Source organism: Paramacrobiotus metropolitanus, unplaced genomic scaffold (assembly GCF_019649055.1).
Source record: "Paramacrobiotus metropolitanus isolate TYO unplaced genomic scaffold, Prichtersi_v1.0 Parri_scaffold0000018, whole genome shotgun sequence".
Classification (NCBI taxonomy): domain Eukaryota; kingdom Metazoa; phylum Tardigrada; class Eutardigrada; order Parachela; family Macrobiotidae; genus Paramacrobiotus; species Paramacrobiotus metropolitanus.
The window spans coordinates 1,366,733-1,588,384 of record NW_026570238.1 but is presented as its reverse complement, the minus strand read 5'-3'; the positions used below and the strand labels follow the sequence as shown (position 1 = coordinate 1,588,384).

The window sequence follows — 221,652 nt, the reverse complement described above, 5'->3', positions numbered from 1 at the left end:
GTCAAGGTCAGTGTCCAACGCAAATCCACACAGGCTCAACTGACTGTTCTGAGCCTGAACAGTAAACAGAAGGATTCGTACGCTCGAATGTGATACAAAGGACTGTTATCGGTTATGTTGCGACCTCCCAATGAAACCGTAACTGACTGAAATAAACTATGCAAAATATTGTTAATTGGTGCAAGACAGTCTTTTTCTGTTGGAACAGTACCAGCAGAATTAGTAACGTAAATCACATGAAAATCTAATGTCAGCTAAACTGATAAGCTCTGGTTTGACACGGTGTAAATACAATATCGTTTGAATCGTCAGTTACGGCTTGAGACGGTCCCAAGTCATAGTCGTTCTACACCTTTCCGTTAGCGTAGCTGGAAGATAAAACAAGTGACTTTCCAACAGCATGGAGGGTTCTGAGCCAGCTTCAATACCAAGAGCCATCGTTGGTTTGTCTTTTATAGCGTCTATTGCGCGTTGACGTTTCGTGGTTTTGATTATTCTCTTTCGACGACGACCCTTAATACCCGACCCTGTTGTTGAGCCGTGTTGCGTAATTTCTAACACGCTCAACAGCTTTATCGATTACGGATTCCACAGCTTTGCTGGCCATTGTTTTCATGTGAGGTTGTGCAGTGGCAATTAAATTGTTTATATGTGGTGCAGCTTTGCTGAACAAACCCTTTGCAAAACCAATCCACGCGACCCCAGAAACTACCACCTTTCATGGGTGCGCCACGATAATATGGCATACCGTACCCATGCTGTTTGGTAAAGATCTGGGTGTAGCGGTGCTCGTCAAATTTTAACTCCTGTAGAACCATTTTAATGCTTCTTTGGTCGAAAGTGTAGTTTAATTACTGATGTACCTGGATGAGATACTTCTTTCCCTAAATCATCGCGCATCGCTATTTCTAGTTTGAAACGTATGGTAGGCTAACGGCATATAATGCGGATTTTCAAAACGAATTACTGTCTCTCGAAATGAATTCGCTTGAGTCGATAAGGTGCGTAGTAAAGGCACCATTGAGTCACCTACCAACCCATGTGTAATCACGTCACAATATACATGCACGAGACGACTATGCTGTCCCGGATATAACATATGAGACAGAGCATCTGCTGTTATATGTGTACTGGTGTAGTATGCCTAGTGCGCGCGTATTCGGAGCCCAAAAGTTAAAGAGAGGCCCGGCGTGATGTTTAACTGAGCTGCTTGACCACTCACTATTATCTGGCCGTAGGTTTTCGAGTCCCTATCATCTACGTTTTCCCTCAGCAGTTTGTTAACCGTACGAATTAAATGATTTTCATCCTCAAAAGCATGTAGATCGACGAATCTATGAATTCTAGACGGCATACCGTCACGCGAGACAGCAATGGATAATCCGGTATTAAACTTTATCCGCATAGGCGGTAGAATAATTTCCGAAAGACCTACTTCCCACGCACCGTCTAAATCTATGGGTCTAGCGAGAAGCGTTGTAAATTTACCAGGGCAGTTTTCGGAGTATAACCCCTCTGACGCCGAAGACGGCAATGTCATAAAACTCATTTCAAATCTTCTTTGTTTTCCCAAGAGTCATAAGCAGGGCCGTATCCATATACCAACGTACTAAGTATTGTACTTTTCCTTTATGTTTCCTTTCCTTAATATCCTAGAGATCCTGTGATATGGCTTTTCTGCCATTTGACTTTAGATAACTCTTCCGGATAAAACTTACCGTCTACAGGTTCCTGCTAAATCTTCGACCGTAAAGGTAATGGCTCCTGCTTCGTGTAGTGTGGGTTATTTTAAAATTTCTTCTGTGAAACGAGTCTCGTACCTTTTTCAAATGTTTCTTTTTGCCAAACGTACATGATCGCCAACAGAAAATGTTGGTTCTGGATTTTTCATACCTTTTGTTCATCAACCATCTTCTGGAGAATTTGCTCAGCTTCTTCAGGACCGACGTCTTTAGGGGCTACTCCTGTAGCCGAGTGTTTTGTAGAATTGTAAGCGGATAAAACCTTAGGAAGGATATCAATGAATCGGTATGTGTTGTTTTCGGTCATGAACACATACAACCGGTCTTCAATTGTACGATTTAGACGTTCAACCATCGCACACTTTACATCATCGTTTTTTGTTGTAAAAAATGTAACGTTACATTCTTCAAAAAACTTACGCATGTCTTTACTAACAAATTCCTTACCATTATCGCTTTGAACGCGTAATGGAGGATAATCACTCTTGTATATTTTCAAAAGCGCTTCACGAATATTAGCAGGCCGTTTTGATTTAACCGGCTCAGCCCATGCATAACGAGAAAAGCAGTCGATACACATAAGAATATATGCCAAAGCCATCGTTATAACTAGCAAATTTTTGAAAATCCACAAGATCAATTTGATGTTGGTCTCCACATTAACGGAAATAATTTTTCGGCGTTTGAACTTTGACCGAAAAGGTTTGTGTTGTGTATATGCGTCTTTGGTTTCTAAGTAAGCTTTAACTTGCTTTCGTGTATATCCATGTTTTCTGGCTTCTTTGTACAAGCGGTCTATGCCACCTAAACTCCCTTGAGAAACAGGATTCAAATACAAATCATCTAATGTGGGCTTCATCATGTGTACGAGAGCCAGCCGCCTCTTTGTATACCACCTTTGTGTCTTTTAGCGGGAGGTCCTGACGGTTTATTACGTTTTCTCAACTGTATTTTGTGCTGACCTGAACTTTCAGCCTTATTTGATTGTATGTAAGTTAAAGCCTTAAGCGGCGTTGCGTCGGTAATAGCTGCTTGCTCTTCCTCACTGGCTTCTATTGCTAATCTTTCAGAACCACTAGCAATTGCAGCCCTTTCTTAGGTTTTGGTGTGGCCTTTTGGAGCTTTTAGAGGTTTTTGGCCTAATTGCCACCGTTTTCGACCCTTCAATAGCAAGTTGCTGATCTTTGTCTTTTTGCCGGAGCCGGTTTAAAGTTTTCGGTTTAACGGACAGCGCTTTTGACCCTTCAATAGCTGGTTGAGTATTTTCCAAAGCCGGAAAAGATCCATTGACAGGTACTTGATATTCTAACACACCATCAGCAGGAAATTCTACTATCGGAACACTAGGCGGAGTAGGAGCGTATTCTATAGCGGCATTTAAAGTGTTATCGGATTTCGGAATGCGTCTAACATGGACTTTTTGACCAAAGCGGGTTTTTTCGGCTTCCGATAAACATGTTTGACTACCGGTTTGCTTGGAACAACTTGTATTTGCGGCTCACCAGGCACTTGTACATATTGTACAATTGGTTGTGATGGTACCTCGACATACTTATATTCAACTAACGGTGAGGCTGTTGCTTGAGTACCCTGTTCTTGAAATGTCGGCACAGCCTGCACAACTTGATGGGTTACGTTTGGACCCGCTTGACTATATTGATCTTTAAGAACACCTGTAGAATGAGCTTGTATACTTTTTATCAATCATTATGGGTGACGTATTGGTAGCAGCAGCAGACTCAACCTGCACTGTTTCCAACAATGGAGTCGCGACTGGAGCGTTACCCGTATTGTTTGAACGCTGGTAATCAAAAGCAGCCTTCGCCATGAGCTGCTGTGTAATTTCATGACCAATGTCTTGAGCCTTTTCCAAGCAGTCGGCGCGGGAACACCTTCCGAGCATGCTTTTGTTTTAAAAACTCGGTTTCGGGAACTAAAACGTACGTCTTCATTTTGCTAGAAAAGTGGAGACCAACGTTCCTAAAACTGGAAGCAAAACGTTGAGAAATCCGCCTTTTGTTGTAATATTTTACGTTTTTTGAACGGTCTGTACTGCGGTCAGCTAGACGCTTGATTGTTGAAGAATGTTTTCGAGCCCGAGCTAAATCAACTTTGCTAAGACCGGTGGGTTGCTTAACTAGGTTTAAGCAGGCTTCTTCGATTGCGCTTATTTGTTGTTTAGTTGCCAGCTGGAAAAGCTTCTTCTCTGACGTGGTGTCAGAAGCTTTAACGCTTCAATAAGTCGAAAAATATCTTCTGGTTTCATTTTTCATATATTATTCGTCTATACTCAAACACGTGCGACTGAAGGCGAACATTGTCTGGAGCTTCGGGTCTAAGGTTTATCAGTAAATAACCAAAGGTTCCTTTATAGCCTTTCGGTAGGCCTCCAGCATATGTGGCATACCTAACTGACGTGCAAGTGTTTTAACTTGCTGAACATCGCGAACTGATTTAAAAATTACCAAGTACTGAGAATTCAGAGCAATATCACGCATGCTCCTTCCTTGTTTGTACAAATTTTGAGATATAAAAATTACAGAAACATTTTATGATGAACGTCGCGAGTAAAAATCGTGGAACACTTTGGCGTTCCAGCAATTTCTTCCATTAAATCATCTAAAACTAGCAGGCTTGGGACGTCTTTGTCAAAAAATTCTCATCTTCTACGATGGGACTAAGACCTTGGACAAGTTCAATATTTTTTCGAAATCTTGGAAGGCATCTTGCCAAGTCCCATAAGCATATACTATCCTAACAGGGGGTGGTGAAACTCTCCGTCAGATTTCGCAAGAGATTCATTGTAAAAGTCGATTTTCCTGACATAGTTGGACCAGAAATATATATCGCGCAGGGAGTTTTAAAGCGGAAATCAAAACTCAGTTTTTCCATTTTTAATTTCTCCTGATTTTGTTGCTAACTATCGGCCACTTCACAATAAACTCGAATACAAAACTTTCAAATGTTGCTTCTGAAACGATCAAGTTTTTAACTTTTCCACACCGTATTGGTATACTTTTCTAGGAGGGTTTCAATCTGTTCAATTGTGCGTTGAATCTGCAACAGTGATCTCCTCCGAGAACTACACACTTTCCAGTATGGAAAACGTTTACGGTAGTTTTCAGTAACGGAAACCGCAATTTGATCGCTGGAAAAAGCTCAGGTTCGTAGAAAAAATGCGACACCCGTTGGTTTTTCTTTCAAAATCTGGCTGTACAGCTTATTTAAATTTATTATTTCACTGTAAGCATACGTGCAGACTATATTTGCCACAAAGCGCTCCTTAATAGTCACGTCAATGCAGTTTACCTCAACATTCTTAAATACTGTTTTAATAGCCCATCTGATTCTTCTATGGACTTACCACCTATTACGATCACCTTACCATTCTGGAAGATTTGACAGAATGTATGTGACTGGTCTGCAAGTCTGATGTTAACTGCGTTGAAATTTTACCTTTGTAGCATGTTTCCCAAAACGTCTAAAACATGCTGAAGATCAACTTTCTCGTTGAATTGCACCGCCAGAATAATGTTGTGGATTTCCATGACTGAACGCATTACTTGCAACAGTGTCAGCAAGAAGGCTTTATATACTTCACTGCTGAGACTGTCGCAAATAATGGCGTTTTTTCAGCCTTTTTTTTTCATAACAAAGGGGCTAATAGAAAACCAACAAGAATAACAACAGCAACAATTTTATAGTGTTACAAAACATGAGAAGGGCAGTTAAACAATAAGAGATTGCGCTTTAAAGCTATCGTCCAAGATTCGAGCCACATCGATGAACCCCATGTATGGTAGCTGAACAGAGCGTCCGGGCTGAGAAAACCTGATCGTGCGCCCGTACTTTTCGTGCACCTTCAAAGTCAATTCCAGGCAAGCGGGGCCATCGAATTTCATTTTCTCCTGTTTGCCTTCAGATGCTGCGTTATCCAGCGAATCTTTCAAATGTCCACTCTTCAGGATCTTTAGCAATTCAGTGATTTCATTGTATCCGAATCGGATTCCTTTATTCCATGCTTTGCGCAAGCCCTCAGCATCCGCATTTGCTTCGAACACAAGAAATGCCCGTACTTCTTTAGCATTCCAGAACAGGCTAACCACACTATTGACTTTGTACACAGTGTAGCCATCATGATCACCAACAACATCTAAAATACGTGCGAAATCCATTTCTCTTGAGATATGGTAAAAAACTTGCTCTCAACTTTTTTTCAGAATGATTTGGAAAAGACCAGTCGCGTCGCTTTTATACTCCAGTTGTGTCTGAGAAAACCAACCGCTTACCCCATTGGTCGTAAATTCCGATCAGACTCCGCCTTTTCACGCTTACGTCATTCAAAACAAAAAACACTTTATTACATCGATGATTGGCTGAAAAATCAAAAATAGATACGCCCTTATATACTGTAGGCTCCTACCGATTGGCCAAACCGCACGTGACGTAGCTCGGAAACTCAAAATGTTTTAGAAATGAGAGCGGTGATTGGTTGTAAACAAAGCAACTTTTTCTTTAGAATATTTAAACTCGAGTTGCACTGAAAAATCTATCATTCGCAAGGAAAATGGAGAAGGACCAATTTCGTGGTTGCTTAGTTGGGGTTTGCTGGGGGAATGCTTATGCGTTCCCTTGAAGGCGTATCATGGTATTGTTCACAAGGTTGCGCAGTTGTTCGTTGATACACGAGACTACCGCTCTTATCGTGAGAAGACTGTCTTAACAAACGCGCTGGGTAATGCATTGCTGGATAATGGGGTTATGATGCAGTGTCTGCCGCTCGAGCGTGCGTTGAAGCTTATTACAGCGCACATCCCGTCATACGTTCAGCTTTCGGGAAGCTTAAGGATATAATACATCACTGGAAGTGGAACAATTACAATACCTTAGACACATTACCGAAAACATTGTACCGAAAACGTTCCTCAAAGGATACGGCCCAGCGGCGTGGATTTCAGCGTACCCACTATACTTTAGACATCAAACAGAGCTAATGATCCGCAACGTACGTAGCGTTGCCGAACTCACGCATCCTACGATGGAAGCTTACGGAGCGTGTGAACTTCAAGCCTACGCTATTGCCGTAGCATTACATTACTCCTACTTCACTCCCGAACAGTTTCTGGACATGCTAATCACGCTGTGTGGCTCCGGCATTAACCTTCAGCTGTATCTTCCGAAACTAGTACATTTGAAAACGCTGCTGTCTCAAGAAACGAGTGTTGTGGTGAAAGCCCTTGGTAATCATTCCGCGGGACTAGAAGCTGTACCTATGGCTATTTACTGCGTACTAAAAGGAACCAGCCTGGCGCCTGAAAATGCTTTTGAAGCGACCATGGCCCTCACACTACGGGTCGGTGGATGCACTGACGGAATTGCAACCTTGGCGGGTGCTATTGCCGGAGCTTGGCACGGTCTCAAAAGTATACCGCAGACATGGTTCCAACTGTGTGATGGATACAAAACAGTATTACGCTCGCTGATAAACTCGCCGAACACGCCAGCAACACTCTAACCGATCGCGAAATAGATGATTTCTGCAACTACGGTACCTTAGGATCACGTTTGGAATCGTTCAAAGGATGGCCACATCTGAAACCCTCACCCATGGAACTAGCTGGAGATGGATTTTTCATTTTGGCGCACATGATTGTGTTCAGTGTTATTACTGCAACTGTGAACTTAAAGATTTTGAGCCTCTCTCTGACCCCCGTTGGGATCATTTATGTAAGACTAGCAACTGTCCTGCCAGCAATGGTCCTGATAATTTATATTTTCATTTGTAAATACCATAAAATAAAATGTCATGAATAAATAAAAGAGGGTGGGGAAAAATAAACCAAAGAAAGGGGAACAACCGGTTCAAACCGGCTCCAAACCGGTTCGACTGAAAACCGGACCGAAACCGAGCCGAACCGGACCGAAACCGAGTTGACCGTAAACTAGCGCTATATCTTCTCCCGTACACTGGACAGTACCGGTAGCTTGGTCACTCGTTCGCCTAACGGGCGCCGCACATGGACTGTACCGGTAGCTCGGTCACCAGCTCACCAAATGATCCCCGTGCACTGGACAGTACCGGCAGCTTGGGCTCTGTGCACTCGACAGAACCAAGAGCTAGGGTCACCCGCTGACCTAACGGGTCCCGCACGCTGGAGCACCGGTAGCTCGGTCACCAGCTCACCAAATGATCCCGGTGCACTGGACAGTACCGGCAGCTTGGGCTCTGTGTACTCGACAGAACCAAGAGCTAGGGTCACCCGCTCACCTAACGGGTCCTGCACGCTGGAGAACCGGTAGCTCGGTCACCAGCTCACCAAATGATCCCCGTGCACTGGACAGTACCGGCAGCTTGGGCTCTGTGTACTCGACAGAACCAAGAGCTAGGGTGACCCGCTCACCTAACGGGTCCCGCACGCTGGAGCACCGGTACTTAGGTCACTCGCTCACCTAATGATCCCCGTAGACTGGACAGTACCGGTAGCTTGGTCACTCGTTCCCCTAACGGGCGCCGCACATGGACTGTACCGGTAGCTCGGTCACCCGCTCACCTAATGATCCCCGTGCACTGGACAGTACTGGCAGCTTGGGCTTTGTGTACTCGACAGTACCAAGAGCTAGGGTCACCCGCTCACCTAACGGGTCCCGCACGCTGGAGCACCGGTAGCTCGGTCACCAGCTCACCAAATGATCCCCGTGCACTGGACGGTACCGGCAGCTTGAACTCTGTGTACTCGACAGTACCGAGAGCTAGGGTCACCTAATGATCCCGGTACGCTGGACAGCACCGGTAGCTTGGTCACTCGTTCGCCTAACGGGCGTCGCACATGGACTGTAACGGTAGCTCGGTCACCCGCTCACCTAATAATCCCCGTACACTGGACAGTACCGGTAGCTTGGTCACTCGTTCGCCTAACGTGCGCCGCACAATGGACTGTACCGGTAGCTCGGTCACCAGCTCACCAAATGATCACCGTGCACTGGACAGTACCGGTAGCTTGGTGACCAGCTCACCTAATGATCCCCGTACACTGGACAGTACCGGTAGCTTGGTCACTCGTTCGCCTAACGGGCGCCGCACATGGACTGTACCGGTAGCTCGGTCACCAGCTCACCAAATGATCCCCGTGCACTGGACAGTACCGGCAGCTTGGGCTCTGTACTCGACAGAACCAGAGCTAGGGTCACCCGCTGACCTAACGGGTCCCGCACGCTGGAGCACCGGTAGCTCGGTCACCAGCTCACCAAATGATCCCCGTGCACTGGACAGTACCGGCAGCTTGGGCTCTGTGTACTCGACAGAACCAAGAGCTAGGGTCACCCGCTCACCTAACGGGTCCTGCACGCTGGAGAACCGGTAGCTCGGTCACCAGCTTACCAAATGATCCCCGTGCACTGGACAGTACCGGCAGCTTGGGCTCTGTGTACTCGACAGAACCAAGAGCTAGGTTCACCCGCTCACCTAACGGGTCCCGCACGCTGGAGCACCGGTAGCTCGGTCACTAGCTCCTTAAATGATCCCCGTGCACTGGACAGTACCGGCAGCTTGGGCTCTGTGTACTCGACAGAACCAAGAGTTAGGGTCACCCGCTGACCTAACGGGTCCCGCACGCTGGAGCACCGGTAGCTCGGTCACCAGCTCACCAAATGATCCCCGTGCACTGGACAGTACCGGCAGCTTGGGCTCTGTGTACTCGACAGAACCAAGAGCTAGGGTCACCCGCTCACCTAACGGGTCTTGCACGCTGGAGAACCGGTAGCTCGGTCACCAGCTCACCAAATGATCCCCGTGCACTGGACAGTACCGGCAGCTTGGGCTCTGTGTACTCGACAGAACCAAGAGCTAGGGTCACCCGCTCACCTAACGGGTCCCGCACGCTGGAACACCGGTAGCTCGGTCACTAGCTCACCAAATGATCCCCGTGCACTGGACAGTACCGGCAGCTTGGGCTCTGTGTACTCGATAGTACCGAGAGCTAGGGTCACCTAATGATCCCGGTACACTGGACAGTAACGGTAGCTTGGTCACTCGTTCCCCTAACGGGCGCCGCACATGGACTGTACCGGTAGCTCGGTCACCCGCTCACCTAATGATCCCCGTGCACTGGACAGTACCGGCAGCTTGGGCTCTGTGTACTCGACAGTACCAAGAGCTAGGGTCACCCGCTCACCTAACGGGTCCCGCACGCTGGAGCACCGGTAGCTCGGTCACCAGCTCACCAAATGATCCCCGTGCACTGGACGGTACCGGCAGCTTGGGCTCTGTGTACTCGATAGTACCGAGAGCTAGGGTCACCTAATGATCCCGGTACGCTGGACAGCACCGGTAGCTAGGTCACTCGCTCATCTAATTATCCCGGTACACTGGACAGTACTGGTAGCTTGGTCACTCGTTCGCCTAACGGGCGCCGCACATGGACTGTACCGGTAGCTCGGTCACCAGCTCACCAAATGATCCCCGTGCACTGGACAGTACCGGCAGCTTGGGCTCTGTGTACTCGACAGAACCAAGAGCTAGGGTCACCCGCTGACCTAACGGGTCCCGCACGCTGGAACACCGGTAGCTAGGTCACTCGCTCACCTAACGATCCCCGTAGACTGGACAGTACCGGTAGCTTGGTCACACGTTCGCCTAACGTGCGCCGCACAATGGACTGTACCGGTAGCTCGGTCACCAGCTCACCAAATATTCACCGTGCACTGGACAGTACCGGCAGCTTGGGCTCTGTGTACTCGACAGTACGGTGAGCTAGGGTCACTCGCTCACCTAACGGGTCCCGCATGCTGGAGCACCGGTAGCTAGGTCACTCGCTCATCTAATGATCCCGGTACACTGGACAGTACCGGTAGGTTGGTCACTCGTTCGCCTAACGGGCGCCGCACATGGACTGTACCGGTAGCTCGGTCACCAGCTCACCAAATGATCCCCGTGCACTGGACAGTACCGGCAGCTTGGGCTCTGTGTACTCGACAGAACCAAGAGCTAGGGTCACCCGCTCACCTAACGGGTCCCGCACGCTGGAGAACCGGTAGCTCGGTCACCCGCTCACCTAATGATCCCCTTACACTGGACAGTACCGGTAGCTTGGTGACCAGCTCACCTAATGATCCCCGTACACTGGACAGTACCGGTAGCTTGGTCACTCGTTCGCCTAACGGGCGCCGCACATGGACTGTACCGGTAGCTCGGTCACCAGCTCACCAAATGATCCCCGTGCACTGGACAGTACCGGCAGCTTGGGCTCTGTGTACTCGACAGAACCAAGAGCTAGGGTCACCCGCTCACCTAACGGGTCCCGCACGCTGGAGAACCGGTAGCTCGGTCACCAGCTCACCAAATGATCCCCGTGCACTGGACAGTACCGGCAGCTTGGGCTCTGTGCACTCGACAGTACCGAGAGCTAGGGTCTCCCGCTCACCTAACGGGTCCCACACGCTGGACAGAACCGGTAGCTAGGTCACCCGCTCACCTAATGATCCCCGTACACTGGACAGTACCGGTAGCTTGGTCACTCGTTCGCCTACCGGGCGCCGCACAATGGACAGTACCGGTAGCTTGGTCACTCGTTTGCCTAATGGGCTCTGTGCACTGGACAGTACCGGTAACTTGGTCACCCGCTCTCCTAACGGTCCCGTAAACTGGACAGTACCGAGAGCTTGGTCACCCGCTCTCCTAACGGTCCCGTACACTGGACAGTACCGAGAGCTTGGTCACCCGCTTACTGCAATGGGGTCCCGCACACTAGACAGTAACGTCAGCTTGCTCACTCGTTCGCATAATGGGCTCTGTGCATCCGCTCGCTCGGTTTCTTGCTAGCTCGTTTGCCTAACGGGCTTTTGCGCTTTACAGTACCGGTTGCTCGGTCACCCGCTCACCTAACGGGTCCCGTACGCAGAACAGTGCCGGTAGCTTGGACTCTTGGTCGGCCGGCACTCGTGCAGAAATTGTCCTCGATGACAACGTTTCATATGTAGTTGTTCTTGTCGTAATGACGGTCTGCTAATTAAATTCATGTTGATAATTTAAAGTAGTAGAAATGACTTTAATTTTTTAGCTATATTTTAGTTGGTTTACGGGGCAACATTGCCTGGTTAATAAACCAGAAGATAATTATTATGATTACAATATGTTGCATTTGGTCAAGGTAGTCAAAATTCTTCCGCTTTGGCGTTCGAAGCGGGAGAGGTTTTGAAAGAAATGAATACTATCTGGCCGGGTTTTCGACTACGGGCTTTCGGAATATAATATTGGTTTTGGTCAGTCTTTTCTGGTTTTCCGGCTCTGGTGTATCCCATTCGTGGCAGTATAGATCTGAATTAGGATAGACTAAAAACGTAATAAAAATTGAGCCAAATGGAAACCCTGCAGTTAGTTTCGAGTAGATCCCGTGTTGAGTACAGCTGATCTGAACAATTCAAATAATACCATTTATACTTTTATAGTAGTTTTGTGATAATTTTGAATTTTACGAAGGTTTCTGGATTCTGCATGGAAAAATGAAAAATTGTACATCAGAACCATACCGTACTTTTGCTTTGCGTGTTTCGGTGTCGGCACGTAGTTATGACCTCAGAACTGTTATGACTTTCGATTTTCGAAGTTTGAAAGTTATTTTCAGGCAATGAACGCTTGTATCAGTCGTATATACAATCAAAATACTTGTTATACCAAAGAAAGAAAATTGTGGAAATTCTTTTTATGAGCATACTGTACAGGTTGAGAAGTACAGCTGGATACGTTTCCCTAATCCCTATATCATGGACATACAGAGCGAAAGCTTTGGAATTTGGATTAACGCCATTACATTTTTGTATTTTGCAGACCTAACTCTTTCCCAGTGTATTATAAAAGCCAGAGAAATTTAATTTAAACTGCTTGCTACCTGCTGACAATGAGCTGTAGCTGCTTTCCACTGTGCAGCCGTAAGCAATGTTCGCGCGGATATAAAAAGCCATTAAACTGGCAAAACACTTATAGTGATTAGTGGAGAGAATTTCAAATGAATCACCTCTGACAAAGCCAAGCGAAAATAAACAGTAAACACAAAAGATTAATATCACTGTTTTACTGCTTTACTGTTCTGGTAACAGATTCCGATTGGGAAACCGTTGTTCCGGCTGATTCTGTGTGTCCAACTGCAAAAGAAGTTAATTGGAACAATGCTATATAATTCTAACGCATCGAAAATCTAAAACTTGCCATCGAACTCGTAATTATATATATAAAATACAAACTGGCAATCTAAAATTTGTTTTCTTAAAAATCACAACATTTCTCTTGCAATTTAAAACAGTATGCGGTTTTAGAAGATCACATCAGTCTGATCGCTTACTTGCGCTGTCGAATTTGACCTCGATGTTGGTGGCCAGCTTGGACTTTTCAAGCGCTTCCTTTGCAAGCTCGGCTTCCCTTTCTAGTTCTTTCTTCGCCAGCCTAGCTTCCAGCTCAACTTCTTGTTTTTGCCTCTGCACAATAAAAAAGTTTATAAGACATTAACCATTATACAGAAATAACTATGTTCCAGTGCCTGAAGGATGCCATTTCGAGCAGTGAACGTTGTCCGCGCTGCACGTTGTGCACGTTGTCCGCATTTATTGCTTGTAATTTTTTCGTGGTGCTTACTTGAATCGAGGTATCAACAAGATCTTTCCTGAACTCCACATCACGCGCGTGCTGCTTCTCCAGCTCCTTGCGGATTTTTTCAGCTTCTGCTTCGGCTGTTTTACGGTAGGCTTCTGTTTTTCTTTCCAGATCCTTCTCATGCTGCATAGCGATAGCATCACGTTCCCTTTGATATCGTTCTTCATCTCTTCTGGCTGCTTCTTGTAATTGAGGACTAGGCGTTAACGATGCTTCCTGGCTGGTGCTGGTAATTCTGGCCGCCGATGCGGTGAAACCTTTCCCGACAACTTCCTCAGCTAATCCGGCTGTCAAATTTAAGCGGATAATTATACACATAACTGCTGCTTGCTTGATATATTCAGTTTGTATTCCAGAGGTTACACACAAATCTAATGAAACTGTTATATTAACATCTATAGAAACATGTCTAATAACCGATGATATACTCAGGTCATTCTCTTATAATCTGCCTTACCAACATTTGTGGCCACAATCGGTGGTGCTGGGGCAACCTAAACATTATTATTTGTTAAATTTCAAATGTTGCCTCTATAAATCTTCAATATGCTTATCGACGTCGTCGGAAGGTAATGCGGTCCATAACGTACCACCGGTGCGCGAACTTCCGTGTGGGTATATCCAGAGTGTACAGTCTCCTGATGACCATGAGATTCCATGCGGCATTTTTCGGTGTGGGTGTGCTTTTCTTGGCAGACAGTCGTTTTATGCTCCATGTCGCTGAATTTTTATAAAATTGGCTTAAAGATGAAGAATTTATTTCAAACTGCTGATCAGTAAGAAAGAGAGAATTATTGTGGATCAATAGGCCTGTTTTAATTTGCTTATATACGAAATTACGAAGTACGGTATCTACCGTGTTGTTGTGTCTAATTGTCGGTGGCCCCAGGGATCGGGTATATTCCATGTGCACAAAAACACTACCTGTATCGTTTAGTAAGGGTACTTACCAATAATTTTTGACAGTCAATAAGCTATCCTACCGAGTTTTGCATTATTTATTACACCAAGGTGAGCATATATAATGATTGGCAATTTTGAATTTTACTTCATTTGTCTGTAGCGCATTTATGTGCCGGCGTATTCAATGTATCATCCACATGCAGTACTTTAAGTATTGTACACTGCACAGAAAGCCTATAATTAAGCTGCACAAATACTGTACTCGTATTCCTTTTACCCGTCGCGCATGGTTTTGCTGGTTTTCGTTTTTGTAAGATTACACGTTGTGCTGTAAAAATAAGGTTACAGATTACGGAAACTGAGTAAACCGCTATCGCCCATTTAAAAAAATAAATAACACGAGCCTGCTTTTTATTGATATGTTCCGATGGCTACTAGTACTGTACTTTATTCTTGCACCCAAAGAGGTTTAGTTTTTGCTTTGTAAAAACTCATTGAGGAAAGTTTGACAGAGCTACAGTGGTTCACTGGATGCCATATAGTCTTGACTCCTCTCAACGAGAAAACATTTTTAGCTGTTGATATATAATTAGGGGTTATAGAATTTGCTTATTTAAATTAACTGTAATAACATATTTACGGGTTTCGTAAGTACATGTTGCACTTAGTATGACACAAATGTTGGGTTTAAGTTCAAGAATAACGTTTGCAAGGTGTACTTGAATTCCTAGCCATCTGTATTTGTGCATGTAGAACGCCTTTACGGCTGCCAAGCTCCACGACTCCTAAGAGTTTGCTGGAAGCATCATCTTTTTTCCACAATCTAGGAGGTGTTTTTTTCACTGTTCTTTGACCGCTGCGTTTTAAACGTATGATGTATGTCAAGGTTGCTTCTGCCTTCTTGTGCATAAATCGTAGTTATAACTGTAAAGTGCCTGGTGGCAGAAGAATGTTCCGTTTGCAAATTATATCAAAGCACTCGCGATTTTTTTTTTACGGCAGCGACGTATGTATACATATGGCACTATATTATGGTCGCTTGTATTTGTTCTTGATCAGTGAACTTCATGGTTCAGTTAGATAGGGGTGATGCATAATAATTTTTTCTAGCGCTAATATTCATTTGCAGTATTAATATAACGACTAGTCTTCCCAGCGTGTCATCGACATATTTGTGATGTAAAATCTGATCTTTTCACAGCACGGCTACGCTTTACTCATTTATTTTATTATTATAACTCGTGCAGCATATTATACGGAGATGTATTCAATAAAGAAGGCACCGCACAAGAAATTTAACATTTCTCTACTTATTGAATTCCCACATCATCGACGGGTAGTTACACAGGTTTTAGCGTCATATATAATCAGTAATACAAATATGATGGTCAGTGGTAGATTGTACCTGCAATACCAACGCATGTCTTTAATGGTTGATTGATTTATAATAATATAACAATGCAGACAGCGTAACTTTTGCAGTGATAGCACTAGTAAACAGTAAGATCACGGCCGTAGCGTAATGTCAGAGTAATCATTTAATAAAGATGTTGATATATATATGCACCTAACAGCGCTTAAGTGTCGCTTCCAAAAGGCAAAAGCTTTGTGTCATGCCGGCTTTATTGCCACATTCGCCGGTAAGAAAGAGCAGAAGCTTAAAAGTGTTCGACGTCTGCATACGAGTACTACAAAGTAGAACTGACCATCAGAACCTTTGTCCCACTAACCCTGAAAAATAGCGGAAGTAAAATAAAAAGATGATGACTCCGCTGTTATGATATTTAATAACAGTGCACAAATACAAGACAAGAAACGCAGTTTTAATACCAAGTAAGCAGTAGCGCGTAAAGCTTGATGCACGGTTCTGTTTCGATACTCTAGATTCAGAAATCTAGTTAGTTTTTTATTACTCGCATCCGCGTTGGCGGGCTTCTTTTGACTTTGGCATATGTAAATTTTGGCCTTGCGATCATTATCATATCATATCGTCGCGTGCAGAAGGCCAAGTGCAATATTGGAGCGAAATATCTTATTGCCTGTACCTTACTATATTTTATCCCAAATAATAGGCAAATGTTGGTAATAAATCTTGATTTCTAAATTACGATGACTTAATCACTCTAACAAAGTAAACGAACAATTCGGACTCCTCAGCGCGGATGTTTTGTTGCCGGCTATACCCGTCAATCACCCACCTTTTGATGAAATGGTCAGAAGTGGCCAACCAGAGCGCCCATCGAGATCGTTCCTTAAAATATGGCACCAAAAATCGGTAATTTCAACATTCTAGAAAGTGCAGAAAAGATTAATATCTTATTATATTTTATATGTTACTATATCAGCATAAATATGCTGTATCAGCACTGCATAATCCTGAGTATGTATACGAGTACACAGACTGCTTATACAGACTGTATATGTTCCAAGATCATGCTGTCGAAACAAAACATATATTGTGGCAAGGCTTCGATTTGAGCAGCTGCTAATTATAGTTGTAACTTGTGCGTATTGCATAATGAGGAAGTAGATGAATTTAAAGATAAATGCAAATCGGAAAAGTCACTTCAGATGTGGAAAAAGAAAATAAGGAAGCTATCTCTTAAAAAAAGCTTAAAAAAAGAAAAAGCGTCTTATGCGTTTTAAATGTTTATTCCTCCTGATAAACTTGGGGAAGTTTACTGGAAATTTGTATTTGCAGAGAACTTTACGGAGGATGCCAGTAGCGGATACAAATTCATCAGAACAGTGCAGATTGAGTTGCAGTACTTCAATAAGCGTAAACTCCGCGGGTCATGGCTTCCAGCAACTGTTCACAGCTTTGGACAACTCATTGTCACCTTGTACAACGTTGGTTACAAAAACCTGTCATCTCTTAATTCCAATACTTCTTCTTGTTCTTTCACCTGTCAGCTGCACAGAGAGACCGAGTTCTGGCGGCAAAATCGGCCCCCTTTGTTTGGCGGAAGTCGGCGATGTTGGCGTATGCATGTTTCTTCGCACCTGCTTAGAAAACCAAGGAAAGCCATCGGGTAAGTACAAAGCTGCTCTGCGCATCTGTAAATCAGATGAGTTAAAGATCGAGTGACCCTTTCGTTGTCTTTTCAGGAACATGTGCAAAGTCATTTTTTCTAGCGTCTTGTTGTGTTTTACCCAATGCTACTGCCCCCGCCAGCACCAATCAGAAACCCGGCAATAAATTACTTGGTCCTAGTCCTTTTGAGCAAATCCTTAAAGAGATCTCAGTATATAGAGCACAAGATTTAACACAGTTGAAAAATCGTCTTTCCTTTGCGCCAACAATTCATTCACCCTACTCTTCCAATTACTGGACAACTTCCGCTGCGATTATGACAGCCGCCCCAACCACTTCACGATGGCGACATCGTCCTCCTTCAACGTTGCAGACAACTACCGCGACTACTGTTCAAACGGCAACAAAAAAGGTCAGCCGTGCTGAAGTTATATATACACAGGAAGTCGAAGGAATTAAATTAATTTACAAGGAATAATGGATAAGCATTCTGTGTGCAGAAATAAATATTAAGAGCTAAAAACGTTTTTTTTTCAAGACTGTTCTGCATTCAAAACTTAATTTATTATAAAACGACTTGTGCGCGCACAAGCCTATCAGTATAATAGGCAGTTCTCATACGGCATATTGTATACAGTTCGACACAATATTATTTTATTATTAAGTACTCGTATGTAAACTTGGACAAAAATCGGTAAGTTCAATATTTAACAAGTGCAGAAAGGGTTATTATCTTATTATATTTTATTACATACATATTATTACATCGACCTACATATATTTCTAACAAGTAAGAGGACATCCCTATTTGAATTTTTTAAATCTGCAGCACCATGTTTTGGATAAGGCCATTTTTCCAGTCACTTCGACAACGGTATTGACAAAACGAAATAAAGTCTGGACGGCAAGTCCTTTAGAGCATATTCCTAATGCCACAGTTACAACTGCCACTTTATACCCTTCCACCACACCCCAAGTCTCCACCGTGCCATCGACACTACCAACTTGGTTTACTACCCGCAATACAACCAATATTCAATCGAATTCCAACGTGAATTCCACACCATCTGATGCGGAAAATCCCAAAGCACCTATTGACCCAGGAGATTTCCGTTTAAATGTTGATGTGCAGCTCAACCTTCAAGCCATGGATAAATTGAAGAACAGCATACCAAACGCTCAGGCTGAGTATTTGGAAATCGTTTCCAGCAACAACTACCCAGTGCCGGGTTTTTCGGGAGGTACGAGTGGACAGTCTACAAAAGTCAACTTTCCAGTTAATTCTGAAAATGTGTTACCGATATCTACCGCTACCATTGCAACCGATTTACCCATTTCCCGTCCGGCGACTACGACCACGATTAAAGCCACCACGACAGCAACGACAACAACAACACCGACTACTACGACAACGCCATTAACGACCACGACAACAGAGACCACCACTACAACGACTCCCTCCACCACACCCACCACGACGACTCCCACGACCACACCCACAACTACCACGACGACAACCGCGACCACAACTATTACCACAACAACAGCATCAACAACAGCATCCACCACTTCCTCAACCACACCTACCACGACGAGTACTACTACAACTTCAACCCGAACACCCATTCAAGAGCTGGTATGGAACAGTCTGACGACACATACCCCAGATGACAACAACGCTGCTGATGGGAACAGTGCGGCCACTAATGCTCCGGTTGTGGATGTTTTAGCGGCGGATAAGCTGAATCAAAAGGGTCAAATTGCAATTCAACTGAGCGAAAGTAAGTTGACCAGTTAGTAACTGTAGAAAAACCAATTTGTTGGATTCCGATTATCGAAAACTGGCATCTAGAAAAGCGAAGTACCGCTTATTTGGCTATCCTCTAGATCCGTTGTTTACAATACAGGCTTAAAACATGCTTTTTTCTGCTGAATGTTTTAGTCTGTGGAATAACACCTCTGTTGTGGAAGCGAATCGTTGGTGGCAGCCAAGCCAAATTCGGCCAGTTTCCGTGGGAAGTGTCGCTGCGTCGGATTGTCGGATTCGTTTCCTCTCACCGTTGCGGGGCGGTGCTAGTGCATCCTAACTGGATTTTGACGGCAGCTCATTGTGCTTCTGAGTAAGGCTCACAACAGAGCCCGCCTAAAATTTTCCGGCACCATATTTCGAACACCCTTGACAATGATGAATTTAACAATTGCAGCATCCCTACCGACAAGATGGTAGTACGAATAGGTGAATACGACCTTAGTGAGGTGAACACCGTTTTCCCTCATGTGGATTTCCGAGTGGCGGAGCGGATCATTCACGAAAAATTCAACTTCCTGACCTTTGAAAACGACATTGCTTTGTTACGACTTCCGGAACCAGTCACGCTAGCTCCGCATATTATACCTATTTGTCTGGGACCCTACAAAAATTATACCGGCTCCATGGGAACCATTGCCGGGTGGGGCAGAACCAGTCAGGGTACCGAGATTTTTCTATGTACATGTGTGCGAGATTTTTTTTGCAGGCTTTGCATATCATCATGTAAATAAAAAACAAGAACTGAAAATAAGAAAGCGCGAAAGCAAATTATTTTTTGACTGCGCCTTTATGTCGCGAGGTCAAAAACTGAAGCCATACATGAAGCCAGAATTTCCATACAAGAAAACACAAGCATTTGACTGATTTGTTTTCTCATAACTTCTCATCTTTCCTAGGAGGTGCGCTGCCACCCAGATTGCATCAAGTTTCCGTGCCATTTATAGCCAAAAAAGAATGTGAGAAATGGTTTGATACCGGTGATCGTCATCAGGATATTGAACCTTGCTTTATTTGCGCCGGTTACAAGAATGGTGGTCGTGATGCATGCCAGGTAATTTGGCTGTATCCGTTGCTATTAATCAAGCTAATGTGCACGAGGAGCGTGAGTTTCGATATATAATGCCCAAACGATCTGGAGACGTTGCTTCTATGATCTACCACAATAAAAACTAATAACATCTGTCATCAGTCAGCACAAGTGTTGACCTGCTGATAATAAAACTTCATTGTCGCATAACATCGCGAAAACAGACCCAGTGCGTAATTCGCCCTGTGATTTCCACAGGCACGTGAGTTTTGTTAACATGGACCGTGTACATATACGGAAAGGTCACAAACTGACAGTGTACTGTATTGTATGTTTGACGCAGCATGTACGTATGTTATGCTTTAACAGGGGGATTCGGGCGGGCCTGTTGTGCAGCAGATAAATGGCCGTTGGGGACTCGTCGGCATTGTCAGTTGGGGCATCGGATGTGCCGAGCCCAATCTGCCCGGAGTTAGCACGCTGGTGCCACTCTACGCTGATTGGATTCAAAAGAAAACTAAGGGAGATGTTTATATGCCGGAGTTTTACACTGAGAAATATGGCACACCACCAACAATTGCGGCATTAACTGCCAAGCCGGAACAGTGGAAAGATATGAACTAAACGTCCAACTGCAGGAAGGTTGCACAATTGTTTTGTTATTACGTCCGGACGGATATGCATACTATAAAATGGTCTGTACTATGCATTTAATTTATGCTTTGTTTATTTATTAAATAAACAGTTAAAATCGTACACGTACTAGGTAGCTGAAATGGTTTTATGATGATATGTACTTCTGGTGTCCCTGTTTCTGCGCCGCAGTTCGGAAAACAATCCGGCCGGGTGCACCATATTGGTTGACACGAGTTGGCACTATTAAGCCCTGGTTTTATTGGTCCCCTACGATATCGCCAAAAGTGTTTATAATGCCTTTGATGTTATCTGTTTTATGCAAAAAGTCCTATTACGCGTTTTAAAGGAAATTAAAGTTGATCTCCTTCAGAGTATATCAATTTCCCAAGAGCGCTTCGGCCCTATGAATATGTAAGTAGTAAATTTCCGTATTATACATAGTACCGGCCGACGGCCTGATGCGGTTGGACTACTCTTCTGTTCTAATTAAGTAATTATTAGTATGTATGCATTTTAATGCCACTTTTGGACGGCAACAATTGAGCGTAAAAACAAAAGCGTTAACAACAAATGCGTACCATAAAAACAGTTTCAGCCTCTTGTGCTTTAAAGTGAAATCAAATCGCGCGATTGCTGATTTGCGATGCAATCATGTAATTACATGATTGCATCGCAAATCAGCAATCGCGCGTCAAAAAGTATTTTCTAAACTATATCAAAATACTACAACATATCGGTAGTTTCTCACAACATAAATCGACGGCAAGATTTGGGCAGCCGATTAGATACCAGGTTTTATATCAGCACAAATTTGTATCAAAATTACATCCTTTTGTTGCCAAAGACAAAACTTTTGTAAAAGAAATTTATACGTTGTCACTTGTCAATGCAATCTGTGTTGTAACAAAATGTTTAAAACACTTAACTGGCAAGTGCATAAAAACGGGGGCTTTGCTGGTCGCTTGGCATAAATTGTCTTAACATAATAGTAATGCCAGGATATTTATTCAATTTATGTATCGCTATCACCACGCGCTAAACGTTCGTTCAGTACTCGTATTTTATAGCCGTGCGATACACTGAGTAACAAAAACATAGTTTTGGTGCAAAAACAAAACTGTCGGTCGACCGACATAAATAACCAAACACTGCAAAAAAATCGTATATAACTGCAATTGGTTGAAGACTGATAACTGTTAACATTAGTTCCAAATGCAGCTATTAAGAAAATTTTGAGTGCGCAAATGCAAATCGGCAGTAACACTTTTGCTGCAGAGCTTAATCAGTGAAAGCTGTTGTTACGCCTCTTCTGATTGGCTTAGCCGCAACATCAGTATTCACAGCACGTTCACGTTCAGCGCCGTTGTGCCGTTTTTTGCTCCCGAAAACTGACTGCAAAAACAAACAGTCTTTGACTTTCTAAAATCCACGTTTCTAATTTAAATTTTGCATCACCATCTCCAGTTTTTTATTATATGGCTGTCGACAGCCAGATTAATGTTCAGCATTAACGTGAACAGTGCAACTGTTTGCATTTCATGCCTTGAAGCTGCCAAGCGCAGCACTTTATGGAAATGTGCGCAAGACCTGGGCTCGTCTGCAATGCTGTGAAGATCTGAGGAGTTTTGTGCGGATTCTTCGGTAAGATCTTTAGTATCAGCCTCAAATGTCAAACACCAGATTGGTTGAAAAATTATTTGATTTTGTTTGATTTTGTGTCGATGGTTTGATTTGTAGGATTTTGGAAAATGTTGCCCAACAGGATAACTGTGCATGACGACATGCAGTAGGACAGCAGGTACGCATCTGATAAATCATCGTAAACAACCCGCATTTTAGTAGCAGTTTCATTTAAAATAAGATTATTTCCCAAAAACATTCTCATTCTATAGTGCTCCAGTAACACCTCGAAACGCTGTTTTAAATTGCTTTAGACGAATTTTCCGCTGAAATCGCAGTTTGTGTTGGTGCGTATCTACATGCAAGCGTTTAATAACAGGAAGTTTTAAATGTAAAGTTATTCTGATAAATAAAATGTTATTTGTTTGTGACGTTAACTTCCATGTTTTTATTTTGATTTTGAAAAAATTAAACTAGAGAATCTTATAGATTTTATGTCAGCAATTCGGCTGGCAATAACTTGTACCGTATACAGCAGAAAATCCTTCTCTTCAAATGACTTTATTAAATCAAAATTTTTTAATCTTGAAGTAATCTATTTATTTTTATTTGGTTTTCAGCTGCAACAGTGATTTTTATGCTGTATTTTTTCTAATGCAATTGCATGTCAACATGCATGCGTTGTACGGAATAAACCTAAATAATTTCGTCCAGTACAGGAAAACGTTTCGTGGCACCTAGCGCAGTGGAAGTATTTCCAGAAACGTTTGATTTATCAGTAGTTTAAATGCGCTGATGAAATATTTTGCAGGATCAATGAGTGATTGCGTCGGCTTCCCAAAAGCAGATTTGCCGTGCGATGCATGGATGTCGACATCCAAAACTGAATGCAGAATGCCTGGCTAGTGCTACCTTTTTTAGGATCTCATACTGAGCTGTTCAGGCTTTTTTATTCATAGAATATCGGGTTCTGCGTGATAACTGTGTTACGGATCGTGTTTTCATTGCTAATGGCATCGTCGCTGTGTTTTAGACAAGCTCGCTGTTATATACCTGAATAGATATATTTTACATCTAGTACTCATATCGAAATCGGTCATTTTCGTATAAATCTAAGTATTATTACATTACCTATAACATCTACATTTGATTCAAAAGCTATCAATAAACTATATCACAATTCTGACGAGGGTAAGTACTGTTCACAAAAGCTTTTCGTGCAAAAAAAATTAGCACATCTCGTCATCGTTCAATTACAGCCAACAAAATCGTCCGCAGCCAAAGATTCCTGCTGGCAATTATGGTAATGACATCTTGTTAAGGAAAATTAGGAGGCTTGGTAACACGGAAGCCAGGGAATATGCAATCTGGTCAATACTGCTTGCACAGGACGTTATTGACGTGATAGCGGCATGGTGTGAAGATTATGTCAAAGCAGTTCCGAAGTTCGTTGAAAATTTGTTGTCATTTAATACCACTGAAGTGCTCCGGCCGGTAGATCGACCGTGCCTTGTAAAATCGGGCTAAAAAGCCAACTGCGGGATCAGCTATTAGCGCCAGGCGCGAACCGCCTCCGGTGGAATCTGATCAACAGTAGCAGGATAATTCCTGCCTTGCGCTGACGACTGCTGCGACAAATAGCCGCAAAAAGTAACTGACTCGTCAAAAACGTAAATTTACTGATAGTTGCACTTCGAGGTCAATCAGGCATGTCGCTGAGTTTTTTCCTTCGTGTAAATTTTGTGGATTCTTCCGCGTATCAATAAACTGCCTCACTCGAGCCGCATTCACATCTACCATATCGATTACTCAACAGGAATTCTCAATTTCCAATTAGATCAATCAGTGTACAACCCCGTACAGTTGGATACGCACGGGTGCCCTAATGCAGGCTTCCGCTGGAATCCGGCATCACGTTTTGAGCGTATCCCGTCTGTTGTGTGACAAGCACATTTCAAAATCAATTAGTGGCCTGTTATCCAATCTAAGTTAATCCCATGAAACCTACTTTATGCGCCGGCTCAGTATTATCACTGTTATGGACTGTCTACGTGCGGTGCAATGGGCCGTAAATGGGCACTACACAATGCTTAGCCGACTAAATCACACTCTCTCGACCCAGATCGATATCCGTTTTTGGCAAACTCCAGTCAACAATAAACATGTACACACGCATCGCCACTTAAAAACACTGGGCTTCCCTTTCCCGTGCATGTGGTTTGGATTTCATCACACTGGTAATTTGAATCGATCACATTGGGGAAACAGTATATGACGGAACTCTTCCGCTTCCCATATCACAACCTCACCACGGCGTTCACATCTTCCCGACTGTTGACGATAGCCAGCGATATGCCGAAGATGTCTTTGCGCCGCTGAAACGGATTCATGGTGTGATAGTGTGGTCGATGGGGTCGAGTTTCCTCGGCGCCACCTTCTTCTTCCTGCACTTCACTATTGTGGCTAAATGTACTGCCGGCCGATCGACCGGGAGTACCAGCACCGCGACGCGACAACCGCGACCAGTTGGCCTGACACCGTACATACTTTCGTAAACTAAAAAATAAATAAATCCACGGATTTGTGCATGAATTCAGATTAGCCAGCAACAAGAGGATGGCAAATAGTTTTTCACTGGAACTCGTTAAATTGGACAATTCCGGGAAAAATGTGGTCCATAGAAGCGCAAATATGAACGGCGACCAGCATACAATGTAGCATACAATCACAACTGCCGTCAGCTTCACTACAACGATAATGAAAATACCCGTTATACACTGCTTTCATCGAACAACATAATGTGTGATTTCAACACAATCATTGATTATTGACTTCCAGTGACAACTGTAGTTTGCGGCAGTCGTAGTGACCAAATGTGCTACGAAGTTAAGGAATAAAAGCTCCGTTTTCCAATGAAAGATAGCAATTACGCTTGCACCACGCCGCAGCGCTTTCCTGATATAAACAAATATTACAATTATGTACCTTACAAATTACACTTTAAATTCGTCTTAAGTATCGCATTTCCTGCAGCTTAGTCGGTTGTTACACCGCAGTCGAATAAAAATTCAATTAATTAGTGCATCACACAAAATTGACAATTTAGAATTTGCATTAGCACCGGCAAAAATTTGTCTGGAACGTCTAGATACTCACTAGCTGGATTAATTTGCCATGCATCATTAAAAGGCATCATTAAAAGTGTACTCGTACGAATGCCTTGCGGGTCGACAGTCGTATGTTTCGAGGGTCGAAGCAATAGCTACAGTGCGCTTGGTTGACCATCTGCGTTGCATCTAACCATAAGGAGCTATCTCTTGACAAATCTTTTTCTATTCATTTTTAATTTCATAAATTTTCACAAATGTAAATTAGTTTTTGCTCTTAATGGATGTACAAAGTAGTTCCTTTGTCATTTCTTTGCTAAGTGGCTCTTCGCGTAACCGTTTTGTTCTATGCATATTGCATGCTTTTATTACTCGATAAAGAAGACGCATAAATCGATTAAGAAGGCGCACGCGTAATTTTCAATCTAATGCTTCCACGAAACAATTATTTAAGCTACAACTGCGCACAGCTTTAAAATTTAATGAATTATAAAATCTGTGGGAGTACGTTCCCATAAATAAAATAGCGGTACAGCCCTTTAACTGCCGGCTAAACTGGAGGCTGTTTGTTACCATTGATTACTGCGAAAATTACTGCACCTGTTAAGAGTTTAGTTCTGTTATACACTCTCCGATAAGTGGAATGAGTCGTCCGTCCGACAGATGAGCGCGCATTAAGAATCGGCAAGGAAGACTGGGAAACTGTACTTTTCCGTGAAAGCGAGTTACGTGACCTTTGCACCACTGACGCTTTACCGCCGGGTTTGATTTTTAAGGCACCGTTTTCCTTGAGGCGTATTACCTGTATATGAATAATTGATTAATATTGCCATATACTTGATCGTCAAAGGTGAATTATCGATCGCCTTCAAAGCCACATGATTACCTTCCATACTGTTTGGATAACTTTGGAATAGCTGAATATTTGCAAAATCAATGGAAAAAGGTAAATACTGAAGGCAAACCAGGCCACATACATTTTGGAGCCTGCAAAAAGCAGATAAGGAACAAGCATGAAGAATGTACACTAATTTATCTATAATGTAATTGTCATTAAAATGGAAATGGCCAACCAACCCCATGGTTCGATAAACGAGGCCCAACAGTCAAAAACGCCGGGGAGTATTTGCTGTTGGGAAAATACAAAAATCTGTGGTAATGAGCACAAAATCGAGATGATCCACGCCGTCAATATCATCACTTGACAACGCCGACCGCGCCAAGAATAACTGTTTAGCGGATAACAAATGGCCATCATTCGATCGTAACCTGCAATTTCACAGACCAATTGCGCATATTCCGTCATGTAGCGTTCGACTACATACAACTAGTAAAAATCGATCATTGTGTGTATACTTCTATCGCCGTAGCACTGGATAAATAATTTACTTTCATCCAATAAGCACAGTTTTTTTACGATTTGTTTTGTGACGACTGTACGATGAAAAGTTGTGCAAAAACAATTCGATAGATCTTTATCGATTAATATGTCGACATTTCTTGATTGCGTGATCAGTGAAATGTTTTGCTGTAATTTATTGATGAGTTATGCATGTTCAAGCAAAAAGCCGGTTAAAAATTGATTTTCTAAATGCCGTTAACCTTACATGCACTTTTTTCCAGTATGATTAGAATATTTTGTCGATCAGACAGTCTTCGATTGAACAGTTTCACTTACACATCATGACCAATATCCAAGCCGAAAGGTATATGGAGAACACTTGACAAAATTTAACAGTTTTACATAGGAAATCGTTGCCTTTGAAGCGCCATGTGATATCCCAGATCATTTGTGGAAGAACGTTGAGGAATGCCACAGAGAGATCAGCCAGGGAAAGATGTAATATAAAGTAGTACATCCTTGTGATTTTTTGTCGACGCAGCAGAAGCACAATAAGAACAGCCATGTTGCCAACAAAAGCTACACCAAAGCAGACTCCCATTAAGGCTATTTCCAGCTAAAAAAAATCAATATCAATTGAGAAACTCATTTAAACGTCTCGCTGTAAATTATAATGTATGTTCATATCAAAGTTTAATTCACGACGAAAGTAATTTGTGACGAAAATATTCTGTCACCATAATTCCTGCAAAATATTTTTTTACCATTGTAAAATTTTATGTAATTAGAGGACATATTCTGCATCCACAATAAGTGTGTAACTTTAAAACTGCTTCGTCAATGTTTAAAGGCGATGCATTTATGCATTATTTTTTTCGTAAAACAAAGGCAGGTGCCACGACAACTTTCATTTTAAAAACATCAGGTTCTTCGTCACCGCGACTAAGTTATAGGAGCATGAATGCACAAAGGAATAATCTCGCAGATAAAACCGAAGCTGCAACCAATTGCTTTGTGCAACAGGAAGATACCAAACCAACATACCAACATAGTATTGCACCATTGTTAATACTTACTGGTGTTTACGCAAAAGAAAGTAATTTTTACTGCGAAAAACTTTTGTGCATCAAACTTTCTACATAATTATACTCGCAAATATTCAATTAACGTAACTGTATCAAGGCGCCCGAGTAAGATTATAATAACTTAAAAGTTCAGATTAATGCAACACAGTATCCGTACTTGCATATTGGAGATTAGATCAAAAATTAATGAAGCACGGTTATGAAAACCGCTTTAAAAATCTCACAGACCGTGCGAGCTAAGCTTGCATGTTGTATGGTATTTTGATAAAACAATGTCATAATTATCAAACGGAGTACATGATGGCATTTTATAAAAGACCGCTAAACGACTGCTCGGAATTTATCTCTTACTATCGAGAGCTGTTTGCACCTAACCGGCGTCCGGCATAAGGTATTTTTTACGCAGTAGCGTTCACTACAGTATAGACATGTCAGATAATTATGCACGATACTAACAATTGTAAGGCTCGTCGTGCTGAAAAATACTGATTGCGACTTTTAAAAAATAAATACCTGCGCCAAATCTTCATCCCGAGTCCTGTACGCATTGTTATACGAGCTCGAATTGCCAGATGTGACATTGTATTCGTCCATACAATCACTGGATGTTGACATGACTGTTCTGTGGGTCAAAGTGAAATGGCACTCCAGCAGATCGTTTTTGCATCCCAAGGAAAAACAATGTTGACAACAGAGCCGATTTCATTTAGCCACATGTATCCCCAGCGAAACTCGATTTTAAAGATACGGATATAACCAACCTCTGAGGTATAATGCGGCAACTGTCAAGGTACACAGTAATGTATACGTATGCAAGCATGATAGGGATTTGATGTTCACACTAGCGAATCTGCCGAATCACACGTTCGTGACCTTCACGATCAGCTGGCGGCAGGGTTTCAAACACACCATCTCATCTGTCATCAACACTATCAGAATTGTTCCATGTATTGGGCGTACAAAAATGCGGTCTTTCGTAGCTCCGGCGCTGCTGGAGATGGAACAAATCTCGGGATAACACAGGATGGATTTGTTTTACCTCGTTGTTCTATTGTGCTGCCACTTGTATGGTTGCCGTATTCCTCACAGGTCTTACACTGTGCTTACATTATGTATTTTACAGCAACAGATACTCAAGACGGGAAAAGATTTAGTGGAACCGACATTATAAGTACCAAAACCCTGACAGTTCATAAGGAAACGCAGTTCGCAGCGCCAAGGTGGCATCGGCGCCAATCGGAGCCTGGAGGAGGCCGGATGGTGCAGGAGCATGTGCACGACGTGCACTTCCATCAGCTTCCGTGCACGCCGCTATTTCATTGGGAATTTGTGATGCACTGTATACAGTATATGCAAATGCACTGTACAGGGTTGTTACACAAACCATTGACTTGAAATATTATTTTTAGTTATAATTCTTGGCCTATGCCGCTCTTTTTTTACTGGCATCGAATTGGCCATGGCTCGTCGTTTATTAAATGTTATTTTAGTATTTTAATAACTGGAGACAGTAAGTGCAGGCAATATTCGCTTCGAGTATTAAACATTTTAAGCCATTACAAACTGATTACCTATATCTGGATGAGCAAGTCGTTGCACTTACAGTTAAAGTAAGACTTTTGGCACTATATATGTCGGAATTACCGGAGTAAAAGGTGATATAATGCCGCGGCCGTATGTTCGGTTTTACATAGTTTAAGTTGAAGTAAGCAAATTGAGTTGATTAAGTCAAATTTGCTTTTAAGCCAAAAGTAAAATAAAATTATAACATGGGTGTATCTAACAAATTTTTAGTTGCGGATGTGAATTATGCGCTTACTAACAAGATTTATTGAATATCCATAAACATGTGAATTAAAAACATGGGTTTAGTTTTCTTAAATAAACTTTACTTGTTAATGAATTACATGCATCTGCATGGAATGCGCTGTAATTGCGTCACAGGAAGTGCAACAAGATCGTCTCTGTTATTACCAACCCGGAGTTCACGAAAGGGCGTTGCGTATCGTGTTACGCTGATTACTATTAAATTGGCTATTTTGATCCAAACGAAATTTCACCAATCTTTGAAATACACTTGTTCAACAAATTACAGCCAATAAAACGTATCCTACAAAAAACGGCTACGTACAATACTTATTGTGGTACATGGCATAAGGGAAAAAGAACAGAAATGATTCTTCCAGTTTAAATTCGGTAGCACCGCGGCAAAAGGTCAGCAATTCGGTAACACCGCGGCAAAAGGTCAGCAAAACCTACTGTCGTTTGCACATGTTTGATCGAACTGTTGAAATTGAACTTATATATGATGCTTTTAATTAGTGTAAACCTGCGCAGGCGATTTATTATGTATGCTGGCCGAAGCCGAATAAAAGTTACACTTATTATACCCTGCACTTCGTATAGATTTTTTATCACCCTTTTGTTGCGTGAAATGGTGTGCTAGTCAGTTAGCCAAAAACCAAAAGTTAATTCGTAAATAAAAAAGCTGACAGTAGTTAACTTCAGACGATACGCACAACATTCGGTTCAAAAATTGTGTATTAGTACTTCTGTAGATGCTATGGTGTCTAACCGCAAAGTGCTAACACCTAACAGTTTACGCTTTGAGATACAAATTACTCGAATATATAATATTTGAGTATTAGTGAACGAGTACGTAGTTCTGCGCGGATTAATAATGTAGGCATACGAGTTATGACTGCGACAGACTGTCGACAAAATTTTCAATTGCAGAAATAAATTAAGTGATTTTTACCTTGAGAATGGGATGTTAATTTAATTACTTAATTTGTTATTATATTAGTTACTTATTACTCTTGGCAACTCTTCTTTAATTTGTTGCTGCTTTGTGTAAAAAGCTTGCTATTGTGTTCTGAAAACTATAATTTTATAACGAAAGATCACTCGGAAAAATTGTTACTGTATAAGTGTTTTAATTATAGGTTCATACGGTAGATCTGTTGCCTGTACCAAACGGAAGCTCGTTTATGAGAGCAGCTCTCGTAATACTGTATTGTCGAGTCAACTTGCCACCTTTTTTTACAGTGAGTCGTATCCGATTAGCATACAACTCGCTGTAAGAAAAGGTGGCAAGTTGACTCGACAATACAGTATCTGCAGTCCGTAATATCCTCACTTGCGGAAGCTGCTGCCGCCTTGAGTAGCAGCAGAAATGTACATAAGCAACCCAATGCTGCATACAGTTTGAACTTTCAAGCCTAGAGAGTAGAGACTAATCAAGCCTTAAAAATGAACTGTTACCGTAGTTTCATTTTTCAGATCGTATACGCCATACGGACACTTTCAAATTTATTTTTAAAAGCTTGTAATGCTTGTTTTCAAACTTTGTCTCTCATTACACCTGACGACTCCATGATATTCTGTTGTTTTGTATTTTATATCAGCAGAGTGTATATGACGTTTGAAACATCGTAACTCGTAACTGGTTGAGAAATTTTATCAAGCTGGATTTCGATCGCGAAATGGCCAAAGAGAACAATGCAGCTGGAAAAAGCCAGCCAAAACAGAACTCCAAAACGAATTTTTTTGACGACAATCAGGACGATGATTTCTCCTCTTATTTCCGAAGCAACAAAAAGGCTTCCTCTAATCCATTTGAAGATGAAGATTCTCCAGATGTCGCACCGCGGAGGAAGCCTGATCAGGGAGGCGCACCATACGGCGACGCTCACGAGAAGCTGTTGTCGCCGCGCGAACTGTACCAGCAGGAGGTGCAGACAATCCAGGATAGAACGCTACATATGACCGCTAAATCGTTGCTGGTAATCGACGAGTCCGAAGCAGTGGGGACAGCGGCAGCACAGGTATCTTGAAGTGAGATTCAAGAATTCATCTTTTGCAGCTTTGCTTAATATAATGTAACACTTTTAAAATAAGTTGTAATGGATGCAGACACAGAGATCCCATCTAAAGTCAGATGTGTCATGTAATCCAGCTCAAAAACTGAAAATTATTTTAATGGTAGAAGTTTTTAGATTTATTCGAAAGTTTTGGGATTTGCACTAATAATGATTCAGTTTTTCTGCTTCATTTTTGAACTTTTCTTTTGTATTTTGAAATTTTCGATTTGAGCACACCATACTATGCATGCATCGCCTGTTTTAATCAGTCTGACGAGTGACAAGATTAACTAAATTTTCAAGTTACAGATAAGTAACAGATCTATTAATATGTAACGCTGACTTCTGCAGGAACTTCTCGCCCAGCGAGAGCAGCTAGAACGTACAAATCGGAATTTAGACGAAATGAACACCACACTGGATCAGTCGCAGAAGCATCTCAATAACATCCGCAGTGTTTTCGGTGGAATCAAAAACTGGTGGACATCCAAACCCGCGGAACCAGCGAAAACAACAGTTTCCAGCAGCTCGAGCAGTCTTCGCAGTGTTGTCGAATCCTCTTCTGCACAAGCCGCCTCCGAGCCTGGTAAACCTCGGAGCAGCTCAGCTGATATCCCTCCTCAGCCAAGCAGGAATACTCCTCAGTCTGCTTATTCTGCGAGTAAGCAGTTTGACAAGGCGCTGGACTCCAATCTCGATCAAATGTCGTTAGGGCTTTCGCGTTTGAAGGGTTTGGCGGAAGGGCTGGGGACGGAGATTGAACAGCAGAACAAACTGCTGGATGATATGTCAACGAAAACCGACCGTGTTAGCAGTAAGATGGGCGACCAGCAGAAGAGTATCGACAAAATTCTCGGGAAGAAAAAGTAGACGTCCGCATTGTCAGACTCTTAGCTCATTCCGGTGTACAGACTTTTATGCTACATTTAGATTTCTTATTCTGTTTTGACTTCTCGGTGACATAAGACACTGTTCTGTTGATTATGAATTTCATTAGATTTATCATATTCCGGTAGATATACCGTATACGTATTCAATGGCAGTTAAATATCAAAACATTTCAAGAAGATAACGCACAAGGTTCACTCGTATTCTTTCAAGCGCACATCTAGTCGATCAATTTCACTGCAAGATTCTCCTAATTAAATTAAATAGCAAAGTTTTTATATTAGTACTTTACGATACGGGTAACAAATGTGATCACAAAAAAACTTGCCAACAAATGAACAATAGAAAAGGAACGGAGCTGAGAGTCTGAACTCTTGAGCAAAATCAGACCGCAGATAATTCGCCAGCGGAATTTAGTTGGCGAGTCAGGAGCAAGAGGCGAGACGAAAGATACGCATTGCGTTTCTTGAGATACAAGATTTCATCTGACTGCTTTTCAAGCAAATCCTCCTTGAAAGTGTGATCTCTGAAAAGAATTTGATGCGCCTTTATATAAAACGGCTTAAATAACAGACAAATATTGTAACATAGTTAAGAACGCATGCTGTTACGGGAAAGTCAGGTTAGTACTTAAAGCCAACTTGTGATCCATGGTTTATAGATGTCTGCAAGATTCTCTCGGTGCTCAAGTCTTCCTGGAGCACATCCGGTGTGTCTCGCGCTTTGTTGAACCGGTAACTGATAACTGTAATGAAAATTATGTAAGATTGTCCGACATTAGAAGTAACCACCGTCGCAGGCAACATAAATCTTACGTAAATAGAAAGCACAAATAGGAATTATTGCCGCCACTTCCAGACAACAAACCAGCTGTGCAGCGTTCGCACGTGTAAAATTCTTGACGCAGTGAATTTTATCCTGGCAAAGCTCATCCGTCAAGATGGTAACCAGCAAAAAGCTAGCCAGACCTACGAGAGAGAGATACTTTTAAGACATACGAGAAATACAGAGGTACTTTTAACTGATAAATATGGCTAACATAAATTTCAAAGATATCCAAAAGTTTTCCACTACCCGATCCATACTCTTACATTAAGTAGTAACTACAATTTCTTTACTGGAAAGACCTCGGTTGTAAAACTGTAAAACTTTAAATTATCTCTCAGATGTGCGATAAACCGAAGACTGAAAACCGAAAGTAAAATATCTGTATCGCAATTCCACTCACCCAAAGTTGTCGAGATAAACGGTAATCGACGAATCATTCGCGTTCTTCGGTAGAACTCCAAATATCCCCAATTTCTTGATGTCAGATGTACTTTTCGCAGCCAAATATCGATTCCCAACATCACAGCAAATACAGAAATTTGCAAATAAGCGATCATATCGAAGGCCGTGATTCCCCTGCACCTGTCGGAGCAGATTTCCGGGAATATAAACGAAAACATGGCATTTGCGATCTGCAAAACAAAGCGTTTCATATGTACCCAGTTGCATGGCAAAAGTCTATGGTTTCGAAAAATCTGCAATTTAATGATCATCAATATTAAAAACTTAACAAATCTTTTAAGAATTCTGAATTCACAGTCCAATGAACTAGCCAGGGACTAAACAGTGAGGAAATTACCACGCAGATTATTGCCGCAATAATCAGAGGTATATTTCGTATGGGGTGAAATCGGGTCTCGCCATCATCTCCCTGAATAAGACCCGATGAAAATCCATTGGAGCTACCAGCCATATCCCAGAACGCCACTTCGTCCGCTTCCGTGATTAACTGAGCAGTATCGACATCCGCCATTCTGTCAGCGGTTCGTTCAGTTAGATTCTGCAACGAGTATACCAGATGAACCCAACATGTAATTCATCCAAATTCAATGGTGATGCTTAGCAGGCAGAAAAGCAAAATCTGATGGTGAAAATCAGAGCGGCGTTCCCAGGGAATGCCATCATGACTTACACTGATATAAGTCGTGTCCCTTCCTAAGCTGACCATTATCCTCGTGGATGGATCGATTTTGCAGTGAAATCAGTAATCCAGAAACGTTTGGCGAACCATAGCCTTTAGAGAAACTACGATCCAGGAATACAGGATATCATGAAATCCTTCAGCCTTCACTTTTACTGGCCCGTCATTATTTACAGCCTCAGTGTTCTATGCCAAAGCAGGACTGTGGAGCTGAAGTAAACATCAAAGCTGCATTCTCAAAATCAAAACCAACCTTCCTTCGGCTACCTTCGTCCTGTTTTTATTAATCCCAGTTATTTAGTCAAAACAATCATAAAACAGCCAGTTATGTGCGATTTGGCGAGTACTGCAAGTGCATGCGCAAACACTTCAATAAGAACGAGGAAGCAACTGGAAAAAAGGCCTGCAATATCCAACTGTTCCAACAAAATGATTTTTTTCCGTAAAACCACGTATATTTACTCGTATATCTTATTAAGCAATTTTTATTTTTCAGTGATTAGATAGCCAAGTAACCGCCCCCGTTTACCGGGTGCACCAGCAGCGGTTGGTTTTGTCAGTTATCCACGGACTAGAAGTATGGCAAGAAACACTACGAGGACAGTAGTTCTTCGCGGTCGTTGTCTAAAACCAGTTGAGTACTTTTGCTGTTGTGCATATCGCTGACTGCTGTAAAAATTTTAAGTTATTAGTAGTTATTACTAGTAATAATTTTTTATTTGTATCGGCTACAGGTAGTGGTGGAACTAATCTCTGTATTTCTATTTCTATCTGATAAATGAAGTCTGGTATTGGAGGGTTATTTCTTCGGATGTAAGCTGTAATTCCTTGTGTATCATGGCAGCATCTCCAGGAGAAGGTAGGTTGTTAAACACCTCTAACTAAGGATTAGTTTTTTTACTGTTTGCAATTGGTTTTCTGGACTTGGATCGAGTTAAAGAAATTTTGAAGATTGTTGATGATGTGAACGTATTTTACAGTAATCGAAAATGCGACTGCCATCGAGTCTGACGATTTTGACATCCAAAGGCAGAATGCGTTATGGGCAACGGTGTTCTCTGGATTAGGGACCATCAAGGAAATCCTGCTCAGATCCCTGCATTCTGATCCATCCATTGTCAGCAATGCCGCTCAACGGCCAGTGGGCGAACGTTCGCATTTGGCAGCGGGTAGGTTTGGTAAAAGTCGAGGCAGTCTGCAGGTACGAAGTTTTACCTGACGGCCTTACCCAAAACATTCTGGCAGTCTTCGTTAAGTTTTGTTAAGTTGATAGCAAGATTTGAAATAAGTGTCTGTGTACAATCGGATTATGCTTGTTATATTCAGAATTTACTTGTGAAAAGTCAGTACAAAGTCACTACAAACATCTCTTCATGGTGATGTGATAAATTATCATTGCCGTTACTTTGTCTATTCGCCCGCTGGATCGCTGATTTTCGTTGCTTTTGTAGAGTTGATGGAACAAGAACTCCCAGTAACGAACAGCGAGCAAGTTTCGAAGACCAAGTACAGTTTTTTACTGGATGAATCTGACAGTTTGCGTAATACCAGTGACATATATGTGCTGGATGGATTGAAAGACGAGTTGGAAAAATCGACAGACAATCGCGGCAGCGCTAGCACAGATCGCGATGCCAAAATTATTGCTTTGGAAGTAGAAATCAATCAGCTCAACGCGGCTGTAGCACGATTTCAGACCGATCTCCAATATGAACGAAAAGAGAACATTGGTCTGCAGCAGCTAAACGACCAGTTATACTCTGAATTAGCCGAGTTGCGGGCGCTGATTTCTCGGTTGCAAGATCGCAGCCAGGTCAATAATGTTCAGTCGCAAACTGAACCGCAAGACAAACCCAGCATGTTATCAAAGGAGCCAAAGAAGGGCAAGGCTATTTTACGAACGGAATCGCTGGATCGAGGAAAGGATGTGGAACGGATACTGTCGGCGCAGGATGCGGAAATCCGGCGGCTGCGTGCCGCGGCGGTCAACAACTCAGAATTGATGGTGGTTATCTCTGATCTACGACGCCAGTTGAGCGATCGGTCAGCACAGGTGGAATTATTAAAGAAAGAGCGAGAAAGCGTTGGGTCTTTTATTACTTGTGGTGAGTTCCCAGACGCTGCTAAATTATTAACCTACGCGTAAGCATTTACTCGTTGCTGTTGGCGTTAAAGAGAACGCAATTCTGCATTTACACACGGACAAGAATTTTTCTGACGTGCAGCTGATAGCCAGCGAATCTTATTCCCGAGTTCCGGAAGCCCAAACATGGTAACGCATTTGTATTGTACATAGTGCCCACAAATGTCCTAATTTTCGTTTAATTTTTCGATTTTCTGTTGTTGGTGGGATTCGTAGCGGCTTACTTTGCTTCGTTACACTCCGTCTGCGTTTGTTAATTTGGGTTTCGATTTCCAGGACCGGCTCTCTTACATCTCTTCATTCCGATTCTTGTCGTTTTGATGAAGAAACGGCGTTTGATCATCGTTTATCTCGACGAGCTTCACAAAATTCAGTCTCGAGCCGAACAGAATCTTGTACGTACTACATTGCATGCGACTTAAAACAATAATTCGGTAACTTGGTCTAAATCTATTAATTCGTGCGAAACCGATTCAGGAACGAAACAGTAGGTGTAGCGAATACTGTTTGTTTGGTATAACTCAGTTTCCGCAGTCGAGTCTGCCGAATACTGACAAGAGAATTCGATCAAATCGCTGTATCATGTATGCATCCGCTCGCACCAACTGGTTATTGTGCCACATCCCTAAATCGTGATCATTTCCTTTGTAGATTCGTTTCGGTACAATGACAATACACCTTCGCGCATGGAAGAACTAGAACGCAGAAACAGAGCACAAAAGCCGCATCTGAAGTCATCCTATCCTGTGGAGTCCCGAGTGTCAGCCTGGCGTCAGGATCCAAATGTTTCGACTTCCGGTGCTGGAGAGGAACGTAACAAAGACGAAAATGTAGCGGCGGTGTGTCTGAAAATAAACAAAATGAATATCAATTAGGCATACTTATTAGCAGTGTTTAGTGTCACTCTACTAGTATTGTACATAGTACAAATGGTAAGACTGCTTACCTTACCATGGAACTTTTAGGCCGCTTTTCTTTCGGAAAAAGTCGAAAAACACGATGATGTTCCAAAGAAACATAAGGGTTTCTTCAAGAAGATACAGGACGCTCTTCATGTGAATGTGTCAACAACGAAGGAAAAGAACTTAAAGAACAGTTCGGAAAAATTTACGGTTGGCATTGTGCAATTCGTACCATTGCTATCAACATAAACAAGTACTAGTACAATAATTATATGCAGTTTGCAGGCACCGGTTGAAAAGTCGTTGGCGTTTACCATTCAGATTACTCCGGAAAAGAAAACAAAATCTGTTAAGGCGAAAAAAGCCTTGTGAAAAGGAAAACCTTAGTTTCTTGATTTTCTAGATGCTGCATTCGCGATGAGCGCCGTTGGCATGCCGAATGGCTTGGTATCATCAGATCGCGCGTTGCTGTTTAACAATTAATGGCTTGATTTTAATTGTAACATACAGTATACAGTAGAGTTACTGTGCAAGTGTTAAACATAATAACTTCTAACAATGTTTCCGGTACTTTTGAAGTAAAAGAGATGCGTTGCTTTATGGTCTCATTTCCGCTCTCTGTCGGTAAAAGTTTTTGGACGTAAGAAAAATCTTCATTTTATAGGATGTTTAAAGGGAGTTGATTCTCAGAAAACATTGTCGTAAAGATGTCCTGTGCTTCTTCAAATCTCCGAAAAGTTCATAAATTTTTAATAATACTAGTTTTGTGCTGTGGTTCTCTTGCGGTCTCGTAATTGGTATAATACGGGCATTTTTTTTATAATGATCTGAATGTCTGAATTCAGTGAAATTAGAAAAATAAATTATAATGTTGAAGTTGAACGATTAACCGTAATATAGATATGAGTATACGGTACATACTTCGCTTTCGCTGGTCCAAAGTACCATGCAGCGTACATGCCGTACACTGTACGTGCTGTATGTACATACTTTCAGGTCTTCGCAGTCGGTACTGTACTGTGCAGCCAACAGACATACAGTACACTTTGTGGTGTCTCGTTATTACAGTTAAATCCAGTTTGAAGTTATTGTAAATTCTTAATACAGTACTGTACTGATTTGATTGAGCTATTTTATTACAAACACGTAGTATTTTGTCTTCCAGTTTCATGCATGTTTTTAGGAATGAAAAAGGTTTCTCTTATTTGAAATCTAGAACCTACGAGTACAATCGTAATCGTGCATTATTAGTATACTTACTGTACTGCAGAAAAACTTCGGATGCACTGAATGTGTTACAGCGTCGGGATTTGGAAATTTAGTTTCTATAATGAATCGTTGAATTGTTCGAATTTTTATTTGGATGATTGTGATATTTGGGATTTGGGACCTGGGACCTGCCACCAGCCACACCAATATTTCATTCCGAATCAGGGAGCAAAATTTATTTAGAAATCACTGCAGACATTTCCATTTGAGATTTATTACGATTAGCATTTCAACTAACCACCATGGATACCGACGAACAAAGAAAGAGGATGGGACTGCTTGAATACCTGAAAAAAGTGAAAGAGCAAGTGGTAAGTTAAATAACCAATAGTTGGGACTGCTGTATCATTTTAAAGAATTCGGGCAACACCGGAATACCACGAAGAATTTTAGATGTTTCAGTTCGTATTTTGTAGTAACACACAATTTGTTATGTGTAAATCTGGGTGCGCTGGCGGCGTACCCTCCCGATTTCTTCTGTTTTTTCTTATTGTTCGCTTGATTTTTTATTTATGATTATGGGTTTCGAAATTTGCTTATGACAATTGTAAGAAGGAGCTGTTAGAGAAAGCATGTTAATTTCCGGTTTTGATTACGTTAGCGTTTCTCGGTTAGTTTTGGCAAAGCCTAAAATTACAGACGTTTTGTCCGGTTTTGCGTGTGGAATAATTTTTCTACCGCACTGGAAATTGGCTGCTGCCGTACGAGCATTGCGTAATTGCCGGCTGATTGTCGGTGTGGTTCGTGGAAGTTACGAAACTGTCACATCGGCACGTGTGCCGTGACTGCGATTATGGTTGGAAATAGCGCTTTAATCGATTCCGGTTAAAAGCGCACTCAGGCGGCTTACTTGTCAGTTTTTCGATTCTTCTGGGTTTCCTTGGCCTAATGTGAACTCATCACCCTTAAAAAAAAGCAGGATTGCTTAGCATTGAGCCGCTGTAGAATAAAGCAATTAATTGATGTTCTGATTAGAATAAAGCAATTAATTGCTCCTGTGGCCTCTGCAGACTGCAGGTGGTTTTCTCTGCTTTGTTAAAATGAAGAAATGTACTTACTTACAGAAATTAAATTTGCTCGAGCCATATTATTTCTCAGTGTGCTGTGGGGCTATGGTAAAATATTCCGAATTTCCGTTAACAATTTTTCGTTCGCGGATTCCGGTAAATTTTTAATGCCGCGCGCCATCGCGTGATCGTATGAATTAGTAGTGTTGGATAATCATTCTAATAACTGGTTCAGTGATAAAGGGAGTTACTGATATAATTGTACATACATATCACCGTATCAGTCTTTTTACTTGTGTTTATAATAAGAGGCCTTTAGAGTAATAATTAAAGACCATTCAGTCAGGTGGATGATGCGATATCATCAATACTGTGTATACGAGTTTTATCAATACTGCCTGTTTTTGTGCATCGTGTGTCTACTTGTGAACTATTTCTTTTTGTAGATTCTTCTTTTTGTAGTTTGATTCTTTGAGTAATTGAGTATTAAACGTTCTTTATCGTATGCGGGGAACCTTTACGCAAACCAACAAATGCTTTCCAAATTTGCACTCCTTAAAAAATGGGCTTTTACATGAGTAATAGCTTTCTGTATTTGTAAGTTGGAGGTGCACTCGGGCACGGTAAATTAATTATGTTTCCGAAAGTGGGAGTTCGATAACAATCAGGATTTGCTGTACCTGTCGCGATTTCATTTGCGGAAATAAAATTTAGTTTCTTAATATTAGCAGTACTTACTGCCGGCAAGTACCGCTTTGTCGGTTGTTTGATTGAACAGATTGAGATGGGATAAAAGAACAGTCCAAAATGACATTTGAAGAATCGAGACGATACGTTTTTGTTGACTGTGGTGACATTTAACCTAGTGGTTTGTGGAACTTTGTTGTAAAGTTTCTAGAACTTCGTTACGGAATTTGGAATTTGACCACCCATTAAGTAACGCCGAAAAGTACCACAGCAAATGAACCTCGTGCATCTCGCATGCAGATGGTCAGCCTGCGATGGCATACATAATAAGGCCGGTGCTTCGTGAAATTGTTACATAGTCAACTTAATTGTCGCCACTGCGTTCGCCGCATTGCAAGCCGAACACTTTTCGAAGCATTACACCATTGAAGTCCCAGCTCGTGTTTCTAAGAATGTTTGGAATATGTAATGTGAAATATTTTTCAGGCTCAGAAAAACTGGCTGGATTTATGGGAAGGTGTCCGTATTGTTGTTGGTAGCGAATCATGCGATTTGGATTCCGCGGTATCAACACTGGTGTATGCATTTCACGTTCACAAGGTTGACTGACCATTTTGACAAATTAGCATGCACTGACATTCATATTGTATGCGGTAAACTTTTAGACGAGCGACGCTAAGTGTCTCGTGCTTCCGGTACTTAATACTCCCGAGCAGGATTACATCCTGAAAACCGAAGTCGTCTTCGCGCTACAAGAGCAGGGCATTGATAGCAGTCAGCTGATATTTTTGGACCAAATTACCATTTCCAAATCCAAACACTGGACCAAAGTGCAGTTAATCCTCGTTGATCATTCCACTCCCGTGGGTAAACTGGCCGATTCCCGAGCCACTGTTGCTGAAATTGTTGATCATCGAGCGTTAGTTCCGGGGCAGGATTACCCCGAGTAGGTGATTTAGTGACGTATTACATACACAGCGGAGACTAACGAACCTAATCTAACGCATGATTTGATGCCTCGCAGAGACGCACTCCTGACAGTTGAACCTGTTGGCTCATGTGCTACCTTGGTGGCAGAACGTTTGCTCAATCATCCCGACTCGTGTGCCCTGACGGCTACAACTGCTTACCTGCTCTACGAAACAATTTTACTTGATACTATCAATTTTTCACCGGAAGCACGCAAGGCTACTGCGAAGGATCGCCGTGTGGCTGACGAATTAGTGAAAATGATTCCAGTTACCGCTGTTAAACCGCCCCAGCAGATTCTATCGAGACTGTTGGATGCCAAAGCGGATATTGCGAAATTGAGCATTTCCCAGTTACTGCAGAAGGATATGAAAATCATCACAACGGAAACACAGGAAGAGATGAAATTGGCTATTTGTTCTCTGCCTGCATTAATAAAGGTCAGTCAAGTTGCATAAGGTCAATACTGATTATATGGTGCATATTGTGTGCCCAACAGTTACTATACTCGTACACTGTGCAGTAGTTCGAAATGAATTACTCAGTTATGCAGTATGGTTTAATAAGCGTATAATATACTTGCTCTGAATTTTTGATTCTCCGCAAAACTGTTCGGCAGTCATCGTGTTTTCTTCTTGAGTACATGGCAGGCGTTTTTCGTTGAAAATTTTCCTTTAATTAACGACATTTTTCTCCTCTGTAAGATACAACCACATACTTTGATGCTATGATTCTGTGAATCTCTCGATACTGAAGTTCAATCGTTACTGCTTACTTAATGATATCAGCACAGCTTTATGCTTATGTCTACTTTTGTTTTCAGGAACGTTGTATTTCTGAGGCAGCTCAGACGGAGATCGAACAGTTTTGCGATCAGCGAGAATTGGTTGGTGCGGTGATTTTGGGTACTTCGATTTTGTGTGATGAGCAGTTACAGCGTGATATCTTGCTGTACGTCCCAGACCATTTGCTGCTTAATCGGGTAAGTGCGAGGTGCATAGTGCGAAGTACGGAAGCAGTCACACGACGGTCAATGCTGTATCGCAAATTCGACGCCATCGTCTGCTGTATCAGATCGAGCCTGTAGATTTTGTCCCTTTATCATGTTGGTACTCGTTTTATTGACTTAAATTATTTAGATTGTCAATGCGCTGCATGAGCGTCGTCGGAACTCGACGCTCCATCTCCAGGCTATTGACGATAACTTCCGCCCGAAGAACCTCTCCTTCCGCTACTTTAACCAAACCAACGTGACAGCATCAAGAAAGCAGATTCTACCGGTGCTGCAATCTGTGCTGGACACTGCCAGCGTGATGCTGCCACCGTTCCACGGTGAACAGGATGATGATGATGAGAACGAGTCCAATTTGGACAGTTATCCTACTAGTGTTCCACCCAATAGCTACGTGGGCGAGGGATTTGTTCATGATACGCAGTCGGTGATTGGACATGTGACGCAGCGTGTGCAACGCATGCAGACCGGAGGCAATCCGCTGTATTTTCCCACGAGTGGGGAGAAGCGATACCGGTCGGATAGTCCACTGGGAGAGCGGCTGTTTGATTACGATAATATTAAAGGAAGGAGCGAGCCGTTCACGCCCAGCAATACCTTTGTGGATGAATCGGTGCTGATGCAGGAAGGAGCGCATCTGGACACCCAGCATGTGGGCATTTTGCAGAACAAGATGACCTATCTGAAACGCAGACAGGAGAGTGATTATGCCCGGGAGCCTAATGAGCCGAAGGATAGTGAAATTGGCGTTTTTGAAATGGAAGACGATGAGAGCTTGTCGCGCGTGCCGAAGCAGTATGGAAAGGCACAGTTTCCGAAATGAGATCGGATACGTGTGATTACGATCGCGATTGTATATGATTTTTTAAAATTTTTACTCTTTGTCAACTGTTTGGCTCTTATTTTTTGGCTTTCTGCGAATTCTGGAATTATTGTTGGTATATCATACACTTTATGTTAGTGTAGTGGGATTTCATTGCAATTGGAATTTGCGTCTGTAAGAGAAATAATATTTTCGGGAAACCGGCTCTGTTTCGTGTATTTAGTACTGTGTGTACTGCAGAGTTGTTTGTGATTTTGAAAGGTTATCAGAGATAGTTACGACGAAACGTTTTCGCAGGTTATTACTGATAGATTTTGGCATAGATAAGTTGCCAGTATGTTAAGTTATCTACACTTTGTCCAGTGCACACAACGCTGGACAACTTCAGACTAGGAATTATTTCCACAAATGGAACACCGCAATAAAGAGCCGAGTCATTACCTTAATATGGAAATATAATCAAGTAAACCATAGCTATAGAAGTAGACGAAAAAACAGCGGTATGTACGCAGGACATTATCCTGTCCATGTAAACAAGAACAGGTGAAAGCGAAAGGTGGTGGAAACAGAGTCCTTACCGTTCCATTTGTCAAAACTCCTGCCATTTACATTCAAAATAATGCATGTTTACTGTGTTTGAGGACGTACTTGAACATGAGAGGTGAAACAGACTTTATTTGCCAATGTCGCTAATGCAAACAGTCCACTGGTAGTTCGAAGATAGCGTACCTCCGTATGATTTTTATCAGAGATTGTACTTTGTATAGTGGAATGGTTTGTAAAAATGAGTAAGATGGCACAAAAGTGACAGTCCGCCTTGTTTCCGAAATTGCATTATTGGCCTGTTTGTTTCATCTAGATACAATGGACCTTTCGAACATTCCTGAAAAACGTGTCCTTTCCAAGCAAACACCGTTTATAAAACCATGTATTCTTACTTATGGTTATTATCTATGGATGAATATTTTAGGGATTCCATTAAGGTTACGCGATTCAGAGTTAATTTCAAACCAGTATAAGAAGAAACCCAAAATCCTTGAACTAATCAAGCGCTTCTGGACTGTTGCTGTATTTGCCGGCGCTGCGTTGTACCTTGCAATAGATTTCAGCCAATATTTTGTTCAGCATTATTCTGCAAAATTGTATGCTGTTGATTTTTTTGCTTTAATTGTTTTGTTATTTCGATGGTGGTCAGTTATATTGCCGTTATTCGTCATTCTGGATTTATGGATTACCAGTAAAAATGTCAAGATAAGCGCTCTAGTGCTGGCTATAGCAGAGCGTGTGCTTATTTCCCAAACATCTTTATTCCAAGGTTGGAAGTTCATTTTGGTGGTTTTTGTTCTAAACCTCTCCTTAATAAGCTTCTGCACCGCTGGATATATGTGGACTTTTAGCAACACAAATGATACATATTTTGGGAATAATTACACTTGGTTCAGCCATGTTCCCGTTGTGATATACGGAAGACTACGAATACCGCAGTGGATATTTATGCTAGCCTCCTTTTCCGGATTATTCTACAGCACAATGGCTGTATTGGCTGTCGAGATATTTATTGTTTCTTTGAGTGGTGCCATCGGTGGGGGTTTCAAGAATGTCCAGATTGGCTTAAAATCTCTGGTGATGTCTTCGACGTCGAAAAATGCGCCACGAAATGTGGCCGTAACCCTGCGAAGGCTTAACTTGGAGCATTTTCAGTGGTGCGAAATGCTGGAACAGTTCAACTACGTGTTTTCGTCATTCATATTCTTGTTGATGGTGCGTGACCTTATGGGATTTCTGGCCGGTGTTGCCATTGCCTTTCGGTTCCCTTTGCAACGTGATAGTAGTGATGTTGAAGTGGTTGACATTGAACACATGCTAAAAATTATCCATAATCTTGCATGGGGTTGGTTCGGCGCTTGTATAATCAGCATAATGCTGCGAATTACCACCTTTATATGGATAAATGACCAGGCAAGTGCACTCTCTATACTGTGTAGACTTTAAACGGTGGTGCGTTTATAATCGCAGTTAGTAAAATAAGCAATGTTAAAACGTTTTAATGCTGCTTAATTAGGCAATTTCTTCGATAAAAACTCTGCGATCGATATCGTGTGCGCTTGAAGATCGGGGCATTCGCCAGGAGTGCAGCGATTTTGTACAGCGCATCCGACGGTCGGTCACAGCGGTTTCCGTCTATCACACCATCCCAACAAATCGCAGTTATGTTACAGCGGTAAGTTAGGTTAAGTTAAAAGTATCGCGCGGTTTTGCATGCAGTTTTTTTCAGTACTTTAGCAACTTTGGTATCTTTTGGACGTTAATATAATTGTAACAATTTTTGGATCCAAAGTACTCATGGTGTGCTGAACAAGTAATTCATTTTTCCATTTACTCACCCGGCCAGCTGTATCTGCAGCAATACAATTGAATACATCCTGGGAAAATAATATGTAATAAAAACTGCATGTTTTCTCAATTTTGTAGGTTTGTGGAGCGATGGTTACATATTTAATTGTAATTTATCAAGTTCGTGACCAGAAACAGGACGTGGACGACGTTGTAGACAGCCGTAATGCAAAAGAATGGATGGAGCACATCATAAAAATGCTTTGAATTAAATATCAACTTTGGGCATTCTATCTGACTATCGGATGCAAGGAAATTAGGACTTATTTTCGCAGATTCCGGATACGTTATGAGTTTATTTGTCAATTTTAAAAAAATTGACAAACATCAATTTAAGCCATACAGTTACCATTAATTCTTGTCATTAATACTGGTATAACTAATGTCTTTTTTCAAGTTACAATTAACAGCTTTTTTGTGATTAACGCCTGCTTACGTATACCAAATTTGAACATAATTCACGCAAAATTAAATAGTAACAACATTGCCGGAAAGAAAATTTTTCGTTTAGATCATTTGCCATGCAGTTTTTCTGTGATTAACAATTGTGACTATTATAATTACAGAACTATAGATACCTACTAGAATGCATATATTTGTTCATGTCTGCTCTTGTTTACAAATTTTAATAAGTGAATACGCGGATTATTTTGCAGTAAGCACGAGAAAATAATGACAAAACAGTAAGTAAATGCTACGAGTCAAGCGGGTTGAACACCTGCTGTTAAACCTTCCCAGTGTGCATGAAATGTAATTACGAGTGTCAAGTTCTAGCACAGTCCACGGAAACGTGTCCGGTACGATTGGATTTGGGGCGACAGGTTCTTTTGCACTGGCAGGATCAAAGGTTACATGGGAGTTTTCGGGCGTTTGCTGATCCATTCTTTAACACCTTGCAGATTATTGATTCGCTGCTCGTGAGCTTTCAAGAGCTCGTAGCCGTTGAGGGCATTGGGTTCCACCACTTGCAGTTGTCCCATTCCATGGGCAATAACGAAATCTGGAGCAGCGCATTCTCAATATAACATACTATGATATTTATATAAAGATGAATTATGTGCTCTTTCATTTTTGCGTACGCCAGTTTGTATAATGCCAGTGCTGTTATTATAATGTAATATTTATCTTTGTACATGGTACGCATTTTTTAAGAGTAGTTGGTCAGAGTTTTCCGTACGCATAATGCATGTGAATACAAAGCAAATTAAACTGATCGCCGCAGAACGCTGTGTAAGTGTTCTTACCTGCCCATGTGGGTCCACTGCCAACAAAAAACTGTCCGCCATTGCTTTTTAAATGCTGTTCGTAAGTCTTAAGAAATCCCGGCAGAGTTTCATTGAAGTATTTCTCTTTCATTGCCTTTTTGCGGGTTTCATCTTGCTCAAAAAACCACGCGCTTAAGGGAGAGCGCATATCTGAAAGAATAATTTCAAGGGATGACAAAAAATATATATTAATGACATATTTTATAAAATGTGCCAGAATCGTTTAATTAACCAGACATAATTAAGCGGTCAATTATACCGGTTGCATAGTCTGCTAAAGCATCTACTCGAGCCTGTTCGAATTCGTCCTTCCCTGCCAAATTCAGGCGCTTTCCAACGAAGCGAAGAATAGCGTTGCTTTGTCCGATGGTGTGGCCATCCACTTCCAGAAAGGGCAGCTGATGAAACGGGGATTCTTGTTTCTGCGAAGAGTTCGCCCAGTTTTCCCGATCTAAGCGAACGTCTTCATACGGCACATTGGCATAGGCAAACAATTGCCGAACGGGTTCAGCTATGCCGCGTAAATTAAAGTATGTTAATTTATAATGAGAGTCCTTGTGAGCCATCTTGGGAAATGGGCCTATAATTAAACTGTGCAGAAAGCAGCAGAATTTTTCAAAAGCTAAACCTTTTGCGAAATTATTGCACAGTTGCACCACCGAATAAATACTTTTGGAACTACTGTTCCGGCGCAATGAGGTAGAGGTTTTTGAAGAAGCAAGTTTGCTCATCGGATGACGATTAACGCCTGGGGTGCAAATCCAAAAAGGTCTTGTTTGTCTTGTGCTTCTGGCAATTGTGGAAAGCATCTGCTTCTCACCGTGATAGCATTATGTTACTGTACTTGCATTATACACACGTGCAGGTTTTGCTGAATGTCTTGCAACCCTTGCGGAATTTCGCAATTAAAACCTGTTTTCTGCTATATGTAGCTTTATTGGTCAAATCATACTTGGGGGCAAAGTAAAGAAAGAAACATGTATACTACAACAAGAAAATCTCATTTAATTTATCCAGCCCTTCCATCGTGCCAAGCACTGACGCCGCGTTACCCCGCTGAATCTCTATCGACAAGCGCTGTCTTAAAAATTCATGCGAGCGTGCTTCGCCAGTTTGCTGCTGAAGTCTCTTCCCCAGTTCTTTTCTGCTTGCTCGAGTCTCGAAAGAATAAGGCCTACATAATTCCAGACCAGCAGATTTTGTTTGTCGAATGCAGAAGGGAACTTGCTTGCGTAAAACTCTGTTGTACGCAAGCTAAATTAATGCAAATTAAATACTCGTTACCTATGTATGTGCCCATATCTGTACTTCCACACAGTATTGTCCGTGTTAAACATAATACAGCTATTAGAAAATCTGTGTAATAATTAAAAAAATCAGCTATGATTATACCGTGCGTAGCAAATATGTACGTAGTTAGTAAGTATACAATCAGTACAGCGTAAACTGTATTATATTTTCACTTCTCGAAGCACCACTAAAAATTTGTCGCAGTTTTTTCTCTTTTGAATTATGTTCACCGCAAAGGCATTTTTAGTGCGGTAGATTATTTGGCGTTAGGAAATATTAATACCTGCAGCAATCAAAGAATAGTCAGTCCAAAATTAACTAATCTCGTTGTACTATAAATACAAAGGTTTTAAGGTACTTCTACGATGTACCCTGTTTTCATCCTCACAGTGCGCGATGATATTGTATTAACATTTTATAGCATTCATGCTGCCTTGTTTTTTTTATATCGTATTCGTATGCCTCTTTGATTGGTGATTACGTCTAAGTAAGGGAACTAAAAATAAATTAAAAGTTGTTGAAGCTGTATTTTGAGGTATACTGATAAATCTGCTTACGAGCACGAAATTTCTGTAGGTCACTGGACTTTAGAATGATCCGATTTCGACAACTCATAACAGCGTAAGCTGACAGAGAATTTTTTGCGAATATCGGATGTGCTATCTGGTATAAGAAACTCTCAGGAATTCTTTTGGTTTTCTTCAGAATTTCCCAAGGCAACTTCACGACTGCATCAAGTAGTGTACGTACTAACAAAAGTACTAGAACTTTCGATTTCGATATGTACATACATAGAAATCGAAACCGCCTGAAAACTATAAATTAGGTTCAAAGGCTATTCAGTTTATCGCACCATTCACACAGGAAGTTTGTTTTAGTAAAATACAGCAGTTGCCGGTATTGACTTTTTCTATAAAAACCTTTTTTGATAATTGAACCAGATCATTATCAGCACAAGCTTCACGATTCACATGCGCAAACCTTTACATGAGGGTACTATAAAATAATGTGCGCTGCACGTTAAGGACGTCGTCCATTATTTCACGCTAGTTTCACATGAAATATATAAAGGTCACCGTCACAACGTTCAAAATTTTTGGAAATCTTGCTTGTGTATCTATGTATTAAATTTACTTTTTTTAATCATGAACTGCTTATCGGTGTATTGTATCATTTTCTCTGTATTATTAGTATTACTGCAGTCATCGTACATCTCCGGGTCCGATTTGGAAGATGCCACTCCGGCGCCATGTGACTCCGTGAACCTGTTGACGTGTTTCTTGCCGATTGTAGCATTCGCGCTGTCAGATGATGCTCAACGCCTGACTCCCGCCCAGTCAACCGGGAAGATAACTCAGGCCCAGTTCACTCAGCTTTGCGAGTAAGCACAAGTTATCGGAATCCAGGATAGGTTAAGCGGAAAACGTTAACGTGCTAATTTTGTGTTCCGATGAAAAATTTCAGGCTTGTGCAACCGGCAGCTCAGTGTTTCAAGACTTTTTCATCCCGCTGCGTTGCAAGGAACTTTACCGATGTCCACGTTGCGGCCGATGGCGCAGTAGAATTCCTTAAGTTTTGTCAAAAGCCGGATGCATTTAACAAAGCTGAACTGATTTTTGAATGTTCGCACAAACTGAAGCTAGAGCACAAACAGTGCAGCGACCGAATGAAATCTGCGGTGCCCACAGATTTGGATACCAGCAACCCAGGAAAGCTCTTAGAACGGCAAAACGCCATGCGGGATTTATGCTGGTAATTTGTTGTATACGTAGTTATTACAAAGTGCAAGGAATACCAGACAAGTAACGGCACTCTCTTTTCAGTCATATGAAGAAGTACGAAAACTGCTTCATGCCGGAAGTCAGCAATAAATGCAGCGCAGATGCAACAAGCGCTAATCAAGATTTTATCAACAACATTTATTCGTCGTTCAAGTGTTCTACCCATCTTGGGAATTGTCCGTCCAGTTAACTACTTAGCTGATATATTATCATAAAGCACATCATGCTGCCTAACAATAACGGTATTTGAATTTTACGTCGAGCCAAATGCGAAGTGCAAATAATTAAATTCTAAACATGAAGAATCAATGTGGAGTATTGGCAGTTTGTTGAAAATGCTAATTTATTTGTGTTAGTGCAGCTAAAAACAGTGTACCACTACCATCATTAATAATTTTGTCATCTAGTCTTCCTTCCGGTACATAACAACAAACGGACCTGAATCGAAATCTGCAACTCAGCAAAAAGAATTTCATGGGCATTTATGTCGCTGTATTTCTAGCTGTTGTGTTTGACTTACAGAACAATAGGATCTATAACTAAAACCTATTAAAACGCAAAGCTGCTGTTTTTATCTGCCAAATTAACAAAAACCTGATCGGGATCCGAATTTCCGTCACGAATGATCCTATGGCCTAGAGCAGTCGGATCAGGATGGTAAGGTAGCAAAACAATTTTCTAACGGTACTGTCTCGTGGTGGTGGTCACGCAGCCGAATCACGCTCCGCGGTCAGCTGGCAAATGTTGTGGTTTTATTAAAAACATGTTTTTGGCCTGTTTTCGGAGTAATCCTTGGTTGTCAAAACATTTTATTTACATTGATCTCTTAACCTCAACTGAATAAATCCTCTTTTATGTGCGCAAAATCGTTTTAACATAATATACACCATTGCGCAGCCAAAGTCAAAATACCGGATAATTTCAAATTGCTTTCATAAGTTTCATTCGGATTTCGTTCACTATGCAGGCCAGTCGTTCGGTCGAAGAACCTCTACGCGGTAATTCCACAGCATCTGGCATTCCTGAAACCGAAGAAACCCAAGATACATCCCACGAAACACCTCTAAGCGATCCTCCCGATCCCGACAGAACTCCCTGGATTACCACTGCAACATGGCCACGACATCAGCACTGGTTCCGCAAGGGTGATCTCGTGGAATTCCATCGTCAAGGGCAGTGGTTCAATCACTGGGGCCTGTATATGGACAACGGTCTGGTGGCCCATGTGACACGCCACGATATCCTCCAGGCTTCCATGTTCGCTCTGGGCGCATCCCGTACCGCATCCACCGTGTTGGCCAGTGAATCAGCCACGGCCAGTCAGTTGCTGTCCTCTGCGACCATGTTCGTCGCTTTCGGGGAGCGTATGCTGCTGCCGTCGCCTCCACCGACCCAGGAACAACGGGGACACTATTTTGTCAGGTTGGATAATATTCTCCTGGTGGCCGAAGGCGACAAGTTTCGGGTGAATAACTTTGTCAACGGGACTCGTTTCGTGCAGCGCAGTTGGCCAGAGATCTTCGATTTGGTTTCCAGTTTGGTCAATAATCCGTATGCTTATTCCGTCTTTACCAGCAACTGCGAACATTTTGCCACATTTCTGCGGTATCGCTGGAATTCCAATGGTTCACCCGCGGCGAATCCACAAAATTCCCATGGGATTAGTGGAAGATGAGGTAATGCGTTTGCTTTCCATTCTTGATTTGTTTACAGATTTACGTTTGTTTTGAAGCGAGTTACGATGTGAGTAAGAATTTTGGATTGTACGCACTGATAACAGATTGGAATACAAGCCTCGAAAAACCCCCTCTGATAATATCTGGCACAAGAAAATATGTATTATTTACGTGTGTTGTTAGCCTGCATTGTTGCAGTATGTTGCTGTAGAGAATACTTACTTTGATATTAGTGCGATATTTTTCTGCATCCTTGAGATGTTGTTTATCGGTAATTATTACATTTGTATTTATTATTGTGCTTCAGACTCGTACTTTTTGCAGCGGTCTTATCGGTGAATTGTGGATACTGAACAGCGGACTGTCTTCTCAGGGTTACCCCGTGATGCGAAAGGGTGATATCAATATGAATACTCGATTTGCTCGTTTCTTGACCAACACTCTCTTTCGGGATTTGGTTTTGGGCTTTCTGTTTCTTACGGCGTTAATAGATCTGTTTTTATGTGTTGGCGTTGTTCTTGCGGACCTTTTGCATGAAAACTCGGATTTTATAATTTTAAATTGTATATGTTTTTGTGTCTGCGTAATAATAAGCAGAATTATGAATTGTTTTGACGCTTCCGACAGACCATTTTTGGTTACATGGCTGTGTGCGCTAACGAAGCGTAGGATAAGGTTTCGAGCAATTAATAAAGCTGTCAAAGACGTTTATTACTGGGTTGTCAAAAAGTCACTGACGAGGAAAATCATCTTTTTCCCGCTTTCAAGTGTACGATTGTCATCGATCTCGCACTGTGAACTTAGCGTTAACCCAGCCCAGAGTAACGGAAAACTCCAGTAGTAATGATCCTGATTTTGGGTGGACATGTTCGGTATCGGGATTCACAACCACTGCCAAAAACAAGTTAGGCTACTTCCATAACTAACTTTCATGCTGTATTTAAGTTTTGTTACAGTAGTTATAATTAGATCGTTATTCTTGGCGCCGCATGAACGGCAGCACACGATACCATGTGCATCAGCAGCGTGGCCACGGCGACTTGAATTAGAAAAATGTCAAAGTTAAGTGCGGTCTTTATTCTGAATTTATTTGGATCAGTATTTTAATTGATTACAAACATCTTACTGATTTCAACAACTGGTTAATCCAATTTTCCAGTTTTGCGGTTGCGGTGACATTTACATATTGCCGCAAACGATGACCTCATCAGCAATACTTGCCATAACTGTATTGTACTACGACATTGCATGTGCGGCTTTTGATTAATTATTAATGCATCAAGAAGAAATCGTTTTGTCCCAGTTCCGTTGGGGCTGATGCCGATGGTCAGGTCCATGGCTTATCATTCCGTTGGATTCAAGGTGATTGCTTGTGCAAATTCCAAAACGTGTAAGAATCGTGATTTGTTGTGAAATCGCGACATACGTAAATCGGCCGGTGTGATGCGGGTTAGTGTACGTCTGTACGAACTTCATGATGTTGATATAATTAATATTTAATAGCATATGGTTAAATGTATTTTATACGGTATACGAATTTTGAATTAGACTAGCGCTATGATAATCAATTATTTGCCCGTCTTGTGCTGCCGAAGACTTTTGTTTGTTATTTTATCTGGAACCTGTCGTGCGACCGGCTGGAAACGATTATAACTAATCTAACGCGAAATATCGTACGCAAGTTTTTGTCGTGTGACTGATATTTTATCATGCACGATATCTGCCAGTTTGCATTGATAACCGATGCAAGAACCGGCTATCATCGAGCGATAAGATGTGATAATTTATCTTCCTGTGCAAAGTTACATTTTATTTTATTTTTCGAACGTGACTACAAGCATTTGTTAAAACGAAACGGCCTGCGATTACCGAAAACAAATTTACTTAATTTTTCCCTGCCTAATCGTGATGCGGTCATAATGATATACAAATACGCGGATAACAACGTGCTGACCACGTCGTCTGATTTGGATTATTCAAACCAAGAATGGGAGCTACTCAACATTGCTTCTGGGAATCTGACGGACAGCTTTAATACCTCGTATAATGCATCACCCCGCGGAAAGATTCCCGAAGAATTCGAGCGGTACAGACCGGTTGTGGAATTCTATGGGATTATGTTTACAGTGCTGTTCTTTTTCATTCTTTTTGGTAATCTCTTAGTTATTGCGTCATTCATAAAATTCCGCACAATTCGTAAAAAACTGCCGCATCATTGGCTGTTTCATCTGGCGTTAGCGGATCTGCTCCTGGGATTATCTCTTCCGTTTCATGTGTTTACATTCTTGGACGAGTACGACTTCAAAAAATATGTTCATATTCCGTACATGTGCTTAAGCCGTTACGGGACGGCGGAACTATGCATTGGAGCATCTTTGTGCTTCCTGGTTGGACTGGCCGTACACATACTGTTTTCAGTCAAATTCCCGTACAAGTATAACCTATGGATTTCTCCATTTCGTATACACGTCATCGCGATATCTATTTGGATCACGAATTTTGGCTATTTCTTGCTACCATTTTTAGGCCTGCATGAATATCAACCCGAACTTACCACTGATGGAAAAATATCGGCATATTGTGATCTTGTCAAGGTACGATAAAGTATGGATATGGTATGGTACGATAAAGTTGGACTACAAATAAATAGTGTTGTCTTAGGTAGTGAAATTAATTAATTAATTGTTGTCTTATTAATTTATCCTTAACCACCTTTAGTTTAATCGTATTCGGAAGGTGTATAACGATAAGATGTAAAACAATGGCGTCAAGCAAAATGCAGTTACTGTAATACCTTGGTTAGCACAGTCGCTACTGTGGTAGAGTGATTCATTAACTGACGTACCGCTAGTTAAAATTAATGGCTTTTACTAGTAAGTTTTTTTTCTTTTTTCTGGGCGTAAGACGGCACTGAAAGATGAATTTGATTCATGAAGCAATTACGTCGAGCAAAAATAAACAGAAGCGACACTCTCAAAGCACATATTTCACGTCCATTTTTAATTACTGTAGGTCTGGACACCCTGGTATACACGATTAATGATCTGGATGATGGTTGGGTTAGTCTTGGTGTTGTGCACCGCTTATACTATAATTTTTCGCGTGGCCTGGAAGAAGACACGACGCGATTCCCTGCCAACGGCCTTCTTCAACCAACCGCGAAATGCGAAACCTGTGATTACATTTTTGCTGGTGACTGTTTCCACGATGGTCTGCTTCGCGCCATTTGCCGTGTGCAGTTTGCTACAACTGCAGCACTGGAAAAAGCGGAACGACAAGGATTACAATTACCAAGGAGATAACAATGATCTGGAAGTCGCTGCAGCCATTGCCACATTCTTTCTCTTTCTTCACTCGGTTCTGAATCCAATTATTTATTCTTTTCGGCTTCCCGATTTTCAGATAGCGTTCAAAGCGCTGCTGTGTTGTCATTGCGGGAAATCCGCGCAGCTGCTTTTTGACTGACTTTTTTCTGTAAATAGGATGTCTAACGAAGTGTGTAAACATGGTGACCCGGTTCTATCGGTGTGACCACGATGCCATGCTGCTGACATTGCTCGCTGTGGAATGATTGATTGTGGTTTCGTATTTTACGAGTGCCTTTGTATAAATAGTTGATACCACAAGGAAAATTTTCCCGCAAAGATAAAAATTATAAATGTGACCTTATTTGTATAAACCATATGAAGGAAATAGGTATTTTCAGGAAGTTTAAAAATTAATGATATATTGCAGCGGAACCAGTGGACACCGGCTTCTTTAATTATGAGACATATATATGCTATATACCGTATACGCATATATACGGTTGCATTGCGGGACATTCAAAAGCCATGTGCAAGTACTTAAGTACACCGGCATCATATCTATATCACGAATGCGGCATCCATTCTTGGTACATTCTTGGAGCGGATAAGCTGACCCGTGAGGGAATTTTGTTTTTGAGATAGAGTATAACCAACCGATGTTTCATATGCATTGCTGTTAAGTTATAAGTATGTTTTCGGAAAGTCAATGAAGTAGTGTAGATACTCATATGGAACAGAGGGGTAGCAGCTGTGCAGCTGCTATTTACCTAATTACTGGCCTTTAGATGATAATTTATTTTGTATTGAAACGATACCGTATTATACTCTTAAACTAAACAAAATAAAAAAAAACGAAACTCAAAGCATGTACAATTGCAGCAATTCCGTACATTACTTCTACCTAACTTATAATTTTATGTAAACATCTTTAATTAGCATTCAGCATCGCCAAATGAAGTTAATTTTTATAAAAGAGCAAAACAGAGACGGATGAGCCCACACTTGGTTAGACGGATGAGCCCACGGACCTACTTCATGTATTTCCGGTTGGCGGAAATAGCCACTAGAGTAGTCTAACGTTGTAAACCGCGAAGCGAAGTGCGAGCTATGATTACTTAATAATAAGAACGACTGACACCGCAGGCACGTGATTGCCACTGATTCGGCAGGCTGGCAGCACAGCTCATGAATTCATGGCCTAAGAAATCCGCATTTCGTAATCGTGGTTAAAGCAGTCCATTAAAATTAAAAAACTAACGAATTTCACTCTCACTTTTCAGTCAGTTTACTCAACAGCATCATAAGTCACAACAGAAAGTATTTCCGACGCACGAACTGCTGGTTCTTTTTGAGTAGCAAATTCTCGTTTTTTTGCCCAGAAAAATTAATGAGATTTGTATTAAAAATGGATGAGCCTCTGAGAACAGCTGATAGCCTGATACGGTACAAACTATAAATGCTATCTTATGTGGATAGCCTGGGAGCCTCTGCTCGTAGTGTGGCAGTGAAATTCTGTTCCAATACTGGTGCGCGCATACGTAATAAGAATCTGTAGAAGATATTTTCAAGTGATCGCTTACAATATTATCATCTCGAGGTGGAGTTGTTGGATCGTTGTCACAGTTTGTTTTGATTTGTTTGTGGGAAATCACTGTTTTCTGAAAGACTGCTAACTGTGAAGCCATACATGATATGTTTCCAGTATCAGTAATGTGTATATGGTTATAAGTGGCACTGCCTGTTGTAACCTGAAGTTTTGTTGCTCGAAATTCTCGAATGGTTATGGAATGTGGATGGATGAGATGGGTTTCGAACATCTTGGAAGGCTCTGATGCACTGGGATGATAAGATGCTCTAGGTTCCTTTCAGTCTGTGGCCATATTGGGCGCTAGTAGGTTACTGTATCCTGCAGCCATGTTTAACCCGCGCTGGTGGTCTGGCAGCAAGGAGAAAAGGCCTTCGTCTCCCGGACGAGCGTCCCCTGGTGATCTCAGCCGAGCGGAGAAGATTATCAGTGCTTACCGATCCAGCCCCAGTGGCAAAGGCGAATCACCAACGGGAGATTCTCAGTTCTCCGCCGAACGATTGCGGTACGCTGAAAGGCATCCATGGCATGAATTTAACTGATTAATTTTTGTCCCTTATTGCTTAGGGTCCTGTACAATCAAGTAGCGGGCGAATCCTCAGTAACGGATACGAACTCAGCCGAGATTGTAGCTGCTTTACGGAGTATATCGGAAATTCTCATTTGGGGTGATAAAAATGATCCTTCCGTTTTCGAAGTATTCTTGGAGAAGCGCATGCTGGCGTACTTCGTTTGCATCTTGCAACAGTGTGCGGAAGTGTTTTCCGACCACCAGAACGGACAAGGTAAGGAATCTCGGAGGGTGCTGATAATGTAAATTTTGAAGAGGCGAATTGTTTTAATGCAGCAGCTGCAACAACAAGGCAAAAATGTATCTGCAGCAAAATAATACTTTGATAAAACTTTTGTTGTTAAGTTTCATTCTCTTTCGTGTGTCTGGTTGTGGATGAATGATACCGTAAAAATGGTAAGATATGTAGAAACATGGCTCGTGAGATTACGTTATTTTTTAATAATCATATTAATTTTGATCTAGGGAGTCGCAATAATTCGCCAGCACCTTCCATCATAAATACTACAAGTAAAGTACGGGGAATACTCACTTCTCGCAATACTGCCAGCGACCACGACAGCCGAAGCGTGGGCATGCTCAGCGTTAAATCCGCTCACCACGTCTGCACCCAAGTGATGCAAGTGCTCCATATTTTGTTTGAGAATATCTCCCAGGATACGTCGCTGTACTTTCTCCTGTCCAACAATTTTATTAACCAGATTATTGAGTGTGTTTATGATTTCACTGATGATGAGGCAAGTGATAAGTAACTTAATTGCCTTGAAAATTCGTTGTTAACTGCAAGTGAATTTGCAGATTCTAGCGCACTATGTTTCTCTTATGAAAATTTTATCGGCCAAGTTGAACGCGGATACTATCCATTTTTTCTACATGGAGGATTTGACAGCGGTGGACAAGAATGATTTTCCCCTCTTTGATAAAGCCCTGGCGCTGTTCACGCATTCCGAATCTATGGTTGGTGGTGATAGAAGAATATTCTAACAGCTCAATTTAATCTGATTACCTGAATCGCAAATAGGTACGAATCGCGGCAAGAACGGTAGTACTGAACGTCCTGAGGGTTAAAAGTCGAAAGGCAGCTGATAAGAGTTTTGTTGAAAACCCGGCGATTCCCGCGAAACTCATGACTCTTCTTTGTTCCCTTATGAAGTCTCAGGCTGAACAGATGCACTCCTGTTTAGCGCAGCGTCTTTTGGATGGGTTTCCAGATTTGCTTCCCCACCGTGATACAACCAGCGAAAACGTCGACGATTTATCATTGCTTCGACAAAAGATGATCAGCGCATGGCTGGACCACCAGAAAAGGTAATTAAGCGGACTAGAGAGGTTTAATACATACGTTTTTGTTATTGGGCGCTAACTTTTTGTTCTACCATCCAATACTGTGAGTATGCATTTCGTTTAAATTGAAAACGAGGTTTTGCGTCGGTTTAGTATTCATTCATTTCCTCATTTTCAGGTCGGATCGGTATAAGGATATTTATAGTGATCATGAAAGCTACCTGCAGTACATAAACGATCTTATGGATTTGAATGTGGAACCGCTAAAGTCATGCTTGACGCAGTCTTTCAGAGAAGGATACCTTCTGCCGTATGTTGTCAATCCAATCTGTAACAATGTCGCCCAGCTGGCCGCTTCCGACCCGGAACTGGATTCCAAGGAACTGTGTGCCTCCCTTCTGACTTCCTTGCTGCTGCTCAATGTGACTATTATAAATGTTTTGGATTTCGAATTGATATTTCCGGCCGTGCAGACGGATGATTTACTGCTCGCCCTCCTGCGTTGCTTGAGAGTGTTCGATAACGATGAGGCATTGCCGCAGGACGACCGAATCCCGCTGTTAGCCCTTTCTTTCTGCATCACGTTGCAGCAGCAGTTGAGCGCAGCACGAAGTCGTGTTGTTCCAGCCAAAGTCGAAGACTTCGTAAAACATCATCTCCTGAAAGCTGCGATGCAGCTCATTCACCACATCCCCCGTGCAGGTATTTATTGAGCGATATTTAAAATTGATTATCCAGAATGGCTGGACTGTGTTGTTGACTTTCTTTAATGATTTCGGGAAGGATTCGTTGTGTGTCGGGCTATTGTTATGCGATTGGCATGCAATCTGGTGGACAACATTATCAAGACTGATTCGATGGGCAGCTTGGACGATCACTATGTGGCAACTCTCTTGGACGCCAAAGAACAGACATGTTTATATTTGCAGCCGTTTAGTAAAGTAAGTTAGCCAAAGATAATTGACCGGGTTGTCTATGGTTTAATGTGTTTTGATACCGTTTCCGAAACACGAGAGAAGTTTTTCACATAATACGAAGAGAAGTGTGCGGTGCCTTTCATTAGGTGCGATAATCTAACTACTGTGCTATCGGATATATTATTTAAATTGCCTTAATTGACGCTTTGCAGCATTTCTGTTTAACATAGCCGCACTTTTGCGAAGCGTATGCCATAAGTATTTTTATGATTAAACCTTATAGGTATAAACACATATTAATCAGAATTTTCTAATTTTAGAACGATAACCAGTTCATACACCTCGTGGAGTTAGAATTTTACGCACAACAGCAGCAGAAGTCGATACAGGTTGATCGCTTCCTCGAGAGAGAATTCGTGGCCATTTTTGCCTTTTGTCCGAATCCAACACGACCATCAACTGTACAGACGCACTCAGTTGTCGTTGGAAATACTGGCACACCAAGAAACTCCAACGAGGAAAGGGGCTTCCCCGATCTGTGTAAACGTTGGCCGTTAAATGCTGATGAAGAAGGCCGATTTTATTTAAGACTGCACTTCCTCCTGCGTCGACTATGTAAAATGCAAAAATCGCTCTCCCAGTCTTCCCTGCCGAATGCGGAATCGGATCCAGATGTGAAGAATTCGTCTAGTAATAGCTCCTTGGGAATTCATTCAGAAATGCCGGTTCCTATGGGTTCTCTGCAAGTTGGTGATGTTGTTGATATAAGTAGCTGTGATACGATAATCGGATGCCAGATGATTCCCTTTCACACCCACTTGGCCAGTAAGCCGACCAGTAGGTCGCCTACATCCGCCGCGCCCACTTACCGGCCACCCCAGCAATTGCTATGTCCGTCGGATGAGGAGAAATGGGTGAAGCGATTCCTCATCATTCACCAATGGCAAATGCTGTTTGTGGAACCCGATAGCCGGAGAGTGGGATTTGCGGTTGTGAAGGAGACGTTTGTACTGCCGAATGTACAAATGTTAACGGAAAAGGAACAGCGCGAAAGAATCGTTTGCTGCTGTGCACTTGCCCTTAATACAAATCACAGGAATCACGATGTGAACGCACTTGTTGGCACTGATGCGAAGATCATGGTCAAGTCAATCTTTTTGCAAGTTCAGCAGCAAATACCACAACTCGTCAAAGCGGCTCCTAATGACGCCCCATGGAACATGGAGCCGCATTTAGAAGCCTGCGTTAGGTAAAGTAGTGCAGCAGATTGCATTCTTGGCCCCTAATGTGCAGGAATACGAATGCGAACATAACATTGGTGGCAAGTGGCAACTTAATTTTACGGGTTTAAACACACGCCATATTCGATGTTTTCGTTGTTAAAATTATTTATTTCTCCAGGATTATGTTTGATGATTCAATTCGGGCTTTGGCGGCCTCCACGCGAATAAAAAAGAATCAGGAACGCATTCGTGAGCTGAAGCTCGGTGCTATTACGACGCTTTTGGACATGGCTGTAGATGTTGGGCATCAGTCTAGCAATAATTCTGATGAAAAAAAGGTATGTCGTGACTCGTGAGCTGTACTGCAATTGGACAAAGACCAAATTTTCATTGATTGTGATAGTGTACATGTGTCATTTAATTGACCGGAGCCACTACGAAAACATACTGTAATTGCGTTCACGCGCACTACGTAAAACGATACAAGTGTAATACTCGAAAGTCGTCAAAATTTGAAATGATTTGTGATCCATATAATTTCAGGACCCTCCGAAAACTGTAATTTCGTCCCATCATCGCCAGGCTCATGCAGGGCAAGTAAGGCATTCCGGGAAACCCGGTGGAACGGCACGGAGACATCCCATTATGATTAATACGCCAGCCAGTGCAGCGTCCAGATCACATTCCCAAGAAGTCACCAGTTCCGTGCCGAAGACATCTTCTAAATCGGTTTCGCGGGAACGAACGGCGCCTAGATCCGGTCGAGAAGGGAAACCGGCTCCGGGAATAAGTATTCCCATGACTCGCTTAGATACCGTAACTCAGTCTGGTTTTATTGAAAGAGTGGAACCTCAGTAAAGGTTTTCCGTTGATATTTTTATGCTCTGTGAGACGTTGGGGAAGTTTTACCGGTGGTTGTTGATGAATTCTGTTGGTCGTGATTTATCGATTAGAGGTGATGGCTACATGGCATCTGACTTCGATTTTTTAGAAAGAAATATTTGGATGTAAAAAGGAATCTCGTTAGCAGATTGCATTTGATAGGTTACCGACTTACCTGATGGCTTACACGCTGAAAGTTGTAAGAGAGAAGATTACTTACTGTTATTTTGCCCTTATCCTGTGTTGTATGAAGTTTTTTTATCGTGATTTCATTGTAAAAAAACGACTTTGTGCCGTATTGACTACAGTTTGTGTAAGTACTGTAATACAGTTGTACGTTGTACTTTCCGTGTGCGCGACGAAAGTTTCTTGAGGAAAACAGCTACAGTACAGTACTTAGCTCGTAAACGTAATTGTAAGCAAAGTACCGGTACGGGGAGAAAGTGTTGGGCTTAACGCTTAACGTTATCTAGAGCAGTAGATGTACAGGTACAGTATCTATTTATACCAGCAATCATATCCACAATTTTACACGCATATTATGCGTGCAATATCTGCATTTATGATTTCATTTACTGTTCTACTTCTTGAAGTACATTAGTATTGCGCATATGTAACTCATCGTGCGTATTTATAGTGTGCAAAACAGTGAGGACATTGGCCGCAACGATTGTAGTGCTGCACTCGGCCATTAGCGGAAGTTGTGGAAATTTTTTCGTACTCGTATACGGTAAGTATATCTATAACATTATTCGCAGTAGACGGCACATTACTAGTACTTAATTAATTTTATCGACATCAGATTTCGCTTGCAGATAAGCATCCCTTTGATGAAGAGGATGCTTGTGCATCCAGGTACGGCAAATGTGACGTACAGTACTTCTGGTAATCACACCTACATTCTGCCTGCACCGTGCCTGCTGATCTTGAAAACCGGTGAGGAATTTCAAGGTCGTCAGTGCATGTAAAATCTGGAAGCGGAACGATAAGTTTTCCGAAATCATGTCTTTTATCCACTCACTCGAGTGACACTATAGGGTAAAATAATTTTTTTACGTAATTTTTGCCAGTTTAATTTAACTGTTTGTGGAAAATTGATCACAAAACCAAAATGGATGGTTTATATTGCGCTGTTATGCCCCGAGGAAATCCCGCAGCGGACGCAGAGGATGGATTATGGGATCAGCCAGAGGCGCCATCGCGGCCTCATCAGCTGCCTTATTCTCCTGCCTGGGAGAAGAAACGTGGCGTCGATCTGTATATTCTGCGGATGAACCGCGAAGTGAATCGGTTTGTGCTGCAAAGAGGACTGTTCCGTTTGTTCAAAGAACATATTTTGGTGAGGTCACATTGGCTCAGTTGTTGTGATGCAGCCACCAGGAAACTGATGGTTATCTCCACTGTTTTTACTGTAGATTATGCACCTATCCGTTGATGCTGATCTGTTTGGCAACATTTACGGACATCTTGTGTTATTGAATCATGCCGACATGAGGGCCATTGTCAAGCGTTTCCACAAGACAACGTTTTATGGGAAAAGCATCGAATTCTCAGAAGTCAGCCCAGTAATTCCTGTTCCTCTTGCGTACAAGTAAGCAGATTTGCGAATGCGAATTTGTTCCGATGGGCAAGTTCGTTTATGTTTGTGCAAAGACAAAATAAGTAAATTGCATTTGAACTTAAGATAGATTTTTTCTCTCCTTTTCACGACAATCACAATAGGTTAAATCTGTATACGAGTACAGTTGACATTTTGTCTGCTTATTCAGCATTTTTGCAGGCGCGCGGTTATTGGAATTTTTCAGGAGCAGAAGCGCTCCCACCTGTTGCTCGCGGAACTAATTGGACTTTTTGAAGAAAAGTATTTAAGGCAGTTGTTGAATGTGCAGTTAGGCTACTTTTCACAGTTCCCGTGCAATATGGAGGTTATCAAAATAAAATATGGCAGAGACAGATGTTAGTTTTCGGTAACATGTTTATCGATTTGATTTGTTTGATGTTTGCGCAGGTACGACCAACCCATGGGAATTTCTGACCTGTTGAAGATGCCGGATATTGTGGAGCGTTTTGCTGCTGGTGACATCCAGATGGTTCGCCTACTGCCGTATTCATTGGTTTGGCAGACAAATTTAGCTCGTCAGGTGAGTAGCATTTCAAGTATTTTATTCTGGCGTGGCATTCGTGTCTTGAGGACAGTGGATGCGTCATTGAACAAAATCTAAGTGGAGATCTGAAGTTTTTAATTTCGATTGTCGTTATTATAGCGCGCGTGCAGTAACTGTAGATTGTTCGTCATTGTTTAGGGATGCCTTGACACACTGCCGCTAGCTCAGTGCAGCAAGGATTGCGGCAATCAGCGGGGTTATCTTGCGCGGATCAGCGGAACCAAATCGTTGACATGTTACCGGGTTTCGCTGCGGGTTTTTATACCGCAGGTTCTTCAGCTGCTGGACTACCACGACAACTGCATGAATTTGAACACGTCAGTACTTTGAAGTTTGCTTGTGTTTTGATGTACATTAACTGCGATACCACCTTAATGCATTTCATACAAATGTTTAGTTTGTAATGCAGGTTCATCCCGTGTTACGAAGCCATGTTTGGACACTTACCGGAAGACGACGAGCACGGCGTTTTTCTGGACCACTTGTTGACTGCTGTGCCGGGAGTTAGCATTGTCCAACAACCATTTCGCAGTCGACAGTTGATTTTAGATCACGTGAATGCAGGCAAGAGTTTATGAAATTCTCAGTACTCATTGCATATTCATGAAACTGAAGAATTTCGTAGTTGAATTTCTTACAGTGAGTTTATTTATATTCTCCGTACGAAATTACTAATGGCTGCACACAAAAAGGATGGGCACAATGTCATATCGTGGTGCATGCGTATCGCGAAAGGTGGCTTTTTATTAATCAGTGGTATTTTTAGCAGCGGTTGCAAATTCATTCAGTCCAAACTTAAATCAATTCCACCGTGAAGTATTGGACATGTTAATGGTGCACCATCGAGCCACTGTCCCATTCGGCGAGTTCGTCCAGACGTACCGCGTCCATTACGGAAAAATGTGTCGTGTGGCGGATTTCGGTTGTACTCGGCTAGCCGAGTTGTTATTGCTGTTCTCCAGCGATATTCAGGTGAACTTTTACAAAGCAGTATTATATGAGCTGCATAATTCTGATTCATTTGTCTGTTTTTCTTAATGGTATTTATTGACCTTTACAGATCTTGGGGATCGGTAATAGTCGCATGATTACCTTGACTCATGAAGCTCAGATGCAACGCTTTCAGCGTATTCTTAAGCATGTCAAACTGACATGCGGAATTCAGCGCATCGACGCCCGCAATTTTATTTTGTTGTACCAGTTTGTATGCAAAAAGGTGTTTTGTGCCGCTGATTTTGGGATCTGCTATCTGGAAGATCTACTAGAACCGATGCCGCCATTACGCCATGGGAAAATGCATCTGATGGCTTCGACTTCGTTGCCGGTAGAGGTAAGTAAATAAATAAATAAATGATCGTGGAGGTTTTGCGAAAAAATTTAAAATGGTTGTACATACTTCATTTCTTTGGAGTTGTTTGTTTAGACGAAATGCGCATTGTTCAGCATTGGAAAGTTTCGTGATACACTGGCGGCAATTCGCGATACGAAGCATAAGGAAGAGCTGGATGATTCTGGTATTTTGAGTACTGCCGGTACCTGTGATCCGTACAAAGAAACTGCATCCTTGTCTCCCGGGCTGAGTTCTTTATCGGGTGAAATGCACAGCGTGGACAGCGAATTTGAGACCAGCAGCAATGTCAGCTGTGGCAGTGACAGTGAACCGGAAGTCGAGAAACAGCCGCTAATAATTTCTACCAGGCTTGCTTTGCGGTTTTATTAACGACACGTGCAACGTATTTTTGTTTGGTGTCTTTTAGCTTTGTTATCTGCTTATTTGTGCAAAAACATGCTTAACTGAGCCCGATTACGGTCGAAGTCAAGTAGTGTCGTTTCCATTCAAAGAAGAAGTCGCAGCATGACTTATAAGCAGTTACTTACTTGTTGTAATCCGTAAGGATCCCAACCAAAATATATCATTGTATCAGTGATATTTTCTTCAATTAATCTCGTTATTTCATTCCCCTGACAATACAGTTAATCGTGTACTTATAAAATTATGGTACAACTTGTAACTGCTCTCGTCAATTCAAAGAAAAATATAAATTTGTGCCTGTCTTCCACTCTTCCTGTTCAAAGTTCTCGTTGCACTTTTCGACAGCAGTTAGTATAAAAAATTACAGTATTGTAGTTGGAATTAATAACAATAAAATAGTAATAGTATTCACAATTCACAAATGGATTTATTTCCGCATGGAAATCTTTTGTTAAGGTGGTCCCTAGTTTGGATCACCTAGCTAGTCCGTGTTAACAGTGGAGTACGGAGGTGACTGTTTTCTGATGTTTGCTCGATCATTGGACTAGCTCACTAGCATAATTCTGAACTGTTTAGCCAAAGGCGGTGGCTCCTACTGGTTTGTGAGTATCCACAGTCATGCAATTAGAATTTGGTTTGTTTATAGTTTTGGTGTTGCTACTTGTTAGTTATTCGTGCAGTTACGAGTTTGAGAACGGTATTTGCTTTCTGATCATTCTCCCATCAAGGATTTAGCTAAACTTAGTAAGCCGTGATTTAACTGTTTATGTTCACATGCCACAACAGTGACAATATCCCAGGATTGATCTAATACCAGGGACTGCACCAACTGCTTACTTATAGTATGTATGTATCGTAATTGGTGTATGGAGGTGTGGACGACGTAATTGTCCTGCATGGGGAATCCAGAATACCATTTCGTGATTGCTGTAACTCTGGGAAAATGGATGTTTTATTTGATACTCTGCGAAAGTACAGTCATCCTGGAGAGCTCGTGACGGCTGTGCAGACTGTAATTACTTCGGACTCCTTCGGTGATCCTGCACAGCTGATTGAGTTATTCCAGCACAAACTCCGATTGGGCCAGCAGTGTGTACTTCATGGCAAGCATTTTTTGCGAGTCCTTCTGGTATGCTTCGTGCTTTTCTGAATGCTGCTGACTGCCTGCTGTAAACAGAAGCAGCACAAAAAATATAGAGTGGTATTAGATGCTGGTGAATCTGTTCTGACTCTCCTTTAAGTCTGCTATTGCGTAGCATTCATACATAATTTGAGTGTTTTTTGACATTTAAAGTCGTAACGTGTTTTCAGGTTTTATTCCAAAAATTATCGGAAGAGCAAGATGGTGCACAAGTCAGCAGCTTCTTACGGAGCAACGATTGGATACGAAATTTTGGAGCACTTGTGGTGCTGCTGTGCTGGGATGAAATTTCTTCCAATCCACCGGAAATTGCATTGCCAACATTGCAGTCCATTCTTTCTGCTACACCTTTCTTTGGAATTCCGGTAGTGTAAAAAGGCTCCCATATAATGTTTTTACTTTCAAAGTTACGCTGTTTGAGTAAATGATTAAGAGTCCAAAATCAGCGACAAAGGTGGTAGAGACTGAAAATCTTTATGGTATCGATCGTGAAATTAATGTACGATAAGTGTTTAGAAAATAAATAATATGTAATTTCTTTTTAAGCCTTTAGTTATGTTATTTGTGTAATCATAAAGTGCTTTTCGCCCAATGTATTGTGTATCTTTAGGTCATGGAGCGCATTTTGGGCAGTGCGCAGATACTTAGTTGTCAACTGAAAGTAGTGGAAGAGACATTTCGGCGGAATGGCAGATTCCAGACATTGACGGACACCGAATTCGGCGATTTGTTTAACAAAGCCTTTCCGGATCTGGAAGAGGCTTCCGTATTGCCAACCATCCTGTACTTCAGTACGCCAAATAGTGTGGATGAATCGTTTTTACGCTCTCTACCTGTGATACAGCACTTCCAAAGGCGACGCGATACCTCCTCCAAAAGGGTTCGCTTTTCAACGGATGAGAACGTCACCTGTCCCGAAAATCCGTCGGAAAGTGATATAAACAGACAGCGCGATATCGCTACATTCAGTGGTTATCGTATTTTAATGGATGTCATGATGGCGATATTTGAGGATGCAGCGCGACGGAAAATGTCGAATTCCAGTAAGCGAAGTTCGCGTTTGAGTTTGCAATTCGATCTCTCGACGGATGATACGGAACGCTTGGATTCCATGGATGTTGAAAATCGCCTGAAGAACATATATCCACTGACTTATCGCGTTGAGATCTTGGAGAATTTGTTTTCGCTGTTATTTCTTCGCAGCAGCGACGTGAACGAAAATTATTTCCTGGAGGAGAGCTTTATACCGGAGGAAACGGATTCAGAAAGTGTAAAAAGTTGGTCGTCGGCCGTGAAAAAAGTTCGCGATGGATTTTGTTGCTGTAGTGATAAACTTGTCGAAAAAATCCTGAGTACCATAAAAAATGTGGTGATTACAACGCATTCTCACCGCTCATCAGAAACCGCCTCCGCTTCACCAGCTCCGTTTTCTGTGCACACTTCAGTGCCGGATGACGAATTATCAAGGCGCTTGTCATCTCTGGAACAGAGATTAAATGATGCATCATGGCGTTTGGAAGTAATTGTTTATCCAAAAGACGTTCCACTTAGCGTTAATCTTGCCTACACCGATGATTTGATGCGGCCTAGTTTCTTGACTCGTAAATTAGAAGCTCGACGCTCGAGTAAACGTCGTCGTCCACGCAAGCGTCGGGTTTCGTCCATACTAAAGAAACACGTCGATACATCTGTGATCGAGAAGATGCTCTCTGGCCCTGGGTCGCTTCTGCGCATTTGCCTGCATGGAGGAAGTTTTCATTTGGCCGATCAGGTCTTGAAACTTTTTACCTTGGAGGATGCTGATTGGCAGGGTGAGATAGAGTTCGGCGAAGAATTTCACACCATTTTATCGTCGAGTGGCCAGAAAATGAGTGGGAAACAACTAAAGTCATCGGCTCAGCTGGCTGAACCGCATCCCGTATGCCCTGCAAGTGAAATGACCGAGCAGCAACGAAACCTGTTAATCGCGTCCGATTGTGCAATTATTCAACTAGCGACAGCTTCCAGAGGGAGTTCGCCCAATGTGAGGAATGTAACCGACATTCTGAATTCCCTGGATGGAAAATTTCCGAGATATGAATTTTTAAAATCGATGCGAATTCAACCGTATGAGGATTTTGTCCGAACCAATATGGAGACCGCGTGCTCTTTAAATCAGTGTTTATCATTTTTGATAGCGCTGCCGTTTAATCCTGTAGCCATGCAAAGTGTTGCTGCATTGGGGCACGAAATTCAGGTGCGCATTGACCGACTGGAGCAACTGCTTAATGAACCACCGAGACCTGGTGGAAATGGAGTGCCGCTGATCAAACAGATTATCAAAATCTTGCGTGGGACGGTACCCGCTTCTGGGTTGTTGTCGATGTTGAACGGTCAGGCAGCGGATCCGACGGTTTCTCGACTGGCATATTTAATGGCATGGCAGACATTTTCGAAAAATTATTCCACGTGTTTGAAGTTAAGCACCGAAGGGGATAATTTTAGTCTAATGTATCAAAGTCCATATTACCGCTTAAGAGGAATGCTCCAGAACCAGTCTCCGAGGGATGAAATTGAACATTTCATCAAGACGCTTTCTCTTGATTTGCCACGGATGTTACTCAGCCAGTCGACTCGGGTAAGAACTGCTTTAAATTTTTGAGTACCGGCAATAAAAGTTGAATCAAGCTTTTTTTATAATTTTTGTGTAGTACATGTATAAAGCTGCATCGCAAATTATTTTAGGCAAAACAATTGGACAGTGCTAGATCGATCGTGACAAACGAAGGAATCGTATTTTTGAACGACGGCTGCGCAGAACGGAGTGTTTCGTTGACGGATCCCAATAAATTTGTTGCGGGTATCCTTACGGGATTACTGAAGTTGTTCAGGGACGCACAGGAGTCGCCTTACTCGCCCAAGAAAATCTTGTTGACGTCGGTCTCTGATCTGCTGAATGGTCTCCAGGCTTTGCAGCACGCCAAATGTGATATTGTTTCTGACGACGAACGGCTAGTCTTTTATTTGAACGTTTATAATCTTCTGTTCATTCACGCTCTTCTGCATTCCGAATCTTTAAAGGCCAGTGGTTTTCGATCTTGGCAGGCAAACGAAATTGTGACCCGTATGCATTTTTGGAAATACCGCTATCATCTGGGAGAATATGGTATTGTCAGTCTGCAAGATCTGTATGATGCTTTGTCACCTTTGCGACAGCCACTTTCGTCGCAGAACTTACGGCTGCCTCGTCGAAAAGAAAATGGATTCCTAATGGCTAATTCTGAAAATGTTATCACCATCCAGGTGCTGCATGCGGATATGTTGAAAGCCCAGACGAACATGGCAATATCCGAATATACAAAGAATAATGGATTTTTTGACTCAGGTCGCAATATCTTTCAATTGCCGGGATGGATGTTTCGAATCTATCCCAGCGATCAATTATACCGTTTAGTGGAAGAGCATTGGGACCGAGATAGAGGTGCGTTGATTTTTAGCGTTTATTTATATTTTATAACATGGGACAGTTTCACTGGGGAGCTTGTTAGTTTAGGCATATTATGGTTTTTAGTTTTGTAGTACGTAGTAAATAATAGGTGGAATAGTGAAATTCGGTGTGATAAATTTTTAATTTTGCCTACGTTCATGGGGTTGTGTTATAGGAGACATTATATTCGATCAGCTCGTTATTGAGCCGAACCGCCGGGTTAGTCGAGAAAGAAAAATTCATCGCGATTTATCCGCCCCAAATGGGAAACATGCGGCTTTCTCTACAGCTAAAGTGCGCAGCTCTGAAGCAGAAGATAGCGCCGGGAATGCTCCATCTCTGTCAGACATGGAAGAGACGTCTTTTCCTTTGCCGGAACTGCTGCCGTACTTATCCAACGCTAATTCTCGATTAGCTAGCATGTTATCATTCGAGCCAAAAAACAGCATCCTTCCCGCCAACATGTCTGTCCGTAATGCTGTTAGCTGTTTGTTGTCGTTTCATGACAGATTGCACAGCTTAAGCATTATTTGCGAGGCTTTATGGGAAGCGGTGAGACATGGTTTGGACCCGTCAGCCATAATGGAATTTCCTTTGATCCGCTTGGAGTTAGCCGGATCATTAGGAGGAAAATTGTTACGAAATGTTGTCCTAGCGGTGGCGATTGAGAAAAACTTGGCGACGGAACCGTGGACTCTTTGTGGTCAAATTTGGGATGTGGAGTTGCGGCTGCGGACTGTTCTGCAGGTGTGGAAAAGTTGGCCCCTTGGGCAGCTAGTGGATTTCTTTGACATGTTATCGGTGGAGGATCCGAGGAGCACCGTTGTGGGGTTGCAAATTCGAATAAAGAATTTGGAGATGGTACGCCGTTAGTCTGTGCATTAACAGTACAAAAACCCGTGATGTAGTGGTTAATTTTGTGGAGTTTAATTCAGTTTTTTTCTTGAAACATCTAGCTTGTCAGGAATTTCGCATTTGACAAAGTTGGCTGGAAGGAAGTGTTTTCTAACTCGACACTGGAATACGTGATGACGCAAATGGCCTTCAAAGACTTGGAAAGCCGAATAGAGCATCATTTTAAGATTTTCAGTGCTTCAGTACTACGCTTGGATCAAACGGAAGCGCTAAATGCCTGGTTAAGTCAAAGTGAAATGCCGTCGTTGGAACTTTTCAAAGAAGACATCCAAATTAAAGGCTTGGTGCATATGTTGGATTCCAAGCCGCCTCAAATACTCGCAGCCTATCAGGTGCTGTAAACATTTAAACCTGAGCAAACATAATCAAGAACAAGAAAATTTAATGATTACCGTGTTTTCGGTAACAATAACGGTCGTTGTCTGCTGTTTATATTACAGTTACTGATACCGATGTTGAAAAATTGCACCTTCACGAAGATGGAAGAACTGCTTGCCAGCATAACAACAGCCGAAGGCCGTCTTCCGGTTATCCATATTGCCCTTCTTTCTGGTCGATTTGATGAGTACGAAGTTGGCAGATTGCGGGAAAGAGAAATCGAGAATTTAATTCTGCGACTACTGCCGGAATTTCTCCGTAAAGCCGTTCTTCACCTAAGCGGCCGACCATTGCTGATACTGGAGCAATTGATTATGTGGAACAAAGTGGACTATTTGGTTGACGTGGTGAAAATTGCGGGAATTTGGGATGTATTCAGCCAAAGAATGTTTGAACAGTTGCTGGTAGATTATGCTAAGAAGGCAATACAGGTTTTCTCGTCGCCCAGTGAACATAGTCGGTCCGGTAGCATAGCGTCGGGATTGGATGCGAGTGGCAGAAGAGAATCGACAGTGGATGTTAACCCTAAGAAATTTATCATGCCAATTGTGGCCCCCATGAAACACGAATGGGTGGAAGACGATAGCGTACAAAACTGTCCGGTTTGCGGGGAAAAGTTCACTTTGGTAAGTTGTTACAGTTTTCCAACTGTACATTCAAAACTCGGTTATTAAAATTTTAACGCTGGTTTGTAGTTTAACCGAAAGCATCACTGTCGTCGCTGTGGTCGTGTCGTGTGCTCTACTTGTTCCGGTCAGACAATCCACGTGGATTTGTACGGGGATAATCCCGTACGTGCTTGTGATGATTGTTTCGACCAAACAATTTCCCTGAGTTCGAGCGGGCGCTCGACGAAGTTTCACGGGATCGATTTCATTTCGCGGGTGCGTTCGCCAACAGCTACACAATCACCGGCCCGTACACTCAGTCCGAAGCCTCGCGAACGCTTAGTCGGCCTAAATGGGGCTTCCGATCAGCAGCAGTGGTTATTAACTACGGATGAGGATAATAACCATGCGGTGCGCAGTGAATTCTTTTTTGTCGAGGCCCCCGATGCCGCGCTTTGTATTGCGCTGTTGAAATTGCATTCGAGTCCGCTAATTGCTGGAAAAGAACTGTTAAAGATGGGGAATGAATTGTCGGAATGGATGGGCAAGCATAGCGATTGTGGACTGGAGCATGCCACGCTGCTGAATATCATGCGGACGTTGTTTTTCAAAGCGAAGATTTTTCTGTATGAGGATAAGGACAGTGCGAACTGGGTGCACGTTTGTGATAATTATCTAAATCAACTGCAAGTTGTCGAAATGTTGTTGGATGCTGGAGCAGCAAAGATCCCGTCGGTACAAGAGCTGGCCGACCTAAAGACACTCAGGTAGACTGAATTGCTGACTCGTTTGGTTTAATTATTTTGTTACTCTATTTAATGTTATGCTTGATTATCGTAAAAGTATTGCTGTACATGGTAAGTAATATCAAGTACATCCAGCCTGGATCTACTTGATATTAACAATTTTATTGGATGATCATCATGACCAGGAAAATTGTTACTTCGTCAATTTTAGCGGTATTGACCATGAGAGCCGTAACTGTTGCAGTTTTATGTGTGTATTGGTGCTTTTTGCTTGCACTTGACAATTGTATTGCACTGAGGTTTTTAATTTCCAGAAATGTCCGCGATCAGCTGATTCAACAGGAACGGTATGCTCTGGCTATCGAAATTTCCACCAAAGCTGGGCTGGATGCTGCGAATGTGTGGTTTAGTTGGGGTCGATGTTTATTGAAAGTCGGGAAATTTATCGAAGCTCAGGACAAGTTGTCAAAATGTCTTGAACTCCCGGTGGACAAAAATCAGATAAATCCACCATCGGCGGCGTTTCTGGAAGAGATTATGGAAATCATCCAAGAGGCTAAGATGCCCCGCCGCCGAGGGACACTGGGTGCGGATAGTATAATTAATCTAGTACTCCGTGGAGACATTCTGCAGCCGGAGACTGTGGATCCAGCCGTTTTGGAGAACGAGAACCGCCGGCGAATGACGGAATGCCTGCATTATCAGGAAGTTTATGGAACGAATTCGTCGCTTTTGCGCTTTTACATCAAAAAAGGGTTAATTCAGAAAGCACTGGAGTATTCTTTGCGCGAGGTACTACTGCATAATTGCATTGTAGAAGTGAAGACTGTAGTTAAGTTGCTAACAGCATTTTCATTTATACTTACGCTTTTGCAGACTGTCAATGTGGAAACGTTCTTCGAAACCATCATAATGCCGAATTTACGAAAGGGTCATCTCAGCGCGTTGGAGGATGAAATTATTATGTCGGATCCGACGTTAAGCAAATGGGTGGATTACCTGACGGGAGTTTGTAAAATTCTAATGAAACGAGGAATGACGAACGTGTTACTATCGTTTCAGTTGTTTATGAAGGTAATGTGCAATTATTCCTCATACTGTTAGATGAATAATTATTAATTTTGCAAGAGCGTTTCAGTGGTCTTTTTTCGTTTGTAGGATTATTTGCGAGCAGCAGCAACATGCGTAAAATTTTTCCAGTCGTCCTCCGCAGCAAATTCGTACCAAGTATATTTTGATCGTCTGCATTTTTTGGAAGATGCTCAGAAGCATGTCAACATGTATCTGGAGCGTTTTGCCTCAGCTACTAACGGTGAAGCGGTCAGCAAACTGCGTCTTAGTTTGCCGTTGGAGGAAGTGCGAAAATACCTGAAAACCATCCAGCTGCAAGTGTCCGTGACAAAAATCTTGGCAGGCAAGTTGTCCCGCGTGGACGAAAAACGATCGAATGGATCACCGCTACCAACGCTGTTCGGAAATCTCCAAGCGAAAATTGATGTCATCGGAATGTTGGTGGAGTTTCACAACACGCCTAAAGTGGACGAATATGTTTTGAATATAATCGAAGCACAAGCATTAAATGCCGAGGAAATCTTAACGAAAGTGGCGACGCAAGCCGGAAGGGAAGGGTTGAAAGGCGTACTGGGTGTCCTGTTAACGATGAGAAAGTTGCAGATGCTTAGGGATACTCAGTACGACGCCCTGGTGATTCGCATGATCGGACATTGTGACGCGAATTCATTGACAGCGAATACCAAAGAATGGGAAGCATTTATCAAACAGATCTCCAGTGATGAACAAAAGGTAGATCATTAAATGTGATTTCTCTGCTTTGCTCCAGCACCTTGTTTTTCAGGTGGAAGCGTTAACTAAAGCCCGGAAATTTAAGTCAGCCTACTTACTGGCTGTGCAGATGCAGCGTGCCGATTTGGTGGCGTTCGTGGGAACCGAAGCTGGCACGAATGGCGATATGTCTGTGCAAAACATTTGCAGTCGGTGGTTAGACTCAAACAAAAAGCGCAAACCGTAGCACTGGTTTTGAAGAGTTTTTATTTATTTTGAAATTTTCGCTCAAATACTTTTGTGATCGATTCTTTGTCAACATGCTGGTTTATTGCCTCGTTTTTTACTTTTGATGTTTAAGTGCCTACAAATGTGATTTGTACTCGGACAGACCAATCTTGACGATCTACTGTTAATATATTTTTCCAAATTTTATTTCCTTGATTTGTATATTTTATTTTGTTTTTGCTGATTGTATGTGAAGTGAAATTCTATATCTGAATGAATAGCAAGCAAACTGCAATCCATCTCCATAACGATTTTATTGAATGATCGGAGATTGCGAATTCGTAATTACTAATTGCTGATAATGAACGCGTCGTGGCGTAAATGGATCTACAATTTAGCCGCAACTTAAATAAGTAAAAAACGGATAAGTGCGAGTAGACGTAATAAAAGTACTGTCATCAAAACAATCCAATGTCCGAGTTGCTTGAATCACGATTATCGGGTAATTACGCGGTGCTCCAAACAACCTCGAAAACTGAACAGCTCCCGAAACAAACTAGTTCCCAGAGTTTTTCATTTCACTTTTCATTCCTCCCAAGCAAGGTGGGCTCTTCAGCGTCGCCGCATCCGTTTTAGCCCATTCTTCCGGCGTTTTCGCAGTTATGGTGATGGCATGGATGTAGTTGGCGATTTCCTCTTTGAGAATATCTTGCACGGATCTGTGCCGATTGATAAGCGACTGGCCTTTGAACTGATCGGATACCACAATCACTTTGAAATGGCTTTGAGCGCCTTTTGGCACATTATGCATGTAGCTCTCGTTGATCACTTGCAGGAATTCTGGAGATAACTGGCTCCGGAGTTTCGTAGTCAACAGTTCCTCCACGTTCACACCACTGGTATCCGCTAGCGAACACATTCTACTTATTCTCAAATTAGAGAGAGAAATCCGACCCAGCGAACCCAATACAGGACGGGCAATGCAGGCGAACACCATGAAAATATCTGCAAATGTTCAGCAATTTACACGAGCAGACAGAAGATAATCGTGGGAATTAGATAGTTGTGTGATGTCGTCAGTCTACGAAGTGTGATATTACTTATACAAGTCTGCGTCGTTAAATATCGTCAGGAGCAGACCTGGGCAGTTATGGAAATTTGACCCATAGTTAGAGTTGCGAGTTAACTGCAGCGCGCGAGTTACGCTACGAGTTACGCTATTCAAATTAACTGGAGTTATGAGTTATAACGCGAGTTACGCTACAATAAAAAATCTTTACTTTGTCAATAATTTTCAAGTAATCTCTTACCGGTATTACTATTATCAGATTTGCAACACAGATCGTAATTAATTCTGCAAAATAGCTGATTCTTAAAATTCCCATCCGTACAGCATATGCCCCTCTACATGCCAGGAAAGCTCTTTAGTATTTTTTAAAGTGAGTGTGCGAACTGAGAAGCAAATGCACGCTCGGGTGATATGAAGAAGTTCTCGTTAGTGCATTTCACCCACGGGTGCTGCGTCAGATTTGAAAATATTGCTTTTCGCTTCACTGTTTGCATATTTAACCGAAAGTTGTTTACTGTATTACATTATTTAAATAGCACTGAAACGTATGTGATACGTCCCTCTAGAAAGTCTTCAGTCACATTCAGTCTGTTCACACTATAGCTAAAAAGTGCAGAAAAGTTCTTCATTGTGGAAAATCGAAAGTTTGTAAATAAAAGTTTAAGGAGAAACGAGATATTACGCTTTTTCTGTTTGGCATACTCCTCTATGGGGCAGTTTGCCATAAGCTTGTATGCTAAGCGCAATCAGTTTATGAAAAGCAATTAATATCTGAGATCTCGTTCCTTCGAAATCTTTTTACTTGGAAACTTTCTGCTCTCTTCAAGATTTTGTTTTGCTTTTTTTTTATGCTATAGCCTGCACAGGTTGAACGAAAGTTACAAAACGTTTTTACAAAACGAAAGTTACAAAACGTTTTTACAAAACGAAAGTTACAAAACGTTTTTACAAAACGAAAGTTTTACAAAACGAAAGTTACAAAACGAAAGTTACAAGTTACAAAGTTACAAAACGGTTGAACGAAAGTTACAAAACAAAACGGCTTTCGAAAAATACCGAACCTGCAGGGGCTACCTAGTCCGCAGCACAGTTGACACACATATTTTTCGTAGCCGAAAGACTCGACTGGAATGCAGTGTACTGGCGGACGCCGCTAATATTCGATTAATGCACATCGCACAGACGTCAGTATAAAACCGATAAAAAACCATGGTGGCCAGTGCCTATGGCGGTCGTCGTGTACTACAACAGCTGGAACTGTTTTATTTGTGCCTGCTAGTAGAAGTACCGAAAGTCAGTGCAACCCAAGTCGAAAATAATTTCCATTTTAATACTCGTATTTTCTATACTTTTGAGCTAATGATTTTATTAGTAACTTGAAACGACAGAGTTACGCTACAGTTACGTTGCGTTAAATTGTTTTCGAGTTACGTTAGAGTTAAGTTTTCTTTCTAGCGAGTTACGCTTCAGAGTTACGTTATAACTCGATAACTCGAAAATTACTCGCGTTAAGTTATGAGTTAAGTTATAACTGCCCAGGTCTGGTCAGGAGTTTGCGGCAAACTGTTTGCCGAACACAAGTGACAAATGAGAATCGGAAAATCAAAAGCACACAGATGTACTTTGTATATTGTATGGATGAGATATATCATGAGTATAAAACGGCTTAGTTTAATAAATTCATCCCACTTTCTGGTCACCTGTTCGACGATAAAGACAAAGTTTAAAAATACTTCTGACGAAGTAGGTACGTACTACGTATGTAAGTAAATCGACGACAGATCTGTAGAACCTCATGATCCTTATAATATTACTAGTAGACCCCGCGCAAACTGCGCGGAACAAATCAGCTACAAATAATTTACGTTATATACAGGCTGCTCTAAGACTCAAATTATGATTGAGATACTGTACTAATAGGAAGAATACGGATCATAATTACAAATTCTATATTTTAAATTCGATTATGTGTTGCAACTTGCAAGTGTACTGGTAAAATTACCTATACTTCTACGGTAGTATGGCTGACACCGCGCAAAGTGCGCAGAGGAAATCGACTGCTGCCTGATGATAAATGCAGTTAAAATAAAAATTAGCGCATTTGCTAATACAGTTAACTTCGCTGACAAAAACTAAGTTATTACCGAATTACCGTAATTATCGAATTTGCACCTCCCCGCATAATAAGGCACTATCCGTAATAAGTAAGCCCCTCCCATAACCCGTTTGAAAAATAGCTCCTCCCGAATCTGCCTCCCATGGGGTGTTATTAAATGTTAAGCGCCACGAAATGATAGATATAAGGCCAATTGCTTCATAATAACTGCTATGATGTAATTAATAAACAGTAAACGGTCACAAAAATAATTCGGTGCTATGCTTCAGAATGCTGCTCGTAAGGTTCTGAAACTGCAAACACCGGTATCTACTGCGTTCATTTTCAATGGAACAGAATGCGCAGTTGTTTGAAAATAAACGTCCACTTCTGAAAAATACCGTTTGAAAAATAGTACCACCCCAGAAATAACGCCTCCTCTCCGAAATAAGATCCCCTACTCCAGGACGTTTGAACTTTTGCACCCCAGGGGTGCAAATTCGATAATTACGGTAAGTGATTTTTTTCCAGCGGCAAGTGGCAATCCCACACCAACTAACTACTTAATACTTAACTAACTATAAAAGGTTCAATTGTTGCAGTCTTGCAGAGCTGGCTGATAAACTGTAAGAAAAAAACTGCCAAACGATGTCTCACTTGATTGCTGCTCCTCCTGCTTAGCGAGCTCCGCTCGCGCAGCAGCTCCGTTTCGCCTTCTGTAAATATCCGTTTTTCATTACTAATTTTAAAAATACCGTCTTTCATCGGTATAATACGAAACTAAAGAAACAGTGTCAACAGAGAAATGATTAGGTTAAAACTACCGCAAAACACTGCCTTTTACCTAAGTATCAAGCAGCCACCGTCATCCCGCAGCTACTTGATAATTGGTACTGCCAGGCTGCCAGCAAGATTCGCGACGCATGCAGCTCTCACTTGGGACACTTCCCTAAGTTCCCTGGGTCGTTTGTGCGTTCGGTTGTCAAAATAACTTAAATCTTTCTTGTGCCTAAATTTTTATTATCCTTAAACCCACCGCTGTTAATATAATGTTTCTTAAAGCCATTGCAGACCAAATACATCAAAACAAACAAAATTTTTCGAATTTTGTTTCACGATATAACCCGCGCAAGCTCTGCAGCAAGGCAGTTACTTTAAGTCTTCGCTGATTGGTTGTGTTGGGGTTCCGTAGACTTTGTATGATAGGGTTTTTTACAGTTTTCTCTCAAACGATGTTTGTTTTTTGAAATCCGAAAGTTGCGGGCTCATCTACGAAATCAGCGCTATCGAATGATCCGTAAATGTTGAATATTGATCCACTCTGCGATTCTGGGGGATTTGACAGACACACTGATCACGCCCCCTCTTAATCTTTTATTATAAAGGATCCTTAAACCCACCGCTGTTAATATAATGTTTCTTAAAGCCATTGCAGACCAAATACATCAAAACAAACAAAATTTTTCGAATTTTGTTTCACGATATAACCCGCGCAAGCTCTGCAGCAAGGCAGTTACTTTAAGTCTTCGCTGATTGGTTGTGTTGGGGTTCCGTAGACTTTGTATGATAGGGTTTTTTACAGTTTTCTCTCAAACGATGTTTGTTTTTTGAAATCCGAAAGTTGCGGGCTCATCTACGAAATCAGCGCTATCGAATGATCCGTAAATGTTGAATATTGATCCACTCTGCGATTCTGGGGGATTTGACAGACACACTGATCACGCCCCCTCTTAATCTTTTATTATAAAGGATTGCACGAGTATAGTCATAGCACTGATATTATGACTGTGTAGTAAGTAGTGTATCGGCAAATGCAATCCATCCATCATGATGGCATCATCCATGTGCCTACGGGTAGCAATTTAAGCAAACGAGCATCGGTCATATCGAATATTTTTGCGAATCATCGTTTATTTATTTTCTCGTGTAATTTATAGAATTCAGATTAATTTAGTCAATCAAATTTTAGTTGGTTTGTCTCGTTAAAGGAACTTTAGCATAATAACATACTTGTGTCTCAGCCTTTATTGTCCTGTGGTTGGTACAATTGAAGATCGTCAATACATGTAGTTCACAATTTCACGAGAACAATCAAACAAAGTGCTACGTAACTGACAACAAGGCAACATTTTGGCGCCGCAAAAAGGGCAAGCCGACCTGCACATCACAAGGGGGCCTAAAAAAGAATGAAGTAGCAAAAAAAAGAATGAAGTACTTGTTGTTGTTGGTATACTTACCCGTTGATGTTGTATTTCTCTATTTTACCAAATACCAGTAGATGTAATAGTTCTTTGTTGTAATGCTAAATAATTTAAATGCCGCTGAAGAAACTCGGAATCGGACAAATTAGAACAACCGTCTCATGTTGTACATTTGCCGAAGTTTCCCAAGAATCGATCCAGTCGGAACCCATAGAGCTAATTTTTATGGACGATCGGGGTTTCAATATCTTTTAACAACTTTTAAGAGCGTATTTATTAATCCAGCTCCAATCACTCTCCTGGCACATAAGAAAACCAGATGTGTTTACGAAAAAACAGTACCGCGCAAAACGATCAGTGGACATAAAATTCCAGGAATCCAAAATACAAATCAGCGCATCATTGAAAAAACAGAAAACATTGTCTGTGCACAGCATGAACAAATTTAAAATAATATAAAGCGAATGTAACGGGTGTAAAATAAGCGATATTCCAATTTTATCAACTCTATTTAACCGAATCGTTAGTTGAGACGAGATTTTGTATTTGAGAATTCCGCATCTGACAAATTTTTAACACTCATCCGATTCCGGCAATTGCGGCAAAGCGTCAAACACATTGCGAGCACTCTTCAAACCGCGATCCTGGCACTGCTCTTCAAGCGGACGTTTGACACGATCAGGTTGCTTTTCATTGTACAAGAATGACGAAAAGTTCTGGCGCTCGCTGGCTTTTTGCGCATTTGATGGCAGAGCAGCCACTTGTTGACCGACCTGACTAACCGCCATCGACATCCGAAACGTCTTCGTTGAATCGTTATAAATTACGGCGCGGAAAGCGGTCCCTCCTTCTAAACCTTCGGGCCATTGAGCGACAGGCAATGCAGCGCTTGACTCTTCCACGTTGTCCGGGAAGAGAGGATTGTGCACCTCATCCTCCGACTTGGCTCGAACTGTCTGAGCCACCGCATTGTTGTACCAGTTGACGGTGCGTTTCTCTATCACTTTTTTAAGAACGACTCCTTTGGCACCATTCAGCCGCTTGACGTCTTTTCCTTTCGCATCAACAAAAAAAAATCTGTAACACCTGAAATCATCGTTAATAGCTGCCACCTAAACATACCTTTTCCACCTTTTCCAATCGGCACTTTAGTCCGCTTGGCCCACCCGAAAGTGCGTGACTCAGTTTGTTTAATGACAGAATTCCTTCCCAAGGCTTTGTTCATGGCTTCAACCGGCCCCAAGCTTCCTATTCAACAATACTCCCGATTAAATAACCCCACCATCCGTGACCCGTGATTAGGTCGACAATTTATAAGAAATATATCTGTAAAAGAGTCAGAAACAAAAAAGCAGGTGGTTTAAATCTGATAATAACATTACCAATTATGAATGATAAGATATTTTTGCATTACTTGACATTAAGGTAATTGATGCATAAAAAGTAAATTAGATACCACTGTGCGGCTTATTCCCAGAATCAGAGCCAGATGCAGCCTGTCGTAAGCTGTCCAATGTCGGCATTTCTGGTGGAAAAAAGGCAGCTTTAACATAAACATTCTCAAAAAATACGAAAATGTTACCCACAAAACGCCTGCTATAAACGAGTAAATACAGACTACAGTACTCGTACGATATCAATATTAATCCTATGATGACTGCTAACCAGTAAGAGTGCGGCGTACTGTGTACTCAATATCAAAATAATGACCTATTTGAAATATACATATGAAACTGTGGTACTGTACAAAGAAGCAGATACCAAACAAACAACAGAGCAAAATATATGAATTATAGAAAACCGAACAACAAATCTATCGCTAGAGCACAATATGATCCTTACTTATGAGAGCAATTTGTTGTTCCGATGACTGTTCGGTCTTTTTCGAAACCATTCCTAAACTTCGCAGCGAGCTTCCCAGTCGGCTTTCGCTCAACCGCTGTATAGAACAACAACAATTCGAAGCAAAATCCTGTGTACGGTGCAACATTTGTATGGTACAATTGCACCGTAAATGCTGCTGTACGAGTACAGAATGAAGAAATTCGCGCGATCCGAAGCCAGTGTCCATACCTTTCTGAGCAGGAACTTTTTGCACAACAACTTTTGTCATTACTCCCTTATTGCTGACGACTGGGATTTGCGGGCGAGGACGTAGGCGCTCCGAGAAGGGTGTGTTACGCACGGCTAAAAACGCATTCAAGATGATCATTACAGTACAAGATTGATGAGAGCTGGAATTGGATAAATGATTACCCGGATTCTTTGTGGTAATCTGCTTGGTGACGGGACGACCGGAAGCAGTCGCAACTGGTTGAAATGAACTCTCCAGTTCCCTTTTCGGGGCATGTTTCTTCGCCGCTGAGCCCAGTAAGTCGATTTTCTGAAGAAACCAGATTTCGTAAATCTTTAACGACGAATTGCTTTTAGCCGACGCACACCGATGGACGAACCAGTGCTATATAAGCTTCTCGACTTAAATAGTATTACTATATACCTGTCCAAAGTCAAACTTCTTGGCCGACCTAGTCTTGGCAAAATCCTGTCGGATAACATCTTCCCAGTTAGATGGAAATCCGTTTTCGAAAGCTCGGATGACTTGAACGGAGAATCCATTCGCCCGCATTGCTTCAGCGTTGATTTTCCCGCGCAACTCGTAAGCGGACCCAGTAATGGTAGTGACCAACGTTTCACTAACACGGGTGATAATGACGGAAGTCGTGAACTTCTGCAAAAACGCATAAGATAAACGAGTTTGTGGTGTCTGAAGCAAAATTCAGGTGTCTTTACGGCCGTGATGGAATTAAAATAATTCCTAATTATTACTAAAAAACACTTCACTTATGCGTATGAGTACTGCATAATTTTGATTGAGTTGAATGTTTCTTCGTTAATCAAAGCTTCAAGCTGTCAGTCAAAAAATCACAAGGTTAACTGGTTAACAATTAATGCTTTTGGTGGTCAGCAGTAGCACTTACGTAAAAGTGAAACTGAAGAACTTACTATTACTTACAGCGAATACAGTATTATAGTTATACATAAATGATAACGTCGTAATGACTGATAATCATCATAATAATTATCATTCTGATAATTACTATATCATAATTAATATGAAATGCAAATGCAGCAAATCTTACGCTTACCTGTTCAGTGAAGGAATGGATGCTGATATTCTGTCCGTCAAAACTTCCCACTAACTGGACTACAGAGGCAGCAGTGTGCTTTTTCAAATACCAGTCATGAAGAACTGCTCGGGGCTTAGCGGCATTCTGCACCGCAGGAACTCGAACGCACTTAATCGGAGCGTCTGGACGCGGCTGGGCTCGAGTGCTTCGAGCTCGTGCCATTTTCAGCAAACAACCACATCCAAGGGATCAAGAAGTTATGTATAACAAAATCCTTTTACCCGGAAAACAAGTTAGAGAAGTGGCAGACCGTGGAATTCACGCTTCACGCTTCGCAGTTCAAATTTATTCAGTTTTTTGACGGGAAGTCTGGAGTTCACCATTCACTTTTGGGTTTTTGGCTGGACTTGCCAGAACATTGAGAACAACAAAAATTTTCAACGGCCTTAGAGCTCAAACTGGGAATCATAAGCATCAACAGAATATTTTAGAATGTCCGTAGTTGTCTTTAAATAATTCAGCGCAAGCTGATAGTCCCTGTGCCTCTTCTAGTAACTCACGAAACGACCCCCTCCAAAGGATGACTTTAGAGTGAACTTCCGTTTTCACGTCTTGTTGTAATGTTTTTGTTTGAATCCGTTCGAAGTACTAGTAGTGTTTTTAATTTTTAAGATTTTATGAATTTTTATCGGTAGGAAACATTTTCCCTGAAAACGTAAAGCCCTTTGCTGATAAGTCAGTTTAGTCTTATTGTAGTTTTATGGCCTGTCTTCTAATGACTTGGGGGAAAATCCTGCATCGTAGTGGAGCAGCGGTTGCTTTCGTGAGGTGCAACCACGGACAAGTGCGATTTGCATCATCCAAATGCAATGCTCCGCGTTTACGGTTTGCTCCAAGTCCTACTGGACTCCTTCACCTAGGCGGCTTACGCACCGCATTGTACAACTATCTGATGTGCAGAAATACCGGAGGAACATTCGTCTTGCGCATAGAAGACACAGATCGTGCTCGAACTCTGCCTGGTAAGTTAATTCTCTCCTTAGGTATATTAATTTTAAATTCACAGTCACGAGTGACAAGGATACTGACAATGTCACAATGAGAAGTAGCACTTTAGCCTCAGCTCTCACGCATACCTTAACTAATTCTGTATTTCGTTCGCGGTTCTCTGCTTGCTGACATGTGGCATTTCTGATATGTGGCGGATTTGCAGGAGCCCTAGAAAACATCATACAGTCCCTTGAATGGATGGGTATCGCAGCGGACGAGGGCCCTCACTGTGGTGGTCCGTTTGCGCCGTATATTCAGTCAGAAAGAGCTCAGCTTTACCGTGATTATGCTGAAACATTAATAAAAGTAAGCGAGCGCCGATCTCGTGAATTTAGCTTTATTTTTCGCGCTTTTGCTATCAACATAAAAATTTTTGGCCGTTTTTTTGTGAATTTATTTTTTGTTGTCTTAGAACGATGCTGCGTATCGTTGTTTCTGTTCACCCGTGCGCTTGGAGATCGTTAGAAAGGAGGCTTTGAAATCCGGCACGGTTTCAGGGTACGACAACAAGTGTCGCAGTCTTAGCCATGAGGAGGTCGCAGAGCGAATGGCACAAGGCGTCCCTTCGGCAGTGCGCTTGAAGATGGACCAGCGAAGATACGAGTTTCACGATGAAATCCACGGATTAGTGTCCACTGAGGCTGGTCGTGAAGGCGATCCGGTAATCTTGAAGTCGGACGGCTTCCCTACCTACCATCTGGCGAACGTCGTAGACGATCACGCGATGGAGATAACCCATGTCCTCCGCGGTATAGAGTGGCAGATCTCAACGCCCAAACACTTGCAGTTGTATTCCGCACTTGGATGGCAACCGCCGAAATTTGCTCATTTACCTTTGCTCCTGAATCCCGACGGATCAAAGCTATCCAAGCGGCAGGGAGCGCTCGATATCATTGAATATAAACGACTAGGATACTATCCAGAAGCGCTGCTGACCATGTTAGCCCAGGTTGGCGGCGGCTTCCGGTCTCAGGTGGCGCAGAGTATGGATACCGTTACAAAGGACGACCTTATTCGTGATTTTGATCTCTCCAAAATTACCAAAAGCTCCTGTAAGGTGGCTTTGGAAAAATTGCCGGTTTTTAATAAGCATATCGTCGCGCAGATGGTTAGCGAGCCGCCGAAGTTGGATATATTCATTGCTGATGTTAAAGACTTGTTACTCAAAAAGTATGGCTTGACGCCTACGGACGAAACAATTAAAAGAGTGATTCAGTGGGCAGGAAGTAGGTTGTCATCGGTGAATGATTTGGCTTCGGATGACTTGGAGTTCGTATGGATCAGAAAGGCTCCAGCGCAGCCTTTCACTGAAGAACAGCTGAGATTACTGGACAACGTGAAGGTGCTTTTCACAGATCTACCGAACGGCTCTGCGAGAATGCCTTTCTCTCAGTTGTTGCAACATCATGCAAAAGAAAATGGGCTTGATCCGAAGGGTGTTATGCATGCTTTGCGATTAGCGCTTACTGGTTTGGCGAAGGGACCTAGTATTGTTGAGATAACCGATATTTTAGGAAGCGTCGAATGTCTTGATCGCATCCAAAGGATCGTTGAGCGACAGTCAAAATCGGGCGGTTCTCATTTTCAAAGACAAGAAGCGAATAAAGTACTGAACAAATGATACCCGTACACAGGACACTTAATTAAGGAAAAAAATATTAATGACTGAGGAGGTCTGGTACAGAAGTTTCACCGTCTTTTTCATTCATATTTTGGAAGTCATAAAATTATATGGAAGCGACACAAAACTTTAATAGTTCATCGTCTCTCTTCACAAAGCGAATTTTATTGAATTATTCTCTTGTATGAAAGGTCTCACGGAACTAGCATATCAAAGCGCATTTGTAGGGGACAAATGACAAGTAACAAATACAATGCAGTATTCATCCGAAGCAAAACTGTCGAAAAAAGCAATGATTTGAGGGGCATCCACTCAGCTACGTAAGCAAGAAATAAATCAAGCAAGACATCAGTTAATCAACTCACGTACTTAAATGACAGAGCCAGGTGAGTACCGTGCACATGAATTACAGTTGTCCGAGCTTGCAAAATTATCTTCCTGGATTAAGTTTGAAAACGACTCAAAACAGGTTGTGAAACCTGGACGTTCAATTATGAACTGAAATGAGGCGACTATCAAACCAGATCGATCGAATGCATCGTCGCACACCAACAGAATCGACAAAACAACAGAAGCAAACGCTATGAGATTTTGCATCAAGTATGGTAATAACGGTAAATCATATCAATAGAGCTCGCACGGAACTGGCACACATACTCGTAACTATGATAGAAAAGGTCCAGCTCAGTGACTATCCAATTCTAACTAAAATTCCTCGTTTATACTTCACTATATAGTATTCCGGTATATTTGTTTGATGGACGCATCATCCTTCTTCAACCACATGTTCCAATTCAAGTATTCTTCCACAAGCCATATATAATAATTGTGTCCCACAAAACAAGTAGCTAATGTTCGCAGCCACTGTCCAATAGACCCAAATCTATTCCAATTTGGTGCACTTTTGCACGGGCTCTCCACATCCTAATCTAGGGCAGTTCTTCAGTTTTTCTCCACAGTCTATACACGTCTCCGTATGACCACACCACAACAGCACACAATTCTGTGGATTCTTCTTGCAGACTATGCATGCCACGGTCTTCATGTTAGCTGATCCACTCGCTTTATCCGATTTCAAAGGTTCACTCACAGGAGATTTCCTTGCACTATCTGGTGCCTTCAGATCTTTAAGCTCTTCTAATCCAGTTAAGTCGGCCATAGATCCGGACAGGGAAGCATCATCATCTTCCGGTAATGGGCGGGTATTTGGCTTACAGTCCACCTATGCGCACATTCCTTGTTCACAGTCTTCAAACAACTAACCAAAACCAACATGGCTTTTAACTTTGATTCATAGCACTTCACCTCTTTGCCCAATATATACACTGGCTGCGCCTGGGAAATGAACCACTTCGCATCCTCATCGTTTTCCACATCGATAAACGCAAATCCACGGTGCACAGTTCTATCCTTAGCTCCACGAGGATATACCATTCTTACATCACGGATCGTTCCATACATACAGAAATTCTCTAACGCCCGTTTTATATCATCCGCTGCTGCTCTCACGGGTATTCCTCCGCAGAAAATTTGATATCGCTTTTGCTTCAACTGAATCATAGTCTTCATCCTAGGAGTTCCTTCTTTAGACTGTATAATAATGTGCAAAAATAAATTTTCCGCAGGATAACAAAAGCTAAGGACTTACAAAATACGGTCTGGCGTAGGTTTCGAACCCATCAATAACCAACTTTTGGGTCAGAATCTTCTGCACAACTAATGGGTTGTCGAAGCCAACTGCTGCTGAGTTTGCTCTTGCATCCGGATAAATAAACAGCTTCACATCCAAAACTCTGCCATACTCGGAAAAGTACTTGTACAATGATTCCTCCGTACTGTTCAAGCTAACTTTCTGCACATAAATTCGCCTAGAAAAGGTAATTTTGTTAATAAAAAATACTCACCAAAATTTTGAATTTTTCATTCAACAAGATCGCAAAATTGCCCAAGCATTCGCAGCAATCCTGTATGTGCCTGGACAATTTATCAATATTAATCAAGTAATAAGTCATTAATTATCTTCGCTACCATAATAGCGCTACGATAGACGTAAAGTTAGTCGTCCAGACACGGTATTAAACGTACTGAGTATCCGGAATATTTGGATTTTTGCGGAAAGTACTCCAACCATTATCCGAATGAGCAGCGGAATTGCTGAAAACTCTTGTCGCCTGCGCTTCCTTTGCTCGTTCAACGGCGCCCATGGATGTCGAAGGCTTCGCTGATGGAACCTGAGCAACAACCTTCGGCTGAGCCTTCGCCTGTTTATCCTGCTCAGTAGGCTGCACGCTGGCAGCTCCGGTAGCTGCATTTGCAGCAGTGCCATTTTGTTGCGAACCAGCCATCCTGATAAACGTAAAAGAAAATAATTATCCCGTCAAAACACAGCTTGCTCTGCTTCCACTCACCGTTTGTCTATGTCCCCTTTCACACTGTTAAGCAGTCTCTCCAATTTTGACTACAAACAAAAATAAGTAATGAACATCATGCAAAAAGCTGATGTACTATGAATAATAATTAATAACTTTCAATTAGCAACGAAGTTGCGAAAAGAACCTCAGCATACCACTGTGACGTTCAGCTTGACCAAGTCCTCCTTGGAGGCCGCCATGTTCAGGGCATTCTGGAAATGATTTTCCAGTTCATCTTTATGGAAAAATATGTCCTTCATACGCTCTCGAAAGCTGTCCGTCGATTGCGCCATGCTGTCACTATCAAACTGAATTCTAATGACAGCAATGGGAATAATATGCTGGCTTGTTGCTTAGAATTCTCCACAGGTGATTTGCCAGAACTTAACAAGACTCAAGGAATGGATACAGATCGTTGAATTGTCCCATCTGTTGGAACCTGTTGCGGAAATGCATTACCAAAAGAATAACTCCGAATATCGTTTTTCTAACAGCGGGGTTTAATGTCTGGCAGAAGAACGGGCTCTTGCAAATTTCACGATCTAGGTCATGTCACAGCGTTATCATGCATGACACGTCCGATTTGCCATTCAGCTCGCAAAAAAATGTGCTCGATCAAGGGATGCTATCGCAAACCGAGGTGTGGTAGTCTCTAGTCTCAGCCGATATGAACACTTTTCGCTGACGTACCATTCAGTACGAGTGTCACAAACATGCACTTCTGGTGAGTACTGCACACTTCAAGCGCTTACTACCAGTAACTACGAGTACAACTAAATAATACGGAACGAATATTTTGGAAGAACAGTTCAACAAAAAATAATTAGCATATTTAATTGTTTACGATGGCGAGTTTTATGCGCGGTCGACGGCAGCGTCTGAAAAAGTAAAAGATGTTGTTGCCGACTCGTACGTTTCAAGAGACTTCCTGTAACTAAGGTAGTCAAGCCCACCGTGGTCCAACCATACGCAATAGCGCCAGCGTATGTGGTCAATACCACAACCTTTAACAAAGTTTTTGTCAGGAAGGAATTCCCAGAAATGTTGAAGTTCTTTTGTGGTTGCTTTGTGTGTTTCGAAGTTTGTCCTCCTCCTTCGAAATATGTCATGATGTTATTATGAATTTCTGACATCGTTGATCGGAAACACCCATAACGCATTGCACAATAGACTCTCGATAATAATTCGTAAAAATATTATCGAGAGTATTTCGTACTACTCTAGTAGCAAATATTTAAAAGTTGCCACAGAAGTATTCATTCAACGTACTGTAGGTACATAATTGTAAGCAACAGGTGTGAAATCGTGATATTTATATACTCGTACCTGCAGCCGCAAAATCGATAACGAAGCATTTAAATAAAACACTGGATCCGAGTCCCGACTCTCGAATTAATATTGTGTGAAGGCTTGAAGGTACCGTACAATACATACAATGGTACAACTGCAATACCCAAAATGTAAACCCTCATCTCGTTACGATGCAGATGCATATAAATTTCGAATCTTTACTGCATGTGTACGGAGCTGTTTTATCTCTATAATTACTTAGTTCTAATCCGGGTGCTGTACTAACAGCATTGTTTTGCACAATTTGACTCTCACTCCACCTGTATAACGAGTAACATAAATTACACTATATAGTTTTCTGACAGTGCAAATCATCACATTTTATTTATTTTCATGTTAAACAAAAGCGCGGCAAGCAATACGCTGTGGTTTCTATTTGTAGTTAGTATTAAAACGTAAAAACCACACCAACTATACAATCAGTTTCAGTAACACACACACACAGTATAGTAGCAATAAAACTATGACGGCAGAATGAATTACAATAGCTTTTTTAACAATGCTGTGTTACCAAGAGCTCTAATTTAAAACAAACACTAATGACTAGAAATAATTAGAACAGACTGTCGTTTTACATGTTTAGTGGAAGCATTTTATGATTGTTTTGACTGGTCATATCGACTATCTTTGTTTCGTTGGCTGCTAACTGCACTGCCGATATCTTTTTTGGTCGCTCATCTGCATGCACTTTGACCTTTAGATCCCGGAGTGCACGTCGTTCTGCCCGTTCCACGGGGAGAGTCATCACAGAGAATTCGGGTCTCGGGCAAGACGAATTTGCCGCACTGCGGTACCCGCGCGTTGTTCCTGCAACACCGTACGTGTACAAAATACTATGTGCTCGTATAACATGATTTTGGTAAGGTGGATTTACTCTTCGGCTTTTTTGGTGGGCCTTGGCGGTGCACTGATAGTGGTTGTTGCCAGCCCGCATCCACTTGATGTTGCAACACTCCCCGCGCCCTCGAAACAGGTTTCGGCGGTCGGGTGCCATTTCCGGTAACAGCAACCGCACCGGTGCGGTATGTGTTAGAGACTCTTGAATGCGGTTCGGCATCGTTACCCCGTCTGGGTGGCTCTCGTACTGGTCGACTCAATTCGGTGCCCGGTTGACTTCTCCTGAAAACTTCTGTATCCAAGAAGAAAGATGCCTCGGAACTGAGACACGGACTGGTCTCGCTGTGCACGCCATCGTCGATAAAGTCCACATCGTTTGGATCATTTTCACTGCTCCCGTTTCCTAAAAACGGCGAGAAATGGGAGTCAAGTTTTAAGCTTTTCTTGGCATCAGATACAAAAGCGTACTCGGCACGAAGTCATTTCTTATATATCAGCCGATTCGAAATTAAACGCTTGACCCTTGTACATATGGGTTGTGACAGGTGAATGACGTACCCAGCTCGGTGTCTTCGTTGGCAATGCTCGATTCGAAACTCCTTGTCTTTGACAGACTATGCGGCATGAACTGGCGGAAAACGGAAGCGGTACGAGTATCTCTGTGTCCTAAACGCTGTGGTGCGTACACCAATGCCCTGTCCAGGCTGGCCTGGATCGGTGGAACCTTCCTAGCTTGCACAGGTGATCGCAATGCGGAAGCGGGTCTTTGGCGAGTCCTGTTCAACAAGTCACCGGTTTCGTCGAAGGGATAATCGCTCCGGAGATTATGGTTGTGTTCGCAGGGTGTAGTACGGAAAACATCGCCGCGGTATTTATGTTTATTGCACTTGTAATCTAATGCCGTAAAGTTATCATCGTTATCGTCGCAGTCGTTGGTGAATAAGCAGGAAGTTTGTGATTGATCTGGCGGCGGATGTTGTGGAGGCGGTGGTAGGAGGTCGGCCCAGTTTACGGGAATCACGGGCAAATGTGCCGCGGAATTATTACGCTTATTGGAGCGTTGGCTCTGTGGAGTGGAGCGCTGGCTATGCACGCTGACCGTTTCCGGATAGGACTGCGCTTTAGACGACGTACTGTGGTTACCTGTTTCGGTTCCACTACCGCTACTACCGGACACCAGCCGATTGTCATCTCTTTCCAGTTTTTCTACCCCATTGTTATCCATTGACGGTCGACGTTCGGCATGCCCCAAATCAACCGTATGACCATGTATCGGACATGTGCGTTTGCCGGTTCGCAGGAGGGAATTGGTCTCTTTATACACTGCACTGTCGGCCGCATTAGCCATAAACATCCCCTGATGCAATTTGCATTTGGTCCATTCGTTATCGGATCGTAACCAACTTGAATTCTCTGAGCAAGGATTATGATGAGCGGATGTGACATTGCCGCAGTTGGCGCAGCCTGGACCAGTTCCAAGTCCAACGATGGAATTCGGCAGAAGAGTGCCGTGCTCGGTTGTAATGAGATGGGCGCAAGGATGGAAAGGCAGACTGGGAGCGTGCGATGATGAATATTCTGATGTTTTATAATAACCGTCTTTTTCCTTTCTTCGCAAAATGAACATAAAGAATAGTGTGATGAGTAGTAACAAAATCACAACCCCGAGAACTGCCAAAAACCATGGTTGCTGCAGAAGATGGGCGGTGTCGGCAATATTTGGCTCTGAAAAATTATTGCTAGCGCAAGTGTTCATCAACCATCGAAGAAGTTTAATTGTCAGCAAACGCCACCGAAACTGATCACAAAACGAAACGTTGCTTCGGTCAATCTGGATTTGGGCAATTTTCAAACGGTGCCATTTTCTATCAAGCCTTATACAGTATTATGTTAGAACAGAAAGTATACAGAATGAATTTGATCATTAGACTTCGGTGATTAGAACATGGCATGCTATAATGCATAAAGTGCTGTATTTGCTGCGCGTATACTGTAATAATTTTACGGTATGTTTTAATTTCTACATATATTTTTATTATACTAATTCCCTTAAATACGGTATCAAAATTTGGTTTGTTCTTACCCATGCGGATGTATAAGGGTTTACTTAGCACTCCCAAGCCGGCGTCCGTTCTAGCCGCTAGTGTAATGCGGTAACGCATGCCGGTTGTTAAGTTTCCAATGACCTGCGTGGTCGCGTCACTTTGGTCAACACTGATGTTTCGCACTTGACTGATGACAAACGAGCTATTTCCGCCATGAACTGACGTGGTGGACGCACCGGTGGGTATAACAAAAATCCGATATCCCGCCAATTTTCCATTAAGTGACGCGACAGGTGGCGTCCAGTGGATTTGCAGAGCTGTCAAGTTGACCAGCTGAACTCGTATGTTTTGAGGAGGCTCATCGGGAACTGTCAAAACAAGTTTTTGTTATCATTAACTACCATGTTACATTTCTGCTAACAAATTTTTCTGTCATCTCGACGCCAGCGTTCATTTACCGTCCTGGAGCGTCATCGTTGTGACGGAGTTGCTGACTTTGCCCATAATGTCCTTGTAGAAGGGGGTTAACGAGATTTCGTACGTGGTAAATTTCTTTAAATTAAATAGAGTGTAATGCGGCGCTGAGCCTTTGCTGATTCTGATTGATGTCATGTTGTGCTGGGGTGATGACACATCATGGTAGGTAATTAAATATCCGGCAATGTATTTCTCATCACGGAGGATCGTCCAATGAATATTAACCGCGGTGGCCGAAACTGGTTTAATCGCATCAATTTTCACCACATCATGTCCCAGTCGTTCCTTAACCTCGGCTAATTCATAATCAAGCACCGGATGCGCAGTGCCCTCCGTTCTAACCAGCTCGGAAACTTTACTGGGCGGCGATATTCCGTATTGATTGACGGCACGCACCAGGAATATATACGAGGCATCCGGCTTTAGACCCGTAATAACGTAATGGTTCGTTAGCGCCGATTGCGTCACAATAATCCAGCTGGAGGGCTGATCGAAGCAGAAATACTCAATCCGATATACCAGCGCCGGACTGCCGGAATGGGTGAGATCGGCTGCGTTGTTTCCGCTGCGCCAGCTTATTTCTATACTGGTTTCCGTTACATTGAGAACGAAAGGCTGTGACGGTGCTGCCGGCAGATCGGTATCCGGCATACGGTGAAACATTACCTGCGGATTGGTGGGATCCTCCACCACTAATCCGGCCGACCACATTGTCTCACCACTTTCCGATGAGGCAATACAGGTGTAGATACCGGAGTCGGTGATGCGGAGATCAGATAACTGCAGTGTACCGGAATCTAATAGCTGTATCCGGGGATTATTTGCAAGCAACAACAGTACACCGTCTTTTAGCCAGTGCACCGACGGCACCGGCGGTCCCATGGCGTGACACGGCAGAATGGCAATGGAATTAACGGCTAATGTCTGGTTGGATGGGCCGGTGACAATGATCGGTGGCGGAGCGGAAACGGCCGGGATAATTTGCACATGGCCGCGTGCTAGCGCTGAACCGGCTACGGAGAGGGCGGAGCAGATGTAATAACCCGTATCGTCCATGGACGCCTTCTCAATGAGCAGTGTTCCGTCCGTGTGCACAACATATCGACCGTGCGGCTGACCAGGAAACATGAGGATTTGACTGCCCTCTTTGGACCAGAAGACAGCCGGTGGTGGATTGCCTGTGAATTATGTTAGCCACAATAGAATCACAATTACAAATACACATCCCGGAAGTGAGTGTGTATGTTATTAAACAGCTGCGTGTTAGCCTTGCCTGTGGTCACACATTCCATGCTGACCATGGAGTTGACCGACACGATCTGATCCCGGGGCGCGAAGAGGAAAGTGGGACGTGTATGGATTGTCAAGTGGGCAGTGGCTGTCGCTGATCCGTGCAGATTATCGGCTTGACACACGTAGGCGCCCTCATCGGAAGGACTAACATGTTCGATACGTAATCCGCCGTCTTCCTCCACTGCAAATCGTGTATCCTGTGTTACTGATCTCCCGTCCGTCTTTCGCCAAGCTATCGTTGGCTTGGGATCGCCGGTGGCTTGGCAGTCGAAGACAACGTTCAGCTCCGCAAGTGCTGCAACAAGAGCAATGCCCACATTAATAGTGGAAAACGCATCCAGATGTAATGATTAATTGTGATGCCGGTAATGGCAATTTCGGTAATTCTAAATTTAACACAAAAAAACGTGACCTTCTCACATTGTATGAAAGCAGCACATCATATTTTGGATTTTACAATGCATAACCAGTAAAAAATTATAATTATAGTTATTATAATTAATTTTATCAGTTGCCGACAGCAGTTTGAAATTTTTTTCTAACCGGAACTCTGTGGCCAGCAGTTTTTTTCAGTTTTAAATGGTACGAGAACTCATTAAATCGAGCCGGTAGCGGATTAGTGCAATGCAGTGCTAGCAGTACATACTTGTATATAAGGGGATAAACATGTACTAGCTGAATTCTGGTATTCCTGTACCAGTAACGTCAAGAGAAGTACTGCAAATTAAGCTTGACAAAGTTGGATCAAATATAATTTCCGGGAGTGTAATTACTGATGAATGTAATGGTTTCCCGGGTGTGACCAATCACACAACAATCAATAGTCCCCAGCTGCTGTACGGGCAAGACACACCGCGTGCGTCTTGTTGGTTTTTTCTTTCGAGCCACCAGTGCAAGGCCAATGTGTATAAAATTTAATAACGTATATCTTGTAGATAATTATTTCACTGAATGGTGCGAAGGTAAAAACACATGTTATGTCCCTCGTGAACGCGCATGATGACTCGTACGGTATAAGTGATTCCACTTTTACCTGTGACATCCTGTGGAGGCAAAGTGATCACTGGGCGTGAGAACACAACCAGCGCGCTCGGCGGTGATTCTCGGCTGCCGGCTACATTTTCAGCCAGGCATGTATAGCTTCCTGTGTCGGAAAGTTTTGTTCCGGTTATCAGCAGATTGCCATCATCCATCAAAACAAATCGACCAGTTAGTTTTAACTCTACACCATCGCGTTTCCACGTGATCTTCGGTTTCGGGATGCCTCTCGGGGGTTGACATTCAAGAAGTGCGTTATCAGCAGCTGCCACTCGGACACTGCTGTTGGGTGAGCGGCGAAATTCATCACGCAAAACTGTGAAATCGATACATATATTCGTACACATGCGATGAGGGGAAGCCGTATAGTTTACATTTCAGTATTATTGTATGCTGTTCAATTGATCAGCCGCGAAATAATGTGGAATACGATACCACTGCCAAACAACGGCAGCCAGTAAAGAAACGGAACTTACACGCTACTTGTAAGCTGGCATTATTGCTCCGTGCCTCTCCAAATTTATTTCGGGCTAAACAAAAGTAAACACCGCTGTCCGATTTGCCCTTTTTATTGTGTATGACGCGGGAGAAATGTAAGGCGCCCCCATTTGAGTGCTGTGTAATACGGGGCAATTCCAACTCCTGATCGGGATTATGATTAAGGAATGTTGATACCGCGGAAAGTGGAATGGACGCGGAGCTGCTAATCAATTCCCCATGATCTTTATACCATGAAATCTGGGGAACGGGCAGTCCATCCGCTTTGCATTGTAATACGGCCGGCTCATTTTTACGGACGATCACATCCGCTGGGTGCTCAATGATTTTTGGTGCTCGTCCGCCAATTGACCCAAATGATGGTCTATGAGTTGCTGCGGAAGTGTGCGTAACAACTGCAAAAAATAGTCTGCTTTCCATCGATCACTAATGCTACTACAGTAGTAACCGCAATAAGATGTAAATTATATTCCAGTATATTGCAAAGCGTACAGCCATACAGCTGTGACCGTTAATGTCGATTATAAATGCAAATGTTAGGTTTTATAAAACTACATGTACACACAGAATTTTAATCGGTGTACCTATTCATACAAACCTTGTCACTCAGTCACTGGAATTAGTGTAAAATTTTATTTCTAAAGAATTTTGTTTTAAATTAGTTCGCGTCAGAGCAAATAGCCCGTTTCCGGCTAGGGTGACAGCCTAGCATGGGTTTTTTAACCTGGATCCTTTCTAAAGCAGGCAGTCGAATTTCGTTATCATATAAATTTTACATACATATTACAGCAAAAAAAAACAGTAAGCCGTACGGAACGATTCACAGTTTTAAGCGAAAATTGTCAATTCGACTCGGGAGAAATGAATAACTGGCAACTTCGATGCAGAAAACTCATTTTCTAATAGTTTCCTATTTGCATTTCGCGATTTTGTCTAATATCCTGGCGTTCCTTTGATTGTTTGTGTTTGTATATTTTCTTGATCAAGTACTGTCTAACAGAATTAGCACAAATTCTAAAATTACGCAGTTGTTTACGAAACGCACGATACACCTTTGCGTGAGACATGCATGCATGATTTAACGGACTTCTGCATCTAACGCACAATCCTTATCCCAGCTGGTTTCACCTATATAAACCGTTTGTAAATATTTAAAGAATTCATTGAACACTTTAAGTGGTTGTGAGTTTTAAATATACGTAGCTATACCTCTTTCATGTATCATTTGCGATGAGTGAATGCCATTTGGAAATTAGAAACTCGTACTGCGATCGACGAGAAGTGAAATACACATTCTAGTTTTCAGTAGCCATTTGCAACTTCGTCTGTGCATATGTTATTGTATGCATTCGATTTGTAACACGTCGTAAGTTTATAACTGCACGAGAAGTTTTAATCACGTGGTCCGGTCATTTTGAGGAAATGGTAAAATGAGATCATAGCTCAAAAGTAACAGAAGTATAAAAAACAAATTATTTTTCTTATCGTATGGACTATGGAATCTGCAAAAGCATAAAATTTTGGAAATTGGATAGTATTCTGAAAATATGGATAGTATTTTGAACTACGGGTAGTTTGGAGGAGCGTTTACGCAACTTGCGCTTAAGCCTTCATACTTTTGTATTGCAGCATCGTTCAAGCATCTTACGTATAAAACCTATCAGATGTGTTTATGCTGATGTACGGAACAATTTTCAAAGACGAGTCGCCAAGTGCCTAATTATGTTTATGGTATTAAAAATCTGCTTGTTTTTAAATATTACAGGCGCCAGCTCACAGCTGCCTACTGTTAAGGGTTACCCTTTAGTTACAGATACACTATAAGGAAGGCGTAGCTGTTTGGTACCGTTTTTTCGCCACTGTTAGTTACATCGTATGTGTATGAAATCTTGACATTTTTCCTCTATACAGAAAGGTTACGTCCTGTTTCAAATGATTACTAAGCATGAGCATAGAATCTAAAATTTGAACAAGCAGATTACTGCTAATCTACAGGCGAAAATTATTAGGAAAAATATGGGGTACAAATAAACTTAATGAAATTGTTTGTTTATACTTTGCTGTAATAGTATGCTTCTGTGTTTATGCTGATTCTAGAGAACAAACCTACCGTAAAGCGGGAGTATTATTACTAGAAAAACCATCCATCCACAGTCCAAAGTTTGCTGTCTCCGTGACAGCATCCTTAAGATAACATCCTATTTGAAATGTCTTTGCCAATCAGCACGACGTTAGTTTGTTCCGTTCGATAACCGGCAAATTATTTTAAGCGTTTCCGATCCGTTTCGTAAAATTAATGACCCATCGTCGAAGGCACACTTTCTCCTAACTCAAATTAAACATAAAATTAGATATTTTAATTTTGCATTCTGGCGTAATTTTATCCGTTCAAATCTATACTTCTATAAGTATTATTAACAGCCGATACAGACCGTAAAAACTTACCAACAGCAACCGTATAGTTGTACGTGGAGTTTATTCCGTGCATAATTTAGCCATCCAGTCTTGTTCGTTTGCAACGAAGTTTTTTTACACCCGCTGCAACCAAACCGATTGCATCGTTAAAATTTGGAACAAGGGTCCAAGTATCGTATGTTTATGTTTAAAAAAAAATGCAGAGAGGAAACGAAAAGCTCGCACACCAAAGAAACTTAAGTAAGTAATTCGTATTTAAAAGCAAGAATAGCTGTTGACTTAAATATATGCGGATGTGAGGCAATGGCAAGTAGAAAACGAAAATTTGGGATAATTTCCGAACATCTCGTATCATACGTACATAAAATTGTTCATTAATCAGCTAAAATTCCATTGTAGCTCATGACCAATCAGCCAGAATGACAACGGTATCAAGACAAATGCACCACACTACCTCACTGCATGTGCCGGCTCATATGCAATATTCACACGAAAGTGCTGTTATAAGCGTTTCACACCAAAATTTTAGGATTGATTTTATCGCCGAGGAAGATGGACAAGATGTAATCCCATAGATATAACCGGCGTAAAACTCGATGGGATTTCACTGGCAAAGTTATCATCGGCTCGGCTGTTTCACTGTGGCTATAAAATTCCACGGCATTTTAATCATTCTTTTCAGTCACTAAGTCAGACTAATAGTGCGAAGATTCATGTATTGTAAAACGAACTTTCAGAAAGTGAGAGACAGCTGTCTTGTCTGTGGTTAGTCTAAAACGAAGCAGTACACACTTTATACTTGAGAATTTTCAAGCAACATATAAGTGTCTGTTGATTTGGTTTCAGCACATCCCTCGGTAGCCAGTTAGCTTTACATTAGTTACAGAAGTGTGGCAACGTCCTCCGCTCGATTCCGGCTTGCACTTCTTTGCTCAGCCCATACCAGTGTAGTTCGTCAAATATTCCTATATGTCAAAGACTTATTGATCATTTCTTGCAAGTCCTCTTTCTAATCAACCACTCTGGACCATCTTTTGTGATCATGAGGAAAGGGAGCCTCGCATATTTAGATTGTGCCGGGCGGCCCCGCCACCATCATCTTCCGCACAGATTCTTACATAAACATCATCAGGATTTCATGAGGTGATACTTTTTAGGGTCAAGAAAAATCATCAAGCCCGCAGTATTTCTATGTTTACTGCCATATATGCTCCAGACATGAAACTTTTATGATGGTTTTTTCACCGGCTGTAACGCAATTAAGAAAGTGAAGGCTATTCATGACAAAATCACGTAAAGGAGAGACTGCGACACAGCTTGTGACTTTAACTTGCTTAAACAATGCTACACTCGCCCGCGCCGTCGCATGTTGCCCTACTCAATTAATAAAATGCAGTGCATATTGTACAACATGGTTCAGGCAAAAGTACGCCACAAAAATACAGACCAATTTTCTAATACTCTGTATATAGATATAACATGATCATGTTATTGTTCGGATCATGATCCGAACAATTAGGCAAAGCCAGAGTAAAAATATTAAAGTAAGAATATTGCAAGCACTAAACATCTGTATTACGTAGCCGACAGTCGGACACACGGCTAAAATAGAAGCTGTTGCGGCCAGTTTATTTAACTGAGATACTCATAAATAAATAATAAAAAATTCATAATAAAAATTTAACACGACGCACATACCATATACCATGGCAGTACTATTGTATACTATTACTATAGTACTATTACTACACTATTACTATAGTATAGTACTGTCATGCAAATACATACATATACATAAAGTACAAATAAATTTATTTAAAATCGTTGTTAGTAACCATTGCAAAATACTGAAGCTACAAAACATCCTATAACTAATGTGTCTGATTTTTCAAATATTCGGTGAACGTTTTGGTCCAGGACCGCGAGATCAAATTCAGTTGGATTGCCAATGAAAACGAGTTAAACCGTAATAGACACATTAAATATCGCCTTCTGGTATAGAACGATTACAGCAATTATGTGTCCACAACCGCAATTAATTGGACACTATCGATGCCTACTCGTAGTTCGTTTTAAAAATGCCAAAATACATATGAGGTGTACTTTCGTGCCTTCACGACACGAAAAATTTTGTAATGTGCTTGCGATACCCTACGTTTACAGGTGGTTACCGAATAATAAACTAAAAATATCGAAAGTTTCCATCCTCTTTCTGTATTCACGAAGTTTTGGAAGGCTGTATCAATGTTTTGGTAAAGCCGTATGGGTTCAGCGCGAAACGTTTCGACACTTTGCCGGCACTGATACTGCACATGAAGTAATCTATCCATTTTTACAAAGCGATTTGATAAAACCATTGCAGGGTACAAACGGTGGCCCCAGGGGGTGATGATGTCGTTAGTACAAAGTTAAATATTTGCAGGATATTGTCCATTACACCAGGACTGCTATGTATGCCAGTTGGGTGAAGTGTGTTTTGTTGGTCCCGGATAAGTTCGGCATAGGGTGTAGCTAGGAGATTGACTCATCCAAGTGTGCGCTAAACCCGTCTCGCTCCGGGAGTGGAATCTGTCGCAGCAAACACATAATTGGCACTTGTGCTGGTAATCGTAAAGTATCGATTTGACAACTCCCCCTTCTATATTCAACGCCGACTACGATGAAAATAGCAAAAAGTTGTTAAATTTACGCCTGTCGGCTGCGCAGTGGGAAGCGCATAAAGTTTATTAATTATTAATTCAGGTCGCACTTGATGGCAAAGACTGTGACAGTTTCTATTCGGACTTGAAAGTAATTAGCCTAAATTTGGCGTTTAATAATTCTGTGCACGCCTTTTTGAATATCCGAGTCGGTACGTAGAAGTAGTTGTGCAACAGAATTTTCTGCTTTGTATACAATTGTACATGTCGGCTTGTCGCTATAATAATTATTATATCGCTCCGTTACGGTGTACGTTCCAATAAAAACTAAACGCACAAAATTAATGATAGCCAAAAGGGGTGCCAGCCGCCAGGGTAGTAGGAACAGCCATTTCGAGTAAATAAAGTATTAATTAACTGATACAAATAATTGGGTGCCGATGATGTGTAGTGAACAAGCTGTGATAAAATAACACATAACTTTTAGCACAATCAGAAAAAATAATCATGTTCCAGCGCGGTATATATATGAATATCTATAAAATTTTAGGCAGCTGCTAAGTCGTGCGGCAATTCGCGGTATGCTTTGTGCTGTTTAATGTAATGGCTACTGGCTAGTGATATCAAAAGGACAAAAATCTGCCAGTAGTTGGTCAATGTAGTAATCATATTATCTTGAATAGTTAAAATAGCTTTGCGACGGATGTAAAATAGGACAGCCCGTACTAGTTATTGTTATATACTGCTCACAAAAACTTCGAAGAATACGACGCTTTCACTTTCTATCAGTTGTATCAAGAGAATTCTGCATGGAATCTAATGCGTAGTTGGCATTTTTACAGTTGGTATCACGGAGCTACCAAAATTCGTACAAATGCAAGTGCCACTATGGCACTATATAAACCTTAATTGACCATGGGTGACGTGTATTATTCTATGTAGTAAATGTGACTCTTTTATTTTCAGTTTTCAGAAAAATAGTAGGCTTTCCTGTGAAGGTCTGATTAACGAAAGATACCGTAGGGTTTATCAGTGATTTGCCGAACCAAGAATTGATTCAAATCTCCTTTTCGAAAACGTAGAAGGCACTGATTAATGTGATATCTGCATGATGACTACTCAAACGATTATGATCGATTGCAAACCAGAACTTCAAAAGCAACTAAAAAACCGTGCATGTACGAAATTCATAGCTAATAACAGTCAATCAGAATAACCACGCGTGAGGTTAATTTAAATAGCACCTCAGAGCATCAAGGTTTTAGGAGAGCAAATATTAATTGCCGCATTCATCCAGTGACATGGACGCTTATTTTGTAACACCGGTAGCGGTGATTATTTTTGCGCTTCTTTGTGTATCGCAAGCAGGTAAGATACGCAACAATGATTATTGTCAATATTGCAGTAATTATTATTAATATTTTGTATGGCTGCATGCGTACATATACCAAATTAGTGCCTCTTAAACCAGTTGTACCAATCCTGGATTTCTCTCCACAGATAATAACCAGTCTGCCATTGGAAAGTGTCACTTTTTTGCTAATAATCGAGTAGAATGCATGGGACAGCTTCGATGTCGTCCATCAGAACACGCGAGGAATACCTTAGCGGATGTTGTACAAGCGTGTGTTGATCGAATTGAAAAGTCAAATGGAACATGGAATCAGAACCAAGGTAATTGGTGTATGTAGTCGCAGCATTTGAAAACTTGATGGATACAGTTGACAGTTACACACGTTGTTTAACCCGCGCCTTGATTATCATTATCATCATCATAACGTAAGTCTGTTTTTCAGCCTGGTAATACGTAACTACGATCTCTTTACTTTATTTTGACATTTAATTTTACATTGCGCAAAAAAAGGTATTGGTATTGATGCTTGTACAAGTGAATAATGTGCAGGAATTGTCCCGGCTGAATACGCCAGAATGCCATCTTCTAATGAGCTCGTAGCAATCTGCGAGTTTTTCCGCAGTGGACTGTTTTCCTGTGTCGCTGGATCCCGGTATGCGGGTAACTTTTGGAACGGAAATTTCAAGGGTTCTTTAAATTCGGCTTTCGACCTGGGTCAAGATCGCTGGTGGTTCCAGCAGCAAACCACCACAACCACAACTACCACGACGACCACCACTACCACTCCCGCCCCGGTGCCCAGTTACGTCCGACCGGAAGATGACAACACCGAGGACAATGTCGTAGTGCAGGAGACTGATGAAAACAGTACTGAACGGGAACGATTCCGTGAGCCTCTCAGTGGCACTGACACCGACCAAGTCGGCATTCGAGAAGGCGATGGTGACACGGGGCTGTCTGCAAGCGGGGATGGAAGCTACCGAAGTGTTATTTATACCGTCGTGCCTCGTAATGTCATCGTTTGTGAATATTTTACCAATGGTGAGGTCATATGTCGCAACTGTACGGAGCGCTTCCGAAGGGTTGTCACAGAGCAGGGAGTGGATGCTAATCGACGGGATTACAACTGCACCGAACCGAGAAATGGTCCCCCAGTAAAACGCTGGGAGGCAGACAATGGTATGAGTCTATTTTCTAAGCAAGGCCGTCAATTAGGGCAAAGTTTAGCCATTAAGTACTACGACAAACAGCACATCCTCAACTTCCACCTGCAGCCAAAAATAGTTTTGCTTGAATAGTTATGTTTTAGCACTTTTCAACAGGCGCATAAAATACATTATTACAATTTTAGGAATTCTGGATGCGGTCCCCGATGCGTCAGCGGAATCGCAGATTGTGGCGGCTACATGCATTTTTGACAAAGCGTCGCGCACATATGAATGCCATGGAACAAGTGCTTTGTGCCCCGACAATCAAAGTCAGAGGAGTCTAAGCAATAAATGTCTTAGCGGACGCCGGTGGACCGGAGATTTCAGCGGGGACTTCAGTTACATGCTCAAGCATTAATGTATTTTGTCCGACATTTGCTTATTAAGAGCACAATCCATAAGAGTCACCAGTTACTATAAAGATGTTTGTATAATAAATATATACAGTCCAATAAGGGCACCTTGCAAGACCAAGTTGCGAACTTGCGAACAAGTTTGATTGAGCCTCTAATTGTGTTTGCGATCATGCTACAGTATGCGTATAACTGTGACCTTTCCTGGATTAAAAGTATCAAATGCACTATTAAAGAATTTTTTTTATTTCTGAGCGCATGACCTTCAGTTTCAAAAATGTTATCAGTGATTATTGCCCAAAATAAAAATATTCTGCGGTTTTTCCATCAGCGCAATATACGAGTACAAGCTTACAAAACCCAGCCACTCAATAAAAAAGACGCGATAGGCGCGTGTACTACTCGTATATTACTGGCACGTCTACCTGACCCACTACCACAGAACGAATTAACGTCCCACATGTTAACATTAAACTGTAGCTCAAGCCTGAGGGCGCAGAGCAAATTCCAGTCCGTCGAATGGTGATTCCACCGGTCCCGACTGAGTTGTTGTGGCTGCTCGAGCGGCTACCGTTGTCCGTGCTGTGGACGTAGATGTCGTCGTAGCTCCAACAGTATTAGTGTTAGCAATCACGAGACCGCTACCGGATGCACCCGCAGCCGACTGCACAGCTTCCAAGATCGCCGAAGTACTCGTGGGTGCATTTCCAGAGGCAGGAGCGTTTGTGCTGGTCGAGGCAACGGAAGCAAGTGTGGCATTTGCGTAAGCTAAACATAAATATTTAGTTAACATCAGTAATACCAGTGAATATTTACGCATACGTACGTAGTAAATATGTTAAAAGTTACCTGGGTAAAGAATAATTGTTGCATATTGATATGTACTAGTGTTACTTACGGTTACGGCATGTTATGGAACTGCAGGTCGGGTACATCCGCCTCAGTGCATTACAGTCTCCGACACTTAGACGAGCCAGATTGCCCAGTGTTCTAGTGGCATCTCTTGGAGTGTACAGAACAGTGTTGGCTCGGGCGAAGCGGGATGCTGAAGGGATGGTTATGGATAAAAGGTCAAAGGCAGTTGAGCGGAACTCAATTTGGCTGGCATTGTAGATGCGCAACAAATTTAGAGACTGGAGATCTAAGAAAATGCAAAGCGCTTTATGTCAGAACTGTTAACTCTTAAAATTTCATATAAAAGTTATCCAGATTATTCTAGTTCATAATTGATCGTCACATTCACCTGGAAGAATATTGGACGGAAAAGTTTGCAGGAAATCATCTCGGTCTGGCCGCCTACAAAAAAACAGATTAAAGTCTCCGGATCATACAGGTAGTGAATGCAGCAAGCAGCTAATCAACATAACCACTAATTAATCAGGAAGAAGTTGTACTTGTGTTCGTTTCGCAAGCCCAGTGCCGACACCAGAACTGCCATAATATCCCGTTTCGCGCTCATACAACCGCCTGGGCCTGCTGTCATAATCATTTTCTGGCCCTGACCGTTTTGTCTGACCAATCTGCCCGGAAACGTCGAGCAGGAAGTAGCCAAAACCCTAAAGTCGAAGAGAGCCCGGTTAAAATTCGCAGTGTTACTACCTAAATAACAAGACCAAAAACATGTTCTCGTCAATGAAATTACGTAAACTGATAGTATCAATTCACTATTAGCGTGCTGATTAAAAAAATTATTAGTAAATCAAAATACCCAGAATTCAAGACAGGACTGATGAAAATATGATCCTCTCGCGAATCTGTGACAACGTTAAAGGGAGAGAAACGTATGCATGAGGACATGTCGGAAGAAATTTGGTTCATCGCATCATCTATATCCGCCGCCTCAGTTCCATCTAGTAGAAATCGTGGATCAGTTAGACGCAAAAGCGGTAGAAGTTTTTCACGGTGTCTTACTGTAATTAGTATCCAGTCGAAAAAGGATTCTTTGAGGGTTTGCCCACACATCGTACCGGGTATCCCGGTTTAATGCAGCCCGTTTTTCTAGCCTTGCTGAAGGAAGGGCGGAAACACCGGTCAAGCATACAAATGCAACAATAAGTTTAACTGCTTCCATGGCAGGAGCGAGGTCACTATTAATATGTGCTGGAATAACGAAATTTTTAGTAAAAGATAGCAAATTATTGTTAGTTGATAACGTACTGACGCGTTTGTGTGATTTTCCGGTGTCGGGCGAACAGCTTATATACCTGGTGCATGAGATGCTTAACTGTAACCATGCGTGTTTTGCATATAATCCGTATTACAATTATGCAAAAGCCGGCTATTCGGTTACATTTAATAAGAGCGGAACGATTAAAAAATCTATTTACCCAAGGAACAGACAATAATGTTAACAAGAGTGCATCATGCTTGCACGTTTACATTTGCACTGGCAGCTGTCGTGGCATTTCGTTACTAAAAATGGAGGACTCAGTGCATTTATGTGATTCCTACAGTACAATGCCAACAATTGGAAATACCGTAATACAGTATTTTATTAACACTGATGCCGCGGATTCGCAAATGATTTTACTGTGCTACTGACGCTGCAGAGTTAAGTAAGAAGATAATCTTGTCCAATTTAAGTAAATTACTCTTAATTCAAACTTCGATTTGATAGCATTAACGAGTTCGTTTTGCGTTTTGGCATTCAATCCTTTGCCAGTGCAACCTTACCATGTTTACGTAATGGTGGTATAAAATGACTGTACGCAAACAAATATATATTAATACCGGTATTGTTTATCAAAGACTTACAAGAGATTTTAACATATTTAATACTTGATAGAATCATGTTATTGTCGGTATCGTTTACGTATTGAAATGAACCGAATGATTATTACGCTTGTCTTTATCAAACCCCTAATTGAAAACTTACCTAACTGAAATATTAACCAGTGCACTTTATGTGTGTTTTAGTAAAGGTAAGGCGGCCAACAAAATGTAAATATTTATGATCTTATGCTAAACCCGTAAAGGAGGTCTAATTTTTTTAAAATGAAACGCCGCCGGGAGGCTCCAGCGGAGAAAGAGGATCAACTGGAGCCACAGTAGCCACAGTAGGCGGAGCTGTGGGAACAGTAGGAGCCACCGGAAGATTTGGATTCACAGTGTTTACTACTGGAACACCAGTGACAACATCTCCCACATTTATTGGCTGTAAAGGTGTTGCGGCAGTTGTTACCACGAGAGGACTGACGATGGGAATCACTGCTCCGGGGTAAGCTGCAACAAAATTGGCCGAAGGTAATTAAATAGGCGCTTATAGTAGTAGTAGCCTTATACAGACAAAGGAACATAACAATAGAATGCCAAACTATGTAAGCGTCGGTATTTTTATGTGTTTAAAAGCCTGCGATCAAAGTCGCAAAGCAAACTACGAATACAATTATTTATGGTATTACTGTAACCTAAAACTTTTTTTGGTTTTTTCATTATGCCGATGATAAAATAAATGTACATACGGTTTGCACAGGAAGCAGCGCTGCAGGTGGTATAAATACTAGCAAGTGCAGTGCAATCACTTTGGCTCAGTCTGGACAACGTCCCTATGGATGCGACGGTGCCCAGGGGCACGCCGGTTTGGGCGACGGAGTATAATGGCATTCCAGATGTTGTATATTTTGTGGTGCTAGGCATTGTGATACTGTTATAATCAAACGTGCCAACATTCTGGACTTGCGAAGCCTGCGTGTAAATGTTCAACAGTGACAGTCCTTGCAGATCTAAAAAGTATATCGCGGGCATATTGTTTGTTAACAATTTTTGACGAAGTTGCTGCGCAAACCGTATAATATAATGCTTGCTCAGTTTTACATTACCTGTCCGGATGTTTTGTGGAAACACCTGTAATTGGATTTGGATTGATCACATCATAAATTTTAACTTTAGTAACAAAAGGTCACCGTTGCAGCAGTGATATGTCTTGTTATTTACCGTAATGTAAGTGTCGCGGTCAGTTCTTAAGTACTCATTTCGTAGTCCAAGGGAATGCGCTAGAAATGTTCAAACAAATCCTTTGCAACGGGCGGAAACAATTCTTCAACTGGGTGTGTAAGGTGACGCACCTAAATATTTCATGGCCTCTCGTGTGCTCCCCAAACACCCATCAGTACCACTAACCATTCCCAGCTTTTGTCCACCTTTAACACCATTCGCTGTTGCTTGGTTAATTAGCCGTCCAGGAAACGAAAAGCATGTTTGGGTTAGCGATCTAGAATTTTTAGCATGACTGAATGTATTTTATAATAAATTACAGAATTTGTTAAAATGTATGCATGACTGACTTTTGAACACCGGACTTACCCGTTATTCAGTGAGGGAGAGATGAACAGACTATCCTTGGTCTGGTCAGTAGCATCATTATACGGTACAAACCGTATACACTGGCCCATATCGGTTGAAATCTGCGCCATTGCCGCCTGGATCTGCGATATCTCTTGCTGATCTAATTCGAAAGAGTGTAGACACATTATTATCACCATTCGCAATTAATCAGTTTGATTTTTAGCAGATCGGTTTTTATTTTACATTGCCACAAGATGCGATACTTTATATAACCATAAAGGACACTGCATAGTCCGTAATTAAAAGAAAAATGCGTACTGTAAGAGGTCGATAGTCTGTACGGGATCGCTGTAGGTTCTGTCCAAGGTCCATACCGTGAGTTAACTGATAGTACTGCTCGTTCTATAAGCGTGTCAGCGTTCTTTGGATTATCAAAAAATGTTACAACGGATCCTGCACAAAATTCAATAAAAATAAGGAAAGTTAAAGCAACGAAACATTTTGCTTTTGGAATAAATGACGGCATTGCATTCGCTCGGTTATTGCTGATGTTGTACAATTTTCTCCGGCCAGGTTCATGCAAATCTTTTCATTACGAGTTGGCCAGAAAGAGAAACACTTAGTGCTGATGAGTTCATATACATTCTTTTTTGTGTTAAGAAGCATTACTTGCCAAAATGTAAATTAACAAGCTGGTTTATTATAATTTTGTTTGTCTCTATAATGTATAGCAAAAAACATAGTTTATATGAATGATATTATGAATTGGGAACGTCATCTTGTACTTAGGTATTCAGCGCAAACCATCGTAAATTACGTACGGTATGATTAGCCATTCTCTGATGGATATTTTTTGCCCTATTCGCAAAATACATTCGAATTGCTATACAAAAACATTTCTTGAACTGTTATTTGGTGTCGGAACTGATTATTACATGTGGGAGATCTGCGATATGCACCCATAACAATGCTACTGCATAATGAAATAGTATTTTCTAAGAAAATGTCTCCGCACCGGTACTTCACTCCATTATAACTTAACTGCTATTTACAACAGCAGCTCATTCCTGAAATGCGCAAGAAAAATTTTAGCCGTTAAGCAAAACTTCCAAGATAACATACAACTTTCATCCCTGAAAAACGTAATCGTATGAATATTCGTTCTTCATCCCTGAGAAACGTCTCAGCAGATATGGTTTCAAAAGTGCCAAAGCTTTTCGCGACCAAGGGATAGCAGGGGCAAACAACCGTTTTCTCCAGGGCGAAATACTCGTACTTCCGGCATTTGCTATTCTCTACTAGCTATGCCATACCTTCTCTAACTAGTATTATGACAACAGGCTATGGTATCTCAGTACATGCAGTGCAGCGTGTCGTTGTCGTAAGGAATACAGTTCGTAACTTCATTCCTAATTAGTTCATAAAGAGAAAGATCATAAAGAATAAAGTTGTCGCTACAAGACAATCCTGGCGCTCCGTCGTTTTGCTCGACATGAATGACTATAAGACTTCCACCCCAGTTTCACTTCGACAGTTCCCAACCATTTGTTTTAAATCACACTAAGGCGAAAGAGAATGCTAAACCATAATAAAAATAAATTTTTACTTACTTACTTATATAATTATAGCTGCTTTTACACATGTACAATATAAAGTATAAACATGCAGTGAAGTATCACTTGGCTCTACAACATAAGCTGTCGTTTGTATTACTAGCTAGTACTGTACGTGTGTATTTCCGTGACCTATGTAAATCATCTAATTGACTTGGTAATTTGCATTAGATAAGCTTGGGGTAAATTCCAATTTTTGAAATTGTACAATGTTTTGGCGCAAGCAGATAAAAAATATTGATTTCGTTTCAGATTTGCGGTTATTTTATACTGCGGATTTTCTTATCCGTTGTTGAGAAATATGAACAGTTTATTGACTTTCGACATCCATCTTTAAAATTTTAATATACATAATATTCTATCCCGCGTGCCGCGCTGTAGCTTCAGTTCTAAATTAGGTGATTAGACGATCGTGATGCACCCATGACTCGGATTGTTACGGTAACTTTTTAACACTAGGAAAATGCACGTTGGCGTGCACTGGTAGACCGGAGCGGGGTAATACTAATGAATGTTACTGGTACTGGTAGTGTTACTGGTAGTGGTACTAGTACAATATAATGTTAGTGGTACTGGTAGTGGTAGTAAAAATGGTGCTGTTACTGGTAGTGGTACTGGGTGTGTTAGTGGTATCACGTAATGGTACATGATTACGGTCTGACGTTTTCGCCTTGACGTTCCGTTATTGCCGATTATGTTACCGGCAGTCGGCACAACACGACACCTTAACGGATGCTGAACCGCAAGGCTGGTACGCAATAACTTTAATAACGCGTTATTAATAACGAGCTATTATTACTAACGAAATATTGCTACAAGGCAATATCCGGTTTACCTAGAAGTATAACAGCAGAAAAGGTGCAGACTGTCATAATAATTATAAATTTTATCCGTCATTTATCCGACGTAAAGTCGTGATTTCACAAGTATAAACGCATAAGTGGTCATCTAACCAAAATGCTAAATATTTCTTAAATGGTTATCACATCAAAATGCCAGACCGTAGAGAAGTATTATAAGACCATAACAATTTTCTAAGCAAATGCGAGGTGCGTTAAAAAAATTATTAACAATTCTATTCGAAGCGGCAGCTCATAGGTCAGTTAGAAAGCGACTGAAGTGCTTTTATGTTCAAGAGACAACAAGAGTTACAGGCCTAATAACAGATATTTAAATGCAGTAAAATTAAATGCAATAATAACGCCAAAAATTCCGTACATTGGATAAGACGACCCATGTCTATTTCCACAACTTCCACAGCGCCTCTTCGTTTGCCGGCTGCAACTTGTTCTTAGTAGCCGCAGAAGTGCATTTTTTCGCCGAAGAAAGTTCCGCTACTTTCACCCGTCTTGAAACTTGTACGAGACAGCTTGAAACAGCGTGAACTTGCACATTTCCAGGTTTTCCCTTCTCAGAAGTGCTTCCAGACAATAGATAAGAGCGACGACCGACTGTTACAAACACTAGATCATTTGGCGGCAATGGTATATCATCAGTCTTTTGAACTTTCGTGTGCAGCCACATCATTTGGCGGTATTTTTATTACAGTCCTGAAGTAGCCACAGTTCGTATTCTCCAGGATCAGGTTGTGGTTTTTCCCCGAGTTGCTCTACACTAATCTCCTGAAAAATTGCGGCATAATGTTTTGTTTTACGATAGCCCGCATGCAGATCGATTTTCCGTTTGCTTATCGGATGAAATTGTTATGCAAGGCGTTTCGATCTCAGCACGCTTGCGCTTACGTGCGCACGAAGCAGCAGTCACCTGCGTAGTCAAAAATGAAGAACGACAGACTGTTGATACTCGAAGTACCGACGTCGGTGCAGCCGAACGAGTATTTGATCCCATTCTCCTGCTTGTACCTTGTGGTTTTCTACCGGCATTCGCTGGAGCTGCGGACTCTATCAAACTGGACATACCGCACCGACTGCAACTCTGCAGCGCTGGAGAGTTCAACCACGCCACCAATTCATCCACTGCTTTTTGATGAATAGCTACCGCCAAAACCTCAGGACACACTCCAAATGCCGCAAACGATTTACAGCTTTTGTCGCACTTTATTTTTTGTTTAACTGTATCGAGTTTCACCTGATGGGTTAATCCAGCTTTGTATCCCACGACCATAAAATTTGTCGCGACACCTCCCGGCGTACCGACCACAGGATTTGGCTTTGCCAAGATCGACTTGGCCTTACCTAAAAGTTCAGCGAGCAGCTCCACTGAAATCGACGTAATCATCATTAGAGCTGCGCCAAAATGATGATGTAAACTGACCAAAATGTAACTGCTTTAAAGAAGCGCTATAATTACATTTGGCTGAAGCTGATCTACAGTTTATAAGTGATTGTGTACATGTCAGGTAACAAAAGTGGCACATTAAAACATGAGAACTGCACTAAAACATTAAAAACTGCTCAAAATTGTTTAAACCTAAATTTGTAAAAGGTCAACGGGTGCTATACGGCAACGATGTTATATGAAGTTGTTCTCCAAAATTTAACAACATATCCTAATAATTTTGTTTTTCACATTACCAGTAACAGCACCAGTACCATAACGTGATGCCACTACCACAACCAGTACCACTACCAGTAACAGTACCATTTTTACTACCAGTACCAGTACCAGTACCATTCTATTGTACCACTACCAGTAACACTACCAGTACCAGTAACATTAATTAGTATTACCCGACCGGAGCGTGACTTAACCGTCAAAATCTCGTAATTTTCTTTATTTATTTCGTTATTAGATGACATACTGTTATTCGAACATAAGCAAGCGAGCGCCAGTTGTTTTAAAAAAAAACAACTGTAATGGCTTCAGTCGGTTTTCGTCCCGTATTCGCAGCATTGTGGTTTTCTTAGCCTTAGCCTTATTTTTTAACATCAACATCTGTAATTTTTTAACATCAACATGTGCGAACCTTTCTACAAAAGAGAGTACATGCAAATACAATTGCTTTAAAGCAAACTATGTTTCAGTTTAATATTCAGGAACATATTTTATAAAGCAGGCGAGAGACGCAGGAGAACGCGTATCGTGGCACTTTAAAAATTCAAATGCGAGCCGACTTATCCATAAGTAGGTAGTTCGAATCAGTGGACAGACAATGTAGGTAGTTAAAGCAAAGTAACCTATATCTGCTATATGCCTAATAAATTATGCGTGCCGTCAGCAACCTATCGTCAATATTTTTTGTCGTTTCCATCGGGTTTCTAATAGCCAAAAATTTGTTTACTGTGAAACCAATTTGTAAGCACATATTGCTGCATACGCAAGGCAAGCTAGATGTTGGACTATTGACTTACCATTATAGAGAATAGGCCATTTATTGAGTAGATGTACATAGCGGTTACTTCAGAGTAGCGTATTCTAGAAAAAGGTCACGGAAGCGTTTTTGATCACTAAAGTACTGATGTGTTTATTACTCACTTGGTGCGCTTACAAATATATGAATTTCGAATTGCCAAAGACTTGAGCTGGTCGTTAGAGTATAGTGTCAGTGCCGCATTTCATTTTGTTGCCGTTTTGCAGCTGGCTTTGTGTCCATATTTGCCATACGAAACCGGTAATAGCCAAATTTAAAAAATCGGCGTAAGTTAAAAAAAAAATAAAACTCCCCATTTAATTCAAATAAACGAATGAAAGTATTCCAGTAAAACCATTTTTTTCAAAGATGCTCGTATTTTGCTTTAAATATATTTCATGACTCATGTAGATATTTCTTGCAGACATCGACCGCACGCAACTAATCTACAAACCCGTTATTCAGCCAGGTATTACCTATCCACAGTATTCGCACCAGTATTTGTATTATCTATAGAATTCGCATCACCTGTAGAGCAGTGCCGCAGTGCCTGTAGAGCGTTTGACCTTAGTTTTTTTCTTTTAGTATAAACTTTCGACCAGCATATTCACGATGAGTCAATCTGGAGTAAAAAGTAGAAAATGCAACAGACACTTCAAAGAAGTATATTTGACCTTAGTAATTCGGTCTTCATTTTAAACGGACATACATGCATTACTAATTAGGTACATAATATCACAAAAAGCAGTTTCACGAATGATGGAATTCAAATCCTTTTATGAGTTATGAATCATTTCCTTCCGATTTCATGGCTAATCCAAAAATAACGCTTGAACCTCCTGCTCGGGACGCTGCAGCAATACTGTTTCTTGAACCGGAAGTGCGGAGGTATGCTGCCAAGTGAAAAGAAATACTGTATTCAAAGTGCTACGTACGCAAAGTTTAACTCGAAGTAGATAGCAGTTAACATTATATTAACATTTGCACTTACCATTAGATTTTGATTGAAGTACTGGTTTTTGCTAATTGAGAGAAGTAATTATTTTTTGCTAAATTGCTTACGATCGCTACACGTTGCGAAATTGCATTGGGTGTACTGGAGTCCGATTCCAATGCAGTCACTTTGGCTCAATCTTGGAAGATTTCCAAATCCTTGTCCTGAGCGGCTTGACGCAAAGATGACGCTTCCTGGGTTTGCATATTTTGTTGGGCTTGGCATTGTTATCTAGAAAATGTATGGATATTAGCATCATAGCATGTAAAATTTTGCACAATCTGTGTTCGCTATTATACTTGATATTAAATGAATTCTGTATTGTAAAAATTAAAATCCACGGATACGTAGCTGTACCGTTACAACCCACCTTTCACCTTTTAAAAATTGTTAGCTATCAAAACCTACTGACAACGGTCATAATTTTACTAACATAATGCACTGTACCTATCTAGATCTGAACATAATTATTATTTTTAAATATATGTTTTTTGCTCACACCGTCAGACGTACACTGTTATAATCGAATTCCGTATTGAGATAATCCACTTGATCCGGCGTATACTTCATGAATAAGTTTAGCGACCGCATTTCTGCAATATTTCAGATTCTTGACATGTTACGATTTACAAAAATTTGCATAGACAACTATAATATTTTAACCAAAATGTTTCTACTCGTACCTGATTTGATATTATTTGTGAACACGGTGATGTACTTGTCTCTGTCCGGCCTAAAACGCAATTAATATTTCTGCCACATGCAGGTTTACTTTCTGTAAAGTTTGAAATTATGATAAAAGGTACCATGTAATAGTACCTGTTATACTCGTTGCGAAGCCCAAGAGCATGTGCTAAAAATTTCATTACATCGCGTACGGAATCCATGCACCCGTTCCCGTTAGGACTGTTGAATAATGCCACCTTTTGCCCTGCACCGTCTTGTGATACCACCCTTCCTAATTATTGGCAACGTTGTATTTGGGTACTTGGAAAAGTGAGTACGTATAAATTGTCAAAGTAATGTCGATCATTAAAGGCACACGAATATCTCACCAGGGAAAGAGAAGCACGTCGGCATAGTACTCCTGGAACAAAACAAGGAAATTTAATTCATAAGACCGCAGCTATTAGGTATGTTCGGACCACCAGAACGTTCTCACATTGAACTTTCTTGACACATCTAATTTTGAATTTTCCCAAATTATCATTCAACCTGATTGTGCTAGTGGTGGTACTAATACTAAACAAGAAACGGCTGCACGGCTTCGACAACCAACGCGGCTCTGGAAGATGCATGGTACGAGGTAGCTTTCATGACAGTATGTGAACTGGTGGTCAGTTCCATCATTCGGCTGCCGTCCACGCTTTCGTTTTTTCTTGGGAGCTGCTGCTAGAAAAATTAACTTTACGAAAGGTAGTTTGAGGAATATACACTTACCCGGAGTTCAGCGTTCTGGAAATATAGAGAAAATCCATTCCATTGTTGATTTCCACCGAGTAAGGTTGAAACCGGATGCAACCTTTCATGTCTGACTAAACAATCCAAAGGTCAAGAATGACAGCAAATTATGCTACACTTTTGCTGCATTTTATTGTTGAAGCGTACATCTAAGTACTATATAAAATTCTGCATCAGGAAGGAAGCGATACTTACTGATATCTGAGTCATGGCCTGTTGAATAAGAGCAAGTTCTCCAGCGGCTATCAAAAACCTTCTTTAAAATACACATAAATGAAACTTGTTCAGCAAGTGCATAGGATAAAAGCTCCAACGCGTGCTGAACAGGACGCGTATTTTCAACTTACAATAAGCAGGATCAAGCCGGTATAATATGGCGGTAGAGTTTTCCCAAGGTACAAACCTGTACACATCGCATGAGGATTTGTAAAATGTAGCTGGATTAAATCATGACAAAATAAATCAAAAGCTGGAGCATTCCTAGGTTGGCTAATTAACTTTTATCTCGTAAAATCAAATAGGTTCTGTGTACCGAGTATCTCGTCCGATTGCTGATCGAATTGGAACCCCCAGGTTTGCAGAACGCTTAAATGCGGTTAGCGTAGTACAAACAACCACATAATTGTTTTGAAATAAAGTATACAGCAGGGTAGCATAAGTCACAATATCAGTAAAAGACTTTAAAAAATAAACGAAAGTAAACCTAACCATTTTGCTCCAATACAGCCTTATAAAATTCTTTATAATGTCACACGGCGCCGAATCCAAAAGCAAAAGTTTGACGTTTTAGAAGACGATCTCCCAAAACAAAAAATAATTATGCTAGGCAATCGTAGCGTGTATATAGCAACAGCTGTAAGGTCATATACTGCAGCTGCATATTTGCGGAATGTGCTGCTTTGAATTAACATAATACGGTACACGAAATAACGCTTTATTATCTGCCTTTTGCTTAATCTGCACCCAGGTTATTATTTCGCCAACTCATAGTCCACAGCAAAAACTGTGGTATACTGAATGTCTAATTTTAGTTACAACAAGATGGCTTGATTTACATAACAGAATCTAGCATTCCGCATCAAAACTTCAGCAAAGTAATTGTGGTTGATTAAGTGGTACTGTTGATGCAGAGATTTAGCATCCGGATGACAACCATAAATCTATGAAATGGCACAGTGCGTAAACTATGCGCACAGGGCCCATTTATTACTGCCGTTTACAATAAGCTACGTTCATCAGACGGTACTATGATTTAACATTTGTACAAAGCGCTTACTGACAAAGTTAAAGAAGAGCCGATTCAAACCAGGAAAACGCTGTCGTTGCGTTTATTAATTGTTCTACTAAAACAATTATGAGCAGCTGTAGCGTTATGCACGAGAAACCACGCAAAAGTACCCTATATTTTTCATGTGATGTCCTATACTATACTTTATCAGGTATAGAAAGTCTCAGTGTGCAGACAACTGCAACTGAAAAAAACAAACAAACAAGAAAATTCATATTTCTTAATTTTTCATACCATGAGACAACAGATATTTCAACATAAATTAAGTAGTATGCGTCATTGTAAGAGCGAATGTAGACTTTTTTCTAAGGGTCTTTGAGCACATTTTGCTCACTTCAATCTGGTCTCAAACATTTATTAACAATAGGCTTAGAAAAGACACTGCAACAGATACACACTGTATATGCAGCACACTGCTCAAAGTTATAACAAGTTGCAAACTCAGGAAATCGGGAAAGGCGTATCAAAAGAATCAATTCAGGAAAATTATAAAAAAAAATTACGGCAGGAAAAGCTAAGTTTGTCTCTTTTCACTGTATTAGAGGTTATGTTTATGCAGAATAACGCACGAAATTCATTCACAAATTAATTACAGGCAAACAATCGTGCGTTATCGTGCGGTTATCAAAAGCGGTGCAAATGCTTAGGAAGTGAAATATATATGTCCTCATATTTCCGAAAATATCAATTAAAGCGCACTTAATGCGAGTGGCTTGGTCTTTCTGTTCACAGCGCTTTAATTTTAGGGTGGTTCTTCATCATTCCCCTCCAGTTTATCATAGGAACGATGTTCCATTGGTTCCTGCAATTAAAACTTAAGTTAACAAATAAAATGGTGCTCTTACAGAAAATGTGATATCTATCTTTTCACTGATAAAATTATCAGCTCAACCTCCTTTGGACGTACCTCATCAATGGCTTCACGTGACATGTCATTGTTGAGAGGCCATTTGTCGCGCCCCTGTCGGCTGCCACTCGATAGGTCAGCGCTGAGAAACAGCAGACCGGCGTCCTCCTGGACTGGCGGAACTGCATCTTCCAGCGAGAGTGATTCCCGTCCTAGTCAGGATTTTGTATAGAGCACAATGATTCTGTCCGCCTCACGTTGTCCACTCTCCATTGCACCCGGCACGGTAGAGAACCACGTGGGATGGGTAGCTTCCCCAGCGAACAGCAAACCAGGAATCTGTGATATAAAGCTGAAATGCATATTTTTCCAAACGGAATAATTATGTGTCCACACTGGATACGTCACAGTGCTTGATTGTAAAAAGATTTCTGTTTCCATTGCTTAAAAGAGCTTTCATAATGCTATGGCGAGCCGGCATAAAATAAAAAGTCAATAGTTCTGGAATTTTAAAATCCCATAAAAGCGAAAAGCTCACCTGCTTCTCTAAAACACCTCTGGCAGAGCGGTAGAACCAAGTCGGCTCCGCTATAGCTTTGATGTGTTCGGTTTGACCTTTAGCCGCATGACTGTATGATCCAAGAATATATGGATTATGTGACCAGTTGGCTCTAAATGAATGAACAATGATAAGTCAAACTACAATTCGAGAAACTTAGGTAATTGTAAATCAGTACCTGATAATTTTGCTGGGTCGAGGCACTGTGCATTTTCGTAAAAATTTCTGCAACAGTTGCTGACAGCTGTCGGCCACTTCGTCGTCCGTCAGTGTTTCCATCATGCGATTCTGCTCAGATCCACCCAGCCAGCCAACCAGTGTGTTAGGAGCAGTTGGGCAAACGTCGAATCCGTGGATACTTCGATACCATGGAAGCTTAGCCTACAGAATTAAGAAATGTAAGTAATAAAACAGAGAGTACACGAACGCTTCCACATTCTACAACACTCGCGCAAAATCCAATGACAAAAAACAGAAGTTTAATGCAGGTAACTATGCAGTAAATGATTTCGAACAACCAGAGATTGTGCGTACCAAGTCGGCATCATTTTCGTTGCAATCATCAAAGTACAGCAACTGAAACCCGTCGGTTTTTCCATATTGATCCTCCCAGAAGGCTTCGTCAAAGCGGAGGAAAATCTTATTGCACGTTCCGAATCCCGCTTGAGCGATCGCGTCAGTCTTCTCATCAGACAAGCAGGGACTGAAGAAGGTATCGGCATTCTTCTTCAAAAATCCCAGAGACGCGGTGACGATACAGTGGTCAGCCAGGAGAACGTCTCCATCTTTACAAATAACCTCAACGGGATGGGGATTTTCCTGATTGAAATTGATTTGTTCCACTGCTTTGTTCAGCATAATTTTTTTTCGTGGTACACGCGCAGTGCAGAGGTCCAAAATGCTTTTCATTGGGGCCGAGAGCTGTGTATTCACCAGGTCACCGGCATATTCAGCATACTCAGAACAGGAAAGGTCACTGAGGCTTTTGCAGGCATTGTCAGCACGATGGACACTGTCGAACAGCTGATGCTTTTTAATCTTTTTATAATGCAAATTCTGGCGTGAAATATACCAAGTATCAAACGCGTATTACTGTTTTTCTCATTACGTCGTAATAGATTTGACAACTCCATAATTTTATTTTCAGAAAAAACAACATATTTTTCATAGTTAAAGATTACTGTAACTTACCGAACCAACCACCCGAAAATCGACATGCGGTAAGCCTTAACGTCATCCGTTTCGTTGTGTTTGGTGCTAACAAAGTGGCAGAATTTTGCTTTCACGAGATCCCCAAATGATAGTTTATCGTCATCGGTATGTGGTCCATCGTACTTGCACTGTTCCACAATCTCGTTGATAGTATTGTAGGTTTCAATAAAGACTTGTTCCAAGTGAGGAAACGCCTAGAAAAGTCCGGGAAAGTTTAAAGTAATAGTAATATGATATTAACAATGTCAAATCCGCAAAATTGTTTGTGTAATCGTACAAGTATCCATGCCGCTAATTTCCAACATTACAGCAGAGTGACCAGACAGCTCCCAGTCTCCCACTCACAATCAGCATACAGTATATACTTGATTGTTATTAATTTATGTTTAACCGCGAATTTTCCTGCAACTAACTTTCCCCATGGTTATCTGTACAAACTTATAACGCACACTGCACCAAGCACAATCACGCTGCACACCCAATTACATGTATTCGTAAGAACATGTACAAGTAGATCTCATAATCATTATAGAATTCCCGTATTAAACACATTGACACAATCCGCTGTATACGATAGAGCCAGTCTTGATTCAGTGATTATAATAGTTCTATAATATAAATATTGGTATTGTTATCGAGTGTACGTAGATTACATAGTTATCACTGCGCGCGCGATGGGTAGAAAGTACACCATCTACAAAGTATTTACGTGACCAACAATTAATGACTGTTATCTTCGGTCAGTTCTTTCCAGCAGGCGCTGGGTAGATACTTCAAAGGGCGCAGAAAGATCCAGTGTACTGGTATTAACGGAAGTGACGATAAAATTAAGTAAAAATTACCCGTATGTCATACCAGTTTAAAAAGTACGACTTATTCAGTCATACTGAATTACTGATCATACTCGTTGCTGCGGTTTTAGTGCATTGATACAGAGAATGTTACTGGTGCTTCCGGTATTACTGCGATTCTACTTAGAATTTCAAAGTTGTCAGGTATCGCTTGTCAGAAACCCAACCGGTTCATAGTCACTTGGTTGCGCCAAATAAGCGCATTCTTTCGTGACACCGACATGCAGATAATAAATTAATATCTATATCTTGTGACGACACGTAGTTTCCGATAGCATGATCTATTTTAAACTCATGTTTATTTTATTCATGATCTATAACTGTAGGAAGGTGACGATAGGTTTACTGAAGCATAAAATTACAATTATGGTACGTGGTGAACGGTTCGAATACATTAATAATTGCTGCTGAAATAGTGCACTCGTCGTATTGCAAATGCAATAATTACTTTCGTCGTATATGATTATACTGCATTATTATTATTATTATTACGGCACAATAGCAGACAACCCCAAAGGGACTTCAAGTCTCGACAGCAGTTCAACGTTCTATACTGTATACTTAAATTTTCAACTGTTCACACTTGTAGTTATCGTAGAATGAATTTCATGTAAAAAATATTGAGTTAATAAATAATTACAGAAATAGAATAAATATTGTTATAAGTTTTAAGAAAATCCCTACAGTGTCCAGTCGTACAGCAGGCAAGGTATGTATACGTCTGCATGTTTGTCCGCTTTCTGGCACACGGCCTATGATCTCGTGAATGTGCGTTGTGTGACAATTAATGTAGCCGCAAACGCATGCTGCACGTGCAGAAACCCAAATAAATTAGCTACCAAATAAATACATACATGACCTAACTACATGAAAATGCGATGCAACCTGCACGGTGGAAGCAGCATTTTTAATTTTGCTGACTAAATCTACCGAATATTGTTAACAGAACACAGTGAATCTGTGTACCTTGGCATCAATATCCATATCGAAAAGAAACTCTCCGCCACTTCCGTGGTCCGTTACAGGGTCGATGACTTTCTTTTTATGTGGCGTGATGACTTTAATCAGTTTATTCTGCTCCGCCACGTCATAGAGAATGTTTTTACCATGCAAAAATTGTGCTCCAAATTCAACGTGACCACTGTCTAACGAAACAGAAATAACACCTGTTAGAATTATATTTAATGATTTACGGCTGTATCTGTACAATATGCAGGTGATAACATATTTAAATATCTATATATATGTATGCCCCATATTATCGTTCGGTTTCATGGAGGTAAAATAAAAGTAGGCAAACAAACGTAGTGCGTTATAATAATCCTGGGCTGCCTAAGCAATGGGTAATAATATTAATTTACAGTTTAAGTTTAAATTAACATACCAATCTGTTCACTCCATATTCGTCCTCCAATTCGATCTTGTGCTTCAAGGATAACAATGTTCGTGAACTCGTTGTCCAGAAGACGTTGGGCACAGCTTAACCCTGCGGCACCAGCCCCGATTATAATGATCCTGGGCTGAGAAAGGGCACGAAACTTATGGTCAGTTTGTGGACCATTTTCGGTGCTGCTTTTCCGTTTCAGCTGATTATTAGCCGAAAGAAATCGCAGCTTCTGCTCATCGGACAAATTGGACGGGAAATTCTGCATCGCCTTAAATGTAGATCAAAACATCAACAAGAAACCTGCACAACCAAAACGACAATTAAAATGCAACTGAAATTAGCTTGATTCTACTTTAATCTGCCTTTAAATAGTTTATAAGAGGCGTCATTGCCACTCACCATATCAGAGTTGCGATAACGACGATTTGAGTTCGTACATATTTCATCTTCCGGTTATACACCCTACCCGTACCCGTAAGCGCTGTAACGAAACGACATTAAACCTGCACAGTTGTATACTAACAAGTAACAGGTGAATTTTGGCAGTAAGGGTACTGCCGTATGACATCTGTACAAGGTCGACGTAGAGGGATTTAGTGGAACTGTGCTTATTACAAATCATTATTGTAGGTAATTTTGTTCTGTAGGTTTTCAAAACAATCTACCATAAATTATGCAATTTGATTGCCATAATTATACTATTCCATTTAATGTACCATATTATATAGAATACTATTCGATTTAATGTACCATATGTAGATACTATTTGATTCGAAACAATATTTTTAACAAGTGTAAATAATTGTAAATAATTATTTGTACGCACTTCCTGCTGTAATCGATCGAAGAATTCGTATTATCGCATTCAGGCTGGTAAAACTATTGCTGGTTACACGACACATATAAAAATCTCATGCAAGAAAAAAAAAAGAACGGGAATATCTTGCAATTAGATAGCATATTTTTTAATTTTACCGTCCGTGTGGAGAGGGATAGATGCATTTCTATCTTAAGCAGGAAGTAGCGAGTATTGTAAAATCCCAATAACTTATTTCGTAATATTTATATTTTTATTGCCCAAGCAGTCACGAGCACGATGTATTGTACATGATGATGAACCTTGATTAAAACCTGTACACGAAATCGAAGTGTGACCTACGATCGCTTTCACTTCTTATCATGAAATTACTTTTGTACCCCTCGCGTATATTTTCCTTTCAAATCAATAAGACTGCACACCGACTTTGTCAATTTTATCAAGTTCATTTATTATAATTAATCTCTTGTTTTATTTTCCTTCCTTTGCCCATAAGATTTCAGATGCACCTCATCCGTCTACTCACGTTTCGTATAAGCTGTCACATTATTAACGCTAGAAGTACCTATTCTACAGTACCAATCTCATGCGTTATTAGCAGTAATAGTGATGTTATGTTTCATACTACTGTAGGATCCGAGGTACATAACACATATGACATCGTTTATCTTTGTCAGGCTGCGAAAAACTTCAAACAACAAACTCTATTTCGGAAGAAAACAAACCATTACTATAACAACAAATCTTCAGAAAACTTTTGAAAGTTACCGTTTACTCTTATTACTTTTCATCTTCAACCGTGTGACTTTTCCCGGCCTTTTTTGTGCAGGCTTCTTTCCTTTGCGGTTTCCTGGAGCCGAGCCGTGCTTTCTTCGATCAAATTTCCCATGAACGTCATCCGCACTGTCTTTGGTATTGTATTTTGATCGTTTCTTCTGGCCTCCAAATCCATATTTAGTGTCTTTATATTTCTGTTTTCCGGTTTTCCTGCAAACCAAACAATGTCATGAAAATAAAGTAAAAGCGATCAGCGACAGCGATCAGAACCAAATAAAAAAAAGTGAGTAACGAAAAAATATTGTTTAACTATGGCACATTCACAAATGTTTCGTAGTGATACTAGCACCGTGTAAACAGCTCATGCGCGCAGATTCGGTTTCCCGAAAGTCACCACCAGCTGGCACATATTGTCGCAGGCCGTTATTAGGGTGCGCTGCATAACTTTTTCGTTACACTGTAACCCCTTGGTACAGCTTCATGTCGTGCTTTGGTATAAGCAAGGTGGATAGGGTACCCTATCCACCTTGGTATATAAGTATTACAGCAACAATGAGTTGTAACTACAAAAATGAAACAATCGCTAGTTATTACTCACTTTATCGGTCCCTTTTGATTCTGTTGATGTCGGTTAGTGCCTTTACTGGTATTTTTCCGTGAATCTTCGAGTTCGGTAAGAAAGTCCAGCTCATCCTGTTCGCCCTTGGCCCCCTTCCGGAACTTTTTCACGGACTCCGCTATGCGCTTCTTCTCTTCCTGACGCTTCTTCATGACTTCCAGTTGCACTTGTTTGCCGTATTTCCTTTGCTCTCGCATCTTTTTGGCTTTTTCTGATAGCTCAATTTGTTGCTGCTTGCTGATGAGTTTCTCGCGAATCCTCTTCATCTGTTCATCAGATTTAGCCATTTCAGCAAAATAATCAGTAGGGCGTTTTGTAGGAATGCCGAGGGCATGCAGGCGAGGAACGGCTTCCAAAACAGCGCTTTGGGCCTGGCGATAACTACAGAAAAATCAAGGCCTTAAAAATATTACAGATTCACGAAGCCAAAGATTACAGAGTATTTCTAAATGCGCAAGCGAATTCACAAACAGCGCACAACGAAGTAAAGAGAAGCTATTAACGGTGTCCCACCTTCTGTTTTACAGAGACGATTACCGTGTACACATAAGTTTAGGTTGAAAATTTTGGGAAGTAACATTAAGGTAAAACGAACTAGATTTCTTGGAAAAAAATTTTATTCATTTTAAAAAAACAGAAGGCGTACAAAAATGCTAATTGCAAAATATTATGTTACGCTACGCCAAAAAAAGCTCCTCCAGAGAAAATAATTATCTCCGATCTGATTCATACTTAATTGAGAAACAACTAAAATATCCCGAAAAAAAGCTTTTAACTCACAATCGCAGTTCTCTTTTAAAATCGTCGTCCACATTATCCAGTTCCTCTTCTACAACTACATCATCATCCTCGTTCGTTTTCGTCTTCTTGGCTGCAGATTTGGTTTTTACCACCAGATTAGGATCAATGCCAATTTGTGCGGCAATCTCGGGAGCCAGTGGAGCTAGGCGACTCGTTAAGTCCAATCGTTCAATCCAGGGCAAGTCCAGCTTGATCTCTTCCAGCTTCTGGATTAAGCCTTCCTGTGTGCAGTAAAATTCTACGGTTTGCTGTCATTAAAAATCCATATCCCGCAGTAGAGCGTACCTTATTGTTGGCGCACGGTTTCCTCTGCTCCACACTATAGTTCAAACCAGGTTTCAGCTTTCCACTCGCGAAGGCTTCTTGCAGCTGCAAAGAAACCGGTAATTTGGGAAAACCGAGGCACACGAAGACCCTTGCTTACTTCTGTATCAGACCCTCCGTCGCTGTCATCTTCCCAATCCTCTCCACTGACATCGCTAGGAGATTCACTGCGATCTCGCAACCGCTTTTTCATTTTCATACTAGCCATGGTTCGGTAATTTGTGAGTACACACTCGCTCGCGCACCATACACCGTAATATGGGCAATCGGCCAGAATCCAACAAAATTCAACCTCAAATTTAAATCGCCCCCCGAAAGGTAGACCTCAAATCGTACACCCGCTCTTAGATACCGTATCTTATCACAAAATTAAAAAGGGTCACGGAAACAAATGGGAAACAAAAAACAATTACGCGTACCTTTCTGTTTCCAAATAAATCACAAGGTAATTAATGGTTCTGAAAATTTGTGAAAAATTTCAAAGCTGGTGGTTGTGCAATTGCGAAATCCGGATGCCAGAAGTCTGGACTTAGTTTTTACCGCATGCCTTTTTAACATCCGCACGTAACATCCGCACGGCTGTAGGCGCGACTTGCGTATGTAGTACTGCTATGTACATTTGTACGAGTACAATTGTACATTCAGCAATTATATTTTATGTACTCTATCGTAGAATAGGGGATGCGTTCATGTCATAATAAGTCGTTATTAAATATTTAAACACTTTACTGCTGGGTGGTAAAAAATTCTAGTACAGTGCATGTATAAGCAATTACAGCCCTGCTCAGCCAAGTTGGGGCAGTTTTTTCAAAAAATTAGCATGGGTCAGCCGTCATAAAATACTTTCTTATTTAATTTTTTCTTAGTTGCCGTGGCCCGTGGGTATCCGACGTCCTTTGCACTTAAGGGTTTTACTTTGAGAACGCTTGCCGAATTATAGTGAGGTCATAATCAGTGTAGGCCAGAGGAAAAAAGCGGCTCAACCCACCCAACTTGGTAGCAGTAGTCGTGTTTAAAATTTCTTTACAAATTTTGATGACGTCGTTTACCAAAGGCAATAACTGTGAGCTGTTGCTCATTCAATGCTCTTGCGGAGAATACCATACATCAGCCGATTTCGGCCAAGCCTGGGTGACCTTAGCAGAATGTCTGCAAGCACCTTTGAATTGGGGGTTGACCTCTGTTGCACGCTTGCCGTGCAGCCACGGGATGCTTTGGGTAACCATTTTCGGTGAAATCTTGTCGGGGAAGCCCTGAGCGTCAATAAAAACTTTACTGCTCGTACAATAAGCCCGAGACATTCCGTTACGAGACACTGTAAGGGCAACCATAAGTATTTTTTGCTACCGCTTTCCTGATCTTTTCTTCTGTTCATCCGGTCATCCTGTTTCTCCGTCCGGGCAATTTATGGCCGCCGTAACATAAAAATCCTTTAATATGATCCATGTTTCACCCATGGATAAAATCAACTTGAAGTTACCTAGGTCTGTGCGCTTGGCAACCGCATTCTTCAACAGGTACTTCTTAACATAGAAGTCTATGGGAGGTGCACCTTCTTTCGTGGACAGCTCGAGCACCGATTGCGCTAGACTTTTTTTGTTGCCTCATAGCTGACAGCCTTTGGTTTACTGAACAGTTTCCAGAAACCCCTCGTAAATATATCTGTTGGTGTGCCCTTCAGAGGGACAGTTATAAGCACCCTAATAGTGACCACTACCCCACCCCCTTAACCAGTGCTCGGCTCCCTACTGGCACACCGAAGGGTACCGCTTTTGAAATAATCGAATTCGCAGTAAAAAGTTACACTAGAAAACTGCAAACAAGAAACAAAACAGTGTATGCAGATAATTTATAAATTATTTAACAAAACTGCCCCAACTTGGCTGAGCAGGGCTGTATTAAGCACGCAGCGAAGCCCAGTAAAGCTTACGACCGACCGGGCGGGTTTTAATGACCGCTTCTTCCTAGAAAAGCTTTCCCGTCAAAAGCTGCTCTTTAACTGGGAAGTGACCCGGTACATGGCATGAAATCGTATACGTATACGAAAACATGCTTTCGCGCAGTACTCCGAAACGCTTTCTTTGCATTGTTTTGTGACATTATGTAGCCGAATGATTTATACACGTGTTGGCGTGAAAACCGTTTGTGCGCGCAACATCCGGTTGGATAGTAATCCCGGCGCTAAGCAAACTGGATGTGCGCCGGGACCATCCGGGCGCGAAGTATAGTAGCTGTGCGCCCCTAATTCCTGATTATCTACATATTATTTCACGTCACGGTCAATTCGTGACCAACAATTTATCCGGGGTGAAAAGGGGGTATTGTACGCACCCCTCTTCGCAACCTTTTTCTTATATGCACCTTTCGTAATAGCAGTACGTAGTAGTACTGTAATGAAGTCCAAAATACTACAGCTTCATTCCGATTTTTTTTTGAGACAGATTTTATAGCATGAAGCTTTCCAACCGACAATCGGGCGATTCCGCAGGTCTGGTACTTACTGCGTAGACTAAATCACTTAGCGAAATTCTGTCCGATTACCCCGTAGGCCTACCGTAGGGCTGCTTGAACCAGTACATTGTTTTTCGCCGGTACAGTATTTTAACACATATTTACCGGCATTTTCTAATGCGACTGTTTGACACTACAGTATTGTATACAGTATATAAATATATAATGACCTTTGTCCGCAGCAAGTGTGTTTACGACCGCAGTGACTTGCCAAAAATAATACTTGTAAGATATTTGAATACGTAAATAATATTACGTTCACATAATGCAACATTTCAAAATTATTGTAAAAGGGTTGCCCATAACGGTTTCTTGAATATATTCATGACCGTTTTCCAAACTGTTCGGGCGCAGCCATTTCGTAATATATACTATATTTACTTTGGCATCAAGATTCAAAAATAAATCACTAAACAACGGTCCCCACCAACTGCAAGATGTTGGTAACACAGTCAGAAACTCATAACAGTCTTTGTTGTAGCAGAACTACATTAAATTTACGAATTTTACTTATGCTACCAGCATCCATGCAACAGAACAAACACACCCCTCAACCCTACTCGCAAAGCTCAGTCCCCGTCCTCATATTCCTCATCCTCTGCGTCGGTCGGCAGCGGACACGCATCGTTGTTACCCGTTCTTCTTTCCGAAAACGGCCGCCCGCTTCGCCGGCTGTCACCCCGACTGGCTTCCGCCAGTTCCGCTTCCTGCAAATTGACTTCGGCCGCACATTCGGCCAACAAATCCATGGTTTTTGCTAGCTTAATTTGCAAAAGATTATTCTCTCCCTTGTATTCGTTGCATTTGATAATAAGCGCATCAATCTGCGACTGTTTTGCGTTCAACAGGGCTTCGTGTTCACGGCGCATTTTATCTTGAGTGTCCCAATGCCGACGTTCAGATTCTTCTAGTTTACTTTTGTAGTAATCTTCCACTTCCTGCCGGTCGGCCGCATACTGATCTTTAAAATTCTTATGAGATTGCACAATATTATTGGGTTTAGCTGAAAACTGATCTTGCACGAATTTCTTTGTGTGACGGGATTCGATAGGCTTCTTGCCACCTTTTCGGATTTTGCAGTGATAATTTCGTACCCAAGTTCCATCAACAAATGTAAAGTGATGACCATTCTGAAGGTTTAATGTAGGGCGGCTGATGGTAACACCAAATTCTAAGCAAGTAATTCACTGGTTTTAGCAATACATTTGCAGATGTAAATGACCAAACACATCCTGGATTTCCATTATTAAGATACAAATGTATTTTGCAATACTACTTTGCAACGTTATTTTGTAATGATAATTTTGTAATAACAATTTTGTAACGTTATTCATTTTGATTTTTATCGTTGTTAATACTATTATTCCTTTCAAAATGGATTTACAGATGATGGCTTTACTGTTCTATTAAGTACAGTACCTTCGTTATATTTTGCGGGGGTCAGCTGCGCAGATGAGAAGGCTGGCTTTTTACGGGGAGGAGCTAATTTCGGTTGGAAATTTCTTTTGAAGTTGTAATATTCAACTGGACGAAGAATCGATGGAAAGGTAGATCGAAAGCGTAGAACATCCATAACAGCTTTTCGTGCGAGTCATTATCAGCAGGATATAAAGTTTCATCAAAAATAATTTACCCAATAAATGCCATCCACAAACATAGCCGAAGTAAATATTTCTGTGAGCGCCCGCAACGCAGAAAACGGTATCTGAACCAATATTACATAAAACATGGTTTTCAAAAGATTTGGATTACTAAACCTCTTTCAATTAGAAGATGCAACACTTTTCAATCCACACATCAAAATTCCGAACTCCGGGTATTCATAGAAAATTAATAATTCATTAAACAATAACAGATTATGAGATCTAGCGTCCACACATGCTGGGTACATCACGCACACAGCGAGATCTGTTGTCGTACCGTAAGCGACAACTTCGTGCCTGTTACATACTGTACTTATATTCCTAAATAATAATAATAATTATTATGTTAGATTTGTTTTACAGATTATAAAAATAACCATAAAATAATAGCTACACCGTACATCGGCACTATTCTTGTAAACGTAAGCCATAATAAGGTTACAAAACCGGTTAACTACTAGTAATTATATTGTTTCTTTCGATTACAACAGTTTTCGCTTTTGCAACGTTTTGTTAGCCGCGAAACCAGTTGTGAAATTATAAAATTAAGTCCTTATTCTTTTGCTTGCTTCACCACTGTTTACCCGTCTCACTAAAGTAAGTTAGTACTCTTTTCGTGCGACCTCAGTTTATTTCATTTTAGAAACGAATTAAAAGATACAGAAGCATGCGAACTAACTTGCATTTACTTCTTATTATAATTCCAATGATATTATTATCCATCTTACATAAAGAGTATATTATTTAATTTGCATACGCCACATCCCTAACCGAAACAAGCGTTGCTATGGAAACTTCAGATTTTGATAAATAAACAACAGATTCATAAAAAAATATATTTTATTGCCTTACTGAATGAAATTCGGTAGTAGAAGATTAGTTATTGCATTCATGTTAGATCCAAAAAACGTTCTTTGGTGAGTAGTCTAAAGTCTAAACTGAGAACTAATTCTGAAACAAGTAACGTCAGCTGGCAAACAAAAATTGCAACACATCCGAGACCCACATAAGTAACTGAAAGTCAGAAAGAGAACACAAAATTCTCTATGTCGGCGTAATGTCAGAATTATTTAGAAAATCCAAATCCAAAATAAACGAAAACCAAAGGGCATAGAAAAAATAATCGTGTTATAATACTGGCATGATCCAGTTGCGGTAAGTCTCCGAATCACGTTTTGTATCGGTTTTCACTCATGCCATGGCTCCACTCAATGGTTTTCAACTGCCCAATCTGTAAGACAAGCGGCTCAAACGCGCTCACCACATCCTTCGTAAAGAATCCAATCTGTGGAACATCAGTTGCGTCGTTGTCCGTATACACCTGCACGGCCATGACATTGCCACGTGCCTCCATTTTCAAAAATCGCGTATAATTCCCACAGTCTCTTGTGATTATGCCGGTGAAGTCCTCCTCGCGATCAGCATTGACAACCACAATATGTAGTTCTTTTTCTCCGGCAATCAAGACCTTATTTACTGTCCCCATATGAGCAAGAGATCCTGTAAGTTTTCCCACAAAAAATCCTCTTGGCAAGGCGTACTTAGAACGCAACCCCCATGTGCCATCTCTGGCTTTGAACACTTGAAAGAACCCTAAGGAAGGGTTCTGCACTAAACGATTCCGGCATTCGGTAGGTGAGCAACGGCACAATCGACAACATTCGTACAAAGGCTCGCCTTGATAACGATCCACATCCAGGAGTCTGTCTTTAGTGTATAAACAACTAGAACCCGTTTCAGAATAACAGGAACACAGTCGAGTACAGTCATTTTCACACCTGCAAGACTTATCCGAATGCAAGCCTATGCTCCAGAATTTATCGTGAGCAACAGTGCGTTGAATAGAATAGAAAAACGGCACCGGCAAGGTCTGATCGAAGCGGTTGACCACCTCCACAGGATGCATTTCCCGACTGTCAGAAAGGTCACAAACGAGAACAGGATCGTCTGCCCCGTCGAAAAATTTCGATGCTCCTAAAGCAAATACGTATATAAAAATTGCATCAACGACAGTTTTTAGTTTCTCAATATTTTAAAAACGTTAATTTAAAAAAAAACTCTTACCAACAGCAGGCAAAGCACCACCGGTTGATGCCGCCAACATTTTTCTTCCAACCGGTCCATCGTCAAAAACGTCAGGAATACTGCTCAGAAGCCGAATGCTCAACTGATTAAGTGCTGCTACAGCAAATCGATGCCGCCAGTTTTTCATCAAAATTCCAACCACTTCCGATCCAAACGTTCCATAACGCAGCTGATCCACAATATGTGGGCATTCCAGCAGATTAGAGATAACAGCAATGTTTCCGCAAGAAAACAAGTTTTTCAGGGCTTCCTGCTGTTCGTCTCTGGTAAATGCGAATTCTCCAAAATCATACAATTCATAACGAAACAACAATGCAACGCAGTCGAAGCGCTTTTGCTGCAGGAATTTTCGCAACGATATTTCTCGTACAGCGCTTGGAGGTAATTCGACGTAGAACTTCTTCAAAACGTCCAAAGATACGAAGCTGTTGGCTAGCGCAGCTTGTTCGAACGGTAAATTCCCATCCTTATCGGGCAAAGTCAACGGAAAACCCAGCTGTAGTAAAATACTTAAAATGATCGGGTGGTTCCGCTGAATCGCAAGATGCACCGGTCCAGATAAAGGAAAATGATCCAACAGATCATTCCCGCTTTTTCGTCGCGATACGCATTCTTGGTAGAGCGTCTGCAGATTTGCCGGATTACACACGAAATGAAGCACTCCAGTGATATCCCCATCCTTAACCATTTGAAACAAATCAAGCCATTCCATTTCTTGTTGAACCTGAAAGGATAAAATTATTAGCGAATAAAAACGTGACTTATAAATCTGAGACTTACTCCCATATCAAACTGACTCAGCTTTTCTTTCAGTTCTTGAGCATAAGAAGGCGGTAAATACGCACAAGCTACACGGAAACCCAGAGGAAAATCTCTATAATAAGTATCTAAAGGAATTCCCACATAAGAAACCGGTGGGCGTCGAGCCATAAGAAGCAACTGCGGATCCAAGTCTTCTGCACAAAAGTTAACCGGCACCAAACCAGGATTTTTTATCGTCTTTTTAACATGACTGGATGGTTTTAGGCAATGAATACATCGGACCTTTCCAATTTTGTCCCTTTCTGTGCACGATTCATGGTACAAATGGCCGCTCTTGTGTGAACACGCCCGAAACTCTCCCACCTCACAGAACACTCCGCAACCAGGGCAGCAGTTATGATTTCGCAAGCCTGCACAATGTACTTCGCATAGTCCAATCAGTGGATGTGACGGGGAAGGGCGGTATAGATTTCCCACGAAACTACGCGCAATGGGGCGCATACACCCGTACAATTTATCATCCACACTCATTTTCGCTTGACAAACTGCTACAGTCGAGGCAGCTTCGGTTCCCTGAGGAGTCCAGGAGACTCTCGATGGGCCTTTGAAATCTGCCCAGGCCTTCGTCACATCCAGAGCGTACCGATCCACATTGCCTTTCGCTCCTAGTTTGATCACTTCTTCGCACAGACAGCTTAAACGCACAGAATTCAGCTGCTGTGTTATTTCCACTTGCTCCTTCTGAACGATTTTTGGTTTCTTTCGTGGACTCAGTGATGGCAACAGATCATTCACAATCCGACAGTCCAAATGGGAAATTCCTCGGACTTTAGCCTCCCAGTTTATGGAGTCATGACTAATGTCGGATGTGCCTTCTACGAAAAAAGATAAGAAAAGCCTAGTTACCCTTACTCACCGTAATGATGCTGAAACATATGAAGAAATATCCTTTTAATTATTTTTCAAACAATTCCTTTAAGCTATTTACAACGGACTGATCCACACCTTCTAAAGCGCTATTTGGTCGCTTTGCGCCAGCAACGACTTCAGCCGGTTTGTGCGCGCAAGGATATTCGTCCGCCCGTTCCACAATCATCTCGGTTGCAGTGGAGGCTCCAGATTGTTCTAGAATACCTTCACTTTCCACGCCCGCTTCCATTTCAATACCCGTGTTAAACATCTCGGCGGGTGGAGAGCATGTGCCGTTGCTTCCATGACCAATGGATTTCTTCGGAATGCCATTCTCGATGGATTTCTTTGGAAAACCATTCAATACACTTTCAGTATCGCTTTGCGTATCCATAGATTCAGTGGTCGATTCCATTAGGACGCTGGCCGCCACTTCCGAAACGGATATTTCCGGTTCAGGTTCTAAAACAGCAAGCACGGGTTCATGTAACAACTTCAGCCACCAATTTAAAAGGTTTACAGGCCGAAATCACGAACCCCGAAGGCTGCGCAGTCGGCTGGGACTGATCTTCCATTCCTTGTTAATGGCTGTGAAGAAAAGCTGAGCAACGTCCGTACTAACAAGACCAGTCGGGGCGCCATCTGCATTATAAGCTGCCGTCAACTTCCAAGTATAAGAGCAAAAAAAGAATAGGTACTGATGGAGTTAATAGGCTATGCCTATTCAGCGATTACTGAACGTGGCAGAAGCTCTCACCTAATGCATCTTTGACCAGATTGTCCTCAGCATCGGTTGGCTTCCTGGTTTCCGACCCAGACATTCCGCTGTCTTTCTCGAAGACACCAATCGGCCTTTCAGGGATCTCATATTCTACAGGTAACCATTATGTCAACATCAACTGACAGGACCAAAGAAATATAAGAACAGCAAAAACAAAGGAGCAAATTTATTTAGTTAGAAAAATACACGACACTCCGAAGCCTGTTATGCTACGCACCTGTACTTTCGGTCAGTGTCTTTCCCTTCGAATTTTGGGCGCCAAGCACTTTTTCTTCGCCCACACTCTCTCCATGAGCAGTACTATCCATTTTCAGAATGCGTCCATCATTTTCAGTTTTGTCAAACTCCAAACCAAGTTCCGGAAGTTCCGGGGAATTTTCTTGACGAAAGCCAGTGATCACTGGTCCGTCAAAGCGCTCGCTGTCTGGAGAATGCTGAAGATGCGCACTGCTTCCATTCGAAAGTGATGGTAGAGGTGGTTCCTGGCTATCATGCACCTCTACAGAAGAAGTTAATGCGTAACCGTTGAAGTCAGAAGGCTGCTCAGAGGGAGCTCCTGGCAGCTTCTCATCTACAGAAGGGGAAGTTTTGGCAAGCGCAGACTGCATGTGGCCCATTAACACCTGCGAAAAGTACGCATCACCATTTCCTAATCCGAACGACATTTTCTTATGCTAAGAAAAAGGCACACACTGCCTGTTTCCTAACCAGAAACTGCATAATATTTTGATGAAATCGAAATTGCCTTAACAAAATTCAAGTACAATATTCAACGTTTTCCGAAACAAGAATTTCCAAATACAGTTGATAATAAAAGGTTCACACTTTGACTTGTGCTTTACAGACGAAAATTACGAACTACGCACAACGTCAACATGACTGCACTTCTGGACTTGTTGCAATATGATCCCGCCCGGGGCGCTGTTGGTAAACTGTCTGAAATGGTTTGAAATCATACCGTACCCGTAGTTTTTCGATAACTGGAAAGAGCCAATCTTCTGATCGTGAAAACCGGAGTTCACTGTTTTATTAGGTATTAACGATAAATTATTCGTTAAAAAGCCAGATATCTTCGGAATTTTAGCAGCTATAATTACAGTGTATATTTACAACCAGTTTTGAAATATTTCTGGTGCTTCTACCGATTATAATACTTACTTTTGGACACAAGGCGGTCTTTCCTTAAATATGGAGCTGCTTGTCTTTGGAGAACTGCTGGAACGTCTGAAAAGTACAGACAACGCAGTTCGCAAAGATGCGGAGGTACTGAATGTGGCATACCTGACCGGCGATAACAATTTACAGCATCTTCCATCTCCTGTCATCGTTTATAACTTGGTTTAAAGAGTTATTGCTTTAGGGAATATACGGCCAACTGGAGCCGAAAGTGAGAGCGGTGAATTTGCTGCAGATCATTAGCGGAGCACGGCCCTCTGAACCGAAAGAACTCGAGGTACTTCCCGGTTCTTTGGTGCTCTTCTGGAGTATCTAACATATTCCCTGACTTTATCTCCATTTTAGATTGCTCTTTTTGCATCTGTACTGTTGAGACGACTGATTACCAGCGATTTCAAAGCCTTTTACAATCAGTTCAGCCCGGAAGACCAGAAAACGTTCCGCAACCAATTAGTTCACCTGCTCACTGCTGACATCAGTAGGGAGCCGACGGTGAAGCGGAAAATCTGCGATGCCATCTCAGAAGTTACACGAAGCATTTATTCCCAAGAAGAGGGTGATGCTACGTGGAAAGAGCTGGTGGAATTCACGTTCAACGCGCTAAGCGGACAAGAAAAGCATCTCAAACAATGCGCCTTGATGATCCTCGGGTAATTATTTTATTGTTACACAGTAACTATTTTACCATCGCATTTTTTCCATGTGTGCTACTTAGCTACTACTTCAGTAAAATTTTCGCTTACAGTAATTTGAACAGAATAGAAGTGTTTATAGTGTGACTTTAAATCCAGTTCTTAATACTTCGTTGTACGACATGTAACTGTAGTCATGACTCGTATGCACGTTGTGCTTGTCAGCCTGACAAGCGAGGCTGTGATTTTGCAGTAATTATAATTTCTTGATGACGAAATCATGGAAAGCGATAGAAACCGTAACAAATTCTCTTTGCAGCGACTATCCGGGTCTGTTTGGTGAGGAAGGCCGGAAGCGCTTAACCCAAATCAAAGCCACCATTATGCGCGCTACGATGGAGGAAACATACGAAATTCAGCAACTGGCTGTGATTACTCTGATACAGTTTATTATCGAGAATGCGAACGATGAGGACGACAAGCGCGTGATAAAGGTATTCCAAGATTGCATGCAGCATATTTACCGAGTGACAACAGAATCCGTCAAACAAGGAGACCCAGAGATTCTGAAAAATCTTATTGAGCTGGTAGAAGAGTTTCCAAAACTTCTCCGGCCGGATGTCCCGGCAGTGTTCGATTTTGCGACAGCGGTAAGCTGCTGCACACCGCTGATCACATGTGATTTGTTTTCTCATAAAATTAGGTTTTTAGACCGTCACAAATGCCGATATACAAGACGATATTCGGCAGCTGGCGATGGAATTGCTTGTTACCCTGTGTGAATCAGCTCCGCAGATTGTGCGCAAACATGCTGTGGCTAAAATTCCCCAGTTCGGTAAGCACATTTTTTTCGGTGCATCAGTTTTATCCGCGTTCGATGTTTAGGGCTTTTGGCAGACTGCCGAAGTGCATTCGATGTTATTTGCCATTTTTGGTTTACCTGCAGTTCATGCCATGCTGTTGTTGATGACTGAACTGGAGGATGACCCGGAATGGTTAACAGCGGATGAAAACAAGACTGAGGAAGAAGATTCTAATTCTTACGTGGCAGAGAGTTCCATTGATCGTGTGGCATGCGCATTAGGAGGCAAAGCTATGCTTCGTCCGCTCTTAAATGCTTGTCACGAATTATTATTAAAGAACGAAAAACCAGGTATGTTGAAATTTAGTGCAGTGCCGCAGAAGCTACCGGTTAAAGTCATGTAGTGATGTGTGTATCATAAAAAGAAAAGAGAGAAAAAGAAAATAACGATATAAGGCTCCTCGTGACAAAATAATGCCTTTGCAGAAGACTGGAAGTTTCGCCATGCGGCGTTAATGGCAATTTCGGCGACCGGAGAGGGTTTAACAAAGTCAATGGAGAAGCATTTGGATGAAATTGTGAATGTTCTTCAAAAGAGTATCGTTGATCCGGTAAGACATTGGTCAAGGCGATTCGGTTTTTAATAATGGTTTTTGTACTCTGAAGTGCACATTTATTCTGTTCTACAGAGCCCGCGAGTTCGTTATGCCGCGTGTAATTGCTTTGGACAATTGTCCACTGATTTTGCGCCAACCTTCCAAAAGAAGTTTAAGCAGGTTGTGATCGATAGTCTACTACACGCTGTTACCCGCGATACCGAACCGCGTGTGCAGTCTCATGCCATTGCGGCTATGATCAATTTTACCGAAGAATGCGACTTGAAAATTCTGTCAAAGTTTCTCGATCCGATTCTCAATGTTTTGTATACCACGATGGAAAGCAAATTTAAAGAGGTGCGTTGTACATGCATGCATTGCAATGAGATGAACCGATTGTGCAGTTTCTGCTTTCTTGTAGTTTCAAGTATCTGGACGGAAGTTGGTGCTGGAAAATGTAATTACGGAAATTGCGTCTTTGGCAGATAAAATTGAGGATAAATTTGCACCTTACTATGAAAGGTAAGTTAGACTCCGCCTTAAGAAGTTGTGGTTTGCTGAAGCCTTTTGCATCAAACTTTTGAATTATAGGTTCATGCCGTATCTGAAATTCATCGCTCAAAATATTCACCAAAAGGAATTCCGCTTGCTACGAGGAAAAGCTATCGAATGCATTTCTCTAATTGGCATGTGTGTACCACGGGAAAAGGTGAGATGTCACATGTGACATCGAATAATATCTAAAAATGTTGTAGTTTTGTTTACCTTTATGGCTTATATCTTTATGGCTTATTATATTATGCATTTTTGCCTTCATGAGTTGTGAACTTGTGATTTTGAAAACTCTTTGTTTGAATTTGCTCCATATGTACGGTGCTATCGCGATGGTAACTGACTACGTTGTTGTAGTTCTTTCAAGATGCCAACGAAGTTATGCAGATGTTGCTGAAGACTCAGACCGGTGAAGAGGAAGTGGCGGCTGACGACGTTTCGTATTCCTATTATATCAACGCTTGGGGACGAATTTGTCGCATTCTGGGCCGCGAATTCGCCGTTTATCTGCCGATGGTAATGGGTCCAGTTATGAAAGCTGCGGAACAGAAAGCGGAGATCTCGGTAGTGGATGAAGATGACGTAGAGGCGCACCAGGAGGATGGTGATTGGACATTTATGAACATCACCGGCGATAAGCAAAATGTTGGTATTAAAACGGCTGGATTGGATGAAAAAGCCGATGCTCTGGATATTTTGCGAGTTTACGCTCAGGAGCTCAAAGAAGAATTTGCTGGATATGTGGAACCAGTTGTTAAACTGATGGTAGACTCCTTGAATTTTTTCGTGCACGAAGGTAGAACAGTCTCGGTTAATTTGCTGTGGCTTTTATGTATATTAAATACATTTGTCTCCTTGTGTAGGTTGTCGGCAGAATGCTGCCGCTGCCATTCCACGAATGCTGGACGTGGCCAAAGTTGCTCGCAACCCTGACCCACGTTACATGTTCAACATGTGGCGATTTGTCTACCCTAAACTGATACAGTCTATCAATGATGAGCCTGACCCAGAAACACTGGGAGACAAATTGGGCTGCTTAGCCGATGTGAGTATCGTTAGTTATCGCGGCTGTCTTACCTAGTTTGAACGTTTTCCTTGATCTCCACACTTTTTTATGAAGTCCGTGGCAGTCGTGGGCCCGGAAGCGCTTACAGAGCAAGAAATGGATGACGTTTTCAAGGCATTAGAAACCAACCTGGAAGATTATTTCACCCGAGCTGAAGAACGGCTCAGTAAGGATGGTTGTGTTATTGTTCTGAAAGAGCTGCTAATTTTTTTGATTTGTATCCTGTAGAAGCCAGAACTGACGAAGACTATGACGAAGAAATGCAGGAGAATTTGGACGGTGATGCTAAGAGTGATTATTACCTGATATCCCGCATCAGTGATGTGGTCCATCACCTGTTCAAAGTCTACGGAGCAGCATTATGTCCTAGATTTGAAAAATTCTTGAACGTTTTAATGAAACTCGCGGTATGATAGCTTGCCTTTATAGTTATAGGTGTTAGGATTGTGGTTGTTAGGATTGTGGTAGTCAAAATATATCAGGAAAGCATTATTACAGGCCCCGAGTCGTCCTTTCCAAGAACTCCAGTGGGCCATTTGCACTTTTGATTCTCTTCTACAGTTTGCTGGAGAGGTAAGTTGATAGATCGGGTAGAAAAATTTTCACGACGAGAGAATTTTCGGAGTCGAGAATCACGCCATACTCGTACGTTTGTTTGCATCGGTTTTTTGCGATTTACCGAATGTGTTTTATATACTTATTATTTTGGCAGAAGTTTTGTCGGAATGCTTTGTGACCGCTTCGTACGGTAGACGCCGTTTGTACTTTACACAATGCTTGTTGCAGAAAGTAATTCACATGTAGCATAGATTGCGAGAGCGAGCTTCGCTTGAAAGGGTTTTTATTGTAATAAATATTGTAATTATGCCGTGACTTAGTGCATCGCATTAGTAATTGTTGTATGATTTCGCGTTTCAGAAAGCAGCACTTTATAAAGATCTGTTTATACCAATTTTTAAAACGGGTCTGCGACATCCGGAAGGACCTGTGCGCCAGGCTGCCGCATTTGGCTGGGGATTGATGGCGCAGTACACGGGTGATGCACTGGTTAGTCACTGTATCGAGATCGTGCCGGTGCTTTTGGAAACCATTAACCATCCGGATGCGCGAAATGAGGACAACGAAGGCCCCACGGAAAACTGTATCTCAGCCATTGTGCGCTTCCTGAAATACCGACCCATTATCCTCGAAAGCCACGGCAGTTTGGATCACGTGCGCATGCACTTGTTGCAGTGGCTGCCGGTGTACATTGATCCGGATGAAACACCCGTGATCTACGACTACTTTGCAGAGTTAATCGAGCAGAATAACCCTGTCCTGTTGGGACAGAATTTCACCAATCTGCCGAGAATCGTGCAGATCATTGCTGAAGCGTTGGAGAAAGATGCACTGGAAGATGACGAGGAAGGCGGGCCAGCAAACGCTGTATACAATCGTCTTTTGGATATTGTGCGCCATGTGCAGGTATGAAGCCGAACGCTTACTGTAATACGATGCACGTAAACCTCCATAGATTAATTTAGTTCTGCTGGGAGAATCTGGGATGTTCGTTCTGTTTTTCAAAGTGACATCTCAGTTAATATTTTTACTTACAATAATTATTACAAAGTTAATTGTGTCCAGGCGGTAAAAATTTTATATGGAGCTGATCATTCATGCATGCATCTTCAGGTTTCGACTTTTTTGTTTAGTATGTAGGCCATTCTATGGTATTATCTACCGGCTTCTGAATTTCTGACTTTAAGTGTTGTTGTAGCATGATGCGAACGTTTTCCAATCAATTGTGAGCGGTTTGACCCACGAACAGCAGGAAGCTCTTTCCAAAGCGCTGCACCAACCATTACGAAAAGTTGGACCAGTTTAACTAAGCATTCGATTAGAGCTTCGGCATTGGAAACATGTGGACTGTCAATCGCTGTGGATTTTTGTTAGTTGCCTCTAATCACTTACGGCTGATAATATGATTGTTGAATGAAGACGTACCGCTTGTGTTTATCAATAACCCTGCTGGTGTTTTTAACTGCTTCGTTTTTTAATTTGCTCTTACGCTATACCATCTGTGGTATCGTACGCCATATGACTAATTTATGAAACTGAAATGAAAGATAAATTCCGAACATTGAACTTGAATTTTCTCACGCCTCTGTGGATTTGGCAGGTGTTTTCGGGATGTCTTGGCTCTAGCAAGGAGTGAAAAATCAAATTTGTGCATAAGATAGGCGTCCTTTTGCGTTCGCTAAGAATGCGCGGTACGTCATTTAATTCGGAAACCTCCATTCAGTTCATAATAGACAGATTTTCGCCCGTTCCGATTCTTTGCTTAGACGGAGTTATTGCGATAGGTATTGGTGATCTCATTTAAGGCTGCAGATTTTGTTTTGGCGTTCTTATCAAATTACTTAGTGACAAAGATCGTTTGAGCTTTGCATTTGCTGGTCGCTAAAAAAGTACCAGCCACGAGACAACAGGGAACGACTATTGTAAATACCAGGTGTCTGCATATTCCCGTACGAAATGAAGTGCAAATGTCAGGCAAAATCATGCAGACTTACGGGTTTGACCTTTTAGTAAAATTAGCGTGCACAAAAGTACAGAACTATATGGCCACACAATTACAAAAATTTGATAATGCATTTGCAGCTGTACAGGAGTAGAATAAAAAAGGGCAAAAACGGGTGATAACGCGTGGACGTGGCTCCCGCTAGTATTTGCCAGTCCGTAATCTCTCCTGAGGCACCGCCGGCGGAGAAACAGCTCTCATTCTTCTGGGGAGGAACATGAAAATGGTGGGATTCACAAAAATACCGGCCAGTCGGATAGAACTGCTGCATCGGTATACCTTTGAACAAGGCTTTGCTGCATTTTTCCAAAATATTATCGCAGAAACCTTCGCAGAAGCTGAGCTTCTGGCTTTTGCTCGAGTAGAAAAGATGCTGACCTGCAAAGAGCAGCCGATGACCTTTTGTCATGCGAATAAAGCGCATTGTGATGCTGATAAGTCTCATTTACTTCGATTAATTTCGCCAAAAGATATCTTAGGTATATGGGACTCGTGACATTTGATTTGCCATTTTGCTGTGCCAAGCAGTGCATGCGTAGCAAGTCTGTTATGCACTACTGATAATAATAAACGCATATGAATAATAAACGCACTACTTAGAAGTCAGAAGTAATACATTTAAGAAAATTATATAAGAAGTTGCTTGGATTTCGCAGAATCCAAATTTTTTACTATTTTTGCCTATACAGACTGTTCCGTAACCAGGGTTTTCCATAAATTACTTCCTTACCAGGATCACAAACCCAACAAATCATGTAATTCAACAACTTCTGGCAGATAGCGTCCGCTCCTTGCAGTGCTCTGACATCTTTAAAAATTGAATCCAGCTCGGTCTGACGGCAGCAGCTTCTCTGCAATTAAACCCATTGTGTTCCTTTCGGCTTAACCAATAAATTCACGGCATGTCTTCATCGTGCATGTATCGGCAAGGATACCTCCTATATAGACTTATAGTTGTATGGACAGTATCCAGCTACATTGAGGACTGTTTCTTTTGGGTAATAGTTGCTAACAGTAAATGTGCAAGCAGTAATTCTTAATGGATGAAAAATTACTAAAAGCCAGTTCAAACTAATCTGCACTACATCTGCATTAAAGGTTTCATACGTACTTCATAGTCTTACGTAAAGGCAGGGACGTTATGATTAAGGTTACTGTACTATTGTGCAGGCATGACTCACCAATTTATACCACGAACAATTCCGTAGTTCTGGAGCTTCTATGGGCTCACGATTTGAGAAATAACTGCAATAGTCTCCAGAATTTGGCGCATTTATGTTGTAATCAAATGCTCTCGTCTGTTTTGGCAGCAAATCCATGATGCTCAGACTAATTAACGTGACAGAGATCCACAACTCCATAACTGCAGCGCATTATATACTGGACGAAAAAAATAGTAAGGAAATTCGAGATACGACGGCTGCATTAAATTTCTCTTTCCTTTGCTTCATGCCGGTGAAGTAAGCACACTTTTTAGATGCATCAATATCGATATCATTTTGTCCATCAATCTTCCTTCCTGTGGAGCATTCGCATAAGTGAATCACGAACGACTGGCAGAACAATCTGAAAAAGCTGTTAATTTTTTTACACGTTTCAGATGGTCATTGCCAGAAAGTATTAATTTATAATTGTCCTGTAACTGCAGTGCACTTTCAATACGAGTGCCGGTCTACATGGAAGTTACTAATAATACGTTACCGCACTAATGGAAATGCAGCTAAATATCCGTATTTGATTTTTTTAAATTCTAACTAATTGTGCACCTTCATAAATCCATTATGAGTCAGCAAAGTTAAATATGTTGTGGTTTAATCGTGTTTTAAGGAGATTATCTGTACGTACACATATGAGTAAAGCATCCTTTATTATCGCCAGAAAAATTTACATCTGCTCGTCTTGATTTTGCCATTTTAAATCGTGCACACGCATAGTGAAAAGCGTAAGAATTTTATCGGCATAGTATTTCTACATTAGAGACACAGCAAATAGTGTAGTTTCAGCAGTTGCCGGTTTCATCCATAACAAGAAATTCTCAAATTAAAAGCTACCACGAAACATTAACGACTGCATCGAACCACTGTGACTGAAAATCCATGAAATCATTAAGTTATGTCTTTCGACTATCCTAATCGATACAATAAACGCTATATCAGTTTTGTTCATAACAGTTTTCACTAAATTTCAGGACATCATAAAATAATTCGTTAGATCACTATCATCCTGAAAGCGAAACTGCTCATAAATGCGATAAATAAGCAATAGCCGCTACCATTTATAACAATCAAACGCCTTTTGATAAGGTTTGTGAACAACATAGGCACATAGGTTACAATACATTACATCAAGATGTGATTATAATTAGATGATGTGATATTCTATAACTTTCTTATATGTGAGTAAGAAAGTTATAGAATATTGCCTAACCTGACTGTGTCTTTCGAGTCGCGCTTTCGAAAAAATAAATTTATGAATATATTGCGTCCAAATAAAATCACAAGCGAATTGGCATAATTTTTGCTGCAAAAGGAAGGCCGTAGTTCGCGCACAGACCTTCAGGTAAGGACATCAGATTGCTACATATATGTAGTGGCCAATCCAAGTGCGTTGAGCATGTTTGTCAATCCGACGGTTGAAATTCGCATCCTTTCTTACAAAAACACAATGCGTTAACTGCACTATTGGCCAAATTAAAGGAACATCAATTAGTAGATAGACAGTTTTGCAAACACAGTACGGTTATGCTGACGGGAGTGCATGGAGTCCCGCTAGTGAACTGAATACTGCACAGGAAGCATTGAACGGCTCCATGGCAAGGCATGTGCGAAACACGACAATTAGTACTGCGACTAATCAATATGTCGATTTCCTTCAAGCACAGAAAATATGTAACTTACAAACCTTCTCACGGGGATGTTTTTATAAAGTCAGCCCAACGCACACACACTCTCCGATCCCGGCGCGGCCCGGCTGACGTGCGCCGAACGGCGGCAGTAATGTTGGGGAAATGCGTGTTATATATTTCATTCTTCTGTGTACGCGCACAGTCGGCTTTCGTTTGTATTTGTATATACAGGAGACCTTCTGTACAGCGGACAATGCACGAAGTTTGTATGGCTCCACTTTGTCATGGAAGCTATATCAACACTGCACGGAAAAACGCTCGGGAGCATCCATCCTTTCGTTCTCTGGCATCGGAGAGAATTCGACAAAAGAGAGTTAATCGATATACTGCGGCGGAATAAATGATAAAGCACATGTTTCCTTTTCCCGATGGTAATGTAAATATCCTTCCTGTGCCCGTTGCACTACCAGCATACAGTGGTTTATTTATCACGCCATCCAGCGCACCCAGTAGGCAGTACCGCCACTGCAGCATCACACGAAATTGTTAATTAAGCATGAAACGTACGTCTGGACACAGTATGTGGCTGCCGCGCACTAACACTTATATTTAAAGCAAAACAAAAAACACTGCGCCGCTAAGATCATCATGATGGAAAGAACTTGAGTGTTCGTTAACCATTTCTTTCCTAATAAATTATAAATTTATAAAACACTTATGACTATCGAAGTCTGCTTTTGTACTTGTACCAGCATTAATCGTGACTAAATCAAGTAATTTCGGCATCCGAACTGACTTCTGCATGTTTGTAAGCTCGCGCAACCTTTATGGCGAAAATGAGTTTGTTCCTTTCGGACGTGTCCTCCAAAGCTAAACTCTGTACCCATGCATACAAAGAAATAAAATTAATGGAGCACTAATTAAGTTGGTGGCGGAATCCGTGTACCAGCATGTATGTCCAGCCGCTTTTTAAAAACACCAAGATATTGTGGAGTAGCGATTCATCGATTCATCAAAACGCATTTGTAAAGTTTAAAATTGTTAGGTTAGAAAAGATAGGGACATACAATGAGCTGATAGTTTGTGCAGCATCAGATGAAACATATTTCGTACTGCGGCAATACTAAAACGAATAATTCTGCCTGCCCACCTTTCAGAAATTTCCCTACTTCAGCATTTCTAATGAATTTGATTGTTACTGTTTTGTTTTCGAATAGTCGGTTATCAGATTTAAATTTGTCGGATTATTTTATTTGTTTCCTATGTATTACTAAATTCCTGAATGCAACAGAGTGTTTTCTGCTTGTGCTGTTTCGTTGCGCGAAACTATATTACAGATCATCTTATCATGAAAATTCTTAGCATAGCTTCGTATACTAATTCGAAACATTAATGCTGCATGCTCGCTGAAACTTCTCACCCATTCGCGAGATGGGCATAAGTACTGCAGATTGATTGACACGTAAAAAATGTATAAATTAAGTACTCGTACTGTATTTCAGCAGTTACTGTACTGTTTTTCTACTCTAGTATCAGAATATATATACGTACTGTACCTACACTTTATTACAAGGGTTATACCATATTAAGAAAAAGGTCAATATTACAGTACGCGCGGCCTCCCCACAGTCTGGAGATCTCTCTAACCAAAAACTTTTAAAAAAATCTGATACCACAGTTAGATCGGCCGCGGTCCACAACTGCGTCACATGACTTTTGTTATTGAATAATACGTCCGATCAGAAGCGTGCGGGCACGATGCCGCAAACGAGCCAACAAGTTGCAAGGTGACCTAGAAACTTCGAAAAATTCTGCCTGGATACAATACGAAAGATAAATTATTAAATACAGTAAGCAAATTAAACAGCATAAATTGAACTTATTTTTGTACAACACCAACCACAAAATTAAGAAATCACAAGTTAACCTATCGATTTTCGTTGTCGGCACATTTGTAATATAATGATCTTACTATATAACATTTATTTGTAATTTAATGGTCTTAACCGTACGGACATCGGGCTGTTTGATTTTGGCAGGATCACTCTTCTAAACAAATGCTAAAAGCATAGAGCCGCATTTATTATTTTAAGGTGAGTGAGTGCCCGAGATACCTTCACCGACAAGCGAGCGAAATCCCTAATTGTCTAAGTGAGTTATGGCGCTACCATTGCCGTCTAGTGAGCAAAATCGCTAACTGAGTGAGTGAGTTACCGAGCTACCAATAGTGTCCAGTGAGCAAAATCGCTAATTGACTCAGTAATTGACCGAGCTACCACCACTATCTACCGAGTAGTGCTCGAAACGCTACGTGAATATGTAACCGAGCTATTCATTGATTCGGGCCGTGGATTAGAAGAAACGTGGAGGCGAAGACGCAGATGTTTCTTCTAAGCTAACGCTAACGCTAGCTAGCTTCTAAGACCAAGCTGACGCTGCTGTCCAGTGAACGGAGCCCGTTAGGTGAACAAGTGACCGAGCTACCACTACTGTCCAATGCACAGAGACTATTAGGTGAACGAGTGACCAAGCTACCACTACTGTCCAATGCACAGAGCCCGTCAGGTGAACAAGTGACCAAGCTACCACTACTGTCCAGTATACGGAGCCCTTTAGGTGAACGATTGACCGAGCTACCACAACAGTGCAGTGCACATAGCCCACAAGGTGAACTAGTTGCCGAGCTACCACTCCTTTCTAGTGGACAGAGCTAATTAGGTGATCGGGTGGCCAAGATACCGGAAATGTTCCGTGTACGGAGCCCGAAAGGTGAGCGGGTGACCGAGCTGCCATTACTGAGAAGCATCAGGTCCAGAGAATCATCAGGTTCAGAGAATCATGGATCCAGTGGAGAGATTTATTACTGATCTGAGAGAACTGTAATTATTACATAAAACCGGTGTTTTTGCGCTATTGCGATGTACCGATCATATTACGACGAAATATAGATGTGATACTAATAAATATTCAATCGAAATCAAGTACAGTGGCCGTGGATCACAAGAAACGCGGAGGCGAAGCCGAGGCTATTTCTTGTAATATATAAGATTAGTTCCTGATAATCGAATCAGAAAAATCTGCGATCATTGTTACGAAAAATTATTCCTAAAAAACTGAAAAGATTTAAAATTTCCGTGTGTACTATTAACATTAACTAAGTACTGTACCTTTGCCAATTTCTAATGCACGCAGCTAAAGCACAACTGCAAGAATCGTAATATTATAGAATGTTCCCAGCTGTCCGGATCGTAACGTTGCCGCACCCACAAAATGCAAATGGACAGTTAACCACCTTTCAAGTTTTCATAAAGGTTAGGTCAGGTTGTTTTTAATAAGCACCACGTACAATTACATACTGAGTACTAAAACAAAATTCATAAGGTCAGGTTGTGAAGTTGTGTGTACTATTTATTATATTCTTCTATCTGTAAATGCTTGATTCATAAATGGAAAATCGTTTACGTAAATCTGCTCGTAGTCTCTGACGCATGACCCGTCGTATTGACGCTATCTTGAAACAATTTGCTTCCATTGCAAATTATTGTGTCTTTGGTTGTAATTACAAAAATAAATTTGTAGGACACAACATATCTTGCTACTATCACAGATACGCAATAAAATTTGAAACTGCATTATGAAATTAGTGGTATCAGTTATCACGATACGTCTGAAGAAGTCCAAAAAATTATCGAAAGGTCACGAACCAGTAACCTACGAGTAATAAGTGAATGTGCCCTGTAGATGCCATGGAGCACTGCTCGTCATGCACAATTTGTTTAGCTCCGGAATTAGTATTACCAGAGTATTACTTGCTAAAGATAGCAAACCATTGTGTTGTATGGTGCAAACAGAATTCGAGCAAGTTCGCTGATGAAATACCTTTGCTGAGTTTAATGCGTACATCATCCAATCCAAAATTTGATTTGCTAATTGTAAGTGCGTTCCTGACGTTGGGCGACTTCAGACAATACTGATTTAACCACTAGATGCTCCCAGACTCCAACCAAAGCCCAAAAATTACAGCCAACGATCCCGATAATCCCGTCAACAAGCAGCAATTTACAAAAAAGCGGAAACCAGCAAAAATATGTAAAACCCATAACAAAATATTGAAACCAGGCAAGGTTTAAACAGCAACTGTCAGCGTCAGAAAATATGCATTAAAATCAACTGAGTAAAAACCATTCAAAACGTTTTCTAAAAAAACTACTTCCAACAAGGTGGACAGAATACACAAATCCGGGTAACAGCCAAACAGGCAATACACTACATCGGAGCCGTCTTCCATCCCAAAACCTGCCGATCAAACCCACACGTCAACAAATTTACATCCAACCCTCCACCGGCCGGCGATCCGGATGGCTGATCATCCAACCAGCTCGCGGAAGTCACCATTCTCTGGTGCCCCTGACGTTTCGCTCGCGGTAACCGGGTGAGCTTTCCCGTATTAATGGCATACAACGCGATATTGCGATTATCCAACGGACAACACACTACCATGCCATCCGACACCGACAGCCGATTCACTCCGCCTTCCATCCGCACCGAGGCCTTTGGCGCGCGCATATTCCTCAAATCCCACACCCGTAGAAATTTGTCGTCTCCACCTGAGACAATACTCTCTCCACTGGGCGTAAATACTGCACAGTTAACGGCATCTGAATGGCCCTGAAACACACTGACCGACTGTAGATTTGGCTCCCGCAAATCCCACAATCGGAACGTTGTGTCTTTCGAGCAAGTGACGAACAATTTCTGTGGACGCGAGACTGCAACATACGTCAACTCGTCATCATGTCCAGCAAAACTATTCAAATTGTCCCCGGTTTCAATGTCGAACACGATGGCCGAACGATCCCATGACGCAGTGATAACCTGATGGGCACCGGATACCCATTCGGCACAGCTGACAGCGCTGGTATGTGAGCGGAACACCATTAGGGGGTAGTTGACCAGCATTTTGGTAGGTTTGCTAGTCTGGTGAATCGTGGACGGATTATCGGTGTCCGTGGTCTTCTCTTCGTCGGACTCGCGTGATGATTCAGCTAATTGGGCGGATGTGATCTTCCAGACATGAGCTGTCTGATCACCAGATGCTGTCAGGACTAGCAGACTATCACCGGCACTGACGCGCACCGGCTGAAACCGGATGGAGTTCACTGAGCCATCATGACCTTGGTACTGCATTAGGCAGTGCCCACTTTTCGCATTCCATATACAGGCCGTGCGGTCCGCTGAAGCGCTCCCTGTAAGGATACTTATTTCGATTAGCCTTAATATGTAGTATCGCGTACCGTTTTAAACCAAACAAATTCAACTATATGAACTTTGTTCTGGGTTCGCCGCTTTTTATTTTCGAGTAGATACTAGTAGAGCAGTAATATCTTCAGAACACACGCACGCACAGAAAGGTTACAAAACAATATTTACAACAGGACCTGCAATATTAGACGTTAAACAAGTGTCATAGCACTAGCCACAATGTAAATTAACGCACATTTAATATTGATGCATACAAAAGGGTCAATTCTTGAGTAACAGTTATGTATGAGCCTATGAGGGCTATGACCACTTCATTCCTTAATAATTGTAATAAACATTTTATGTGCGATGGGGTGTTGTACAAAACCACAAAAGGCTACTGACAATTGTACGAGGATACCTATGCGAAATTCAAAAAACTGCAATTGCATTATTTTAGTATATACAACGCTCCCAACCAGGACAGTCGTCGTCTACTGCCACTGTTTTCAAGGCACAACCGCAAACACTTCTTAGATATCCGTATATGAAAGATGCAGTGAAAAGTGAAAACGATACTCACTAAGCAAATATCTGGTTGCAAAAAAATCGTTTGCTAAGGAAACCCAATCTCGAACGTTGAATTAAGATTTTGGCTGAGCATTCAAAATCGGCAACCAGTTCCATTTCTATTGTTGCCGTAAATAATCTTTTATGCGGACGATGGCGCGAATGCGTATCACGCAAGAAGCCAGAAAATAATGCAAAAATAAAAACTATCAGACTTTTAAAAATGGGGTCGGGCCTCTGCAGTGTATCCAAAGAAGTTAAACGTGAGTTATGTGGCCTGATGGATACAGGATAGATATTTCGTGGAAGAAACTTCTGCCTCTCAAAAAACACAGGAACAACCAAATGTAAGAAATACAATCCTGCAAATTTGCGATTTTAAGCATCCAAATTTCTAAGACACGTACGTACGTTATTATTATTCAACTTTGTAACTTATGCTACGCTATACTGTACTTTAACGAAATTAGTTTCTAAAAATTTCTCTAATTAGAAATTAGTCTCTTTAATGAAAATTATGAAATTAGTCTCTAAAATTATGGATTTGACAAAACATCATACCACAGCAACAAAAAAATGACATAATGTCATAAGAAAACGACGTATTTTATGTCGGCACGGACATGCAACGGAAAACATCTTATTTTCCCAGGATCATCGACAATGCCGCAAAAGCACGAACAGTGGTCACAATTAACCAAAATTGTCATCATAATGTACAGGCTTCCTACCTGGGTAACCACAACATATTTGAATCTCATGAAAATCAGCCCAAGCGTAAACTGCACCCAACTACGCCTATTTATTGACCTAATCAACAAGGTGACACTTAAAACCGCTTCGTTTTTCTCTAACCGCAATTACCCGTACTTCGTATATCATACGACAAACAATAATTCTGTTTCGAATTTCCAAAAACACGTGCATAAATATTAATTTCGTTTCCATTTATAGGCAATACTATTGCTAAATAACTGTCATAGGTGTCAGAACTGTTTTACACAGTCATCACTCTTAGCCCTTACTGTTAAGAGTAAAGGGCACTATCACTCCAGATTATTATACCGTTCCGCACTACCGACAGAACAAATCAGAAATTACTTGCTTAATCACATAAGTAAAAATCATGGAAGTAATCACATAAGTAAAAATCATGGAACCACCTTGATGGAACCATCCAATTGTGTTTTGGATGCACGCGCCAATGCGTGTGAAATAGCCCGGCGTAACCGGTTAAAAATTGGTAAACTGCTAATATTAATTTTACCGCTGATTAATGCCATTCAGAACCCTTGATATGCTCAAACTGTAATGCAGAGCACAATTTATACCGGCCTTACCAAAAACGGTGTAGGGACATGTGGAAAATTTGGGCGCCGCTATGTCCCAGACGCCATCATTATGGCGAGCATAACTGCGTACTATCTGCGCTTCCGTAGTTGGCACATTCCTCAGCCGTGATGTCGCCGATGCAATCTTGCGGCGCGAAGTGGTTTTAAATTTTTGTAATTGCTCCTCCTTGAGTATCTTTAGTTTGTGGAATGAATTATCCACTGAACTGGTTTGCGGTGGCGAATGAGTATCATCATTGGACACCATGTGAGAATGCACAAATTTTGACGAAGGCGTTAATCCGGTCGTCATAAGACGCGAAGGTTGCGGCTGCTGTTGCTGCTGCGTCTGATACGAGCCACTTAACACGCTACTCGATCCTTCGTTGCAGATTCCGGCTTGTTGCGTAAGTTGAGCAATTTGTAGTCTAAGTCGAGCATTTTCCTTAACAACTTTATCATATTCTTCAGCTACGGAACCCAATAGATGAATAAGACGATCCCGACAGATTTCCGACCCCGACGACGCAGCATGGGAATTGAAAGGCCCGGCTAATGATGGCTCAGGGGCTTGGTTGTTTATTGATACGCCATTGTTCGGCAAAAAGGAGTCGGGACGTGAAATTGAATTTTTCATCCCGCTGCCGGATTGCAAAGGGACACTTTGAACAGGTGGCTTACCCGAAATACCCTGAGATCGCCGCCTGACAGGAACAGGGTCCATCCTAGTCAAAAAGCAAAACTGAATGCATGCTGTTTCTTGGCAATCGGCAGAATGTTTATTTACGAGAATTAAAAGACGAAAACCTCATATGACCACATACAACTATCTGATCAGCCGTAAAATTACTCAAGTGTGTTGTAAAGTTATCAATCAGCAATAAAATCACTGAGGCAAATTTTTAATTAAAAAACCTTGTCACGCAAGAACAATTCACAGAAAAAGAAAATGGAACGTGCTGCCAATAATTTCACTTTGTCACGCATCCATAAATATTAACGTAGACCAATCCCTGTGTAATCCCTTTTACCAAAACAAAATAGTAAGGTATATAAATGTGTTCAAAATTCAGGTTGCTTTTAATTTCGTTCTGTTGAAAGCTCCATCTACTGTGTGTCTGTGAAATGCCAGCATCAACCATTACTAATAGCTACCAGATTGACAATTCGGAGAAAAACAACCTCCTAACTCAAATAAATCGATATCGGACTGATCATTAGACTTACGACTGTTCATCTTCATTATCTCTCTAAACAGCAGGTCGGCAGCAAAAATATTACTCTAACTGCAGCGTTAATCCAGACAACTAATCTTTGTTTTAATTAAATACTGACGTAAACGATAAATCCCGCTTGCAAAATTTCCCTTGTATGTGTTTCAGAAACAAATGAAAAACTAATAGTAATCAGAGAATTCTAACGCAAGCTGAGCATGCTAAGAATTACGCTTGATAACAGAAACACGGATTTATCATTAACTTCAAACCCATTTATATCGTATATCAAGCTCCTTAAAAATAAAATGCCTGAGAATGCATCCGAAAAAAGAACCAAACTGCCAGGGCTAGCCACCGCCTCTACCGGTATTTGTTATTTTCACCTGTATAATGTATTATGAGTGCAAAAATTGTGCACTCACGAGCAAAATTTAATACTGTAATATTATTCAACCCCTGTTCACTATCACAAATTATCCTTCTTTCTTTTGTTACTGGCAAGTTTCGCATTTAGATTTTTATAGTAGACCTGCTGATTACCCTAATAAATCTATCGTAACAGCATAGAGAATTACAGTACCAGTGGTCCAGTACATGGCAGTAGTACCATAATAAAACAGTTGGGAGCCTACTTATGAATATTTATTTTATTTGCTTATCGATAAGCAGAAATATCAGGACACAATCGTAAATCGCTCAGCTGTTTTAAAATTTCTGGCAAAGTAAGATAACAATCATGTCTTACTCACCTGGCAATCAAACTGCACTTTTCTGCACATCACCGTCATCACGATTCATATCGGAAGGTAAACAACAAAGCGTTTTTCCGAACATTCTATGCCGATTACCATCTGGTACGGTGGAAAGATACAGGAAATTGCAGTTCACAATATTGTGACAATAATAAGGAAATCAAACGGCAATCTTAATTCAGGAAAACGGTCGTAAACTCCTAATCTTTCTTCAAACAGTCAAACAGATGCATATATCCGCAAACGCATGAGGCAGGATTGTCGACAAGAAAGAAAGTCGATGTTTGTTGTTAAACAAAGGCCCGGCGGGATCAACACAGCAAAGTTTACTGAAGAATGTGTAATATTTTATGCATCAAATATCAGTCAATCACAATTGAAAATGAACAGCGCAGAAAATCACTTCTTGGTTCACGAGCTGTTGCAACATCTGCGTAATCGCACTTCGTCATATGAGCGAATACGAAGAGTCGTGCGTGAGATTCCCTCAAAAGGCCCGAAAGATCAATGAGACTGGGGCTAATGCTACACTGCACTAGTAGGAATATTTGAAATGAAGCACTAACAGGCAGAGCCACAGGAGAAGTAAAGGGGATACAGGAGAACAGCAACTAGCAAGTACTAGTATTGCGACGGCGCAGAACCACATAGAACCCACACTGACGATCGTGAATGAAGTGAGTTACGGATGCGCGATTCTGGTCATACGTACCGTGACGTGCGGTAGAAAATACGTTGCTATTTGAAATGCATAAAATTTAATGCTACCTGTATCTGACCGTGAGTAAAAACTTCAAGGAAAGGAAAAAAATTTTAACTTGATATCGAGATAGTTAAATTTCTGCATTTAATTTCAAACACTGTTATTTAAATTTTGATAGTTCAAGTCCCTTGTGAATTTAAAAAAAAGCGCTTTACGTCATTATTACATCGCGTATTACATAAGTAACAAAAACAAATATCCAGAACAGCTAATTTAAAGGCAAAATACTAGCTAGTACACATCTTCCTTCTCAACCACGTCACTAGTACTAAAGGTACCGAGAACAGATACTGCATTTCCTCTCTGAATCTCGATACAAATTCTCTGACGCAAAAACTCCCCTGAGCGAGGGTTGCCTGTACAGTCACAAATCTTTCGCGACAAATCTTTAAAGAACTTCTTCGTCAGCGGTTCAAATGTTCCCGTAGTTTCGAAGGCCAGCGGTTGAACAATGTAGCGGTCTGCCAGCCCGCTATACTTTCCTAACTTCCGGTTTTCACGTATTTCCGCTGCACTTCCCGGCACCCTGGACGTCTGGGCGATGTACGTTTGGGCAAATGTGTCTGCCACGGTAACATCCCACACTAGCGGCTTTCCATTCTTCCATGGGAAACCTGTCACTCCGTCGGGCCGCTTTCCATCGCCTCTGTCTAAGCCTACCGGCTCGAGTGACGAAGGTACTTTTGCCGAACGCAGCGCTCGCTTGGTTGCTTCGTTCAAGACGGCGTGAACACCGTGCCTTCCTTTCGCCAGTTTGCAAACCAGTCCATGGTGTCCAAAACTGTCTAGCTGTACGGTACTGCCGCACCGACACACATGCATCTGACATACTGGAGCTCCCAACCGTCGTGCCGCGGCAATTTGTAAGTGAGCATCCTCCAGTAAATTTCCGAATTTAAAAAAAAACAACCACACAAAACCCACTGTTTTAAGTAAAAATGGCTGTGATTGGAATTTCTTCGCTAAGTTTGCTTCAAGTCAGGGCGTCTGACTGACCGGAAACGCCGCACGGCTGCGCCCACGAAGAATGCAACCCGTTGCTCGAGTTACCGCAAAGTGCACTGCCTAGTGCAAAGCGACGCTTAGAAATTTTGATCGACATCCGTCAATTCCTAATTCCTCAGTACACTTCCCAAAAAAACAGAGCTGTGTTAAGGATTAAGGAAGCATACTGCTCCCTGTACTAAATGTGCTGTATACTGTACTCACATTATCAGAACTGCAATTCTGTGCCTAACACACAATATTAATAACAATAATTATTTATCTTTTACGAGTAGCAGAAATAAAACACCAGTATGCACTACTGCAGGCGGGCCGTGGCCCGTGGGTGCGTTCACATCATTACTCGTACTGAACATGTTAAAGAAACAAAAATTCTGTGAATGCAAATCACAGTGCAATGATCTTATCTGCAATGGATAGCGGAATGCACAGTGCATATAAAAAACCGATAAGGACGTCCACTGTCCAAATACCGTACAAAACTACCTACAAAAGAGCTTTCGACGGTATCCGCGATCCAGTTGCACCATCCCCTACAGTACTGTTCTTTCTTGCACTGAATACAATACAGTTTTAGCGTCCTTATTTACAATAGAATGGTGGCCAAACAATAAGCAGAATCGCACTATGCACACCAAATCACAGAAGAACCGGTACAAAGAAATAACCGCGCCAACCGACGCTTTTTGCCAAAAGTGCTAACCGTCAGGCCAGAAGGTTATCAAATTGTTAATGGGCCGAAAGAAATCCGCAGTTATATCTTGCTTTCGTTTTCGGGAGTAAAATAGTTTATATAATTGATGATCCATTCAGATTCGTCCAGATTAATACCTTTGCTGAAATTTCTCGAAAACCTGGAAGAAACGATAAGTAACAGCATCCAACAGCGCGACAAAAAGTCATGTACCGGTAAGTCACCTGAAATTCCCAAAAAGAAACCTGTCGGTGTTTTTTTGCAGATCCTGTACATCAATGTTTTGCTTTTGCAACTCACGGAATCCACGCAAAGTATGAAATACTGCCATAATTTCCACCCAGCGTTGTTCGGCTACAATAAAGCGTAATAACACTTACTATTACGCTTAATACTGTGAAGTACGTATAAATGCTGTAGTAAACTGCAAAAAAAAACGACTAAAACAATTTTTTGCTTGCACTCGAGCAACTTAGTGAACTTGCATCGATACCACTTAAATTTAATCATTTTTCCTATAAGTCCACTAAACCTACCGAAAAAAACTATGAGCAAAACTCAAAAGCCAACCTATTACGGCGACTTACACGTTTTTTCTGGCATTATAATCCCCACTTGGTAAATGAAACTGAGATATATATCGGATTCATCCAGTTTGAATTTTTGACGGTCTTCCGCAGTCCACGTCGCTGCAGCCTTTTTCAAACCATCCTGGACCTATAAAGGATAACGTTGACATGACATGTGGCATTTTGCTTTCTAACGGATTCAAGACGATAACCAACATTATCGCAAAGCGCTACACTGCTACAGTGAGCAAATTTTCGTAGGCACCTCGTCAGTCACCAAGCCTTTCAAAGACTCCGCATCCCCTTCGGAAAGCCGCTCAGATACGCTCAGAAATGCCTGCAAAAAACAGATACACCAGATAACTCCCACGACCGTGCTATTTAATAAGCCTACGCGAACATTTGCGTACCTGTCGTGCGCCTCGGTCAAAATTTTGCAAGGAAAACTCTCGATCGAAATGAGGACGAATAATGAACGCCGTCTGGACCCAGTTCCGCACACTGTTAAAGAACGAAGGCCAAACGATCTTCTTCGCTCCTGGCATAATTCGCGTGATAACCATTCTGCCTTATTTATAGGTAACACTTTCCACTGGGAAAGTGATGTCAACAATAAGAAACCAGAAAAATTGTAAGTTTCTGCCTTTTTGGATGCAGGCTAGAATTGAGCCATTATGGTGTGCGGTTTATTATGGTTTGCTTGAGCCTTGAGTGTGCTTCGAAACCCACGGAATGGCAACACTGGGCGGCGGTAGGCACTGTTGTCAAAAATGAAAACGGCCAGTGAGTGCCCAACTGCCCATTGCCTCAAACTGGGTTTCTTCAGATGGAAGTCACTTCAACAACAGACTCTTCGTAATGTTCTGTAACGTACAGAGCGTTTGCACCTCGTGGTTTGTGACAGCGTGCTAATTTATGAAAATTCTTCAAGGAACTCAATGGGTACTTTTGACCTCTAGAACACCTTAAACTTGGAATCTCCAAGACTTATCAGTTATCACTATTTATCGTATTTAGAAAACCGCAAAATGCGAAAGCGGCTTAGTGTGTGAAATCGCAAACGTTTTGTGGCAAGTATAACAAGTTCACTATTAACTGTAAGAAGTGTTCCCATTGTAAAGCATATCTCCATAGGAAATCCAACGGCTACTTATCGTAAGAGTACAGTACTACAGAAATACTGACGGTGAGTATGATACAGAAATAAATTTACTCCAAAGAACTGGTCAGTAACAATCAACAACTCATACCGACAGCGGTACTGCAGTACTGACACGTTACAGTTAAATATACAAATACATAAAACAACCCAATATAGTCAAAGATCAATAAATTCGAAAAAACACAATCGAAGTTTTAACTGGCGGTAACAATCAAATTAATGGAAAGCAATTCACCCACCGTCCCCAGCCAAATCGTGCCAGTAAAAATAATCATTAAATACTCGTAACCAAAAACACGGTTGTACCACAAAAACCAATACTATATCAACATAGCAGACTCCGCAAAGTGACCAGATTTTTAAAAAAGATCATACATATCTATCAGTTGCCGAGCGGAATGAAAACTGGTTTGTCATCATGTCATCACAGGTTGATCGTATGGAGCCATCCCCATAGCCCGACCTGGTCAACCTGTTCGAAATATTACTGAAAAACGAAAAAATATTATTCCTTTGTGGTAATGAGCGGGAGCGAATGTGCCGACTTCGGTTAATCGAAGACTTTGTGGAAGGAGGCGACAGCATATCGGAAGAAGAATAATCGGGAGAATCACGAATCTGAAGCAAATCAATATCTTTCTCATTGCAGAAAGTTTCCGCACGATCCCTTTGCTGTGATAATAATAATCTATCTCTGACATAGGAAGTGTGTTCGGAATCGGAAAACTGCACGGCACTCTTTGGCACAAGATCATCACTGCTAACCACAACAGGTGTCCCATAGACTTCCTCCATCGGGGTCTTAACTAGCTCAGCATGACCACCCCATTTCAGTCGATAAAAACCACTTTTCCATTGTATCCGGGGGTTGAGGATGGCCTTAGCAAACATTAAGAAGCATGTCGCTTCCCGGAAGATCCAGCTGATTATAAAATCCAGCTTGCTATACTTCAGTCGCCCATTCTACAAATTTTGCCACTGTATTTATGTCACACTGAATATGTTTTTACACCCTCTAGACCAAAACAGCAAAATACGAACCTGAACAACGTTGAGCAAAATCCAGTCAAGCAGAAACCATGTTATAACATGCACCAGAAAGACACCTAGGGCTGACAGGGCGAACAGGAAAGATACAGCGAATGATGCGATGAGTCCCAGTAATAAGCACTCCTGGAATGGTTCCAACAATGTGGCAACTGGCACCATTGCAAACCGCAACTTTGCCCACCTAATAACGTGGTCAACTTCGTAAATACGCAGAATGATGTTGAACAATTTCTAGCCGTCTGGGGAAACCTTTCTCAAGAAGCTAACCCAATGCGCCAGGGTGCAACAACAATATTTTCCCAGACAACTGGTTAAACATTTAACCGAAGTTTCTTTATAGCGGGGAATCACTAAGTTAGATATAAACTATAAAGTAATGATCAGAGAACACAGGTTCTTACCGCTCAAGGCGACCTTGAAAATGTGCAAGATGGCAAACAGCGGAATTCTGCCAAGCGGGCTGAGAAGAAATGCATACAACCCAACCCTGATCGGTCATGGCTTTAGCGAAAAAATAATCTTCTGCAAGGTACTGTCCAAACGCTCCCATTCCGCCTTTATTTTCCAAGAGGTTCTTGCGCATCAGAGCTGACATGCCCGTTGGGCAGTTTATGCCCACGCAATCCGCTGACAGGTAGATGCGGGCATGTGCAGTTCCAAAGTAAACCTGCAGTGTGGGATGACATTGCAATTATGTTGTAAACATCCACATTAATTCCAGCTTCAGTTATGACTCTTCAACGTATTAATGATGGCATCTGTTAGCATTAACTGTAAACTCGCAATCAGTATTACGATGCGAAAACGCAGCGATACCTAATCAATGTTATCAACATCTATTACCACACTAATATTAACAATATGATCCTGATTAAGCATAAGTTACTCGAAGTACAAATGACAAAAGTAGTTGCTTTATTTGCCTTTTCTAAACACGCGGGAAAGCCCAGCTCGTCTCGATCTAAGCAGAAAGGCATCTGATGCACTAATCCGACGCCATGAGAAGGTCCACGATTACGGAGCCAATTCCACAGGCGGCGCAAACGACTTTCTGGCTGATCCCGGTCCATTTCGGGTTTCAGCATCGTGTAAACCATATCCAGTAACGTATCATCGCGCACTGCGATAATTCATAAATCAGTTATGTAAAAAAGCGAACATCTGGTAGCTAACGCCGGTTATCAGAGCACTGCCTTGCACGAAGTACTGATGCTCTCCCAACCATACAATGCACTCGGTACACGTCATGCGGCAGCCAGTTTCAGGAAGCGTAAAGTAACTACCTGACACCTTTGACTGAAAACCGGATTCCACAACAAAAACCCACCTACTCGAAATTCCACTGTCGGAAACAAGAACCAGCTCGTATTTCGAAGCACGATATCCTGGCATCATGTTGTTGATTTTTGGATTGACACCAACATGTTCGCCACCTGTGAAGCCATTAATATGCAAGTTTCTGGTCAAATCAGTAAGTAGCAAATGCCTCCAACTTATGGTTAGGTATGTGATTGTTAGTAGAGACTAAACCAGCACTGTATCAATCTATCATGCTTTTAAACAGCATCACCCTTTTATTTTGAGACATGCAAATGTTGTATTAATTAAATTACAAGCGAACTTGATACCTTAGAATTACTGCTCGAATTATGTAGACGACGCTAACAACACTTACCAATAAATATTCGCGCATCCACACAGGGATACTTTTTCATTAGGCTTTGCACAATCATCACAGCAGGGTCCGATTCATCCGTCACACAAAACAGCAGCTCGAACTGGGGAAGAAAAAATATGCATAAAAATCAGAACAAAAAGAAACGAGAAATAAAGCGACAAATTAATTCAACAAAGAGATTTTTTAAATTATTTTTTTGAGAATTCGCAGCGTTGCGATTACAGTTATCCGTTCCACCATTAGTGCCTATTTTCGCTTGCATACCACTGCTACCAGAGCATATAGATTGTAATGTTTTCACGGTACAAATGGCAGTTTAAAGCTACTGTGCAAGCTAAAACAATACACACAATAATTATATTCTCACTCTCACAAGTCAGCTCATAAAAAGGCTTGATGAATATTATTAGTAATAGCAAAAATAAGAGTGAGTGAGACACTGATACGATATCAACTATCAAGTGTTGACATAAGCAGAGGAAATGACTAAAAGCACATAGCGATCAGCTAGTCTGTACTTGACATGGAATATATCCCTTGTCAAGCACGCACTAGATTTTCTTCCTAATCCTCCATTACGCACTAACCTTTGGATACGACATGACGAAAAACGACTCCAAATTATGCATTAAATACTGATCAATGCCAACCAGTGGTTTCAGGATAGATACACCGGGCAGCAGATCGCCACTAAACAGGGTATAAATGTTTTCCTTCTCCTGACCAGCGACTTCCACTTGAACGATAGTATGCGATGTTGCAGAGTGCTGTGCAGGTATTTGACTAGGATCACGTTTGGCTGAGTCGGTGCGGTTTTGACTGTTATCACTGGCATCCAACAAGGATGAACCAGAAAAACTGCCAACTGCATTATGGCCGACCTTGGCACTGGACGATTTTAAGCGCACTGGTTTTGCCGGTCGACCGGGAATCTGGAAAGCTGATGAGCGATGCAACCGCCATTTCCTACAACATGATAAAAATAACGTAGACTTACAAGAGATATCAATCAGTTTTTTGCACAATGTCCATAATGGCTTGCCGTCTACTGACTATTTGCATAGCTGCATGCCAGACATGCGACATAACATCGGCATGATACAGAATACAGATGTTATGCATCTGCGTTCGGTGGCTGTAGAAGTCATCAGGCGCACTTTGTTCAGCTTATTATTGGGATACGGTTGCGGCTTGCTATTAAAGCGCAGCATCAGGCAGTAGAGACTGCAACTCCCATTTCAGCCAGCTATCATCCCGAATCGCTCATGTGCAAAATGCGTCCGTGTGTTGATATCATGGAATATCACAAATAAACTATGCTCCACTAGCCATAAGCCCATAACTACTGTCAAGAAATGGCAAAAACGATGGAAGCTGAAATCACCGAGCTAGCAAATGGAAGCACACAAAAATAAACGCTAACTATAGATACTAATGGAAAACAACATTTAGACGAAAAATAATATTTCCCTCCCTAACAACTACGAAGACAAGAAGATATCCTGTCCAACTTTTATAAAGACTGTTGCAAAAAAAACTACCTATACTCGCATCAACTATTTTAGAATAATCATAAATAACACTAAGGATGTACTTAATTATACAGAACTTTAAATAAATTTTCAGAATTTCTTTGGCAGCGTACCAGACGTCAGACCACCATGGATGGACAATAATACCGGCATGGTGCACGTACTAGCAGTAGCCACTAAATAGGCGAAATGCATGAGCGATACGAGTAACAAATATTAATGTATAACTTGCGAACTCATAAACCAGGTCAATATTTACTTCTGTTTATATTTTCAGCAATGCAAGCGAACAGTGCATAAAATGTTAAGTTCAAAATTCAGCAGGGTTCTCCTGTTTTCTGTATAGGAGCATTAATGAACCAGACTCGTCGCGGCTATATCCTGCTTCAGCGGAAGCCGTTACTACAAAAATCGATACGAGTATACATGCCAACAGTTTCGAAGAAAAGTCGAATTTTTCAGTTCTCATTCATTCCTGCTGTGTGACTGTTTCAAAGCACGGCTCTTTTCAATGGCCTATATTGGCTACAAGCCTACACGAGACTCAAAGTAACAACTGGCACGACGATTGCATGCCGAAGCCGACAAGAAAAAAATAATCTATAACCTTCTCGTAGTGTATTCCCTGAGGCCACATTGCACGGTGCGCCCTGCGAGTCTGCTGCCAACACTGTACAGTACTTACCCATACATAATGCCGATCAGATGAAGATGCCAAACGCCAATCCAGAAAACAGTTATGATTATGGAAAGTACCAAGCCCACCACATCAATCAGGGACCCACTGTGATACATTCATATGATGAGAGAGATCTCCTCCCGCCTTCGATCCCGGCCCGGTCGTATTACCGTCCTGTGGCAGCTGCGGCTTGTGCGGCACAGCCTGCTGATCGGGGCACAATAAAATCCAAAGAATCTGCAATCAGGAAACAAACTGCAATAACGTTTCAGAATTCCTGAATGCTTCCGATCACGTTACATTTCACACAAAGCTCAAGCTAAATAATCCCAAATCGCATGCCTACAAAGGCTATTTTACGTATTGGAATCTTTGCTAAATGCGTACTTCCTGACACACGTCACATTTCAGCAGGAAACCAGATAAATGGAATTGTTAAGCAATGTTAACGTTACAAGTGATTCATTGTTTAGATATGCCAAAACGGAAAAAGTCAATAATGCTAAACAGCTAAAAGTAACGCACTACTTATCAACAGCTTACCGGGCGTTAACTGCCGCAGAAAAAAGACGCAGACTATACAAAAAATGGGAAAAACGGATATTTTTTATAAACCACCGGTAACAATTTACCACGAGCGCTGCAGCAAATTTTATTGCACGCTTAGCTATCTGTACACTAGCAAAAGTAATGGTTATTAAAATAAGTGTTTCATGGAACCAAGCCCTCATCGTAAGCGGAACGCTAATAGTACTTTCGGCCCATCATTATGACGCAAAAAGAGCGTAAATGTGAAATAAGGAGACTGTAAACTTTTCATCGAAACCTTCCTCGAATAAAGGGGCCACACCTGCACATAACGTGCCGAACAAGCTTCCAGCCTGGAATACAAATACTGTGTTCCCAACCAGCTAAGCACTTCCCGAATCCGTGGCTCAAAAGAAAACATCGACTGCATGTTCTCTTCAAGTGCCACAATTACGGTTTTAAAATTGGCTTAACGCACGCGATATTCATTATTAAATATATTTATCGACTACTTTCCTATTATGTAGAACAGTCCATTTATGGAAATAATACAATTTCCAGACGTGAAACGCCCAATTCACGAGTAAAACAGACTGCTGCAAACAGATTCGTCAACACGGAAATCGACTTAATGGACTCACCCTGGCACACGTGCGCAAAATAGACCATCAAAACAACCGCAATCAAGGTTGATCAAGCGGTAATTATCTGATCGACAAAGTGCAGAATCCTCCAGCTAACAGTCAATACGGCCAGAAACCAAGCGTACGGGCACAGAGGAAACCTGATCCTTGAGAGGGTGGAAACGCTGATCTACAGTAAATTCTCTATCTGGCACTGCTGGCAATCTATTTGGACTACACACTGCCACTGTCGCTTATCGGTTACTTGCGAGTTTACGATATCTCGCAGCCCCCTTTCTGTCTCTCGCTCTCCGACTAGTACTTAAAATCCTAGCTTATCGCAAAACTGAATGGTTTTTCATTTTTAAATTCTCCCGATAAGGATGCACGTAACAACTATTTATTAAATTCACCGTCTGCGTGCAAAGCACTTACTGACTTACACTGCGGCAGGCAAGGAGTGACGCAACCGAGACGTCCACTTGTGCGCTTTGATCCCTGTTGTTTCGGCCGTAGAAAGGCGATCGCGAAGGCAAACGCCACTCTACAATCAGATCATCCGACTCTTCACCGCAACCCACCACACCGCCGCACTCAGCAGAACAGGGAGAGCATGAACAAGAGGACACCGCAGTTGCTAATCCAGAAAAATGGGAATATTCGTTACAAGGGGAATGATCAGCAATAGTCATCCTTTAGATGAGTCAACGCTACACATCACGCATAATCCAGCATAATTTGGAGCTGAACCGTTGAACGGGATGCTGTCCAAAATTAAGAGGGGATCAACGACTGAGCAGGCCAACTAGAGCAGACCGGAACGCACGAGAAGCTCAGATGCCAATGCCAAGCGCTATCAACGTCCTGCATGCTGTTCCAATGCCACTCACCGTCAACTGATAGTGATTTGGTATACTCCTACACACTTCTGAATCCTAACAAGCTGTGGAAGAACTGAACATGCGGGGTGTAAATAAAGAAAAGAAGAACATAAGCAAAATTGTAAAAAGCTTATTCAGGACAAACCCAAAAAATGCGAACGAGTATGCTCAGCATGGGATCAGTTTTTTAACGGTAGTCTGCCAGCCGTCGACTGAGTCAAGTGCATGCCGTTTGAATGAACTTGAAGTTGACGCTTCCGAAAGTAGTAAATGCAGACAGCTGGCCGGTGTTTCCCCCCTGGCCATCACAATTAGGCAGTAGGCACTTACTGACTTAACATCTTGTCAGGAGTACTACTGATTTCTATGCCTCAATAATTATAGAAAGGAGCACTTTTGCAAAACCAAAATATCTATACTTTGTACCTGTTTTAACGCTGTGCAAATTTTATAAAACCGGTTTTACAAATTGGCCATGAGCAGCATGATGACAATTAATAAAGGATCTTGTGACACCACTGGCGTTTACCCTTCACATGAGGCTACTGCGTCACTGCATACTACTGCAGACAAAAAGAACGTACAAAACGACGACGCTGCAGGGCCGCAGGCTGGCGGCGGACTTTCCGGTCTAAACAATTAAAGGTCAGCTTTATACCTGCGTACATATTTCTTCGTTGTTGTAACTTTCATGTTTCTTCTTAGGTGTAACTTTTAATTTTATCTATATGGACATTCATGATTGAAATGATGGCATGCACGTGTATATTTGCCGTTTATGTTATTCAATGTTAATCGGTTACCTCTCTAACTGCTTTTAAAAAAGGGGCCATTTGGATTTTGGAGTAAGGGACACGTGTAGTGCCTAGTCTGCCGACATCCTGAGCACGCACGTTTCAGTATAAATGCAATTATTATTTATTATAAGTTAAGTATAACATAGTTATGCAGGAAATGCCAATTTAATGCATTATGGAATTAAAATATGGATGCCTTTATTTCGTCTAGTTTATAACCTCTGTTCAAGTCTGTTGTAGTGCATAGATTACACAATAACATATTAAACATTATAACTATGTGAAATTAAATTGTGTTAATGCTGTTTTCTATCCAGTTAGAGTAGTTTGTTATCCTTGTGTAAACACCGGGAACACCGACTTTGCCACAATCAACTCCCCAAGTCACCACTCCATAAAGCACAAAGATACTTCCCAATCCAGGTGAACTAGCGCCAGGACCGTCGCCGTTGGCGTTTAGCGGACAAACAAGTGGACCACCGCCATCATACTGCAATTATAAACCATTTTCCCGTCCTTTTTTCATCAGGCCAAATAGAAATAGGTACGTGTAAATGGTAAGTCATTCGGCTCCAAGAGTATTAATTCTAGCGGTTGAAGTGGACTTAAAATAGTCCGCAACGTATTTACTGTAAGATTTTTTTATTTTATAGCAAAGCGGTGGTGGCAGAAATAATTCTGCTTGTAGTTGTTACAAATTAAAGTAACGATAATTATCAATCGTAACAATACTTACTTCACATCCATCAGACAAGCCTTCCCCACCAGCACAAAAGAACGTATCAGGCAGCATAAATTTGTTTCCCAGCAGTCCTTGCAGAATGTTGCTGCACTGGTCATTACTGATTAAAGGAACCGGGACTTCTTTCATACGCATGATTGGGAATTCGTCTCTACTTTCCAACTTCCCATAGCCTGTTGTTACGCATCTTCCGTTCGGACTGCCTCGCGCAAACATACTTTCCATTTCAGTATGACTGTTGCTGGACATTAAGCATACACTGCAGATACGATCGCGATTCGTCGGGGCATCCGAATCCAGAGTTAGAATGGCTAAGTTATGCTAAAATTCATATGAAAAAGTTTTGCACAGCTGTCAGTTTTATAGCAAATTATTAAATTTCCTTACAAATTTTTAAAAATTCATGGTATCAATCACGATAGCAAACCCTTTACAATTAGTCATTCCTGTTGCTGTGTAAAACCGTAGGGACTGTGAATACAATAATACTAGTTACCGCTCCGGCGCCTGGTTGAACTGTATTTACCACTAATTATTCCAGTACCTGAAATGGGCTCTGTCCGGTATAGTCTGGATGTATCAAAATCTTGGAGACTTTGATATCGATTAAGTCTTCATTATCATCCTAAAAAAATTTGCATATAGTTTCGCCACATAAACTACATTGCTGAGCTCATTGCTAGTGTTGAAGTATGCAGTTATTTAAGTGGTGTTAACAAATTTCTGTACGGCTTTCTCTATTTTCTATTTCTCTATATGTACACGGCTTTTCTCTATTTATAATTAAAGTTTTTTCAGCACACGCAGTTTAGCATAGTCTGGGAAAGATCCTGAAATTTGCTAATCTTATGGCAACTCAACAAGAATTTCTCACCGATGACCGAAGGTTAGTGTCTCCCAATCGGATTAATAGTGTGGCCGGTGTGCTTTTTTGGACACAGTGAGCAACCGTTAATACGTGCCGATTGTTAAGCACTATCCCTCCACATTTGAAAGTCAAATTGTTATCCATCACAGCGGCCTGAATTAATAACGGAAAGATAAATGTTGCGTATGTTTTAGTTTATTAATTTGCGGTATAGGAAAGATTTCCTTGAACTGTAATACAGAGCACTTAAGCTTGGCTAAAAAATTACCACGCGCGCTGATAATGTAATTCAAATTATACATAACGTTTGTAGTTTGTACCATACGTTTTTTGTATACAATATTATGTATTTCCACTTCGACCTAATAATAATCTGATCTTTCGTAGTGACAACTGTATGATATTCTAGCCACACTGACCTGCCAACACCATTTGCCTGTCGGGGATAGTTGTGTATCTCTAGGACCCGTCCTGGTGATCTCCCGGAAATTTGTATTTATGCGTCCACAGCTGGCGAAATCCGCACTGGAGGAACGAATGGGTGGCGCCGCCAACGATGCCGGTTGCACTTGCACTGCGACATTATTAAGGGTCACCGGTCCCTGGGTTGTTGTCGTAGGAAGAACTTCCGTAATCGGCAGACTTTGAATTTTGCTGGGTATGGCTGTATTGCTCCCGGCACATGGCAAGGTGCAACATCCGTAATCACTTAACATTGTATGGCTGCAGCTTTTTGTCGGATTCGGATCGAGAATGGCACCACTGACCATATAAGAACAGTAGGGTTCTGGTAAACAAACTCCTAATGTTCCTGCCGAACTAATGCAGGTGTAGAAATCAAGAAATCCTGCAACAGCCGCTAATGAGTCATAACAGGCGATATTTTTATCATTCCCCGTACATATATACGACTGAATTAATTGAAGGCGTTGCTAGCTCATCTGGAAAACCATCAACTGGAAAAACTCAGGAACAGTTATCTACCTATATGCACAACAGAAAATTCTGACAGAATAAAAGCTTATAAGTTTAAAGAATTTTGCAGTAGACCCATTTTGAGTGCACTGGCAATTTCTGCCACATGTACAGTCTATCCTAACATGCAGGATTAAAAATACCTGGTTTATGTACTCTCAAGTAACATTTTAATTAAATCATAACGCTGCAATTATTTTAGGCCATCTTGCTTAATTTACAAGTTTAGGAACAATTTTAAGAAAGGAATATACCCTGACAATATTACTTACGTGGAATCCGCAGATTAGAGGGGTTCAGGCTGTGGGTAGGATGCAGAAAATCAAGATGGTCATTAAAATCCCCTTTTGCAAATATAGTGATAAACATATTACAAAATAACAGGCCAGCGAAAAAATACAGCATTGTCGCACCGTTTACGATGACCATCCCAGCGGTAACTGAGATGCGGCAGTAAGAATGAAATTTCTGCTGAATGTCGACTTGAATTTTAAAAGAAGTTTAAAAATTATGAAAAGGGCCAGGGGATGTCAACAATAGTTTAATGTATTGCCTACATTAAACACAGCACAGCAGCGTAACAGCAGAGCTTAAAGGGAAAAAACATACAGTAGTTAAATGCATACTCGGCAATCAATAAATATTTTACTATTGTAGGCTTGTCGTTGTAGTAAATGAAGCGGTGTAAAGGACACAATCTGCAATATTCGTTATTCAAACATACATAAACACCTAAAAAAGCGTTAAATGCAGCGCCACAAGGTTTTCTTGAAAGAAAAAGTTTCAAACGAAAATATAATACGCACGATATGCAGGTTGATCATATAAAGATCTTTGTCCGAAAGATTGTCATGGTGTGTAACTGGACTGCGTTAATATAAACCGTGTAGCAACTAGCAAGGTCATAAACCTCGAAGCTCTTTTCTAACTTGAACTTTCTTGCCATTCGTTTTCTTATGTAATTATGAAGACGTTAAACAGAACTGCTGTTTTTAATCAATATTCAGTGATGATCAAACTGTGTAAACGTATACAGTTGAACATAAACAAGCCGCTCATACACTTGTATATGATAGAATAGATTACATGGTGAAACTGGTGGCATGTGGCGTTGCATAGTGTTTAATCCGTGTTCCAATGTTTCAAAGGTGAGTTAGCGGAAAACCACAAATTAGCAGTGTACCTAAATTTTGTAGTTTCTGGAAAGAAGGATAATTCCTTTCCAGGTCGTTTTTACATTGCTGGTAAGTAGTAATTACAACTACAATCGTGCTGCTTTTAAAAGCAGCGGTCAAGTATTGTAACTGGTGATTATTAACGCCAAACATTGCATCGACTTATACAAACGGTACTTATCATTCTTCTTGTTCTTCTGTCGTACTTGGTTATGCGCTTTATGAACGACTTTTAGAAATTGTACCGTTTAAACCTATCATATCACACTGAACTATAGTTCACACGTACAATTAAAGTTTGGCGGAGCATTGCTACAATCTACAGAGTGTTTCAATTATTTTGTTATGTAAAATTAAAAGAATGTTTTAGTCTTCGAAATCGTCCTTATCATTTCCTGTTCTAAAGCTCAAAAATAAATCTCGAAGTGCAAATTAAAAATTAGTTATTAACATCATGTGAAAACACTATGGTGTTTCCAAGGCAATCAACAAATTTCGTAATACTTCTCCTCTGGAATGCACTCTCTTGCAGAATGCAAAATAATTCAAGTATAAAGCCAAATCGCACCATACAACTGTATTTACAAAATGGTTTTTGTGTAATAAGGAATTATTGATGTTTTTAAATTTTTTTAATTGTGCAATATCGAAACGTAAAAAAATACTGCAGAACTTATGCTTGCCGCTGTCAGTATACATATCTGTTGCCCGCGTTTTGCGTAATAATTTTGTGATATCTGTCTAAACACACAGTATTTGCAGTTTATGTAAATGACCTAGCCATACTATCTGATACCATCTGACATACTCCTACGAAATCTGAAGTATTTTCGCTAATCTCTCATACTGGATTTGTGGTATGGGAAATTCAAAGAAAGACGAACAATATGACTATCTTTTTAAAGGTGACAATTACTTAGTACTTGTTAGCAATTTACATGTGTCTGATTACATACCCAGCCCATGCATCAATAGGTACAAATAGCTGCGTTTGCAGCGTTTACTTTGTACTACAAAAAGGGGACATTACATTAACGTTCTATTTTTATGTAAATTTGAAAAAAGTAAATTTACTGTTTCTTCTTGTTTGTTATTGTACAGTACAATTGTACGCTCCCACGCCACGGTAAAACTACACGTTTCTATACATTTTTGATATGATCAGCTGTGCCGCTGTGTGAAACCGTTTGCTCCATTTTTTATTGTAGTTGTTCTGGTTGGAGATTCAGGGGTTGGTAAAACAAACTTGGTGTCTCGATTTGCCCGGAATGAATTTTCGTTGGAAAGCAAAAGTACCATTGGAGTGGAATTTGCTACCAAAAGCGTACAAATAGAAGGAAAGACCATTAAAGTCCAGTGCTGGGATACGGCTGGCCAAGAACGTTATCGGGCCATCGGTAGTGCGTAAGTTGTTGAGCATATATTGATCTCTTGGCATATACTTTCCTCATTTCAAAACGAAAAATTATTTTTCTGTAATCTAAAATGTGTATTAACTGAAATTATTGAATAATATGCTGCAGCAAATTTTACATGTTTTAACTACCGAAGATTCATTCGAAGGCTCTCGGTTGTCATACAGACAACAGTCCATATTTATTGCATATAATTTTTCAGGTACTATCGTGGAGCACTGGGGGCTCTTCTAGTATACGACATAACTAAAAGGCCCACTTTTACGAATATTCAGTCGTGGCTGAAGGATTTGCGAGATTCCGCGGATAATAATTTGGTTATTTTAATGGTGGGAAATAAGAGTGACCTTAAACACCTTCGAGCTGTCAATATCGAAGAAGGAAAGGCGCTTGCAGGTACAGGGAAAGGTCATTCGTTAGTATAGATGCGTTACAAATAAAACCCGTAAACAATAAATTTATTTTGGAGAATTTCTTATAATTACTGTACTTTTTCCGGGGATTTGATATTCACATTCCTTTTTCGTATTGGACTTTAGAAATTGTACATACGGTTGGTTTGTGGTACGTTACCGTACGTATAAGGTGGTATTTGCTGCATAAATGTGAGTATTACTATATTTTCATATTATGAGCTTTTTATACAATATACAATCATAATAATTTCATATATCTGATAGTTATACGGTATCTATAGAATTACATACGAGCGGCTATGCAGTAGGATGAGCAAGAGTCAAAACGTAAATCCGACCGTGGAAATTCCTTATTCTACTCTGTAGTTGCAGTTACTAGTAATTGTTTGAATTTGTTTTACAGAATCAAACAAGATGTTTTTTATTGAGACGTCAGCATTGGATGCGTCTAATGTGGAAAACGCGTTTCACACATTGCTCACGGAAATCTACCATAATATTATGACGAAAGATGCTGCTGGTCAGAATGTGCATACACATGCAGGTCGGATAGGCGCCGGTACACCTGTTTCGGATGCCACTCAGAAAAATGAAAGCACATCAACTAAAACATGTGCTTGTTAATATTTTTTATTGTTTTATGCTGTTGCAGTTGTTAGTGCAAAGAGGCACTGCTAGGAACGAGGATTTGTACATATGAGCATCAAAGAACATTTGTGTATCGTACTCGTATAAGTAAAACGTCGTTGCAATCGGCTTTACTTCGTAGTTCGTACTCGCAATTTCGGCACCGACAACCAGAATCTGAATATATAGCTATGCACAATAATGACGAAAACAACAGTCATCACTCTATAAATTTGAGTACGGTACTTATACCGCAACATTTTGATCGACTTTAAAACGATGGGAACGTGAACGCCGAAACATTTCGGGACATGGGCTTGGCCGTAGCGTTAATCCGAGTCTCCGAGAGATCACAGTTACCCGGGTAGATGCGTAATTACATATTTTAATTGGAACGAAAGAAACAGCAATCGGACACCGATAAGGGATTGCTGTAACTGCCCGATCGTAAGTACCAGTAAGTACTTGCATTTTGAAAGCGGTGATTTGTAAGGATCTCATGCATTTACACTGCACGATACCAGTGTTTACACCAGGAAACATGTGCATTATCGTAAACCTTTGACCGTTTGCATTGTTCGAGTCATGCCGGGTTGGTGTAATTTCTTGTGATAAAAGCCCGATAATACAGGTAGTAAATTATGATGTGCGCTACAAGGAGAAAGTGGCAGGTAACTATTCCACGCAATACACGACCCCATTTCTGCGATACACTACACTTTTCGTACACTTATCATACACCTGCAAAATTTGCGATAGTTTTACGGTTTGCGAGCGATTGAAACACGGGGACATTTGTAATCAGAAGGACAACTCATAAAAAATGGCCGATCCATTTTACATTAATCGCGGTGAAGTGAAACACCATTTGAGCCGTTTAGCCAGCGCCGTAGAGAAGTTTGACCGGCAAGCACAGCTGCCCACTTCACCGACACACAAGGAGAATGCGGATGATGATGTCGCCTTCGATAAGGGCGCCGTGCAGGATATCATCAAGATGATCAGTGAACTGGAGAACAACTTGAAAGAACTGAACGATACCTTCGCTATGCAGTCACAGAACGCCAAAGTGCTCGGTCTGAACATGGCCGAACTGGCCAAACGGAAGGATATTGTCGAAGTCCATCAGCGCGAGTTCGACGGTCTACGGGATAAATTCGCCTTCGCCATTACCGGTGATGCTTCGGTGGATTCCAAGACCGTCGTCGAGGGATTGTTTGCCGAGCGTGAGGGCAACGTCCGACGCCATCTGCTCACCGGGAACAAAGAAAATCTGGGCTATATGGGCGATAATGGATCGCAGAATTTCCATGTGGAGCCCAGTCGCACCAGTATGCACGAGATGAAACATAAACGAGAGTTTGCCGATGAGGACGATGATGATCTGGTGGAAGTGTACACCAAGAAGAACACCGCCACCATCGAGATGGAGGATACCGGTAAACCGTACTTAAAGAGAGCGGGCAACCGCGCCACACAGGGCCGCCCCGTGGCGGACTGGATGAACCGCAATTTCCCTTTATCCAGACGCAGGAATCGCATCATATTCTTCAGTTTCCCATTTGTGCTTGTGCTCCTCATTATCATCATCATTATCATAGTAAGATATTCTTAAGTCGGCACATATAGTCTTCGCTGACATTCCCCGCTGATATTACTTACAATACAAAGCTGGATATAAATTATAAATGTATTGGTTACCTGGTACCGTATTGGACTGCGTTACATTACATTGGTTATGACTATGTCTATGAGTACTCCTAATGAAGTTACCGGTGGACCTTCAAAATGCAAGTCATCTGTGAATAAACTTAAAAGGATTATTAAAGATCAGCAAAAGAGCTGCTAGGCTAAACATCCTAAACTGAGCTGCTAATTATAAGCTTATTGTAAGGGCTACAAATTTATTATAGCAGAACAAGCAATTTAGCAATATCCAACTTCAATATTATGTTCTATTACCTGAGTTACCTGACCGTTATTAGTACAGACTGTGCTTACGTTAGTACTGTACTTGTACACTGCAAAGTGCAAACGGTTTGGAGTTCGAATATAATTTTTTCAAGGCATTAGATAAATGAGATTAAGCGTCCGATCGAGTATAGGTTTTCGGTGACATTTTATGGAACAAAGAATGACTGTGGAAACCTGATAAGTACGTACTAAATAGTTCAACATAAATATCACTTCCTGTTTTCGTACAAAATTATAAGGATTTATGCTACCCAATCAAACGCGATCTTCAACAGTGTAAAACATCTCTTTATAAGAAAACCATCGAAATTCTGGTCATGTTGCTATAAAAACGACAAAACTGTATACACAAGTAACCGCAAAAATCACTTTCAAATTTCAGTTAGCAGCAATTAAAAAGGACCCTGTATATCACCAGGTGATCAACAAGATCTGTCCAGCCAAAAACAAACAAAACACTGAACCACCATGTTCATCCGGCCGAGCAAAAGCAGTGTTCCCAAGTCAACCTCTCATTAATCTGCTAAATAAAAATAAAATCCAACATAAGCATAGGAAATAATTAAAAAAATTTAATTCTAGTGTGCAGAAAAAGGCTGATCAAAGGTAAAGCAAACCGAAAACGTCTACAAACTTAGGTTTTCACATTAACCGTAATGCTGCTGTCGTTTGGGCGCAAACGATCCATCCACAGGGCTACTAGGACGTCCACTCCCTTCCGCAATGTGCATATCGTCCAGCAGGGGCAACATTCCACCCAGCTCCGTCTCCTCTTCATTGTCGGTTCGGGTAATATGGTGTAATCGATCCAAATTGTCGTAGCTCTGCAGGAGTGTCGGGGCGACTCCATTCCGACGACTATAACCTTGAGAGTTGTCCAGTCGTGTATTATACGACACCGGCCCCTGCACATTTAGTCCCATATAGCCGCGTCGAACGGGCACCCGACATCCGTCACCCAAATTCGTGGCAATACTGTCCGCGATGGTGGTGGCATCGTCAGCTGCGCTCCAATTATCGTTGTATTCGGCGGGATCGTAGCCGCTTGTAACTAGAGTCCCTGACACACCTTCAGAATCCGCTAATTTCGGCATTCCATCCAAATCCTGCTGATCAGCGCTGGCGTTAAATGAAATGGCTTCTTCCGTTTCTTCTTCATCGTCGCCTGGCGGACTCCCGGCTTGGTTATTCACCATCATTAAAGCATCCTGCAAAATTCGAAGGAAATATGGGATCCAACAACGTACATCAATTTTGAAGAAAACAATTATGCCTGAGAGCTCTACTGTGAAATAGACTATACCCACAGTCTACAGCTTAAACACACAATTCCAGTATAATAGTCTAAAAATTTAAAATGCTGAAATATTGCTGCGCTATGTACAACAGCATCCACAACGACAGTTACCTAATGCTTAACAGCCAATAGTACAAACAAATGTGGTGCGAGTATAGTGTTAAGCGAAGGTAAGTTTTACCTCGGGTAAAATTTCTTTGGTGTTTTCCAGCAATTCTCTAGCGGACATTGTCCGCTCAAAATACTGCCCATTTCCGGTTTCATTGCTGCTAATTATCTGATTATTCCAGCTGCTGTTATACGTCGAATAATAGGACGACGAGTGAGGATAATACTGACTGGAGCGTATATGCCCACTTTCCATTTCATTTTGAAGCCACTCGCACATCATGGTTACAGCGAGTTTTAGCTAGAAGTTGGCAATATGAAAAGTGTTAAACAAGATTAAAATGCGGTTTGTAAATGCGCCCGAAAACTTACTTCGCCATCCAAGGAAGTCTGCCATCGAGCTAACAAATCGGCAGCTAACACGGATTCCTGTGGCGTGCGTAGATGGGACGACAAAAAGCGCCATAAATTTTTGAAGTACAAATAAGCCCGGCGAGGATGCAAGTTGCGGTTCCGCAACATGATCGACAGAAACCCTTCAGATTGTTCTAGTAAAAAAAAATAGAGAACAGATTTACAATTTGTATCCAAAGCTCTTGCGCCAGATTTATAAAAATTAAAATACAAGATTCGCAAAAAAATTCGATCGGCTTGATACAGTAAATGTCAGCTTTGACAGAACGAAGAAACCATCTTGTCATATGGCCTGGGTATCACAGCGAACACCATAGAGCAATAAAATTTTAACACAGTGTAATTATTAAGACCACTATTTCTACTTCTTTTTGACAAATGGCCTATGCATTTCATATGCACATATGTACGCACTTACAAATTCCGTAACGCATTTGTATGAAAATTACTGCAGTATGAGTGATTTCGGCAAAAAAAACTCACCAATATGTCTTGATGTTAAAAACCCATCGACACGAATGATAATCCATGAGTCCTCCAAACTGATGAAAGCAAAACAGAAATCCAGTAAAGTACGCAGGTCTTGAATATACTGGGCACCCAAAGCGGCCAACAAGGTATACAGCAAGCGGGCAGTGAAGTTGGAGTTCTCCCATGACAAGAACTACAAGAAACCTGACAAAGTTATTCTAGCCATCGCAAAATCGTACTCAAAGGTATCCAGACCTTAATCATTTGGCGCACTTCTTCCATAGGGAGACATTCTTCAACAAGCTTCTTCAGAAAGACGTTGGTCATGTATAGTTGCTGTACGAGATCGTGGGAAGCCGTGTACGCGTACTGACCATCGACATACGGATTTGGTAAAGCCTGCAACCACAAAAACGATCGTAATATTAAATAAGAAACCATCGGTTCTCCAATCTACCTCCACGTCGTTGCAAGAAACGCTAAATTCCGAGAAATCAATGGAGCGCACTAAATGGGCAATAGTTGTATACAGTTTACTGTTTTCCCCATTGGTGAAATTATGTTTAAAGATGGAAACCGGCATATCGTCGACAGCCAATCGAATGAATATTTCCGGCACTCGTAATCGGAGCAGAACTTCTTTCTGCAAATTTGAAATGTTATACATTTTATCGCACTATTTTTTATGCCAGCAAATTACCTGTTCAGCCCCACTAGTTGCCAAATTATGGAACATCCCAAAATACTGCCCCAGCTGTCGCACGTTATCGCCCGTTTCCTTCCACTCCAGCAGGCTCACGCAGCACGAAAGAATCAAATCACCCAAAGAAGTAATCTCTTGTGGAAATTTATAGCCTGTAAACCACAAAACTATAAAAAGTACCTCGACAGCAATAAAAAGTAAGAAAAAGTCAAATCAAAATACGAGTTGCACTTACACAAGTGAGTGACTAAAATCTCTTTCAACAGCTGATGCAAAATTCTGCATATTTAAATATATACATATATATATCTGCATACACTTAGTCTACATACACTTAGTCTTAGTTTACTGACACTCACCGACATTATAAGCAGCTTGAAGTGTCGAAGGTGGGCAGGGACAATCCACTCGACTGTAAAAAATCAAGTGCCCCAGCAAGCGCATAACGGCAGATCTGATCTCTTGACTGGGACATTCCACCAAATACTCGAAAATCCTCTTGTGTTTTTTCAGCAAAACCTGCTCCGATAAATGCCACCGGCCGACAGCAGTCACTTGCAAGATTTTTATAAAGCTCTCCGTAAATTCGTGAACAGCTCCACGCAAATGCCGACGTGTACGGAACACGACGTCAAACAGGATCTTCCCCAAAAATTCTATCACAGTTACAGCAAATTCCTCTATTTCTTCGAAGCTTAAGCCCCACTTTGCTAATGGATGCTGCGCTCGATTCTGATCTGCCGGTACACTGACAACTGTCGCAGCATTTTGTAAGAACTTCCTGAGGAATGAAAAGTATTCCGGAAAAAACTGGCTCCGATTGTGGACAAACTTCAAATTTTCTTTCACTATCACACTACGCAGATTCGGTGGAATCATATGCACAACCTGGGAACCTAAGCAGTAAAGTACAGGTCGTCAGAAAGTTGTCAATCTGTTTCAGAAATTATTAATTTACCTATCGATTCAGACACAAGACGCATCCGCCCAGGATGCTCTTTCGGCATCGGCACACTCTGGTCGCAACGCTCGTAGAACAAGATATACGCGTTCCACCATCTCTTCTGCCTAAAATATTCAAACCGTCAAATATCAAACATAATATTCTGTCAACAAAATTCGTACGGGTGCTCTCCTCCGAAACACTGCACTTTCATCTCCTCATCATCGTCGATTTTGCATTCCGTCACGTCGCCATCGTCAAAACGATACCATTTGGAGAGCCCATCTCTGCAACAAGGAAGATTACATTATACATACCATTAAAGGTCTCAGGAAAATACCATCAAAAATTAGTACAAACTACTGAAAATTAAAGTCACACACCGGTCCAAAATATACGAGTAATAATGGCCTCCAGTTGCTTGACCAGAATGGACAACAATGCCGACCAGCCTGTATTTGGTAACAGCGGTGGACTGCGGTTTGGTGGGGGTTTTCGCGAGACTTTCTTCGATAGCCTGCATAACATCTTCATCGTCAGGGATTTCCTGTCCTTCGCTTTTGGCTAAACCGGCTGCCGTATAGGGCTCCATGTCGATTTCGCGTGGGAATTCAAAATAATCGTTAAATTTAATGGGCTGCTCGCGTTCCCAGTCATAATCAAATCGTTTTAGCTGGATGGTCAGGATAGGCGGTAGTTTTTTTATGCACATTCGCTTTACTGCATCTACTTTTCGCTGGCATTTTTCACATTCATAAGCGTTGGCGCCTTCCAAAAGATCTCCTTTTACATATAGTTCCAGTGCATCTTGCAGAGTATGGAAATTCCGAATGTCGACATTCAGCGCAGTAAATAAAACTTCACGAGAATAACGATGCGGACAATCTCGACAGATTTTCTGATCCGCAAACGTCCCGCCCAAAATCCGACTCATGAAAGGCATCTTTTTCATTGACTTTAGTCCCTCGTCCACGCTGTCCACAACGCTGTTGTAGAATTCCAAGGCATCATGCTGTTCTCTCAGATTCACCGGCTCATTACCCAACCGGAAGTGCTTCCAGAATCCACGGGGAATATAGAACTGCAGTTTACTGCAAGCCAAATGGCTAAAAATAATCTGCAAATGCTTAATCAGTCCGACATTGTAATCCTTTACAGACGCCGCTTTGGCCGGCACTAATGGACGTGATGCATCCCCACTCATCTCCATAATATCTCCTCCACTGAACGGTAACACGGGACCCAACTCCATAGGAACTGAATCCCCTTCTCCCCCTTTCTCGTCATTTTCTTCGTCAGCATACGTTGAGGTGATGCCATCAATTGTCAGCAAACCATTACGAACGTTGGGAATCATAAATAGTTGCTGCAGCACTGAATTCATGTAGCACGTAGCTCCCGCGTTCTTTAAACCGACAAAGCCATCCGTGCGCCGTGGCCCAACAGGGGGACTGTACTCCCATTCGGTAATGGGCTGAGCATCGGCATAAAACAAGGATGTCAACGTTTCATCCAACAGACGAACGTTGGCAGGCGAACCCATACATAATTCCTTAATTACATCAAAGGCTCCTGTAATGGCAATAGTTGTCTGGCAGATTGGACGAGCTTGGTGGGGTAACTCCAGTAGAGCGAAGGGATCAGAGTAGGCAGGGTCAAAAACCGTATCGCCGTGCGCCCAATTCGGAGATCCTTGATCGTCGACAAGAGCCCCTGGACAAGCTGCCTTAGCCAATACTCGTGCGGCCGGAAACAAAAAATCTTCAAGCAATTCCTGAAAATTGATGAACATTTAAATGAATGGGACGACTCACGTACTATATTCGAATTACTGTGCAATCCTAAAATCCGTACTCATCCCCAATCACGAAACAAGGTGCCAATTGCTACCTTTAGATTCCGTTAACATAAATTATAAAGCACCTTTAGAAGTGGCGGTCGACTGATATTTGTTCGAAGCAGCTTCCTGTTCTGCGGTTTCACAGTTCGGACTAATTCTTTCAACAATACCAAATGTCCTTCCAGCAACACATCATGAATGCACTGTCGCCCTTGCTCCATGCAAACACGACGGCACTCTGCAAACCACTGCAGTTCGCTGTTCAGCATTTCACCGGTGCTCTCTTGAAGCGATTGCGTGCTGTTTAGCTTATTCAGCAGACTGAAAAGGAGGTAGCTAACAAAAATGTTCAATACTCGAAGCTAAACACAAAACGTACTTTGCCACTAGCTGAAACGCTTCCCCACACATTTCCGGATGTTTTCTGGATACCCGCTGAATATTGCCAAAAACGGAGCTAAGCATGTACCGATCTAGAGGCCATTTTTCGATTCGCAAACTCAGCAAACGAAAATGAAAGAAAGCACTTTGTCGAACAACAGGATTGCGGCAAAGAAACAGCATGTCGTTAAAAAATCCAAACCACTGCGGATTAGGACCAGCTGCTGTAATCATGTCTTCGATGCATTTAGGGCATAAAGCAACACTTGGAAGCAGGCAATCCAATGCTTCCAGAGCTACTTCCTGGTCGGCAATATCCACAAAATCCGTTTTCTAAAACGTACAACCAGTTCAGTTTGTGCTGTTTCATGACACCTTAACGCTGCAACTACTGTAAACATATCGCAGAAATCGAACAAATTGCTATTAAATAATCATATGCTCGTGCAACAATTCGAATTTCGTACTACAGTCTTAAAAATATGTCAAAGCTGTTATGTTACTATTACGATCGATCCACACAGTATACAGAATCTAAATACTGCATAATAACAGAAACGAGTGAATCAGTAAAATACGGCAGTACACGAATACAAAAAATCGTTTCCGACTGCCTTTTAATGAGACAGAGTTTTAATGGATATATTCGAGTTAAAACCATGTAGCGGACAACTTCAGTTAACCAGTAATACAATAAACTTGCCTTATGTAATGCTGCGCTTGCATCTTCTTCTGGACACTCAAGCAAATTCAATGATCCGGATGCCGCTGTCCATACCAAATGTCGAAGAGCTTTGCACACATCCACTGACGGCAACTGCATGGAGCCTTCTTGCCACAGACGCTTTATTTTTTCACTCATACGACAGATGCCCCAATCGTTCATGTTATTCTTAAAGTTTTCACCAAAAGCTACAATCAGTGGGAGAGAATCTTCTGCAAAGCCTCGACTCATAAAATTTCCACTGGCTTTTTGTCGAGCGGGATTTTCCACATAATCCAGCCCAATCATACACATGACGCTAAGGAACAACTTCACCATTCGCAGTATACTGCGATAGCTACTCTGTTTGGTTAGCACATCAGCATTCTGAAGAAAGTTGTTTCTTTTCAACGAATCCAGGAGGTACTGAGCAAAATCCCGCTTGGTGATTAGTTCTTTGCAAAACCGAGCAGCGTCTTCCATTTGGGACTGCTTAGCCGGCAATAAGAGACTCTGGAACACTTGCAAATTATACAAAACTTCTGATGAGTAATCACAATGGAAAAAGGCATCAAACTGGATGGATGGATCCAACACCGACTTGTAGACTGCTTCAAGGATCTGATCACTGGCTGGAAGAATGCCAAGCAAGTCTCTGGCAATTTCTGTCAAATTCCGATTGCCCAAACGTATTCCCAGGTCAGCCAATCGGATGATAAAAGGAATAGTATCAGGACTTTTGGCGATATACAACCCAGGCAGCTGATTTTCCAGATCGGGGTGTGTCTCATCCGAATACGCTGTCTGGGGAGTGTCCGAAGGAGAAACATCAGTGCTGCTTTCAGGTGAAGACGGCACAATACTTTCCGATATCAAGTTATCTTGGAAAGCTACAACAGAAAATCTGGCAGTAATAACCGGCCTATCGCGACCGTGATCCACGATGCCGATCTCTGTAATAAGTCGCCTGTCCATGCTTGGAAGAATTTCATTATTATTAAAATATAAGTCCAATTTGGGAGCACCAGTCAGATGGCGGACCCTTCAAGAAAACAACAATGAAAACACATTATAGAAAATATGGACAGTCGGAAACGACAAACGTACTTCGAAGTAATAGCTCGTCGCAAACCACCCAGCGTCTCATTGGTGTGAGTGTGCAGCTCTTGATCATCGAACTGCCGAGGTGGATTTAAGAGTTTCACAGTCACGAAAAATCCCACTCCAGAAGTTGCTCTGTGAAATTAAATCGAAATTCGCGATACTGAATACTTCGAAAACCGATAATTTTGTACTCGATTCGTTTCAAATAGCTAAATTCTGATGACACAAAAGCTACCCTGAAGATCTGCTCACCTATGCGCGTTACTTATCAAGAAACAGTATAAAGATCACCGAGTTAAAGAGACACAGTAATAACTTGAGAAGAAAACGGCGAGAACAACAACATTGAAAGGTCGCCTAACATCACAGCAGCAAAAATTTAAATACAAATTGATGAAACAAAATTCAACTTGTAACAAAAAAAGCACGTAAATAATAAAAACAAACCAACCGAAGGCAATATGCATGACATACCTATTTAGCGGCAGTCGAGCACGCTCGAAATGATACTCTCGATCGTACTGGGTGACGTGCTCTTTGATGACCTTTAATATCCTGACGGCTTTGTTGGCGTCTTGTGTGATTTTGTTGTGATATTCTTTGTCATTCTTCAACTCATTCAGGTTATCGTAAATGGTACGCAGCCTCTCGATACATTCGGAAATCAATTCGCTGTGTAAACTAACCACGTTCAAGGCTAATTTCTGACTAGGAAAAGCGTATAAATCACGAAGGAGATCAATGCCAAAATTAGCAATTTCATCACGACTGCAAAAAAAACACTATTATTAGCAAATTCGACAATAAGTACATGACATTTATACAAGCCTTGCTTACCAGTGCAATATAATTTTCCACAAATATTCCATTCCAAGGATATCCGGCTGCAGGAGAAAGTAGTGGGATTTCCTCTTCAGCTCCAGTTTGCCCTCTTTCACGTTAACGAATCGCAGAAATTTACTGAAGCACAGAATACCTGCTTCGGTCAGGCTAGACGGAGATAACTAAAAACACAAACAACAAAACCGGATAAGGCAAACAGTAGGAGCAATAATTTAGAACTTCCATTCAACCTGTAAAATTTTGGATTCGTAGAAAGGCTTTATTGCGCTGGGTTCCAAATCAGGCTGATCGGCACTCATCAACCGATCAAACCATCCGAAACACAAATCACGATCCAGCTCCACTACCGGATTCTCGGCCAAACAACCCCATAGTCTTTCCGGTTTCGGCAGACAATAATGAGTGTTTTGCAGAATATAATGCAAAAGTTTCAGGCGACTTTCTACATGACAATAGTGAGAATATTTTGATTTTAAAGCATCCTGTGTTCGTGGATCGAAATTCGGAAGATGCTCGTTCTTAAACACAAAACGAACTTGGTCCAAATATTGCTCCAAACTGCTGATAACTGTATCGATGATGTTATGCTCATTAACCAAAAACATTATGGCATCCACTCGACTGGCACCATGAGGTCGCGATGTAATTCCACCGATATTATTCATGCTCTGAAAAGATATATCTGTATGAAATTCGAAGATCAAGCAGAAATCGAAGTCAAACCTCAAAAGTATTTACGCTCCTGTGCTTTTACTAATCAAGATATTTTAACCGCATAAAGTAGTAATGGAGAAGACAACATAAACTTATCGTACATATCTGCTGCGCGAAAAAAGAACAAATGAGCATACTCGAACATAACTAAATATGCAGAAATTGCAGAGTAGAGTATTATCCACTTGTAATGAACTAAAACGACGCCAAAAATTTCGAAAGATTAAATTTCATATCCTGACCCAAAATAACTAGGAATCGAATTTAAGGAGGAGATTCCCCTTCAATACCGTACCTCCGGAAACTGATCACAAATACTTTTAATATGTCCAAGCGCGGGCACTACCCATGTGTTTTCCTTGATCTCTTCCACGCATTTCTTCAACCATGCCATCTTGAGCTGATCCCTATCATGTGAGCAAACAAATTCCAAAATTTTCAAATGGGCGTTCAATGCAATCTCCATGATTTCCGCTGGCAACTCTTCATTGTGGCACAAACTCCACAGTAGCTCCAAAACTTTAATGGCCATAATTCCTTCCTTATCATCTTCGGCCAGTCGGCGTATCAGATCCAGCAATTTCTCACGCTGTCGACGAGATGCACTCACCCAGCTGCCTTGAAAGTGTTGAAAAAGATGGTCAAGCTGTTCTGGAGTGAAATCCCAAGCCAGTTTGGTTAACAAGTCGTGAACGTTTTTTACGATGGCTTCGTGCTTTCCGTTCTGTGCGTTCCACAGCTCATCCAAATCGTTCAACGACAAACTTTTCTCTTTTATCTGTAAAAACGACGGTTCTGCAATAAGCTAAACGGCAACGATTGTAACCGCAAAGGCTCGATAGGCGCAAGACAAACCCGATCTCAAACGACCCAGACAACCAAGGTACATTGGGCATATGATGCGCTCATAAATAGACATAAAATTAGCAACAAAATTAAAAAACCCGTACCAACGGAACTCGTTAAAAGATATAAAATTAGCAAACACTCGAGCTTACCATAAACCGAATGATTTTTTCCAGCTTCTCCACGTACTGGGGTTGATGCATGCTATCGGCCAGAATAATCGTAAGGACATGGTTTTCCTGTAGCCATTTGGCCACTTTTTCCGATCCCAGTGCCGACTCTTCTTCAGCGAACGGCCGGTGTGTATAGTTAAGGCTCTGCACGATACGATTAATCTCGTTCAAGGCATGCATCTTCCCATTATAAGTGGAAACTTTCAACAGTTTAAAAATGGCAGAAAGACGTGCGATTTCAATATGCTGATTAACAACAGCACTTTGCTCGTGCAGCACTTTGGCAAGAGATCGCAGGGAACGGAGAATCATGGTTACTGGATCATTTTTTCCATCCTGTTTGCCGGACTCTTTCTTAAATTCCTCATCCGACATAGACCGAAGGAAGTGTGGCACGATTTCCTGCAAGATATCATTCTCATTTTTTGATTCCATTGAAAACCATATTTTACTACTGAAACGCGCGCGGAGACCGGAGAGGCGATAAGTCACTTACGAAAATTTCCCAAAAGTACCGTTCCACCGTTCTCTTTGCTAAATAATCAGCACATGGCCCAAACGGGCGTAACCAAGCCACCAACAATGGGATGGTAAGAGGTCGCTCATTTTCCGTAATGCGTTTCTTCAAATTGTTAAATCCTCCCGCCTGACCAAAGATGTTAAGAAAATCAACAAGATACCCACGGGGTGACCGGCTGTCGAAAGATCGTGCGTAAATATTTGGAGGAATCACATCTTCTTCAGATTTCATTTCGTTTCCATCGGCTGTATCTCCAAGGTGTCGATGTGGAGCAAACACGAAGGTGCTTCGTCCGGGAGGAAAAATAATAGTAGGAAACTTTTCCGAAGCCCGTGTACTATTGCATTGGTGAAACCGGCATTGTGGATTTAGGATGATACCCAGGAGATCCAACAAACCCAAAATATCATCCGGAAACTTTATGGCAATCAGTTTTAAAGCTTGTTCGCATCGGCGGTAAATTTGTTTCTACAAGTAAGATTAAGTAAACGACTAGGTCCATTATTTAGGTCCTTATAAATATTCAGAAATTAACCAAAAAAAAAACAGGTATGCAACGTTTAATACGATTTACTAAACACGTTCAAGTTGTATGAAATTTTAGGGTTTGGCAAAAAAGTTAGATTATGATATTATGCAGTATGCACTGATGTTTTATCGTTACTAAGCTTCACAGCATTGCCAGTACTGTAGTACAAAATTCTGTTTGCAAACTAAAAATAGTTTTCCAGGAAAAGGAAAAATTATTTCAGTACATACGTGCGCTTCCGTTGACCAGCTACCCACGCTATCGTCCGCTAATATCTTCTGGAAAGCAGTTCCAATAAAATCCTGATAAAAAGCTACAAACTGAGGATATTCCGTATCCTTTCCTGAAAACACAACAACACCCCCACTGTAGCAAATATCCAGCACAAGCAGCAGCTGTCGTATCTCACCCGTTTCCGCCATGCGTACACAGAACTTCAAAAGCTGATGGAGCGAATGTCCCTCCGCCACCGCGAAGGGTGGACCGGAACGGTGGATAGTGTACGACAACTGCTGTTTGAAATCCTCCATGCGACCGAAATACAGCTGAATGGTGTCCTCCGTCAGTTCCTCCTCGTCCGCAGCATGACTCGGTGATGTGGAGGCAAACTCCGCCGACGCCGCCGGGGGTGCATGCAAGGGAATGGCCTGGCTGGGATTCGGCAGCGTCTGTTCCACGGCTTCATCGTCGCCGCGCTGAGTGTACACTGATTCCGTCTGGTCAAAGCGAGCAACGGAGCGTTCCGTCGGAGGGGAGGCGGGTTTAGGGGCGGGGGGCGCCAGGGGCGGTGGCGGAGCTAGGGGCACGGCAGCAGCGGACGGATCGGAGGCGGACTGTACTTCCGCTGCATCGCTGCTGGGAGTTGTCGCAGTCTCCGGGACCATGGTGTCGCCTGCTCCGCCAGCGGAGACCTCTTCGTGCTCATCTGTACTCTGAACTGGCATCCTGAACGGTAACAGTTCTGGCGCTACAAATTAAACAACTCTGAAAAGAAATTTAATTGCATAAATAAATAATGGGCCTAAGGGCTAAGGTAGAAAAAAAGTTCGCATTAATAAAAAAACACAAAATGTACGGTACGCAGTAGTCAGTACACTGTCCAGATAGCAAGACGTTTTGGCCTTTTCCTGTGAGTTAATAATGTATGCTCGCTACCAGAGCAAATCTTGCCGGAAACCAAGGATATTGTCAGAATTCTAGCAACAAATATAGCACAAGCAATACTGACTATGGAATCAAAACGCGACGGACGTACGATATGCAACGGAGGGTGCGATGCAGTGTTACTCTATTAGTCTATTAACTATTTGTGCAAAAGTCTAAAATTTAATAAACAGGGGGAAAAGAGATTATTCTGGCATAAAACAGCAATAATTGCAACGTTGCACACGTTTTCGCGCTGAAATTTCGGAGCTTATTTAATTTTAGTTCGCTGGAACTTGTCACTGTCGTTATGTCGTAGGTATCACTGAATCACAGATGGACCGAGAATAGATTATGGCACCAAAGAAGCTTGAAAGGAACAACAGTCGTTCTCGGTTTTATTTTTCACAGATTCATAACCGTGAGTCCGTAACCACCATTCTTAACCAAGTTCCAGTAGCAATGTACCAAATAAAGTATGTAAGTCTCTATATGTGAAGTTCGGAAACAAAACATTTTACAATTTTCACATTCACTGTTCACATACACAGTGTTTACCTGCGCTCTGTATTATCCAGCGTTTTCACGGTTTCTGCGACTTTAAGAAATCCAACAATCTCACTACATGATCATTATTCATTCGCAAAGCGATATACTGTAAAATAATATTATTATATACGATCAACTGATGAAGAAATGCTTCTTTATCCAGCCGAAATTAAATGAAATTGATCAACATGGTGTCCGCGACAAGACCTCGGAAGTTGGAACCAAAATTTTAAATCCAAAATGTGTTAACGATGAAATTGCTCCTTTCATAAACAGCAAAGCAGCCCGACAAAACTGATTTGAAAATCGACATTACGGCTGAGTCCTGTCGCTAACCTTTGTACCGTACTACCGCACCTACCGACGCTACCGTACGGGCTGAGAGCCGGCGTTCGGTCGGTTCTCGGTATCGCAAACGAAAGCAAATAATCATGTACTGGGCTTTTCGTTTTGCTTCCTTCAATTCCAACGGTAACTTTTTGAGTTGTGAAATTTTCTCCGGTACCGGAATACAACTTATTTAATGAATTAAGTAGATAAGTTTATTTAGTTATTAAATAGCAAAGTCAATTTTGACGATTTACGATAATTCGAAAACTCGTGTTCGATAGGAGGTACGCGTACGAAAAGAGGTGACTGTAAGCCGTGTCAGGTCTATTCCTCAGCATTACAACAGCCGGAAAATAAAATTAATTAACTTTCAGAGCGCAAAAATGTGATTTCTTCGTTATTATAAATGATATAAACTACAGTACAATCACCACAATGCTACGTATCTGTCATGAACGCAAAACCGGCCCTCACCAAACCATATCACTAACGCTAGCGTACTCGTACAGTTCTGTTTTTATTATGCACCAGCCGTGTCCATTTTTTCAAATTATTCAAACTCGAATAACTACTGTTAATAAACAAACCAGTAACACAAAACAACACATGGTAGACGGTGAAATCTAAAACCGGTAAACGAAAGAAAACGTGTTTTTACATCCAGAACCATAGAGTTTAATATCGTGCTCCGCGTCTATGAGGAAAAATTTGTTTTGAAAAATAAGGATGATTATTAATCACCTCCGCGTAAATAGGTCTATCTTGAGGATACAGCGAATCGGGCAAAATCGCTGTCGTTCCATCAGCGAGCATATTCTGCGCAAACTGACGAAATTTCCCTGGATCAAATGTTGGATTAACCCGGTGCCGATCCGTCTTAGCAGTCCATAAACTGTTCCATGGGATATACGCACATCCAAAGGGAGATACTTCCCAATATCGCGAGAAGTTCTTCTTGATATACTCGCTAGGATACCTGCAGATACGTAAATTTTTAGCACGATAAGCACACAGTCTGACATACTCGTACAAAAAAACTTAATAACGAGAATGATCGCCAAAAATACTGAATATTATGTACAATTATTGTATTCTCTACGCATTAACAAACAAGACTGGTACTTCTCGGAGTTTCATCACAAATCGAAACAGTGCTATCGTTAAGGTCACAACATAACGAAGCCCGAAAATTTTTTTCAGCTAATCGGCGAATGTATTAGCAATGGCTGTCCAGCCAGTTTAAATACCGCATCCATATGCTGGCCGCTGACCGTTAGAATCAATCTCCAAGCGGGCGGGCTGAACATAAGCTGCGCCACTTGACAATAATGGACAGATTCCCCTTTGAGAAATCTTTGACTATTAACTACCTCACCAATCTAACTGCATTCTTCCGCTTCGTATGGCCATCACAATGAATCGCTCACTTTCCTCCAGTTCAGCATCCCATTTGCGAGCTCCCTCCTGCTTGTTGCGGTTAACGTCCGGGTTGCCGAGTATTTCTCGCTTAGCTTGATGAGCTCGAGCTCGATTTTCCATCGTAATAACAGCAAAGTTGTTATAGGGATCCACCACAACATCCACCGGCTCATCGTTGACCACAAAGCGTGAAAACAATCGACACAGGATCGCCTTATTACGTGCAGCATCACAGTCTTTTGGCAAAACACGTACATGCAACGTTCGCGTCACCACTACAGAAACCGTCAGTAAATTGTCACGAAAACGTTACACCATGACCTGTCACAAAACAAATAAGAAACAGAAAGCAACTCACCTGAATAATGCATGCCTCGAGGTTTTGGGCCGAATCCACACCACCTCCTCCAGTCCGCCTCAGTTCCGACTGGATCGGGTACAGGTGGCAACAAAGCACGCCGTTGTGGCAAACTATTACCCACTTGAGGCACAGTGGCAGGCTTGCTGCTGCCTGTAAGCGGTACATTTCTCACTTCTCCCTGATCGTTCTTTGGTGCAGCAACCACTGTCCTAAAACAGGTGTCAGCTGAAACCAGATACTGCACTGCAGACGGATTAGTAGGTGCCTTGCTTACTTTATGTCATTATAAAATGCGGAGAGCTCATCTGCATTGGTGGCAGATGCCACTGGTGTGGTCAGTTGTGAATTATCCACAGCCACACCGACCGGAAGAGGAAGTAAACCTTGGGACTACAAAATGAGCCATTGAATAAACACTTAATACAAATTTCACCCCACATAAAACTATTGATATTTTTGCATCCTTCTAATATATTTCTGTGTGATATAACTTTAAACACATCACTTACAAGCATATTATAAACTGGCAAACCAGACCGCATACTCGCAAAAGGTACCACTGGAGGAGGCAAAGGTTGTAAAATGCCATTAGGAGGGGGCGGCACTGACATCAGCATGGCTGCAGGAAGCGGAAGTAAAGGAGGTTGAAAGTCCACAACCGCGGTTCGAGTTGTGGTCAATCCTTGGCCCGACAAAGCTTTTACGCGTGATTCAAGCGAGTCTACTTCTTGGTTCGACGCGTTCTTTAAAGGGGGTGGAGGAGGCACCGCAGTCAGGCCAGTTTTATTAACCACCATAACACTGAATGCGGGGGTATTCTGCATAGGTTTATTGAGAGCAGGAACTGGCAAAGGCAAGGCAGGGGGCAGTGGGACCGGACTGAGAGATCGCGGGGGCGACGGAGGTGATTCCGTAACTTCAAGTTCTTTTGGTATATTCAGTCGGAGCTTTTTAGTCTTTACTGAAAAGCTAGGGTGAAATTTGTCGGTTTTGGTAGCTGGAAATTGTGGCAACCATTTCTTTCGGAAACTAAGCAGCTGTCCTTCGAGGTCACGAAATGCTTTCTTTTCAAGCCAATTGTTGACGAGTCGCAGGGCTTCTTTCTACAGACGTAAGTTATGCACAGTTTAAATTAAATTCTTTCAACAGAAAAATCTAAACAACTGTTGGCGTCGGTCGTGCAACAGCGATGGTATTGTAGCATGCTTACAGTACCTTGATACGCTGCATTTCTATAGTTTTTTCTGCAATGAGATCCATGGCTTTTGTTGACAGGGATGGTGGCAGCTGCATTTCCATAGTGCGGTTTAGATGTTTCATTACAGTAGGCAATAGCCGGTCACTAAATTTTTCTTTACTTTTTCCGAATTCCTTTTTCGCTCGCGAAACTATGGCGTCTACCAAGTACAAACAGGCAATGACGCCTTCGAAGTTTCCTTCAACCATCTTGTCCATCTGTTTAGCTAGAATCTTCTCTGTGGATTTGTACAAATAAGCCTTTTTCGTTGCCACTTCGGCAAGGGTCAAAATGCGACTGCGCGAATGAGGCTTACTGCTGCGAAAGGCATCGACTATCTGCAAAAATTGTTATTCAGACGATCCCAGCGTATTTCCACGTACCATCCGATAAGACATGACAGACTACAAATTTAAGCACCTACAAATGGTAAATAGCACTGCCCAGTGCCCACTGCGCTTTCTATTACTGTAATTCTTCTGTCGAAAACAAACCAGCTGGTCTTTTCGACGCCTGCCGAGTGTTTATCGATGGTAAATTTACATGTACTGCAATTAACAATTTCTAAATAAACAAGCCCAATGCGCGCCAAACAATTGCATTTTAAATGTAAACAGCACCTGGCTTCAACAATTAACAAATTACTTCGTCTTCATAATATTTGTTTTTAATCTGAAAAGGCCAAAAAGTCTTTTACGTCTGGCTTACCTTTTTGGAAAATTCCTTTCGTAGTTGTTCATATTCCCCCGCGGGAATTGCATCAGTACTGCGCACTTTTTTGAGAGGAACCTTTCCGCGCAATCCAGCCACCGTATTCAATGCGAATGAAGAGGGCAGAGTTGATTTGGTCGCAGGCTTGACGTCGCTTCCTGGTGAACTGGGAGAATTAGGACTCGGCTCAGGAGGCGTGTGGCCCAGCGGCACCAGTGGCGCAACAACGCTCACTGCAACTTTCTCTTCACAAATATCCTCAGGAGGTTGCTTCGAAGCAACTGCACTGGTCGGCAGCTCCGCCTGTGCCGGCGGGGACGCAGGAGGTGTATCCTTCGGCGTCAAAGGAAGCTCGGAAGGGGCAGCAATGGGCGGTGCAGTCTTTGGCTGTGCTCGGCTGCGCTTCGACTTTTTGGAACTTTGCTTTTTGGATTTCTTTCGTTTAGCTTTGTCGCTTTTGGTCTTGTCACTTCTTTTACTCTTCGACTTCTTCTCAGAAGACGACTTGGACTGCACCAAAAGAGCCGAGGCTGGCGAAATGAAGGACAACAATTTCTTCTGGGATACTGGACTTCCAGATCGCGAGCGTTTTCGCGATTTCTTGTCCGACGTTTTGTCGGTCAGCGACGCAGTTCTAGGCTTCTGGAATAAGTTCTCGGTGTCCGCGCTTTTGACGTTTTCATTCGACGAGGAAAGTTTTGGGGTATCCATAATAACAGATCCTGTAGCCTACTGACTCAATACGTAACAAGCAAGTAGGGGTTCCACCATAATAATTATTCTCTTATCGTCTTACGGCGCACACTTGCACAAAGCAACGTTCACGAATTAAAATTCCCGAATTCAAGAGTTGTCACATAATCGACTTCAAATAATTATGTAAGTACAGCACTTTCTTACCAATCACATCCAGTCTTATAAATTCACAACTTACAATTAATATAAATTTATAAATAAAAATTGTAGCAAAAGTTCAGTGAACATAAGATTGATATGATAAGATTGATATGTCTGCATTTTTCGGTAAACTCGTACTGCTACTTCTATAACGAACGAACTGCTTGAAGATTTGCGTGATAAACCAAATCCGTGGAGGTTGCCCACTGCGCAGACCGTAGCAAATACGACACCACCAGAAGCATAGCCAGAAGCGGTTTTATTCTGCTTCTCTCATTGCGAAGTATAAGTTCTTTTCGAAAGTTCATTTTTTAAATTTTCCCCTTTGGTTCGTTTGTTTAAAAACGGGAAGTGTGGACATTTTGGAATTTGAAAACAGCTGCCTGGAAGTGCGATACTGCTAGAGCAGCTAGGAAATTATGCTAGTTCGAGCAGGCTTTACTTGGTCGCGTAATTCTCATATGTCCTGATCCACAAGGTTTTTGCAACAAACTACAGGCAAATACCAACGTTTTTGGTGGAAACGCATTTGGAGCTCCTGCTTCAACACCAGCCGTATCCGGGCAGCAGCCCACGTTTGGAGGAAGCACGGGATTCGCTTTCGGATCAACGGCTCCAAACGCTGCCCCAGGTTTCGGTGGGAGCGCTTTTGGTAAGGATTGGCAGGCAGTCTTATTTACAATTTTGTCTAACATTTGCAGGCACATAAGTACACTCAGGGGAATTACGATTCCAGTGATTCCACCTAGAAAATCCTCCATTCAAAAATAGTTAATATGTTACATTATCTGATTCAAGTACCCGACAATCGGCGCAGTCAGGCTAAGACAGCGTTTTCAAAAATAGGCAATTATAATTTGGTTAATCGTTAAATTGACAGGGGGATTCGGTGCACCTACCACAAGCAGTGGAACGTTCGGTGGTTTCGGTGCAACCGCTCAATCAGCGCAGCCGCAGTCGTCTTTTTTTTCTGGGCTTAGTCAGCCAGCCCAGCCATCGGGCGGCTTCTTCAGTGGTACCCAAACGACAGGAGGAACGTTCTTCGGAGCGCAACCAACTCAGCCAAATGTGTTTGGCGCTCAACCCGCCCCAGGTGGGCCCATGTCGGAAGCAGAGTATGCCGCTCGCTTGGCTACGTGCATCCAAAGTCCCTTTATCTTCGGAGATGACCGGGATCCGATCATAGCTAAATACAATTCCGTTTTGGCTACCATCGGCTGTGGGAAGGCTTTTCATAGTCAAGGGCAGACTCTGGAGATTGCGCCTGACAATGCGTTTTGCAAGTGGAAGGTTCGTAGTTTTTGAAGTCCGATGCATAGCGTTGCGCAAATAAAGCAGCCACTAAAACAATTCGAAATCGTGAACATATGGTACTTAATAATTACGGTGTTATTTATTACGTTTTGGTTGTTCACTTTTTAATGAATTTTATGGTACTTTCAGTGTGTTGTTTACATGCCTAAGCGGGATCCGGGAAGTAATGAAGGCGTCATCCGGATGATCTTTAACAAGACGGATACCGAAGTGTACGAAGTCAGAAGGGAATTGGCGGAGCTGTTACATAAGCTTTTAGGAGATCTGCCGAATGTTCAAGTGGAAATCGACGGCGTTGCTCCTCTTCCAGATAATAAGTAAGTTCACAAATTCATTAATCAGAAAAGTGTGATGTCGTTGCTACAAAACCTCGAATTTGTTTACAGCCTTTGGTAGACCTGAAATTAATTAGTCAGCGAAAATTCGCTGTTGCATCGTTAAGTGCTAACTACTAATGTACAGATGCGGGAGAAACGTGCAGTTGTGAAATCACCTTGACATAATTTGCTTTTGTAGATGTGAACTATTATTCCATGTCCTAGAACGACAAAATGACGGAAATATACGTCGCACCCCTGCTTCGGAATTGTTTTCATTCCTCATGCAGCCTGCACAAAGAGCACATTTGCAAAGTATGCTCGTAGAGGATGTTCAGGCCAAGGTCGCTCACACTAAAGAAATGGAAAAGCAGTATTTGGAAAAAGTTCCCCCTGGTCTCAGCTCATACATGTGGTACCAAGCACAAAAGGATAATCCTGATCCGGAGAATCTCTTTCCTGTGCCCATCGTCGGATTCAACGAGATGTACGACCAACTGAAGAAGGAACACGCGCTGGCTGCACTGTGCAAGGAAAAATCCACACTCATCGAAAATGATCTCCGACAGCTTGAGAGCAAAGCCGAGACAAACAAACAGTTGTCTTCCAGTTATCGTGATAAGTTGGATAAATTTGTATTGCGTCAATTGCGTGTAAGTTGCTGTGAGTAGTTGTTCATCCAGCCAGAGTTGTTGTTTTACATTTCCGCTGTCTTTTTAGATTGCGAGCAATCAGCCTACCATCGCGCGGATAGGTCAGCCTCTTTCCAAATTTGAAACCGATCTTTTCGATCAAGTGTCACAAATGAAGGCATCGATGGAAGCACCTGAAAGGAATTTGAAGGTGTGAAGAAGTGCATGCCAAAAATTGGCGATAAGCTTGAACGGATTTATCGTAACTTATTGCATCGTGGTTTTTGCGTATTACATGGTTGCATTTTGCATTGTTGTTTTGTTGCTACCTACCCTGTTTATTGTTAATATTCACTGAATGTTCGCAGAATCGAGCTCAAGAACTGGCAACCAATATTCAGCTGCACGATCGATATTTGACGGAGAGAGCAAAACGCCAGCCGCGCATCGACACCAGAAGCCTGAGCGAGACGGAGAAAGACGACATGGCTAAAGCCTGTGATTTGCTTTTTAATGTTCTAGATGCCTGTAAAGAAAGAATCAAGGAAGAAAAGGATATGTTACTCAAGCTCTTGTCGGAAGAAAGCGACTCCATGTCTGTTAACTGAAAACATTGCTTTTACGGATGAATATTGCTGCGACTTGTTTTACTGTGTTGAAACAGTTCTTCTTCAGATTAGGAACTTGTTTTGGGTTGATCGATAAATTTTTAATCTTTCGTTCTTCGAACGCTGCTTCTGAATCACCAAAAAAACGTTACCGATGGACAGTGGCCCTTGCAAATACGTGTTTTAAGAAAATAACAGCATTCAAAGACCAAACCGAGAAATGTCGAAATACTTATTTTACGAATGTTACTTATTCACCGGGCTCAAAACACTTGCATCACAATACACAATATAAGAGATAACTGGAAATAACAACGAATACAACCAATACACAGTAATCAATGTCCAAACGAAAGATGTCTGCAAGCACACCTAAATATCGGTCAAAACTGGTTGACTTTTTTCCTCAAGGACAGCTGCAAGGATTAACAATCAGTCAGAACCTTAAAGCCTAATGGCTAACTCTACGAGTAGCAAAAGAAGCAGCCACAGTACCGTTTATTATGGCTGACCACGGCAATGTAACATATGTCAAATGTCCGTTTAACGCAATGGACCCATTACGTCGGCGCTCCTTATACCAATGCCATCTGCAACAAAGCATGCCAAAAATCATTTCTTCAAACAATAAGTAAGCACACGTACGCTTGGTTCAATCCACGAAAACCCCACTGATTATAAAAACCCCCTTCTTCCACTTCTGCAAAAAAATATCGGTTTCTAGAAACAGCAAAAAACTAATCCGCTTTCACAAGCCGTACCATCTTGAAGCGGGGTAGCTTGCACTTCATTACTGAGCCGGCTATCGAATTCTGAGCGAAAGGATTCGGAATGTGATTTACGGAGAAAATTCGGCTGATTTGTTGAACGTAGCGGTACACCGATTTGTCTAAACGGGTCAGACTGGCGCCTGCTGTTCATCTGGAGCTGCTCCTCCTGAAATCGGTATCATTGTATATGCGAAAATAAAGAGAAAGGCAAGAAAGTTCACCAAATCAAACATACCACGTCTCCGAAATCAAACTCATCGGCCTCATCATGGCAAGGAGTGCTTGGTTTGGACCCTTGTACCTTCGAGACGGCCATTTCGGCATAGCCGCGTCCTTGTGGACCTTTCATACGGACGAACTCCGTTCGCCGGTTCATGTTCCACAAAGACATCCGCTCCGCCATTTTACTGGTCAAGCTAGCCTGCAAAAAGAAAGCTTGCAACCCGAACTGACAATGTGTGCAAAACATTTCTTAATATTATCGTAACGCATTTCGATTAGACCTACAAAATATTTCAAACATAATACAATACACTATGGAAATGCCACAGTCACAACTACTGCACTGCCGCACGCAAATCCCATTTTTTTCACCAAGCTGTAAGTAACTTACTCGGGCATCAAAGACTTGTTTCAACAATTCATAGCGCACCGATCCCAAGAATAAGACCGACTTAATGGATGATCCCATTGGATCTTTAGCAACCAGTTCCACACAAACCATTTCCCCATCGCGCACCACGATTTCGGAAAATATCTCCTCAAAATTGTCGATACAAAAGAATAAATTTGGGTAAGCCATTTCTTCTGATTCGCCTTTACTGTCCATACGTCGCTTACTGGGAGAAGCAAAAACCCTCTGCAAAAGGCAAAAGTTCAGCCATATAAGTCTCACCAAGAAAATCCATTCCATTTTACAGACAAGCATTGCAGTAACTACAAACGTACCGTAGTTTGGCGCCTAATTATTTGCAAATCTTTTGGCGTACTTCGGGAACATACAGCACACGTAACCAAATATTCCAGCTAAAAGAAAAAGTTATCCCTCGAACTCTGCCGCGAGATTTTTATAAACAGGAAAAGCATCTTACGTGATTTAATATTAAATTCAGATAAACTGTCTCTTCCCATTCTACTGTGCGATCGTTTGGAGCTGGCAGCTTCGCAATATTCTCTCTCCGAATGACATCCACCGAGACCTGCAAGTACGATGAAAAAATAAATTAATAGTAAAAAAATTATTAAAAACATTAACAAACAAGCAGCAAGGCTGAAAATGAGCTTACGCGTTCAAAAAGCGAAAAAGCATACATTTTTACCGTCATGACCAATCTTTCGCAAACTGCTGTATACTAATACAAAGGAAGTTTAAAAACGGAACTACGATTATTTACCTGCGGTATTCCAGTTTTGGAATCTTCCGGAACTGCACGCCGTACCAAAAACAACAAATCATCCTGCAGTTCGTGATTTTGATGGTTGATACTTGGCACAAAATTATCGAAAAACATATCGGCCCATTTGCTGTCATTAGTCTGCGCTGGATAAGGTGATACATGCAGCCCGGGATCCATGAATGCACTGCCATATGCCCATGTTTCTGTCCGTTGTTTGTCTGCGATGGCAAATTAAAAGGTTCGAAACAGGCAAAAGAGAAATTAAGAATGCAGTCATTTGGCGACTATTGTGATTAACTACTAAATAGGGAAGGAAACTCCAATACGACGTTGCTGGGATAGGAAAATTACTTCAACTTACGACGATTTTTCGAGCGCTCTTCGATGATAAAAGGGAACAAACGGTGAATTAATCCAGATTGAGGAAAGGCTGGAGACGGAGATCCTCTGGCAGCGAAACTGATCCCACGGTCCGAAGCACTGTCATCGTCCCAGTTCTCGCGCTCTGGTTGCAGACTCCTTCGTTGATCTATTTTTCGACGGGTGTAATTACTGGCAGCCATTTGTTATAGTACACAAACAGCAACTGCCAGCAATAAACGGTTAAACTAAACTCAGGACACGTCCTGGTGTTCCTAACTAGATTCCACAGTGCTCTTCCACTGACTGGCTCCCATACATCCCAATTCATGAAACATAGAATTACATATTGCAATCAAAGTTATCAAACCGAAAAAATTAAACTTGCGCTAATTCATCCAGCGCATAGCCCACAAATATTTGTTTCACAGGATACAGCAAACTATTGTTACTTAATCAAACTGCTGATTGATGAACGATAAGCCGCAAAACTTCGCAAGTACACCATAAGTAATAAGTTTTTACATAAATCATAAATGACAAAAAATCACAAAACATAAGAAAGCGAAAGCGGAAAGCAGCTATTAATTATTAAACAGGAAACTGTCTGTGATTCCAAAAGCGCCAAGATGCTGCACAACCGTATGCACCAAACCGAGGCGAAACTGCACAACCGTATTCACCATAATAATTAATAAGTAAACCCGGTAAATCACCGTAAATGTTGTAACTTTACAATATTTTGGAAAACCTTACCGATTTTGATTATTACTTAATGACAGTTACTGTAAATAACTGATATTACTATTAAAGTTCAGATATGGTGTCTTGATTTTAACTATGCCTATTTCGGCTTATTAATTTCCGGTTTTGCGTTTATATATTGTATTATCATTCTAATTATTTTAAGTTTGCAAGGATACGAGTATGGGGAAAGCATAAAGCAGTCGGCAGATAAATAATTAGCGGCCATTTCGCAGAGCTTTCCCGTAATATTCCCTTATGATAAATAGCACTGTATAAGTATTTAATATATGGCAGCACCGGCGTAATTAAATGTAAGCGCACTAAATAAAAATGTTAATAAAAAATAAATGTAGTCTATGGACATGACGAAAATCATTAAAATCCGGTGCGGTTTCACAACCAGAAGTCTGTCAGACAGTAAAGGTGTTGTATGTTGGATATCTATTGGTCGTTACGGAACTTACATTCAGTCAGAACTGATAAACTGTATCTTTTACCGTATATTTCACGTACATATTTTGCACAATTAGAACCTGAATCTTCGCAAAACCTTCCGATTGTTTTCATACTTTCATAAACTTTGTTTAAATTTCATGCAGTACAGTTTCCGATAATACAGTACAGTAATTTCCAGTAATATAGTTTAATAAGTACGCCCCCGGTTCTATGCGAGAAAAAAACGTTCATGCTTTCTTCAACCAAAAGATGTCCTTAGGATGGTTGTTTCTTGAGTTTCAAAAGCCATATATATACTTCCGTAGACTATGTATTTTAGACGTGAAAATGTATATAAAAACGGGCTCCATAAATGTACCGAAACATGCCGTTCTAAAGACGGCGTATTGTGCGCCGGCGATGTCTAAAGCACGTCAAAAAATTGTTGCCGTAGAACCGGGACTATACCGTTTTACGGTAGATTATAATGCACTGAAGTTGAATATTTCTGTGTATGGAACACAGAAGTAACAGAACTCGAGTAAATTTTGGAGAACTAAGTAAATGCCAAGGTGCAACACAGGGTGCCGACATTTTGTTCGCCTAAATTTGCTTCATCACTGGTCCTGCAAACGTTCCCATACAAAACTGTAACTGATGCATTGCTGCATATACATACAGCTTCAATAACTGCACAAGTACAACATAGGTTTATTTACTGTTAAAACAAACAAAATATTCAAACGTCATCAGATCGGCCGTCAATACAGTGTTTAATTTTGTACGACCGGAAGCTCAAACAACACCTAAACGAAATCAGTGTGACTACAACGCTAAGATTGTCACAACACAAAAGATAAAGACAATTTTGCAACCTTAGCTTAAATCACCAACCCAAAAATGCAAAATACTGTGCAGGCCAAGAGCAAGTCATTACTTCATCTGCCAAATTTTCTCACCATTGAATTGCTTGTTGGAACACTTCTGGTACGGTGTCGACCGGCAGAATTCGTTCCCTCCAACAATTCATGTTGTACCACACACGATGTGGCCCTGGTATTATGGCTTTGGCCTGGACTGCAGGATATATCTAACTTTCATGGGATGAACCTGGATAAACCTCCGTAAAAATGCAGCTTTATCATCTTAACAGCTGCCGCGCATTTCTGCGTAATTTATATTTAATTAACTCCTTCTTTCAATTTATTTTATATTATTTTCAAGGTGAGGTTAGGGGTCTGTGATTTTGCATGCTTTCTCGAGCTTTTTCCTTTAATTTATTTGTATGAGCGCAACCAACGCAAGGTATGCAAGAGTGTATAGCATACAGCAGTATTATAATATTACCGGCACTTTGGCATGTAGGAGAATATTCTAGAAGTATTAATAACAAAACCCTTGACAAACCTCTAAATTGAATTGTAGCTTTTGCACATATCGGTATTGTGGTACGGTAATCAGGGTGATTTTACAGTTGCTAATTTAATTAAAATACATTTGTAGAACTTTATTTATATTACGCACAATAAATTACTTACCAGTCTTGCCTAGAAAATTTTGTTTCCCAGGTAGTGCGTTTCCCATTTCACAGCAACGTATTAGAAATGTGACAAATCCAGAAGAATTCATTGAATCACAGCCACTGGAAGGGTTGAGTATCCTGGAAAATGATATCCTGATTCCGAAAAAACGTTTGTCCGTTCGCGAGGTCAACTCCGCTCGGCAGTGGCCAAGTCGCTTCATCCCATATGAAATTGATCCAGCAGCGGGATTTCGTAAGTAAGCTGTATGCTACGCGAGATAGCTAATTGCACGTACATAGTATGTTATGCAACGGTATAATGAATTATAGTATTTTTGGCTTTATAAAATATCCGAATAACGCCAAAATTATTAGACCACTTCAAACAGAGCACTTACTTTAGGTTTAATGTTTCTTCTAAAGTTATAATGCAGTATCATGCACATTTAAGTGATTGTTCCCACCGACATCAACGCAGTACCAAAGGTGACATAAAAGTATTTCGATGTCAAACGGTTTTAGTAATACAGTCATTCCAAGTTAATCCTATACATGTACTGCATAAAACATATTTTTTGCGGTCGTTACAAATGATTCTCGTATTATTCTCTCGATCACAGTGTACAATACTTTATGCAGTATTACAACCATAGTCATGACTAGTACCTACATCAAAGCCATCGTATTCGATCACCTAACAAATTAACAGTGTTTTCCTCTTAATTCTCGTGGATTTCTCCAGTTAAAATTTCAAGGGAATTTCATCTTTAAAATTCTAAAAATGCTGATTTTGCAGAAAGCAACGAAACTGAAATGTTAATGCTGGCATTCCGGGACTTTTCGGACAGTACCTGTGTCCAGTTTGTTCCGCGCACCGGTCAACGCGATTATGTTTTTATAACCACCGATCCAAAGCGCGGGTATGATTTTGTTACTAAGGTCGCAATTGTTTCTGTCATCCACTAACCAGTAAGCTACAAAAATGCTTACATAATACCTACAATAAATCGCCGTATTATAGTATCAAGCAGCGGCATCATAAAACGTGCGCGCGATCGTATCCACCGAAATTCGCCAAGTAACTTAAAGGCTGCGTAATGCAACGTGTTTAAATCTTAAAAGCTTTGCATTACACTCAGTATTTTAGTTTGGATACACAAAAATACATCTTTAAATTAGGCCACGTTGTCAGTTATTTTCATGCTTCTTGTTCTTGTGTAGGTGCCTTTCTTATATTGGATGGCAAGGTGGTCGACAGGAAGTCTTTTTATTACGGCCAAACTGTTTCTACCTAAAAGGAACGATCATCCATGAACTAATGCACACGTAAGTGTAAAACTGAATTACATTAATCCCCATCCTCACCGAACCCCATTAATTCTTTATGCGGACATTTTTAATGATATTTTGTGCTTCTATACACAATTTTTCACATTTTCAGGGTAGTAGTTTCTACCTAAATCTATTGTAGGACGGTAAAAGTAATTTTTTTCACAGCGAACAGTAATAAACTGCACACCAATATGTAAATAACCACTGCGTGCAAAGTTTAAAAGACAAAATTATTAAATTATGAATCTGCAAGTCATCATTGCTTTCGTAACGAATGTCTTCAAAATATAATAGTACATAATTAGCAATTAGCATCCTTCTAATTGTTAGACGATCTGGCTGTGACATTCATTTTTTCTAATAATTGAAGGATTGGATTTTATCACGAACACTCCAGACCCGATCGGTGAGTTCCGCCAATAGATTCTAATAGCTCTGGTGTACGCTTGTTTATAAAGCACCTGTTTTGTTGTGAACCGGACACGATGCACCATTTCAATTCCACTAGGGACGACCACGTTCAGGTCGTATGGAACAACATTCGTGCCGACAAACTCAGCAATTTTCAAATCGAACAATCTGGCAATACACTGGGTGTGCCATATGATTACTCGTCGGTTATGCATTATTCCGCGTTGACGTTTTCCAAAGATCCGGATGACAAAGAATACACTATGATACCGAAAAACATGGGCTTTCCTCCGGATCGCTTGGGTCAACGCCGCGGCTTCAGTGCAATTGACCTGCAGCAGATATTAGTATTTTACAACTGTCCGAAGCGGTTGATGCCGTTTATCGGCGGTTTCGTTGAGGATCATCCCGGTTTTCCTGATCCCAGCGAACATACCAATCCAGAAGACACTTCAAAGAACGGCAAACTCATACCGCTAGTTCGTCAAGCTCGAAACGAAGATATATCTACAGTTAACCACGAAAATGACGTCCAAGCGCCGCAGTTCATTGTAGCAGGCACACCTAGCACCATCAATGTGGATGTGCCGGTTCTGCCCGGAACACTGCACTCCATTGCGGATAATAACGCTCCACAGGAAATCATCCAGCCACCGACCACCTCGTCCGCTGTTTCCGTATGCTCGGGATTTTTTGCTCCAGATGCTGTACTAAACTTTTTAGGGTTTTTCTATTTGTTCAAAGGTGAGAGAGTCTAGTGTTTAATTCGTCAGTATATAAGCACACCCATTTGTTTAAACCATTGGCATACAGAGCAGCAAATCTGAAACTTACCGATTCAGTTACATCAAAGTGTTTTAATGTTGTCTTGTTTGTGGATTGCAGATGGATTATATTGGAAGTATTCGTATCTGGATGGTGCATTTACAAAACAACCCAACTTTCCAAAGGCTTATAAAGCAAATTTTAATGCAGACATTCCAAATAAACTTGACAGCGTTTTCAGTTACCTCACTTATATTTACTTTGTGAAGGTACGTGGGACATTTCTACTGATCAAAACTTACTGGGTTATAACAGCTATAAAATTTAATATGTATGTAAATATTTCACAGTTAAATTATTGCATAGAGTTAGAATTAAAATAATTATCCGTAGTCGTGCGTTTAAACTCATCCCCAACACTAAGCAAGGCCTGTGTAAGTATACTTCAAGTATATAACTGAACGAAACTGAATTTGTGCGTATATTGATTAGTTAGAATTATAATTCATTGTAGTGTTAAGCTTATATTATTACTAATTGAGTTCTGTGGAGTGTGAACGCACTGGCTTTGCCTGTATCTTTGTATCTGCCAGGTTAAGGTTGCCGTTGTTTGGTAATGCTTATTTTTATATTACAATTACAGGATACTATGGTATGGGTTGCGAAAAGTGATAGCGATATCCGTGGTCCTGTTGCTCTAAAAAAGCTTTTTCCCGGACTACCGGACATATCATGGGACAATATTTTTGTGAAGGGGACCATTATCCATTTCATATCTCGAGCTTCTACATGGCTGTACGACATCAGATCTGATAAAATTATGGGCCCGCTAATGAATTTCCAAAATCCTTTATTTTTGAGTGGACCGGTCACGGAATTACCTGACGGAAGGATGCTAGCTTTTCCAACAACTGAATCTATTGGAGACGGAACTCATTTGTATATGCTGGATAGACTTTCTGGCCAGGTAACAAAAAAATATAAATTTAGTTTTTCGGCGCATAATTATTGTTATTTTTAGTTAATGTTAACCATTGGAGTCCAGATATAATAGATTAAAGTATATTTGTACTGCTTACATTTACTTATACGACGTGGTTATGCGTTGTGGCATTGCCGCTCTAACAATAGTAAACAGTGAATTGTTAATTCAGTGTGCACTATATTGTAAAGCGGCAATAGTCGGGAACTTGGGATACGCGGTACGCGAATAAAATAGTGTAATGTCGCATAGGTATATTTCTACAGCTACTGGCATATCGCATGATTCTGTATGCAGTCTATTATTTAGTTAAAGTTAATAGCGAGCTACCAAATCACCCGGATTAATATTAATTTCAGACGCTCCCTGGATTTCCGAGATCGACGAAAGAGACTTTTTGTTGATAAAATAAAACTTATGTTGTTTTAATTGATTGTTGTTATAAGTGTTCTGCCACGTTCTTGCCATGGAGGTGTGGATTGTTCCGGCGGCTGACAATGAGGAAGTTCCTCACATTTATCGTCCCAAAGTTCATATCTCCAAACCAGCATTGCAGTAGCCGCAGCTTATTTTCATGTGTAGAAATTCAGTGCATTTCGTGTAGAAATTCGGTGCATTTCCATGTATTCACTGCTTTAAAAACTTGATGCTAAAGGTGAGAAAGAGATGACCACGTTATGGTTCGAAGCCGTTGTTCGAGATTACTACCAGCGCAGTAATAAGATGCAGCATACCGTACATATATGCGTCACAATGGGCGAGCCAGAATACAGCTGGGAAATGGTGTAAGTAAAAGATGCTATGCCGGCACATTATACCGATTATTGCGTCCAATTTGTCCAACAATAAGTCAATACGTGACGTATTCACAGTCAGGACCGTAATAATTAATAAACTACAAGTATCGGTCGCGCTAGCGCGCGACCAGTTGTGTTCGAGGTATGGAAAAATGAAAAAAATACAAACTATACTTCGTACAGGCGGTACAGCAATAAAAAATATTTTGAGAAATATTTCAAATATAAAACCCCAGCGAGGACAGCTACGAAAATATTTTAAACATGTGGAAATGCGGACAGTTTTCAAGCTTCCCAGTTAAATTCGACCAGTTTATAAAAACTGAAAGCCTCCGTAATTTTTCTTTTTGTTTGCCTTTTTCACGGTTCTTTTTCCCGTTTTTAATGTAACTTTATATTGCCAATTCTAACGAACTGAAAACCTGTATTTTTTGGTACGACAAATAATATTTAAACGGTGATAAAATGGATGGATGGGATCATTTACACGATGCCCATAAAAAACCGTTCAGCCGATATTTCAGCGCAGAATTAATGGAAACTTGTGGGAAACAATTAACTGTTGCCCAAGGTGACCTCGCAGGCTGCGTGTAAGACTGTAAGATTTTCAGCCAATCAGTCAAGCTCTTCAGTAATTATTAAAATAAAATAAATACATATATTATATTAGATTTCGAGCTTAGTGAATACCCAAGCTACCGCCAGTACTCTGTATTACAGAGCAACGTAGGTTAGTGAATGACCAAGCTACCACCAGAATTACAGAGCCGCTACGTGAGTGAATACGGTAAACGGGCCGCGGGCCGGCTTTTAGATATTTAAAGGCTTCGTCCCCTTTCTAAAGCGTATCTCGTTGCGATACAGCACCGTATCTAGTTTCGCTACAGTACAAAAATGGGACACTATTTGGTGCGCACCCCAAGATGCAGCACAGGCTACGCATATCGAAACTGGGCTCGCTCTCCGTTTCCTGTATCGAACCTTCAGCTTTGGCTCCGTGTCGCTGTATTTGCGTATTCTTGTGCTGTTTTTATGCCCTGATTCTAGTTATTTCCTAGTCTGAATTGCTAAATGTTGTTCCCTGGATTGAAAGTTTTTGGCATCATTGTCCTTACTTTTTAGCTGGTGATGAGTCAGATCAGTCGCAGCACCCGCGCAATTATTTATTTTGGCCAGCATGCTGCAGTATAGTAATAGCGCTAGAGCAGCTACATAAGTAGTACATACTGATCAAAATTTGCAAATTTAGATCTTCATTTTCCGAGCGCTCCTATTCAGTATTTTATGTGGTAAAGAATACAAACTAATTTCGTATTCGAAAACACACTCGGTCTGAATAATTGTTTTTCAAAACCATTTCGCTTCTCTGTAGCCGCATGATGTTGTAGTACTTAATTGTTGTTATCTGGTAGAATTTTTATTGTTTTGAGCTGGTCACATTTCCTGTTTCAGTTTTTTGTGCATTCAGTTGGGTTTTAAAATGATTAGAAATTTCATAAAACGTAAATAACTCACGAAAAGAAATCGTCACACAATGGCAATACTAAAAAATGCTCGCTCATCAACAAAAAGATACCAAGGAAAGCCACCTCTGGAGGTGGCTTCGCGTACCGTATCGTTTTTCTTTGAATTTCAGGGTATGCGTAAAAAGCGCTCGTAAAATTTTTGGTTGATGTGAGACGCGGGGTTGGTACGGGTTCTGAGATGCGGTTCGCAGGATACCGTATCTGAGAGTTGTGGAAACGGGACGCATTCGGATACGCAGCATACCCCCGTCCCGAATCTTTGCACTGATAACCAGATATGCGAAGCGAGAACCGACATACCGTATCGCGTAACTCCTATTATGGGACGGTGGTGTCCTGTACGGTAGCTAGATTCGCTACAGATTGGGGACGAGGCCTAATATTTAGAAATTACATATAAATTAGACAATTAAGGGATTTGCCCCGGCACATAGTACCAAATTCGGGTACATACACGGGAACTTTCGCTGTCGCGCAATCCTAGACACTTTTTTGCATGGCTAGATATGTACCTAATATTCATAACGGCTCTCATACTCATACTCATAACCCTACTCCTAATTCCAAATCCATACTCATAACGGCCCTCATACTCATAATCATACTTTGGTCCTACCGGTCATCATATTAAATTATTCATAATTATAGCTCATATCTTAACCATTACTCATGCTGGTGTGTCAAAAATGTAATATTCAATTAGTCAAAAATGTGTCACTTCTCGATCGCTGCTTGTGCTGGCTGGTCGAGACTTTGCTATGCATGTTACCCACAGGTAAAAGCATAGCGGTTTTCGAATTTAACTGGCGTTTTTAACTGTGAAAACTGCCGTATTCCATCATCCGAATTTGAATATCCCTTGTTAATTATCGACATCAGTCCTCCCAGTCACCATGGACGTTCAGAACTGGTACCGATTCACACGCTGCCAATCTGGACATGAAGAAGCATACCTTACCCGGTTTTTATATGAAATTATTTACCGTAAATTACCAATTAATATTTCCTCTGTAATTCTCGCTAATGCTTCTCGTCAGAAAATCCTTCCTCCTGCGTGGGACAACCTCCCCCATTCCGCACTGGTAAGATATCAATCGTTTCTTGGTGACTTCACTAATCAATTATCTTACGCATGTAAACATGACCTTTGGGCTGCGCATGAGATTGCTGAATTATTCACTTGGGGGTTGGCAGAATATGCTTTGTGTGTTTTACGTTGCACGTCTTCTAAAACTAAATTTTTTAACAAAAAGCGAGTTAGTGCCGTCCCTCCTGAACTGTTGTCCCACCTTTCTTCGGTAACTCGTGAAATTAATAAACTAAAGCGGACGAAGCGCCGCATCAGGGCCAATAACCGCGAACTGTCTCTCGATTATGCCAGTAATTTAAGTCATTTAAAACTATTAAAGAAAACCCTTTCCGAAAAAGTAGCACAGCTCCGATCTTCAGCAGAGCGTAAAGAAAACGATAGTTGGTTCCGGCGAAATATGTTCAGTTTCATTAATTCGAAACTCAAGCACGGTAATAATACTTCCAATAGCGCGCTGAAAACTGGTGATATTGAAGAATATTTTAAAAAGGTTTGTAACCCAACCCAGCTACCACCAGTCGATTGTGCTTGGATTAACAAACTCGAAAAGAAACCAGTGACTGTTAACTTTAATTCGTCAGATATCAAGCCATCCGATATCGAGTACATCTTGAAAGAAAAGAAGCTTTCATGTGGGTCTGGTCTCGATGGTTTAAACCAGACCTGGGCAGTTATGGAAAATGGACCAATAGTTAGAGTTAAGAGTTAGCCGGGGCGCGCGAGTTACGTTACGAGTTACGCTATTCCCAAAAACATGAGTTACGAGTTATAGCGCGAGTTACGCTACAGTAAAAAAATTTCATTTGCGCTCTTAATCAATTTAAGTTAGGACTAATTACTTACACTAGATTTTAAGCACATGCCGATGTGTTTTTCGAAATAATTAACTGATTCTCTAATTCCAAAAAATAGTAGTGGAACATCAGCTCTACATGTTTGCACAAGTACTGTATCTGTATTACAAAATACGCTGGAACTGCCGGACCGCCGCTAACAGTAAGCGTTTTGAAGTCTATTTCACAAGCCGTAAACTTAAGGATTTGCCAGAAAAAGCGCATTCCACCGATTTTTAAGACCGCTTTTTACCGCTGGTAGTGCCGTTGTTAATGGGTTAATAAAGGAAACGCTACAGCTGAGCGGAGCATTTTACCTTTTTATCTTTATTGGTAGCTACCTATTAGACGGTCTTTGGGTCTACCTTGGCCTTTCAATCTGAATTATATAATTAAAAATTACTTTCATAATACTGCTTTTAAGTCTAAGAAAACAATACTAGCCGTTTCCATTAAATACCTTATCCCTGCCGGATAAAGGGCATAAAACCGATGCCGCAATCCCTTTTCAAGAAGCCAAGCTGATTCGCTTTCTATTACATAAAAGTACGGTCTAGCTTAATAGTACTTGTGCAGGCGGCGTGAGCACTTGCTGCGATTTACGAGTACGTACAGAATACAGATATATGTACGGCATAACAGAATCCCATCCGTATTCACAATCAGCCGTATGGCCAGTTGACTCAGTTCCTAGGGCGGTTGTGGTGAACACCAGATCAAGCGATGTTCATTAATTAACTGTTTCGCGAATTTTCGGAAAGTAATGTGGCCTGAGTCAAACTTTCTTTTGTGTTTGTTTTCAATATGTTTACAGATAACTCGAAACCACAAAGTTACGCTATAGTTACGCTGCGCTATTTTACTTTCGAGTTACGTTAGAGTTAAGTTTTCTTCGTCGCGAGTTACGCTTCAGAGTTACGTTATAACTCGATAACTCGGAAATAACTCGCGTTAAGTTATGAGTTAAGTTATAACTGCCCAGGTCTGGTTTAAACTATGCTTTTTTAAAACCGTTTCCGGTAATTCACAGATTTTTGGCTTTTCTTTTTAATAAAATTTTGGCGTCAGGGAAACCGTGTAAGTCATGGCAGACAGGTAAGACTGTTCTTATACATAAGAAGGGCGATTTGAAATCGGTTGAAAATTATCGTCCCATCACATTAACCAGTTGTGTAGGGAAAATTTTCCACTCAGTTATTTCTAAACGGTTAATGTCTTTTTGCATATAAAACGGTATTATCGATACGGATGTACAAAAGGGGTTCATAGAAGAAATGAATGGGTGCGGCGAACATTCGTTAAAACTTTTGAAACTGATCGAGCAGCAACGTACTGAAAGACGTGCAATGCACGTCACCTGGCTCGATGTAGCCAATGCTTATGGCTCGGTAAGGAAAGAAGTCATGTTGGCTGCGTTAAAGCATTATGGCATTCCTGACGAAATTATTAATTACATTAATAATTATTACACTGGACTTTCTATTAAAATTCAAAATGACGATTCTTTTACCAGTGAAATTCCGTTTAACGTAGGTTTGTTTCAGGGCGACACAATGAGCTGTGCGCTGTTTTTATTAATTTTTAACCCAATTTTGGAATTTATTGAAAATAACAGGAAGCACGGTATTGCTTTCGATAATTTACGCGACCATAAGCTTGTCGCACTGAGTTTTGCCGATGACCTTACGTTAATCGTGCACAATAAATTATTAACTATGCAGCGCGTCTTGAACGACATCGATAGCCGAATGAATTCACTGGGTTTGCAGCTCCAGCTTAAAAAAAGGCGTTTCTACAGTTTCCGATTTTTCGATTAAGGGTCAGCGTATAACGAATATCTCTGAAGAACCGATGAAATTTTTGGGAACCTGGGTTTTTGAAAAGCAGCAAACAACTTCAGCTGGTGATAAGATATGCGAAATTTTCGATAATTTTCTACAGCGTATTGATAAATTGAATTTACGTGATACTTTTAAAATAAAAATTTACAAAGACTATATGACATCGTGTGTCCGGTTTCTTCTTACGGTACATGATCTGACTCTGTCTGTTGGTAATAAGTTGGAAAGCAAAGTGAATAAATACATCAAAAAGTGGATTGGGTTGAATAATTCCGCGAATTGCGACTAATTCTATTCACCTGATGGCCTAGATCTAAAATCTGTTACTTCTATCTATTTGCAATCGCATGCAGCCTTTCTTGCGGATGCCATGTGTTCTACAGATATTGTTGTTTCTACTATTGCATCTAAATCCTTGGAAAAATCTTGTTTGTCAGACACAGCTGTTGTTAACATTGTTAACGACACCGTAGAGGCAGGGAAGCAGGCAGGTGTATCAAAAGGGAAAATTAGGAAGTTAGTCAGCGCCAAAGTTCGCTCAGAAATGACAACTAGGCGAGAAAATAGGTTAAGTACTCTTATTCAGCAGGGCGCGTGGAAGGCAGTCGCAGAAGCACAAGCATTGGATACGTTTTGGAAGTCAGTAATATACAACCTCCCAGAGAAGACTGTATCCTTTATGGTTAAAGCGGCTCTTGACATTGCTCCTTCTTTCACTAATCTATGTAAGTGGGGCATGTCTGTCTCACCTAAGTGTGATCTCTGTGGTGGTGAAAGCGGTACCCTTTGTCATATCCTTAATTGGTGTCCTATCGCTCTCTCTGGTGCACGCTTCACATGGCGACATAACAGTGTTCTGAAAGCTATTTTCGACTGTTTTACCAGTGCGGCTAAGAATGGTAAGTGGGAGGTTCGTTGCGATCTTGACAGCGAGAGCTACGATCGTCATTCCACAACCATCCCAGCCGACATTCTTCCTACTACGCTTTACCCTGATTTAACATGTGTTAACCGAACCGAGAAGCGTATCATTTTAGCAGAGGTAACAGTCCCTTTTGAGTCTGACCAGGGATTCACCAATGCCAAAACGCGGAAGAAGGAGCGCTACTGCGCTATTCGCGATTTGGAAATTGCTGATGTCTTTGCAACATCTGCTGTGGAGAACTTCTTGAATATTAAAAAAAGTTAGAGCTCTAAGAATTTTTAACCATGTTTATGCTCGAAAGCAGCCATTAACATACAGCTTTGCCGTAAGCACGAGTTACAAACTGATTTGTTGTGGTTTTTGGGGTGCCCCTGGAGGGGGAGGGGTACGTTCAGCGTCAATATTCTTGATGGCGATGAACCACAGACAATTCGAGCTTTCAGCTACAGAACCTTTTTTTCCAGAGTGAACTGTCATTTAAATGAAAAGTCTTGATTTATTGGATAAATTCACAAGAAGAACTGTTCATCTTGAAACCAAATGAGCAATATTTCGTAGTCGTGCATTTTGCCCGGTTAGAGTGTGTATATTGAATGCGTGTTTTTCCCGTACACACACTCTGTGGTTCAAGATGTGCGAGCGAATACAGTACTCAATGTGACTGCTGCCAAATTACGTGCAAATTTTAAATATTCAAAAATGTTTAACTTTGTTTGTTCTTAAGCAAAAATTGTATCCATAGGCTTGAAAAATTTATAATAATATTTACTTTTAGGCAGTATGAATGCAGGTTTTTTGTTTTCGTGCCAAAGAAGTGTTATGGCGATAAGAAATTAGCATACCCGTCTATGGCAGACCTGGTGCTGGCTTTTCTCTATTTTCTCGTAGAAGACTATGTTAACTCCGGAGAGTCATATCATTACTCTGCAATCAAAATAAATAACTCCATGCATACTGTTTAAAAGTATATATTATTATGTATTTTTCAAGCCTATGGGTACAATTTTTGCTTAAGAACAAACAAAGTTAAACATTTTTGAATATTTAAAATTTGCACGTAATTTGGCAGCAGTCACATTGAGTAAAGCATTGTCAGTACTGCCCGTCGCCTGCTCACCGCCTCGGTATGTTATCCCGGTGCTGCGGCTCAGACAAATTTAAGATAAAAATTGCCACAAACGATACTTCTGCACTGTTAGTATATCTGCTCTCGCCAAACAACTCCCTGAGTCACTCGCAGCTATCGCCCTTAGCTGCAGTTACGTTATTTTCTTGAATAAATCTAATGTTAACTGGGTAGTTCCGGGTCCAAGTGAACTGTTTGCGTATTGATATGCTTTCGTTCATGTCCAGTCGACCTCAGCACGGTCGAAAACGATGCTGTCCCGTTATTCTCTGTACCGCACTTCTGATGTCGATAATTGCCTTGTGAGATGTTCTCCCCTTTTACCTTTATTGCGCATCCTAGTATCTAGCATAATATAAGATTACGGTTGCGACACAAAGTAATACAAAAAGGCGAATACGTGCGTAAGTGTCCGTGCTTTCCTTTCCCCACAAGAAAAATTTCTTTTTCCTCTTTGATTAAAGTTTTTAGCTAATTACCATCACATTTAGTACATTTAGTTTGAATTAGATGTGTGGGTTTTTGGTTTTCTGCATGGACCCCAGCGCGATCGCCTACCCTACAATTTCTCTATATTCACTTATTCATATAATATTCGCAACCGTAAATCTTTTCATAGGAAGTACCGGAGGCCTGCGCGCCTTTTAATTTCCAGTAAAAATTATTGTAATAGGGAAACGAAGACGCAATAAAGGCTGTGTTTTTTTACAACTATGTGTTCATGTAAGTCTACTCAACCGCCCGCTTTCGTCCACTCGTAAAAATTATTTCATCATAATTAGTAGCGAAAAAATATTTATTCGAAAATGGCTTCATTACAAAATGACTTCAGCAAACTTGAACTGGGTAACGAAAGCTAAGTAGTTTAATCTGCATATAAAACCTGAGCAAGAAAATCTACCATTGTCCACTTTCGTCCATTTTTTATACTAGTGCTAATGATGAAAAAACCTGAAATGTTAATGGGCTTACTACGTAGCTTCCACCAAACAAAAAGTGAACGGGCTGTTAACTTTTCATTTCCACAAAACTAAATTTCGCCAAAAGCATCGTGTACACTGTACAGCAATAGAACACAGGAAGAGTAATAACGCAGTTTAATCGTTGCTAGCCAGAACAAAAGCAGACATCAAAAAAAATTTTAAAAAAATTCAAGAACGGTGCACAATTTGCGCAACAGCTATTACTACTTAGTGTCAATAATACGGTTTTTACGATTAATAAACAATATAATGCTTTTGCTAATAACATCAAGCGCAGTACCGCACTGGTATGAGTAGCGGTAAAGGTTTGAGTTATGATTATGAACAAAAATATGATAACCGGTAGGATCAAAGTATGATTATGATAGTGAAAGCCGTTTTGAGTATGAATTCTGAATTAGGAATAGGGTTATGAGTATGAGGACCGTTATGAGAATTAGGGTTTGGGAGCGCGCGACAGCGGAAGTTGCCGTGGATACATACAAATTTGGTGCTATGTACCGGGCCAAACCCCTTAAGACCGCGAGATATTGAGGTACTCAGACATTTCTAGACATTTTTAAAATTCGAAACTCTGGAGGCTCAGAAAATTAGAGGTAACGGCCCCGCGCAGCGGGGCCGAGTCGAAATATTTAGAAATATTTAGAAATTCTGGAAATGTAAAAGCTTTAGAGCCGACTTTGGAAAAATTAATAGTTATTTTGAGGTATCCGAACATGTTTTAAAAACATCTTAGAGGTTTCAAAAATTTAAAAAAGTTATAATTTTGATGGAATTGACAATTTAAATAACATACACAGATCTGTAGTTTAGGTTGCTAAGCTGCGAAACAGACCACAACAGTACTACAACGGTACAGTACAGTACTACAACTGTAATACTGTACAGTATACAGTACTGTAATACAGCTTTTAATATTATTGTATTAATACGCTGGCGATTAAGTGATAGTAGTACTACATTTAATTGCTACAACTATGTACTGAGTACTGTAAAGTACTCATGCATTGCCAAAATAAGTAATTTAATTAGTAGTACAGTACCTTTAAGTACTAACAACATTTTAAGTACTGTATTGCAACATTTAAAACGTTTTTAAGAACTGCTTTAAAACTGATAATTTTTTTAAAGATAAAGGTAGGAACGTTTGTGTGATGCTCAATTTTATAAAAATAATAACTTTTTGAAAAGGTCAATGGTGATTTAGGAGATAATTTCCAAAACTAACAACTTTTAAGTACTAAAAACCCTTAAGTACTACAACTTTCAAAAATTTTATTTAGACTTTCTCCAAAACTTGTGATTTTTTTAAAGATAATGGTAGGAACGTCTGTGTGATCCTGTATTTTATGAAATTAATAACTTCTTGAAAAAATCAATGTTCATTTAGGAGATAATTTCCAAAAAATAAGGACGTAAGGATATATGAATCTATTGATACCGGTTATATGTAAACCTTACATATAGCGCTAGCGCAGTACAAACCATGGCCTAAGCAATTTTTAATCAAATGCTGTTTTTGTAATACTTGTTTTATGCGCCTTCAAATGGCATCGTAAAGGTGAAATCGGAAATACTTTTCTGTTACAAGTCAGATGGATCACTAATTACCCGATATCAATAAAAACATAATAACTACCCTTGCGGGCACGCATATACTTGAGCCTAACAGAATCATCACCCGTAGCAGAAGATGATAATACGAGGCTTTGTTAACGCGCGTGCGAAAATTACAGGGTTCATATTTTGAAAGGAAATAATTAAATTACAGCTTACAAGCCCTCCAGTTCCGAATACCAATTAAACAGACCAAAAGACGTATACTGTAAATTATGAAAAATGTTGCAATCCATTTATGGCTTCTGTATTAATTAATAACGTGGCTCTATTTTGTCGCCCAAATGGTGTTAGAAGTAGGCATAAAGTTTGAAAGCTCTATCTGTAAAACAATATCTAAGTAATAAAACAAAAGTTGATATAATCATCATTTTAAAAATATGGAGAATAAATTATCGATCGCATTAATTTTTATATGACCTAAACAACTTTGTAAATGCACAGCATTTATCACAGCCAGCTGAATGCTAACAGCAGTGCTAACAACAAAGTAGTTCGTGGACAATCCATGCATACATGCATGCGGCCAGGCCTAATGAAATATGACAAAGATGTTTAGTATTTTGAAAATTATATTATTTTTTCCTGACCGCAGTTGCAAATTAATTCTATTTTAGCCTACTAACCCGCTCAAAGCACAGACGTACGTGTTTTATGAATTTGAACCACAACCAATTTACATGCGATGTATAGGTTGTGGTTCAAATACGACAATAAATAAGAGTAAGCAATTACGATGGCAGCGCATCTTCGTGAACTTGTCGTAACTATACGGTAAGTACTGGCTCGACTCTGTAAATGACATCTACAATAAAATGCAGCGGTCTTCTATGGCGTCGTGCTTCTCGCACAGATTCGACATCCATTATAGCGACGAATACAGCTACTTCATCGATCATAATTCACCTATACGAAGCCGCAAACAGGCTAATAGGACATAATCGAGCCTAAATGTTGTTTGGTCAATGATATTGGCCCACAGGTTGCATCGGTACGGCAAGAGACAGAAGTCAAACGTATATCACGGCAAAGATCATAATCCGCTGTATGATTTGATGCTGCTGGCCAGCGTAAATTATATTTCTGTTGGATAAAAGTAAACCGGGCTGCAATTGAAACTTTGGCAAAACATGATCCGCCTTCGGATAACATTTTATTATGAGTTTAGTGCACAGACGTCGTGCCGGGATATTGCATGTTGATTTGAACAGGCGGCTCAGTCAATTAAAGTTTAAGTTACTGCCTAGTCCCCTCGATACGATGCTATCACACAAACCGCCAATTCCCAGCACCTCCGCGTTGGCGCGTCACGATTGCAAAATTGTCCAAACGGTACATATACAAATTTAGCCTACTATTCCATAAGGATTTACAAAGTAAAGAAAGCTAAGTTGGTTTTCTGATTCCAAAAATTTATGCAGGACTAAATTAATTTAAATGATGCTGAAAAATTCCAACCAGTGGTGTGATAACTGGTAATTACCAGAACCAAACCTACTCGTAGGTTACAAAAATATATATATCTTTCGAGTGCAAACCTATCAGTGATGAATAAAGGTTTGTACTCGTTTTACTTTTTTTAAAGAGCAATACTGAGTCGTCAATTAGAGATGGAAGGGTTTTGCACAAACAGGCCAGTGACAAACGAAAAACCTGAAATATCATGGCCAGTCGCAAGAAACGTGATTTAGGCAATTTATCCACAATAATACAACATATTTGCAAAGATGATGTTTGGAGCATCACCAAGTTTTCAATGTAAAAGTCAGAATTAAGGCAGCCTAGGAGGCATATTGGCCTCAGAAAAGAAAGCATGACCTCTTCCTTGGCTCGTGTTCAACGAGGATTCAAGCACGCCTGGTACGGGAATACGGAGCGGTGCTGGCATGCATCTGGGTGCGACAGGTTGCTTCCACGGCGCCGCCGGGTTGAATCCGTCTATCCCAAAAAGCTGCGACAGGGCCATATGATGCAAATAATTATATCTATCTGCCCACAAATTATGCAGATAATTTACAGGAGGCAGATGAGAACTGCCGGTGCCATTGCTGCCGTTGCTACACCCTTTGGAAAGATTGTGCTGAAATCCACTCGGTGGATGACCGGAAAGCCATGGCTGATAAAACTCGCCGGATCCTGTACCCCGAGTATTTCGGGAGCTTGAATTAAAAGGGGAATAATAAAAACCAGGTAAAGCACCAGCTGATAAGAGGTGATTGGTTTGTGAATTCGTGGGAGCATTGGGTGGATTTGGGTCAGCTCCACAGGGAATCGCAATTTCGTTGCCTGACTCACTGGAGGCCACTTTGTCCGATTTCCGCCATTTGGCTCGACGATTTTGGAACCACACTTGAATGCGCGCTTCCGTCAAATTTATTCGCAGAGCCAATTCTTCTCTACAGAAGAAAAAATTTTTGCACTGGCGACAGGAAAATCGCGAAATATAGAGAAATTACAACTACAACTATACTACTCGTATTTTGTGAATATAAAAATCAGAGTTGCTAACACGTTTAACTTAATTGATGCATTGATGCACATTATATTGTAAAATTTATGTGTGAAGGGGCAGATATTAGCACAGTGTGTTCACTGTGTAAATGCTATTGTCAGCGTGGTACAAAGTGTTATGGATGTGACCTTTAGTATTATGCAAGTTCACTGTCCACGTGTCTTTTTCGAAAATTTGTATATTTAACATCTGATCATGAAGGAAAAACACTGCTTTGTCAGCTCTAGATCTATGTAAGTGGGATTGCGCAACAGAACTACGAGTATAAAAAGCTGATGTTGTTTTTCAGAAAATTATCAAAAGAAATCGATTTGATATTCTAAGCTGACGAAACTTAATAAACTGCAAAATCCCAACGTGCAGATTATTTTCAACATAAAATGTACGCGCTATACAATTTCGCTTTTGTTACCCGCGAACTCAGCCGATAGAAAGTTTAGACAGTTACCCGTAGTGCTGGCGTATTCACATGGTTTGTTGACCGCAAAAAAATTACGACTTTTAAAATTAATTAACACCATAAAGTTTATTTACAAATTTCATCATAGTAAAACTGCACTATGGCGCATTAAAATAGCCCACGAAATTACCTGTTAAAAACATCCGGATAATGCGTTTTGCTGAAACACTTTTCCAGTTCCTGCAGTTGAAAAGCCGTAAATGTCGTTCGATAGCGTCGTTGCTTGCTGTTTGAAATGAAACCGCTTTCGTGTGGTCGCAGTTTGTGTTTGGAGGATGTGGTGACATCGTCTGACGCTGTTTCCGATAATTTGTCATCCGCGTTATCAAATGCAGTGGGAGAATTACTGAACGGGACACGAGCGTCGGAAGAACCCATAGTTTCGGAATTTTGGCTGGCTTCAACAAACATGTCACCGTATTTTGTTTTATTATGCTTTTCGCCATTCCTGCGTCGTTCCAGGCCGCAAAATGCAGGGCTCATGACCAGTTCCGATGTCGCTTTGTCCATCCTTTTGGCTTCAGTGTAAAAATTAGTTGAGCACTTTTTTCGACAATGTCGAACAACCTCTTCAGATTAAACTGACTATTGATTGGCTTGCGTTCACCGAAGTCATACATACGTTTTTGCGATACAGCTGGAAATATGTCAGGTCGACCACGGAGTCAGTGAAATACGCTTCGCAGAGAATACCGCACATCTAATTAATGATGCAATATATAATTATACAATACATCGTGTCCGCGTAAATTTAATTAAAAAATATCTCCGCTAACCACGCGATCGATTGCAATTTGCAACAACAGTTTAACTGCAACGAGAATAATAGAGAAAATTGCTGTGACACTATCAGTGTGCGACTGACAAACGAAATCAGCCCAAGGGTTTTCATGATCAGAAGTGCACCGGTAAAATCAAAAGCGCATGCGAGTTGGACGCGTGGGTTCTACTACACACGTACATGGACTGGACAATGAGGACCATTAATAATCAGCGAATGAGGAGACACGCCGAACCGGCTTTCGATAACTGCAGTCGACCTTTCGGCGCACATATCTACGCGCAAATCGTAGTCTGCCGTGCACAGCTCCCTGGCCGGCATAAGGAACGCTATTGTCCATAATTAATTAGTGAGTGCTGTGCGTGGCTTAATAATTGGTTGTTGACTTTCAGGTTGAATGTCGTTTGGCGGCCAGCAATGAGTGTTAGTCGGAGCTGGTACGGAAAGGGAATGGTGCAGAGAGCGAATTGGCGGTCAGCGGTGCGCAGCCGACTTATTCATCCATTAATTATGTTTTGCCACCTCCAGTAAATGGGCTGTCCTTTTCCGCTCTGAAATTAAAAATTTGTTCAGGGTTGGGTCAAAGTTTAAATTCAAACAATATTGTCCTTTGGCTAATGTTAGGACGAGTTAGGTTAAGTTAGCAAAAGAAGCGGCTGGTTCACTTGGATGCTGCTTATAATTGACCATGTGTCTCTTCCGGCCCGTGCTAATTTGTTTCGGGTTAAGGATTTTCAAAGTTGTTAGGCTGGGGCGGTGTGAGCGATAGCAGTGTCGAGTGTATACTATAGAATATCGACTGCTTACGATTAGATAGATTAGCATCGGTACACGTATGTAATTTGTGTGGGTGATGAAGCACGAAATTTTTTGTTATGTTTTGCGCTAGTATTAATTATGTGCACTTACATGGTGTAACCATTTGTTTATCAGTACACTCACTAAATGCCGGCAAATTGCTTGCCTATTGCCCATTGTCAGCCACATACCCGTGCGTAGTCTTTACAGATATGGTTAGTTAAATTACTTCCATACGAGCCTCCTTGTACTGTAAGTACCTATTACGGGACTTACATGGTCGAAATGCCAAACTTTGCAATCAAAAGTGTCGAGAACATAATGCGCGCAGTTTTAAGGTTCGTATTCTAATTACAACTGCAGTGTTTAAATATAAATAAAATATATATCACCATGAAGGAGTGGCGGCCATTCCTGGAATGCGAAATCAGTCAAATTAACAGTATACGTATCGTTTGTACGAACTACGAGTACTTTTAGTACGTACGTGCCTATATCATACCAAAATTATAATTTATAGTCCAGTCCACGCCGCTGCACCTGAAATGAGAGGATGGATGTTCGAGGTTACAACGGCCTCGGCTGCAAGAAACGTCGGGGCCGGAAGCCCAGACATAAAAGTCCAAACGCTTCTTTTAAACGCGGCTTCGTTGGAGCTGCCGTAGAAACCGAATTCGAACCATCGCGATCGAAAATAAGCGATCGGAATACCGCAAACCGGCGGCAAATACGGCACGAATCCGGCCGCCTCTTCCCGCTGCTTGTTTATACCGTTATGAATGCGGTGTTTCTTACTATATTGGGCAATATTAATTTTATTCACCCAGGATACATATTGTAATATTACATAATATTACTATTATGTTAGTTTAGTAATATTATGAATATTATTATAATTGCAGAATTCCCTAGAGTAATGTACGTACGCACCCCCAGTTAAGTCCCAAGCTGTTTCATCGCCATTAACGCTAAAAGCTATAAGCTGATAACAGTCTGTTAAACGCGAAGTGAGAATAGTAGGAACAATATACGTATATCTGCTAAAACAAATTTAATTTCGATATAATCACATCATGTAATCCTTAGAAAATAATGTTTCAATGCAATGTAATCCTTAGAAAATAATGTTTCTACAAAAAACTCAAGGATCTGCTGCGACAAACACAGTAGCACATGTACATACACTATGAATAGAAGTATTGTTGTATGATCATCCATACTTCTATATTTAATGATAATAAACTGGCAGCATAATGCTGGTGATAATTTTAACTACATTTTATTTTTGTTATATTGAGCAAAATAATTGATTTCTAATCACATACCTGCAATCAATTTGACCAAGAATTAAATCATTGGTTGCATGGCCCAAACGCAATACATATGCAGCGCACAGATACATACATACGGTATAATTATTTATATCAGTGTTAATAACTATCGCTGATGGTTCCTTTTAAAAATAAATTATTTAGAGTTTTTAGAAGCATTAATTCTTTTTTTTATTTATTAATAATGCAGTGTTGTTCTGGATCCTGGACAGTACAAAGCTGCCGAATTTCTGCGCTGAATTTTGAAGCACTAATGTTTTGATTTTCAAAGAATAGAACAACCTAACGAGCTGTTACGAATGACACTGAGAAGTACAGTACTATCTATCTATATTAGTAATAATTATTATATTACACGTATTTGTTTTATACGATTATTACAGTACACGTATTATTTAAGTTGTTTGTAATGCCGCGCGTAGAAGTACGTACGTTCTACAAAAATATAGCGTCTTGTGCGTGGCATCCATAAATTTTAACGTTACGGATATTAAAATTAATTCTGTTCAAGCAATCGCAGACAAAAATTTATATTAGGTGAGCGTTCAATTGTAAAAAATCCTGGAAATCAGACTAATAATTATAAAAGCGGAATACTCCGGAAACTGCGTTTTGCCACTAAAGTCTTTCACCACCCACATGTACAGGCTCTCGTCCCCTTTTTTCGCAGCACATTTTGTCTCGTGGCCGTGGGCCATCAATTTCAAAAACTCAACCGTGCATAAGGCATCGGATACGAAATAAAATCTCGCGGCACCACTTTAGAAGTGCGAATCAGATAAAAAGTGGTGCATCACACCAAGGATTATTTTATACTTTGCGGTGGTTGCAAAATTAAGCTCGAAAATAGGTTTTATTAAGAAGTTTGTTTTCCGGGTAGACAAGAGTACGAGTAGCCCATAAAAATAGAGGCTAGATCCCGAGAGGACAGTGTTGAGCTTTCCCTATAACAAATGAAATACCTAATTACCATAAATATTGGTTCGGTGAGCCTGGTTGTCGTTAAAGATGGCATTGAAAAACTTTGAAGATGAAAGTTGTGTGAAAATCCCGGAAATCAGACAACCGATTGCAAAAGGGACATCACGTTTGCTTCTGGCGGGAATGCCGCCATATTATAATCAATGAGCTGATATCGATCCTTCCTAATCTGATCATGTTGAGGAGTAAGTTTACCAGAAAGCAGTGGAACAGCAAATTACACAGTGTTTCCGAGGTACTTCAGTACTGGTAAAGGAAGGGATCGAAATTATTTCGGGATATGTTTCCCTATCGACTTTCATCAAGCGCTTTCCCGAACTTATATAGCGATTAACCTCCACGTATGTTTACTCTAGATGCAGCTCGTCCTAAAATTTTGCCGTTCAACTTAAAAAATAAATTACAGTTCTATCATATTTGAAATTGCTCATGTCCACAATGCACAATTTACAATCAATATTTAATGAGGGAATGCTCATTAAATATTGTCTGGCTTTCGGAGATCTTCTACGTACCGTCCCAAAGATTTCGCATTTTTTCACCCCCTAATTCCTGTTACAGATCGAAGATAAAACCGGCTTGACATGACATAGTAATAAGCTTGACATAGTAATAATTACTATAATTATGTAATAAAACTCTCAGCGTGAATTTTCGATAAAGTAGTGGTTTGCCGCAGGTATGTACCGTACAAGAAAATCAAAAACGTCGCCGAAACGCTGATTAAGTTTTTTTGGTTTGGATATACGAGTATATTTCACCGTCCTCCCTTCTGCTTTGCCGCTCCTGGTCTGGGTTATTTTATTTCCAAGTGCGAAAACGGTACTTTAATTTGTATACATGTACAAATAAATCTGTAATTATGTGCCGAAGTAGTCCACTGCAGTTCCGAAGTTCGAACAAAGGCGTGTATGCCGGCATATCATTTTTTCGCAGATTTTCTAGGATTATTTTTCTCAGTTGTCCAGATCGAGTG

General features: G+C 41.3%; 41 protein-coding genes across 61 annotated transcripts; 18 read left to right on the top strand and 23 right to left on the bottom strand.

The window, feature by feature from the left end:
• Positions 1 to 12,585: 12,585 nt before the first annotated feature.
• Positions 12,586 to 14,189, bottom strand: LOC129585805 (cytosolic-abundant heat soluble protein 94205-like). The gene is made up of 5 exons (XM_055478671.1): positions 13,974 to 14,189; positions 13,841 to 13,877; positions 13,366 to 13,670; positions 13,076 to 13,208; positions 12,586 to 12,878 (listed from the first exon to the last, which is right to left on the bottom strand). The coding sequence occupies exons 1-5, from the start codon at positions 14,097 to 14,099 to the stop codon at positions 12,808 to 12,810; spliced, it is 672 nt and encodes a 223-aa protein (XP_055334646.1). The 5' UTR covers positions 14,100 to 14,189; the 3' UTR covers positions 12,586 to 12,807.
• A 1,934-nt stretch (positions 14,190 to 16,123) lies between these two features.
• Positions 16,124 to 21,154, top strand: LOC129585759 (serine proteinase stubble-like). Its single transcript, XM_055478592.1, has 8 exons — positions 16,124 to 16,561; positions 16,988 to 17,318; positions 17,395 to 17,732; positions 18,150 to 19,101; positions 19,263 to 19,440; positions 19,525 to 19,790; positions 20,027 to 20,181; positions 20,527 to 21,154. Exons 1-8 carry the CDS (start codon positions 16,496 to 16,498, stop codon positions 20,779 to 20,781), a joined length of 2,541 nt encoding a protein of 846 aa, XP_055334567.1. The 5' UTR covers positions 16,124 to 16,495; the 3' UTR covers positions 20,782 to 21,154.
• A 2,091-nt stretch (positions 21,155 to 23,245) lies between these two features.
• On the bottom strand, positions 23,246 to 29,088 carry LOC129585760 (oxytocin receptor-like). Its single transcript, XM_055478593.1, has 6 exons — positions 28,461 to 29,088; positions 27,199 to 27,478; positions 26,598 to 26,789; positions 26,407 to 26,507; positions 26,121 to 26,322; positions 23,246 to 25,159 (listed from the first exon to the last, which is right to left on the bottom strand). Exons 1-6 carry the CDS (start codon positions 28,560 to 28,562, stop codon positions 24,711 to 24,713), a joined length of 1,326 nt encoding a protein of 441 aa, XP_055334568.1. The 5' UTR covers positions 28,563 to 29,088; the 3' UTR covers positions 23,246 to 24,710.
• Positions 29,089 to 31,185: 2,097 nt separating this feature from the next.
• Positions 31,186 to 32,949, top strand: LOC129585699 (synaptosomal-associated protein 29-like). The gene is made up of 2 exons (XM_055478490.1): positions 31,186 to 31,774; positions 32,162 to 32,949. The coding sequence occupies exons 1-2, from the start codon at positions 31,433 to 31,435 to the stop codon at positions 32,678 to 32,680; spliced, it is 861 nt and encodes a 286-aa protein (XP_055334465.1). The 5' UTR covers positions 31,186 to 31,432; the 3' UTR covers positions 32,681 to 32,949.
• On the bottom strand, positions 32,057 to 35,113 carry LOC129585698 (transmembrane protein 192-like). Of its 3 annotated transcripts, none has more exons than XM_055478488.1 (7): positions 34,921 to 35,113; positions 34,659 to 34,853; positions 34,326 to 34,526; positions 33,927 to 34,158; positions 33,514 to 33,666; positions 33,329 to 33,443; positions 32,057 to 33,224 (listed from the first exon to the last, which is right to left on the bottom strand). In XM_055478488.1, the coding sequence occupies exons 2-7, from the start codon at positions 34,692 to 34,694 to the stop codon at positions 33,083 to 33,085; spliced, it is 879 nt and encodes a 292-aa protein (XP_055334463.1). In that variant the 5' UTR covers positions 34,695 to 34,853; positions 34,921 to 35,113; the 3' UTR covers positions 32,057 to 33,082. The 3 variants fall into 3 exon arrangements, with proteins under 3 accessions (XP_055334463.1, XP_055334464.1, XP_055334462.1); XM_055478489.1 differs by having other exon boundaries at positions 34,659 to 34,771; XM_055478487.1 differs by having other exon boundaries at positions 34,659 to 35,113.
• A 113-nt stretch (positions 35,114 to 35,226) lies between these two features.
• Positions 35,227 to 38,094, top strand: LOC129585882 (uncharacterized). Of its 4 annotated transcripts, none has more exons than XM_055478771.1 (9): positions 35,227 to 35,300; positions 35,402 to 35,526; positions 35,648 to 35,836; positions 36,119 to 36,772; positions 36,843 to 36,939; positions 37,087 to 37,205; positions 37,462 to 37,649; positions 37,776 to 37,922; positions 37,998 to 38,094. In XM_055478771.1, exons 2-9 carry the CDS (start codon positions 35,505 to 35,507, stop codon positions 38,082 to 38,084), a joined length of 1,503 nt encoding a protein of 500 aa, XP_055334746.1. In that variant the 5' UTR covers positions 35,227 to 35,300; positions 35,402 to 35,504; the 3' UTR covers positions 38,085 to 38,094. The 4 variants fall into 4 exon arrangements, with proteins under 4 accessions (XP_055334746.1, XP_055334748.1, XP_055334749.1 ...); XM_055478773.1 differs by having other exon boundaries at positions 35,256 to 35,300; positions 35,452 to 35,526; XM_055478774.1 differs by lacking the exon at positions 35,227 to 35,300 and having other exon boundaries at positions 35,315 to 35,526; positions 37,462 to 37,640.
• A 687-nt stretch (positions 38,095 to 38,781) lies between these two features.
• On the top strand, positions 38,782 to 43,683 carry LOC129585648 (exopolyphosphatase PRUNE1-like). Its single transcript, XM_055478410.1, has 6 exons — positions 38,782 to 39,292; positions 41,162 to 41,275; positions 41,341 to 41,621; positions 41,700 to 42,084; positions 42,468 to 42,626; positions 42,784 to 43,683. Exons 1-6 carry the CDS (start codon positions 39,224 to 39,226, stop codon positions 43,477 to 43,479), a joined length of 1,704 nt encoding a protein of 567 aa, XP_055334385.1. The 5' UTR covers positions 38,782 to 39,223; the 3' UTR covers positions 43,480 to 43,683.
• A 601-nt stretch (positions 43,684 to 44,284) lies between these two features.
• Positions 44,285 to 47,265, top strand: LOC129585646 (uncharacterized). Of its 2 annotated transcripts, XM_055478407.1 has the most exons (3): positions 44,285 to 45,438; positions 45,542 to 45,700; positions 45,952 to 47,263. In XM_055478407.1, the coding sequence occupies exons 1-3, from the start codon at positions 44,344 to 44,346 to the stop codon at positions 46,078 to 46,080; spliced, it is 1,383 nt and encodes a 460-aa protein (XP_055334382.1). In that variant the 5' UTR covers positions 44,285 to 44,343; the 3' UTR covers positions 46,081 to 47,263. The 2 variants fall into 2 exon arrangements, with proteins under 2 accessions (XP_055334382.1, XP_055334383.1); XM_055478408.1 differs by lacking the exon at positions 45,542 to 45,700 and having other exon boundaries at positions 45,952 to 47,265.
• LOC129585647 (glutathione S-transferase 1-like) lies at positions 46,484 to 47,861 on the bottom strand. Its single transcript, XM_055478409.1, has 3 exons — positions 47,398 to 47,861; positions 47,118 to 47,288; positions 46,484 to 46,873 (listed from the first exon to the last, which is right to left on the bottom strand). The coding sequence occupies exons 1-3, from the start codon at positions 47,702 to 47,704 to the stop codon at positions 46,722 to 46,724; spliced, it is 630 nt and encodes a 209-aa protein (XP_055334384.1). The 5' UTR covers positions 47,705 to 47,861; the 3' UTR covers positions 46,484 to 46,721.
• A 1,428-nt stretch (positions 47,862 to 49,289) lies between these two features.
• LOC129585911 (uncharacterized) lies at positions 49,290 to 50,844 on the top strand. Of its 3 annotated transcripts, XM_055478821.1 has the most exons (5): positions 49,290 to 49,421; positions 49,620 to 49,809; positions 49,893 to 50,180; positions 50,252 to 50,451; positions 50,617 to 50,844. In XM_055478821.1, exons 1-4 carry the CDS (start codon positions 49,400 to 49,402, stop codon positions 50,397 to 50,399), a joined length of 648 nt encoding a protein of 215 aa, XP_055334796.1. In that variant the 5' UTR covers positions 49,290 to 49,399; the 3' UTR covers positions 50,400 to 50,451; positions 50,617 to 50,844. The 3 variants fall into 3 exon arrangements, with proteins under 3 accessions (XP_055334796.1, XP_055334794.1, XP_055334795.1); XM_055478819.1 differs by lacking the exon at positions 49,290 to 49,421 and having other exon boundaries at positions 49,436 to 49,809; XM_055478820.1 differs by lacking the exons at positions 49,290 to 49,421; positions 50,617 to 50,844 and having other exon boundaries at positions 49,436 to 49,809; positions 50,252 to 50,460.
• A 124-nt stretch (positions 50,845 to 50,968) lies between these two features.
• LOC129585821 (uncharacterized) lies at positions 50,969 to 52,590 on the top strand. Its single transcript, XM_055478704.1, has 2 exons — positions 50,969 to 51,885; positions 52,210 to 52,590. Exon 1 carries the CDS (start codon positions 51,171 to 51,173, stop codon positions 51,882 to 51,884), a length of 714 nt encoding a protein of 237 aa, XP_055334679.1. The 5' UTR covers positions 50,969 to 51,170; the 3' UTR covers position 51,885; positions 52,210 to 52,590.
• Positions 52,591 to 52,879: 289 nt separating this feature from the next.
• LOC129585828 (histamine H2 receptor-like) lies at positions 52,880 to 55,561 on the top strand. Its single transcript, XM_055478710.1, has 2 exons — positions 52,880 to 54,479; positions 54,898 to 55,561. The coding sequence occupies exons 1-2, from the start codon at positions 53,595 to 53,597 to the stop codon at positions 55,348 to 55,350; spliced, it is 1,338 nt and encodes a 445-aa protein (XP_055334685.1). The 5' UTR covers positions 52,880 to 53,594; the 3' UTR covers positions 55,351 to 55,561.
• An 847-nt stretch (positions 55,562 to 56,408) lies between these two features.
• Positions 56,409 to 61,977, top strand: LOC129585907 (uncharacterized). Its single transcript, XM_055478811.1, has 10 exons — positions 56,409 to 57,283; positions 57,346 to 57,563; positions 57,815 to 58,086; positions 58,148 to 58,306; positions 58,371 to 58,657; positions 58,812 to 59,335; positions 59,417 to 59,574; positions 59,871 to 60,799; positions 60,952 to 61,111; positions 61,317 to 61,977. The coding sequence occupies exons 1-10, from the start codon at positions 57,108 to 57,110 to the stop codon at positions 61,629 to 61,631; spliced, it is 3,198 nt and encodes a 1,065-aa protein (XP_055334786.1). The 5' UTR covers positions 56,409 to 57,107; the 3' UTR covers positions 61,632 to 61,977.
• A 151-nt stretch (positions 61,978 to 62,128) lies between these two features.
• Positions 62,129 to 65,757, top strand: LOC129585908 (meiosis regulator and mRNA stability factor 1-like). Of its 5 annotated transcripts, XM_055478813.1 has the most exons (11): positions 62,129 to 62,144; positions 62,293 to 62,385; positions 62,471 to 62,994; positions 63,071 to 63,246; positions 63,436 to 63,516; positions 63,664 to 63,796; positions 63,959 to 64,137; positions 64,230 to 64,384; positions 64,587 to 64,792; positions 64,881 to 65,150; positions 65,244 to 65,757. In XM_055478813.1, exons 3-11 carry the CDS (start codon positions 62,767 to 62,769, stop codon positions 65,538 to 65,540), a joined length of 1,725 nt encoding a protein of 574 aa, XP_055334788.1. In that variant the 5' UTR covers positions 62,129 to 62,144; positions 62,293 to 62,385; positions 62,471 to 62,766; the 3' UTR covers positions 65,541 to 65,757. The 5 variants fall into 5 exon arrangements, with proteins under 5 accessions (XP_055334788.1, XP_055334787.1, XP_055334790.1 ...); XM_055478812.1 differs by lacking the exon at positions 62,129 to 62,144 and having other exon boundaries at positions 62,173 to 62,385; XM_055478815.1 differs by lacking the exon at positions 62,129 to 62,144 and having other exon boundaries at positions 62,173 to 62,385; positions 62,458 to 62,994.
• A 332-nt stretch (positions 65,758 to 66,089) lies between these two features.
• On the top strand, positions 66,090 to 75,144 carry LOC129585906 (uncharacterized). Its single transcript, XM_055478809.1, has 12 exons — positions 66,090 to 66,702; positions 66,885 to 67,079; positions 67,325 to 69,331; positions 69,439 to 70,174; positions 70,356 to 71,041; positions 71,137 to 71,427; positions 71,536 to 72,099; positions 72,169 to 72,848; positions 73,142 to 73,619; positions 73,704 to 73,901; positions 73,986 to 74,630; positions 74,683 to 75,144. The coding sequence occupies exons 1-12, from the start codon at positions 66,517 to 66,519 to the stop codon at positions 74,854 to 74,856; spliced, it is 6,840 nt and encodes a 2,279-aa protein (XP_055334784.1). The 5' UTR covers positions 66,090 to 66,516; the 3' UTR covers positions 74,857 to 75,144.
• Positions 75,145 to 80,432: 5,288 nt separating this feature from the next.
• Positions 80,433 to 83,726, bottom strand: LOC129585935 (uncharacterized). 3 transcript variants are annotated; one of them, XR_008690083.1, is made up of 8 exons: positions 83,349 to 83,726; positions 82,700 to 82,930; positions 82,459 to 82,585; positions 82,276 to 82,389; positions 82,045 to 82,141; positions 81,659 to 81,727; positions 81,325 to 81,450; positions 80,433 to 81,256 (listed from the first exon to the last, which is right to left on the bottom strand). XR_008690083.1 is itself a non-coding variant. In XM_055478856.1 (7 exons), the coding sequence occupies exons 1-6, from the start codon at positions 83,550 to 83,552 to the stop codon at positions 81,682 to 81,684; spliced, it is 819 nt and encodes a 272-aa protein (XP_055334831.1). In that variant the 5' UTR covers positions 83,553 to 83,726; the 3' UTR covers positions 81,324 to 81,450; positions 81,659 to 81,681. The 3 variants fall into 3 exon arrangements, 1 of the variants encoding a protein (XP_055334831.1); XR_008690084.1 differs by having other exon boundaries at positions 80,434 to 81,256; positions 81,334 to 81,450; XM_055478856.1 differs by lacking the exon at positions 80,433 to 81,256 and having other exon boundaries at positions 81,324 to 81,450.
• A 252-nt stretch (positions 83,727 to 83,978) lies between these two features.
• LOC129585933 (probable glutamate--tRNA ligase, mitochondrial) lies at positions 83,979 to 86,003 on the top strand. The gene is made up of 3 exons (XM_055478853.1): positions 83,979 to 84,352; positions 84,544 to 84,686; positions 84,793 to 86,003. Exons 1-3 carry the CDS (start codon positions 84,091 to 84,093, stop codon positions 85,999 to 86,001), a joined length of 1,614 nt encoding a protein of 537 aa, XP_055334828.1. The 5' UTR covers positions 83,979 to 84,090; the 3' UTR covers positions 86,002 to 86,003.
• Positions 86,004 to 86,150: 147 nt separating this feature from the next.
• On the bottom strand, positions 86,151 to 89,295 carry LOC129585934 (uncharacterized). The gene is made up of 6 exons (XM_055478855.1): positions 88,568 to 89,295; positions 88,410 to 88,459; positions 88,087 to 88,347; positions 87,650 to 87,869; positions 87,307 to 87,591; positions 86,151 to 87,223 (listed from the first exon to the last, which is right to left on the bottom strand). Exons 1-6 carry the CDS (start codon positions 88,703 to 88,705, stop codon positions 86,885 to 86,887), a joined length of 1,293 nt encoding a protein of 430 aa, XP_055334830.1. The 5' UTR covers positions 88,706 to 89,295; the 3' UTR covers positions 86,151 to 86,884.
• An 805-nt stretch (positions 89,296 to 90,100) lies between these two features.
• LOC129585932 (protein sax-3-like) lies at positions 90,101 to 98,873 on the bottom strand. Of its 2 annotated transcripts, none has more exons than XM_055478851.1 (11): positions 98,727 to 98,873; positions 98,396 to 98,488; positions 98,061 to 98,279; positions 95,929 to 96,345; positions 95,448 to 95,768; positions 94,395 to 94,709; positions 93,103 to 94,299; positions 92,683 to 93,012; positions 91,158 to 92,324; positions 90,637 to 91,002; positions 90,101 to 90,569 (listed from the first exon to the last, which is right to left on the bottom strand). In XM_055478851.1, exons 3-11 carry the CDS (start codon positions 98,131 to 98,133, stop codon positions 90,334 to 90,336), a joined length of 4,422 nt encoding a protein of 1,473 aa, XP_055334826.1. In that variant the 5' UTR covers positions 98,134 to 98,279; positions 98,396 to 98,488; positions 98,727 to 98,873; the 3' UTR covers positions 90,101 to 90,333. The 2 variants fall into 2 exon arrangements, with proteins under 2 accessions (XP_055334826.1, XP_055334827.1); XM_055478852.1 differs by having other exon boundaries at positions 98,820 to 98,873.
• A 3,298-nt stretch (positions 98,874 to 102,171) lies between these two features.
• On the top strand, positions 102,172 to 104,166 carry LOC129585754 (uncharacterized). Its single transcript, XM_055478583.1, has 4 exons — positions 102,172 to 102,372; positions 102,505 to 102,678; positions 102,908 to 103,537; positions 103,710 to 104,166. The coding sequence occupies exons 1-4, from the start codon at positions 102,306 to 102,308 to the stop codon at positions 103,922 to 103,924; spliced, it is 1,086 nt and encodes a 361-aa protein (XP_055334558.1). The 5' UTR covers positions 102,172 to 102,305; the 3' UTR covers positions 103,925 to 104,166.
• On the bottom strand, positions 104,150 to 106,075 carry LOC129585755 (zinc metalloproteinase nas-14-like). The gene is made up of 6 exons (XM_055478584.1): positions 105,831 to 106,075; positions 105,628 to 105,769; positions 105,314 to 105,475; positions 105,163 to 105,215; positions 104,818 to 105,060; positions 104,150 to 104,687 (listed from the first exon to the last, which is right to left on the bottom strand). The coding sequence occupies exons 1-6, from the start codon at positions 105,988 to 105,990 to the stop codon at positions 104,401 to 104,403; spliced, it is 1,047 nt and encodes a 348-aa protein (XP_055334559.1). The 5' UTR covers positions 105,991 to 106,075; the 3' UTR covers positions 104,150 to 104,400.
• A 754-nt stretch (positions 106,076 to 106,829) lies between these two features.
• LOC129585931 (embryonic protein UVS.2-like) lies at positions 106,830 to 108,796 on the bottom strand. Its single transcript, XM_055478850.1, has 7 exons — positions 108,522 to 108,796; positions 108,222 to 108,363; positions 107,984 to 108,129; positions 107,853 to 107,911; positions 107,738 to 107,762; positions 107,381 to 107,641; positions 106,830 to 107,141 (listed from the first exon to the last, which is right to left on the bottom strand). The coding sequence occupies exons 1-7, from the start codon at positions 108,727 to 108,729 to the stop codon at positions 106,909 to 106,911; spliced, it is 1,074 nt and encodes a 357-aa protein (XP_055334825.1). The 5' UTR covers positions 108,730 to 108,796; the 3' UTR covers positions 106,830 to 106,908.
• A 4,948-nt stretch (positions 108,797 to 113,744) lies between these two features.
• On the bottom strand, positions 113,745 to 116,365 carry LOC129585920 (embryonic protein UVS.2-like). Its single transcript, XM_055478840.1, has 10 exons — positions 116,114 to 116,365; positions 115,929 to 115,984; positions 115,777 to 115,823; positions 115,561 to 115,655; positions 115,176 to 115,207; positions 114,940 to 115,078; positions 114,804 to 114,853; positions 114,634 to 114,713; positions 114,189 to 114,351; positions 113,745 to 114,019 (listed from the first exon to the last, which is right to left on the bottom strand). Exons 1-10 carry the CDS (start codon positions 116,290 to 116,292, stop codon positions 113,910 to 113,912), a joined length of 951 nt encoding a protein of 316 aa, XP_055334815.1. The 5' UTR covers positions 116,293 to 116,365; the 3' UTR covers positions 113,745 to 113,909.
• An 845-nt stretch (positions 116,366 to 117,210) lies between these two features.
• Positions 117,211 to 122,106, bottom strand: LOC129585716 (spermine oxidase-like). The gene is made up of 8 exons (XM_055478516.1): positions 121,723 to 122,106; positions 121,305 to 121,483; positions 119,467 to 119,681; positions 118,810 to 119,287; positions 118,454 to 118,656; positions 118,255 to 118,387; positions 117,777 to 118,055; positions 117,211 to 117,671 (listed from the first exon to the last, which is right to left on the bottom strand). The coding sequence occupies exons 1-7, from the start codon at positions 121,988 to 121,990 to the stop codon at positions 117,933 to 117,935; spliced, it is 1,599 nt and encodes a 532-aa protein (XP_055334491.1). The 5' UTR covers positions 121,991 to 122,106; the 3' UTR covers positions 117,211 to 117,671; positions 117,777 to 117,932.
• Positions 122,107 to 123,012: 906 nt separating this feature from the next.
• On the bottom strand, positions 123,013 to 125,874 carry LOC129585803 (probable rRNA-processing protein EBP2). The gene is made up of 5 exons (XM_055478669.1): positions 125,164 to 125,874; positions 125,025 to 125,108; positions 124,719 to 124,960; positions 123,918 to 124,319; positions 123,013 to 123,529 (listed from the first exon to the last, which is right to left on the bottom strand). The coding sequence occupies exons 1-5, from the start codon at positions 125,269 to 125,271 to the stop codon at positions 123,307 to 123,309; spliced, it is 1,059 nt and encodes a 352-aa protein (XP_055334644.1). The 5' UTR covers positions 125,272 to 125,874; the 3' UTR covers positions 123,013 to 123,306.
• Positions 125,875 to 127,886: 2,012 nt separating this feature from the next.
• Positions 127,887 to 129,475, bottom strand: LOC129585900 (uncharacterized). Its single transcript, XM_055478804.1, has 2 exons — positions 128,994 to 129,475; positions 127,887 to 128,745 (listed from the first exon to the last, which is right to left on the bottom strand). The coding sequence occupies exons 1-2, from the start codon at positions 129,145 to 129,147 to the stop codon at positions 128,144 to 128,146; spliced, it is 756 nt and encodes a 251-aa protein (XP_055334779.1). The 5' UTR covers positions 129,148 to 129,475; the 3' UTR covers positions 127,887 to 128,143.
• Positions 129,476 to 129,979: 504 nt separating this feature from the next.
• On the bottom strand, positions 129,980 to 134,579 carry LOC129585664 (histone-lysine N-methyltransferase EHMT1-like). Its single transcript, XM_055478437.1, has 7 exons — positions 133,972 to 134,579; positions 133,731 to 133,844; positions 133,511 to 133,615; positions 133,070 to 133,435; positions 132,083 to 132,939; positions 131,282 to 132,026; positions 129,980 to 131,191 (listed from the first exon to the last, which is right to left on the bottom strand). Exons 1-7 carry the CDS (start codon positions 134,417 to 134,419, stop codon positions 130,386 to 130,388), a joined length of 3,441 nt encoding a protein of 1,146 aa, XP_055334412.1. The 5' UTR covers positions 134,420 to 134,579; the 3' UTR covers positions 129,980 to 130,385.
• A 172-nt stretch (positions 134,580 to 134,751) lies between these two features.
• On the top strand, positions 134,752 to 140,719 carry LOC129585649 (importin-5-like). The gene is made up of 17 exons (XM_055478412.1): positions 134,752 to 135,017; positions 135,115 to 135,207; positions 135,276 to 135,580; positions 135,882 to 136,212; positions 136,274 to 136,397; positions 136,509 to 136,715; positions 136,851 to 136,975; positions 137,054 to 137,317; positions 137,382 to 137,482; positions 137,552 to 137,669; positions 137,870 to 138,308; positions 138,376 to 138,557; positions 138,633 to 138,744; positions 138,807 to 138,985; positions 139,077 to 139,151; positions 139,497 to 140,042; positions 140,335 to 140,719. The coding sequence occupies exons 1-17, from the start codon at positions 134,943 to 134,945 to the stop codon at positions 140,440 to 140,442; spliced, it is 3,384 nt and encodes a 1,127-aa protein (XP_055334387.1). The 5' UTR covers positions 134,752 to 134,942; the 3' UTR covers positions 140,443 to 140,719.
• Positions 140,720 to 140,884: 165 nt separating this feature from the next.
• On the bottom strand, positions 140,885 to 144,134 carry LOC129585742 (uncharacterized). 3 transcript variants are annotated; one of them, XM_055478565.1, is made up of 5 exons: positions 144,040 to 144,134; positions 143,566 to 143,784; positions 142,320 to 142,704; positions 141,869 to 141,989; positions 140,885 to 141,516 (listed from the first exon to the last, which is right to left on the bottom strand). In XM_055478565.1, the coding sequence occupies exons 3-5, from the start codon at positions 142,497 to 142,499 to the stop codon at positions 141,191 to 141,193; spliced, it is 627 nt and encodes a 208-aa protein (XP_055334540.1). In that variant the 5' UTR covers positions 142,500 to 142,704; positions 143,566 to 143,784; positions 144,040 to 144,134; the 3' UTR covers positions 140,885 to 141,190. The 3 variants fall into 3 exon arrangements, with proteins under 3 accessions (XP_055334540.1, XP_055334541.1, XP_055334539.1); XM_055478566.1 differs by having other exon boundaries at positions 143,692 to 143,784; XM_055478564.1 differs by lacking the exon at positions 144,040 to 144,134 and having other exon boundaries at positions 143,566 to 144,032.
• A 3,725-nt stretch (positions 144,135 to 147,859) lies between these two features.
• On the bottom strand, positions 147,860 to 153,749 carry LOC129585741 (WD repeat-containing protein 37-like). Its single transcript, XM_055478563.1, has 3 exons — positions 153,092 to 153,749; positions 151,135 to 151,850; positions 147,860 to 149,229 (listed from the first exon to the last, which is right to left on the bottom strand). The coding sequence occupies exons 2-3, from the start codon at positions 151,847 to 151,849 to the stop codon at positions 148,250 to 148,252; spliced, it is 1,695 nt and encodes a 564-aa protein (XP_055334538.1). The 5' UTR covers position 151,850; positions 153,092 to 153,749; the 3' UTR covers positions 147,860 to 148,249.
• Positions 153,750 to 155,249: 1,500 nt separating this feature from the next.
• LOC129585892 (m-AAA protease-interacting protein 1, mitochondrial-like) lies at positions 155,250 to 156,981 on the bottom strand. The gene is made up of 5 exons (XM_055478794.1): positions 156,536 to 156,981; positions 156,391 to 156,462; positions 156,144 to 156,273; positions 155,781 to 155,910; positions 155,250 to 155,716 (listed from the first exon to the last, which is right to left on the bottom strand). The coding sequence occupies exons 1-5, from the start codon at positions 156,686 to 156,688 to the stop codon at positions 155,617 to 155,619; spliced, it is 585 nt and encodes a 194-aa protein (XP_055334769.1). The 5' UTR covers positions 156,689 to 156,981; the 3' UTR covers positions 155,250 to 155,616.
• A 339-nt stretch (positions 156,982 to 157,320) lies between these two features.
• On the bottom strand, positions 157,321 to 164,488 carry LOC129585703 (ceramide glucosyltransferase-B-like). Of its 2 annotated transcripts, none has more exons than XM_055478495.1 (9): positions 163,821 to 164,488; positions 162,233 to 162,463; positions 160,603 to 160,981; positions 160,013 to 160,115; positions 159,669 to 159,770; positions 159,261 to 159,457; positions 158,739 to 159,004; positions 158,329 to 158,518; positions 157,321 to 158,250 (listed from the first exon to the last, which is right to left on the bottom strand). In XM_055478495.1, exons 2-9 carry the CDS (start codon positions 162,340 to 162,342, stop codon positions 157,657 to 157,659), a joined length of 1,941 nt encoding a protein of 646 aa, XP_055334470.1. In that variant the 5' UTR covers positions 162,343 to 162,463; positions 163,821 to 164,488; the 3' UTR covers positions 157,321 to 157,656. The 2 variants fall into 2 exon arrangements, with proteins under 2 accessions (XP_055334470.1, XP_055334469.1); XM_055478494.1 differs by lacking the exon at positions 163,821 to 164,488 and adding an exon at positions 163,396 to 163,613.
• Positions 164,489 to 165,210: 722 nt separating this feature from the next.
• Positions 165,211 to 168,551, bottom strand: LOC129585704 (serine protease 30-like). The gene is made up of 6 exons (XM_055478496.1): positions 167,913 to 168,551; positions 167,085 to 167,512; positions 166,672 to 166,818; positions 166,342 to 166,422; positions 165,792 to 166,118; positions 165,211 to 165,545 (listed from the first exon to the last, which is right to left on the bottom strand). The coding sequence occupies exons 1-6, from the start codon at positions 168,067 to 168,069 to the stop codon at positions 165,342 to 165,344; spliced, it is 1,344 nt and encodes a 447-aa protein (XP_055334471.1). The 5' UTR covers positions 168,070 to 168,551; the 3' UTR covers positions 165,211 to 165,341.
• An 806-nt stretch (positions 168,552 to 169,357) lies between these two features.
• On the top strand, positions 169,358 to 171,402 carry LOC129585669 (uncharacterized). The gene is made up of 4 exons (XM_055478447.1): positions 169,358 to 169,720; positions 170,024 to 170,219; positions 170,433 to 170,626; positions 171,050 to 171,402. Exons 1-4 carry the CDS (start codon positions 169,675 to 169,677, stop codon positions 171,268 to 171,270), a joined length of 657 nt encoding a protein of 218 aa, XP_055334422.1. The 5' UTR covers positions 169,358 to 169,674; the 3' UTR covers positions 171,271 to 171,402.
• Positions 171,403 to 171,935: 533 nt separating this feature from the next.
• On the top strand, positions 171,936 to 173,128 carry LOC129585848 (uncharacterized). Its single transcript, XM_055478729.1, has one exon. It carries the CDS (start codon positions 172,097 to 172,099, stop codon positions 172,886 to 172,888), a length of 792 nt encoding a protein of 263 aa, XP_055334704.1. The 5' UTR covers positions 171,936 to 172,096; the 3' UTR covers positions 172,889 to 173,128.
• Positions 173,129 to 173,470: 342 nt separating this feature from the next.
• LOC129585992 (probable ubiquitin carboxyl-terminal hydrolase FAF-X) lies at positions 173,471 to 186,805 on the bottom strand. The gene is made up of 24 exons (XM_055478972.1): positions 186,538 to 186,805; positions 185,246 to 185,820; positions 185,067 to 185,179; positions 184,284 to 184,775; positions 183,767 to 184,189; positions 183,064 to 183,546; positions 182,285 to 182,722; positions 182,049 to 182,215; positions 181,686 to 181,979; positions 181,215 to 181,343; positions 180,108 to 181,149; positions 179,403 to 179,737; positions 179,107 to 179,344; positions 177,567 to 178,957; positions 177,366 to 177,470; positions 177,199 to 177,308; positions 176,600 to 177,136; positions 176,238 to 176,392; positions 175,995 to 176,180; positions 175,793 to 175,936; positions 175,550 to 175,730; positions 175,025 to 175,200; positions 174,726 to 174,953; positions 173,471 to 174,455 (listed from the first exon to the last, which is right to left on the bottom strand). The coding sequence occupies exons 2-24, from the start codon at positions 185,778 to 185,780 to the stop codon at positions 173,895 to 173,897; spliced, it is 8,463 nt and encodes a 2,820-aa protein (XP_055334947.1). The 5' UTR covers positions 185,781 to 185,820; positions 186,538 to 186,805; the 3' UTR covers positions 173,471 to 173,894.
• Positions 186,806 to 187,368: 563 nt separating this feature from the next.
• LOC129585726 (uncharacterized) lies at positions 187,369 to 191,596 on the bottom strand. 2 transcript variants are annotated; one of them, XM_055478538.1, is made up of 7 exons: positions 190,584 to 191,596; positions 189,854 to 190,213; positions 189,148 to 189,741; positions 188,913 to 189,028; positions 188,636 to 188,847; positions 188,234 to 188,552; positions 187,369 to 187,834 (listed from the first exon to the last, which is right to left on the bottom strand). In XM_055478538.1, the coding sequence occupies exons 1-7, from the start codon at positions 191,295 to 191,297 to the stop codon at positions 187,534 to 187,536; spliced, it is 2,616 nt and encodes an 871-aa protein (XP_055334513.1). In that variant the 5' UTR covers positions 191,298 to 191,596; the 3' UTR covers positions 187,369 to 187,533. The 2 variants fall into 2 exon arrangements, with proteins under 2 accessions (XP_055334513.1, XP_055334514.1); XM_055478539.1 differs by having other exon boundaries at positions 187,697 to 187,834; positions 188,229 to 188,552.
• On the top strand, positions 191,594 to 194,515 carry LOC129585862 (nuclear pore complex protein Nup54-like). The gene is made up of 7 exons (XM_055478746.1): positions 191,594 to 191,609; positions 191,962 to 192,135; positions 192,364 to 192,773; positions 192,927 to 193,114; positions 193,314 to 193,767; positions 193,835 to 193,957; positions 194,115 to 194,515. The coding sequence occupies exons 1-7, from the start codon at positions 191,594 to 191,596 to the stop codon at positions 194,352 to 194,354; spliced, it is 1,605 nt and encodes a 534-aa protein (XP_055334721.1). The 3' UTR covers positions 194,355 to 194,515.
• On the bottom strand, positions 194,443 to 197,544 carry LOC129585665 (uncharacterized protein KIAA0930 homolog). Its single transcript, XM_055478438.1, has 10 exons — positions 196,883 to 197,544; positions 196,519 to 196,739; positions 196,216 to 196,323; positions 196,073 to 196,150; positions 195,738 to 195,983; positions 195,360 to 195,545; positions 195,116 to 195,290; positions 195,000 to 195,054; positions 194,850 to 194,944; positions 194,443 to 194,770 (listed from the first exon to the last, which is right to left on the bottom strand). The coding sequence occupies exons 1-10, from the start codon at positions 197,082 to 197,084 to the stop codon at positions 194,727 to 194,729; spliced, it is 1,410 nt and encodes a 469-aa protein (XP_055334413.1). The 5' UTR covers positions 197,085 to 197,544; the 3' UTR covers positions 194,443 to 194,726.
• Positions 197,545 to 199,016: 1,472 nt separating this feature from the next.
• Positions 199,017 to 203,776, top strand: LOC129585819 (uncharacterized). Of its 2 annotated transcripts, none has more exons than XM_055478702.1 (9): positions 199,017 to 199,287; positions 199,636 to 199,842; positions 200,382 to 200,505; positions 200,807 to 200,911; positions 201,288 to 201,323; positions 201,426 to 202,072; positions 202,214 to 202,362; positions 202,737 to 203,060; positions 203,435 to 203,776. In XM_055478702.1, exons 2-9 carry the CDS (start codon positions 199,812 to 199,814, stop codon positions 203,477 to 203,479), a joined length of 1,461 nt encoding a protein of 486 aa, XP_055334677.1. In that variant the 5' UTR covers positions 199,017 to 199,287; positions 199,636 to 199,811; the 3' UTR covers positions 203,480 to 203,776. The 2 variants fall into 2 exon arrangements, with proteins under 2 accessions (XP_055334677.1, XP_055334676.1); XM_055478701.1 differs by having other exon boundaries at positions 199,632 to 199,838; positions 203,435 to 203,775.
• An 11,720-nt stretch (positions 203,777 to 215,496) lies between these two features.
• Positions 215,497 to 217,783, bottom strand: LOC129585886 (homeobox protein orthopedia B-like). Its single transcript, XM_055478783.1, has 2 exons — positions 216,916 to 217,783; positions 215,497 to 216,209 (listed from the first exon to the last, which is right to left on the bottom strand). Exons 1-2 carry the CDS (start codon positions 217,293 to 217,295, stop codon positions 215,585 to 215,587), a joined length of 1,005 nt encoding a protein of 334 aa, XP_055334758.1. The 5' UTR covers positions 217,296 to 217,783; the 3' UTR covers positions 215,497 to 215,584.
• Positions 217,784 to 221,652: the final 3,869 nt, after the last annotated feature.

What these genes read in the sequence shown, in the direction of transcription:
- LOC129585805 (XM_055478671.1), bottom strand. Translation starts at nt 14,099, where the DNA reads ATGGAGCATAAAACGACTGTCTGCCAAGAAAAGCACACCCACACCGAA. An exon ending in CGGAAGTTCGCGCACCGGTG is followed by an intron (nt 13,878 to 13,973) that starts GTACGTTATGGA and finishes AATAATGTTTAG; the next exon opens with GTTGCCCCAGCACCACCGAT. An exon ending in GATTGTGGCCACAAATGTTG is followed by an intron (nt 13,671 to 13,840) that starts GTAAGGCAGATT and finishes TAAATTTGACAG; the next exon opens with CCGGATTAGCTGAGGAAGTT.
- LOC129585759 (XM_055478592.1), top strand. Translation starts at nt 16,496, where the DNA reads ATGGTCAGAAGTGGCCAACCAGAGCGCCCATCGAGATCGTTCCTTAAA. An exon ending in AAACCAAGGAAAGCCATCGG is followed by an intron (nt 17,319 to 17,394) that starts GTAAGTACAAAG and finishes TTGTCTTTTCAG; the next exon opens with GAACATGTGCAAAGTCATTT. An exon ending in GTGGGGCAGAACCAGTCAGG is followed by an intron (nt 19,791 to 20,026) that starts GTACCGAGATTT and finishes CATCTTTCCTAG; the next exon opens with GAGGTGCGCTGCCACCCAGA.
- LOC129585760 (XM_055478593.1), bottom strand. Translation starts at nt 28,562, where the DNA reads ATGTCAACATCCAGTGATTGTATGGACGAATACAATGTCACATCTGGC. An exon ending in TTGGATATTGGTCATGATGT is followed by an intron (nt 26,790 to 27,198) that starts GTAAGTGAAACT and finishes GTGAAATTGCAG; the next exon opens with GTTACGATCGAATGATGGCC. An exon ending in CTCGTTTATCGAACCATGGG is followed by an intron (nt 26,508 to 26,597) that starts GTTGGTTGGCCA and finishes TGCTTTTTGCAG; the next exon opens with GCTCCAAAATGTATGTGGCC.
- LOC129585699 (XM_055478490.1), top strand. Translation starts at nt 31,433, where the DNA reads ATGGCCAAAGAGAACAATGCAGCTGGAAAAAGCCAGCCAAAACAGAAC. An exon ending in TGGGGACAGCGGCAGCACAG is followed by an intron (nt 31,775 to 32,161) that starts GTATCTTGAAGT and finishes TGACTTCTGCAG; the next exon opens with GAACTTCTCGCCCAGCGAGA.
- LOC129585698 (XM_055478487.1), bottom strand. Translation starts at nt 34,694, where the DNA reads ATGGTCAGCTTAGGAAGGGACACGACTTATATCAGT. An exon ending in GGGACACGACTTATATCAGT is followed by an intron (nt 34,527 to 34,658) that starts GTAAGTCATGAT and finishes TACTCGTTGCAG; the next exon opens with AATCTAACTGAACGAACCGC. An exon ending in GTTTATCTCGACAACTTTGG is followed by an intron (nt 33,667 to 33,926) that starts GTGAGTGGAATT and finishes TCTCTCTCGTAG; the next exon opens with GTCTGGCTAGCTTTTTGCTG.
- LOC129585882 (XM_055478771.1), top strand. Translation starts at nt 35,505, where the DNA reads ATGGCAGCATCTCCAGGAGAAG. An exon ending in TGGGTCTTTTATTACTTGTG is followed by an intron (nt 36,773 to 36,842) that starts GTGAGTTCCCAG and finishes TTGGCGTTAAAG; the next exon opens with AGAACGCAATTCTGCATTTA. An exon ending in GTTCCGGAAGCCCAAACATG is followed by an intron (nt 36,940 to 37,086) that starts GTAACGCATTTG and finishes TTCGATTTCCAG; the next exon opens with GACCGGCTCTCTTACATCTC.
- LOC129585648 (XM_055478410.1), top strand. Translation starts at nt 39,224, where the DNA reads ATGGATACCGACGAACAAAGAAAGAGGATGGGACTGCTTGAATACCTG. An exon ending in AAAAAGTGAAAGAGCAAGTG is followed by an intron (nt 39,293 to 41,161) that starts GTAAGTTAAATA and finishes AATATTTTTCAG; the next exon opens with GCTCAGAAAAACTGGCTGGA. An exon ending in CTCTGCCTGCATTAATAAAG is followed by an intron (nt 42,085 to 42,467) that starts GTCAGTCAAGTT and finishes TTTTGTTTTCAG; the next exon opens with GAACGTTGTATTTCTGAGGC.
- LOC129585646 (XM_055478407.1), top strand. Translation starts at nt 44,344, where the DNA reads ATGGACCTTTCGAACATTCCTGAAAAACGTGTCCTTTCCAAGCAAACA. An exon ending in TTATATGGATAAATGACCAG is followed by an intron (nt 45,439 to 45,541) that starts GCAAGTGCACTC and finishes CTGCTTAATTAG; the next exon opens with GCAATTTCTTCGATAAAAAC. An exon ending in ATCGCAGTTATGTTACAGCG is followed by an intron (nt 45,701 to 45,951) that starts GTAAGTTAGGTT and finishes TCAATTTTGTAG; the next exon opens with GTTTGTGGAGCGATGGTTAC.
- LOC129585647 (XM_055478409.1), bottom strand. Translation starts at nt 47,704, where the DNA reads ATGGCTCACAAGGACTCTCATTATAAATTAACATACTTTAATTTACGC. An exon ending in TTTAGCAGACTATGCAACCG is followed by an intron (nt 47,289 to 47,397) that starts GTATAATTGACC and finishes TTATTCTTTCAG; the next exon opens with ATATGCGCTCTCCCTTAAGC. An exon ending in CAGTGGACCCACATGGGCAG is followed by an intron (nt 46,874 to 47,117) that starts GTAAGAACACTT and finishes GCGCTGCTCCAG; the next exon opens with ATTTCGTTATTGCCCATGGA.
- LOC129585911 (XM_055478819.1), top strand. Translation starts at nt 49,574, where the DNA reads ATGAACTGCTTATCGGTGTATTGTATCATTTTCTCTGTATTATTAGTA. An exon ending in CAGTTCACTCAGCTTTGCGA is followed by an intron (nt 49,810 to 49,892) that starts GTAAGCACAAGT and finishes GAAAAATTTCAG; the next exon opens with GCTTGTGCAACCGGCAGCTC. An exon ending in GCCATGCGGGATTTATGCTG is followed by an intron (nt 50,181 to 50,251) that starts GTAATTTGTTGT and finishes CTCTCTTTTCAG; the next exon opens with TCATATGAAGAAGTACGAAA.
- LOC129585821 (XM_055478704.1), top strand. Translation starts at nt 51,171, where the DNA reads ATGCAGGCCAGTCGTTCGGTCGAAGAACCTCTACGCGGTAATTCCACA.
- LOC129585828 (XM_055478710.1), top strand. Translation starts at nt 53,595, where the DNA reads ATGCACGATATCTGCCAGTTTGCATTGATAACCGATGCAAGAACCGGC. An exon ending in CATATTGTGATCTTGTCAAG is followed by an intron (nt 54,480 to 54,897) that starts GTACGATAAAGT and finishes TAATTACTGTAG; the next exon opens with GTCTGGACACCCTGGTATAC.
- LOC129585907 (XM_055478811.1), top strand. Translation starts at nt 57,108, where the DNA reads ATGTTTAACCCGCGCTGGTGGTCTGGCAGCAAGGAGAAAAGGCCTTCG. An exon ending in TTCTCCGCCGAACGATTGCG is followed by an intron (nt 57,284 to 57,345) that starts GTACGCTGAAAG and finishes CTTATTGCTTAG; the next exon opens with GGTCCTGTACAATCAAGTAG. An exon ending in TCACGCATTCCGAATCTATG is followed by an intron (nt 58,307 to 58,370) that starts GTTGGTGGTGAT and finishes AATCGCAAATAG; the next exon opens with GTACGAATCGCGGCAAGAAC.
- LOC129585908 (XM_055478813.1), top strand. Translation starts at nt 62,767, where the DNA reads ATGGATGGTTTATATTGCGCTGTTATGCCCCGAGGAAATCCCGCAGCG. An exon ending in AGACAAATTTAGCTCGTCAG is followed by an intron (nt 63,797 to 63,958) that starts GTGAGTAGCATT and finishes GTCATTGTTTAG; the next exon opens with GGATGCCTTGACACACTGCC. An exon ending in TGTTCTCCAGCGATATTCAG is followed by an intron (nt 64,793 to 64,880) that starts GTGAACTTTTAC and finishes TGACCTTTACAG; the next exon opens with ATCTTGGGGATCGGTAATAG.
- LOC129585906 (XM_055478809.1), top strand. Translation starts at nt 66,517, where the DNA reads ATGGATGTTTTATTTGATACTCTGCGAAAGTACAGTCATCCTGGAGAG. An exon ending in GAATAAAGAATTTGGAGATG is followed by an intron (nt 71,042 to 71,136) that starts GTACGCCGTTAG and finishes TGAAACATCTAG; the next exon opens with CTTGTCAGGAATTTCGCATT. An exon ending in GCCGACCTAAAGACACTCAG is followed by an intron (nt 72,849 to 73,141) that starts GTAGACTGAATT and finishes TTTAATTTCCAG; the next exon opens with AAATGTCCGCGATCAGCTGA.
- LOC129585935 (XM_055478856.1), bottom strand. Translation starts at nt 83,552, where the DNA reads ATGGCACGAGCTCGAAGCACTCGAGCCCAGCCGCGTCCAGACGCTCCG. An exon ending in AGAAGTTTGACTTTGGACAG is followed by an intron (nt 82,586 to 82,699) that starts GTATATAGTAAT and finishes TGGTTTCTTCAG; the next exon opens with AAAATCGACTTACTGGGCTC. An exon ending in AAAAGTTCCTGCTCAGAAAG is followed by an intron (nt 82,142 to 82,275) that starts GTATGGACACTG and finishes TGTTCTATACAG; the next exon opens with CGGTTGAGCGAAAGCCGACT.
- LOC129585933 (XM_055478853.1), top strand. Translation starts at nt 84,091, where the DNA reads ATGGCCTGTCTTCTAATGACTTGGGGGAAAATCCTGCATCGTAGTGGA. An exon ending in TCGTGCTCGAACTCTGCCTG is followed by an intron (nt 84,353 to 84,543) that starts GTAAGTTAATTC and finishes GCGGATTTGCAG; the next exon opens with GAGCCCTAGAAAACATCATA. An exon ending in ATGCTGAAACATTAATAAAA is followed by an intron (nt 84,687 to 84,792) that starts GTAAGCGAGCGC and finishes TTGTTGTCTTAG; the next exon opens with AACGATGCTGCGTATCGTTG.
- LOC129585934 (XM_055478855.1), bottom strand. Translation starts at nt 88,705, where the DNA reads ATGGCGCAATCGACGGACAGCTTTCGAGAGCGTATGAAGGACATATTT. An exon ending in CCAAATATTCCGGATACTCA is followed by an intron (nt 87,870 to 88,086) that starts GTACGTTTAATA and finishes TACCTTTTCTAG; the next exon opens with GCGAATTTATGTGCAGAAAG. An exon ending in TGTATATATTGGGCAAAGAG is followed by an intron (nt 87,224 to 87,306) that starts GTGAAGTGCTAT and finishes ATGTGCGCATAG; the next exon opens with GTGGACTGTAAGCCAAATAC.
- LOC129585932 (XM_055478851.1), bottom strand. Translation starts at nt 98,133, where the DNA reads ATGCTGTCACGGAGACAGCAAACTTTGGACTGTGGATGGATGGTTTTT. An exon ending in GCCTCCACAGGATGTCACAG is followed by an intron (nt 94,710 to 95,447) that starts GTAAAAGTGGAA and finishes CTCTTGTTGCAG; the next exon opens with CACTTGCGGAGCTGAACGTT. An exon ending in AACGATGACGCTCCAGGACG is followed by an intron (nt 93,013 to 93,102) that starts GTAAATGAACGC and finishes TTGTTTTGACAG; the next exon opens with TTCCCGATGAGCCTCCTCAA.
- LOC129585754 (XM_055478583.1), top strand. Translation starts at nt 102,306, where the DNA reads ATGGACGCTTATTTTGTAACACCGGTAGCGGTGATTATTTTTGCGCTT. An exon ending in TCTTTGTGTATCGCAAGCAG is followed by an intron (nt 102,373 to 102,504) that starts GTAAGATACGCA and finishes TTCTCTCCACAG; the next exon opens with ATAATAACCAGTCTGCCATT. An exon ending in AACATGGAATCAGAACCAAG is followed by an intron (nt 102,679 to 102,907) that starts GTAATTGGTGTA and finishes AATAATGTGCAG; the next exon opens with GAATTGTCCCGGCTGAATAC.
- LOC129585755 (XM_055478584.1), bottom strand. Translation starts at nt 105,990, where the DNA reads ATGGAAGCAGTTAAACTTATTGTTGCATTTGTATGCTTGACCGGTGTT. An exon ending in GGCTTGCGAAACGAACACAA is followed by an intron (nt 105,216 to 105,313) that starts GTACAACTTCTT and finishes GTTTTTTTGTAG; the next exon opens with GCGGCCAGACCGAGATGATT. An exon ending in TCCGTCCAATATTCTTCCAG is followed by an intron (nt 105,061 to 105,162) that starts GTGAATGTGACG and finishes GCATTTTCTTAG; the next exon opens with ATCTCCAGTCTCTAAATTTG.
- LOC129585931 (XM_055478850.1), bottom strand. Translation starts at nt 108,729, where the DNA reads ATGCCGTCATTTATTCCAAAAGCAAAATGTTTCGTTGCTTTAACTTTC. An exon ending in TCCACAAAACATCCGGACAG is followed by an intron (nt 107,642 to 107,737) that starts GTAATGTAAAAC and finishes TATACTTTTTAG; the next exon opens with ATCTGCAAGGACTGTCACTG. An exon ending in CGCTGCTTCCTGTGCAAACC is followed by an intron (nt 107,142 to 107,380) that starts GTATGTACATTT and finishes ATTTTGTTGCAG; the next exon opens with CTTACCCCGGAGCAGTGATT.
- LOC129585920 (XM_055478840.1), bottom strand. Translation starts at nt 116,292, where the DNA reads ATGGTTAGGTTTACTTTCGTTTATTTTTTAAAGTCTTTTACTGATATT. An exon ending in CCGGCTTGATCCTGCTTATT is followed by an intron (nt 115,824 to 115,928) that starts GTAAGTTGAAAA and finishes GGTTTTTGATAG; the next exon opens with CCGCTGGAGAACTTGCTCTT. An exon ending in TTTCGCAACGTGTAGCGATC is followed by an intron (nt 114,020 to 114,188) that starts GTAAGCAATTTA and finishes TTCACTTGGCAG; the next exon opens with CATACCTCCGCACTTCCGGT.
- LOC129585716 (XM_055478516.1), bottom strand. Translation starts at nt 121,990, where the DNA reads ATGCAGAATTTCCCGTCCAATTTGTCCGATGAGCAGAAGCTGCGATTT. An exon ending in CGACCCAGCAAAATTATCAG is followed by an intron (nt 118,388 to 118,453) that starts GTACTGATTTAC and finishes TCATTCATTTAG; the next exon opens with AGCCAACTGGTCACATAATC. An exon ending in GAGGTGTTTTAGAGAAGCAG is followed by an intron (nt 118,056 to 118,254) that starts GTGAGCTTTTCG and finishes TTTATATCACAG; the next exon opens with ATTCCTGGTTTGCTGTTCGC.
- LOC129585803 (XM_055478669.1), bottom strand. Translation starts at nt 125,271, where the DNA reads ATGGCTAGTATGAAAATGAAAAAGCGGTTGCGAGATCGCAGTGAATCT. An exon ending in ACGGAGGGTCTGATACAGAA is followed by an intron (nt 125,109 to 125,163) that starts GTAAGCAAGGGT and finishes GTTTCTTTGCAG; the next exon opens with CTGCAAGAAGCCTTCGCGAG. An exon ending in TTTAAAAGAGAACTGCGATT is followed by an intron (nt 124,320 to 124,718) that starts GTGAGTTAAAAG and finishes ATTTTTCTGTAG; the next exon opens with TTATCGCCAGGCCCAAAGCG.
- LOC129585900 (XM_055478804.1), bottom strand. Translation starts at nt 129,147, where the DNA reads ATGGATGTTCTACGCTTTCGATCTACCTTTCCATCGATTCTTCGTCCA. An exon ending in CCCCGCAAAATATAACGAAG is followed by an intron (nt 128,746 to 128,993) that starts GTACTGTACTTA and finishes TTACTTGCTTAG; the next exon opens with AATTTGGTGTTACCATCAGC.
- LOC129585664 (XM_055478437.1), bottom strand. Translation starts at nt 134,419, where the DNA reads ATGTCGTTCGGATTAGGAAATGGTGATGCGTACTTTTCGCAGGTGTTA. An exon ending in TCTGGTCAAAGATGCATTAG is followed by an intron (nt 133,616 to 133,730) that starts GTGAGAGCTTCT and finishes CTTATAATGCAG; the next exon opens with ATGGCGCCCCGACTGGTCTT. An exon ending in TGAGTCAGTTTGATATGGGA is followed by an intron (nt 132,027 to 132,082) that starts GTAAGTCTCAGA and finishes TTATCCTTTCAG; the next exon opens with GTTCAACAAGAAATGGAATG.
- LOC129585649 (XM_055478412.1), top strand. Translation starts at nt 134,943, where the DNA reads ATGGAGCTGCTTGTCTTTGGAGAACTGCTGGAACGTCTGAAAAGTACA. An exon ending in CTGAACCGAAAGAACTCGAG is followed by an intron (nt 135,208 to 135,275) that starts GTACTTCCCGGT and finishes TCTCCATTTTAG; the next exon opens with ATTGCTCTTTTTGCATCTGT. An exon ending in TGCGCCTTGATGATCCTCGG is followed by an intron (nt 135,581 to 135,881) that starts GTAATTATTTTA and finishes TTCTCTTTGCAG; the next exon opens with CGACTATCCGGGTCTGTTTG.
- LOC129585742 (XM_055478565.1), bottom strand. Translation starts at nt 142,499, where the DNA reads ATGGAGTTGTGGATCTCTGTCACGTTAATTAGTCTGAGCATCATGGAT. An exon ending in ATTGTTCGTGGTATAAATTG is followed by an intron (nt 141,990 to 142,319) that starts GTGAGTCATGCC and finishes GTTTAATTGCAG; the next exon opens with AGAAGCTGCTGCCGTCAGAC. An exon ending in TTGTTGGGTTTGTGATCCTG is followed by an intron (nt 141,517 to 141,868) that starts GTAAGGAAGTAA and finishes TGCTCTTTGCAG; the next exon opens with GTCAGCATCTTTTCTACTCG.
- LOC129585741 (XM_055478563.1), bottom strand. Translation starts at nt 151,849, where the DNA reads ATGGACCCTGTTCCTGTCAGGCGGCGATCTCAGGGTATTTCGGGTAAG. An exon ending in ATGTCCCTACACCGTTTTTG is followed by an intron (nt 149,230 to 151,134) that starts GTAAGGCCGGTA and finishes GTATCCTTACAG; the next exon opens with GGAGCGCTTCAGCGGACCGC.
- LOC129585892 (XM_055478794.1), bottom strand. Translation starts at nt 156,688, where the DNA reads ATGGTTATCACGCGAATTATGCCAGGAGCGAAGAAGATCGTTTGGCCT. An exon ending in AAGGCTTGGTGACTGACGAG is followed by an intron (nt 156,274 to 156,390) that starts GTGCCTACGAAA and finishes TATCCTTTATAG; the next exon opens with GTCCAGGATGGTTTGAAAAA. An exon ending in TTTCTTTTTGGGAATTTCAG is followed by an intron (nt 155,717 to 155,780) that starts GTGACTTACCGG and finishes CGTTTCTTCCAG; the next exon opens with GTTTTCGAGAAATTTCAGCA.
- LOC129585703 (XM_055478495.1), bottom strand. Translation starts at nt 162,342, where the DNA reads ATGTATCACAGTGGGTCCCTGATTGATGTGGTGGGCTTGGTACTTTCC. An exon ending in GGATGCGCGAATATTTATTG is followed by an intron (nt 159,771 to 160,012) that starts GTAAGTGTTGTT and finishes ATGGCTTCACAG; the next exon opens with GTGGCGAACATGTTGGTGTC. An exon ending in TTTTGCTCAACGTTGTTCAG is followed by an intron (nt 158,251 to 158,328) that starts GTTCGTATTTTG and finishes CAAAATTTGTAG; the next exon opens with AATGGGCGACTGAAGTATAG.
- LOC129585704 (XM_055478496.1), bottom strand. Translation starts at nt 168,069, where the DNA reads ATGGTCATCGTAAACGGTGCGACAATGCTGTATTTTTTCGCTGGCCTG. An exon ending in CCGGACAGAGCCCATTTCAG is followed by an intron (nt 166,119 to 166,341) that starts GTACTGGAATAA and finishes TATGAATTTTAG; the next exon opens with CATAACTTAGCCATTCTAAC. An exon ending in GCTTGTCTGATGGATGTGAA is followed by an intron (nt 165,546 to 165,791) that starts GTAAGTATTGTT and finishes TTATAATTGCAG; the next exon opens with TATGATGGCGGTGGTCCACT.
- LOC129585669 (XM_055478447.1), top strand. Translation starts at nt 169,675, where the DNA reads ATGGGAAATTCAAAGAAAGACGAACAATATGACTATCTTTTTAAAG. An exon ending in TATCGGGCCATCGGTAGTGC is followed by an intron (nt 170,220 to 170,432) that starts GTAAGTTGTTGA and finishes ATAATTTTTCAG; the next exon opens with GTACTATCGTGGAGCACTGG. An exon ending in AGAAGGAAAGGCGCTTGCAG is followed by an intron (nt 170,627 to 171,049) that starts GTACAGGGAAAG and finishes TTTGTTTTACAG; the next exon opens with AATCAAACAAGATGTTTTTT.
- LOC129585848 (XM_055478729.1), top strand. Translation starts at nt 172,097, where the DNA reads ATGGCCGATCCATTTTACATTAATCGCGGTGAAGTGAAACACCATTTG.
- LOC129585992 (XM_055478972.1), bottom strand. Translation starts at nt 185,780, where the DNA reads ATGCCAGTTCAGAGTACAGATGAGCACGAAGAGGTCTCCGCTGGCGGA. An exon ending in GCTGGTCAACGGAAGCGCAC is followed by an intron (nt 184,776 to 185,066) that starts GTATGTACTGAA and finishes TCTTACTTGTAG; the next exon opens with AAACAAATTTACCGCCGATG. An exon ending in TCTTGTGTCTGAATCGATAG is followed by an intron (nt 177,137 to 177,198) that starts GTAAATTAATAA and finishes TTTACTGCTTAG; the next exon opens with GTTCCCAGGTTGTGCATATG.
- LOC129585726 (XM_055478538.1), bottom strand. Translation starts at nt 191,297, where the DNA reads ATGGATACCCCAAAACTTTCCTCGTCGAATGAAAACGTCAAAAGCGCG. An exon ending in GCATTTTATAATGACATAAA is followed by an intron (nt 188,848 to 188,912) that starts GTAAGCAAGGCA and finishes CACCTGTTTTAG; the next exon opens with GACAGTGGTTGCTGCACCAA. An exon ending in TCGAGGCATGCATTATTCAG is followed by an intron (nt 188,553 to 188,635) that starts GTGAGTTGCTTT and finishes CGGTTTCTGTAG; the next exon opens with TGGTGACGCGAACGTTGCAT.
- LOC129585862 (XM_055478746.1), top strand. An exon ending in TTTCGGTGGGAGCGCTTTTG is followed by an intron (nt 192,136 to 192,363) that starts GTAAGGATTGGC and finishes TTAAATTGACAG; the next exon opens with GGGGATTCGGTGCACCTACC. An exon ending in CACCTGAAAGGAATTTGAAG is followed by an intron (nt 193,958 to 194,114) that starts GTGTGAAGAAGT and finishes GAATGTTCGCAG; the next exon opens with AATCGAGCTCAAGAACTGGC.
- LOC129585665 (XM_055478438.1), bottom strand. Translation starts at nt 197,084, where the DNA reads ATGGCTGCCAGTAATTACACCCGTCGAAAAATAGATCAACGAAGGAGT. An exon ending in CCAAAACTGGAATACCGCAG is followed by an intron (nt 196,324 to 196,518) that starts GTAAATAATCGT and finishes TCGTACTTGCAG; the next exon opens with GTCTCGGTGGATGTCATTCG. An exon ending in AGCTACCCCGCTTCAAGATG is followed by an intron (nt 195,055 to 195,115) that starts GTACGGCTTGTG and finishes ATTTTTTTGCAG; the next exon opens with AAGTGGAAGAAGGGGGTTTT.
- LOC129585819 (XM_055478701.1), top strand. Translation starts at nt 199,194, where the DNA reads ATGCAGCTTTATCATCTTAACAGCTGCCGCGCATTTCTGCGTAATTTA. An exon ending in TATTTTATATTATTTTCAAG is followed by an intron (nt 199,288 to 199,631) that starts GTGAGGTTAGGG and finishes TTTGTTTCCCAG; the next exon opens with GTAGTGCGTTTCCCATTTCA. An exon ending in TGGATAGACTTTCTGGCCAG is followed by an intron (nt 203,061 to 203,434) that starts GTAACAAAAAAA and finishes TATTAATTTCAG; the next exon opens with ACGCTCCCTGGATTTCCGAG.
- LOC129585886 (XM_055478783.1), bottom strand. Translation starts at nt 217,295, where the DNA reads ATGGACAAAGCGACATCGGAACTGGTCATGAGCCCTGCATTTTGCGGC. An exon ending in TATCCGGATGTTTTTAACAG is followed by an intron (nt 216,210 to 216,915) that starts GTAATTTCGTGG and finishes TTTCTTCTGTAG; the next exon opens with AGAAGAATTGGCTCTGCGAA.